This window comes from Pomacea canaliculata, linkage group LG1, assembly GCF_003073045.1.
Source record: "Pomacea canaliculata isolate SZHN2017 linkage group LG1, ASM307304v1, whole genome shotgun sequence".
NCBI classification, from domain to species: domain Eukaryota; kingdom Metazoa; phylum Mollusca; class Gastropoda; order Architaenioglossa; family Ampullariidae; genus Pomacea; species Pomacea canaliculata.
In genome coordinates this window covers 39,846,062-40,125,787 of record NC_037590.1, presented here as the reverse complement: position 1 = coordinate 40,125,787, position 279,726 = coordinate 39,846,062, and the positions used below count along the sequence as shown (strand labels likewise).

Genomic DNA, 279,726 nt, shown 5'->3' with positions numbered 1-279,726 from the left:
ATTGTTTTACCCTAGGTAAGGTGGTAGCTACGGACAGAGTGCAAAACAAGGATGTAAAGAGCCGCAAATCTGCTGACCGATGCCAAAGTCAACTCAGGAAGAAGTTTTTGGTAAACATACGGGCGTGGACTAAGCCACCTCAGTCGGATCTGTTTGAGACACTCACAAGAGAATTGTAGACCAAAGGTCCGAGAAGGTTGGTCCAAATCTTTTACAAGGAACAAACATCCAATGACTACAGTTTATGGCGCACAGTCACCACCCTGCTGGACCACCAGAAACCCTTCATTCAACTTTAAAGCGGGTGAGTTAGGTTGGTTTTGTGATGTGACATGTCACGATACTGTCAGACCGTCCTTCAGGAGAAAAGTCGACGCCGAGGTGGACAAGGAATGGGTGTTCCACTCAAGACCTACTCACATCAAGACAGGCCAACCAAACCGAAGGTCAGTCCCTCTCCGTGATCAGAGAACCCCGCATTACTTCAAGCCCATAGCTGCCCACGAGGTAACTCCTCCTTCAGCCAATAGTTATGGCCCCTGGAGTAGTTCTCATTACTCAGTCTCTGCAGTCACCCATAACAATTACTCTCGTCTCCCGCCGGCGAGTGGTCCTGAATATCTGATGGAACTCGAGGAACCCCGAGTGTTCTTACCGGGCCAGATCGTACCTACCGGCCATATTTTTCACGGTCTGCAAAGCAGACAGGGTGTGCTTTTTCTTCCACAAGGCGACCGGTCTGCAATGACTGAGGTAAACGGACAACACAGACTGAGGTAAATGCTGCACAAAGTGGTCTGGGGTCTGCTGATAACAGGCTCCGGGCAGCGCTGATTGATTCCGCATTAAGAATGGCATCGATTCCACTTAAAGAGACAAGCAGCCCGTCTTCAGAGCAGGGTCGTCCTCACTGAGGACAAAGACAACGAGGCGAGAGGCGAGGAACCAGACTCAACAGCCTTAGTGGCAGCTGCACCAAACCTCTTGTGGCGGTGTTGCCGGGCAGAGGAAATTATTCTTGTGAACAAGGCGACGACGAAAACTAGTTTCAGTTCAGAGACCAGAAAACAGTTAATTTTGAGTAATTGGAGGTAATTGCGAACTACCTGGATCTTGAAGAAAGTGTTCGCCACTCTCCCTAAAAGGAGCGAGCATCAAAACCAGATGTTTATGACCAGACGAGGGTGTGATTTTACTATTTAATATCTTGATTAAGTCCACGATTTGTATCGTAGTTTTGTTGTGTGGTTTTCAGTTTCTTTAGATAAGAATTATAAGCACGTACAGCAATTAAAATGATTTTTTTAAGAAAACAAAAACAGATATTTAAGGCGGTGGATGGGGGACAGAGAGAGGGGAAAGAGCTTGAGTAAGATCATATTGAGAGACTAGTCTGTCTCCATATGATTTCATTGCACTGCGTAAATAATATAGCTTCTTCGTTTCTTCAAACTCTAGCAAAAGTCGAGTCATTTTTCTAGTTATTATGGAGACGAATGTCTGTTATAAGGACTAAATCTTTGGGTAAAGAACTCTCCTTCTGATTCTCTCTGTTCTGCTCTTTCTCCCTTTCTCTCTCTCTCCCTCTCTCTCTCATACACACTTACCCTTACTTGTCGTAGCATCACTTTGTTTACCCTGCATCTTTACATCTGCTATTCCCCTTCTTTGCCCTCTCAGAATCCCTCCCCCGAACATCAGCAAGGACCTGCTTGACCACTCATCCGGTGGTTTATGGGAGATTTCAGCTTTCTGTGCTTTCCCTGAGAGAGTTCGATCTCCCTGACAGCAGGTGCAATGAAAACCTTTCTGATGGTGTTTAGTCTGACTGGTACAGTCAGGTAGCCTACAGCTCAGGGCGAGTTGTGGATCCTATGTTGTGACAGCCATGACCACCTTCAGACTGTTTGTTTGTTATTCTGCCTACCAACCTGCCACCCGCCAACGCAAACGGAAGTGACACTCAGCTTCCAGGCGGTTGGCAACCGCTTTCTGGTTTTTTTTTCAGGTAAACGAGTCTGGGTTAGTCTGTTGGCGCAGAAAACATTCCACTTCCGTCGTTGGAAAATGGTTTCTAGTTGTAATAACCACAGAAACCGAGAAACCACACACACATACACACTTGACGTGTGTGCGTGCATTGTGAGTGTGGGTGGGTATGAGTAAAGTGTGGAAGTGATATTTTTTTATTCAATACTGCTCACCCTATGACTGTGACAATGGCTGAAAAGACTTTAGTCAATGAGATTTCAAGATTTTCGCCTCCGGAACTTCACCCACCTTTATATCCAGAAAACTTTCTTTAAAAAGGAATGCCTGTCTGCCTGCCAAAAAATTGTTGATGTTCTTCTGGACGAAGAAATCTCTATTGTCGGACATTGCCAGCTTGGGTGAAGGATAAACCATGGCTCTTGTCTCCTGACACTTTCATTGTGTCGGCTTTTTCACACGTTTCCTGGCAACTGTCACAGATAAAGCCAGCGAGGGACGCATTTCAAGAGAGGGTTTCTTTATCTTGTCAGAGCACAATAGGCATGGCTACAGCCCTCCTCCGACATTTTCTGTCGTTTGTCCCATTGTAAAACTGCTTTTCACGCAAGACCACGTGGTCTAGACCCTTTCCACAAAGTGTCATTGGAAGCCAGTGGTCAAAACCTTGTCTACAACATCCGGACTACAATAGTTGTTTTTATCTACCATTGCCTTCTTTGATGTACGTTGTTCATATCTTGCTGTCGATTCTATCATCATCATCATCATCATCATCATCATCATCATCATCATCATCATCATTTGACACACATAATAATCAACAGAATAACCCGAAAGTCTCCCCATACCCAATGTGCTCAATATAGTAAATTAACCTTTGTCTACATTACCATTCATATCATCGTCACTTCAAACTTCAAGACGTATTCCAGCATGACTTGCGCAGACGTTACCATGTGCGCAGGACCGGAAGTAGTCGACCAGGAAAAAAAAGTATTCGAATCTTCCCTACACTTGATTTAATCTTCCGGGATAGGTGAGCGAGGACGAGGAGCAATGGAGGACTGTGCCAGGCCAGGTCGCTTCTCGCGACAGCCTCGGAATGGCTCGCGTCTGATCTCGCTGAAGTCTCGGGCCGCCAAACAAGCATGTCTGGGGGATCAATGGAGGGGACTGGTTGATCCCAGCGAAGGCGGCAATGGAGGAAGTATGACAAGCCGTCCTCGTCTGGTCGTCAGTTGGCGGCACTCGGTGTAAACAAGGTCTTGCGAACAGGAGGAGGATGCTGGCGGCTCTGGACAACACTGGCTCGGCATGATGGCGGACACGAGATGTGGGACAGTTGATGTTTTCATTCCAGAGAAAAAAAAAACACACACACAGGGGGAGAGAGGAAGGAATTCGTTAACTAACTCATACATAAACTTTCTAAACATCCTTCCCCTTCCAATAATAAGGAAACGGAAAAGAAGAGTCGAAAGTAAGAATGAATGAGAAAACGAAAGAAAATAAAAACAGAAGTACCACGTGTATAACTTTAAATGAGGACGAATTAAATTCCAGTCGATATTCCAATCCCAAGACTATATACTTGCTCTACTTGCAGCTGAGGAAGGGATTGATTGCTGGGAGAAGAAGCGGGTGTGGAGGCCGATGTAATGTTACAGCCAACAGCAGGACCTCGATGTCGGGAGGTCAGCAAATACTGTCAATGGGATGCCAGACCTTAACAAACCCCATCAGCAAGTTGTCACGGGGGCTGACTAGAACTATGCAGCCAGCCATGGAGTAAAACTAAAGTAGGATCAAAAGGTTAGATGGGAACAGGAGAGGAAAGACAACAAATGTAAAAAGGCCTTAAAAATGGAGACACACACAGAGCGATATTGGCAAACAGTTGTTAGGGTTGTCACATCATTGCTTTACGAAGTGTGACAACTGCTGAAAGGAATCTTTTTAATCTATGCTATAGGAAATGGAAATATTAGACACTCCTGTTACACACACACATACACACATGTAACTAGATAGACAGGCAGGCAGGAAAACTAACCGACGGCAATGTTTCTCTGCTCAATGAAGTGTGAAAGAATGCTTGTAATTGTGTCAATTTGTTCACCAACAAAAACATCATATTTTTATGTGTGTGTGTGTCTGACATTTTGCCTATGTGTCAAGATGGTGATAGACTAACATATCTACAAACCATTAGTTCCAGTGACCGTTACACACCAGGCTGCACAACTTAGTCGGCCGTCGGATGACATTTGCCGTCTGACATCTTACACCAGATGAAGAAGGCATTACGAAAATCCTGTCTGCCTGCTTGTGTGTGTGTGTGTGTGCGAGCGTACCTTCCCAAATATATGAATAAATAAAATAAAAATACAGATCCAAGATAATCTCTCTGCTACCCGATTTCTTGCATGTTTCTCTGGATGCCTACATTCTGACATCTGGCTTCCTAACATAAAATCCCACCATTTTGTTGATGATTTGATAAAGTTTATGTTTCACATTATTTTAAATTCTCCTTTGGCAGTGCGTTCATTCTACAGGTGACATGCGTGTGTGTGCAGGTGTGGACATGCAAACGTGATGGACCGGGCGTGTGTGTGCGTGTGTGTACGGTGTTTTTGTGTGTGTGTATACGTGTGTGTTTGTGTGTGTGTGCAATTCTCACCAGTCTCCTGGCAGAGAAATTCAATAAGCTGTAAATTGTGACACCATCTCTAAATCTCAAATATTACATCAACGTCAGGAGGACGGACCCGGGCCCCACCGAGCTCGACACGCGCAGAAATTGCTCTGGCTTCTAATTAAAGTATTCAGTTCGGATTTATGACATCCGCCGAATTCTTCACATCCGTGATAAACAGCATCCCCTTCTTGCTGTCGCCACTGTCAAGTTCCACAACTCTTGCGGAACGAAGGGAGACTATCCCTACGCTCTATGAGTTGGTTTGCGAAATATTCTTTGTGGAGTCTTGGAATTCATCTCCCACTGCTGGCATCGCCCTTAGATACATCGTCAGTCCGACAGACATTGTCTACTAGACAGTTATGGAAGAACATTTGAGTATGACAAGGTTTATGTATGATACATAACATAGATAACAATCATGCATGAACTCTGACAAGCTCGATCCATCTTTTTGTTTGTATTTGTCCGGTTAAAGGACTAGTAGGGTTCATGTTTTCTAGCGACTGGGTAAAGCTCGGTGCAAGATATTAATTTAGCGAAATTTGCTAAACCTGAGTGAATATCCATTTCTGTTCACAAGATTTCTTCTTCTTCCTCCCATTCGTCCCCAGTGAAGCACAAGGCCACAGTTCACAAGATATTGGACCAAACCAAATAAAAGAGGACAAGGACATTTTGGGGAAAGTATCTTGAAATGAGTTTTACTCAATCATTAGAAAAAAGGTTTGCACTGAACTAGTTCTCTTTCAGCAAAGTTCGATGTAGCTGCTGTAGTGCAGTATTTGGAGAAACTTTATAACTTAGAGTCTTGGGGTCGATTCTCGTCTTGCTTTCATATACTATTTTTGTGTTTTTTTGTTTTCTTAGCTTTTTTGTTGTGGAGTTTTCTTAGTCTATTTCCTGGTACATGTTCCTGCGTGTCAACACTTTGGTTAGGGTTAGGAGTTAAATTTTGGGTTTCGTTAAGAAGAAGAGTGGTTGAACAGACAAAACAGATATGTAAGATTGGTGTCGGAAGTCGCATGACTGTTCGTATCATATAAAAATAATACAACAGAAGGACCAATTTGTACCAATTATCCTCAAATAAACTCCTAACTAATCAAAGTATGAAGTGTTGCTATGGGCTGAGACCGATTCTGACAACATTAATAATCAGAACAGGGAGTGATAATAAAATGGAGAGATGGCCGCAGGGTTTACGGATTAATCCTAAGACTCGTTCGTGACTAATGAATATCTCCCACATATCGCTGGCCCGATGGCCGGATGCAACAAAAACTACAAAACGAGTGCTGCTCTTTCTGCTCATTCGATAAGGAGAGTTCGTCTATTGACTTTGGCAGGCCTCTGAAAACATGGCAACTCAATAAGTTCGCCAGGGCCCGGAGAAGTTGTCTTCAATTTGCGAGAGTTGCGGCGAGCGCCGGCCACGGCCTGAGGGGGTCGGCGGGCATAGGTGGAGGGCTGTGCACAATCTGTTTCCAACTTGTACAAGGCGAAGGACAATCACACCATCTCTTCTCTTTTCTGTCTTTCTGGTTTGACGAATCCATCGTCCCGGGGTGGCGGTCAGTCACTCGATCTGTCTGTCGTTGCTGTTTTGTAGTTATATATCTCGAAACACCTCTCACTCACATACACAGATATACAAACACACAGACAAGTACAGGGGGACATCACTAGTGAGGATTTCACACCCAATTCCTGTTGCAAGCCCGGGGTTGCTGGAGCATCGCGTCTGGTGGAGACTGGTTCAATATATCTCGCTGAAGTATGATACACGGCTCACCGTTCCTGTCCTTAAGGTCTACAGTCTCAGACAGGCCCTTCGATTTTTCGCCGTCTCATTCTAATAGCCACAGAGACACCATGGTACCTAAAAAAATGAATCCCTCTCCACCAACTACACAGCCTTCTCTATCATCTTAGATTAAACCAGTAGGATGTGCGCCACTTCGCCGTCTGCTCCTAGACGATGTCGGAGAAACAGATTTGGGAATCAATGACGAGGCCACCCACCTGGTGCTTAACGTGTTGAAGCTCGTTCTTTCGTCTGCTTTGGTGAAGAGCTTGAATTAGAAAGGGGAGAGCACTCAATCGGCCTTCCGGCGTCAGTGAAGACGCGCAATGGAGAGAAGTCCTGGAGACGTGGCAGACGATGGATGGCGAGGAAGGCGGGGAGAAACAGAACCCTTCACTGGGCACCGTATTGCAACTGCTACATCGAAGCTTATAGAGACTGCACGGTTAATGAAGACTGCATGATTGAATACACACATGCTTGCGTGGGTTGGGACATAGAGGTGCTGTAAACACAAATAACAAACATGTTTACAATACAAACATGCACGTCAAGCATTTACAAATACACATCAAACATATATATATATATACAAACACAACACATACAAGAATATAATCATAATTCAAGAATCAAACACAAATTATACACACAATGCATACAAAAACACAAAATACAATCAAACAGGAATACAGTACAGTGCAACTTTATTCTCTCGTTCCACAAATTTATACATGTTTACGGATTTTGCTGCGAGGCATTTACAAGAGAAACACGAAAATAATTTTTGAAATTCAAATATTGGTACATACGTACATACAAGATACTTTATATAGGTTTCTGCCTGCTCCTCCATTATCCTGCTCGTCTGTGTATTTCTCTGTAACCCATTGTTGGTCCTGTCTGGCAATTGCCGCTAAGATTTTATTTTCGATCTTCTTGCAGACAGGACATGTCAAGAAGGTTGGCAGGACCAAGGGAAAGTGAGTTTGTTGTCTCATCAAGAAAAAAAAAATACAGTTAATATAGGATTACTTCCCTTGTCAATGGGGCAGTGCCCCTGGTGTTAGGCAAACCCTGTGCCACGTGTCAAAAGCACCAACCAGGCATCTCACAGACTGTATTTCATCACGATCCACTTGTCTATTGTAGTCGTCACCTCAGTAGCCTGCCTTTCATTAAGATCCACTTGTTTCACATCCTTCATGAGACCTGCTGTGTTCTTGACGACCCCTCAAAGGTCACGTGGCTGTGGTTCATCGGGTGAGCGCCATCCCTTGCAGCCTCGTGTACAAAACCTACTGAGGAGATGAAATAGTGAGTCTGTTGTATTCTGTATCTAGCTCAAGGACTAGGAATATGACCCCGCTATAAATGTGTGATATGACAAACAATATTATAGAATATGATGTGAACTTTTGCTGTTTGAAATCGAGGTACCTTAGTGCAGACATACTACACAAAAAGGAAATAAGAATAGAAAAACAAGAAGACAGGGCGACAAAAAGGAAAAACTCAAGAAAGCCTAGGTAAAACAGATTTCTAACGGCAAATAACTGAATAAGATGGTTTTGAGGAAGCAAGACAGGTGCTGACAATGGCGCAGTGGCACACGGCTTAACCTTTAGTGAATGGATTTTCTTATATGTCTAGACATTCTGAGTAAAATCAAAAAGATATTAAGGCATATATGTAGGCAGAGGTTGGAAAGAGAGAGAGAGGGTGGAGCAGATGGCTACAAAAAAAGAAAAGAAAAGAGGAAGATGAGTCTGTCGACAACGACATTAAATACTGTTCGTCTATCGAGCAAGGTGGTTGGTCAATGTCTCGTCTCAAGACCGACTTTTCCTGTGGGACCGAGGACAACAGTCTTTAGACACACATCTGTGGTATCCTGTGCGGTCGTCTTTTCGATAACAGTTGAAATTCTGATTCAAAAACGCAGAATACATACAAAGACGAAAAAAAATTAATACGTTTACACTGCATCACTGAGAAAGCATTGAGCGTTTCTCATGGGTTCGGATTTTGCGCGTTATAAGACTCCTTCATTAATGAGATTGTCATAGTTTCGACTGAGAAAAGAATTCACCATACACGACCTTATATCGATCAATGCCATCCCGTTGTATCTGCTCTTATTTATGTTTTCAAGTCAGTGAGGGGTTCCATGATGGAGTTAGTTCTGCACCCAGTCATCTCATCCCCAATTGGTGGTCAAGCCAAGAAGCCAAGAAGCCAAGCCAAACCTGACACACGGATGCTAAAATCTCTTTGGCGAGAACCACGCCGACACCTAGCGAGCGGCTTGTGGAAAGTTCGTCTTTGAACTCAACAAACAGACAGGAGGGACTGCTTGGATGTTTGCTCTCTAAATCACACTAAAGCACATGGAAATCGAACATCGTGCTGCCGCTAAAACGATTCTAAAAGAATTCTCTCGAAGACTATCTAAACAGTGAGTTTGGGGTGTTGTTTATTTGGATGTTTGTCCATGGTACCTGGTGTTCGGGAAAAAAATCTTAATAAGAATGACCGATAATCGACTGGATTTTTGTTTGGAGATGTATGCCTGTAATACCTAATTTTGTTGATTATAATAAAGCTGGAGTAAAAGACATTGATGCATTGACTTCCCAGCAAGCTCCTTCAACACCCCACCCTTAGCGGATAGTCGAGTGGTTTGACCGATGACCCCGGAGGTGCGGGGAGCATCTGAACTTTCTCCAGTCGATCCAGATGTAGGGAACAAGTACCTGACTTCATAGACCGTTGTGGGAGGTGAGGTGGGGAGGTGGATCTGATTATCACCACCCTCTTAAAAGATGGCCTCAAAAAGTGTAGTCACCTCCCTCTTCAACGACCTCAGAATGTTTAGGGGACGACATTTATTTTTGTTTACCCTCAGTGATTGTCTATGGGTCAGCTGTGGTAAGGAAAGAAGAATAAAGAAAAGAAAGATTAAGATGTAAGCGTGTAGACAAGAATTTTTCATACGAACACGCATTTCAAGGCGTTGAAGATATTTTCCAGTTATTAAGATTATTTACTAATTTTATTTACTATTTTACTTATTTACTAATGTGGATCAGCAGATGAGCTACAATCCGGATCAGCAATTTCGCTAACTGATCGGAATCAGTGAAGAGACAGGCTTTGGCCGACAACCACGATGTATCTGAGGGCTCGATGAGAGCATCGTCTGTTAGCAGCACGACAGCAATGAAGACGAAGATGTCTGCGAGTCCGAGACACGTAATGGCAGTCCCCAGGGCTCGTGCTAATCACGTGCAGCCCGCCCAAGGCCGCGAGTTCAGAGGTGAGTCGCGAGTTCACGCTCGATGAAGATCGACTGAGGGGAAAAGAAAAGATGCTGGACAGCTGCGGGAAAACCCAGCAGACGATGGGAGGGACAAGACCGGCACTGACATGGACAGTTATCGCTCCTGCTCTTTGAACGACATTGAATACACAGAAGGAAATCCATCGGAGATTCATATTAACTGTTTGTTGAGAGAATTCTGAGAAAGGATACAGAATTTTTCAAAGGATTCGAAAGTAAATTGTGAGGATGGGGGTTTGCAGCTGTCGTAAAAGAGTTTGTGCGCACATTGAGATCCTCGAGGTAAACAAAAAAGTGCAAAACAACAAGCTGACACCTTGAAACCAGCTGCTCAGTGGACATTATGACATTTCATTATCTTAAACGGTTTCGTGTTTTTTTTTAAGAAAAAGATACGAAAGGGAAGAAAACATTTATCTCACCTGCGATGTATGTTTTCAAGCGCATTGCACTTAATCAAATCCCTTACTTAGATGTCAACAAAAGAAATTATTGTCTCTTGTATCCAGGCCAAAAAAAATGTATAATCACAATGATGTCCAGGCCACTTGATTAAAAAAAATGTATAATCACAATGATGTCCAAGTCGATGGAATTACTTAGCATTAGGTTTGTTTGTATCCAGATGATCTTTCCCCAAAAATGTTAATTACATTCCTTCAACATGCAAATGGCTTGATTAAGTGAGGATAATCGAAGAAATGAGACTGACCCTCTGCCACTTGCAACATAAAACATGAATGTAAATGCAGGTGCACCTACTTGCTCTCCTTCTCTGAACCCGAGCATATGTCCACAGCAGATAGCGGTCCCGTGGCGCAACGGTTAGCGCCTGTCACTAATACAGTACAGGAAGTTGTCTTGCCAGAAGCAATAGGCTGGCTCCTTGCCGCGTACATATAGCCTAGAGTTGCTGCAACGGGTAAAACAACAATATACCCCCCCCCGTCCACAGCAGATGATGGAGGTCAGCTCGACCCCCCTGGTGGTCTGTTCGTGGGGGGACGAGTTATCAAAGAACAAGAAATCCAACTCATCATCTCCATGACAACACTAAACGATTTCTCTGCTTCAGACATGGGTACAAAAAGGTAAAGTTAAAACTGAGCTGCTACTCCGGCCATAACTTTAACAGCTTAAAAGTGGAAACCGTGTGCTGCAAGGGATTTCAGACATTGATATAACAGAGTGGAGTGGAGGGCCTGCTGCCGGTGATTCCAGTCGATCGAGCCTCCCAACGGAATTATTCACGCTTTATGAGAACTAAACGCTTGGAGGGCACTGAGTTGTTTTTGCTGCATGGGACAGAACTTCATCAAACAGTGGCTTCCAGTCTTTGGCTGTCGATCTTGTCCACCGAGATGATTACACGTGACATGACTCGTGGCTTCATAATCGGAAGATTTTGGAATTTAAAAAAAATACACTTAGTATGCAAACTCGCTGAAGGTTTACTGTCATGCAATATGTTTGTCCACCCGGCGACAGAGGAGGTGCATGGCTTTGTGGACAACACGGTCATTTCTTGAAATGTTTCATTGTTGAATTTTGTTAGAAGAAATTTGTTAGTAATAATTCTGCAGCGAAAAAAGTACAAAGATATCAATAGTTTTTGTAGAGTACATTGAATAATAGAACACACCAGCGGCAGTAGTCATGAAGCAAGAGTAAATCCTTTTCCAACTGCAAAAAGAAAGCAAAAAATTGTCTTGTTTTCTCGTGAAGAATGTCATGTCCAGGCCCTGGGGACACTTCATGTTTCTTCACCCTAGGGTATATTTGTCACCACTTTATAACTACAGCTTCCGGGTAAAACAACATTTGCGGGATCTGGACACAGCTTAATGTCTTCGGACACGAGACGCTTTTCCTGGAGTTGGCAATGTTGCCAATGTTGCCGATGTTGCCTCTCGCCCTAAGACTTAACTCTCGAGTCATAACTACGGCCCAAGTCTGTCATAAAAACGCGGTGGAGAAACTCTAGAAGTATGTATGCAGCGGAATAATATTGGAGTAGTTAAAGAAAGAAAACTTTCTTCAGAATCGGACAAGGGCAGATAATGCAGAGAAACCACTAGAGAGTGCTTTAGGATCATGTTCTGTAGAAAATGGCAAAGGACAATAATCATAATAATAGAAGAAGGTGATAAAGGAGGAAAAGGATGAGGATGCAGCAGCAGCAGATGATGATGATGATGATGAGGAGGACGAGGACGAGGACGAGGACGAGGAGGAGGATCATGATATGATGCGAAGGAGGAAAGTGAAAATAAAAATGATAATGAAGATGATAATGACAAGGAGGGATTTAAACATAAAGACGACTAGGAAGAAGAGGAAGAGAAGTGGGAAAGGGAACGATGATAGTGAGGAGGAAAATGATGAAGAGGTTGGTGACAATTATGATGGTAATATGGTCTAAAAATAAAAGTTAATGCATCACACAACTTATTTCTGACACTTGAGATTGATGCGCCAGACCAAACCTGTATTAATAAAGTAAAAGCAAAATGGTGAGCTGTTCTCCAAGGACCTTTGCTGAAGTAGCCAAGAAACGAAAGTGATGTTATTCTGTGAGGAGAGCAGACGAGAGTCTTGTGTAAGTCGCCCTCGGCAATTGTCAGGGGACCTTGCGCCAGACTCACTCGATGGCCTGTTGTAGACTCTCCCTCGTAACTCATCTTTGTCTGCAAGTCACGCCCTGCGGTACTTAGTCTTGATGCAAATGCTAGGAGGTGGACATAAATCCTCTTCGTGCTCAAACATAGTACGGCTACTGAAGATTGTGGACCTGACAATCCTGACTGCTGCCGAGGCCTGGAACACACACCAGACAGAGACAAACTGAGTTCAGACGCTGAGGACGGACATAGAAACAACGCATCTACAGCTGCCAAAGGTTGATAAAAATATGGAGAGCCGAGCTGAAAACAGATGCTGATGAGGGATGCAGACGACACCCATTTCCGCCAAAGCTTGGAGCAAACATCCGGAGTCGTGACTCCAGCTCGGTGTGCAAAGATGGCGGCTGTAATGTCTCAACCAGCTTGTCGTCTGTGGTTTGTTTCTGATGGTCTTGGCGTTGGTGGCGAGCACGCGATTCCGCAGTCTTGCTGGATAACAGTCTTTGCGGAGCAAATGCAATGAAAGAAAAAGAAACCATGTCCACAGAAACCGGTGTCCGTGGCTTTTTCCGCATTGATCCCTGGCAACAGACGGGTGCCTTGGTGGCACCAAAAGGGTCTTCCAATGGAGAGGACATTAGCTGAATGTAGTTCAAACTTCACCGGCGTTAGCGGGCTCACACAAAAAGAAAGGAAAAAAACAAAGTGAAAAAAAACTGATGAGGCGGATGTCGACTCAGGAACTGTCAACTTCTTGGGGTGAGGGTGAGGGGTGGTGGAAGTGGGGTGGCGTTCGATGTTCAGTGAGAAAGCCGCGGCTATCAACGGATAGGGTGACGTTACAGGGACCAGTGAGTGACGTGCTGGTGGCACTTCAACGGGCAAAAATTAAGTTTGATTCACTGCAAAGATCAGGATGCATGAAATTTTCAGATGAGTCCTGTGAGAGTGAGTGTGTGTGTGTGTGTTTTACATAAGAAACAATGTAGACTAGACTACTAGTTGAAGCCAACTCTCTAGAATTCTCTTTTCCTACACATCAAACAATAGCTTTGATATTAATACTTTTCAAATTTTGTTGGTTTTAGAGAAAATCCTCAACATTAACTTTTTCAGGTATAAATATGCAAATAAAAAAATATTGATCATGTTTCTTGTGACTTCATCCTAGTCTTAAAGGATGAAAAGATAAACTTGCCGACATAAACACGATTATCATAATCTCTCCCCGAAATCAAACAAGCTCAGGAAAAATCCATATTTTTAATAGAGTTTACAAAAAATTAATGCTTTGATGTACACTTTTTTAAGAAGTTTAATTATAAGCCAGTTGCCGTTCTTTAGAGCAGTCCTAGACGCGAGCTAAAAAATTTCATGCAAAAAAAACATTTTCTTTGATGTGTGTAGTGGGGTGGGGGTGCTAATCATAGTTTTCTCGTGACTAGCATGCTCATCTGCTATTCATCTCACTTATTACTCCCAATCGTGGACCATGCAAGCGGAAATCGCCCAAATTGTCATTCTCAGTTTATAGGAAAGACACTACTCAATACTTCCTAGCCGCCTTGTTAGGGAATACCACTTAAGTATCAGCCATTCCAGCTACCAACCTCCTGAGCATCCCTTCAATAGGTCACGGGGTCATTACTTTATCCTCGTATAGTCCATAGACTAATAAATAAAACCCTCAGGAAAGTTCAGTCATAGATGTATAAATAAACCAAACTATATTAATGCTGGTTTCACAATTTTTGTAATTCATAATTTACTGATTTATTTATTTCCATACGTTTATCGGTCACATATCAAATTCACCAAGTTATCGGAAAATAAAGCTGTAGTCTTAGGTTTTTTAAAATTGAATAATTTTATAAAAATCGTGCGTTGAATGACTAAAATGTTATAACATATCACTTCATCTACACCTATCTACAATACAATACAAGACAATGCAGCTTCATGTATTTGCTAGGGCTCAGTTGCTATCAAGTAAATCTAGTACAGCCATCCGCACTCAGAAAAAAATAATTAAAACAAGTGAAAATACGCCAGCGGTAGGTAAATTGCATTAACTGAGGTCGAAACCATCACTGAGACCAATAGACTTTGTCACGTGCATGGCACGTGGTAAGCCAGAATTGAGACAATTAAATTTTACACGCGAGGGCCTTGAGAGTAAGTTAATGAGATGCAACCAATCAGCAAGTCGAGGTTAGTGATGTCACAGGGGACAAGGCCTTTACATCTTTCCCACACCCAGGTTACAACTGCGACTTTGAGAGCTGTAAAAGGTTAGTTTCTCATAAACGGTACAAGATTTTCTGTCAGATTTTAGAAGTGGGTAGTTTTTAATAAAGTAAACTCACTTGAAACTAAAAAAACATTCTGAGGCTATCCTACAAAGAAAACTATAAAGACGTGAGAGAAGAAACACAAAAGGATAGAAAGAAGGAAACACGAGGAAAAGTTTAAGTTTGTTCAAGCCCTCTTTCCATCTTCATGTCCTGTAACTGTACAGCTGTAGTCAACCTTGTCCTTTCTCTTGCCCATCAGTTTCTTCCAGACCTCTAAGTGTCTGGAGGTAAAGAATCTGAAGCAGGAAAGTTCAACCCCTACACTTTCTGCTCTTAGACAACTAGGAAAATATACTTTCGCTTCTGTGCCTAATGGATTCCAATCATCAGCTCCCGAAGCTGTTTGTCCGTCCCCTTTAGTCCTCCGCCGCCCGGTTGTCACATGGACGAAAGGACGGCTTTGTGCGGAAGACGTTCCTGCGCACGCGTCGACGACTAAGCAGACGACACGAAAGGTTGCCGGTAATCGAAGCGAGGCAAAGCTGTCTCGTTAAGAGGACAGAAGTTCTGTGGAAAGTATAGGCGACGGGTACTTGTAGCAAGCGCATGTTCTGAAGAGTTGTCTTTCCCGGAGAGTTGTCTTTCCAGCTGTCTCAGAGCTGGACGTCTGCTCTTCAGCGTCCCGCGTGTCCTGACTTTCAAGTGATGGTTAAAGACCCAGCAGCCTGGAAAATTATTGCCCAATAATTGAGCTTAGTTTATTGCAAGACAATAGGTCTCCATATTGTGTGAGGAACAATCCGTTTTCATCGCAATGTCCAAGCCGTTGACCATCTCATGTCCCTCAACTTGACAAAGACAGGTCTGACATTAAAGCAACGCTTCATTCGTGTAAAATTTCCACACCTTCATCGGCCTTCCTTGGCATAAAAATTAGAATTATCTTCAATCCAGGTCTCCTTCCCCACATTCTATGAACCTGCCAGCATTTTTGACTAAAGTTTGCCTTTAAGCGAGTCTCTGTAGTTGGTACTTGAGACTAAGGTAGAATACCAGCATCTCGAGTGTCAGACTGTAGAAAGTTCCAGACACAAGAATAACATTTCTTCTTTGTATCAAAGTAACCATGGAGACAAGCGACCCCGAAGATAAGATACTGATTACTACAAAGCGAAGAAGGTGGAAAAAATACTTGCTGTTGACGGAGTTCTATTTCTCTATGTCGCTGAAAATAATAAAATATTATTGACTGGAATCAAGCCAAACGAGAATATTTTCACATTAATAAAAAGAAAAGATTTTTTCGAGTGATTTTCGTATATATATATATGGAAAGTAGTTTAAAGGTAGTCAGGTCCCTGCATCCAACCACGTGTTTGAAAGCTGATGTGTCAATGATAAATGTCCACCGTACCCACAGTCTCTTAATTTCAAGATATTCGTGTTCCTTTATGTCAATGATTATTGTTGTTGTTTAATGTTCTGAGGTTTGTGTTTGCTGTATTTGGATTTATATTTGTTGTATATAGGTTCCTGTTCATTATGTGTTTGTTGTGGTTAGGTTCTCCGTTTTATTTGTTCTATGGTGTGTATATGGGTTCTTAGATGTATCTGGGTTTTGTTCTCTGTATTTTGGTTCATTGTCCATTGCAAGTAGGGTAATGGTCATTTATCGTTGTTCCAATGTCATATTCACTGGTTCATGTTCGCTGTTTGCGGGTTCACGTTCATTACATGTGAGGCCACGTTCACTGAATTCGTGTTCACCCTTACATACGAACCTTGGCCAGGTTCCCTGCTCAATCCGTTGGACAGAATCGTACATTGGTACACTATTCAAACACCTTCCCCTTTCCTGTCTGTTCAGCAAAGATGTCTGGGAGTGGATAATTTCAAGCTGAGTGTCCTGCAGGCGCTCTAATGGAATTTGACGGTCACATGCTTTTCTTAACGTCTGACTCGCGCCACACAATCGATGGAGAGGACGACCCCGCACATCGGTGTCCAGGCCTGGAGGTGCTCGCCTCCTTTACAGCCCACTAACTCTACTGGGGAGCCAAATGAAAAGGACGAAGAAGTGCGAAAATGACTCAGGAGGGAGGGAGGAATGAGTTTGCATGGATGGTTGGTGGAGGAGGTGGCGGAAGTGAGGTCACGCTGTCATCTAGAGAGGATATTGTCGATGTCGACGCCATATTAACATACTGACTCTGTTTGATCGTCATTAACAATGCCCTCCCTCCACCTTTTTCTTCCTACATGGGCAGGTTTCATTCTTTTACTGGTTGTAAAAGTTTATTACGCAGTTCCTCAACATCCCAATTTTTATTATTTATGATGTTATTAAGGGTTCTAAAGAAAATTTTCACCTGTATAGGATAATTTTTAATTTGTGAAACTGTTTGCACACCCTTTATTACTTCCGTCAATTTTCTTCTATTTAACACTTCTCCATCGGTAATTTATTTGCATTTACCCTTTTTGTGCATTTACCTTTCCACGTGTTCGGCGGGTTTCCTTCAGTAATTACTCCTGCATTCATCGTGTATTACTACGCTTTGTAAATTTATTCCACATTTCGATTTTCACTATTTTATTCTGCTCCAAATTGAATCTCTCGCATGCATTCATATCCTTGCTCGTAGGAAATGAACGGCTCATTTTTACGCCTAGATAGCATCCTCTGGGATGGCGCGAGTGTGACAGCCAATCGAAGGCCTTCCCTGGACCTGACGTAATCAATCGCGTAATCTCGCTCTGCGCGAGAGTCGATATGAGGAGGGCGTTATACGTGGTTTAAACGACAAACCAAGTTAATCCATTTCATTCGGCTTGTCCAGGGAGGAATGAAATTTGAAATTCATGGACGTTACGAGGTTTTGCTGCCAAGCTGATAATCACTCGCAGTAAATGGCGGAGCCGGAAGTGGATTTTATACACCGACTACTCCTGGAAAATGCTTCACGTCTTAGAAGAAAAAAAAGAATAAAGATAAAGAATGATCTGATCTTAAGAAAGTATAAAAGACTTCTTGGAGCAAGGGATAGCCTGTAATTAGGCTACAGACTACAGCCTCGTGGATCATAAAAGTCAGATGGCAGAAGAAAGCTTACGTTGTCTGAGAGGTCTGAAAAAGGAATTTCTTGCAAGGACAGGTGACACTTTTCCAAAATTTTAGGTAATCATGGCCTGAACTATCCGCCTGACTGTGGGTCACTTAAAAAGTAGCTTGCTGCTGTCACTGGAATCATTTTTTGGCATGTCGCAAATGACGGTTAAATCGAAGTTTGATTTTGTGAGCTTCGTTTGCTGCGTGTTTGCTCATTAAAAACCTTTTTGTGTCCTTTCTTTTTCCGACAAATTGAGCTTCTTACTAGTGAACGACCCTTCACTACATCTTTTTATTTTTGTTTATTGAGCCCAGCCGTCTTTTTTTCCAGGGGCAGTAACCCTAGCAATGAGTTGCTTCCCATTGCGCCATGGTTTCGTGACTTGGAGACACTTTGTACCTCAGACCTTCTGGCGCTCGACTGTCGAGAGGAAGAACACACGAGGTACTTAGGATGCCACGAGAGAGGGCGCTGCTGAAAGCGGGATAACAGTCAGGTGAATTGAACGGATCAGGCTTTTCCTCCAGGGCTGCTGTCCTGGCATTCTTCCAAAGAAGCAGTCTGCAGTGTCTTCAAAAGGCAGCTATTGTCACCTTCGTGAAAGCCGCAGCCTGATTTTTTTCCCTCCACAAACCCTCCCTTCGGCAAAAGCCCTAGAAAGTTCTCTGGAAAATTAAAAGTAAGACTTTTATCCCCCGTATTTTCACATGCCCATTTCTCGCTGTTTTCTCCCAGCTCCATTCGTTTTTTCCCCTCAAACTGAAAAAGGGAAAGGATGAATAAGTGAAGGTGTGCAGGAAATGTTCGTCTTTCTTGAGTGCGGTTTCATGCCCCCCGGAGGAAAGTAACAAGAAAGATCTACAGCCAAGGGGAATAAAGCTTTTCAGCTGTCGTGGCAGTCCCAGCAGTTTGGGGACAAGGGTTGATAATGAAGATGACAATGGAAACGATGTTGGAGGAAAAAAGCCTTTATTAGACTGAGTGAGAAAGAGCAGACGGAACTGGGTTACGAGGTCGCAACATTGAAGTAGTTCAATCTGTTAGGAAGTTTACGAACTACAGTTTATAATACTATAATATTCTTATAACATAAAGATGATGGAAGGCCTAATTCTTGGCTTTTTCGCCAACATCCCACTGTGATGGGTGAGGAAGCTGTTGGCTGTCAAGAATCTCTCGTTAATGTCAGAAGAGCATCTTCAGGTCAGATTTAATGCAAGTATTTCAGGACCGTGCCTGGTGATTGACAACACTGTTATTGTCATGTTCAGGACAATTACCAGAATACAAACCCGAAAACGATTGAAGCTACATCAGCTCAGTTCATTCTAGAAACACCAACCAGTGCTTTTGTACTATCCCTCTAGTGACAATTCCCGCCAGCTAGAGACATCTGACCTGCGCCATCGTGGAAACCAGTCGAATCCTAAAGAAGCGAATGACTCAGAACAAAATAAATATTAAAAAGCATAACTTGCTTCCAACAGCCTCTACAAATAATCTGAAATGTGTACCGTCCTCAATGGCTTGCTCTTGGGGGAACAACTCCCTTTCCAAGACCATCCCGAATCTTGGTGTTATCTTTGCCACATCATCGTCTTCCATCTCACATCAGTGGAGTCCAGAAGTCCTTCTTCCTTGAGCTTCACAGGATAAAGGACATCGGACACATCCTGTCAGTTTTTTCGACTAAATATTCTTTTGATTGTTTCTTCTTTCATTATTATTGTTATTGATGTTGATGTCGCCGTTTTAAATATTGCTATTGGTGGTTCAGCAGGCTTGAACACTACCCTGCCTTCTGTACCATTCCCTGTGGATGGCCGGTGATTAAAGACCAGCAGTCAAGCCAATCGCGTGCACGGCAGACGTTAGTTGATGAGGTCAGCATCACAACCGCTACAACCATTAGCCACCCCCTTCTCCCTCCCTCCTCAAGCACCTCTCCCACCCTTTATGAGATGGCTACAAGCCGTTAGCCGTGTCTGACCAACAATAAAGCGCAAACAAAGCCAAGCTTGGCATCGTATTGAGACAGGTCACGTGCCCACAGTGTTCCGCTATCCCAAGAGCACTTAGGAGGTTGACATGAAACACCGCGGATGTAAAGGTGAAACAATGCTAGCAGCTGTAAACTCGTAAATATGAGTGAAGAGAGAAACAGGTTCACTTAACAACTGCCAGCAAGGTTCAGGGACTTGTTAATACTCTCCTATATGGTGAGTTCAATATGGTGTACAACATTCCACAGATAACTGAATTCTAACCATAAGACTTTCTAGACCTTAAAAATTGTCTCTATTAGGATTTAAGAAAGTATACGAACCATATGTAAAACCCTTTAAATGAAAGGAAAGTAGATGAACTATATGTTAGACCCTTTGTAAAGAGAACTTTGCAAAGCAACCACACAAGATAATACAGAAATAAATATCCATGGAGGCATCTTATAAAATAGGTTTATAACCGATATTTATTTTTACTTTATAAAAATGAGTAATAATTGTAAAAAATGTAAGGCAATTGATGAGGGGTGAGCTTAGTTCATCCTTCAACAACTTATTTTTGCATTTAGGTTTAGCTACGTTTGTTGTACCTATCGCCCACTCCAGTAATGTCTAAAAAATCTAGAGTAGAGTTGTTTTTACTTTTACTTTCCTTTTTTCAAACTTTTATTCAATTTTTCCCCGCGTTGTGTTAAATGAAGTGCTATTTAGACGCCTCCTTGGCACCAGAACAATTAACCTAATTCGTCTTACCCGGGCGCGACTGGGGTTCGCTAACAAACGTCTGGAATTCCGTGACAAGATTTTCATCAATACTCTAAGACTGGGCAAGAATATCCTTATTACCCAGAATGCTCGAGACTGCGAGAGAGGACGATTCCAGCTGGGCGGACAGCTTGTCTGTCTGTCTGCATCAGTCTTTCTGCCCTGTCCAAGTTAGCAGTTCGCTGGCCCCACGGTTCCGGAAATACGTCACAATCTAGAAACGATGAAGGGTGGATCGATTTCTTTTGGACTCCCTCGAGGAGAGCTCGTTCTTTTGAGATCCTGGAGCAAGGGGTGCGTGCTGGCTGTCTGTCATAACTTGTTTACCGGGGAGAGATGGCTCCCCCCAATCCTCTCTTCTGGTCAGTCACAGACGAGAAAGCACGCACGGTTCTTGAAAAGTTAGTGTTCCTTTCTCACTCTAAGCCCAAACTGTTGTTTATTTCTTTTAATCCGGTCTAAATTTCAGGCTGTCTGTGTACAACATTCAGATATTTACACATCACACAACAGACCAATAACCACATTCAGCTTCAGAAACCAAAGGGTTATTATCCTCCACTATCATTTACTTCAACTTCATTAAGTGTATACCGTGGCAGCAAGCCCTCTTGGCAGTATTGTACCAGCCCAGACATCTGCATGACGGAGCGGAAATTAAGAAAGAAATCAACCGACAAAAATCTTCCCTCCAGCCTTTGGCCTGGAGTCGTCTTCGTAACTTCTGTGAACCTTCTGCAGCACCAGCTGACCTTTGACACATCAGAAGCCCGCAAGACGGTTGCGTGATCCTAAATTTCGGGGATAGCATCTAGCCTGGGGACAACTGCGCCCTGTGAGGAGTAAACACCGCCATTTATCTTCCCTTTACTTATTTACGTCTGTAAACTGCAGGTTGTCCAGAAAACAAGGGCATTTCCGGCGCAGGAATCAAGATTCGTTTCGCTGATAGCGTTTGAAGTCGGACATTGCTTTTAATTTAACCCGAACCATTTCCTGGTCTTGGTCTTGGTTATCAGTAGAGTTTTCTTTCCCAAAATTAAGAATGACCAGATCAGACGTTTGATGTACAAGTCTGAAAAATTGACTAGTCTTTTATTTCTTTTTAGTTTCTACGTTTGAGCAAAACCAAAAACAACAACAACAACAACAACAACAACAACAGCAACAACAAAATGAGTTTGATTCTATATTTTGTGCAGATGATGTTACATTAATTGACTTAATCGTCCTCGATTAATCTACGGGTTACCACTCCTGCCAACCACCAACCACCAACCCAACTCGCCAGCAAAGACAGATCGGATGCCCACCCACGCTTCTACCCGCGGATTGTAAACCTTCATCACACTCAGCGCTTACATTCGGTCGCAGGTGTCGAACACTTAGTAATTAGCTTTATCACCGTCGGGTTTCCCTCCCAAAATGGTTCACATGAAAGAAAATCCTTTTCACAAAACACAGAAGGAAGATTGTGATGTTGCCTGGACATCGCGGCAAGGACAACGGAGACAGAAGCTGAGTTTCCAGTGATCTCGTCCGCCTCCTTTTCTCTGGAGCAGTTATTGTGGATAGAGAGAAGGATGAAGCTCCCTCTCCCAATCTACTTGTTTTTGTCCTTGTTAATGTTTCTTATCTTATACAGCCAACATTTTTCTCACTAATGGCAGAAGGTTGTTTAGGGATAAACTTCTTGCACTTCACCACTTGAGTTGGTAGACAGGAGTGCGTGTGTGTGTGCTCATGCCCATATTGTATACATGTAGATAATGTCTTTATGTGCATATTTATGTGTTCTATGCATAATATGACTTGCGTGTACGAGGGTAGTAGCTACTGGATAAAACCTGGCACAATATAGGTATAAAACTTCTACAAAGGGAAAAATAGACCACGACTTTAAAATAGTATCACTAAAAATGTTGAATATCGCACGGTGATTATTGCAAAAGGTTCCTGACGATACTAAGACATTTTCTACAAATATTCTGTTGGATGGAAGGCAGTTAAAGTCTTACCTACTGCAAGTTCTCACTTTCAAATGTCACGTGGGCTGTGCGTCTAATAACTGCCGACTTCCATCAGTCATTTTTTAGGCTTTTAAGTGTTACGACTTCTTTTATCAAAGCAAGAAAAATTTTTTTGGAGAAGGATTGGTGTGAGGAGGGCTTCATTAGTAAGAGACGGTGAGAATTTTTTGGAGGACAATTTCAGCCAGCACTTTTCTTTCGCGCCTCCTGCAAGTGAAGAGCTCCTTCCGGCAAAATCCGAGACGCTGTAATATGAAAACCCTTTTCACTCGGTCGCCACACGGCAATCCAGACCAGTAAAATTGACTGTTCATCTGATTCCACCGATCTGATTGCATGGCCAGTAGCTATTCACTGCGTCAACTTCGATCGGCACCGCGGACATCGGCGGCTTTTTAGATTGTTTGCGAGCCTGGCATGGGTGTCCATGACACAGCTGCTGCGATGTAACAGCTAATATCAAAACACAGTTCGCAGTGTATGACGGGGTAGCACCCGCCGTGTGGTGCACTTTGCCAAGGGAAAGCTGGAAGCTGGTGCACACACACACATGCGCGCGCGCACACACACACACATGCACGCACACCCTCCTCTCACCCACATACACGTCGGTGTTTAGGGTTACAGGAGGCTATAACCCACTTCCTTACCACACACAAAATTGCCCATAAAGTTCGGAAAGAGAGAAGGCGGCTGCTATTCCACATCTATGGACACCCCTGGTGATGTGAAAGTGAAGCTGGAGTGATGTGAGATGAACCTAAGACACAGGGCGTCTGTCTCGTGGACGGTGGTCTCAACTTTGCTCTCTCTTGCCATCTCTCTTCAACTCTATTAAAACTTTCCAAGTGAAGTTACTGACCTGAAATAACAGATATTCAAATGGTGAAGATCTTGGCGGGAGGCCATGGGCACTTCCGGTGGGGCTGTGCGCATGCGTAATAATGAATTTGAGTAAAAGGCCGATGTAGATCGTGATGAGAAATGGTAATTCTTTCCTGGTGTTGGTGTAAAGTTTATGAAAAAAAAAATCCTGAATTTCTCTTTCAAACATTTTCTTTTCTCCGTTCACGGTTGCTTCCCTTCAAATCGAAACCCACAGTGCTTCCTTTTCTCCCGCCTTAATCTAATTCCTTCTTCCCCCATTTTCTTGAAATGAAGAGATCTATAGGCAACACCTTCGATCTGTAGACGGTAGGTCACGGTCGCCATCTTCTGCGACCACTCTGCCTGGCCCTGCTTCCTTAATTGAGCAGACCCCTCGAGTCGTCATAAATAACCTCGGATGTGCAAGGCTCTCGAGTTAGCCTCGGCGCCGATCAGGCTAATTAGCCTCGCCACCAGATGGCGACACTCGCAGGGCCGGCCTTTGTCTCTGCAACAAGTGCTGCACCGCATCACCAAGGGCACACTGATGTCTCGGATGCCCCCCAGGACAAGGAGGGGGAGGGGTCAGTCCCGGGACAGGCTGAAGTGATGGACACCGGCCGTTGTTTTCTTGGTGATACGGTAAAGTCCTGGTCTATGTCCGTGTGTACATCTTGGTCGATGATCTGGAGAAGCTCATCGAGTTTTTAAGTCGACATTAATGGAGTACAGCTTTCAGAGGTGAATGATGGATGATTAGTGATGGCTAGTAGTGATGTAGTATGAGTTAGGATGATTGATAGTAGTGACTGCTGGTGACGATGGCTGATTGATGGTGAGGTGTCACGACTGAATGTATCAACTCGCTCACTCAAGACAATTGCGCATTTTTTCAAACTATTTCTTACGGCTGCCAATCGTGTGTATCGGCTACCTGGTCAAACGATTTTCACAAGATATCAAATAACGAACCCCACCAAATGCGAACTATGGACAAACTACGCTTGACACGCAGTTTGAATGAATATTAAGCCATTCAGCAAGTTCAATTCAATCAGAATTCAACGATTAGTAACTATCAAACTCTACAAACCACCATGTCTCGTTAACTAAGCCCCTTTCACTCTTAAACTTTCTCTCCGAGCTCATTTAATATCTCACACTTGTCAGATCCTGGACTGAGCGTCCAAGAAAGAAATGTTTTTTTAAAGATATACTAACAGTCTCCCATAATTAAAGGGCTGGGGACGCATGATGTTTCACTACACTCTGGGTCTAATGATCCTAAGTACACCGCTTGAAAAATAAAATAAACATATTCTGTCAATCCAAACACATATATACTTTAAAATCATTCAAACAACGTGGAAGTCACTTGTGTATCAATGAGCTTGTAACAGCTTGGGGTCGGCTCGGTAATAAACATCACAGACAACATTCTTACGGCAATGTGAAAGCCTGCAGAAAATTAGTCGACATCAATATTATACAAATAAAACGTTTATTCGTTGCCACGGAAATCTACTATACACAAGGAAGGGACATGAAGAAAATCCATTTACATAAATATTATACAAAAACGAAATGTTTTCTCATCCCCACAGAAGTTTAACATACGCAATGAACCGATTTGTCTAAAAAAAAAACAAAAAAAAACCCAACAACTAACCTTTATCATGTCTAAATATTTATCACTGAATAATTTACATTTTTGTCAATGCCATACCCTTAATTCGTGATGATGTATTTACATCGAGATGAGATATTATGCTTGAATGAAACCTCTTCACATTGAAAAAGCGGACAATGAAAGTGGAAGAAAAAGAGGATGAGGATGAAGACAAAACTGAGAATAGTTGACTGCAGCACACAGACCGTGGGATGACCCTCACACTGACAGGTGAAGGGTCATCACTGTCAGATGGCTGCTCCAAGCGGGGACAGGTCCCTGAAAAATGGCCACCCTGATCCTGAAGGTTTGGTGAACTTGCATGTGCGCGAGAATGGGCACGCTCACGGAAGAAATGAATGAAGGTGTTTTGTGTGGCGGCAGACGTTCACACACAATGGAGGTTTCAGTGCAGCCAGGCTGCCGACAACAGTTCCCTCCCTTTTGTCCAGTCGACGTCCTTGAACTTTGGTTTCTGCAACAGTACGAGCAAGAGAACATGACAACTGCACGAGCAAGAGACGACTGATGATTGATTGATTATTGATGACTGATTGTTGCAGTGTTCCTGGGGTTTAGTGAATACTGTCCCCGGGGAACCTGGCATGTAGGTGAGAGGTCACCTCACTTCTCACTACCCACGTCAACATCAGTTGCAGGAGGACCATACTACAACTCACACGTCGATCACACAGTTCACTTAGCGGCTCAAGAGCCCCCACCCCTGCTGTTCCCCGAACACAAAACTAGCCGTGTGATGTAACATATAAAAGGAATTTAATAAACATCAAAATATACAAATACAAGCAATATAAAGACTCGTCTAGGAGGGAGTCCCAGTGCTATCCGTGCTAAGCGAACTTCCGCTATTCCATTTGTTACCTCTCTCTAAATAGACCATTAACTCTCACACGTGCATCAACTTAGCTCTGATGTTAAAACTGTTCTTGTATTTGTGGGTTTACGATGGTGGTTTGATGGAGACCAGTACTTCGGCCGACATTCACGACACTCCGATGACTTGCCCTCCAAAGTGTTGCTCCGCCTGTCGTCGTCCTTCCCTCCCGATCTGCCAGCCTCGTCAGAGAGCGACGACTGCTCCACCGGCGACACCGATTCGAGTCTGTCCCAGTCCAGGGACACACGTGAAGTCTTCGACGACTGATGTGCCCCGTACAGCCGCCGAACGAACACCAACTTCATACAAAGTTCTCAGGTTCTGTGAGAGTGCGACGAACCCAGCAGACGTTCTCTTCCTTTGAGAACGACGACTGACGGCCATGGCGTCCATTGTCTACCTCTCACAGGTAGTGTAGGTCCTCTCACAGGTAGTGTAGGTCCTCTCACAGGTAGTGTAGGTCCTCTCACAGGTAGTGTAGGTCCTCTCACAGGTAGTGCAGGTCCTCTCACAGGTAGTGCAAGTCCTCTCACAGGTAGTGCAGGTCCTCTCACAGGTAGTGCAGGTCCTCTCACAGGTAGTGCAAGGTCCTCTCACAGGTAGTGCAGGTCCTCTCACAGGTAGTGCAAGCCCTGGTCCCGTAGCCCCTTGCTTTCCACGGCGAGAGCAGGCGGTGCTGACAGTTTTTCGTCCCTGACTCGCCCCCTTGCTCCAGGTTCTCTAACCCAAGTGTCCTTTCCCGTTGACATTGGTGACGATGGGATACAAAAAATTGTTTTGACTTCCAGTCGGTAACAAAGTTCTTCACAACTCCTAAGAAAATCTGATTTCACGTAATATATGATTGTACGTATCATTCACTATTGTAACTCTTTTATATCATGTATATGTATATATTATTGCTAGTACGAGCACTATTTTGAACTGCCCCTAGGGATCAATAAAGTTGCAGTGTATTGTACTGAATTGTATTGTATTTACGTACGCGTGTGAAAACATGAGAGAATAGAAATTAGTGTACATATTTCAATTATAGCTTTTCACCTCCTACACTACAGCCTGAGTTCAGGGACACTGGCTGACGACACAAGCTTCTAGGAGAGGCGTCGGATCTTCAAGCTAGCATCCCTCGGAAAGGTGCCAGACCACCTCCATTACATACCTTAGTCGATTCAAGCTGGGCCTTGAATATTTCATCTCATCTCTCATCCCACCTGCAGTTATTAACCGTAGAGGACATGTGCACCATTGATTTGAAACTAATGGACAGATCCTGGGGAGCTCTGCTTGAAGCTGATTACCACCATATTGAGACTCGTAGGAAGGGGGCGATGCTGTCTGAGTGTTTGGGATGTAATGCTCCTAGACTCTCAGTTTTCTGAAACTTTCAACGTTTTATGCTTTTACTTTACCTTTCAACTCTCTTACTTATATAATCTCAAAACAGAGGAGATAAACTTCATATTCCGTGAAAACAGCAAGGTTAAGCATTGAAATTTTATCCCAAACTATTCCTGGTGATTGTTTAAACACCACGAGAGAATAACCACCATCCTGCTAAATTATTCTGACCGTAAGAGTACAGCAACAGCTCCCAAATGCCAAGCGCGGTCGACGTGAACCGCCTGTGGTTTTGACCGCCCAAGAACGACTACTCTCAATCTCTAGTCTAAGACCACGCGCTTAGCTCCCCTCTGAGTCGCTCTTCTGACAACGTCGATCACAAAAAGCTGCGTACAATGGTTCATTGAGACGCGGGCTGTGACAAAGACAAAGTAGCCTTGCCTTCACAAGTGCGAGGAAATTACACTCAAAGTGAATAAACACATTGCTTTTCTGGAAAAAAGTAAATGAGATTCGCAGAATGGACATCTTGTCAGCCATGCGAGGCCATGATGCTGCGCGAGAAATGCAATATCCGAATGGAAGTAAGCATGACGAATGGTGTACACTTGATAAACAAGGGACGTCTTATTAACGGGGTATGTGTGATAATATCTCAGCGTGTGTTGTAAACAATACTGTGTGTATATTAGTTCCACTGTGTGTGTATGTGTGTATGTGTTTTGTAAATCACCAGGAGCAAGCTAGGCAGGTTATGAGGCTATACGTTAACTTTATCATTATGTGCACTGGATGACACCACTAGAGAGACGGGGACTCCTAGAAAATATGTTTTTCTGGAAAAATAATTCCATGGGAAGAGCTCAGGAATTAGCGGGGTCCGCACGTGGGATCCTTGAAGTGTTCAGTATGGCGGCATGATGTGACTAAGTGTGGCGGGGAGTGCACCACAGCCACCTACAGGCGCCAGGGACAAGACGAAAGGAGAATTCTATTCTGATACAGCAGGTGCCAGCTCAAGGCATTCTCTTTTCTGATTTTTCAGTCTGTGTTTTTGTCTGCGGAGGTAAGTAAGCATGTGTGAAGGTAAAGTGTATTAATGCATGTACACATACATATGTAGTTAGTGTCTCTATGTATATCCAGCGTACAGTGTCCAATACATGAATCCACATGTTTGTTTTCACATACAACATTTTATATCTTATATTTTATATCTATCTAGAAGGAGACAACTTTATGGCATCTGTATGGTGGACTCACTCTCACAGAGGCCTTAACATTGTTTATTGTTTCTTGCTTGTTTTTTTTTTTTTTTGTTTTTTTTTCATTTTTGTTCCATTGAATAAATTTTGGTGCGGGTTCAAATGTTACCAGTTGCTGTTGGAAACGTTCACAAAATGGCAGAGGCACAGCAGCCATTACAAGCTAATAAAAAGAAATGACATTCACAGCTCAAACGAGACTAAGCCCCGTCTTCCTCCAACAGTCCCCTCATCCACAAAACTTCGATCAAACACAACTTACAACTCGCGATGCTCTCAGAAGAGGATTAGGAAGAAGGCAACAAGAAAGTGAAGCAGAGAAGACCTCAGCAAGGAGTGCGGTTTATCGACAGAGCACACCACTGTATTATCGCCAATCTCGCACACAGCCACAATCGATGGCACGTCTAGCTTCCATCAAACTCCAATTTTCAAAAGAAACAAAACAAAACATAAAACAAATAGACTTGTTCCCAGCAGAACAGCTCGCGTCCTTTTCCCTCAAAACAAAACTTGCAGACCAAGAATGACAAACCGAGGTAAAGAAAGGAAAACAAAACGGCCTGAGGTGGGCAAAAAAAAAAAAAAAAAAGCCTTGGTTTCCGCGAAGAAAAATAGAAGGAGACAAGGCAACTTTCTGACACGGCCGTATTGTGGACTGGCTCTCAGAGAGGTCTTCGGGGTTTTGTTTGTTTATTTTTTGCTTAATTTTATCCCATTGGGAAACTTTTGGTGCAGGACATTCCTGAAAACCTCTTTTTTAAAGACCTACCCGACTGGTTACAGATATCACGTTTAAAAGACTCATTTCGTGTCACTTATTAAAATCTCGAAATTAAATAAGAAAAAAACCCCACAAATCTCAACAAATTAAATGAAATAAAAACTATGTCCTCGCTTTAAATAGTCAAATCTTCATCTGAGTCGGAAGCCGTGGGTGATATCCGTACCACTGGCAATGTGGCTATCCACATCATCGCTGATACAAGTTGCCCAGAAAATACAGAATCTCGAAAAAGATGGCTGCCAAGACAGTCGACGCATGCGATTCTTCGTATGTACCCTATTTACTTCGCAACTATCCTTACCCAGACGAATAAGCCTACATTTTGAGTGGAAGATTTTTGTATTCAAACAGAAAACAACAGCAGAAAAAAATAACCCCCTTTAGTTTCAGAGAAATGGGTTTTCGGTATTGGAACGGCAATAAATCCGATTACAAAAGAAACAATGCATTCAAAGTTTGAAACCTGAAAAAACATACTTCAGAGTAAAGTTCCATTTTACAACTTAAATCTTCAGTTTATCAGTTTTAATACGAAAGAAATGTTACTAGCGACAAGTTCAAAACGCAAAAATAATGAAATAGCATTTACATGGAAAAGTATTTCGTATTTCTGATTTTTTAAAAAGGGTAAAAATTTGATATTCTGGTAGAATACAGGTTAAAACTTTACCACCATTCCTCTAAAAGAACGACAAAGAAAACCGCACAATTATATATTTGCAAAGTATTTTTCCAACTTCTACCGAGATATTTATCAGTGACCTTTTGTTACAGTGGTGAGACAGGACTAGCCATGGAGTGCCGTTAATGCACGTGTCGTGTCCGTGTTGTGTGGGCCTCCACTCCTGGCAGACAGCTTCCTCCTTGTCACCAAGTCTGGCGAGCTTCTCCAGGGTCTGTGCCAAACTTCACTGCTTGCCTGATCTCTATTGTTTCTCAGATCTGAGCTCTATTGACGTGGACTGGTATTTCGTACTTAGCTTTTCCTCTCGAGTTCCAAATATTTGTTCGATTCAAGACAAAACGAATTTCCTGGTCTACCGAGAAATAAGGCGTTCGAGAACCGAGGTATCACTGTATACAACTTTGTTTTAGCCATCTGGCTAAGTGTCGCACATCTCATCCAAACTCCAACAACTTCTGACTGGTGGTCAAACTTGTGTGATGTCCCGTTGTCGTCACGGACCACGACTCCTTTTCAAACTGTCTTATTGCCGACAGTACACATTAAAATTACGTGTGTTAGTTTAACTGTTTACATGTGCGCGCGCGTGTGTGTGTTGTGTACATGTGTCTGTAGGCATACGTGGGCGCGTGCATGTCTGCTTGAGAGAGAGTGTGGGCGTGCTTGTGCCTGGATGTACGTGTGTTTTGAAGTGATTTCACCCTCGTGCATTGAGCTCTTATAAAATGAACTTCAAAGACTTTTCAGGCCCATTGATTCATGATCAACAGTATAATAGCGAACCATTAACTATTTCATTCACAATACGCAAGAAAAAACTTCCTTCGTAATGGGAGTTTAAAGTATCAAATGATTTTTATTATATTCAGGGAAGGTAGAGGAGACTTCCGTTATTGCCTTCTAAAGAACAAATATGAATCGTTCACAATTACAATGACACTATCTTGGATCTTATGAGAAAATTTACCATATTCACATACAGACTAGAAGCCTCTATAGCTTGTATTCATATATTTCTACTGGAATGTAGAAAGACATAACATGTTAATACCATTATTTACTATCAGTGGCAGTCGTACTTCTCTGATGAACTGTGGTGTGGTTACTGATGGTGTCTACTGGTGACCTCGGACATTGCGCCCAGTTACAGACCCTCTGTGAGCAGTCATAGGAGCCCAAATATTCAGATCGTTTAGTAAACCGAGAAGCATCTTTCGAGAACATTTCACAAGAAAGTCCAGGACTAGCCTCATCCAGTCTCGGCAAACTGTTCATCGACAACCGCTAGACGGCCCGGTGGGTAAGGTCCACTGCTTCTAACTCTAGAAATTTTCTGCCAATTCGTCTTAAAGATATTAGGTCTTGAACGCAGCTGCAGCAACGTCTGCTGATCCGGAAAAACGAGATTAAAACGAATGTTTTTTTATTTAAAGTTTGGAGGGGGGAGACAGGAGATTCGGTCCCACGAGAGGTTCACAGCCTGCCCATCACTTTGTCGCCGCCTATGAACCTAACCTTCCATGTCTCTTCTCCCTACCTTTCACTTGATGAAAGGCGACATTATGAAAAACACAATGATAAAAGTGTCAGCAACACACGCTACGAATCTAAAAACACTAAGAAAACACTCACTGATACGGTCTCAACAAAATATAAGATGTTGACAACCCGGTAATGAAGACAGCAGTTTCTGAAAACACGGTGTCATACCTGCTAAACCGCTTGGCAAAGACAGATTACAAATGTAAGAAACCATGGAAGAGAAACATGTAGGAAATAAAAAGAGAAATAAGTTAGTGAGGAGAGACTGGAAAGAGGCAAAAAATGAAGAAAATAAAAGAAAAAAGGGAAAGAAATAGGAAAAAAAATGAAAGAGGTTCGAAAAAATTAAAAGAAATAAAATAAAATAGAAATGAAGAATGCAAGAGCGAAAAAAAAAATAAGATGACGGAAAAGAAAGTTAGAAAGACGAGGAAGAAATAAAGACGAAAGCAGTGAACAAACAAATAAAAACAAATTGGTGTGTAGATGGAAGGGAAAGAACTTCAGCTGATTTACGAATGATGTTATGGCCGAGAGTGTTTCGAGTTTAAACAAGTCGGCAAAGGCAGTGCGCTGTTAACTCCGAGTCTTGGTGCCAGACTGTCGTCACATGCTCAGATGTCTGTCTTAACAGGCCAACATAAACCGCCACAGCAGGCAAGCGGCTCCTCTCTAAGACACCCCACAATGGTCAGGACGGCGCCACCCGACCCAAGACGAAAAGCCAATCAAATCTGGGAATATGGGTTGTAATGCACGTGCTATGTGTTTGTGTCCGCCTTTGATTGGTGTCTATAAGTTCATGCTACCACTTCCACCCATCTCTCCCACCCACCCGCCGACCTACCCACCGCAACCATCGTGCCACCCGGTGGCTCAGCGGTTTGCTCAATCTGATAATGGTTCCTGAGTTCAAATCTCGTTTGGGGCAGCCGTTTGGCTGTAATATAGTTAGTTGCTGGATCTGCAGAAACATCATCCATACCTCCTGCCTTTGTCATTCGCCTCTTCCTTGCATCTTCTCTTTTCTCCTCCCTCTCTCTCTCTCTCACACGCACGCACCATAAATACGTTCACCTACCTCTTGAAGCTACGTCTACTCCACATCCGGGATACTCTGTGCGAAAGCCTGTGCTTCTCGTATCCTGGCATGGCTGCAGGACAGAAAAAGAATAAAAATAAAAAAAACAGAAATCGAGATATAAAGCCGATAAGACTGATCAATAAACCCACAAACCGTATCGACACATTAACCGAGAAAATGCAGTAAGTTTTGGTAAAAACACTTTCCAAAATATACACTTTTGAATGCTTATCATATAAATATAAGCTTTAGAATATGCTAGTGCGCCTTGTCTCATCAAACTCCTCGAAAGTTGAAAGGCTCATTAACTTGACATACTTGAACAGAAAATTTCGCGTTAGCCATTCAGCCGATCCTTTCTCCCACCAGTCTGAGCGATTATGCTTTAATTGTTTTTTATTTAGCATTTATAAAGTGCGGGCAGCCTTCTGCGACAAATAACTTACTCCAATGTACGTCGGCTTATTGTGTTCCAAACACTTGCTCCAGTGCTACCTGCCGACCGCGAGGACTAGACGAGAGGACACCTGTTACACCCACCTTGTAATTAGCAGTATGTGCTAATAAGTAACACTGCTTACAGCACTCAGCCTTCCCTCATTACCCTACAGGTAGCAGTGTTTGCTAGAGGACAAACATTATTGACCACACTACGCATGATTCTTGAGATTAGGCCATCTTTCAATATCTACATGAGTCATTCACAGGAGAGTATGATGAATGTTTTGAAATATGCCGGCCTATCAGCCGCGCCTTCCATGGAAATATAAGAAGGATTTGCGAATCGAGCGAGTACCATAAAAAAAAAAAAACAAAGAAAGAAAAAGAACTGGTGGACTACGATCATTAAGCCTTTCGACTGGTTGTCGGTGAATGGAGTAAAAAACATCGTCGTCTCCTGGTCTACTGTGTGCCGGGGGCCGGGGGAGTCCCTGTCATGAAGACATGTTTGTGGCCTGGATACTTCAAGCTTTTATGCCTCCATTCTATCTGGAGCTAATATAGAATCGTTCCCTCGCAGAAAAATATTTTTCTCCGTGTAAATGATTTCCTTTTTTTCCCTCTGGAGATTAATGAAAATCTTTTTTTTTTCACGGGACCGTTCTTATTTGTAGGATATCTGACGCTGCCCCTTAAGGTCATACATCTGATGAGGTAGAGAGAATCGAAAACTTCTACTGCGAATGAAAAAAAAGGAGAAGAAATATTTCCTGTAGACCTGGCACAACATGAATAAATCCTTGTCTTCTTGCCTTGGGTACAAAATCAATCACAGCGGACAGAGTTACTGGGTTTCCATGGACCTAGCAACAGCTGCGTCGTTTAGTTTTTATTGTCTCGGGTATTCGAAATCCAGTGTTACAGAATGGGGCCAGACAGCCCCTTCCTCCACAAAATCACTTCCCATTTTTTTATCACCTCGCCTCATCTCGTATAACCATTTAAAGGATATTCGATAGTGTTGGGGGCTGTCGGTAGGGAGGAGGAGGGTTGTATTTTCATAAGACCAGTGAAATGTCGGGAATAGGGAGTTGGGAGGAGAGAAAGCGAGCCTTTTCAAGGACATGGATGATATCCTTGGGCTGATGTTCATAAACATTGGTATTTTTTTTCCATACATACAATTGTCAATGAATATTGCAAGATAGACGTGTCCTACAGGAGAGAGATAAAAGATACTAACGCATGAATAACTGCCCCAAGCCAACATCTTACTTGGAGAACTTAACCCTCGTAGCACACGACTCGATGGACAGATGGTCGAAGTGCTTAAGCAAACAAAAGCAAGGCTTCAGTGGGTCTTGGCGATCTTTCTTCGTAAAGACTGCCTTGCCAAGTGCGATTGTTTCTCTTATCTGACCAACTCTTTCACTGAAGAAACAAAATGGAACAAAAAAGGGTTAAAAGAAATGACGGATTTACTATCACCTAGTCTGAGGCTCTGAAAGGTCTGAATTATCACACAGCAACTAAAAAAAGATTGTTTTCAAGGTTTGGACACATCGTGAATAAAGATGCTTGCACGTGGCTATGGCCATGAAGTGTTCGGGGTGGACATATGGGGTGGGGGTTAGAAGATCTGGTTTGTCTTCTGAATCAGCGTCTTGGGGATAAGGCACACCATCACATACAGCAGCCGGCGATTGGGATCCCTAATAATTGATGGAAATATGTTGGTGCGCGTGTGTGTGTGGAGGGGGAAGCGACCTTGAGATTGCTGTGTAAGTGTGAAAGAGAGAGAGGCGAAAAAGAGAATTACAAAATAAAATTCTTTGGAAGGTCAACGACCTTTACTAAGATAACGGTGTCGAGGCCATCTCACAGCTCATGGCGGACATGCAGCTCCTGAAGCAGCTCGGCTTTAGTGGATATGGAAGCCCGAGGGCGTGTGTAAGAAGGGTTATTAGTCGCAGCAATATGTCTACATTGATTTCAAGGAGCTCACTGTCACTAGAGTTGCGAGAGGACAGAGAATGCTGCTATCAGAGACACAGGTGCTGTCACTGTTTCAATCTCCCGATCACAGCTGCCTGTTATCAGACACGTGGACGATGAAGTGACCGACTCACAATAAAGACCGGGTGACTCACGAAGCCCCAGACAATGTACACTATGGTGGGATAAACTGATGACTAGTAAAAGACAAATATAAAAACCGGGAAGAAGAGTCTGGTAACAAGAAGTGAGGGTGTTGGGATTCTACAGAAGAAGAAGAAACTGAAAGATGCTCCTCCTCATGAAATCGAGCTTCCTTCAAAAACAGTCAGATAAAGCACTAAATAGGTAATCACCAATGTCTGAAGCTGTCCATTTCTTTCTTTGCTTTTCTGATTTCCAAGTAACTTCCACAACAACAAGCGCCGCCACTCGCTACTCAGAGAAAAAACACATGAAGTTATCAAGTCTTATGATGAAGGGATATCAAAGGGTAGGTCAAAGGGCAGGTGGAAGCTTGAAGGTTAGGGTAAGTCTGCGGAGTAGAAAGTCAAGAGCTGGCACTGATGCATAGTTGCCATCTCGGAGTGCACCTACTGTCCACATTTCTTGTTTAAAGCATTCAGACCTGCTGCCGCCTCAGACACCCGCCATCTGCCGAGGTCGAAGATGTCTTTTTTTGCGTATAATGCGCAGGTGTGGACACAAGTATTAACTACAGATAAAAACAAAAAATGAAATGGCCAAGCACATCCATATCTCATTCCAGCTTCCTCGATTTCTTCAAGAGTTGAATAGAAAGATGCATAGCCTTTTTATTTAGACATCTGTAGGAAACATGTTTTCAGCTCTTCCACTGGCTGAAGCTTTCAAATTCAACAATCTCAGTGGGGCCACTAATGTTTTCTTTCAGCTAAATCCTTGTGAATGTATGTTTAGAAATGCATCTACCTTATCAAGCAGTCTGTGTGTCGCACATTGTCTTGTGCTTTTTTCCCCTCTGATAGCTCGATTTTGACATTTCATAGTTTCCTTGATGTCTGCTGTGTGTGTGGGTTGGCTTTTTTTTTCGCTTGAACTTTTGTTCTTTATATGTTCTTTCGTCTAGCAAGTGATCAATTTCTTTGTTTTCGTACTCTTGTCTCTCAGTCATGTCTGTCAGGTCAGGTCAGTTTACATCACCTCCTATTTAAGTTTTTTTCCAACCTTTATTTTTCCTCACTCTATCCTCTCTATCTTTTGTTCTGCTCACATTGGTTGTAAATATACTTTCCCTTAGAAACCTCTGCAATAAAAGGGTATTAACCTAAAAACAACATTAAATGAGACCGCCCCAAAAAATATCCAAACAACTAAACTCTAATGTGGATATTTTTCGCGATGCAGTCTTTCAATGGCCTAAAAGCTATTCGTTTCCCGTAGTAAAGTCTGGAAGTGTATTATCTGTCCCCGGATGCGGCACTAAAAGACTCGGTTTCCACATCAACAGCTGTGGTGCAGCTGAGTAGCCATCAGGCAGACGCCGACTCGCTGCAAAACCCATTTCCCCTTGTGACAAGCCCTATCTCTTGCTGACCGCAACAAGTCCTTTGCGAGTTGCGGCGACCTGACTCCCACCATCAGGACATGCATACCAATCTCACACATTCATCAGCTCCTACATCGTCCTTGCCATCTGTCCTCACTGCCTTGTGTCTCGCACTTGATTAGGGTTGGAAAGACAGACATTGGCCCGTTCAGAAGACTTGAGATCAGAGAAAGCTGTGCTCTTACCTCCTGCAGCGGCTGGACGGCGCCGGGGAGGAAGAGTCCTGTGGTGTCGGGTAGCTCTTGACGGGTGGACGGTGTGCCGGGAGGGTGTCAAACACTGCCTTGAGACTCGCAAACCTGAGGACAAACGCGGTCTTGAGACTGTTAAAGCTGAAACGGGGCAGGTGAGGATGGCAACACACACACATATGCACACACCTTCGAAAGTTGGTTTATAAGATCCAGACATTCAATGATACTGTGTTGCAGTACATTATGATGCTGTACGTTTGTAATTTTATGCTGTACTGTTTACAGCGGGTGTACTCTTACTGACTGTCGTTCAGGTAGACCTGTCGGTTCTCACACCTGTAGTCAACTGTGCGTGTAAACTAATGCAGCCCCACAGAGAGGTCGTGCATGTGTTGTCACTCGTTCAAGCAGGTCTGCTGGTCAGACCAGTCTTTACGACAAGGCCTCATGCAAACTGAACCTGGGGGAGCTTATAAACGGCGCTAGAAAGGGATGAGGTGGGGTGGTGAGAAGGGAAGGGGCTAAACACAACGTGCATAAGTAACCATTCAGTCTGTCACGTGTGACGGATACTTGTAGGCACAAGCACACAGAGACACGCACCCGCACATTCTCCTTTCTCTCTCTCTCACACAATATATACATATACAAATATGTACAGGCAAATCATCCCTGATCCACGCACACAAAATCATAATTAAAAGGAGGAGGCACACGCATATCTCTGTTTCCTGTGTGCATTTTCTTTGTGTGCATGCACGAGCTTTAAAAAAAAGCAACCTCTCCTGTGTGTTACTAAACAATAAACACCTGCGAATGCATGCAGGCACCCACCCGATCTCCCCACCCAGTGTTAATAACGCTGTGGGGAGTTCTCCCTCAGTGCATTACCTCTTCTCTAACATTCGTTCCATCGATTCCTGTTCCTCCAGAACCGCCTTCACTTGTGCCTCCACTTGCCGAACGCTCAGCACTACCAACAAATAACAAATAATGAAGAATGTTTGTTTGTTTGTGTGTGTGTGTGTGTGTGACAGGCAGCAAAGAGTAAGTCTGGAGCAAACTAGAGAGTATATCATATCATACCTCTTTAACTGCGTCATTAAATGGAAATTTATATTTAAGGTTAATAAAAAGTACAAAGCAGCAAACATAAAAACAGTTAATTATCGGTCATACTTAAAGATTCAAAGTTTAAAGAATTATCAGCTTTATATTCTTCACTACCCAGAAACATGACTAAGTAGATGTTGGTACAGGCATATATATGTCGTTATACTATGACGTGGAAAACGATGAACTCCCGCCACAGTGGACGAGTGCAGTAAATCACGTGATCAGAAACTAAATCTCCTTCCTGACGACTTCTTTAAAAAAAAAACGTCAGTCACTGGTTGGTGGGTTGAGCTTTACACCATACCAGCAACTAAGGTCATATCACGATAATAATAATAATAATAATAATAATAATAATAATAATAATAATAATAATAATAATAATAATAATAATAATAATATAATAATAACAATAATAATAACAATAACAATAATAATACGGACATTAACAGAGCGCCTCTCTCCAGCATCAGCCGGACTCAAAGCACTGTACACAAATATAGAGGACCAAGCACTTTTTTATGGTAGGTATCAGATGAACCGTCATGAACACACACACAAACATTAAGACACATTTCACAGCATAATATAAATAAACTGGATGTATACAGCACTTTATCCACTATCAAACACAGGCTCAGAGCCCTTCACACACACCAAGGAAGGTCTGAGAACCAAAGAAATGACAGTGTGTCCCCCCGGAGTGAATACTCATCCTCATCAGGTGCACGCCGTCAGCACACCTGCGGTCTTCAGCCTCGTCATCGCATTAATTATTCAATAAAGCAATACAGTTTTGCTTCAGAAATTAGCTTCCGGTTTATGTCGTTTTCAAATATTTCATTATGATCTGCCGATAATTATGGATATTAATAAAAATGTTTTGCTCTCAATGCAATTTCGGGTGTGCATTCAAACTCTGGAACTCTAGTGCTGTCAGGTGGCACTGGAAGATTCGAGCTCTGGAACTCTAGTGCCGTCAGGTGGCACTGGAAGGGGAGAGAACAACCAGCGTTAGAACACGTGGTTGTAGAGTAGTTTATCGTGTAAACGTGTTTATTGAGGGTGTACAGGTGTACATACGTTTATCGTGTAACAACAAGTTTATCATGAAAAGGAAGCTTAACATACCTACATGACTACAACAGGTGGGACTCGGCAAGGGCCCTCAGTCGCTGATTGCAATGTCGGTCCGAGTTTAGTGGTGAAAAGCTGTATAAACTGTAGTTCTTGACTAGACATTCTAGGAAACAACCCCCAGCCACTAAATCATGAGACACGAAGTTAAAGGCAGTACATCAGGTAAGTTACCCACCCCACTCCCCACGCAATAAAGAGCTGATGTGGCATGTAGGTCACGTGCATCATTTGCTTCTCGCGATTTTTCAGAGATTATCCAAAATAGCATGAAACTTGAGATTTCATCGCTAGATAAATACGACCACTTCGTAATAACTTTGACGATAGTGACACAGTGAAAGCAAACAGACGATAAATATGATTTATTTTTAATAATCATGATGTCGACAACGAAAGAGGAGCGGCAGATAGGCAAACTGTACAGTGAAGACTTATCTTTCACAATCTCCCGCTAGAACTAGGCTGCCCCAGCTTTTATACACCTGGAGGGGAGGACGGAGTGGGGGAGGGAAACAAGCGGGTCACAGATGGTGAAGAGTGACAGCCTCTAGATACAGAGATTAACCGCGAAACCACTACATCCCTGCTCATCTCGGGTACATGAATACTGAGGCCTCTACACAGCATCTCTCGTCCGTGATGTAACGCAGGGCAAAGGTTATCAACTTGACCTGCCTCGACGTGAATTCCATCTCTGGCCTTTCTGAAAAACGAAGGAGTCCCGCACCTGCAAGTGTTAAGTTTAGCAATGCAGAGGTTCTGGGTTTGTTTACCCTGTTTCTAATGACTAGCTCCTAATACAACGCACGCAGTAAGATAATAAACATCTCCATAAACAAAACAGGACACGGGATGCTCCTCCATCTTTGACTGAAAATCGGTCACGAGAAGAAAAACTCGGAGAAAGAAAACTAGTAAAGCAGTCTAGGACAATGATTATGACAGTCCCACTGGACCAATGATTATGACAGCCCCACCGGACCAATCATACAGACAGTCCCTCTGGACCTATAACTGAGACAGTCAGACCAGACTAATGATTGAGGCAGCTGGACTTGTGACGATGAGAGACGCACTAGACCAACGTCTAATGACAGTGGAACCTTTAACGCTGATCCTTGAAACAAAGTATCCAGACATCTGGGACCGTGAGCAAAGATAAACACTCCCTTCCAGCCAGTTCCCTCCAAACCCTGCACGGAATGAGACCTAATATAATGCAGTGTTCTTGAGTGCCCGGGGTTGACAAAGAAAACAACAACAACAACAAAATAAATAAATAAAAAACAAAACAAAAATAAACAAAAACAAAAAACAAAAGAGAGAGAGAGACAAAGCAGCGATAAAAAGATTACACAACATTTAGTCATGAAGAAGCTGAATAGTCAGCGAATAACGACAGTGCTATAATCTACACCTAGAACCCAAGAAGCATAATGGATGACTCCTCCCTCGCTATCGGCTCCAGCTTCATGGGGTGGGATGTGGGTACAGAAAGCCTGGGCTGTGAACCAGCGTCTCTACCCGCCTCTTACTCTTGTTGTTGTCTTGGTCACGTGGTTCCCTGTCTACAGCACCTATAGTCTGCTTATGACAATGACATAAGCTGTTACACCAATGAACAAACGTTTGGAAATTGCTGCACTCTATTAAAAATTTAGTTCCACAAAAAAAATTAAATGCTTACGCTGTTAACAAAAAAGTAGCTGAACAAAATAGACCAAAAGCTTCAGAGTGTAGGGAATGTGTTCTTGTGTCTGCATACCTCTTTCCAATTCGCCAGAAAGCATCAAAATTTCTTTTCTCACATTTAATCCGAGACGTCCACGAGATTGAGTTATCTTAACAAAATTTGTCGACGGTACAAGGAGGAGATGAATTCGCACCAAAAAGACAGCCAGGCCACTGCTCATCCACTGGCGGCAAGAGAAATGAAGGCCCCTTTACAACCGTTAAAAGAAGAAGAAAGGAAGAACTTCTTTGGTGATTATGCTTGGAAATAAGTTTCTGGGCTTTACAGGGCTTGTTTAGCGAGTGAAATGATTACAGTCGAGATGTCTTGATGCCCACCATTAAGACAGCTTCTCTAGGGAAATCTCTGACGAGAGATAAAATAGTTCATCAGGCTATTTGCATCTCGGCAAACCATGGTGTGAGTTCACGAAGTCTAGTGAAGTCGCTTCAATAAGTTCCTTGCTATTCCAAGACATTTACAGAGTCAGATTATAGGAGAGTGAAATATTAAGGGAAAAACCCCACACCGTTAATTTATCAGAACACTTTTCTAGAAATGTCGATAGTTCACTAGGACATCTTTTTTATCATTCGGATGAAATAAGAACTATATCTACGATCATCACGGTTTAAAATGAAAATTTAAAGGGTGCTCAGAATCCAACATCTCAACATCGCTGTCAGGTTGGCAGATTTAGAGGTGTCATTAGCTTCTGCCACTTCTTGCTAGTGAGTCGTTGTCATGAAAACGACCCTATACTCTTGTGACGTTGCCAGAAATGAGATCCTTTTACCAAAAGGTAAGTGAGAATGGCAAGGGTCAAAGGACTGAATCCAGCAAATTAAACAGTAGTTATTCGTTCACATTTTGACTGTTTGGTTTTAAACAAGTCATCTGAAAAAACGCTTTGCAGTCAAGTTGGTCTTTAATAATTACAAATATCGCAAAAATAAAAAGCGCAGGGGACATTACGTATCTAAAAATCAGTTCTTTGCTGCATTCTTGAATTACCTTCAAATAAAAAAATAAATGGTAAAAGCAGAAGTCTAAAAAACGATACGGACTTGATTCAAAGGGAAATGAAAGAAACACGATACAGACGATACAATATGAGAGTCAAAAACCTCAGGCAGACTACAAACAATGCTCCCTTCATTTTCTGACAAAACCCACGAGAGATGCGCAGGAAGACAGAGCAAGGAGTGCATGCGGTTGTGATTGTACACGTGCACGCGCACACACGTGCACAACTTAAAAAAAAAATCTCTTGAAATCTGAGACGTTAGTGTAAACAGACACGGGAAGGCAAGCACGCGCGCACACACACACCACGTCTCCGTAGTAGTGTGTTTTTTTTTAAATAGAAAAACGCTTTGTTATTTTTGTTGGTTCACCTAAAACATCTGACTACATGTAGTTTTTGGCGAAAGATAGACTACAACTTACTGCTTGACGCTGTCATCGGGCGCATCAGCGGTGTTCCTGCATTGCCTGTCATAGGTTTCAAGTGAGCCTGTAAACAGAAGAATAAATGAATAAAATATGTAGATAAATAAAAGCACGAAACACGTTTAGACAAAACCATGTACCTTTTCGCATCCACACACACACAATCAATTTTTTAGTATTTGGGTGTTTGCAGGTGTTCACATCTTATTTTTTTTAAAGTACTGGTGTCGGCATCACTCACGCCATCAATGATCTCCAGCGATGGCACCACAGTCTGGATGTCTACGTGGTAGGTGGGGCGCTCTCCGCCCTCGAGGGTGAAGGGGTTACCGGCGAGGTAGAGCTCGACGAGGTCCGGCAGTCCCTTCAGGAGACACTGGAACACGACATCACACACACTTTTAACGACACATGATATCACACGCACAAAATGTACACGAGATGTGACATCACATGGACATAGCATCACATGGGAATACGATGTCACACAAAACACTACGCAAGGTATGAGGATTTATATATCGCATAACCCTGACCATTACACTTGTCTTCAGGTCTCAACTTGGTCTGGGTAGAGGTACGCTCGGAATTAAAAGCCGACCATCCATGGTTTCGGTTCTTTTTTTTTTCCAAACTTATAGTTGCATTTCAGACACACACACACAGGTTACTGCGTGTTGTCTCGTTTGCTTTTTCAACTTTCATACTTTCCTCGTCCAGACTCTAAACCAAGCTCCCCATCACGATCATTTCGGGGCTTGGAGTACCCACTCTCCCCAGTTAAGAAAGGAAGATCGCTGACAGTGCTAGCTGATCATCCTGCACCAGGTTCAGCCTGGCAAACGATCGCGTTACTCCGCGCACTCCTCTGGCAGCACGTGCACAGCCCCACCTAACGTCACAGTCCCAACCTCACGTGACCTCAGACAGATATATCAGGCCAGACAGCCCCCATTTAGTCTCAGTTCCTGTCCCTGCCTTCCAACTTACCACCTGCTGCCAGGCCTCCACTCTGTTGTTGCACAGGTTCAGGATCTGGAGTCTGGGGAAGGCGGCATCCCAGCCACTTAGGTCGCTCACTCGGTTGCCGCTCACGTTCAGCTCCTCCAGAGACCTGGGGAGGACAGGCAAGGGGCTGCATGATTAACTGTACGAGGCCAGCAAGCGGGGTGTCGGCAGGACCTGCGTCAGCAAGGTCTGCGACACATCACCCAAAATCATTATTCACTGTTGCCAGCCATGCTGCGACGGGTCCTAATGGTACCAGCAACAAGAAATCAGAGTATTATTGTAATCATGAACGTGGTATGTCTCTATGACACGACTATCAATGTCCTGATCATGAAAGTTGCCTTTATCTAGAACACTACTGTCAACGGCGTATTTGTAACTACAGTCCTTTGTTTCTCAAACCCGTCTCCCACTAAATACATGAATGAAGCACGATCAATGTTTTATTGATAGAAGATGAAAAAAGAAGATAATGGACTTTGATGATGGTAACTACGATGATGAAGGATGGATTGTTAGGGGTATAGCGGTGGGGTGAGCGAGGAAGGGATAATGAATGATAGTTGAATGAGCTGGTGGTGGTAGGAGATGCTTTAAGACAGATTTTCAACTAGCGTCCGTTTACAAAGATTGTGGACATCATTAGCATCTGCTGACTAAATGTTTTTATAAGTTGCTCTGAATGCTTATGAAGCAGTTTTCACGGTAATTTAACTGAAGGGTGTTTTGATGAAGCGCACACACACACAAAGAAGGTAAAATAACGCTTTTTAAAAAGTTTAAAATTGGTGAGATTTTTACTTAAACTAAACAATGATTGACTCCATAGGATATTCTATTTTCAGGATTTAAAACACCGGTTCGTTCGAGAGTGGACCTTAGTGACCTTGAATGGGATTACTTTAAGATAAAAAAAATAAGTCTGTATACAGCAGAACAAACAAAACAAGAATTAGAAACGTTAATCAGAATACCAAAAAGAAAGCATCATGTAGCACAGAGCACATAAAAAGGGAATTAGAAGCCGCAATAATAAGAATACTAAACAGAAAATAACATCGGTTGAAAACTGTTAACTGAAAGTTAATTCGATTCTCTGCAGCAGCTTACTTCAATTTCCCAAGAGATGAGAGTGTTGTCAGCTGGTTTTCCGACACATCCAGAATCTGCGCATCAGAAATAAAAATTAAGAACAATCTTCTAGAGAACGGCTTCCAGCGATCAATACTCGTGAAACTTGCAGGAAGAGCGCAACGCCAGCTTCTGGAGGAAAAACATCAAAATTTCCTTCTCTGTTGGAAAAGCTTCACTGAAATGCTAATTGCCGGTAAAATATTTTTTTCACGGACACACACTCACTGTGTACATGCGCTTGTGTCTGTGAATTTAAAATGAACCCGTCGTTATAAAAGGATTTTCCTGTTCATATCTTATCTTTCTGACTTGCCTTTTCATCTTATTATTCTTTTTAGTGCACTGATTGCCTTTGTAAATGTTCCTACTGACAAGTCACTATAGAAAGAAGTAAGAAAACAGCTTAGCGCCTTTACAAGTGAGCGAGGGGATAGGTTTTGCTCCAAAGTGTCTGGTACTTTGGTTTCCCTTCACCTCAGAGCAGTAAATCTGTGTTCCATATACAGAGATACCTCGGTTCTCGAACATAATTCGTTCCGGGAGGACGGTCGAGAACCAAATTGTTCGAGAACCGAAGCAATAAAAACCCATAGGAAATAATGGAAACTGGATTAATTCGTTCCAAGCCCCAGAAAATGCCTATTTACTGGCCTAATTTGTATATAATATGTAGAAAAACATGAGTCTCAACAAGAAAAAAGAAACAAAAATTTATTAAAAAAAAAAAATAAAAATAAAATGTACTGTACAGTACAGTAAATTGTGTTTCATTTACTGTACCTGTACCAAACTTTATGGCAGGAGGGAATGAATGTGGAGGGAGGAGGGAAGGGGGTTGATTTTGGCATGCCATACTCAGCAGACAGATCCGAAACACGTGTGCCCTGTTCATATTTGGCAATGATTTCTTTCTTCAGCTCAATAGTTGTTCTCACAGCTTTCCGCTTACCTTTGTCTGCATTACCACTTCTGGCTTTCTTTGGACCCATGTCTAAGGGTTAAATTCAGTGAACAGTACAGTAATTTGCAATACAGTACAGTACACACAAAGCGTGACTCTCTCCACAAAGCGTGACTCTCTCTCTCTGCACTCACACTGATGACGCAAGCAAGGCGCGCTGGGCCGAATGAACGCTATTCTGCTCAACTCGGCTCATCTCGGACGTTCGGATGTTCGAATTCCAAATATTTGTTTGGATTCCAAGACAAAATTTTCTCGAATTTCCTGGTCGAATACCGATTTGGTCGAAAGTCAAGGCGTTCGAGAACCGAGGTATCACTGTATATATATTAATGGTATGTGTGTTAGAATGCCTGCATAAATGTGTGTGCAAGTGCATGCATATATATATATGTGTGTGCACACAGGTGTAAACGTGTGTGGGCGTTTGTTACCTGAACACTAACTAGGTCTGATATGCCACTCAGATCTGTGAGTTGATTTCTGGACAGGTCCAGTTCCTGCAGATGTTTACATCGATGAAGATCGGTCAGCTTTTTCAAGCGGTTCCTCGAGACATACAGCTCCTCCAGGTTCGACAGATACGTCAAAGCCTGTATGGGAGGAAAGGAACAATTAAAAATGTTACCTGTATTAAAGTAGCCGAAAACCTGATGTTTCAAGTCGCACACAAGCAGCGTTCATACAAATCCTACCCTACAACCACTGTTGTTCACTACAGCAAGCACAAAGTCAACCTCTCTCTTTCTCTCTCTCTCTCTCTCTTTCTCTCTCTCTCACATACAGACGAGAGCAAGTAATAATAATCTCGCTGTTAGATTAAATGATTCGGCCTTTTTGAAGCTGGATTTATCAGCTAGACTGGCGTAGGAAATGCGACACAGCTACATTTGTCAAGCTTTGCAAAGCAGTATTTCATAAGGGATTGAAATCAGATGACAATTCCCATTGTCTCGTGTGTCTGAGATGTTTCCTAAAGCCGTGTTATTCGAGGTTTTTGTAAGTCATAAATTCCAGGGAATGTTCGCAAATTCAAGATTTGCCGGACACTTCTATAAGCTTGTGACTAGAGTTAATATCATTATTTCTCCCTTCCTCCATCTAAGTCTCTTTGTCTCTTTCACTTTGAATCTAGGTTGTTTGTGGTACATAAACAATTTCTCCTGAACATACACAAAAGCAAAAGAGGTGTGAAGCGTCGAAAGCGTTAATGGAAAACTTGGTAGCGGGAGTTTCTAAAAAATAACTTAAAATGTCTGAAGACGTTAAAAAAAAAAAAAAAGAAAAGTATTTCTTTAAAAAAATAAATGTCTACAAGATAAAGTAACAGCAGAAAATGTAGCCAGCTGCAATTTTTTTAGAAATTCGTAGATTTAAAAAAAAATGCAATCAGCAGTTTAAAAGTTTCAAATTTACAGGTTGTCGGAGCGATAAACATGTTTTTAAGTTTGCATGTCCATCACGGCGCAGAGAAAATGGTGTCCTTTTCTCGTCTGTGTATCTACAGCCTCCGTGTGTGTGACAGACAGATAGACAGACAGATGCGGGCAGAGAAAGAAAGGAAAAAGAGAAAGAGAGCGAATAAGATTTTTCTCGGTGCTTTTGTTTGACAAAAAGTAGTTTTCACGAAATCGCCTGAAGAAATTACAAGATTTATAGAAACTAGTGTAAATTACCAGAAACGTTTCAAGACAGTGGCTAGATAATATTAACTTAAGAAGAAGATGCAGCCATATGTAAATGAAAAAACAAATGCAATGTATTAAAACCTGGCACAACAGTATGAACTATAGATAGAAAAAAAAACCTGATAAAACTAGGTATACTACAATAAACTGACCTGCTTTATCATAAAACATTTCATCCCGGTGTTCACAAGCAATATTTAGCTCAAGATTAAATGACGCCATAGTTGTAAAAAGTATTTAAAATTCAATATGCTCTAATAGTCTTAATATAAATGATTTCATTGAATTAGGGCTATCGCTTCTCCTAAACTGATAATGTACGTAGAGAATCCCAATTTTGTGTTGCGCACTACATTCTCTGCCACCCACATATATTTTTAACTCAAAATTGTTTTTATTCACTTCTAACTAGTTTCAAAACTTACAAAATCTGACCGAATTTCAACTAAACATTTTTATGCGGGCGCAGCTAAGGGGAGAGCACTCCTTACCAATAAATGTCACGAGAGTTGTAGTTCTTGCAGACTTGATGAGAGAAATAAGCCCACGCTCAATTTTTTTGTTAATTCTTAAAGCATATGGGAAAATGATAAGCGTTAATGCTTGTTAGAGCTCTAAAATAAATACTACATTTTCTTGCCCCTTTTTCTTCTTTCTCATAAAGACTTATTTTTCTAACATTATGTAGACACTGTAGATAGTTAAAAAATTCCCAAGTATATATGTTAATGTAGGATAATATTTGTTCATGTGCACATGCACACATACAGACTTACTAAATATACACTCACTGTAAGACAGTCAAGGTAGTTGTTGCTGAGGTCTAGCATTGTGATCTGTACACAAGGTAGCAGATCACTGGCCTCTAGTTTTGTAATTCGATTGTTGTCAAGACGAAGGCTTTGAAGTTTCTTAAGGTTAGCTAGACCCTTTCCTGTTAATCAAAATCAGAGTCTGAGAAGAGTTTCTTCAAAGTTCTGTGTGTGTGAGAGAGAGAGTGAGAGTGAAAGAAATAAGAGAGATTGTCTTCTTTAATAAACATTACACATTGAAAAAACTGAATACGTCGTAAAGGTATTCTAAATTAAGCGCCAAAAATAATCATAGAATACTCATTTACTTAAAAATCAATTTGTGTGAAGGATGCCTTTTGAAAAACTGATGAAGAAACATAATCGAATCATAATATTTAAACATTTCTGCTAATACATACCAACTGTTTCGATCTGATTGTACTGCAACTGTAAACTGCAGACTTCTTTTAAACTGTGAAAAAGCAAACATACAGATTATGGTTCCTCTATCAGAATCTTGGGGTTTTGTGCTGATATATGTATAGGCAGACAGACATAGTCACTGAGGGACTTTTACACACACATCTACATGCACAAGCAGACAAGGGGTATGTGTGCAGTCAAATTATTGCTAATCACATATTTAGGGTATGCTTCCCTGAATTCTAGGGATTTAAAAAAATTGGTATGTTTCTCTAAACAGATCTATTTTGGGGCAAAACAATAAATACTACCCAAAGCTGGTAATTGGTGCTGTTCATTCTGTGATGGAAATCAATCAATATCTAAAACTGTTTAAGTCATATGAAGCAGCTCACAATGGCTTTCTAAGTTATTACTTTTCCTTTCCTACATGGCATAACATACTAAACAGAATCAAATTGTGTGCATCTTTTAGCATGCTAAACTCTCAAGACTTTGGGGTTTTTTGGGCTTCAAGGTCATACGTGTATACTCCCTTAATTTCTCTGACCAATTTCTTTTTGCAACCAAATGCCCACACACACAAATACGTGCCCGCACACACGCATACACCATGAGAGAAAGACAGATTTCTCTTACCTGTCAAGTCCTTCAATTTTGATAATGTGGTTGTCATATAATTTGAGTTCTCTCAGGTCCTGAAAATGTAAGTGAAATTATAATTTCTTTTTATTTAAACATACTAACAGAAGGATGAAAAAGCAAATTTTAACTTTAATGATAACTTTCTTTATTTTAAAAAAGCCAAGGTACAATTTTCTACACAAAAAAAAAATCATATTGTTATTATGTATTAAAAGGGTTTTAGATTTCTAATATGTAATACATATTTATTGTGAAAGAGTTTTCATGCTGGAGAGCAAAACTCTTCATGTTAAAATGTGACTGAGAAGTCATAGATGCTGTATAACAATAGACTGAAATTATTAAAATGTTTTAATGTGTTAGTGTATGTGTGTGCAAATCCTTTTTCTCAAAAAGAAATCCAAGTGTCTAGTAGCAAAGAAGACATATTATTATAAATCTTCACTTGTTATGCTTTGGTAAGTAAAGAAAGAGTGACGTGCTTACTAACAACGACTAATTACTAACAATTGTTCATCTTCTATCCTGAGAATTCTGAGTTACCAATGTCTTAACAGCAAATGTCATATGGCAACACATTTACCTGTGTGAATTCCAGGTTACATATCCTACTAATATGGTTGCCTGATAAGTCTGCTACGCGTAGTTTCCGAAACTGTTGAGCAGCAAAGAAAAAAAGTGTGGTCATGCAAAATCACAATCATCCATCAACATTATATCTTAAGGGGCCACTTAGTCAATCCACTTAGTGGCTTGTGCTTCTTCCTCATACTTCCCATCTACACAAACACAAACCTTTGCTATATTTCATTTCCCAGATCATCCAAAAAATATAATATTTTACTCTAGCCAATGACAAATGGTGAAAGATGTATTACTGGACAATGACAATGACCAACTTTATTTGTCCCAGTGGGCAATTTGAACATGGCAAGGTGCTCTAATCACAAAAGTAAAAGTTAGAAATAAAATGTCAACAGTGAAAAAATATTAGCAAATAAAAAAAATTGGGCAAAGTGACATTTATCAATATATATATATAAAACAAACAACAAACTTACATTAAGGATATTCATGAGCGCACCTCTCTCACACACACACACACATATCATTGACACTTCATCAGAAGTTGAGCAGCTGGACAGCAGATGGAACAAACAATTTCAGGTGCCTATTGCGTTTACATATAGGCATGGAATAACGTTTACCTGAACTTAATAATAAAAATTTTCTTGTTAGTACATTTTCAGGCATTGACAAATGCGTGAAGCTTTCCTTACTATTTGTTGGTCACAGAGAGAAGCTTTTAAACTATCCAGTCTCTACTATATTACCTTTTCTAGATCAGGAACTTCTGCCAGTGACATTCCATGCAAATCAATTTCATACACTCTGTAGAAGTCATTTTCCTGGCACAGATCAAGCTGTGAGAGAACACAGCATCATTATATGTATGAAGTTGGTACTTTTGCACATGTAGGGCTTAATGTTTTCTTGAAGAATATTTAAACATCCACGTAGTTATTTTGAGAAAACATGCAACATACTATAAAGTCAAAAGAAGTTTTATTCCTAAAAGTCTTTCATGTCCAGCAGCTACAAAAAAATGTCTTTGTAACATAATTATTTTGAAAACTACATTTTGTTTTCTCGGGGTTTTTTTGTTTTTTTTTTAAGTTGAAATATCTTTCGATACTCTAACTTGAAACAGACGTTCCAGTGCACATGTACATCATTCAATCATAATTTGCAAAAGAACATTATCAATCAGCCAATAAAGAAAAAAAATTGGATGAAGGAGAAAAAGAAAGCCTCATCTTACTATCTCTTTTGGGCTTAGGAATTTCTGTGGAACTTTTTCATTGTTTCCCTCATCTTTGCAAGAATTTGATGCAGAAGACTGAGTTTCTTGCTCATCCAAAATGTCCACTTTATCATTAGTTAGACGAACTTTACACCTGCTTGAAAGACTTCTACATGAGGTGTTAGAGCCTGCTCGAGATGTTGGTGTTTTTCTACAAAAGCAAAACACACACATCATAAGCCATGCACATATTAATGTACTTACATCATTAAGACATACCTTTAACAGGGCTTCTGCTTACGCAAAAAATTGCGTACTGTATGCATTAAAAGTTCGGAGGACCCCTTAAATTTTCGTCAATGGGGTCCCATTCAAATTCGGGCGAAGAACAGGGACCCTTAAAAATCTAAAGAAGGGGTCCCTGGGACCCCAAAGAATTTAGCCTTAGCAGAAGCCCTGCTTTAAATAAAATATAGTATTCAATCTAAGAGTAGTATTCAGTTCCTTGAGACACAGATCTATAATTTTCTCTTTCACTTCCTTCTTTCGTTCTTTATCCCCTCCCCAGACCCCACCTGAGCATCTTTCCATTGACACTTCCTATATTAACTCCTTGATCTTTTGGTAGTCTCTCTTTTTCTCTCTTGCCCCACTATTGCTTAGGTTTATAATCAAAATACTTTGCTTCCACTTTTGTTTTAAACTTAGCAATAAACACGATTTTGTCAAGAAGTATGCTGTTACCATACTATATGTGGAGGATATATTTTAAATGTCTATAATTTGCTATCTAGGATATATATATAAACCTGAAAAGAACATTCTTTTCTCGGCATTGTCGTATTTTAAAAAGGGAATGCTGCTACTGATTCTTTGGATCAGTTTAAAACTTACAGTATTAGTACAGTTTATGTACTAATGTCACTCACCGTACAATCTTACTCAAGTGACTAGTAGTATTCTGTGGTATTCTGTTTCCAACAGGGTGTCGTGCCTCGATCGGTAGCACACCAACTTGTCTGCCCACACTCCTTGGTAAAGATCTGCCCCTCGCAGACTTTAACTGGGTCTCCATGTCGTTTCAGTACAGGAAAGGATCCATTAGTACTGAATTTTCCTTTTTTGTGTCATTACGTTTCATGGAATGTTTACACGGGAGTTAAGCAGCCATTTTGGTGACAAGGGAAACTACTCTACAATTTTGCCCTAAAGCATCTGTGGGTGCTCTCCACTTCGCTATGCACAGTGAAATAATACAGTGAGATTACGATCGAGATTCATTTTGGTTATAATGGAATTAGTTTAGGGTTAGGCGATACTGAGATAAAACAATGCCTGTCAGCAATAGTTCAGAACTAAAATACTTATTTGATAATCAGAACTATATGTATGTCAGGTGGATACTGCATGCGCGTTCGAACAAACAGCAGGTTCATACATCGTATGACATCGAAGAGCCGCAAAAGAAAATATACTGCATATACATTTTGAACAAAAACGTATTATACGTGTTTTGTTAACGTCAAACGAAAGAAGGAAAAAACACAGAAACAATCTCAGACTGGAAATGAGACAGTGCACAGATTTTTTTTTTTTTTAGTGGCGGGCAGCGTAATTGGTCGCGATGGAAAGCGGCTCACGTCGCTCAGCACCCACATCCCAATCGTCCCCCACCCCAGGGAATTGGGTGCTTAAAGGTTTTAGTAGGCTAAATAGGTTAGAACAGAAATAGTAGTCATATGTTTAAATGATATAAATCAATCTATGTCTTGGAACTTATTGTGTGAGCGTGTCAGTCGGCACGAATGCTATATAGCGCGTGATGCACGTGTGTCCTCGTCGTGTAAATAAGGTGAACGTGTATCAGAGCAAAAGATATCTGTGTCGTCCGTAGCTGTGACACAAAGAAGCACACATGAAGATGTGTGGAGTTGAACAACGATCCGGAGAAAACACTAATCTATTTTAGAAAAAGCAGGGTCTTTTGTGGATTTCAAGATTGACTAATTAGTGCGGGTGTGCAGTAGACGGGGGGGGGGGGGGGACACAGCGCGAGATAAATTAGATAACGCACCCGACGAACGGGAGCTAGAATTTTAGCAGAAAAATTCTCCTTTGAAAAGGAATTGATCTAGGAGACGCGAACACAAGAAAGGATAATGTCATTTTTAAATATTTAGTGATGGTGATAGCAAAGAAGTTCACCTGAACGTCTTCGGGGAATATATAGCAAACTGTGTTATTTTAATCTGGTCCTTTCTAGAGAAACCAACAATTTAATTACAACAATATCTTATGAATAAATCTGTGAGTACGTGAGTATAGGGGCAGGGGGGATCGCATATCGCGGACCTTTTTACAGATTCTCACCAAATTTGAAAAGGAATATTCATTTCGATGAGGGTAATGACCTTTGTTCGGCTTTGTCTAGTATGCTCGTTGAATTAAATAAGCTTGACTCAAACGAGAGAAAAAAAGTTGACAATAAAATCGACCACAGCTAGAAGAGTTATAACGGCAGAAAGGATCCCGTGAGGACCCTGGCTAGTTCCAAATGAAAATAAAGTGAAACGTGAAAAGAAATATTGAAAGACAATTACTTATAATACAGTGGCAAAAGGCGAGTGTGGTGGTTAATAAACGTATTCTCCTCTCTCTCACACACACCGGTCTCAAATTAAACTACGATGCTGTCCAATTTATTCTGCGTAGTAGATAATAGTCTCCACTAGGATTTCTGAAGACAGTGCCTAAATAGTTATCAGTTAACTATCACGATGGCATCACCGTGGACAACGGCAAGCTTGTTAATCCTCGGCAAAGATCATTTACTTTGTCTTTGAGGCATTCAAGCCAAGAAAATTAATGTTCATCACACCAGCGTGCAAAGAAGAGCGCCACTATAAACTTGTTCATTATCATACAAGAGGGACAGCAAGGGAGTTTCATCAGTAAATAGATAAGAAGCTCTTATCTATAGTGCTTCTACAGCTGTTAATATAGAGTGTGAAGATTCCTGCCAATTTTGGGGGGCATCGGACAAACGTATATTTTCTTAGGTTTCACACACACGGAGGGAGAGAGAAAAAGAGGGCAGAGACAGAAAGAGATTCAGCTTTATTTAAAAAATTTGAGGAATGTTAGTACTTAAAGTGTAACTTTAGACATTGATGTCAGCGTAATAAAAGGAAATAAAATTCATGGACCGATGACCACTAGATACTTCAAACAAATATACTAGATGCTAGTTCAACCAAATACATGAGCGTAGTTCAAAGCCATTGATGTGGACAGTCCTCGCAATATCGAGAGGGCGGAAACGAAGTATTGTTCGAGAGGTCGCTCTGCTCGTGCCTTTGAGAAGTGGAGCATCCGTTTACCCTGAGGCATAAGTGTTCACCATAGAGATGGCAGGAGAAAATCTGGGGGAGACCCGGGAGGTCTTTCTGGTTATCTTTAAGGGTTTGAAAGCCTCTGGAGCATGATTCTCGCTCACGTATTGGCATCAGATGGTGGCGGCTGCTGCTTCGCTGGATGCTGGTAAGAGCGAAGAAAATCTGTCTATTTAATAGATGTTTCCCTTTTTAAAAATACAAAGTATTAAAAGCTTGATTTTACTGTTTTGATGTCACATAGACTAGTAACTGTAATATGTAACGTGGAATCGTGTGCCAGCAAACCTCTGTCTCTCTCTGCTTGTCCTTCCGTCTTCTGTCTCTCATTGCACTTGATGATTTTGGACATATGTCCTTCCTTCTCTCTCTCTTATATATATCTTATATATATATATAGAGTGTGTCTTTTTCTTTATTTATTAAAGGATTTAACCGGATTAAAAAACATGCTCAAGGACGCAATTCAACGCCTCCTCTTAAAGAGGAGATGAGCGCTCAGCGAAAATCACTAGTAATAGAGCATAAAGTATCACAAAAACATACTCTGGTGATATTTTATGACTGAGAGGCACGAAAAATATTACATTAAAGTTTTTCTCGTAATCACACCTGGATTTGTTTTTTTTAAAAAAGTGACTCAAGGGCAATATAGCGTGAGCTGAATTCGAAGAGGAAAGATGCAATCTTCTGGAAAACAATCCGGAGCAGTAGACTGGTTGGCTGTCATTGCTTGAGCAATAGTGATTAATCTAGTGTAGGTGAGTGACATTTTTGACAACAGTATTTTTGTATTGCTGAGTCAGAAAGTGCACAAACAAAACGATTATTGAGAGCTTTGTGAAGAAATGTACCAAACTCACAAGTGGCTATCAATTTCCTGAGATCGATTGCAAAATCTTTCATTTTTTTACCCCAACTGTTGCCGACAGTGAAACTCGAATCTTTCTCTAGCTATCAAAGATTTGGGTGATACCTATCTTTTAAATTGCAACGAGGTTTTCAAATCTTGCTATTTGAGGGTTGTCGGGTGAGCATCGGTGGATAGTACTTGACATGGATGACAGACAAAAACATACTCTTCATTTTATCTTCGACAGTAACATTTGAAAGTATCTTATGGTCTACATAAACAAAGTCTCTCATTGAATGATTGAACTCACGGAACGTGTCTTTAGTGCCATGTGGATACCCCAGCAAGTGTGTCGTCCTCACAAAGCACAGTCACACAGACTTCCAACAAACAGCTGTTATTTGAGCTAAAGAGGACTGGAAGTGCAAAGCTCTAATCATAAAAGTTGACTGTGCGACAAGTAGATATATGAGTTGCTGCTCGTAGCCAGCGTAAAACTGCTAGGTTTCCCTGCTCAGTCAAAGGTAGAAGAGGAGAGACTGAGAGTATTCCACAATGAAAAAAAAAAAAAAAAAAAAAAACAGCAGCAAAAAATTCACTCTTCCTCGCAGCCCACATCCTCACAATTCATAATACTGGAGCCTCTCACTGACAGTATTACATCAAAACAAAAACAAAAAAGCGGCCACCCATGCACACACGTACTCCCACGCCACTATCACACCATCCACCCACATTATGTGTTCGTGTTCCCTTCCTGTCTGATTGATACTTAAAAATATCCAATTTGTGACAGCCACCATGGTTCTATTAACATACCGGAAATATCAACCCCCAATTAATTCGTTTCTGGAGGCCAGTGAAGGTTGGAAAACGAAGTAAAGCCACTCGTTTTCGAGAGGAAAAAATCCCTATGTGTGTATATATATATATATCTCAAAATGATATACATATATATATATCAAAATTTGAGTTAGAGTAGCTTCCGTTTGATACCAATTCCACGCTCTACTGATTTTACAGATGTGCAGCGCCATGTGAAGGCCTGCTAAGAAAAAAAAAACTGGAGAGGGTCGTGTATGTTGTGTATGTATGTTACCTTACTGAAAATCTTTAATGTCAACACAGATGGGGTCGATCCTCCTTAAAAGATTTTTTCATATATTTAAATACCAACAGTCCTTACAAGGAAGTTTAGAAATAAAGTTTTATGCACCGTTTTTGAGTCGAATGGCATTACCAGCTCAAAAATGCTATTTTGAACTGACATGATATTGATAAACATTTTTATGATAACTGTAGACAGCGGAAATTACTTCTATGTGATGTGTAAAACGAATTAATTTTTTCCTGTTGAATGTCGTTAGGTGCAAGTGCACTAATGTGGAGTTCGATTTAGGAGACACACATCGCCATCATTGCTCCCGTGTGACCGTTAATCGCAGGCGAAGCTGATTCGGAGACAGTCGCGAAAATATTTCCATATCCGAGGGAAACACAACGTTCACCTTCCCACTCAATCACCTTTCATAATTTCAAAAACAGAAATCCGTTTAAGCATTCACATTTGTGCTTTTGCCATCAAGCCTGCGAATCCGTACAATTTATCAGATTACAGAAAGGTGAGGGCGGACAAAGTCATACTGCATAAAATACATAAAATATAGGAAATTGAAAACTTTTTTTTTTTATTTTCAAGAAAACCAGGATGTGGAATAGCCTATAATTTTACCTGTTGGAGTCACGTGTCCGACGTGGGCAGATGCCATCAACCCGCCTACGATCGTGCGAAGGTTTGATTAATTTACACGAAAAACTTTGACGGTCAAGTTTAAAAGTTCAAACACACTTTTTAAAAAAATGTTGTTTTGTGAAGTTAACTCGCCGCTTTCTGCCCACATTGTATCAAAAGGCGGAAGACGATTAGCAGACAAAACCTTCAATTCTGTGGTTGAAGAGGCAAACCCACGCTGCAGGAATGAAGGACGCAGAATGTTCAGTAAAATGCACGATAGACGATTTTTTACAATACCTGAATTTTAAGAGGAGAGTGTTGTAATACAGAACATTTTGCTAAATCCCAGAAATAAGAATGCCGATTTAACTGTTTTTTGTTTTTTTGTTTTTTGTTTTTATATTCTTTGCCTGACCTTTACTGAAAAGATTAGGGTTAGGGCGAAGTTCCCAAAAATGTATTCTTTCTGAAAACTCTCTCTCCACTCTTTCTCTCTCTCATTCTCCGTCTGTGAATACATATGTCAACACTCTTTTGTATGCACACATCTATACAGCTAAAAAAAACATTCAGCAGAAATTATAGAGTTGTTTTTCTGAAAAACGTGAATGCGTACTAACAGATGTTCAGAGGTTGTCGGTCGTGTTTTTTATTAGCACGATAAAAGAAGTTATTGTGAGTAGTATATGATATTTTCATAGTAACGGGAAAGTATTAATTAAAACTCAATATAATAAAGTCATTATGGCAAGTGAATCATACAAACGCCCTGTAGGAGCAGCTGGAAGTGAGCTCCGCCCTCTTGATGGAGAATTCTCGACTCTCCTGTGTAAATGTTGTCAGCTTTTATCTTTACCAGCCGCTCCAGCAAGCGGAAAGCCTAGTACTTAGAGCTTTGGGGTCCAAGACACAAGAACCCGTCTGTGACAGACAGGCAGAAGAACAGACCGAGAGACAGACCGAGTAGCAAAACAGGCAGACAGACAGAAAAAAATGTGTAAGCCGATGTAAAAACTTTAAAAAATATAAGAATTAAATTTATTAAATACTTTGTACTAATATTCTAGAAAGAATCGAATTTCATGCACTTCTGATACTAACATACGAAATTATAAAATTAGTTTATAAATGCCATGTGCCCTCTGGAGTTTTCAAATCATGGCCAGGTAGTTGTGAATAAACAGAAAAGTAATACTGAAACTCTATATTGAGTAAAGCTGGATTATTAGAGTTCTGGACCGGAAGCTAAATGAGCAGTCTTGAGAGATGGAAGTTGGATTGCTAGAATAAGGATTAGTGTGGGAAACAAAATACTCAAAGACCAGAAAAGGAAGAGGAATAGTTAGAGTTCTGGCATGCACAGAAACCAGGTAATCAAAACCCACCTTAGGTGTCTCACGCATTCGTTCACAACACACAACGATAACAGATCTCTTTCTTTTATGGGGACTTCCTTCCCAGCTCAAAACAAAATATTTTTAATAAAAGGAAAATTTGCCATTTTGATCACAAAGCAATGAACATCTAATATACGTATAACACAATTCACAAAATATCTTCAACCAACAGTCAAATGCTCTCCTCCTACTTTACAAACTATCTTTAGCAGTCAATGCTCTTCACCTATAGTCATCAAGTTATAAATTGTTCATCACAACAAAACAACAATAATCAAGACGAACGGTTTAGGTACCAAGCCGTTCAGTAGGTGGGATAGACCTTTCCCTCTATGTATTTTTATCACTGAAAATGGAAATGCTCTTACTTTGCCAGGTTTTCCGTAGATCGGTGAAGTCTCTCGCCCGGAATAAAGGCTTTACCCGCTGGTTTAGGTCTTAGTCAGAGCAAAGAGGATACCAAGAGTGACCGCTGTTATATGAGAGCTTGAGGTGAAGCCACGCCCCTTTTAGACGAGTTCTAGTCACTAGATTCTCTGTTCTGGCGATGGTGAACTGGCAACACACACACACACACACTTTCAGACTTTTTGAACACTCTTACTAAAGAGAATCAACTTTGCTGATACTCGTCGAAGGTGGGCGGGACGTGGACACGGCTGGCACGTGAGGCCCAGAAAATCGCACGAGCCTTCATCTGTCCAGTGTCTTACGTGCAGGGGCTCTTTTTGAAAACAAGTAGACTGAAACGACCCCCATCCACTCTATACTCTGACCGTGACATTAGGCCAATTAGTAGAATTATTGGGAGTTTTAAACTGGACTGAAAGCGGAATAACGAGAATGGAGCGATAAGCAGGTCGCACATTACCTCCCCCCAGCATGAATGTCCACATTTCCATCGGAGTCAGTTTTCACCATGACTGTGGCAAAGTAGGAACTGGGCAGAGTCCCTTGAAGGTTCGGTGAAGCCCTTCTTTTGTATGTTTTTGGATTGGACCCACAACAGTCCTTTCCCCAGCCTCTGTCTGTTCCATGTCCACGGGCCCTACGCCAGTTCTTTTGCAGCACCCTGCGGTAGTGAGGGTGCCCGATGGCGTAGATCAGGGGGTTGACCACGGTAGAAGTTTTGGCCAACATCCCGGGGAGGGTCGACACCATGGGGGTTATCTGGTTGGGGTTTCCGAATGTTCCGATCAGCGCCACCACGGCGAAGGGTAGCCAAGAGAAACAGAAGGACATCGTGATGCAGCACACCAGCCGCGTGACCCGCAGCTCCAACCGTCGCCTCTTGACCCTGCTGGGCGTGCTGGTGACCGAGAAGATGGCGCTGCTGGCACTGCTGGCACTGCTACGGAGGGTGAGGCTCGCAAACATCTCGTGGTGACCACCGCTCCGAGACTGGGGGCTACCTGCTGTGAAGTCACCTCCCATGAGGTCGCCCTTACGCTGGACGAACGCCGCCACCATGCTGACGTAGCAGAAGATTATCACCGCCATCTGGAACCATCCCCGCGGTATTTTGTAAAGTCTTTTGTAAACTATTTTGTAAATTCATCTCTAGAACAGTAATTGAATCAATACAACCCATATCATAGTGTTTCCCAGAGTGCAACACATGCTCTCGCTTCCTTAAAGGTATAGAAGAGGTCAGAAAGAAGAAGAAAGAAAATCTCTGGTTTAGTGCAAAATATTATTATACTAAACGCTGAATAAACAATTCTTTATATTTCAGTTCTCGAAGCCTACAAACATGTAGTCAAACCAGTTATATTTTAATTGCCGTGTATATATATATATGATTCACTCACAAAACCTTTTTTCCACTTTTTTTGATACGTGCTGGAGTGTTGTCCTCTTTCTCTGGATGGTGATGTTTGTATTCCTTTGTTTTGTAAAACGGTATAAGGTTTGTTTTTTCACATCATTGTGTCCCTACCTTCATGTTGGTCTTTAGTCAGGTTGAAATGTGACTCGGTCTTTTTCTACAACTTACTGAGCTCGTCTTTACGGGTGGAGGTGAGCTGTAAACGTTCTTCGCTGCTGTCTCTAATCTGTCGCTGGTCTTTCTTTACGAACCAAATATTCACAAACGTTGATAATGATATTCACTCGTTTGTTCTCCCAGAACCACGCACTCAACTAATCTCTATTATTATTTACAAACAGACCTTTAGTGTTACTAACTTGCAAAGACGTTAGACGAAGAGATCGAGCCAGCCTTTGATACCTGAATTGCAAAGCAGAAGATGAAGATGGCGACGATGTAGGAGACGTTGCTGGCGCTGCGCGTGAGGTAGTCGAAGCAGCACGAGACCCTCCCGCCGTCCAAGGCAAACTGGCCCCACCCGAAAAAAGGTGGCACGGACCAGAAGATGGAGTAGATCCACACTGAGATGAGTAAACCCAGAGAGCGGCTGCAGGTGGCGGAGTCTGACCGGGCCACCCCGTGACGCCGGAAGATGGCGCTGTAGCGATCACATGCCATGGCGGTCAGCGTGTTGATGGACACGAAGCCAGTCACTCCGCCCAAGAAGCTGTACACCTGGCAGGCTGCAGGCGGCGAGGATCGGGCAGTTAAAGGAAGAAAGTGCAGGTGTGGATTAACAGAAAGTCTCTATATGGTTCTAGCGGGGAAAGGCGAGAGATATCAAAGGGAACTGACTGGTGAAAGCGAGGGGAAAAAGTGGGTGATTTTCAGAGCTGTGGAGTAGTCGTGGTAGTAGTCGTAGCAGAGGTAAAAGAAAATAAGAGTCAGAGGAGGAAACGAGTTAAAAGAATATTGATAACAAAAATAACAGGAACAAGAAAAAAAAAGCGAAGAAGAAGGAAAGAGATAATGGAAAAAGGAAATGAATAAATAGAAAAGAAATTATTTACAGTGAAACTGTCAAGCAGCACATACAAGGCAAGAGACTACTTCTGTTTTCCCTGCTGGGAACTGCATAAAGAAGACAAGCAAAACTCTTTTATCCTTACATTTATCTTTCGCAGTATTTAATAGAATTCTCGACGCTTTGGCTGATTGCATTCTTCTCGAAAAATCGACGAATCGACCCACCGATCGATCCCTGCACCTATGACCTCCTGACACTACTACTCGTAAAAATAAGTGAGTACACACGCAGAAAAACAAGCACGCACATAAAAATACATCTCGATGCACACGTGAACGAGAAAATGTGAGACTCACTGGTGTACCCAGTAACCCACGTGCCCTCGAAGCAGCTGTAAACGAAGAGCGGGAAGTTTGCGATGCACATCAGAACATCGACCGACGCCAGGTTCACCACATACACGTTCGCAGACTTCCGCAGCTTCTTGTACCTGTTGACACAAATAAAACTTTGCATGTGAATGTTGTTTTTTAGCATCAAGCGTGACCCAATGCTGAAAGGCATGCAAATTTCCTCATATGGAAAAATAATGCAAACTTTGTAAATAAATACATATTACGCGTAAACTATTTACAAGACTGGGAGAGCTTGCCCGAGTCGAGAGGTGAACCCAGGAGCGCCAACCTTCACTGTATTGGTGACAGGCTCTAACCGCCCCGCCACCGGACCGTCCACAAGACTGGGAACTATGTTGAAACTGGACGTATTCTTGTCGTCGTTGCTGCTGTTCCCCAGAAAGTACAGATTGTCAGAGTTGTATTATAAAAACTAGTCAGGAGGGATTGCGGGGGTGTAAGGTAACTTGGTCTAATCTTAATCCACATTTGTTCCAAGAAAATTCAGTGATTTGATGGACAGAGGAGAGTCGAAATCTCTTCTGGTGACAGAAAAGGGCGATAATTTTCGCAGGTGCTGGCGATGGAGGGGGAAAAATCGTCCTCGCAAGTTGGAAAGATTTTAGATAAAATGTTTTATGTCGTCTGGCGATAGCAATCGGGTGTGCCTCGCCAGGTGTGTTATCAGATCATTCAAACATTGAGTGGTCCTTCACTTTTTTCGGTGGCTTGCTCATTTCTCGCCTCCCTTTGCCTCTTCGTCTTTTCGTTTGTCTTTGATAATTAATCTCATCCTTTATGTCTGGTTACAAAAAAATAAAGACGGATGGAAGGGAGACAAGATTAAACTTAATAACAAAAAAAATTAGAGAGATGAAAAAGAAAAGAATAAAAGAGCTGCTTGTAAGAGATCGCAGACATCCATTGGCTGTGTCTGTTTTCTTACAATCAATTTACTGGCTGGGAGGAAGTCAGTTGGGAATTTAGAACTATGGGCCTTCGTCTGAATAGTTGTGATGTCATGGTCGTTTTAGAATTGAATTTATCGCCTGTCAGGAAAAAGTATCATGGAAGGATGCCAGCGCTTCATTAGTAACACCTGGTCGCGGGAGAGATGAGAAGAGTTCACCCAATCCCCAGAAACGATCGAAGGTTTACCTACAAAAAGGAAACAAACCTTCATCGTGTGCATGTGCCCATCAAATGTCTGAAGAATTTTGAAAGAGCACTTTTCTTTCATTTTTATGAATATACTCACCAATACTCTCCAGCTTATTTTCACATTTATTTTCATGGTCATAGTTTAAGAGTATTTATCTTACAATTATAATATGCTGGCAGGTGTTATTAAAGCTCATCAGATGATTGCCACTGATACTTAAATAATGGTAATATCTTTTTATATTTTTATAAATCCGGTAGTAATATATGCATATAAGGCTTGAAGTTCCTAATCTACATTTTGAATGGTAAATTTTGCCATCACTGTTTTGAGAGCTATGATAGTGTTACAGTAATAGTCAAGTAAAAGTAACGATTTATTTACCATATAAATACTATATTTCTGTGCATGATATTGGTTTTCAAAATTATGGCGAAAATCTAAGTTAAAGTCTTAAGTAAGGGAACTAGTAGAATTTCTTAAAATTGTTGGAATTTACCGTAAACCACATATACAGCAGCAGTATTCTTTTGAAATATCTACTGAGACAAATGTGAAGTCACACAATAAAAATTTATAAATATTAGTTAAGAAGAACAATTATATTGAAGAGAATTAAAAAATCGTAAACATAAGAAAATATCAATGTACACGGCTTGCAGTGTTTTCACAAGAGGCAAAGAGAATTATACAGATGGTTAGTGTCATGTGGTAACTTTAAGTGGGATAGGAAAATCTCCCACATTTACATACAGTCTAGACTAAAACTGTCAATGCATCAACAGCCAGAGAAACCTTTAGTTAAAAGCGGCCTTCCGTACAAACTTTTAGAGAAGCATTATGTAAGGGGAGGGGTTGAATTTATTTTACAGACAGCCAGCAACTAAGGTAAGGCAGCCAGTCAATTATTGTGAACTTAATTATGGACGTAGCTATCTTCTGCAAACCAGTAAACAAGTTTAAGTAGCGATATATACGTGGAAGAAGGAGCTCAACCTAGGAATACAACTCACACACACCTTCGTCAATCTACAGGCGACTGTTGAGGCAAAAATGTAAGGACGGTGCGGACGCATGGCCCCCCTGATGCTGCCGAGGGTGATATGTATTTTTAGGAAGTAGACAAGTGCGGTGTCACGTAGTTCTGTCCTAACTCAAAATCCTACCGAGCTCTGCAGAGGCCACGATCCTCCCTAAGGCAGGTTCATTGCGATTATTAGTACCTCCGGACATCCCGCCAACTCCATCAAAGTTCTGACAGTGAAATAACATTATCTGTTGTGTCTAAGAATATTGTCAACACAGTAAACATTTGCTCAAACGTGTCTGTAGAATTTTCTTTTTAAGTTCGATAACATTTATTTCCGAGAACACAAACTGTCTTTCGTATTTTTAAAGGCAACATCAATCAGCAGCAGCAACAGGATGAGTTCAGACATCCACTGCACTACGCATGCGCATGTAAAGCCAGGCAGACAGACACGTACACTGAATGGTTGACAGATTGGCGGACATAGATATAAAGACAGACCCAGGAAGAAGATATAATTATATATATCCGAGGGAAGTTCAATGGAAACTTGAAGAAAAAAAAACCAGGCAGACAGCATGGGGACAATAAAAAGGAAGGTAGGGGAAAGAAACATCAGAGAAAATTCAACAAAAAACAGGATAAGCAAAACAAATTTACACAAAAAGAGGCAGACAGGCGAAAATTTGCAGGAGAAAATAATTCTGATAATGTACATTGAAGAAAAAGCGACAAAAACAAAAATAAAGAAAGGACTGGCGCAGAAAAACTTCCTCCAGTCGATTCAGCTGTCGGGAATGGACATCTGATTCAAGACTGTTGGAGAAATAAAGGCACCGAGGAAGAGCAGAGACTATTTGAGAAATGAAAATTCACTATCACTGTATTTTCCTATCTTTCGCAAACTTTCAAAACTGAACGAGTTTTTTCCTTGTTTATCATACGCTGGAGTTCTTTGGTTTATAAAACTGAGAAAGTAGGTGTTTGCTCGTGCGCAATGCTGGCTAATGTAATCTTGAAGTAGTAAAATAATTAATTCGTAGTGGCTTTGAGTTTTATTACAGCGCGTGCAGACTGATCCTGTAGTTTAGGGTCTGTTTCACACCAGCCATCCTCAATGACATAAAATAGTTCACGATAAAAGAAACATCAATACACCATCACAGAGACACAAAAAAACGTGATAGGAAAAATTCTGAAACAAGGTTAAATTATTTAAAAAGGAAAAACGCCTTAATGTCCAGAAAGTTTCTGTATCATGCTTCAACATCGAACTGATCAATAAAACGAAAACAACAAAGCCATTGTGGAAGCAAGAAATGGATGGGAGAGTGCAAGCCTTTCTACAAAGAAGCTTAACACTGGCACGAGAATTTTACAGAATCTCTAATGGGTAAACCAATGGCATGGCATGTGTGTAAGGCCAGACTTTGGAGAGAACTCTGAGGACAGGGATATGTCACGCATCTTCTTCATCGCACGGCATCAGAGGCGAGGGAAGAAGAAAAAGTTTTATTTAATCTCATTACTTCTAAAGTATGTACTAGACATCAATGAACTACATTTGATGTCCAGGTTTTGCTTTGTAAGGCACAAGGATAATTTAAAAATTCTTAGCGGGGATCCCACCCACCCCTATGGTTTTGCACAAAGTACAAGAAAACAAATGGGCGCACGAAAATATTTTTTGATAGTTTCCATGAATGTATTTGCGAAATTAGCAGATAATGTAGTCAGAAAAAAAGGTTACAGAAGTAAAATAAACCCTGTGAAATCTTTTGCTGTAATACTCCGTTCAACGCCAGAATATTAGTTTCATTTTTTTATACATTTTGAAAGCTTAACTTTTTATTTCTTTATTTCTCTCAAATCTTCTAACACAAGCTTCAAATTTCACTTGGTCCCATGTAGTTGTCAGTAAACCTGAGGAGTAAGAGGAGTTTAAGTATAATGTGTTGTACGAGGGATGGTACATTTCGGTCGCTAGCTCTCCACCATATGCGATGAACTCGCTGGTCAAACGTGTTCACGGTCGTTTGTTCAAGCATAAAAATCTTAATATCTAAGGTCATTATAAATAATAGTAAAAAAAACTATCAGACAGCGAGATCAATACCGAATAATGAGCAGCTCAACGGCGTCAATTTTCAAGATGCCATCCCGTGTTGTCTCGGCTACAACCTTATCTTTAGTCTTGGTAGACAAACACTAAACAAACCGAAGAAATATTTTGTGCATCTGGTACCTGCTGCAGTTTCCCACTGCTAACTACATACTCGAAAATAAAGTTGTCATCTTTGTCCGTTGAATTAATACAGAAAAACTAAATAGTCGTTCTTTGCAGCATGGATTCCGCTGCCATTTGGTTCACTGTAGTCTCAACATGTAGATAGCTACATGTTACTAAAACAACTACTACTACTACCACTAATAATAATAAAATTGCAAAAAGCGCAATTTTCTACTAGGCCCGCAGGAAATGGAAGTCACTTCTTTTTTTCCGTTTTTTAATTAAATGATTTGTTTAAGCTCAGGGCAAGGTATTATTTCTCTAAATTTGCATGAATACCTACAATACCGTTCTCGAAATACACTCGTACAATCCGCATCATGCTCACAAAGAGGTAAAATTAGGATGCCATGTTTATCCACAGACAGCTTATAGTCTCAGCTCTTCTATTGCCTGAGACCTTCACAACATAAACATATCAATATGCAATCCTGACATCAGTGTTGTTGACATTCTGTGTATTGTTGTTTCTAGAGGTGCTTCCCCGAAGTCACTCAGATTTTGGGAACTACCATGATATCTTACACTGAGACTTACCCATTTATTCGAAAAAAATCCCTTTAGTCCTTTAAGGAACTTATCGTCGTCTTTTACGGAATCACCAGAAGGAAGGAGGTGGCATGATGCCCGGGTGGGTGGCCTTCACTACATTCACCAAGATGGCGCATGACCACGCGGGGGCCGTAAGCAAACAGAATTCGCGGGTCACGTGCTGTGCTCCCATTGATAGGGTTTGTCGCGACGAGGATAATCCTCGTTAAAAATCTTGTCGTGGCTGATACTGCTTCTCCGCCTCATCTGATGATATGATCCCCGGGCACTATGAAAGTAGCGAAGTATGGGCGGGGGAAGCGGGTTGAGGGGGAGGGGAGTCTATGAGAACTGGAGGTCGTGGGATCGTATCGTTTTTCCTCTCCTGCGGCATCTGGTCGAAAAAGGTCATCAGTATGAAACACCTGGTAATATTGAACATGCCAGTTGGTCTGAACCGCCATATGCTTTTTACTAAAATACGGGAAAATACAATATTTGAAAGTGATCTCTCAAAAGTGAGTCGCGAATAAAATGGCTCAGCCACTACAGAATCGGCGATGAGGAGTGATGTGTGTTTTGTTTTTAATGTTATTATTTTAAGATTAAATAAAGATAAAGAGTAATTATCTCATTCACTAGTATTTTGCTAAACTGAAACTATACCTATCATTCTCCTGCTAAGTTCTTTATGTTAATCATGCCTGCTCTCGTTGTGACAATCTCTCTCTGTCTGTCTGCCTTAATAACTATTCATCAATCTCTGATCCTTCTTTTCTATTTGTATTTCTGGTGGATGGTTTCTTATAAATATATATATAAGTTTCTTTTCTGCAGTTCCGTATTTCAGTCTTAGCTTACTTTAATGTACAAGAAGCAAATCTATGATACATGCAGACCCACAGAGTTACGTATGCACGCAATCAACTACAAGCACGTGCCAACTTAACTAATTATTATAAGAAATCATAAAACTGATACAAGATGGATACCCTTGACTATCAACAGCCATTGTCTTTGCCCTACAATTATGGTACCTCTGTGGTTGTACCCACAGTGCACTTTTCCTTTGACGAAGCAGCATAAGCTTTAACGAACGAGAAGTAGGACAATGCGGTCGATATTACAGAGAAGTCGGATGCACGTGCTCCCCTCCCATTCCATCCCCACTACCCCCACCCCAGAGACGGTTGAGCGTTCAAGGACCCCTCGTTCAGAGTTTCTCCTGACAGGATGCGAGGAAGCGCGAGCGACGGCGACGGGTTCAAGGCCGCTAGCCGCCTTACTGGCTTTCGTAAAAAAAAAAAAATAAGAAAATTAGATAGTCACGCTCGAGTTGAACCTTTTGTACTATTGTAACGAGCGCTCTACTCTTCCCCTTAGAATGTATGACTGTCAAGAAGGTAATGGGGCTGCAAATAAATAGACCCCCTCCCCGCCAAAAAAGAAAATCTAAAGAAACAACTACATGAAGGCTGAAAGAAAACTTTAAACACCATGTAGTGATATGTATATACATATATAAACTATAAAAACTATATAAACAATAAGTTCCAATTGGCCGTCTTGTGTACCTTTACAGGGGGCTTGTCATGAAAGGTACATGCGCTGACTTTCATTACTGGACTGCTTGCAGACGATATTTTTTCCAGTTTGCTACTTAAACGAGGCTGATGTATGCAAAGCTTCCGGCTTAGTCACATTCATTGTTTAGGTTCGCCGAGACTAATAGCGAAGAACTTTGCAAAAGGCTTAGCGTTGGTCTCAGGAGACAGATAGCAGTCCACCTACACACGTCCGTGGTTTATGCGTACCCCCATGGGTTGACTTTTCTTCCTCTCGAATATACAGTCTAGAAAGTCTTCTCTATCGAGGGTTGTAGACTGCACGCAAGACAGGGACATCTAGAGTATCAGCCGATTTTCTAGAACTGCTGTTGTCTACAATCATTAGAGCAGCTGGGCTTCCGGTATGTAGTTAATCTTGAGGTAACCTTACCTCTATTGTGCTTCATGACTACAGCACCAGGGCAAATAACATGTGACTGCAATTCATGGCCTGAAACTGTCTTGATCTATCTTTAAACTGCTGACAACCTGCTATTCTCAAAGTTACTTATTGATTGTTTTCAAACGGTCTGAGCTAATTCGAAATAGTTAACTGAACTCTTCTTCTGATCAAGATACGCGAAGGGGGAGGAGTTTTGTATATGTAGAAAATATGAAGATTGCTGTACTAACGGTTCATTGTTTTAGTAATTGTTAAGAGGACAATAATTGTTTACAAGCTCAAACAGAAGGGTTGGAGTGCTAAAAACAAATACACTCATTTTATAATAAACGCCTTCTTCGTAAATGTTTATTTTCGAAAGGTCTAAATCATATGATCCATCAATTATGATTTTAAAAATGACATCGTTTCCTACCTCAAACTTTAATCATTAATAGTGCCATCATTATAAATGTAGCTAGTCCCCCACGATAACACTCAGAGTAGCAAGTGTAACTGTTTCTCCTTGAAATATTAAATATTCACGATCAAGCTCTTGTCACAGTGCCATGTAACAAGTCAGTCCCCCTGTAATATTTTGTAGCCATGGGCTAATAAATGTTACAAGATTTCAGTGTCGAATATAAACTAATAAGTGTGCTGCCTTGCAGTATTTCGTGGTCATGAGTTGACTGACAAGTAGAGAAATCCCAGTGTCACATAAGGACTAGTAAACTGCTCATCTTCATCCTCATTAGTGTGACAAGCCTCAAGGCCCCATGTGACAGATCCTCCCAGCCCATGTGCCTCACAGGAGCTCAACCCTACTCTAAAAATAAAAAAATGAGGCAAGGAAGTCTGGAAAAAGAAGAAGAAAAAAAACCCCAACTCCATTTTCAATATTTCTTGAAGCTAAGTGAACGACATCAAAAGATTTATAATACAAAAGCAAAAAAGACCATCTTGTGATCTTCACGTAAATGCGAAAAAAAGGTTGTACGGTCGCAGACATTTTTGCGCAATTTGCGGTAGCGGATTTTGTGTACTGGAGACTGGGTTGTGACGTCATATCCGGTAATCTTTCTTCTTTTTTATTCTGTGAAAAGGCGTGGAGGGGAAGGGGATAACACATCACAAAACAAACTAATAAAAGTTAAGGAATGGTGTGCACGCAAGTAAGTGTGTGTGTGTGTGTGTGTGTGTGTGTTTGCTTTACACGTAATCTACGTGAGGTAAAAAAAAAAATCCCGCTACAGCGCAGAGAACGACGTTACATTACCTAAGTGTTATGCTGCTACTTGTACACGGCGGAAAGTGGGAAAGAAAGAAAGAGAGAGAACGAAATAGATATTCTAGATTTCAGCAAAGAAATATTTAAGCTACTCACCGGAAGAGGAAGTACAATATTGTGCAATTCCCCACAGCGCCACCTATCCCGACAACAAGCATGATCGTTCCCATAATCACTCTGAGGGCGGGGTCGAGTTGGGGCATGACCCGCCAGTGTGGGTGGAGGTACCACGGATTGATGATGCTCTTATCGTCTGTGGCCTTCGTCAGAAAGCTGTAGCTGCCAACGAGACTGTCGGTCCTATTGACGCAGGTGAAGACGGGGAGCAGGTCTCCTCCAAAGGGCGACGAACAATTCTGAGACATGACCTTTTTAGTTGAGAGTTCAGCTAACAGACGATCTTGCAAAAATCCTTCTGGTTGTAGTGACCTGCAGATGAGTACCTTATTTGCGCTCGTTACTGAAAGCTGGTGCAGATTTCTGCCGGAAGGAGGATGTCTTGAAGTTGGCTTGAATAGCAATTATATGCTGATTAAACAAACAAACAAACAAAATACGTTGGTAGCGTCGTGTTGAAATGATTTATTCAATCGGAAAACGAGGTGTCATTGTCATGCTTAGCAGTTCTTTTGTCTGTCAACAACACTGCATTCATCCTACAATAAATCTTAACCTCTCGCTCTTTTCTTTGTCTTTGCTAACAACAACAACAGCAATATGGTTTTGGCGCCCCCAGAGTTACTGCTGCTGTCAAAATCACCTTTCGCACACAAATAAATTTGTTGTCATCAAAAGAGTAAATCACAAAATCGCATGCCTTCAAAACAAATATTCTCAAATATAAGTATTCCTATTCGAAAAACGACAAACATTGAAAATCGTTTTTTTAGATTTACTTTCAGTTAACGTCGATCACTGTTTGTTGTAGTTGGTAAATCAGAAACAAATTGTGATTTGTAGTTTGACAATGCAGAACATTTGTTATTAAGTATTCGTGAATTTGTAGAATGGTCTTTCCTACGTACCCTGTGAGTCAAAAAATGTTTAAAGTGTGGCTAAACTCAAAGGTAATTCAAGTACCTGTCTTATGCTTTTGAATAATTTACTTTCAGTTAATTTATTTTGATTCCTAAAGAGCTTTTTAAGAAAGCCTACCTTTATTTTAAGTTATTTTTAATCTTTGCCATAGTGTTTAAATTCTAAGACCTACAATCTTGTGACAATTTTTAACATCAAGAAAGATCGTGTTTTTCACTACAAGTCAACTGGTGACCTCTCTATTTCGCCATACTATAGAAAAGCTTTGGGAAAGTGAATTTACGCAGCGTCTACTAATAAAGCATTGAATATGCATCTGACCTTTTTCAGAAGGAAACAAGATTGAACAAATTTGTCAGTTTAAGTTTTCAGTTAATCGTCTTGTTTCTAAAGCTTAGTTTCGATAAAATAAAGGAAGTCAGGAGAAGACACATTATTCCATGGTGCGCCGCGTGGTCTCAATAAAGTATTGAGTTTTCGCAGTGAAGACTTTAAAAAAATGCAGTATGCTGTTTCAGTTTCCCTCTCAAATTTTGGCCAACAAGATCTGTTTACACCAGATAGTTTCATAGTAAAGCATCAGTTTCACAACTCTGCAAATCAAGTGTAAAGCAGTGCAAAGCAATAAAGGAATAATTTAATATAGTTGATAAGAAAAAAAAAACTCCTGTCGAAAGAATCAGGCGAAATTAGCACTCTAGGCTCTTCCTTGACCTTAAGCTCACTTTATTTTTTCGTTTCCTTCAGCAGTTATTTTTAGCAGACATTTTTTCAGCAGGACCAGGTCCTGGCTACATATTAGACCTTTCGAATTATTAATGTATTATTTTACCGCTTCTTTACGTTTTTTAGTTTTTTTTTCAGTCCTCTCGCTTATAAGTGGCTTCGAATTTAGCTAGAAATCTGCCAAATGTGAAGAACCAGATTTTTTTTAAAGTCCACAGAAAAATAAATACAATAATGAATCCTCACTTTTTTTATTTCCCGTGGTTAATTGCAGGGTTTTGACAGCTCGTGACAATTCCCAGCATGCAACGTCCTGCTTACAGCATGCAAAATTATCTTTTTAAAAACTCCAATGCTTCCTCGATTGACATCCTTATCTTTGAACTATTCGAATTCCAAGTAGGTCAAGGGCCGGAATGTGGTTACACAAGCGTAAGATCGCCTCACATCCAGTTTTAGAGTAAAATATAGATGATTTTTGTTGTTTTGTTTTGTCAAGAAAAATATTATAGGGCACAGTCTTACTGGTAAAAGGTATTCTCATACTGTTACAATACGTTTGGCAGATGAATCATCGTACATGCGCAAATAGAAACGTTTTACTCTCATGTCACAACTTCAACTTTCTGGATGGTCAGAATAGGGATATTAAGTTTGAGAGACAGACGTTCGTGTATTTTTGTGATGGATACGAAGAGAGTCTAGTGGACAGTTTACATGTTAGTATTTTATAAATGAAGATGTTTGTGATTTATTTTATCATATTTGTCAGTAGAAAGACTCCTTGTTTCCGAAGTCATAAAGTGGTGTCGAAACCCCGCAGATGTGCTTTTACCTCTGGAGTAAGGTAAAGGTAAAGAAACATGGAGTAGTGTTAATACGAAAACAAGACGCTTGAATTTCCCATGTTGCCCTGGGGAAATGACTTTCATTTCATAACTACGACCCCTGGTAATTATCAATACCTATATATACATTCATTAAAAGAACAATACATACACACAAATATCTGCACAAGCCGATATGTATCTAAACACACCCACACACACACACACCTATATTGGCACGTGTGTATTATTTCATACAAACTGCTGAACTACAAGTGCTCATGTGTGACAGCATTGATAGCCCTGAAAGTCCATCTGCTCAAAAAGAAAAAAAACATCTTGATCTTTAAGCCACATTTTTTCATACATATTTCAGCTTTCATTGTTTTAATTTGTTGTACATCAGCATCGTCATCATCACGGTGTTTACAATGAGCATGGTAAGGAAAATGTTACTTGAAATAATAATGTGATCACTGTTTAGTATGTCACCGAATTACTTATCAGCTATGATCGTCGCCTGCTATACTGGTACCTCGCAAATTTTCTTAAAATATAGTTCTTTAGTCTGATGTCATCTAGAAGATACATTTGCAGTCCCTTCAAAAACTTACTGCAGCAAAGCATGGTCGATATTAAATTTTATTTTAAAAAAAAAGATATTAACTGGTGGAAAAAGTTCCCGTCTTTACAGTTTGTGAAGATGTTAGTATTCTAAATAGAAGGAACTGAATTTCGTAAATGTTTTCTTGGACAAAAGAAAGGATTAATGAGGTATCTGAAAGTAAGGGACATAAATATAGGAAAAAGCCTTTAAATGTGCGATAGGCATGTCTCCGTGTCTGCTGGATGTGGCAGCACCTACACTGTAAAACGTTAGCGACATACATCAGGTGGCAGTAAAATATGGAAATCTGAGTTTTGCTAATGTTCCTGCTGCAGACCGGCGTCTATAATAAAGGTCAACCTTTCTTAAGTTTCTGTGTCTTCCGGTGGAGCAGATATAACGAGCTTTCTTGTATGTCTGTGTGCGTGCGAATGATGTGAGTGAGAGAAAGAAAGATCTTCAAAGCGTGAGCGTTTTTAACGTCCTCAAATGTGTTTTTGGTAAATACTTTGCTGACCAGTTGTGTTTGTGTGGCTGTGTCTTCATTTCTCTGTATGTGTGGGTGAGATAACAACGTGGGTGGACCTATTTTAATCAACACCCACCTGTCTTCTCTCTGGTAATTTACAGTTGATAACCCTCTCCTCCGGGGAAAACCTCCGATTGGTCAGAAGACTGGCGTCCTGAAGGGCGTCGGTTCGAGAGCCGAGTGGCTTCCCCCAGTCGACCCAGTTGTTGAGTCTGAGTACCTAAATCCATACAGGACAGGGCAAGGAAGGAGAGGTGATGGGAACCCACCTCGCATAAAAACTGGCCCCGAGACAAGCGAGGTCTACCTCAACCCCCAGCGACCTGAAAAGTGAGGAAACCTTTGCCTGTCACCTTTACCTTCCTTTCTGTTCTTACATTCTCTATAAGCTTTTTTTTCTCCCCGTGTATAACATCGTCTTCCGGGATCTGGATTTTCAACTCTTCTCTCTCTCTCACTGTCACATTTATATACACACACGAACTAAGTAAGTGAAGCAAGTAAATGGTTCTCGTTTAGTAATAATTTGGTGCCAGAGAAAAAATTATGCATAGCAACATCCATATTGCATAGAAATCTACAGGCTACACTAAAAACAAGAACTCTATATAGGTTTTTTTCGTTAATAAGAGATACACTAATTTCTCGGACAGTGACCATAACAGATATATGATATAGGGTCTCCCGGAGATCAGGAGTCTCTGCGGTGACCAAAGATCCGGGATCCATTTGGAAGCCTGGCCACTCTACAGCGGACGAACCCAGATGAGCAGACGATGATCGTCAGTGGAGGAAAAAAAATCTCGTCGCCATCACATGCATGACAGGGTTTCAACCTTATTTTCTCAGGCGGACGTAAGGACCTGCGGGACTAATACTGACCAGCGTCTATCACTTGCACATATTACATATTTGCAATGAAAATTCTAGAATGACTTACCTGGACGAACAGGAGACTCATGTCATCGCTGACTGACCCACAGAGGAAGGAGCGATGTGACGACACGGCTAGCAGCAAGCAACAACCTTCAGACAAGAGAGGCAGGCTGCAGGAACTTTCAGCAAGACGGGGAAGAGTTGGCGCAAAGGTGAGGTCGAGAGAAGGGGAGGAAGTGACCAGTCCCTGGGGCTGTCCAGGGTTAGGAGCCCAAGTATGTGGCGGTTCTACAGAGGGCGCTGACCACGACCACACCGTCACAAGTGTGTGCGTGGCTCTGATGACGTCCACCGGCGATGTCTTTACACGAGCGGCTTGAAGGTGGGTGGGTTTGGGAGGAGTGGGGTGGATGGGCCGGGAGGGGAGGAGGGGAAGATCATGCAGTAGATTGCTGTGCGGTTGTTGGTTGTCCACAGTTACTGTCTGGCACTGACGTCATTCAAATACAAGTCGTGAGAAGGTGCGGAAGAGCGGGGGAAGGTTAGAGACGATCAAAAAGATGGGGGGTTGGACTTGGGGATTGAGGAATCAACGGTTGCCATGCACCTGTGTGTGTGTGAAATGGTAGCGGTAGAGATGGAGCCTGCTCGCGGCGTGTTCCAGCACGCGCCCTGACTGACGGTGCACGCGACTGGTAGATACTCATCGCGCTCAGACTAACTGTTCTCGCAGTTGGTAATGCAGATGCTTAAAAAAGGGAATTGTAACACAACATCATCTGAATTTGATCATTTTAGACTACCACCATGTTTTTTTTTAAAGGATGGAGGTCTGCGTGCGCTCTAGTTTGTCCACGAACACATCCTACTTACAAATCCGAGCGTGTGCATTCCTGAGAATGCACGGGATTTTGTCTTGCTGAAGTTTTCTCCACTTATCCTAGTTAGCCCAGTGCTCTCCTTCTCATTCCTGAACAAAAGACAGGAAACGTTAAAGACAGGAAGTCCGCTCTCTACAGGCGAAGTCTCTTTGCGGTGGGAGGAGCTTACAGTGGGATCTCACGCTACAGCAACGTTTCCTTCGGTGTCTTGTGAGAGTGCGGACTTAAAGACTCACTCGAGTGCAAGATCACTTTACAGACACCAGAAGGCCACCAACAGTTAGTGTAGACATTGTTGCTAAAATCTTAAACGTAAAGCAGACAGCGATGATGTTTGTTGCTGACAGTGTGAGGTCGAAACCGTTTGTCCGATCCTCACACTTTTGACTCGAAGCAATCTTTTTGATAGTTTTTTTTTTTCGTTGTAAGATGCTGCTGGGGTCTTCCAATAAGTACAAATACTACACAGAATATATTGCAACGTAGCTCTGCTACACAAAGCAAATATTCTCAACTCCATAATTTAAAGATTACCGATGAGAGAGAGAGAGAAAACGGGGGGTTAAGCGAGTGCGAGACATAGTTGCATGAAGGATGGCACCACACTGGTTCTTATCTGCTCTTCACTGGAAGTCATATTGCTGTAAATTAATATCGAAAAGAAAACAAATTAATGGAGACGTGGAAATAACAATCTGGCAGATGTGGGCTGGAGGCTAGCATTGACATGTGATCTTGTTCATTTTTACTTGGGAGCATCTTACTCATCTGAGGGAGACTTTTAAATACTCTTCCCTCCACACGCCTCGATCCATTTATGGCCCCCTTCCTCCCCGACATGGCGGCTTATAAATAAAATAGAATCTTTTTCGCTCACAAACTACTATCTGATAACGAAGAGAGAATCCAATCTCCATCTGACACCAAAGCTGATCAACAACGGCAAGAAATTAAAAATAAAATGTAAATAGTTGTTCTGTGTTCTACATTTCTCCAGCTCTCTCCACCAATCCAATCACCTACAATCATTCATCTGCCACAACTCTACTCTTCTCACATCCATTTTTTAAACACATTTATGTGAACTTTACTTAAAATGTTAAACATTTTTGTTTTAGCTTAGGTCTTGAGATTTTCTTTAATACATGTAACTTAAAATATAAAAGTGTGAGGGACACTCTGTCAATGTTTCTAATGGTGCCCCTCACACTTTTATGCATTAAAGAAAATCCCGAGACCTAAAGAAAATTTTTTTACCCTTTTTAGTAAAGTTCAAATAAAAGTGTGTGAACATTTTTACTTATTTTATCTCAAAAAGTTGCTTTCTATGCAGAGCGAAGGTCACACAAGAAACGCCAAAGCACACACATCATCATATCTTATTCACCCTTGGGGCTCCTGATCTTGGATTACATTCAGCGTAGAATTAAGGGAAAAAATATTTAGTCCAGTGTTACTGATAAGATAACATGCGATTACGCACTTAAAATATCATGTTTTTAACATTAAAAAGTTGAACGAATTGTATGCAGGGTGTGGGGAAGGAAGTCGCGCCGATTTATTTATTTATTTATTTATTTATTTATTTATTTATTTGCCATTAGAGTAATTTTCAGAGCTCGACAGTACGCGTGCCTAGTCAGCCGAGCTAGAATAGATGGTGTCAAATCAAGTAGGAAGTCACGTGTGTGTGATGAGGGATGTCGGCGGGGGGATGGGCGGTCACGTTTCCAGAAGCCTGTGGTTGCAAGGCTGATAATTTAAAGGCAAAGCATCCTTAACTGGGGCGAGAGGACGGATGAAAGGTCTTGGCAAATACCACACATAGTACTCTCACACTAACTGGACAAAACAGCTTTGACCTTTCACCTCTGACACATTCCTGTCTGTAGATGACTAGCGTCCAGAACTCGGCAAGACTGTTAAATGCTGTTTGTTGACTAACTTTCAGTGTATGCGTACTCGGACAAATAAACAAATAAACACTCACAAACGTAAGGGCAGGCAATTATTGTGAACAGTTTTGTAATGTTGAAGGTTCTTTCTTCTTTTGCTGCGAGCATCTACATTTCTAGCGCCAAGCTAGTGTGACAGCGAGTATAAGGAACAAGCTACAACTTTTTTTTAATATTGTATGCCACGTGCACGTGAGTGTATGAGTGTGCATGCGTGAGGTTGTGTACGAGCTGTGTGTGTGTCTCAAAACTGGGGCCTGCTTTTGTTCCTTCTTCATCCCAAATCTGCCTAAACCTTAGCCTTAAGGCTTCTTATATTCAGCTCCCTCATCCCAAATGTTACTGAACCCTGGGCTGGTGGTTGTTTCGATCCGGCAAGCAGTCATGGCAAGACTTCAAGCTTGGAATCATCTTCTAATTTGCCTTCCACCAAACTCGGGTATATCTGGTCATGGGCATGGCATGAAATGACCAGTATTATCGTTTCAGAGAAGCGCATGACAGATAAATGTCATGGGGATACGTTGCACACTATCATTACTGTAGGATAGACCGCAGCATGACACTACGACAGTACATTTTTTCGTGAACATTGACATTAAAGATCTTCTAAGACATATAATTAGAAATTATTCTATATCAGAGATGTGCACGCAAGGTCCCACGTACCTCCCCCATTGTGTGAGGACAACTTTAAGACAGGTCCTTCTAGACTCGAAAGAACGTGGAGCACAAAGGTTACTCCCTGCGGTGTTCCTCGTGATTTCAGAAGTTACCTTTTTGCACCTAAATACATCACCAAAGCGTGTAAAATGAGCATTTCATATTTGTTCAGTAGCTGCATTCGATAAATGAGCTTTGGAGATTTCTTATTGACGTATATTTTGAGAAGCTTAAACATTTTTGCACTAGTGGTCATCATCATCATCATCATCAATTTTTCCAGTTGTGACCTAACGTTGATTAAGTTTGCAGACGATATGCCGCTGGTTGCTCAGCACAGGGACGACGATTCACTGGAGAGCTATTTCCTTCAGGTTAAGAAGCTTGACGGGATCAATGTTTTTAAACCTCAAGAATTGGTTTTTGATAGAAAATAAAATCTTTGGAGTGAGACAACAGAGCAGGTGCACAAGTTTCAAATGCCTCGGCACAGTGCTAGACAGCAAACCGTCCTTCCAGAAAAACACTAACATCGTTTCCAGGAAAGCACATTAGCGCTACATCACCACTCCTTTCTTCTTCTGGGGCATGTGCTGTGAATTAATGATAGCAAGAATACTTAATTAAAAAGTATCTGTCTTCGTGGTTGTCAGGAACTGACCCAGAGATGTAGAGCACCTATCATACACTGAAGGACAGTAAACATACTCAAATTCCGCTGGTTACAGAGTTTTCACACCCTGAAGACCCTGCCACCTAGCTGACCAAGAACCTCCTTGTTGGACAAGTCAGTGGGACAAGTCAGTGCAGTGACTGTTTTGAGGGACTTGGTTCGTGCCGTGAATGAAGTCTTCTCAGTATTATATATATATATATATCAGATTATATATTAATACATAACTTATATATTGATCGCATGGAGTCAATCCCACGGAAACGATTAGCAAGCTAAGTGATTGGATCTGACTCCATCCGTGCAATCCTCTGGTGATCCAGACCTAAACCTCTAATGACATTTCACGCTTGCTGAGTTGTTTTAATCGGGCAAAATGTCTAAACGCAAAACCTTCCACGTTTCCGAGGGTCCCACAGGTCCACTCATACTTTGGTCAATGTAATGGCAAATAAGTCTGGACTTAGCTCAGCATGTTGACCAAAGTTCCAATATCCTAAACGGTTGCCCCAAAATGTTTGGTTTTCTGTTACCTTCGCACACAATAAGTCTTTGTCAAACGTTCAAAGATATTTTCCCTAGTTAAGAAGAATTTTAAAAGAAATCTTTCGGGCTCGCATCTCAAGTAAAGTGTAATGGTTGTTTCCTACTGCTCTTCCCTCCTTTCTTTCTCTGTATGGATTTCTTTCACTTTTCATTTCTTCTTTACATTGCTCTTCTCTCTCTCTCTCTCGCTTTCTCTTCCACCGTCTGCTTAAATGTTTAAGTATTATTCGGAGAAGATTCTTCACAAACGAATAAGCATCTTTCGGAGTTGTCTTTTTATAAACGAAAATAAAGACGTTTTAGTTTAAGTAGATGATGATGGCATTGTGGTGGTGGTGCGACAGCAGCCAACTGCCAGCACTTTATCCGAGACAAACTCCGGGTACTTTCTTGTGCTCTCTTCTCTGTGTGCGGCTCGGTTATCTCACTCCACTGGTCTTCAGTTTTACAGAAAAAATGTTGTGCGTAAAAGTAGTCGGAGTTGGGTGTACAGCGGGCTGCTACAGGGTATGGTGTGTGTCAACAAACATTGAGTGAATGGGGGTAAAAACGTGTCATGTTTAACACGAATGACAGCTTCATATGACTCACAAGCTGTGATTCACTTGTCACATTTACTATGGACGACGGTGAATAAGACTCATTTGTCACATTAAGCTAAGATAGGATTTAATCGGACTTTTATTTAATCTAGTCACAACCAGGAGCAGTTGGTAACGCAGTTAAAATGGACTGAATATTGCAACGACTTGCACTACTTCCAGCTGAAGATAGACCTCACCGTCCTCCAGACTACAACCAGTGGGCTTACAGACCTACCAGACATAGAAAAGGTCGGGAGAGCTGTTCACAGTCTGAAAGGAGGGAAGTCACCTGACGTTAACAACGTCCTGAGCTGCTCAAGCATGGCGAGGAAGAAGCAGTGAAGACCTCGCTACTCTGTGCAAGACTCTGGGAAAACCATCGAGATCTTTTCCGCAACTTCATCGACTTTTGAAAGGCATTTGACAGAATCTTGCACGAGGGCTATGACTTGTCATACGAAAATTTAATACGAAGAGGGCCTTGTTCAAGTCATAGAAGCGCTGTACAAGAGTTCAGTGAGTGCAATTCTACTCAACAACCAACTGGAAGACTTTTTTAGACAGCAGCTTGCGTATGTCGACAGAGTTCGCTATCGCCTGTACTGCTAAACATCTTGGACACTAGAGACCCTTCGTGTCGATAAAACCTCCGTTTCCACTGATGGAATGGAATGGAATCCTTTGCCTGGCATTTTGCTCTTTGTCACACGACACACTGATCTGGTGGCAAGCACTAACAGCGGACCACAAGACCTCATCAACAGACTGACAGCATGAAAGCAGATGGAGACCAGCACTTAAATTTAAAAGCTAGAGTTGAAACTAGCGGCGACCATAAAGCAGTGACCTGCATCAGCCTCTTACCTTTTTTTTTTTCATTACGACTGACAGCTAAGGGAGTTTCGACAACCGTAGCATCCAGAAAAAAGTCTACAAATAATGCCAATTGTAAGGCAGGGCTTCTGCTAAGGCTAAATTCTTTGGGGTCCCAGGGAACCCTTCTTCAGATTTTTAAGGGGTCCCTGTTCTTCACCCGAATTTGAATGGGACCCCATTGACGAAAATTGAAGGGGTCCTCCGAACTTTTAATGCGTACTGTACGCAATTTTTTGCGTAAGCAGAAGCCCTGGTAAGGTATAAATGGGGATATTTATGAAGTCTGACTGAAAGACAAACCTTCTAATCAGTGCACAATTTTTAAACTGACTTCTATTTCCGAATACAACTTCCTGCTTACACCGCAAACAAAATCACTAGAATCGTCCCTTCAGATCTTGTTAGCTGTTGCACATTAACACCTTCTGACCTTTAATGTTTGCGAGTTTTTTCGGCATGCTCATTTTTTCTCTTCCAAATGAAAATTCTGAAGTCTTATACTCTCTAGACATTATTTTGGTGACAAAACTGACCTACAGAGTGCTTGTAAGACCATCCATGCATGTTCCTCGCTAAAAACAATTTCAAGAGTTCTTTAAAGCCAGTCCTTTTCTCTTTGCTTTTTACTACCTTATACCTACATCAAGCAACTAAAAAACAAATAAATAAATCAGATTAAATGAACAGCGGCTATTTCGGTTCAGGTCCTTTCAGTCATGATTCCTGGGAAAGTATAATAGTTTTATTTGAAGGGTTCGTAATCGTAGCGTTATGCGTAAGAGAAGTGGATCGCTGCGCAGAGACTGACACGCAAGCGAACCATGGTTCAAGTCCTCAGGAGCAACCAGCCTTTTGTTGACTTCAAAGATGCTATTCACAACGTGAAGACGTAATTTGTGCTCTCTACCCTCTTCTGCTCTCTGTTCTCCTTATTTCCTTTCATTTATCAACCTTTTTTTTTTTTTTTGTCCTTTACATTTCGAGAGCAATTTTATGCATCGGGTTGCCTGTAAGTTTTCAAGTCTTGGAGCGAGTTAATTTTGGAAACTCTTCAGTGGCTTACAAGCAAATGAAAAAAAAAATAAAATAAAGGGAGAGGGATTACGAACGCTCTCGCCCCACGCGACTTTGACGGTCAAGAGCGCTGCCTGACATTTCGCCGCACTCAAACACGTGAGCCTGCTCACGTGATCCAACTACTTTTAGACACCATCTTCCGCATCATTAGAGGCCTAAAAATATCCCGTAACAAGCAAACACTTTCCTTTTATCTTTTTTTTTTTTTTTTTACTCTAGCTCTTGCGACTGAACAAAACATATTTTATAGATGGACAGTAATAGAAAAGTAAACCCCAAGATAAGTTTTTTTTTTTTAAAGAGACCTGAAAGAATTATTCATACAAAAGTCGGCAAATTTCTCCGATGACGACAGTAATGTCAAGAAAAATGCCGCGTATATTTTTCTTACTCTGATCCACAGCTATCTTATCTAATTCTCAGAGGGTAGCTTTGCTGCCTGCAAATAGATGGAACCGTCTGCCTAGCATCTCCTGGCGACAAAACATCTCTGGAGCACAAGGAGAAAATTAATGCAAGTATTAACAGCCATTGACAGTTGTTCTTTTATCTTGATATCGGAGGCTTTGGGGAAGTTTAAAGAGTTTTAATTAAAATGGATGATAGCAAAAGGTATTTTAAGACGAAACTATGGGGACATGCTTGTTAGTGGTTGAATTCCAATGGCATGCTGTTGATCTGTTTATCACCGGAGAAAAGAAAAGAAAAGAAAAAAAAAAGGTTATGGGTTAAGAGAGGGGCATAGTCCTGGCAACTTAGACATGAACAAACTGAACAACATTCAATTCTTTGTTTGCGTTGCAAGTCTTCTTAATACTTGAACCCGTATGTGTGCTCACCACACAAACTTCTGGACCATTTATACAAATATTTGTACTAGATACTCACTACGGCTAATATAATTAATACACAGTATATTTACACATGCACCCTCTCTCTCTCAAACGATACTTTGGAAGTGAACTCTTCTACGCTGACTCAAGATTTAGAAAGTACGGGATAACTTTGCTCGCGGACTAGAAAAAAAAAATAACGACAAAAATATTCACCCTATGGTTCTCTGTGCACGCTGACAGTTTGGTAACTATAGACATACTGAAAGTAAAACCATCCACTTTTTCAGTTTCTCTCTTTCTACCCATCCTTTCTTCCTTCCACGTGCTTAGCTTACCAAGTGCACCATGCACTACAGAATTAATTTCTTTTCTTCGATCTGTCTTCCTTTCAGAGACAATTTTTCTGCTGAACTGAAAACGTAGAAGGACACCCAAGACTGGAAGAGCCACGTTTTCGCACGACGCACACCGGCGTCACGAGACCGCGCTGCACGTGAGTCCAACGTACGCAGCTTTCAAGGTCAGCCTCATCGTTCCCTTGAGGATATCAATGAAAGGCCAGAGATGCGACAGAAATAGTATCGGGCTGATGGTGGTGTGCGTCAGCAGCTCTGCGATCGATCTGATCGCGGCTTCACGTGGTCAATCTAGACGTCCCTCTCTAGGGTTTCCATGTCTATTTTAGCCGAGCACTGAAAGTGGGTAGAACAATGTTAACAACATCTTCACCATTTTCTCCATCCCCGGCACTTATTCCCGCAAGTATTGAAATTCGAAAATGCACGGACATTTTTTTTGTTTTGTTTTGTTCTGATTGATGGACACACTCCTGACTGTGCTACGCCCTAGGGGGGAAGACAAATGTTGCGCCCCCCTTCTTTAACCTTAATTATATTTCTTTATTTCTTACAATACTTTTCTTGCTTGTGGTTGAGTTTGTGGTGCTGTAAAGCTTAACAAAACATTCCATTGAGCGAAGGGATCCGTTACAGTCCTATAGTCTTTCACATATATTCTTTACGACAAAGTCTAGTCTACAGATATACTCTTATAGTACAGTTCAGTACACAATCCTTGTGAAAGACCTGCAACAATGGTTTTCTGCACCTTCTCAGTCCTGCTACTCTGCTTTGACTGGTCATTAACTGTGATAGATTTATCGGGACCTTTTCCCACTGTGTGCTGGCACCTCGGAAAGTACTTTCAATCTTTCTCATCGTAAAGAAGGATTTATTACGACCAGAAGTGTTAGAACCCAAAAGTATCAAAGCATGACTCATTAAAATTAATCCTTTTTTAAAGTATTTGCTCTCCGTCTTTGATTAATAAGAATTATGTTTTTAATGCACAAACACGGAACTTCTTCCGACAGGTGAGGCTGGCAGGTGGTCCCATCCACCCTAGCGTCCACCCCGAGCAGCCCTTTCCTTATCCACACACACCGGCCCTTCCCACGTGGATTAGGTAGATGAAGTCAACCTACAAGCAGAGGAAAGGTGTCCTGCAAATGTCATTCTATGAAACTGATATTTTCCCTAACATTGTTTATCGCTTAAAAAAAGAAGAGCAGGCCATTCTTGCGAGCCACCGTGACTGAACCCGAGGCGACAGTCCTGTTCGCTTAATGGTGGAACCGGCCCTGGACACACTATTAAGTCACGCTTGGTCTTTGGAACAAGAAAACAGAAAATGTCGAAGATCTTTGAAGGGCTAGTAACATGTAAGTGAAAAAAGGTAAAGGTGGTCCCATAACCTTTTCAGGTCAAAATGGGGTGAGGAGTTCTCGGGGCCAGCTTTACGTGGGGTGGTGCCCATCTCTCCCTCGCTGCCTTACCTTTCCCAACCCTCCATGGATCGACTGGGGGAAATTTTCTGCGCTACTAGTACCCCAGCACTCTAACTATTCGGCTATCGCCAAGATTCTACTATTTTTCTCCAATAATTCTAGAACCTCTCCAAAACTGAATATTCCCATACCTAGACTATACCTTTTTAAATCAAGTCTGAAATACTCAGGAAGCGCGCTATGGTACAGCCTCCCTCTCCATCTTAAGCAATTGAACTCCCTAAACTGCTTTCAACGCCATCTATCTAAATACTTTCAAGACAAATAGATGAGGCCTCCAGAGATACCTCCCTGTTTACAGGGCTGGCTGCCTTGCCGTAATATAGCCTAAGTTGCTGGCACGGCGTAAAACACCAATCCCCCGCCTCCAGAGATACCTCCCAACTCCAGGAAACCTTGTAAATATGTACATATATATATTTTTTTTCTTAACTACCACTTTTGTACATATTCAACTTCCTTTATGTTTACTACAAATTATTCTATAATACTGAATTACTTCATTTACGTAGTTTTCTTCCCTGTAAAGGGAGAGGGCTAATCCCTGATAGAGATTTACAATGGCTTTCCCACGTGAGAAAAGCCTGCAAAATGAATCTACTAGGTAAATGGTTTAGTGAGTGGCACAAAAAGGTGCATTTGACTCTTTGATAGAGATTCAGTGACCAGAATTAGGAAACTATCCAAAACAAATTTCATTTAGTTAAACACAAATATTCAGTTTCAGAACATATTCAGACCATCACAATGATTCTGCATTTTATTTGTTTCATCATTACAGTCATCATTAGGGAAACATTTAAAATATTTATCATAAATGAGCAGTGTTGCTTTATCTTTATTAAATATTAGGAATAATCAAAGCAGAACATTAATAGTAAAATTTATGAAGATTAAAAACACACCATGAAATTAGAGAAGAGATATCCATAAACACAGTTCTTTCTCCTTTCTCAATATCAGCTTCAAACCCAAAAAGCAATCTAACACAAAAACCCTTAATTCAATGCAGCTCTACAAAGACCTGAGATGATAAGAATTGTTGAAGTATTCTGGTAAAGAAAAATCACAGCTAAGTCTTGGATGTCCTGAACACAAAATCTACACTGAGGTGTGGCATCTAGCCTCGGTCGCAAAAAAAAAAAAAAAGAAAACAAAAAAAAAACATCAGCAATCACAATATAGTAAAACATTGGAAGTTCAATTGTGAAGTTACCTCCTTTATGACAGATAAAGTATAATCTATATAATATGCCTATTAATATATGTTTATACATTTAAGCATTGCAGTGCATCATGGAATTAAAAGGTTACCGGTAGAGCAATCAAGGCAAGAAAATGACCATCATTATAGCTACTGACACCATCTCCTATGTGCCATCAGATGTATCTTGAAAACCAACAAGTCTTCCTTTGCTGAAGATTGCTTATTTATCCGCAGTTGCCAGTGAAGCATAAACTGGTAAAGTCTATTTAAAGAAAAATTATGAAAACTAATATATGTCTGCTTATTTTCCAACACAACAGTATCAGCTCACTATTTAGCAAATATCAAAGTATTCTATTTTCTTCTTCTCTCCCAGGCTCTTTGCCTCTGCATAAAAACTACCTCATGAAAATTGTTGTCTGTTGGTTGCACAGAGTTTTTCAGAAAACACACAAAACTGAAATAAAAGACTAAAGGCCAATCGTCTCTTCTCATACATATACATCAGGAGTAGGCACCCCTGTCACATCACACATGTTGATGTAAATGAATACTGTCCCCAAATACAGTGGTATTCTATTGTCCTTGACAGCTGGCATCAATGCATCAATGCAGTCTTCATTTTTTGTGAAACCTTTGAGTTCTTTACAAAACAGACCAGCTGTTGAAAGAAAATAAACACACATACATATAAAAAAATTTAAATTAAGGAGTTACTCAGAAAGTCATATTCTTCTCAAATAAATTTATAACATAAAAAATATATATATAAGTAGCATCTATCTCAAAAACATTCATACACAAACAAGCATGCACACATTTGTATTTGAATTCATTCAATCATGCCTTACACATGTATTGATGCACAATTTCAAGATACCTTTCTCACAGTATGAAGGCATTTCTGTCACTGGGTTGTGCATCAAATGAGACAGGTGCCTCAGCCATGGAAAGTCAGTAGTTAAGTGCCACACACTGTCATTGCAGTTCAGACCTGTTAAATACATGCTTTCTTAAAACAGCTGCATCTGTCACACCCAATTATTGAGTTAAAACTTATTCGTCCAGGCATATCATTTTAAGTCTGCACTTAATCACTCTTTCCCCACCCCACCCTCCTTTGTCCTCTTTATCCAGTGTCAAGCTTATTCTCAACATTAGCACTTTTATACCCTTAGTATTCTACTCCTACCACAAACTTCATTGTGAGATCAGATTTTTACATTATGGACAAATGGAAAATGATTTTTCATTAGATTGGCCCACACTTGACAATGCTTTCATTTCTTTCCCAGGCACAAAAAGAATGTCCACATTATGAATGGCCGGTCCTAAACTGTAAAAAATACATACATTCTCACCTTTCAAAGAGTAACAGTTTACTCTAGAGATGGAAGAACTCTTTGAAAGTGACAAATTCCCACTGGGAAAATGAAGATCATCCAGACAAAATCTGCATGGTAACAAAATAAAGGATTTTATATTTGCTTGTTCTGTCACACTTTCTACGATCTGCTATAATACAAACTTGAGCACTTGTGCTTTTAAGTTCTTGTTTTTAAATTCTAACCTAAGCTGCTAAATTTGTACATACTAAATAAATCATACCTGTTAATTGCATGAAATAGTTCTGCCCAGTTTGCCATTCGGTGCTGATTGTACAGAGTAGCAGCTGGATTAGGGCTGTAGTCAAACACCACGCATACATGCTTCTTTATGTCTGGCAGTGTCAACAGTTCCTGCGTCAGCTCTTCCTCGTTAATCTGATAATAAATGTTACATTCGTACAGCTTGGCAGCCAAGAAAGATGGCTTACAAGAAACTGCATATAAGGAATAAGCAAAAAAAAGAAAAAATAACTATCATTTACTCTGCTTTTCTCTCAGTGATGTGACTGACATTCATTTGATGATTTTCCTCTGCACATGTTGCAGCTATCATAGAAGTTATAATAGTTCCAGACACTGACATCTCAGAGAATACTTTAAAAAAAATCTTCAAATCATAGGCAGTTTTCTCTCACAAATGGCATGTGTGTGTGAGAGAGAGAGAAGGAAAACAAAAGGGAAAGCATGCATATATAAACATATTAAAGGGGGAAAAAAAACAGCCTTAAATGCGGAACTTCTTGTGGGCAGTTTTGCCCCAATGAGGGATGGTAGGAGTAGCGACAGGGTAGTAAATGGAGACAAATGACTGCTAGTTGTCAGAACAGTGTGCACTCGTACCTCCCCTCGCAGGGGCGAAACCATTCTCTTCCTATGCTCCAAATAGTTGTTCCGCCTTTAATGGTCATGACTCCAACACAAAGCATCTCTACAATACCAATAAAGACTTTATCTCCAAGAATCATGAACTCGAAAAACAAAATTATAAACAGAAATAAAATAAAGGAAAAAAAAAAGACGTCTTACCTCCATCATTGGCCTCAGGATGATAACACAAGAACCAGAGTCATGCAAGCCTTGACAGACAGATTCTAACACCGACCTGGTCTCCAGTTTGGTACACTGTGCCCACTGCACTCGTCCTAACAGTGGACTATGCTCGACTTTCACATTCCGCAGAACTCGACAAGCACTTCCTGTTAGGATTCACATCATGTGTTTAATAAGACCTTGTAAGATTTTTCCCAACATTAAGTTGCTGCAGAACTTTTCCAAGTTAAAACTATTTACTTTTACCTTCTTGTTGTACACATATTACATCCAAATACTTGAATACTTTTAAGCCTAACCCATAAAAATAAAATACTTCTACATAAACATGTAATGTATGATAGTCTCTTGATTAACATCTTCAGTTATCAGCTTTGTCAGTTCATGTAATTATTAGATATGTTAATTATTTTCAACTAAAGCTGTTTACGTGTAGTTTTTTAATTAAAAAAAAATAACTCTTCATATTTGTATTCCTCTTTTTCTGCTTTATTTTTATCATAATTTATTTTATTTTTTGTGCATGTGATTCATGACCATTTCATTATGTGTTACTTTAATAATTTTATATCTACAACCAATATAATTACTGTACCGCCATTACCTCGTACACTCTTCAGCCTTGGGCAGTCCATCAGCCTCAATTCTGTTATCCCAACCATACGTAGTGTGATATGGGCAAGAGAGTCAGAATGGAGTTTCAGTACCTGCAGGCATAATTGCAATAAGGTATTCACAGTGTAGATAACCATGTTCTGCACTTCACTGCATAAGAATGGCATTTTCAAGAATCCATGACAAAGATTTTCCTCTCTCCCATCATATACAACATACACATTTAAAGATCAAACTTCCACCATCCAGCAGAAAAGAATGGTTTTACCCAGGGGAATGGAAATAAGGATTTTTGTTAGGTCAGATGAATACAATTTGTGAAGCATGACCATGAAGATAGCAGACACCTCTTCTTACCTCCCTCCATGGTTGAACCATTCTTTCCTGCCCTAAGGTAAAAGGTAAGCCTTTAATTTTTACATCAAGTTATAAGACAGAAGGGCTGATTATTAGAAATCCACTCAACTGCTATATATATAGAAACAATGTTTAGTGACCAAACTGAACAAGACCAAACTTTTGTCAGTATATTTATTTCATTCAAATTTCACTCCAGTGTATTCTTTTGACATAGCCAAGCCAACCAGCAAACAAAAAAAGTTTAATTATTAGCCTTGGCCATCATCAAACGAGAAATTTGTTATGCATATCAAATCAAACCAACCACTCCCTTCACCCTTCAAGGCTGTGACTGGATAAAAAAGCTGGGTTATTGGCCTTGACCATCATCAAACCAGAACTTTGCTATGCATACCAAATCAAACCAATTGCTTTTACCCTTCAATGCTATGACTGGATAAAAAAAAATGATAAGAAACCTTTCTAGTTGATGATAGACGAAAGTACTTTGGCAAACATTAATTTATTTTTTTAGCAGTGACACATTTTGATAGAATGTCTGATCTTGAACACATAAACTATATAAACCAAATATAAAAAGGTATTCAGAAAAACCAGTTGCCTTAGGACTAGGTAGTGTTACTGAGTATAAAATCACTGTTTTAATCTCCTTTAGACTTAAACAAAAATTGGAGGTGGATGAGGTTGAAAAGTTTAACTGTAACTAAGAAATATTACAGGACAACTGGGTTGCACCTTTACCCTAAGCCTAGCAAAGGAGGCTGGATATACAGGTTAGTACAAATCAGCTTTCTGAATCATGCAATGCTTATCACTGATGTGCAATGAAGATATGTTAAAAAAAACAACCCTACACTCTGATGCTAGAACTTAAATTCTTGTTGGAAAAAAAAAGGTAATTTCGATTAAGGTAATTTCGAGATTACATCTATAGCATTTGATAAAAAGCCTCTTACTGCTCTCTTCCCCTGAGCATTCAAACCAAATATTATTAAGCATCTGTATGGTTCTCACAACAAACACTAAATGTCAAGGGATTGAACTGATCGGCTGAAATCATTTGTACAATAAAACCACTGACCTGCACATGATCCTCCTCATATACGGGATCACTTGTGCTGGTGGCTTTGCTAACCATAATGGGAGGGCTCTTCCCTGCCCTGGACAAGCATGTGCATCGCTTTGCTCCTGCATGTGGCATGTCTCCCTCCCCACTCACTTGTGTAAGTGTGCTATCAACTTCCTCCAGTGACTTTTTGTTCGATGATCCACTACCTGAGTTGGAAGCTCTTGATTTCTTCCCTTGGTTGCCTGCAATGTCTTCCTGCTCTCGCACTCGTCTTATGGAGTCTCTTATTTCATCATTGTTGGCTTGGCACCACTTGTCTTTCTTATAAGGGCACACAGGACAGGACAGCTCTGCAAATCCACCATCATCACTTAGACCACGACTTCTTTTTGCAACACTCTTCTTTTTTCCCAGCAGACCTTTTCCCTTGAAAGGTCGGGGCAAAGGGTGTACGGGACCTTCAACGGGGAAGGAAAGTCGTTCATCTGCCCCATGAGTGGCCAGCTCTTGCTCGCATGAACTCTCATTGATCTTGGTGTTTGAAGGTTTGGCCTGTGCAAAGTTCTGACCATGGTAGTTTTTGTCATTAGTCTGCTTGTTGACAACACTTTTTTTGTCTGAGCCCTGTTTAAGGCTCTGTTCTGCCCAGTTCCTTGGTCTCAGTGTGCGAGTATCATTGTCAAAAGATTTGCTGCTTACATATTGCTGATCACAACTACTTGGCTTCAATCCAATATGGTTAACTCCTGAACCACATTCCAGAAAGTCTGAAGAATTTACGCTGTCAAGTTCATCAATGTCACTTAGTCGGTGATCAAAATTACCCGAAGAACTAATAGAAGGTGGTGTACACAATGGGACGACTGTCTGCCCTGAGGTATGCCCAGGGACAGCAAATTCTTTTTCACCTATGCCACATGAGGGTAGAGGTGACATACCTGAAGGGCCTGGCACAGAAACTGAATCTAAGGAAGACACGCGAGGATCAGAACTAGGGAAACACAAGGCTTCACCAACTGTGGATGTGGTCAGGTTGTGAGGACAGTCTCTGTCAGCAGAAGACTGATACCATGAGTGGTGCAACTCATCAAGTTCACTGGAACTATCCCACTGCAGCCATGCTGAGGTTTCCTCTGCTAGTTGTCGACTTCTAGTCAAGGCCTCAGAGTCAGATGTAAGCTCTCCTGAAACCTGGCTACCTGGCTCCTGGGACAAGCATCTGCTGTTTTCAATATGCTGTGAGTTGCCAGTCATGTGGTTTTTATCATCCGCATCAACATCTGAACCATTTTCATGATCGTGATCTTTAGAGGGATTCTGTAAGGAGCTAAAAGACTCCTCAGTCTCTTCAACTGAAAACATTCCTGTGGTGACTTTATGTTGCCTTTTAGCTTCTGAATGCAACAAAGAATGTGACCTTAGTTGCCACGGACATCTGGCAGATGAGGTACTGGCTGCTGTTTTCTTGCTGCCTGTAGAAGAACTCTTGCTTGCACCATCTTCTTCGTGTTGATGTCCTATTAATTCTTGAGAAAGCATACTACTACAGCAAGGAACAGGGCTCTCATCCCCTCTGCTCTGAAAATCAATTTTTACTGAAGCTGAAACTGATGGTTCATGTTGTAGACTCTCACTGCTGTTCCCTGGTAAGCTAGACATATGGGACTGAAGGGGTCCCATGTCTGTCACAAGACCAGAAGCACTAAGCAACTCTTCCTCGTAATGATCGTCATCCCTATCACCAACATCATTTGTATTGCCAGCAACGGCAAAAGCTAAACCACAACAGTTTTCCTGCATATTGTCAGCAATGTTGTGCTCTTTGTAAATGGGTAGATTCACTGCATGTCTGTTGCCCTCAGTGTTGTTTTCTTCTATGTTTTCCATGACAGGGTCATTGTTGTTGATCTCCATCATCTCTGCTTCACCAGCATTCTCCTCCTCCTCCCTAAATTGGGGAATAGCTTCGTTGCCCTCACCATCACCACCAAGCCTTTCCTCATCATCACTATCCTCACTGTCATTTTCCTCACCAGCATATGCATCAACAACAGGTGCACCATTGGCATGGTTTGTCAGAGAGTTGTGGTTCTGAACCAAGGCTGCTGACACACCCAGGCCTGTACCAGCACTAAGTCCAACCCTGCAGCAGACATGAGAGCTCTTGTTAAACCATCTACTGAAAAAATGTAAAGCTAGTATCTGAACCTGGTGTCTTGTCCCTCAAATTTTAGTTTTAGAAACAGATACTAATAAAAACATGCATGTAATAGGCAACAGATCATTTCATACTTATTTTACACATATGGACTTGGTAATTCCCTCACTTAACCTGGTCTTCATTTCATTCATCTGAACATAGTCCTTTATCTACCTTCATAGATGGGAGATGAAGAAACTGACCTCTTACAGTTTTTTGCATCTCACACACATGCACATTTTCAAATCTTTAATCTCTTTTCTTCCTTTTCAAATTAAGCAATTGTTCTATTTATTGTGCAAATGGGAAGTGACTATAGTACACATTAATACAATAACCAAAGCGAGCAAAGCCTGTAAGCTAAAAGTATTAACACTTTAGGGCACAACAGACACATGGCACTTCAAGTCTTAACAGATTTTGAACTTGTTATTGCCATCTAACGTCACAGATAATAAGAAGACTTACCGTGAACAGCCTTTGGGTGGTTCCCTAAACATTGACTCAAGGAACAACGTAGTCAGGGAGTGCAACTGAGCCACAAGAGACTCTAAGCTCTCTAGAGTCATCGCATGACAACTGCACAAACTTAAGTGCTGTAGATTGGTCCATGTGTTCATTCCTGAAATATTAGTAGAAGATAGGTGAAGAACTGTTATAAAGGAAAGCTAATGAACATAATGTTTTCGGTTTTCATTATTTTACATGCAGATAATTAAGCTCTATTTAACTTATATCACAAACCAACAGTACGCGCACACACACACACACCATGTGCAGACACACCCATGCGTGTGCATGCACACTTATTCAAAACACAGCTTGTGCAACTACTTGTATAGTTGATACTTTTACTCTAATTGCCTTACAACTGATTATCATGAGTTACTAAAGCTTGTGTAGATACATCTATAAATCATTTAACATACACAATTTTCAACAGGCAGTGCTACTGAAACTAACATTTCAGAACATCTACCATGTGTTATTGCTTTTTATCATTCTAAACGCATGTACTATGTAGGGCTAGAATGCTGAATAAAGGAGAAAACACCAAAAATGCAAACCCTATTTCACCTTTACAAAGAGCAGACAATTCTCACCTGAGATTAGCCAAGTGTGTGGCAGATGAAGATGTGGGCAGTTGTTGATGGTTAAGGAGGTAAGTGCTGGAAAACAATGTGCTGCAGCTGCCATCCCCATGTCTGTGACAAGTGCAGGATTCTCTTTTACCTCTGAGACACCAAACAGCTCTCCAGTGTCTGCAAGGATCAGCCTGTCAGCTTCTACAGAAACAGGAGAAAATAGGCAGTTTGGGCCAGTTGCAAATATGACTAGTTACTTGTATATGAAGGTAAGAGATATAAATAAAAATTTTTAATCACAATACTAACAAATTACTGACAGTTTATTGAAGGCACTTAAGACAATACTTTCAGAAATATCTCTCTCTGCAAATAGTTCACTCACTGGACTGCCCAAAAGCATCAACATGCCCCAGACTAAGTCTTTTAAAGTTAGGAAAGGTGGCTTCTGACACCTTCAGAGCAGAGAAAAAGCTGTCTCTAGCAAGGGATGGTTGTATCAGCATTTCTTCCAGCCTTCAGAATATAAGCAAAGCAATGGTAAGTGTTAAACAAATTAATGTCAAAATGTTCCAAGAGTTTTCATTTTTGAAATATATGATCAGATTTGCAGGGCTATTGTACTGATTCCATCAAAAAACATCTCCCTCATCACCCTGCCCCAGAAAAGGGAAAAAAATATATGACTGCACATCTTTATATTTACTTGTAGCAATCAGGTAGTTAAGGCAAGACAGGGCCCTGGAATTCAACATAAATATTAATTTGTAGCCATTTAGCGATTAAGGTATATTATAAATGTTCAACATGTCCCCTATCCACTCTCCAAGTGATTTTTTTATAAAACAATGTAAAAATTTATTGCTAAAGATAGTGACTGATTTATATTTGTTGTGAACAAAATTAACAAAAATAGAACATGTTCTAAAGTCTTGCCTTAAGTCCGACACCAATTGATAGAAGTGAATGCCAGTTTAGACCAAAGACAAAACGATTCAATTAACGCTAACAAATTGTGCAGTTTCCCAGCAACTCCTAGGCAATAAAATTAACAGATATCTACTATTACACAAATGCAGAACAATAGAAATTGTCTAAGAAAGATATGAAATCTGACCCCAGATTGCCCCTTCTCACTCTGTACTATGTACCCTGTCTCTCCACCTAAAGAAAATCACAAGAATTTACTAAATACTAAGCTAATCAAATGAACTATTGCAAACTTAAATTTTAAACAAAATTTTTCGGATGTGCACTAGTGGGAGGAGGACAGAAAAATTGGGTGGAAATAAATGAAGCAAACCTTTGTGCAGAAGTAATTGCAAGGAATCCAAGGTCAAGTTCAAGGGCAAATTTGCATGCTGCCATAGTTATCTTTCTCAGATTCTGAAAACCTTGAACTCGCCAGCTATCTTCAACAATGTGCTGGAAGATACCACCTTGTATAGAGGGGAAAAAACAAACAGGATACTTTGTCACATTGTACCACTTATAAATAATCCATGAAGATGCACAACCATACAAGGTCTGTTCTTAATTCTAGCTAACTCATTTGTAAAATTTGCAAAAAAAAAGTCTAACATGACAGATCTGTACATGTTTCTTGTGTATTCGTGGACATTTATAGACATTTTTTTGACTGCTCTTCTCATCATTAACCCCTGTAGTCTCACAAATAAAGTACAAATGATAAAAAAAATAATGTGTAATTCTATCGCTCAGCATCATGACCAAGACAGGTCACACTCTGCGCTGGCCACTAATGATAAACATTAGATGACAGATATATATATATAGGCACATTGAACAACATAAAGATAAAATACAAAAGTAGAACGTAATGCAATGGATAAAGGTTTGAAGGGATATATGGACTATGCACAGTGTACAGATGAAGTAGTTACACAATGGTTAACATGACAGACAACAAAGCAAAAAAGAATTCAAGATAGTAATTCTGGGATAATATTTAGTGAACAAACATATTTTCAGAAAATGTTTGATATATAAACGCTCATGATGGTGCTTACCCAAGAAAGGCACTCTGATTAATTCTAGACGTGAAAGGTTGCGCCCTGCTGCAAGGCCAGTGAAGAGAGATACATATTTCAGAGAGTGGGATGGGCCTACACAGTTTGCCATGACAAATGTTTCCAGCATGGGGGCCAGGAAGTCTCTGAAAGGCAGTGGGTGGGTCAGGTGAACACAGTGAAGAAAGAGATGTCGTACTGTTGTTAATCGTGATATTTCAGGCACTGTAACGCCAGTCAAGTTCAAAGTGGTAACATTTGGAGAAGCTGGAAGCGTGAGTCTGTAAAAGGGCTCTTTGGACAAGAAACAAGCACGGTTCTTGAAGGCGCCAATTATGTGCAAATGGGGAAGATACGTAAGTATGGCCTCAAAAAGAGCCGGATCTGAAATTTCTACCCCTTTCAAACATGGAAGGACCAAAAAGGCATCAATACACCCTGGCACACTAAGGCTAGGACAGTTGCGGAATCGACGTGGTGTCAGTTCTTGAGGGTGGAAGCTGTAGATATTCTCAAGATGGGGACACTTTTCCATTAATCGCATCAGCACAGAATCTGTCAGTTTTGATGGAAAATTTGACAAAATCTGCAACAAAATGGAAACCAAAATACCACTGACTTACTGGCTGCACAAATATACATAATTTTTATATAATCATCTTAAGCTCACTTTGAATAAAATTAATCATAGCTAATTGTGCAACCTCTCATAACACAATACTGGGCTTAATATTTTAAAATATCTTCCCAAAGTTATCTTACAAACCTCTCCATAACCAAAGTCGATGGAACGAAGTAGTTTCAGATAAAGCATCACAGCATGTTGCATCTTCTTATTCTGATACTGCATTTTGAGGACGTCTTGGACAGGAAGAAAGCTAAAGATGTGGCACAGCACCTCTGCTGACTGTGCGCTTATGAAGTCAGTATTTTCTGGATATCGTTTGGCCTGGTCCCGCATTCCCCTACTGTCTACCTCTACAGCTGTCCTTGTAAGTTTGAGCCAAGGCATGTCTTCAAAAAAATCATGGATATTTCTCCCTACATATGTCATCATGCCGCTCTTTTCTTCAGCAGTAGCTGGTGCTGATTTGGTTCCTGATTGAAGTCTGGAGTTGAGATGTGAAGAGGTGGTCATTTGGATTGTTTATGGTAGCAATTTAATATCCACTTAAGTTAATGTTGATTTTTGCTGTTATCGCCAGTCCCTGAAGAACAAATGTTAGAGCAAAATTTACTAAGGTTATCGATCATATGTTATTTCTACTTGTTTAATTAACAGAACGGAACTACCAAGATCAAGAAATAAACAATTATAAACATCATGGTTTCACTCTTATGAATAAGTTATCCTACAGTACTGATCTGAAAGAAATTGCAAGTTGGGCTAAAGAGAAAATAGTAAAGATAATGAAGGCAATGTGTTGTCTCAGGGAGGGGAAGGAAGAGGGGGAATATCACTTTTTTCTTTAAACTTTTTGATGCACAGATTAAAACAATGCTGTTATAGGCATCTGAGACCTCATGTTCAGTCTGCACCTCTGCCTGTAAATGTTTGTTATCATCTGACCAACACTATGTTATGCAGGGAATTTGGTTGTTACCCAATGTACATTGTGTATTTCATACTGATTTAACCACCAACACTTACATCTCTGGTTTACAAAATATAAAAAATACAGTATATACAAAAAAGCATGTTTAAGCTCATAAACATTATTCAGGGGTTGTACGAAGACTCGTCCTGCCAAGTGTTATTCACAACGGCAAGCTCATTAAACCTTTTGTAATGAAGACCAGCATAAGACAGGGTTGCATATTATCACCAACAATCTTCCTAATGGTCAGACTGAATTATGCGCAAGACAACCCAAGACAACACCACCAGTATCCAGTGAACCTTAACAAAACACCTACACGACCTGGACTTTGCAGATGACATTAGTCTCCTATCTCATTGGCAACAGCATGCGCAAACCAAACTGAGTAAGCTAGCAGAGGAAGCAGAGAAGACTGGCATAAAGGACAACAGAAAGAAGACAGAAATGATGAGAATCAATAAACAACTTCAAGGAGAGAACATCCTGGAAACAGACCACTTCACATATCTGGGGAGCATTGTCAACAAGGATGGTGGAGTGGACAATGACATCAAAAGCTGCATCAACAAGGCCAGGCATGTTTTCAACAGCCTACACCCCATCTGGAACTCCCAAGCATTATCCTTCAGCAGCAAGATCTGCATCTCCAACGCCAATGTGAAGCCAGTCCTACTAAATGGTTCTGAAACCTGGAGAGTGACAAACACCATCAACAAGCCCCAGACATTTACCAACCGATGCCTATGCCATATTTTGGGAGTAAGATGGCCTGTAAAGATCTCCAACAGCAGACTGTGGAAAAGAACCAACCAGAATGCCACTAGCCAAGACATCAAAAAGCAAAAATGGGGCTGGATAGGACACACCCTGTGCAAACCAGCTAACACAATTGCTAAGCAGGCACTCGACTGGAATCCTCAGGGAAGAGGGGAGCTGGGAGACCAAAGCAGACTTGGAAAAGAACAGCAGAAAGCGAGGTAAAGACGTTGAAACCACATGGGCCCAACTGAACGGGGCTGCCCAAAACCGGGTCCTTTGGTGAGGTGCTGTTGCGGCCCTATGTTCCTCCAGGAGTAGCAAGGACTAAACAAACTAAGCAACAAAACATGTTGAGCCACAATCTTATACAAGAAACTGGCTGTATAATATCAAATAATTTTAAGATCATGCGATCTTTGGTTAAATAAAAAGATGTTTGTTTATATTTTTAAACAAGGTATGATTGACTGTTTTAGACAGGACTAGGCAAGTAAGTTAGCAGACAATGATAGATTTAAAGTGTATCGTTCTAATAAAATGACACTCCATGTGGAAAACTGTTTTATCAGTTACAACAGTAATAAAGTTTAGAGATGCTTTCATACATTTTATATGGAAGACTAATGTTTATCAGTCATGATGGTAATCAAGTTTAGAGATACTTTCATACATTCTATTCACCAGTTAATTGCCAATAAGAGCTACAACTCTGTATTCAGACCTTGGTCATTTTGTCCAGGCACAGGAGGCAAATTATATTTCTTATTTTACAGCCAGGTATATCATGACTTACAAGAAAAATATATGCTGAAATTTGTTAACAGTTCTTTTGCACCACCATAAAGTTCACTCCTGCAAAATTAGGACATTGTTATTAAACAATTTGTAGCAATGTTTATTTATTATGCTATGTTATGATGAGAAAAGTTAAGTATGTGTGGTGGAAGGACTCTATACATAGTGTTGAATATATTTACTACAGCTGACTTTTGTTCTGTTTTGATTATACCATGTACTGGTTGACTTTTAATATAATTTAGGGCTAGCTGGTAGGAAAGTCTGTTTCCTAATGATTGGGTGCAAATTACTATTTTAAATTGATTACCCCTCTTCTCTTCTCAAAATATACACTTACAGGCAATACCATACACAGAAAGAGGCCAAAATTGTGATGTCATGATATGCTTTATTAACCTATGTTCCCAGGCAACTAATCATTTTGCCCCAGAGCCTGAGTCAAATCCTCCAGCTAAGTCCAATTCATCCCAGGTAAGACCATTTTGTCCCAGTACTGAAAAGTCAAATCATCCCAGGCTCAAAAGACAAGCCTGTCATCGATGAAGCAAGTAGCTATTATATACTAACAAGAGAGCCATAAGTTGTTCAAACAATCTAGATATGGAAGCTCCAGCTGCTTCTTTTTAAACAAACCCATGCGAATAAATTTATCCACCATTTTACTAAACAAAAATGGCTGCATGCAGAGATTGTATCTTACAATGGCAAATAAACATAATTTTTCACGTTAAACAATATTTAAATAAAAGATTTCTTCATGTTTTTCTTCTGAATTTGCATTTTGACTGTTCGGCTACTCATCAATGATTGATTCATTTTTTAAGCCTCAGACAATTCGACTTTTGGGTGTTGAGATAAAATGGTCTTACCTGGGACATAGCTGTGGGACAACATGATTGGGGTGATAGTATGGTCTTGGGGCAAAGTGATCACCCCACCGTTCCCAACTCATCCACTGGCTGAGGCCTTCCTTCCATAAATGCATCCTTTCACTCCTAACAATAGTGCTGCTGACCTCTTTTTGCATTCAGTGGTGTTTGTAGGTGTGTATGTTAAGAATGAAAGATGTATTTTCCTAATTGAAAAAAGTATCTTGCACTGAGCTTTACCCAATCATTAGAAAACAAAATATGCAGCTCACCAGTCCTTTAAGAATCAGTCGTATCTCAGAACACAATAGGATGATAGAGAGAAATATTTACTAATGTTCAGCAAATCCTAAAGCTGCTAAAAAGATTTACAACACAGCCAGCAGAACGAAGACTCAAGATTATGTATATGTAGATCATTTATTCATTTAGCCAAAAATCAGCAGTTATTAATTCGTCATACTACAAGTACAAGGAGAACTGAATTTTCCACAAATAATAATAAAGTTGATTTATATAGCACTTTACACTATCTCACATATTTACATAAATTTTCTAATGATGTTCTATTTTGTTCACCATCAACGATATTAATAAGGTTTCTAAACATATGGAATAAATTTTTTAATATATGTCTACACAAATAATTTTGTCAGGGCTTCATAGGTAATCAGAAATTATAGTAAATATAAGCAAAACATGTCCCTAAACGGCACCGAATATTGTTTTTTTTTTTAATTGATATTGAAGCTGTTACCCTCACAGATGAAGACGTACCTGAATCGAGTTCCTTTTGCCTTTGTTCTAGTTTCCTTGGCAATATGAATGCACGGTACAGAGTCGGGGAAAAGTAAATTCCTACACCCAGAGTCGACATGACAATCACAAATATCCTTGCGTGTGTGATCGATTTAAAACGTAACTGACCCATTGTGACTCACAATCACCTTTGCTTTGGACTAAAAACCATATACTTTATCAAGTTTACAGTTCTTCGTCCAAGAAATAATGTGAAAAGAAGTCGAAGTAGCTCAAAAATATTGTTAGACTACCTCACTACGTCAAGGGCGACCTTGCTATCAAGGGTGATAAATCAACTGGTATGTTAGAGTTACTTGCAAAATGATAAATTTTTTTACAAGAAAAAAATGTAAATGCTAGATAGATAAGTACTTAAACGTAAAATGCGGATGCACACTGTTTAATTTATATTTTTACGAGTAAAAATTATAAAAGACATTGGCAGATTTTCACTTCTTCTCATCCTGAAATCCGGCTTGTTTCCCCTTACCGAGGGCGGCTAATAAATGTCACATCCGCCAACACTCTTTTGTTGTATTGTAGTTGGAACAATGTAAACCGAAAACGGACCAAAGAGGTTTGTTGTACATGCCTGCCATTTTTTTAATTTGACAGTAGAGTTTTTTTTTGTAAAGTATTACTATGTGTTCGCACTTTTCAGGGTTCTCCTTTCTGAATTATATTCTCACATGAAAGTAAACGTGACTTTTGCATCGATGAAGCTGATTGTGTCATTGTGACTTATCTGTACTCCTCGTCGCCTCATCTACACTGCTGTCGATTGGGTATTTTTTTTTAAGTATAAATATGTTACACGTTTAACAGGATAAAAGGGGTTACATCTGCAGTGGGTTTGATTTCCTTATCAAGTTTATTTTCGCTTTTAGAAACAAGAATTCATTGCATTGTATCTCTGTGGTATTTCTATGATCAGTTACAGAGTTCATAGCTCTGTGACACTTTTTTTTAAAACATACAAAATGACCAACTTTATCACGTAAAGTATAGACTATGGAGATAGTGTGAGACACATATAGTGTAATATATATATGTTTAAAACAGGCAAAAATGTCTGGCTCAGAATCTGAGCGAACCACTCGCAGTGGAGGTCTGCGCCTAGCTGCCATCACAAGTGCCCATGCCAGTATGTCCATAGGAGGAACATATTTGTCGGCAGCTTCATCTATCCACAGTGACCAAGGAAGTGAGGCATCACACTCACAAAAGGGCATCGTAGACTGGAAGAAGAGAGTGCGCACAGAATATATGCGCATTTGCCATCAACGAAAGTTCAAAAGAGCAGATGAAGTTAAGGTACTAATATATGTGAATAATTGATGAATGAAACAAGTTAGCTTCTTATGTATTGTTTAGTGTCAACTGTACTGAAATATTGTATAAATACAGTAATCGTTAACATATTTACTAAAATATAAAATGCCAGATAAATGATAAAGACAAAGTAACAGCATAGTGCAGTACAGATGATCTGTAACATACAGGCCATATTTATTTACAACATTTGTACTGACCAAAGTACAAAATTATTTTCAAAGGGTTTGGCTCTTGTCTGAAATCTGAACCCTTTCCTCATGTCATACTCCACTTGCAAATTGACATTTTGTGTTGGTGTGCTGAGGTAACGCATTTCATGCTGGTGCTATGAGTTGCCAGGAAATCTAGTATAGGTCACCTCTTTTTTTATATTTTCTTAGTCATAGTGTGTGTGTGTTTGTATCTGGACTAGGTAATCCACACCGTTTGTTTGATCCTAACCACATTTTTGTAGTATTACTTTCACTCACTCACTAAGGGTGATGAGGAACAAGAAGAAGACTTTCACCCACTGGAACAATACAATCAGGATTGTCTATCCTGTGTTAAGATCTCATCTTAGGCATGCTGCTCTTTCACAAGTGAAAGTTAAACATCTTATTAGGCATCCATGATAATAACAAGCAGAAAAATTGTTTTATTATATATAGGTAACCTGTTTGTTTTAAACCTTTTATTCCAACAGAATGCCTTTGCAGCCAACCGTCAGCACATAGATGAAGAGTTGAAAAAGCAAGATGAATGGCTAAACAGCCAGTCTGTACCAAGATTAATAGTTCCTGAAACATTGCCAAATACTCCGATCACTCGCAAAGTAAGACATTGTACCATCCTTTAATAATACAGTATATTTATTTTATATATATATTTCAAACTTTGAATTAGGTTGGATGAATAAATTTTAATTATTGTGCTCTTGCTAAGAATGTAAGTGCCCAGTTTTAAATGGGGCAACTCCACTAATAAGCAAATTGACAAGGATAATTTAAACATAAATCACCAAGACTAAATCAAATACCTCCAAAAGATGACTCAGGTACTGTTTAGAAGCAACTTGACCTAGGTGATAAGAAAGAGAATTGTGTACATAAAGAAATTTGTTTATTTCTTTTCTGTACATTTTAACGTGGATTTGTCTTGTGTGCTGCTAGCTTCTTTGGTGCTTAAGTGTCTGGCAGTTGGCAATGGTTGACTTGACTGGCAATTTAATGGCCAAATTGCCTTTAGGAAATGCTGAAGTTGTATTTTGGTAGTGGTTGAGTTATCCTTAGAATGTGGTCATATTATCTTGCCTTATAAGGTCAAGGGACAAGTCCAGTGACTTTTTAAAAGGTACAGAGGTATAAGAAAATTTTATCAAAATTAAGACTAACATCTTGTGAAGAAAGTTGAATTTTAAAATTTAACTTTATTTTCTGTATTTAAGTATTTTGCATGTATTCATATTTATGTGTATATAGATATATGTGTGTGTATGTGCAAAGCTACAGAAGTGTAAAATTCTCTTAAACTTTTCAATAGAAGTAAGCCTTTTGTGACATAATGAGAACAAAAAGTACTGTTCAGGGCTTCTGCTTACGCAAAAAATTGCGTACAGTACGCAATTTAAGTTCGGAGGACCCCTTCAATTTTCGTCAATGGGGTCCCCTTCAAATTTGGGCGAAGAACAGGGACCCCTTAAAAATCTGAAGAAGGGGTCCCTGGGACCCCAAAGAATTTAGCCTTAGCAGAAGCCCTGCTGTTAAAGTACACACTGTTGTGTTGTATCCAAGCAAAGCTGTATCATTGCATCAAAACAGAGAAATAAAATCGTTTAAAAGAATTCAAGCAATTTAGACTAAATCAAAAGATTTGAAGCAAGTAGTGTTGAAGGATCGTGGAGTCTACTGGACAGAAATATATCACACTTGACGAATCATGGTTTGTCTGATATTTCTGCAGTGTGAAGTTTCAAGCGGATTTAATTTTCCATCCCAGACTGTGCCTGTGCGAGTCATGAATGCAGTGAAACCTATCCCTACTATGTACAGCTGGGCACCTTTACAACAGAACTTTATGGTCAGAACAAATGTCATTGTTATTGAGAAGATCTGTTTCTTTTTAAGGGGTTTGTTAACAATTTTAAATATGCAAGTCTTTATCTCCAAAATCTTTTAAGACACATGAAGGTACAGCTGTCATGGATGCATCTGTGATGTGGATGCTTGCTTGTGAAGGTTGATTTTAAGTGTAGTGTACATTTTAAGTGTAGTGAAATACATTTTGACTGGGTTGTGTGTGAATGAGAGAGAGGGAGAGAAAGTATATGAGTAAAAGTAGTCCTAAGATCTTATAGTCATAAGGCAGTGAGGTGTTGAGTCCTCATTTGTCTTGGGACCAGTTTCAGCCAGGGCAGTTCCTATCTCCTCTCTGCCTATCCTTGCCCAACCATCTATGGAGTCAGGTACCCACCCCATAGATAGATCAACTGTGGGGAGTAGGCTGTGTCACATGGGTATCAAATGAGCCAATGTGCATGTCTGTGGGTTTGAACACCATTACTTTAGGCTTTCCTCTCATCTCCCTGATGTTATGTGTATGGTGTATGAATACTTTTTTTGAATGGGAGATTTTGTACTAGGTTGAGGATGAAACAGTTTTGCACAATATTCCCTACATGGGAGATGACATACTGGACCAGGATGGGGCTTTTATTGAAGAGCTGCTTCGCAACTATGACGGCAAAGTTCATGGGGGTCGCAATGCCAGCTACTTGTCTGATGACCTCTTCCTCACCCTTGTACGATCCTTGGCCCAGATGTATCCTGATGCGGGGACTACTCGTGCAGAGGAAAGTATGTTATTCCAAGCATAGAGAGGATGCTACTGTTTTGCAAAGTGTCATTTGATGCTGTCTGTAAAATGTGTTTTAGAGTAAATCACATTACGCTTAGATCAGCAGAGACAGCATTCAGATACTAAACAAAAGTCTTTTCAGACTGTCCTCTGCTCATGGATACTTCAGTGCCAGCAAATATTTGGGCTTCCATTCAAGCTCATTGCATTTTATTATCACTATAAACTTTACTATGGTTATGGGATCTTAACACGTATATTATTTTAAATTATTATTAGTTGTGGTGTTTAGGTGACAGAATCTTCTAAATTTGTATTATTTTGTGAGAACATCTGACTTACCAACTTATCAAACTTGTAAAATTATCAGTAGGGTTTTGTTGAAGTGCTCAAATGCAGAGTTTATTTCAGGTAAAAGTTGGCATGGTGCGTTCAAATACAGGAGATGTTTGCAGGTGAGAGTGGAGAGGAATCTCAGTGTTCTGTGCTGAGTGTAGGGGACAAGAAAGCAGATATCCCCGACATTCTGTTTGAAGCAATTAGTGCCACCTTTCCAGAGAAGGGCACAGCTGAAGAACTAAAAGAAAAGTACGTTTCTTTTTGTGCCTGTTGTCGTTTTTTATTTGTAATAACTATTTTTAACAGCATGTTCACAAGATAACACAGGTACATATACTTTCATAGTAGGAGCTGTTAGTGTGGCTGATTTTTAACATTTTATTACAGCGCACCATCAATTACATATCTGCATTGATACATACATTCCATCATAATCATATACACACTCCATTTCCATTAAACAAATAAAAAATAGAAAAAGAAAATTCAATTCAATTCAATACAACTTTATTCATCCACAAGGGCAATTAGAGGTGGGTGGGAGGAACTTGTAACCTGGAAAAAAATCTAAGTAAAGCTTATCCACTTTTTAAACAAATATCTCTTCTTCACAACATAGCAGATGACTGGAGATCAGCCAGGTAGCCACATCATTTCCAGCTGTTTGCTCCAGACTGGACAAACATTGACCAATGACCAGGCAGCATACAAATTCACTTCCCTCTTTCCATCCTGACTGACCAGTGAGTTCATCACTCAAGTTTTCTGACTTAGACCAGATGGGTCAGGTTTTAGGCCACTTTGCCTGCTGTGGGATGTTTTTACTTTGTAAAGCTAAACGCTATCTTGCATTGTTCATTATGCCCCACTACAGCTTGGGGGCGTTCCAGTGGTGCAACGGTTAGCATCTGTCACCAATACAGTGAAGGTTGGCTGTGAGTGGTTCAGCTCATCTTGGGCATGCTGTTCATTCTCTGCATGTGACGTCTGTTTACAGGGCTGGCTGGCTGCCTTGCCATGATAGAGCCTTAGTTGCTAGCTCTGCATTAAACACCAGTTTTCCTCCACCACCAACCCTACAGCTTGCTGAAGGACAGGATGAGTCTGCTTTCCCTGCTACTCTGCACCCCTTTTTGTGCTCAATGTTGGGAAGAGTCCTTCCACATCACTTTTAGTAAGCTGCTGGCATTGTGAAGGGCACTATACATAGAAGCACACTCTTTCCCTAGCTGTGTGTATACTAGACCTTGTGGTGTCACAGGCGCAACATTACACTGCAGATTTGCCATATACCCTGGCGACAACGTAATAGTTTTCTATGCAGGAGCAGACAGATAATGATATTTGGTCCCTATGTCTGGCAGCAAATGAGCTGAGTGTTCTTTTGGCCACTGGTGAACCTGTTTGTAATCAGTTGGAACTCCAAAAAAAATCCCAAAAGTTGTGATTGTGATTTGAGATCTCATATATTAATCTTGCCCAGTGAGGAGAATCTTCTTCTCAGGCATAAGCACATGAGGTTTGAGCTATTGTTGCTAGTCTAACCTTCTCAAGGAAAGTGTCATTTAAACACATTGTATAGCAGGGGTGGGCTAAGTTTTCTTTTTGTGAGCTGGTCTCAAAAATTCTAAGCTATGCGGCAGGCTGGTAAAAAAAAACGCATTGAGCTTGTGGGCTGTAGTTTACCCACCCGTTATGTAGGCATACTGACAGACTTCATGGAGTGGTATGCAAGTGACAAGCATGTCATGGTCAAGCACTAAGATATGTGGAATTCATACTCTGCTCTTCGATGTGAAAGCATTAGTCCACCAACTCATTCAAGGGTTATAGAACTGTGCTCTCAGATACCTTCTGATCCATTATTCTTCATATAGTCATGTCATCTGTTGAAGTACAAAGAAGAAATAAGATTTCTTTACAGTAAAATTTCTTCCTTTGAGTACTTTCCAGATGATATGACATTTCCCTCCTGCTTACCTGCATTGGGTATCATGTAAAATTCTGATTAAAAAAAAAATTAGAGGGAAGTGAATGGAGGGGTTGACTATCTGTGCTCTCTAGTAATTGGTTAGTGTTTGTGCAGTTGTAAGTTGGCAGGTTAATAAGTTGCTTAATATGGTAATGTCTATAAAGTCATCTGGTAAGTGCTTGAAGAAAGAAATTTTCTGCTAAAAATAGTATTTTTTTAATAAATATGATAATGGAGATGCTTTGTTGCAAATATGAACACTTCTATGGGGAGAAGTGGGAAAAAATTACATCCCTTATCATTCTGTGTCAAGATTTTGCATGAGCTATACATTTGAAGGCAAGGAATGCATGTTCATAAGCACACATACACACTCATGATTCCTAGAATCCATTTTTCTCAACATCATACCAAACAATAGTACCCAAACTGTACTTATACATTGGCTTCTGTCAGTCAGTTGTAAACTTTTTAAGACCAATTGTCATTCAAGACTTTGAATTCGGAATTGCCATATCTTTGAAATTAGGTACTAAAATTCTTCCAGCTAGAATAATAATGTACTATTATTGAATTTAGTAGTTGTGATTTTGTAGTTTTATTTAGTTATTTTGGGCTTAATAGGAATGCCTTTATAATGCTTAACATTTTTTTAAACATTTACAGATATCGAGAATTATTGGAAAATGAGTCAGCAGATCCAAGCACATTGCCACCTGAATGTACACCCAACATAGATGGTCCTAATGCAAAGTCTGTTCCTCGAGAACAGACGATGCACTCATTCCATACACTGTTCTGTCGTCGTTGCTTTAAATATGACTGTTTTTTACATCGTAAGTTGTCTTCAAAGAGATTTAATATATAAACAAGAGTGATGTTTGGTTGACAGACTAGATACATTGTGCTACATTGATTTAAAATAGCTTTTTAACCTGATCTTGTTGCACACTTTTGAGGTATATATAAATTCAGGCAACATTGTACAATTTCCCTAAATGATAATGGCATAAATTAGCCACTCACATGATGACGTTTGGGTTTCATGTGGGGAAATGCGCTATTTTGTGCTTAAATCATCAGTTTCCCATGCAACCTCTTATCTAAATAGCCTATCTTCTCTATGACATCAGCCTACCATCCTACTCCCAGCATGCTGACTAGAAAAATGGCGCAGAGAAAACAAGACAGAGAACCCTGTGGTCCTGACTGCTTCCTGCATATTGTGAGTTTCCGTTTTATGAAAAAGGATGCATCATTCACAGAATGTTACCATATGTGTATTTAATATGTGTACCTTCTTTATCACTGTTATTAATATGTATACATCCTTTATCACTGTGCACTGCACTCACATAACTTTCTTAGCATGTCATATTCAGTCTCTTTTCTAATCCTTTTATCTCCTAGTCTTTCTCTCTCTCATACACATGTACACACACTGCAGTGTGCATATATTCAATGCATCTCTTACGAATGTAACTTTCTGCCATCACTATTTTGGGATGTAAATCCTTGCACACAGGCGGGCATCAAGCCACAGGAGGATGAAACTGATCCAGAGGCTAGTCGGAGTAGTTCTCCTCCACGTCTTACCAGCCGCAAACACAAGCACAATGAAAGCAGTAGCAACAGCAGTGATGACAGTGAGGGTAGTAGCGATGCACCAGATATGGACTTCCACTTTCCTGAGCGACACAAGCCTACGGCTGCTGAATGGAGTGGAGCTGAAGAATCTTTGTTTAGAGTCCTGGCAGACATGTGTCGCAATGACTACTGCACCCAGTCCAAACTTATTTCCTCTAAATCGTGCAAACAGGTAATCTAGCCTCTGAGGGGGAGGGTCGCTCCTTCTTTGCCCACTAAGAAGGGATCCTTGTGGGTTTTTTTCTGCCTTTGTGTGTATGACCTTGCTCCCATTATATGTGTGGACACGTTAGAGAAAGTTTGCCTTTTCTGATAATAAGCTGTAGAGAGGCTCTGTAACTTTGTGGTTAGTGTGCTTGACTTTAGTGCAGAAGGTTGGAGTGTTTTGCTCAGGTGGGTGACAAGAAAACCAGCAGTCATGGAAGTAAAGCTGAACCTTAATCTGTCGTGCCCTGCTGAAACACTTATTTCGCCACCCTGGACAGTAAATATTAAGTTTCTCAAATAAAAACAGTTGAAAATTCTTTTAGAAAGTATCTGAACAAACTTTATGGCTTCATTAGGGAATGCATCAAGGTATGTTATACATGAAAGTAAAAAAAGGGATTAGCATTGAGTTTGTTTTTTTTTTTTTTTTTGTTAGGTGTATGAATTTGCTATTAAAGAAGAGGCTCATATCCCCGATCTTAAGGAAGAACGGATCCAGACCCCACCAAGAAAAAAGAAAAAGAAGCCAAAGTGAGTGCAGATTATGGTTGCATTTTAGCATTACAATATATGGGAGATGATTAAGTTGATGTTGAATGTTTAGTTTTCTTTCCCTATAGTGCCTCTGAAGTAGCTTGCCTTCAGAAATTTAACCCATTGGAGAGGATTCCTGCCTTTAGTTGGGCTAATGTTACCAGGCTTTTGGGACTGAACCCATCCGTGAGTGGGAAAAGGGTAAAAAAAAAAAAAAACCCAGACAACTTAGCAGCCTAATGATTGGTCAAAGGCAGGCATTAACTGCAAAATTATTTAGATTATACATTCTGTACTTTCCAGCACATTAATGTTATTGCAACAGTGTCATTACAATTAAAAAAAAATCTAACTAAAATTATTCTTATTACTGTAGGTAACTTGGTTGATTTTCGCTCTCAGTTTTGTTCTATGAGCAAATGGCACTAGGAATTTTTCAGTCTCAGAGTGAGAGAGAGAAAACAGGAATGGAAAAGTGAAATTATTTCTCTCCTGAAAGTGCATACAGTAAACAAATCATTGAGCTTTACAGCCAGAAGGGTTCTCAGTCTTTACCTTTTTCCCTTCTGCAAATGCATACCCAGAAATGATGCTGAGATGCCAGGTTTATGTACAGGCTTTGGTCGATGCACTGCCGCAAAATTCAGCAGAAAAAAGATGGCACTGCAAACCCTGTATATAACTACCAACCTTGTGATCATCCGGGACAACGATGTGATGAGTCCTGCCCCTGTGTCATGGCCCAGAATTTTTGCGAGAAGTTCTGCCAGTGCAGCACGGACTGTGAGTGGCACATCAGTATCTTTTAGACACAGCCATACACCCATGCTTCATGACTAATTTTCATACAAAAAACTTTTATTTTATTCTCTGCACATAAAACAAATGTATCATTGTTTGTAACTTCAGTACTCGGTGGTTTAATTGTCTCAGGACGGTGGTTGAACAGACTGGTGACCATTGCCATCAACATTTTACATGTTTCATTCATCTAATCATTCCAAATTAGCTATCTATTCAAAATGCCTATGACTTCAGTTGTCTTTAGAAGGTATTAAGAAATTATCTATAGTCGCATACCTTGAGATTTTTCTAACAGGGTGTTGTGGCTGAGTTAGTTAACAGAGTCATGCCCTTTCAGCATGAATTTTTATAATTTTCCAAAAAAGTTGTAAAATAAGTGTGTACAATACAACTGTAGCTTTTTTAATGTCAAAAATAGGTAGGATGATCCATAAGAAATCTAAACATACAGACAAATGTATATGCAAGACGTTTGAGTGTTTTTTTGCTCTGAGAATCAACATAAAACCTTTAATCTCCGACCCACAATTTTTGGCAGTGACTTAATCTAGAAAATTCTAAACTACTGCCAGGAAACAACTGACTAAATGCCAAGAAATAAAGCTACAGAAAAAAATGATTCCTTAAGTTATATCCACAGTTACCTCCTCAAGTTTACCGATGGAAATTTGGGGGGGGGGGGTAGATTGACAAGCCTAAAAAAATTAATGCTCATGCGTGCTTTCATAACAACGGTCTACGAAGCAACTTCTGTGAATTAGCAGTTTACTGAAGTATTTAAGATACCTTCTGAGGGATTGTGCAAAAAAAAAAAAACAACCTTGAACTGTAAAGGGCTAAGATACCTGTACATTCCAGTCTTATCACTTTTTGGAGCAGTTGCTGTTGCCAAAATAAAGCTTGCATTTTTTGCCAACATATGCAGGTCACAACCGGTTTCCTGGCTGCAGGTGTAAAGCTCAGTGCAACACAAAGCAATGCCCTTGCTTCCTGGCAGTGCGAGAATGTGACCCAGATCTGTGCCAGACATGTGGTGCTGGTAAGTGCAACTTTGATCAGTTTTCTTTGGTTCCTATTCACGCCTTCTCCCCAACCTTTCCTTTTTTAAGAAAAACTAGCAATAACATATCTTTTCTTCCTTCTGCAGGTCATTTAGTTATTCAGTCCACTTGTGTTTTGTACATGACCAAATACTGGCCTTGTCAAATCATGTTTCATATACCATTAGAACAGCCTAGAAGTAGGGACAATTATGTATGGTATGACTGAACAGGTTGTTTCTCAAACCTTGCCTTTTTTTTTCATTTATTTTTCAGATCAGTTTGACACAACAAAAGTCTCTTGTAAAAATGTTAGTGTTCAAAAAGGTCTTAGGAAGGTAAGCATTGATGAATATTATTTCTAGAATAGTTTTTATTTTTCACTGAACCAATAATTAATCAAAATGTTAATCTTAAATACCATTTTTTCTTATTTCAAAAATGTTTTCATTTTATAGTTAAGAAAGCAATCTACTAATTTAAAAAAAAAGATGGACTACAGGGAACAAGATAATCTGCATTTATTTTTCTTTCCAGCATCTGTTGCTGGCCCCTTCAGATGTAGCTGGCTGGGGTATATTCCTCAAAGATTCTGTTGAGAAAAATGAGTTCATCTCAGAATACATTGGCGAAGTGAGGATCACAACAATTTCTTTTCCCACTGATAGCATTGTACTAGCATCTTCACTCACAGAAATGAGATTTATTTTTCTTTTGGAAATTTTTTTAATTTCTTGTTTTTTTGATATTTCTGCTATGATCTTTTTGCCATTTTCTTTTGATTCGTTTGCAGCATATAGAAAGAAAGGGACAAAAGATTCTCCTTAGTCCATAGGTAAAAAATAAGGAATTGTTAGGAATAGAGTCATTCTGCTGGAACAGTCATCAGAGACCTATCTTGTAATTCTTCAAGGAAAATTTAGTGTACAATTCATTTAAAAAAAATTAAAGAATGACAGTTTTCATTTCTTTTCTTGCTACTCTTCTCATGGCTTGAGAGTAAAGCAAGAAGAACAGTGCAAATGAATGATCATTTATTGAGTCTCTGTCTCTGACATAATTTTGTATATGTGCAGATCATCTCCCAAGATGAAGCTGACCGACGGGGCAAGGTGTATGACAAGTATATGTGCAGCTTTCTCTTTAACCTCAACAACGGTAAGCTGTCCTGGGTCTTTTAATCTGCTGTTTTAAAATCTTGATGTTTAATGACAGGATCAAAAGAATTGTAACTATTTGAATTTATAAAGTTCACAAACTGCTTTATTACTTGCAATGGAAATTAAGGTGCATCTTGACATTGTCAGCATGTGCTTGTCATTTTTTACCTTCATAGCTTTATTTTGTGGTGCAGGTGTCATATTTCTTCATAGTTACTATGTTGTTAATACCATGAACGTACACTTACCTTGCATACGCATGACATATTCTACACACACAACACAGCACTCAATGAGCCCCTGCAAATGACGATGAGGATGAGGAGATTTGTAGGTGAATCGAATCGAGAGGCACAAGTTCAGAGGAATGTCACTTAGAGAGTTATAAAGAAGACGCCAGACGAAGACCGTTGTTTTTTTTTTCCCTACTCTGTCATTTTTTTTTAGAGAAACTGCTTATTTTATATATGACATCTTTTTCTGCTTCTAGTGACGTGGAACAAATGACGCACACAAGACACCATCTATACACGAAACAATACGAGACCTACTACAACTCATTACATCCACGATGATTGTCAGTCTGACCATCTGTTGTAAAATGTGTCTTACAAACCCCTACTTATATAGACATTTCAGAATTTTTCACATTATAACAGCAGATGTGCAGTATTTTTAAAGTACTTTTATCTGTTTGTGCACTTTACTTTTTTTATCAATGAGATTTTTGTTTGCCAGACTGATATCACATCAAAAGGAATCTTCAGGTTGATAGGTTACATTAATAGCCAAGTCTTTGAAAAGCTTAAACAGTACAAATGTGTATGGGATTGTAGTAAATCCAAAACTGATTTGTGGCCCTTTCAAAGCTTTATTTTTCACCTTTTGCATTGGATTTTATAATTGATCATAGATACTGTATCCAAGCATTTTTGTAAATAAATTTATCAGACGACCCAACTATTAAAAACATTGAGGCTACAACTGCTCTTTAACTAGATGAATTACTACGTTGGTCAGTGTCTTAAAGAATCTACTCAAACACCCCTGAATTCACCTTGATTTGGAGAAACTGCAAGACCCAAACATTATGGAAATCTTTGAGGCCTGGTAGCAAAATTCACGGACGGATGAATAAATATTCTACCTTTTTTTGTCGCTATGTGGCTGTGACATTTGCACTGCATGGTTGGAGAACTGAGGGGACTAGTCACCACAGGTGGGGTTTTACTTACATTCATGGGTGGGTGGCTTGGTGATTGACCTGCAGATAAAACAAGCAGTTGTAGCCCCTTTACTCCTAATAATCAGGTTGTCTGGTAAGTATTGAATAAAGAAAATTTAATTTTTACAGTAGTTTCACTTTCACAAGTCATTTCCTTAGTTTAAGGGTGAGTTGTGTTCAACAATTCCCTTTCTCTAACCTCTAAACTGTGACTTTTTTTTTAATGTTATTTTGTATTTCTCCAAATGTGTAGATTTCGTTGTCGATGCTACTCGTAAAGGCAACAAGATTCGTTTCGCCAATCACTCTATAAATCCAAATTGCTATGCAAAAGTAATGATGGTTAATGGAGATCATCGCATCGGAATCTTTGCCAAACGACCCATCCAGGCAGGGGAGGAGCTTTTCTTTGATTACAGGTTAGTGTTCATGGTTTTAAAGTCAGATAATAACTTTAAAGTAATTGGTTACCAAGCTTGTGATAGGTGGGAATAATATTATTGTCATGGCTTCTGATAACCATGGAGTTAAAGGTAAAGGCTAATGATTTTCTTCATTACTGTATCCATGATAAAAGTGCCATTGTCTTAAGAAGGGAGTCTTGTTCCAAGTCTTCAAGAGCCATTCATCTTTAAAGACTTATGTGGAAAATGCTTTTTAAAATAACGAGTATTATTGTGACACTTCCTATGATTGCCAGTCTTGTGATGCTATCTTTTTACAATTGTTGCAGATATGGTCCAACAGAACAGCTTAAATTTGTTGGAATAGAACGTGATGAAGTGGCTACATAGGTTTTGCCACTCGCTTCAAGTATGCAGTGCACAGTAAGAACACATCACGTAACAGCCATTCCAGACACTTGCAATATGGTATGACATGGGGTTGTTCATTGTTTGGCAGGAGGCAAAAGAAAGTGTGTAGATATGGAAAGAGTGAAATCAACCTTCATTTTCTTTCGCTCTTGCATTTCCAAATACCATGCCCATTTTAATGTTTAGTTGTTTAATCCATCTGAAAAATGCTTAAATTCATTGACAGAATGTTTCTTTGTACAGAAGGATCTTCTTTGTCAGACTAAAGACCATAATTCATAGATATTCTACAGGGTACTTATTGTGACTGTGGGAAGGAATTTATACTTTTCTTTTTCCTGGACATGCTTTACATTGTGCCACCTAACAATTTACTGAATGTAAATTGAGCTGTTTTAATGGATAATTGTGTTCTGTGTTACACAAGTGCTTGAAGGCCTGCAAAAAAAGAAAACTGTGTTGGTGTGAAGTCAGTCCACATCTAGGGGCATTAGAAACAGTTCAGTCTTTTCCACATACTGTCCATGTGGAATGCATATTTTTCTTTCAGATGTTGTATTCTAAATAAATGAGATTTAATTCTGGTTGAATTTGAAGTATTTTCAATTATGTTTGAAGAAATAAAATATCTGATGTTATAGTTCCCTTTATCTTTGGGAAAAAATAATTTTCCTATCCCTCCAGATTAAGAAAAAACTGACTATTTTAAACCCACTTTATAATCATATGTCTACTTCATACAGGCAAACACTTTTTTAGTTGGAATTTTTTATTTTATCAGATGTTTATCTGTCAGTTTCTGCAACAAAATTTTGTCTGTTTACAGCTTTCTTTTTGGAAGACTTAAAAGTGACTGGACATCATTTCAGTGTTCTCTGTAGCATTTCATGAATTTGGTGTTTGCTAAATGATTTGGATAAGTGGCTTATCACTGCTTTTCTGTTTGTCCATCATGTCAATAAGTGCTCAAAAAAAGCATCAATAAATTCTGTGTTAAAAAATATTCTTGTTTTAGTAATTGAACTTTATGTTTCTAGTAAGTATATTTTTGTTGCATTTGATTGTGGCTAGTTTGAAAGTTAATACTATCAGAAAGTTAAAACACGAAAACAATTTACAACAGAATGCATAAAAGAATATCTTAATGAAATGCACACAAATTTTGCAGAAATGCTTAAGGTTAATGCTAGAACTTCTGGCCCACTATAGTGGACAGTGACCTTTTGTTCTGCTCTAGTGAGCATTATTGTGCTGGAAAAAATGTTCTTGGTGCCGTGCGTTAAACACATTTGAAAAATGCAACCATCATTCAAAATGTTTTAAAAAGGTAGCTGTGGACTAAGGCTTGCTTGTACCCTCCACCAGGTCTTGTTGCTGCTGGGTGAGGACTTCCGCTGCATGTTCTTTGCACCAACTACTCACGCGCTCAGCACCCAGGATTTGATGCATTTTTTCACTTTTAGCTCTGGACTTCTCCACTTCATTGTTCATCCTGCAACCAGTGTGAACATGTATGAATCCCTTAAACCATGTAGTTTCTCCAGTGCGATTTCAAGCATCATATTGTTCCCATCCCAACAAATCAAAATAGCTATTTAAAGGGATATTCAGACTTTCCTATGCAACAAGCTTCAAAAAATATTTTATACTTAAATTTCTGAATTTCAAAAGAAAATAAACATAAACTAATCCAAGTGCACAATTATTTTGAAATGGTTTGGTTTAGATCATTGCACAAAAATCTATTTGTGAGTTACAAGCCTTTTGATATGCACATTCTTATCTGCAGTTGAAAAGACTACTACTACATCAGAAAAGTAGGCAAGACATTTTGCAGATGCTTAAAGCTCTTCTTTGTTGTCATTAAGTCACCTTTTTTTAAAAAAAATAATAAAATAATGACATGTCAGCACCTTTTAATATCATATCTAATTTTTATTATGCTTTAATAATAATTGAATTTGTAGAGTGCATTTTCTGTTTGGATATGAGTTCCATGTGCTATGAAAAGAAAGTTAAAAAAAACACTGGTACACACATCTTGGGATCCAATTAGCTTGATTACCTTCTACTTTCTGAAAAAGCTCTAGAGAGAAACTGTGACAGTTTGCCATCGTCTATGTTTTCTCCTGGTTCATTTGATGCTTGTGCCTGAAATGATTAAATATTAAACCATCAAATGAAAAGACCTTGAATCAAATTTTCAGTTTAGCTTTCTTGAGTCACTTATAATTAATGTTTATCTAGAAACTATGTTTCCTGGACTAGACAAGATCTTTTTTGTGTTTTACTTCTGCAAGTGCTTTTATTAAAATCTACTATAAGTCAGCTTAATCAACAACAAGCAGGAACTCCCAACCCAACTTCAAGGAGAACATCCTGGAAACAGACCACTTCAGGTATCTGGGAAGCATTGTCAACAAGGACGGTGGAGCAGACAATGACATCAAAAGCTGCATCAACAAGTCCAGGCATGCTTTCAACAGCCTACACCCCATCTGGAACTCCCAAGCATTATCCTTCTGCAGTAAGACCCGCATCTTCAACACCAATGTGAAGGCAGTCCTGTATGGTTCTGAAACCTGGAGAGTGACAAACACCATCAACAATAAGCTCCAGACCTTTACCAACCGATGCCTATGCCACATTCTGGGAATAAGATGGCCTGAAACGAACTCCAACAGCAGCCTGTGGAAAAGAACCAACCAGAATGCCACTAGCCAAGACATCAAAAAGCGCAAATGGGGCTGGATAAGACACGCCCTTCACAAACCAGCTGATGCCATTGCGAAGCAGGCACTTGCTTCTTGTCTTCTGCTTTTAACCACTGTAGGTAAAAGAGATACACTAAACGATAGCTAAGAGTAGGGGTCATTTTAAAAATAATGCAACTTGATTCACTCCGTAGGACAATTAAAGGAATAGTTCACAACAACACCTATAATTTGATCGTAAGAACCACAGCACAATACAGTCAACAACACTGTTACACTTTCATCCAGCAAGCAGATCAACAACCAGACCCCTAGTCACAATTCAGACCATCATACACAGTTCATTCACTCGTTTAGAAGTCTATTCGCCAAAATAAAAAAACCATAACCATCTAGTGTTGGTCCTGCACACAGGAACGACAGGTGGACGGAAGCTGGCGAAACTCTTTTAAGGACACGCCTATCATCCCGTATAATTATGATAAATATGCCTACATCTAACCCTCTGTATGGCTTGCTGATTTGCTATAAACTCCTCCAGTCCACCTGCGCTGGGTCCACCGGCATCATTAGTTTTCTCGTTACCTGTCGCCATATTTAAACAAACCACATCGAGGCTGTATCCGTCGCGAGCGTCACGTGGAGTTAAAGGTCAATGCCAATGATTTTCTTAATGACTGAGTCCGTGGTCAAAACGTCATTGACTTAACAAAAGAAACAGATATCTCCTGGCTTGTGGGCACCGGTAAACTTTTTTGTAATAAACGCATACAAAAAGAACAGGAGCAGAAAAGGTCGTATCGCAGAAAAAAAGAACAACGCCGTAAACTGCTGTTTTGAAAATTATTTTTAGCTAAGATGAAGATCTAAGTAAAGCCGAAAAATTGTTTTAACTTTGACAGCAGAGCTCAGTCCCCGAAGGATAAATCCAAAAACAGAATTAGCTTGTCGGTTGGTTTTTTCATTCTGCCAGTCTCTCAGATTCCACTCAGCGTGATGTCCATGATTTTGCCTCGAACCCTCACATGTGGCTTTCTACATGGCATTGCTACAATGATGTGGAGTATAGTGGAAGTGAATGTAAAGATAACATAACGGAATAGAATATAGTCGAACGACACCACACAGGAAAGGATATTGCTAACGTATCTAGTGTAGTGTGATTTTGTTTGAAAAGCCTCGTCACAAAGCTGCGAGTTCGCAAAAATACCCTTATTAAAGTATTTTGAAGTGACATTCGCAAACGAAGAAGACTTCTAAAGTAGTTTAGACTAAAGAAGTGTTCCTAGTGGGGCAGAATAATTAACTACTGTATCATCATACGTTGCTCATGATGGCACAAGCTGGTTGCCTGAGACAGCTGTACTGTTCACTTCAGTCTGTCTGTCAAAATGTAGTGTCCAACCCATCCTTACATTTTCTCCTGCAGAAAAGTCATACAAAAGAGCCTAGGTTATTACTTTATTTGTCAAGAGGATTCAGTGATGCAAGAGTAAAGTCTGAGTCACAAGTGACAGCATTAGAAAAAGAACAAAATATGGAACTTCAGATGCAGAATAGAGAACATCATTTGAGAGTGAGAAGACATAACAGTAACACATACAGGCCTGACTTGAGAGCCCAAGACAGCAAGAGAAACAAAACAAATGGCTGGGCAGACACATTTGGAACTTTTCAAGAGGATACCTTGGAAGAGAGGATAAAAGAATCATTAACCTGTGAAGTTGCAACTCATGATGAAAGGTAAGAAGGCGAGAGAAAGGGATTGTATTGTACATGTATATTTCTTTAAAATACTTAGGGCCAAGTATACACATCCTTTTGTTTGTCCACTCCTTGACTTCTTTGCACCAATTTTGGTAGTGGTCTACTTTGTTTACATCATTTTAATAAATGTGAGTTTTTATTTATTTAAAAGGCTACCTTTAAAAATTGGAGGATTAAAAAAAAATTTGTTCAATTTTTTTTTTTCAACTGAGCCATGGTCCATTATAAAGTTTTGTGCCATGAATTTAGTGGTAGAAAACTCTTTTTTTTTCATTGCTTTTTATTCAGATTGACTGATGATGAGGAGGAGGAGAAGGATGATCGTAGTCATATTAGGCTTTCTGCAACAAACCGTCGCCACATTCCAACGTGGTATGGGAGAAAGATTATAAGGTTTAACAAAAGAGGGAGGGTAGGTATCACTACAAAGTTTATCAAGATGCCTTTTAAAATAAAAGTCTGATTTGACACACACATGCTTACAATGAATTTTGTTTTTATGTCTAATATTATGTAGGTGCAAAGGGAAAATACCCATATATTTTCCTTAGTAGTTTATTAACATATGTAACACATCCTATCCTCTGTGAAAATTGATAAGGTTTAAAAGATCTGGTAGAAACCTTGGCACTGACTCAGATTTGATACAGCAAAGCACATGAATTACTAACTTAAAGATGATAAGAAAATTCAGTTTGATGTTTTTGTATATTCATTGACTTCTTTGTAGGTTCGGGAAGCAATCCAACTGCTTGAAGAAAGCATGCTGAAGAAAGACCGAGTAAAACCCGATGACTATGTTTTTACATCACTTATTTGTGGTCTTGGGCATGCAGGCTACACAGCCAAGGCATTCAGTTTGTTTAACAAGGTAGATTTTCATACGTTTTACAATTTAATAGCTAATTTTGTATTCTTGGAGTAAAAGGGTGCATTGCATCAAGAAATAAAGTGCTTTTTCCAATTCCTGCTGAGTTGGCAGTTATGGTGGTGATAATAATATTAATAAACAAATTCACTTGAATAGCCCCTTATCTCTGCCATATGGACGAACTCAAAGTGCTTCACAAAAAAAAAATAAAAAATGATCTAGTATGTTCAATGACAGTCAGTGCTTCTAGAAGAAACTCTTGTAGCCTCTAGGATGCAAGCCTGCAAGAGGGTCTAGATTAGATAGTTTGCAACAGCTGTGAGAAGCCAGTAGCTGTGGTTTGTGTACAGGGTGCTTGAAGTTGTCAATATTTCACGAATAGAATGAAAAAAAAAAAAAGGCAACGCAGTAACCAATACTGCTGACAATCGCTCCAGTAACATGACCCATGCTGCTTGAATCTTTCCTGCTGTTGTCAGAATGAAGTGAAGAAACTTGATAACAGAAAACCCCTATTATCCAGATTCAATGTTAATAATATTGTTAATGTTAGTTTAGCAGTAATAGTAGGAATGGCAGAAAGAGTAGTGAGGGTCATGGAATTCACTTTGGGGTGGTCCAGCAGTGCAGGGGTAAAACACATGGTTGTGACTAGCCTAGCAAGAATTGTGATATCTTTGGTTTAGATCTTGTCTTGGGGCACGCACTCCAATGTAACACTTGTTCTTGGAACATGGCTGTCCATTGAGAGTTTTCTCCTGGTATTACAGTTTCCTTTTCCTTCATCGTCTTTTCCCTCCAGTGTGAAGTTTTAGTTGGAAGCCCTTTTCTATTCTGTAAGAGATTTTTCCATTTATCATGTTGTAAGGTGTCAGGGTCTATAGTGGATACATTTTTATTGATATACTGGTAGTGCTGGTCTCTGTAATTGTTTTATTTCTAGTTGCTTAAAAATGTTTATAAATTATGTGAAACAACAATAAATCATATGATGAAAATTTTCCAAGTGGGCATGAAAATGTAAATGATTTAGCAGCAGGGTCACACTAATGTGTAGTAAGTCAGACTTGAATGCTAATAAGTGATAGTTCATTGTTATCTATTATCAAACTTCAGTGACATACCTCTACATGCATAATAGTATGACACCAGAAAAATATATGTTACCTGTAGACAAGCGTTTACACTACAGAAGTTGGGATAGTGCTTATCATATAAATACACGTTCAGTCGAGGGTCTGAAAACCCCTTTCATTTTATGTATATTAAGTACTAGACTAACAAGGAGGATAAAACCTTTATTTCACTTTTCAGATGAAGAAAATGGGTATCATGCCAAAGCCTCAGACATATACTGCCTTATTTAATGCTTGTGCAAACTCTCCCTGGCCAGAGGATGGGCTGCGGAGGGCAGATCACTTGTGGCAACTGATGCAAGAGAAGGGGATTGAGCCCACACTTATCACTGGCAAAGCTATGATAAAGGCGTTTGGCATGTGTGGAGACCTGCGCAAGGCATTTGCCCTTGTGGACCAGCTTTCACAGACTTTCAGGCTGGACCAAGAAGTTTTCAGCAGTATCTTGATGGCCTGTGTGTCAGACAAGCAAGCAGGCCTCCGCTATGCCATTCAGGTAGTGTTGATTTGGGAAAAATTATTGGTATTTGGACTAATTAAAAATATCTGTACTCAATAACCTTCAATAAAAAGAACAGTAGAGAGTGAGGCAAAGGATGTTGGAACTACATGGGCCCAACTGAGGCGGGGGGCTGCCTAAAACCATGTCCGCTGGTGAGATGTTATTGGGGCCATATGCTCCTTGAGGAGTAACAAGTAATAAACAAAACTAATAACCTTCAATAAACATGATTAAGTGCCTTTTCAAAAGTAGACTTATACAATAAGCCAACGTAGATAAGTTATACTAACATCATGTTCTATCATGATAGGATTATCAGTGTCATGTAGTTATCACGTTTTGAAATTGTGATAAGTTTATTTTCAAAATTCATACTTTGGAACTTATTTTCACCTTATCTGTATCATTACTGTTTTCTTAAAGTCTGTTGACAATCCCTAAGAAATATTCTTCAAAACTCTTTAGAAGTACAGTCCCCACAGGTAGACTCATGATATTTAAAAATATAAATATTGTTGCATATACTGAAATGTTGTGTTCACTGGTCTATGATTTTTGTGTGTAGGTGTGGCGATTAATGCTGCGAATGAGAGTACGTCCAGACCTTCCCTTGTACAACCTTCTCTTACGTTGTGTTCGTGATTGTGGTGTAGGAGAAGTGGCAGCTATTGAAGATCTGTTAGGAGAGACAACTTACTCTGCAAAAGAGAAGACCCAGCCACGTGTTTCCTCCATGGAAGACAATAAAAAAGTTCTCTTACCATCACCAGTGATGACAGGTATCACAGATGGTTTTCCTGCTTCTAAAGTAAACCAGAAAGAAGACTTTCTTGAGTCTTCAGGATACCATTCAAAGTTGGAGGACCTTGGTGGTGTCAGCTCAAAAAAGAGGACTTACAAAATGGGGTACAATAACCCAGACTCAAACAAGGACATCAGCCAAAGAATTTCACAAGATGGACAAAAGGAGCTGTTGAGCAATTTATCATATCCAGTCAACATTCCAGACCTGCTTTCCCCCATCTCTTGTACAGCAGCAGTTTCTGCACTGGGGGATTTATCAAGTAAAGAAAGCCGATTGGCCCTTCTGGGTGGTGTTGATGGCATTTTGAAAAGAATGGAAAAAGATATGGTCCAGCCAGATATTCGCACTTTCAGCCAGCTGGTTACAGTTGCCATGCCCACATTAGAGGCAGAGAACAAATTAATGGCAGATATGAAAAAGATGAAGGTCCAACCAGATGTTGACTTTTTCAACATGTTAATGCACAAAAGAATTGCAAGGAGAGACTACGCAGCTGCTAGGGTAAGGTGGTAGGTGTGCTGGGCTTGATTTATGTTAGTGAATGTGTGCATGCAAGTAAAGAGTCTTTGAATGTGGAATGCTTTAATAAGATTGTGAAAGTATCATTCTGTTAAATGCCTTTAATCAATGTATAGTTTAGATCTTAATATTCATTTTAGTCCTTGACACATGTTGGTATAATTTTTAAGTGTTTTAGGTGTGGATATAATAGTGTTTTGATGTGCAATATGTTTGGGTGGTCCTGCTGTATGTATTGTTTTAATACAGCAAAATGAAAAGTTGTTACCAAATACCCAACCCAAGCTCATGCATGTCTGTGCACCTGTATGTTTAATATAAATAAATGTAGCCCTCGTTAATTTTTTTCAGTGATGAGGCCTCTTATTTAATATTGACAGTAAACTAGCAAAAGATGTAATGGTTTGTGTTTATGCAGGATGTTCAAGAAGAAGTTAAAAAGAACAAGCTAACTGCAAATTTAAGGACTTATGGTATATTAGCAATGACATGCCGGTCTGAAAAGGATGGGCAACAGCTTCTGAAAGACATGGAAGTAGGTACATTTAGAGCTCTTCCTACTATTGCCTTGTTCCTTTGTTTTTTAGTAAACCTTTTTTTTTTCCTTTTAATTTTATAAATTTATCTTTACTTTCTAAGTTTTTGCACTAATTGTTCAGGTGAAAAGAAAAGAAAGTAGTGTTGAGATGAACTATCAAAGAATGGCCTGAAGCAGCTCCCTGGTCTGATATTCACCAACCAAACCAGAGCAGTAAAAGTTCTACATGTTCATAAAATCTATTTTTGTATTTGACACATGAAGGGCACACCTGTATGTATATCATTGTGCAAAGATTTTAGTGTTCACCTTTTGAGGAGCAGAAAGTGCACACATACCTGTTTGCCCAGATTACCTGTAGTGTACTCCTTTCTGTTTATATCCCTGTTGAACTGGGTTCTATTTTTTGTTCCCTTACACATCGTCCCTCATCTTTTGTGGGCCTTCACACAGAATGTAGAATCCTTACCAGGATAACATCTCTCACTTGTGCATGTCATAATTCTTTTGTATTCCTGGTTTTTTCAGTTTTATAAACTTTCTGAGCTGTTTATTATTATTATAAAACAAAGATACCCAGCATAGTCCAGGTGGTATCCCATCTCCTCACAGACTGTCAGCACTTGTGGGATGGTAGAACAGACCAAAAGGAAGCGGGACAGGAGGAGGAGATACCATTTCCCTGAAGGGAAGATAGATATCTATGTGCTGCCAAGAACTGCACCTTTCACCATCTCTCCCATATGGCACTGTCTAAAATGACACTGATGTCAAAATTTTCCCTAGGTTGTAGGATTGCCATAGGAAATATCATAAAATGGGTAAATAAACATTAAAACATTCCCTCAAGCAAAATTACAACTAGACATAGTCTTGAACATACACAAAATTTAGCTAGGATTGGACGAAGCATGTGGATTTGCATATCCTTCGAAAGAATCATACATATGTACACAGCCAACACATTCTTTACTTTACAGTTTTACAGATATGTATCCACTCTTTGGAAATGTTTATGCAAATCAACTCAAAATTGTGTTTTGTTTCCTATCCTGAAGGATGCAGAAGTTCAGCCAAACATTGAGATCTTCGGAACACTAATGAGAGCATCAGGTCTCAAGTTTGGTTACAAGCTCAGAGTGCTTCAAGTTATGCAAAAATTGGACATAGCCCCCAATACTACATTCCTCCAACACATTGAAAATAGTCTTGCACTAGCTCGTCAAAAGATTGTTGAAGCAGTATGTATGCTTGTTTCTGTTTCTCTCTCTCATGTACTTAGTGTTGCACTTTGGTTGAAGCTTCTGTAGATGTAAAGTTAGAGAATATTTATACAAAGCAGCAGGTTATTGAGAGGGTGCTTTAGTTGGGAGGAAGGCTGACTTAAGTTACTATTCACGATAATGATAATACAAAGTTGTAGAATACCACACACCATGAGACAGTGGCATTGAAGAGCTTACAGGCAAGACCATCATCAGATCTTATGGAGAAGAAAAAAGAATTAAAGGATAAAATTTAAAAAAATGTTTTATATGTTAAGATTCAAGAGGTCTTTAGAAGCTCATAGTTCAGACATATTTGCATGTATTTGTAAATAACTATGCATGTATATCTATTCAACTTTTCATATTTAAAATGGTTAAAGTCAAATGGTTTTTATAATGGTGTGTCTTCAGGAAACAAAAGAAGAGAAAGAAAATTTTCTTCTGTCTGAGAAATTTCAGAAGAGCATGGAGCGATTTGAACATGAGTACCAAGAATGGCTGAAAACAACAAAAGTAGGAAAAAATCCTCATCCATGGGCAGCTTTCAAACCCAAGCCCCTCACAGATGATGCTGAGGCTGCAGTCAGCTGAGTAAAGGCAGAATGTAAGTGAATTCTGCAGAAAACATGTTGGTTGTTAAAAGATCTCTCGCTTTACCTTTATATTGATAGAAAGAGAACAAAAAGAAAGTCATATTTATATAAACACACACACTCAGTTTTTCTAGTTCGGATTTGTAGATCGTTGTTTGTAAACATCCTCCTCTGATCTCGTGATCAGCATGGAATAAGGTGGGAAGAGTATCTAATACCCAAGAATGTAGGCACTGGTATTTTCAACTAGTGAAAACATGTAGATGTAAAAGCTTTAAAGTATTAAGGGTAGTGCAGTTTGTTTTCTGCTTTGTTGTAGTAATAAGACTTTAAGAAAATTTTTCTTTTAATTAGTTCTAGGCTCCTTTGGTTTCTCTCTCAGGGGTGATTACAGTGGCTAAAACACCTGTCACCACAACAGCAGAGAATCCAGTGTCAAGATCTTCAGTATACCTCTGTTTGGATGTGACATCTGTTTACAGGGCTGTTAGTGGTTTCTTACAGATACCATGGTTTCCCCAACCCTCTGTGTGTGTGTGTATTCTTGTATGAAAGGTTCAATACATATCCCTAAAGCATATGTGCTTGTGCACCTGTGAGTCAGGGTGAAAGCACCATATAAATATTCGCAGTAACTGTATCTGAAAAAAATATCTTGAGTAGGGTGGTGAATATATTTGAAGATTGGGGGAATGGGGAACCAACATGAAAAGTTGTGTATTGATGGCAGTAGTTGTGAGACGTGTGTCGAGCACTTCAACCATGTGCTTGGCATTCCTAACAGCAACATGAACTTGCAAAACTTCTCATAAGGAGTTCTGTACTAATTTTCACCTGATTAGTTAACTTTCTGGGTGTGCATGCTTTTTTGTTGTTATGCTACATGACAGTGTTGGGGCAGTCCAGTGGTGCAAAGGTTTGCACCTGTAACCAATACACTGAGGATTAGCTGCCCTGGGTTTAGATCTCATCTTGGACACACTTCTTCTCTGCACATGGCATCTGTCTACAGGTCTGGCTGGCTGCCATGCTGTGATATAACCTTAGATGCTGGCTTGGTGTAAAACATTAATCCCTCCCCCTACACACACATTAAAGTGTTAACTGAAGTTACAAGGATAAGGTCCTTACTTTTTTCTTTTGTTTTGTGCTTACTGTGAGAGGATGTGGTGTGTAAAGACCTTAAAGGAATAACAAAAGTTATAATTGTCTTGCTCATTGGAAAACTGTGTTTTTTACTTGGATGAATATGAAACTTTTGTCACGAAATGTAAACCAGACCAACTTGCATGCATATTTGATTATGGAGCTTACCTGTGGACTGATAATACAAGCATTGAAGTACTTTGAATATCTCATTCACTTTTTCACTTATGTGAACCATTTTGCTTTAGGTGATATTTGTTGAGTAGTAGTAATAAAAAAATCCCCACGATTTATGTAGCGCATGGTCATGTTTCTGAAGAAGCATCCTCTCAGCATTTGAGGCAAGAACAAGACATGGACAGCAGAAAAAAAAAACTTCATAAGAACCAACTGTACAGACAAGTAGCAAAAAGACTAAATTAGAAATGCAAAAATGATTTGGAGGAACGAGCAGTAGCGACAGAGTTGTGGAAATCTGAAGAAATGAGCAGGTGGACTAGTGTGGGTAGTTGGAAAATATGGAAGGGGAGAGAGTTCCACTGTTTGGCAGCACAGTAGCTAAAAGAATGCAGAGCACATACGGTTGTTCTGGTGACAAGGATAGCATACTGTCATAGGACGAAAAAAAAAAAGAGTCTGGCAGGGGTGTAGTGGATGCGAAGTGCACATCATAAACGTGAAATTTCACCATATGTTTAATATGAACCATCAGTGTCAAGATATCCAATATTTACACTTAAATCTACAGCACACCAAGCTTGCTTCACACAAAATGAACATGCTTAGCATCAAGTAAGCAACAGCTGAAGGTTGCCTCATACATTTGCATCCCATTTGTAATTCTGCTGCATGTCCATCATGCATGAATCATGAAGAGAACAGTACAAGGAATGTTGAAAAAACAAATTTTCCATGAACTTTCTTTACAAATATCCTCTCATTCTTTCATCAATATCAGCACGAACATGTTAACAATAAACATGCAAGCCTCACTTGTGCTCACAAAAACACATTAACCAGAAGAGAAAAAAATTCATTCTCATAAAGGATCAAATGAGAATACTGCCCCATTCACATCTCAAAACGAGCATGTAACTTGCTCTCACACATGGTTAACTATGCAAACAAAGTCTATCTGATCCAGTGTTTGTAAAAGTTATTTTTTTAGGCACGTGCTGCAAGAGTGAATAATGTTTGTCAACAGTTCACTTATCCTCCTATTTTCAAAACATGATGATACAGCAGTTTCAAAGACTTGTATTCTCATTTTTTTAATACAATTTAGATATCCTCAGTTGTGATAGGTCTTAGGTGACTGGACATTCAGAAGATAACCAGATTATGTTCATGTTGAGATGTGGAAATCCAATGGATAATCATCTGTGAACAATAGAGTTCTGTTTCTGCCATTCAGAGGATGGGCTGTCACATTGTCTTCTAGCATTTCCTTTGACAGCAAACCCACAGGAATTCTTCCAAGAACTGCCAGCTGACATATAGATTCTGAGTGCACCAAATTCTCCTGCATGGCTACTCTCATATTTTTTTCTAGCAATGCCTTCATTTGAAGTCCGGCATGTAAGTTAAAAAAACATCTTGCACACATTCTACTTGACAAAACTAGAGACTTTTTGCACCTTTGTGCCTTTGTTTGCAGGAGTGCATTCAGGTTCAGTTTGGCAATTCATCATACATGTGTGAGCAGTTAATTTTCAGTAAACTTTAAAACTTGAAGCTCACCAATTCAGACTGACAAGTTTTAAAATTTAAGAGGACAAAAAAAAAAGGCTTTCATTTAATAAATATGCCTACTTTACAGTTAGATACTGAAAGACACTAGCAAAGTAAACCAAATCCTGGAGACATTTATCTGGTCTTTTGCATACAAGCAACAAAAGTATGCTGGCACAGATGTATACAAAATGACGCATATCTGCAAATCTGGAACAAGTTAGCAAACAAAATCTCACAACTGAACTGTGATTATAAATTATGACAAGGATGCAGCAACAGACTATGTAACACATAAAGATAGCCCCATGACCTTTTGGCTGCTAGAGAGAGTTGTTGCAGATGAACTCGAGACCAGTTTTTGTGTGTGTGAGGGCAGTGCTTAACTCCTTTCCCTTGATGCCATTCCTTCACTTACACTTTTAAGGGTCAGGTACCCATTGAACAGCTGGGACAATTGGGAGAAATATGCTGCTCCACTGGGGTGTCAAACTGACCAATGTCAGCATGTCTTCTACTGCTCTAACCCCACCACTATCTGCTTCTGCCTCTAGTTAGAACATAATTAAAAATGATAGATGCCAAAATCAACATTGTCAAATAAATCCATGCTGAAGGATCATAGAGAGAGCAAAAGATTTTGCAGCATTCATCAAAGACTAGAATAAGCAAGATGAATGTGCACAGACATTTAAATTGCGCAATTTTCCCACAATACAGCAGAAATACATACAATTAATAAACTTCGTATTGAAAAAAAAAACTTTCCTTCAATGCAGGACGGATAATTCAGTGGTCAGGGTGGCTAATGGGACTACAATGCTGCATCATTTATGCAAGAAAGTCTTAATTACCACAAGGAAAAAAGTTCCATCAGTTGTATTAGCAAAGAACTAAACTCTACGCTGGCTTAAACAGGAGAAAAACCTAATGAACTGGTTTTCTTAGACCTCCTATACTGAAAAAGGAATGTTAATTTATAACTTTAAAATACATAAACTACAGCTTACTAGATCCTACAAGTAAGAAGGCAATGATAAAAAAAGCCCACCATGCACTCATTTAGATAACCACCCAATAAACTACTAAAAAGGCAAAAATAATTTTTGAAAGGATTGTTTTCACATGCTGAAAAGAATATCACCTATGCACAGAAAAAAGTTCTGATCATCTTCCTTGATTCCAGTATCTTTCACAAACCCCATGAAAGTAGTTTTCACTTATAACAGTAACTAGTACTACTACTATTGCTTAAAACCCTTGGCTGAATAGACTATTAATTATCTATATACAAAGACGGTTGAGTTGAAAGAGAGTTCAAGTTGACAAATCACACACTTTTCAAGGAAGTGTAGTCAGCTTGCTTTCTTTAGTACTATCTGTTTTGGCACTTGATGAAGGGACTGTTGTAGAGGCTGCAGAGAACATCTGTAAAAATTCATATTCAAGTTACTGTTCAGTCAGTCTGCAGAGGAAATTATTTCATTTATTGTACTTTATAAGGGTACAGCTGCCAGTATAAACAAAAAAAAAAGTAAAAGATATTTTAATTTTTGTTCCGTAAATTCTTTGGCAGTCATGAAGTTAGCAAACTAATAAGCATGGAAGAATTGTGAAGGGTCTATTCCTTGAAGCAATAGTTCTGATAGTAGCATTAAGAACTAGCCAGAACAAAACATGAATCTCAACAAAAGTTAGCATAGCGTTGTGCTAGTTTGGTGAAAAAAGTGTTTTTTAAAGGATATGTAAAGTGCCTTAATTCTAAATTCTGGTGTCACTGAAGAGCAACATAAAAATAGTAGCTTTAAGCTTATTTAAAGATGTTGCTATAATAGCGAGTCACTTTTTGTGATGTATCAAAATGAGATCTTGACTCCTTTTCTCAGGCGAGAATTGCAATATTCAAAGGCTTACATCTTGTGAACAGAACAGTTTTTAATATTATTCACCAAAATTTGAGGAAATAGTATTTGAACAAAACAAAGTTGTTTTTAAAATTTTTACACTTTAGTGTGAATAAAATAATACAAATTTTGATTTGGCTTTTCGTTACATACCGATCTCACAAACTGAGTTGTGAAGAAATTTCTGGCAACTGTTGTAAACTTTTTCTTCGCCCCAATTTTGCATCGGATGTAGCCATAAAGATTTGCACCATTCATCAAGAATCCAACAGCCACCACCATCTTAAAAAAAATAAAACAACATCCATCAAGGTTTGCCCACAGGCTAATTATCAAGGAGGATCATCAATCTTGCATGTAAGAATGGCAACATAACATTCATCTCCTTTTCACCATTCAGATCTAATTGTAAGAATTTCACTGAAAGGCTCAAAATCATTACGCTGTCTTTTCTCCGTATCATAAATGTCTCTAATATGTCTAATGACAAATACAAAGGACCACACCTTTTTGACTATCCCGTGTAAAACTAGGTACTGCTAATACTGTTGGATTGTCTTCAGTTTTTTTTCTAATTTTCCTCATTAATGACTCTACACAAAACCACTAGCCCTTTCATATACCACATGTGACCAATTCAGATTTAATAACTCAATGCGACATTGTCTTAGATTAAATGGATGGCGGTTCTTAGATAACACAAGTACAATTTCATTAGCACAAGAATAATCTTCTCATTTGGAGTTTTAGTTGCAAGTGCATAACAGATACTTACAAACCACTTGAAGTTCAAGCGAAAAATGCAGGAGAAGATAAACACAACCCAAAACATCTGAGATATCACCATGGATAGCCAAAATATCCGGGACTCTATAGAAAGTACCTTTTGACGGCCTGCTGTTGTCTGTTAAAAAAAAAATAATTTTCTTGTTTTTTGCAGAACTGGTCATCATAAAAATAAGTTGGCCAGTTATACATGGTTATTACTTCTAAATTACTTCTTGATTGGCCCTTTCCCAATAATAATAATAAGGAGGATTTACCTAGTGCATTTCCACAGATTTGTTCACAGTGCTTTACACAAATCATACATAGATTAAATTATCAACAACCATGCACCCACATTCGCATATAACAGACATTATCACTTCTAAAACATACACTCACTCATACACAAAGTAAATTACAGACATGTTATGCCCGCTCATGGTCAGGAGAGGGTCACGCCATTGCACTACTTAATTTTGCAGAGAAAAAAAGTAGACCGTGTTTTGTTTTTGCAAAATTAAGGGAACATCATATCTAAGAAAAATGTAGAAATGATGTCCAACACAACATGACTTTACAAAGTTAGAAATTGCTAAGATACTGAAAGCAATATTACACTTGAATTGATAGCCATAAAACCAGATGGTCTGCCAAAATATGCCTCATAACAAATGAAATGGGGAAAAATACTACCCTATAATGTTTTTATAATTAATGAAATACATTATCATTTGACAAAACAGTTTGATTACCTTTCGTGATTCAAAAACCCAATGGCTGTCGCCTTTATCATCAACATAATTCCACCACCGTAGACTAACAAGTAATCTCCCTGAAAAAAAACCCCAAACTTTCAAGTATTTACAAAAGATAAAATTACAATAAGACATGCATGTTAAAAATATTATAATAAAGTTCAATGACAACCACTCTAATCTTTGCCAAACATGTAAAACTAGTCTTGAATGACTAGCCAATGCTTTCAATAAAACATATTATACACAATGAACAACTCATGCACATGCTCAATGGTCAGCATACATCTATAATTTCCCTCCCCCTGAGGTGTTTTTGATTTTTGTGACAATATTTCCTTACAACTTCTGGTATATTTAGGATACCATGGCCAATCTTTTTAATGGTATTTCAGTTCATTTGCATGCACCAAATACAAAGAACCAGATATAAGTTGATACTGCACCATCAATTGTAATCAAATGTCAGACATAACAAAACTAAACAATGGCAGTTTTAATTAGTGTTTTTTTTAACACTGAGGATCAAGACCAATAACACTGAGGTATATTCATTGAACTCTACTTTTTTCTGTGACTGGTTGGTAAAACCCTAAACTATTTTAACTGAAGGCCTAAAACCCCTTATACTTTGTGGATGAGAAACAATGTCATGAGCAATGGACTATGGATAAACATAAACAAAATAATGAATTATCAGTAAAGAAAAAACAATACCAGTTATGTTCTTGACTGTCCAAAAGTCCATGCACAGAAATAGTATGATGACAACAAAATTTGTGATGAAACTGGAGCTAAAATACTCGCACAGTATGTATGCCAGCAATGCCAGAACCCGGAAAAAGATGTGGAAAAATACTGCAACAGGGTGTCTGGAAGTGTAAAAGAAGGATTTAGTCATTTTTTATTTTTTATTTAAATTTTGGTCAATAGCAAATGTTTACCTTTATTCCCTTTAATATTAATAATATGTTTATTTATATAGCATTTTCCCCACCATTAAAGGTGGGCTCAAAATGCTTTATTAAATAGAAAAACACACAAACATAAGAAAAATGGATGCTGGTCTCAAAAACAATCACTGAAAAATAGACGAATTCTAGCAGTAAGATGAAGGGTAGTTACACAATCCCTGAGAAACAGCTAGATTATGTTCAAGAATTTCTGGACTTAAATACTGGAGGCAACCATCAGCATGTCAGGGTAGTCATAGACTGTTCACAGGCGCTGGCCTCCTACGATTGTGGAGAAAAGTTGTGGAGACCAGTCAGACACATCTGTCCACTAGCTGATATTAAAACATGGCTAGCTTTCACACTCCTATGTATGACACCTTTGCTATGCAAGTATTCGAGAGCATGCAGTAAACCCTGAAAGATATATATGACCACTAGCTCTGTACACAAGATATATGTGACCTCTAGCTCTATACACAAGATATATGTGACCTCTAGCTCTATACACAAGATATATATGACCACTAGCTCTATACACAAGATATTTTAAAAACTTTATAATTAAATATCACCAATAATTATTATAATTTTTATACAAGTTAACTGATTACCCTTAATATTGATTAACTGTAGAGTTCTAAATGCAAATATTATCAAGGTAACAGTTTTCAAACCCATGATATTAAAAATCTCCAACTAGTAAGCCTATGATAAATTAATTCATTTGATTATATTGATTATCTTCCAGTCAATGAGAACAGCCTAGTGTATAGATGCTAAGTGGAACAGCTGTCCATTCAGATCTTTCAATTTTTCAAAGACTTCTAATCAGCCAAGATAGCATACATGTATTGATTGTGTAACAGGTGCTACATTTGCTTGCAAGATCAGTCACCAACAATTAGCAAGGTTGATTACAAAATCAATTCATTACCAGACATCTTGCACTCTTTGTCCCAGGAGAATATTGAGTCAATATCAAGAATATTTCCAAAGCAGATGCAACATGTGCGTGTGTTTAAAACTACTTTAGATGTTTTCTAAATTAATATTTATAAAAAAAATGATCACATAGTCTTTTATAAGATGTACAATATTTGCCTTTTTTTTTAGTTTGTTTTGTAATTTGTCATAAGTAAAATGCACATCAACCACAAATATATGCAATGTTCTGAATCTATTACTTATTTTTAAAAAAAACCTACTTAAGTTTTTTTTGGGAGTCAAACTCTTCCTCTTCTCCAAAATTCAATGTCACATCATCTGATTCCTGCATTATGCTCTGAAAAGAACGAATAAAATGTAAAAAGATGAAGAAGGTAAATAAAAACGTGTGAGAATTCAATTACATCTCTTTCTCTTTTGCTTCTCACAAGCTCATTCATTTATTCTCTCTCTCTCTCTTAATCATGCACACATTCTGCTCTGACACAAGGTACCCAATTTAATCTGCCAGACATTAGTTATAGCTCGCAGGATTGCTCAAGATTATTTGGAATGTAAAAGGGTGCATTCATATTTAACTATCTTCATAAAGACAATAACAAAAATAAGCTTAAACCTATCTGCTTGGTGGCAATGGTATCTGGAAAAACTCCCTGCAAGGGAGTTTTGTGGGGCACAAGAACAGGTCTAGTACTTAGTTTGATCGTCAGGTATAGGAATTGGGTAAGAGTACTGACTGGGTGAAGCAAATGACATAATGTCATACTTCCAGCTCTGCCATTTTCGCACAAGCCAATGATATAGGTCTATAACACATTTGTGCCCATTTTTAATGTACATGTCAGTCAGGTTATGTGTGAAAAAGTAATCCGTAAATAAATCAGAACAAAATCCTCTCCACATCTGTGGTCAAGAATCATTTCAGAGCGGGTCAAACAGCGTCTAAAAACTACAACACCATCATCATCATTATCATCAATTCTGCTAAGAGAGATTAAGAATGGGGCAAAATGTTATGCGATGCAGAGGTAATAAAAACATAATCATCTCTGTGATAAGAAAATATCGATTGTAGATCAAAGAAAAGTGAATAATACTAAATTGTAGTAACAGCCACAAATGTATATACATGCACTATGTGCTAGTCGCAGACTGTCACCGAGTTCGGTTTGTTTTCTTTTTATCAAGACAACACAAAAAGATATTTGATAATCTATTTTCTCCTGAGTATCTATGAATATCCGTCACAACTAGAACACCCAGTTCCATGCGAAAGTTATAAAATGTAATAACAGGTATTTGCAGTGACAACTCACACTGTTGACGTCTTCCATGTTGAAACGTCAATCCGGAAGTAGAGATTTCCTCACACTTCCTGTGTGGTCCTGGGATACACCACGCTACCCATAGATTCTGTAAGCTACACATGTGCCTGGAATGGGCCCGCTTATAAAGGGTTCAGCTGCTACAATAGCTGTTTTGTTTCTGTCCGAAATTATATACAAATTATATTTGCACTGGGTTAGTAAACAATGCAAGTCTTCACACAATGAAAGAGAGAAAAAACGGGACGAAATCATGGAGGTTTTCTTCTTCCCAGATAAGACCATAGCATGTAAAACGCACTTCCTAGGCGAGACTCCATGCTTTAAGGATAAATGTAAATATTCTCATGAAAAGACTTCTTTGAGCGAGCTATATCGCCACCTTAGCAGTTGCCGACGCACCATGGATGTGTGTGTGTTCGTCTTGACTTGTGCGGATCTTGCTGACATTATTGTTACCATGCATCGCCGTGGAGTCGTCGTCCGTATCATCACCGATGACGAGCAGGTCAACATCAGCGGCTCACAAATCTGGCGTTTCAGAAAGGAAGGTCTGTGTAGATTTTCATTCGATCGCGGTGTATCGTGAAATTATATATGTTCTTAAATTTGGTAGATTCTCAGCACACATTTCAATTTTTCGGATATTTCCAGACATGGACATATGATGACGCTTGAAAAGACACGTTTTACACACACGCATTGAACAGTATGAAGCTCGCGATTGTGTGCATGCATTATGATTTATACTTGTAGTCCTAATTTCTTTTGAGCGTTAGCATGTGTAAGCATACAGTTTGATAGATGGTATCAACAGAAGGACTTGAATTTATCTAGTATTACAAAACACTTTAATGCACATATCCTACATTAATCGAAAGAAATTTTAATTCATCAATAATTGTTAAGCATTTAAAAAAAAAACAATTATATATTAGAAAATTTCATCAATTAACAAATGGGCATTAAAAAAGTTATTTTCTTATTTATTATTCAGGAATCATGGTCCGAACTGACAATTCTTCCTACAACATGCATCATAAATTTGTGGTAGTAGACTGCCAGCTGCTTATCAATGGCTCCTTCAATTGGACTCGTCAAGCCATCACTGGAAACCAAGAAAATGTCTTTGTAACTAACAACAGCAAGATCACTAAATCATTTTTAGAAGAATTCGAAAAACTCTGGGAGCAATTTGATCCTAAAAACCAGCATAGAACGTAAAAGTTAGCTTCTTTCCACATCTTTGGATTAAGTGAAGAAACTGCTTAGTTTTGGACAATTGCAGGCAGATTCTTTGTGACAGCAAGCATCAGCTGGCTTTGAGCAATTCCATCGTCATTTTCATAAACCATTGTCTTTTGGAAGTCAACAGTTGCATCCAAAAAGTTCACTTTTTTACATCATTGTGGAAACCAATTTTGTCGTTTGTTGAATTTGTCTTTTGCATGTGTATGTGTGTGTGCTGTCTTGGGATTAGCTTTTTTATTATTGTGGAACAGATTTTTCTCAAGGAAAGAAAATGGACTTTATTTTATTAAAGGAGAAAAAAGGACAGGAAAAAAGTCCACTACTGAAAAACAACAATAATATCAAAGTGTGATTAATCAGATGCAGCCAGTCTCTTATTATGTTTCACTTGCACTTGAAAGAATTGATGCCACTGAAGTCCTACTGATGTTTGCGAGGAGATATGGAAGTATAGGTTTGTTTAAAACAATTGACTGAGTGATATTTGAAGTGTATCACCTGTTGTTGATACTGGCAAAAGTACCTTAAACATCAAGCTTCCATAGATCATGACATGAAAAAGTGTGCTATATGATTTGTAACATCATCTTTTTATGTTATGGTACAACAACTTAATAAATAGAAGTAAACAATAATTATAGTACAGCATTCAAATCTTGCAGCATAAATTTTTGTAACTGAAACCTTTCTGAATATGTTGTCTTGTTTGATGGTTGATTAATATTCTTTGCTGTGCATTTTAGATTGTCAGACTCTTACACTAAATGCTGTGGTGTGATACCACTGAGATTAAGTCATTTCAACAAAGCAGAGGAATGCAAAATTTTGACTGCTTTCTTCTGTCAGTCAGTTGTCCCTTGACTGGTACAGGGTTCCCAGGTCCTTGCAAGGTCCTTTTAAGTCCTTTTATATTGAATTTTCGCCAAAAGGCCTTTTAAGTCCTTTTATTTGCCATGCGGTCCTTTCAAATTCTCACACAGGTCCTTACATTTTCTCTGTGACCCTTTTAAGTCCTTTTATCGATAAAATATTACAACAAATTTATTTCCGGAGTAGACTTTGGCGCAAAATACCGACGATTTTTCGCTGCATTGCTATTTTAATCACATGACTACCCAGTCTCGCTCGCGGCGGGAACGTCCGTTTCGGCCTTTCGCGAGTTCACTCTCGTCGTGTCGACCACATTTCTTTGTCTGCTTAACAATTTGAAAGATGCCGGGGAAGTGCTCTTTTCAGGAGAAGTGGCTAAAGGAAGACAAGTATAAAGATTGGTTAATAAAAGACTCGAGCAATAAACATTTGGCACGATGTGCTGCCTGCAAAATATCTCTGAATCTTTCATCAATGGGCGAAAGTGTTCTGAAACAGCACATGGTTACCGAAAGACACCAAAGGCAAATAAAAGTATTTCTGAAAGATGCGCGCTTTTGTGTAACTGATTACTTTCGTCATCGAGAACATCCACAGCCCGCTCAAAATCAGACGGCACCGACCAGCTCTGCAAGTGTGTCCAGTAAGTTGACAATTATTTATCTTTAGCGATTCATTTAGTTAACGATGTGGGTACTTAGAAAAACACATTAAATTAAAGCGTGCATAACATTTTGCGGTTTTTTTCCACTCTTTATTAAGCCTATCGTCTAATTTACGGTGAAGCCAATAGCTTAAAGATCAGTAAATAGCAAAGAATTATTTAAATTAAAAAGTTGAGATTTTCATTTTCTCATGATTCGAACTACAAATAGAGTTTTATACAATCACGAATCTTACTACAGCTTTGCTGCAGAAAATTGATCTGAATTTTTGGCATCTGATCAGAAAGATTAAAAAGAAAGTATAATTAATAATGTATGCTTATTATCCTATTTTACCAGCAAATACATTATTTTTTGGATTTTTAAAATCAAACAATTTAACATTAAAGCTAAATCAGTTAGCTGAAAATAACTTTCATTTTCAACTATGCTGCCATCTTTATACTTTAACTTAGTTTAGTATTATTTATATTATCATGTCATTAATTATTGCTTTTTGAAACCTGTCTTTTATTCAGACAGAACATAATGTTTACAGACATAATGGTAACTTAAATGTTTTCTTTGAATAGGTTTCGTGATGAGCAATGAACGATTGAAGGCAGAGATCCTGTGGACTCTCAAGATTGTGGAATCACACTACAGTTTCAGATCTGCTGAAAAGTCTGCTGAACTGTTTCGACTTATGTTCCCAGACAGCCAAGTAGCTGCAGAATTTAAGTGCGGTCAAACAAAAGCCAGTTATCTAACTTCATTTGGGCTTGCTCCTCACTTTTCGAAATTGCTTCTGGACTGTGTAAATTCGTCGCCTGAGTATAATCTTTTGTTTGATGAATCTTCTAACCATAAGACTCAAACTAAACAGCTGGATTTCCATGTTCGTTACTGGAGTGACAATGCTGTAAGGACTCATTACCTGACCTCGGAATTTTTGGGTCATTCCGCGGCCATAGACCTTCAACAAAAGTTCAGTAAGGTAATTAGCGAATCAAACTTCAAGCAAGCTAATTTACTTCAAATTTCTATGGATGGACCTTCTGTAAACCTAAACCTTCTTGAGAAAATTAATAACGACATGATTACCAATCACAATGTTGGTTTGTTAAATGTGGGCAGCTGTGGACTCCATGTTATGCACAATGCATTTAGGCGTGGTGCGAGGCTTCTCAATGGGAGCTTGAGTCATTTCTTACATCTGCTTATATCTTGTTCAGAGACAGCCCAGCCAGAAGAGAAGATTATATAAAAGTAACTGGTTCCACATCTTTTCCAGCCAAGTTCTGTGCTCACCGATGGCTTGAAAACAATTCTGTTGCTGAAAAAGCAATTGTTATGCTTCCATACTTGGAAAAATTTGTCAAAGCTGCAATGGAGAAAAAATAACATTGCCAAAGAACAAATCTTTTGATATTGTAAAAGCTGGAGTCTTATCTACCCTTTGCTTTCATGTCGTCTGGCTTTCTTTAGTTTAATTGCCAGTATACTTGAACCTTTTTTGAGAAAATACCAAGCTGATCAGCCTCTTCTTCCTTTCCTTTGTTTAGACTTACATGACATTATGAAAAATCTGATGCACAAATTTATCAAGTCAAATGTACTTAATAAATGTGAAACTGCCCTCCAACTTGTGCAGGTTGATATATGCAACAGTTCTAACCATGTCAATCTGAGCATGATCGAACTTGGCTTCAGGGTTGATAGACTACTGGCTGTAGCTAAGAAACAGTCATCAGTAAACGATGGAACTCTTCATGGCCTTCAGAGCTGAATGCAGAGATTTTTTGAAAGCAGTTGTTCTAAAATTGCAGGATAAATCTCCACTGAAGTACACCCTAGTGAGAAACATAACTTTCTTAAACCCAAAGACCATGGGGGAAAAAGACAAATCAATACAAAAAATGAAAAAGGTTTTGTTGTATTGCCAAGGTGTGAAAAGGTTTGATGATGTGACTTGTGACAAGGTATTGTCAGAGTTCCGTAATTTTCTTGACAGTTCTGCAGGTGAGTGTGGTAGTAAGGCTTTTGACCCTATGACACAAAGACTGGATAGTTGGTTTTATGATGCCCTTGCTGGAAAAGCAGAGTTTCAGGTGTTGTGGTCTGTTGTCAGACAGTTACTCCTACTCTCTCATGGTCAAGCTACAGTGGAAAGAGGATTTTCATTCAACAAAGAAACAGTAGCTGACAATCTTAGTCAGACTGCACTAAAAGCACGCAGAGTAATTCTTGATCATATTCACAGTGTGGGAGGGGTGGAAAATGTTGAGATCTCCAAACCACTGATGATATCCGCTTCTAGTGCCTATGGCAGGTATGAACGTTACCTCTCTGAGCAGAAGGAAACAGAAGAAAAGCAGGTCCACAGAAAGAGATTAGGAGATGAGCTGGTAATACTCACAAAAAGGCTAAAGACCACCAGTGCCGAAGAACGACACCTGCTGGAACTGGCTGACAGACATAGTTTCCAGGCTGAAGAGCAAAAAAGTTTTTCACTTATTGAAAGATCTAACAACATGCGTTTGTTAGCCAAAGACAAGAAGAAGGAGATAACAAAGATTCAGTCAGACATTGATAGATTACAGGAAGAAATTAAAAGGTGTTGAATTGTGACATTCAGAATTAATGTTTATTTCAGTTTAAATAAGCCTGCACAATTCTGTACATGTATGCTATGGAACATGTTAAAAAACCAGAACTATTTAGAGGAAATTAGGTTGTGTAAAGAAATTGTATTGTTTAGTATTGGTAAAAGCTGTAGGGGTGACAAAGAATTGAATTTCATCAATGAAACTTTTGCTTATAGTAGATGGATTGCTTTGTCATTTTGTAATCTTAATCTTATGTGTATTAGTATATCATGCTGTTTATGTATATGTTTGCATGTGTTACATGTATGTGTAATAAGAATGCTTAAATAATATCTCAAGGTTAAAAATAAATGGGCTGTAATGCTTGACAGTTTCGACTCATTCCATCTTTGGTTTAGCATTAGGATCACACTCTTTTCATTCCTCATCTGATCCTCCAATCCTTGGCATTCCTTGTAGTCACAAGAAAATGTTTGGTCTACACATCTGTACAACACTAGTTGCCCTTCCGTATTCGCAAAAAACGCTCTTTTTTTCAAAAGTTCTTTAGAAACTTACTCTTTCTTGAACTTTGATCTTCTAGTACTACTGTGCATAGCTCTATTTCTATCTCTCTCTTCCCATTAGAGTGTGTGTGCGAGAGAGAGACACGTGAACTGACTTTTGTATTACACCAAAGAATGGCTTTCAGGTTTTGCAATTATTATTACTTAGATTTCTAGAAAACTTGGAACATTAACGGTGTATGTTATCAGCGCGCTAAGGACACTTTTTAAGTTATCTAATCTAAATATGGCAGACAGGCATCAAAATTAACTCTTTGATTATTTATTACTAGAAATACATGTATTTGAGAACATAGAGAAGACCACAGATTCATAAATAATACATCTTTCCGACCACACAAGAGAAAAACTTAAGCATTGATGACTGTCACTTAGGTCCTTTCGAATGCATGAAAGGTCCTTTTAAGGTCCTTTTTTGGCACCATCCCTGATCCCTGGGAACCCTGTGGTAGCTATTACTGGGAGAGTACATGGATAGACATGGCAGCTGACAGTGCCCGCCCATCACTGCTGTTGTTATCTGACATAGAGCTTCCATCTTTGGAGAAGGTGGCTCCCAGGAACTTGCTGCTTATCTCTTTGAGCTGTACCCTGTTCTTGTAGTCTTGTAGATTGCTGCTTTGCCATTGATCATTACTTTTCTTTTCAGTGCTGGTCTCCGTTCCATATGCATTCGAACTCTGTCAGTTTGTTGGTACAGTCTTGCAATTCTTTGTCAGTGCTTGCTAACAGATCTATGCTGTCTGTATAGGTTGCAGATTGGCCCTCCACCATTGGAAATGGAAGTGTGATGGTCGTGGAGGGTTTGCCACAATACTAATGGTGCTTCATCACTTGTACATAATTCAGTCTATATGTGGTAAAAACCGAGGAACACACAAATAATGTTTTTTTCAGTTTATTTCCCTGAAGTTGTAATTATGAAAATACATTTCATCATTACAGCCTCACACTTCTGACTATGACATTCATTCCCTTGTAATTATTATTGTAATACCCATAGTACAATCATGCTTTGGAGATAAATCATTTTTAAAGTAGAAAAAGATGTAACCTTTGGTGCAAATCTCCAGAACCAATGCAAACTATATTTTTGGTGATGGAAACCAAATCTTATCTGATCAAGATTAAGGAAAATACTAGTTTCATACCTTTTTGTATTTGTTCTCAAGTATAACACTCCATTCTGAACACACTGTAATGACAGTTGAGGAGCGAGCTTCAGGTTAGACCAGCATTTGAGAAAGCTTTTTAATAAATGTTACCTGCCAAGGGCCTACAGTGTAATAGGTATCCACAAGAACTTTCTCTGTATAGATGAGAAAGAGGTGCAGCTATGGATATATGTTGTTGCCTCTGAGGTATCTAAATTACCGCTCTTAACAAATGTTTTTTTTATATATGACCACAACCAAAGACTGGATGCTAGACAGAAACTTGGTTATGTCTGCAACTCTCATCATCACCCTTTGATGCCAGGGATTGCTTGTCAATAATCCTTTCTGTCCACAGTTTCACCTTCCAGATGATCTTTCTTTGGCTAACAAAAGTTCTGTAAACATGTTAAAATCTCCTCCTTCAAAGTCTCTCTTTTCAAACTTTCTAACTAGGCAATAAATATATTTTTCCAACCAAATTTTCTTCAGCTAAATGCTGCTGCAGTGCCTAATTTGTGTGCACTGGCCAGCAGCATAAGAAACGTTTACTTGATAGGTAACTGCCTTATTTCAGGGGTTAACTTTGCACCACAGTATTACACGAAAAGGCTGAATCCTATCTCTACACAATATATGTGAATTAGTGGTTTGTGACTCAGAAACCTTCCACTGCACCACGCATGCGAAACCTTTGTAGAAGGAGAAAAGTGCTTGCAGTGTAGCACCTCATGTTTGCTACAAAGACTAGCAAGTGATGACAGGAGTGGGTGTTCTGCAGACAGCTCTTCAGGCAATTAAGACAAAGCATAAACCTGGGATGTTCACACATCTGCGTGCATGCACACATACACTGACTCAAATATCAATAACACACTACATTCCAACCGAAGAAAAAAATGCCCATCAAATTCATCTTTTTTAAAATGCGTATCATTTACAAATATCTTAAACCTTTCAGACAACAGGAGAAATAACGGAATCACAATCAGATAAACATAGCCATCAACACGTAGCAAGTTGCACAGTGTAAAGGCATATACATCTTGCAGGATAAGGTTGGGAGATGCATCTAGACATAGCTTGTACAATTGTTATTTCTTCCCAACTGTAAAATTACACTGTATATCATATAGTACCAAAAGTAATCTTAAAATGAAGGCCTGCTGAAGTTATCACCATAACACATGCTGAAAACAGAACAGTAGTATCACCTTTGTGCTGAAGAAGATTGTGGTGTTTATGACCTCAGTTTTTACCTTTGCTAATAGCTGATAAACGCCTAAACAGCTGAAAACCTGCATGTTGCAAATATTTCTTCACAATCATTTATAGTGGTTTTAGGACAAGATGCCAAGATGTTTTAAAGGCATTTAGTAAAATTTTCATTTAGCAGTTTAGGTATACATTTTTCATTGTAGCACTATGGTCCAGATTTTTTAAAATCAGCTTTATTCAATTTTAAAATGCAATTATGCACAGAAAAATGATAAAAGAAAAGCACTGAACACAAAGTCTTCATACTCAAAAGGAAAGGGAAAATGTGAACTATCAAATTAGGTCACAAAGGATCATAGATTGGATCCCAAATGTATATAATTAACTTTACCACATTTGTCAGCATTACATCTTACTGTTGCAAAAATATTTGCAGTGAGAATTAGCATTGCATCAGACCTTTTGGAAATCCCTGCAAAATAGGATACTAGAAAATTTACAAGCACAAAATTTAACAAACTACACCTTTCCTATGGGGAAAAATGTTCACAAATCTCTTTTTTATGGTAAAAACTCTAAAAATCTATGAAATTAGATTTTGTATGAAATAAATGTAACCAACAGTTCATGCTCAGCTTTCACTGCCTTTGAACACTCTTTCTAGCTCTTGCACAATGCTTACAAAGATGAAAACACTAGGGTCAAAACCCACGTGGTCTTTGGACCCAGGTAGATTAACAGGAAAATAATCAGGCATCCAGCAATATCATCACAATATCACCTGAGATAGGAAACAGTCACTATGTGAAAAAAGGTTTAAGGTTGTACTCTTAAACATTAATTTCTTCTGCATGCGTATTCATACAAAACATTAAAAATACAGTGATCAATAAATAACTTGCTGAAGGAAAGAGGAAAAAAATCTTAAGTGCATATACAAATATTCAAGTTTCATTTCATGCTTCCATGTACAGGAGACATATTCACATATGTACATTCTCCCTGTCTCATTCTCTCGGTGCCCAATTTGTGTGGCATGTTACTTTATGTAAGCTAAATGGATATATCTCAAGCTTAAATGGGAGAAAATAGAATGTCTAGATTCAAACAAGCTAGCTAATTTTGTATGCAAAAAAACTTTGACAAACAGAACATCAAGAAAACTCTAGTTTATGAAATTAAATAGAAGACACCTGTTTATTCCCTGAATACCATTCACCAAAGAATTCAGCTAGCCTTTATGCAAGCTGAAACACTGCAATGCCCAGTTGGATTAAAAAAAAATTAAAATATAACATACCAGCTAATGAAAATTTTGTACAACACTCTTTGCACAGAATAATGTTCCCAGTTTGTTATTTTTTTACCCCCAAAGAATACAGACTGTATTCAACTTCCTGAAGTACTTGAGAATTTGTGATTAATTGGAATTGGGGTGAAACCATTATTTTTTATTTCTGAATGTTTTTATAAATTATTCTTACATGCATTTGAATTTCATGACTCGTGTAGTTTATCACATGCTACATTTATGAATATTAAAATTATGCAGTGTATTCCCCTAAAATGCTGCATGCTTTCAATCTATTTTGTATATTTTCTACTAACACTAAATATATTTAATGAAAGCATTTTGTAAGACTAAATCTGATTTTTCCTGATTAGGTCCTATTTTCCACTAGATGGGCTGAATAGGTAGAAGACTGACAGTTTCTCATCAGATGCTTAATATAATCTAGCTCTTCTTGTTCCAGGCTTCAAGAGTTTGTGGACAGAAAAAAAATGTATTTGCTTTATCACAACATTTTTTTTGTTTGGCAAAGAAACAAATCTCTAAGACTATTTTATTGACAGCAAAGAGAAGAAACAGATGTATATGCCACCTAAAGATAGGTATCACAGTTTACCCTTCAGACAACACTCTTTGAAGAGTCACCTTCTTTGCTGTTGCAGTCTCTAAGTTCTAAGTAATAAATGCAAGTATCTTTAAACTTTCAGGCATGGACAAACATGCATCTTGTCACACAAATGCACGTTTTGATGTGCATGCACACACACAAACCACACACACACAGAGACTGGATTTAATGGCACCAGAGCAGATGACCCATAAATGATGCTGATCAAAATATCCAAAGCATATTTAATAACTAGTAAATTGTGCCATCATGCTTTTTGGATAAAATTTCAGCACTGTTGCTAGAAAGATAGTGTACTTGGAAGCAACATCACAACGTGCTTATTGGTTAAGGCATAGTAGGAGCTTTTACGCCACTCAAAAGGGCGAAGAGGGAAAAAGAGATTTAGTAAAACCTGCAAGAGACAACATATTTATTTTTCAAAAATTATCTCTGAGACAGAATTATTGGTAATTCTTAAGGCAATAAACAGTTTCTTCAACTGCTTTTGTCACATCAGTGGAACACCCAATAAAAAATAATGGATAAGCAAAACTTAACACTGATTTCACATTAAAATTAACATTAGAAACATGACTCTGAGGGAAAAACTTATAGAACATGGGTATTAGCAGCTGTTTTTCAGGAAACTGAGATTCACTCTCGCAGTCGAAGGAGCTCCCCTGACGTTGTCATTATGCTATTGACAAAACAGACACAAGAACATTTGTGCAGTTTAAAATGTCTTTGCAGTAAATGATGGATATAAATGGTTTCTTGAACTCTTGGTACCTTAAAAACTTTCTGCTCCAATCATTTAATATATTTTTACAATAACCTTAAGTGCTTTTTTTAATCTTTTGGTCCTGAAAACCATTTGGTAATATCTACTTTGTCTACAATGATGAGAAATCTAATGACACAACAATGTTTAAGGAGGAGCAGCACATACCAATCTCTAAGATTAGTCAAAGCGTACATGTATTGAATAATTAATGACCAATCAGTCTTCACAAGCTGTGTTTTAATGCTATTTTTGAGACATGCAGCACTTACCAGTCCACTAAATCTGCTCCAATGATATCGTGTATGTGATATGAGATTCCTAACCTGGCAAGTTTAGGCCAGCGCCGCTGTTCCAGTTCCTGAAAGACATAGTTATGTCTTATATAATAAAAAGAGGCTATGAGCCATCAGTTTCAAGATCAACAGCAAATCTTCTTCGCAAATGCTTGATTTTCTTTCAATTCAGAAAAGGGATAATATGCATGCTGATGCATCCAACACATCAGAAATGCAAAGGCATCTAAACCAATGCAAGGATAGTTTTCTCAATTTGTATGAATCTCACTTAAAGTGACACATTTAAGCTGTTAAGCATAAAATTTTAGAAACAGAAAAAGCGTATCAATTATTCTGATTGCAGTAACAGGCTTCACATCTTTCCTAATACATGTATCATGCAAAGTAAGACCTACTTCCAGTTTTGTTTTTCTTTTTCATTCATTTATGCATTTGTTCATTTTCCCTTTCTTCCCTGTTCTTTCCAGATCCCCTTTCTCCCTTAAATTTATAAAGCTGAATGGTGCACTCACTGTTTTCAAGATTTCCCTGTATTTGCATTTTTTGATCATTGTTAGAAGAGACTTCCTGCCTCTAATATAACTTTTCATGAAAATGCCTGTATTAGGAATAGATAACCACCAGCTGCCCACATCTCTAACAGTTAACAGGGACACCTGAACCAGCTGACTGCAATAAAAAAAAAGTGAAGACAGTGTCAACTCTTTATCACCAGAAAACTCCAAGCAGATGCCTGGCAACTGCAATGACAAATACCAGTGTCAGCTCAATTCTGCCTACAAAAGTTCTGTAAAGACTCATGAACAACAAACATTTTTATGATGAAACATATTAAATGACTATTAACGCTGGTTTTCGAACTGTTCTTATATCTCATATCAATATCAATCTAAAATTTCTTCCCTTAAGAAAAATAACAAGCAAATGTGTGAAAACAACAACAGCAAAAATAACAACCAAATATGTGAAAATACTACAGAACTCTCTTCCCTCTCTCCACCTCTTTCCTACTCACCAAACATCAGTAATGTGGACATTTTATTATCTATTAAATACTAATAAAAATTAGTGATTTATGTAGCTTGTAATCACTACACCATAAAAATACTGTTAAGAAAGAAAAAAACCATAAAGTCTTTTGCAAAATACAAAATGTTTGACTGTCTTATTACACTACTTAAAACTTGGGTTTACAAAAACAAAGTTAATATATAGCTAAATGTTTTTTTATATAATTGTTGTACAAATAGCAGGCCCTCTAAATCTTTAAAACTACAGGTACTTACGTAATTTCTGCATCTGTAAACCCATATTCTCTTGTCAGAGAATCTTTTTCGAGGCTGATGTCTGTATGAGCATCAAGAATATTTACTCTGACTTTCTCTGTGTAAAACAAAAGTTAAAATAAACGAGCAAAGAATGACTTCGGCCCTATGCTCCACTGGGAGTGATTAGGATTAATAAGAAGAAAGAATGACTTATAATCTTTTACAAACAACTCTAGCCTTGTCTGAAAATAAATACAGTGGAACCTCGGTTAACGAACTTAATCCGTTCTGGAAAGCTGTTCGTTATCCGAAATGTTCGTTATCCGAAACAATTTTTTCCATAAGAAATAAAGGAAATAGATTTAATTGGTTCCAAGCCCCTGTTGACTCGCTAATATTTGAAAGTTACAGGCTATATAGGTATTTGTTTTAATGACAACAGTTATAATGCAATAAAAACATTAACGAACGCATTTAAACATCAGAAAACTTGTTTTGACGGCGTGGTTGGAAGCAGGTGTGGGGAGGAAAGGGTTTAATTACTGCTTGGATTCCCCCTCTATGAGCACACGTGACATTATAAAATCGGGGTTGACTTCCTTTTTCTGTAGCTTTGAGGTTAAAGGAAAAAACTTGTCCAGTGTATGTTCCTTCTGCCTTTTTTTTGTAAAACTCTTCGGTAATACGACATCACACATCCGACAGTCGCATGCCTCCTTAATTCATACTTTGAAATCATTTCCTTTTTCAATTCATTTGTTGGCCGCTTCCTTGTCATTACCTCACTACTATTAATTGCTCTTAATCTTCTTTGGAGCCATGATTGAGGATTATCTTATTAAAATAAAGCACAAAAATCACTAAATAAGAAGGATGCTCACAGGTAAGGAACGACCGATCGTAACTGTCTCGAGCGCGAATGTTGACATGCTGGTCGGTCACGTGTGGTTCACGTGGCTGTTCGTTATCCGAAATTTTGTTCGCTATCCGAGACAAACTTTTAACGAAATTTTTGTTCGTTATCCGAAATATTCGCTATCCGAGGCGTTCGTTAACCGAGGTTCCACTGTACGGTTCAACGACATGCATGTTACTTCTTCAGTAAAAAGCAACCACCAGCCAGAAAGGAAATCTTAGTTTGAGCTTCATATTGAAAATGGTGAGTGAAAACATCTACTTGCTCTCGTTCTCTCACACTTACTCAAAACTCACCGATAAGAGTCTGATCAACTTTTGTTTCTGACATAACACGTAAAACATGGTGTGTGTAGTCAGCAGAGAATACCAAACACTGACTGTTGGAATCCACTCCTAGCTTAAATACTTTCACTTCCCCAGCAGTGACCAAGTCATTCTGACACCAAGAAAAATATACTTTAAAACAAGGTTTACCATGACGTTCTGGAAAGTTGCCAGAAAAGTAAATATTCAAGTATGATGCACATGTCCACACACACTGGCAGACCCACACCAAACTCATCATGAAAGTATTGTAATGTAATATAACAAATAAGCACTTAATTAAAATTAAGAAAAAAAAATCAAGTAGATAATGCTGCACTGTTTTCATGCTATAAAGTTAAAGACCAATTATTATGAATGTAACATTTTCTTGATATAGACATACATATCAAAATATATGTTTTCTGCTTTTAAATTACCAAGAAAGAAGTTTCCAGCAGTTTATTGCTTTGAAATATGTCTGTGCACAGAGCAATACTCACCAGCTGTTTATCAACAAGTGTGCGATTTTTGACCAGACTGTATAACTGGTGTTTCAAAATAATAGGTGGTAACCTTTCCTCAAATTTCTCCAGAGGAAACAATCCTCGCAACAGCAGTAAGGCAGCTTTAGTGTCAGATGGTACTTCTATAATAAGACATAAAATTGCAACTAATTCACTACAGGTATATCAATGCAAGTGAGCTATAGATATGAAGACTGTAAGGTATGAGTTAAAGATAAAAAGTTACTTTTTGTCAGGAGTGAACCCCTACATAAAAATGATAATAAAAGGTTCAAAACTTTTAATAATAATAAAGATTATTTATATAGTGCCACATCCCAGCCCTATGAGCAAGCTCATGATGCATTACTAATGATTTTAATTATAACAATTAAAAAAGCAATCAAGATAACGAGAAATTGAAGAAACCAACCAAGATGACAGGAAAGAAAAAGGAATAACATGTGGAATGGGGGCAAGGGGGAGGGGGAAGTGTAGTGCTATCTGATTAATGACTGAATGAATATAGTACTGAATATAGTACTGAACGAATATAGCACTCTGTTATCCAACAAATTTATGAAATTAAAATAAATGCATAAATTAGGGAAAAGGAAATCCTGGAGACAGAAGGAAATGGAGGACCAGACTTGTTTGTGCAGCCTAGCAACACGCTTCACTGTTGAAGATTTAGTGCTAAGATTGCAATAGTTTGTCATCGAAGAAGCCATTAGAGAGAACAAATTAAGAATGCTGAGGATACACCTCCCCAGGTCAAACAAGTAAACAGTTTTGCTGCCTCGAGTCATCAAGACGTTTTGCCACACTGCACGTTTCATCTCATTGTTGACATGTACAAACAAGAAACTGGATTGAGATAAAAATGGCGCCATAAAAGAAAGGAGTATTACTCAACTCATCAGCTAAAGCCATAGAAGTGAAACAAAATGTCATGATCGAGAACCACAGTCCAGCATATCATTAGTTATATTGTTTAGTTTATATTGTTTGCATATATCACGATCAAGAAATGTATAGCAGCTCAATCTGCCTGAGACATCCTCTGGTAGATGACAATACACTGAATACATAACAATTGTATAATATGGTCAGAAGCTATTTGAAATGACTTGCATAGCAATGCAGATATCTAACCCTGCTTGGTACAGCAATGAACTAACATGCTGGAATGGTTGAGACCTGGATTAACAATGACTATGGATATAAAAGACAAGTTTTCAGGATGAAAGTGATAAATGTGATATTGAAGCTAACTTCACAATCATGCTGGCCAAGTGTGAACAACACTTGCCGAATGTCCCTAAATTACATAAGATTGCAAGATGAGAATTCACACATAAGAAGCCTTATCTGAGACACTGAGAATTCAAAGAAATCTAACAGACAGGCTGTGAGAAACAATGAAAGGCAAAGGCCATACAATGTACTAGGCTACAAAAGATACATGATATGGCTTTTGTTTTTTGAAAGAGAATATCCAGAGTTGACATTAGCTATAATGACTGTCTAATAATGGCTAATTTCCACCAGTTCTCTGTCAGGCATTACAGCATTACAATAATAAGACACAGCAGGAACACATGGAATGGAGACGAGCAGTGACAACAGCAGTCATAGACAACAGACATCATTAGGAGCAGGCAGCAGTCTACTTGAATCAAAAACTGGAAAACAAAATTTTTAAGTACTTGGGAGCCAGCATGTCCAAAGAGGGCTGCTGTTTTCCAGAAATCCACATCAGCAACCAAACACAAGACCAACAGATTTGTAGGGATCACTGTCATCTCCTTGGGAAGCCCCTATGAACTTGTTCTGGCAACAGCAAAAAAGGACGAAGCTTCCCTATTTTGGTCATGTGGACTGCTGTAAGACACCAACACATTCCATTTGGACATCCTGGATAAAAACTGATGTCCAGGTTCACCAAAATAGGAGTGGCTGACAAACCTCAAAAAGTGGAGACCTGAAGATCTGACCAACTTTCTCCACACAGCAAAGCTCACAATAGAGAGCATTTTAGCAGCTCCTTGCAGACTCCCATCCTACCCCTAGTGATCAAGTCCCACTCCTAATGACCAAGTCAAAGATCAATTTTAATTGCTCATAAAATCACTGCCCTAGTACTGTTTACTTTGATTTATACAGACTTTAAGCTATAAAGTTTGTTTAAACTTATCTTTCTACAAATTGGGTCAACAAACTGAGTCAAAAAACTATGTTTATTCCTCTGGTGAGCTTGAAACACTGAGCTGTAATCGATAATTAAAAAGAGCGCAAGAATGTGACTGAAATGTTTATTACATATTAAGTTTGGCAATCAAGATGGTGTCTGATAATATCACCATCCTTCAAAAAATAAAACTGGATAGAGGTGAACACTTTCATTACAATTATTAGTGTGCAAAATATTAAAAAGAAAATGTTACTTTTTCGTACCTGACAAACCGTTTGTATCTCCCCGAGTACTAGGCATTCCATTTTCTTCATTATTTGCAGATGATGGCACATACTGACGTTTAGCCTTATATAAATCTGGCAGCAGTGTTCTTTTTCGACTCATTTCTGTAAAGATCAGATGCCAGGGATGATGACACTAAGTATTAATAATAATCATGTAATATCCTTTGGGCACTAACATTTAAAAAAAAAATCTTTAACTTGAAGGCACTAAAGTAACGAATGTATATAGCATCATCAAATTTTAAAATCTACCTAAAATTGTTAACCAGGAAAAGCTAGTTCAGTAAAGGTCCCCTTTTATCTTAATCTTTCTGTTATCATTGATCAAAAAAATTTTCATTTATTCTATTTCAGACTCAATTTGCTTTATATTTTGCAGATGACATATAAATAAATCTCACATTTACATTACAGAGAAGCAATCCTACATGTGTGATTCTATATAAACATACATACAAAGTCTATATCTTGGTCCTGCTCTCACTCATGCACATATATGAACCCTTTAAATGCATGCACCTGCACGTGCACCCTTTTTCTTCTGCTAACTTGCCCATGTAAACATTAATACCTCCCTAAACAAACCTAATATGAGAACTAAGAATTTTCTGAGATTTTTAAAAAACACATTTTAATAACTTTCAGATTTCTCCAAAACCCAGTCAATTTTGTTGTTTACTGACAATCTTTTCAATACACTAAAACATATTGATATGCATAATGAATGAACTTTCTATCATAAAGTCTTGCGTCATCTTTCCTTTCTGACATTAAAAAATATGGTCCATTTAAATTTCTAATTATATTGTTAAACTATGACATCCTAGCAATCTTGTAAGAAATTACAACAGATCCTCTTACTATCAAATATTATTACCATTAGCTGAATATATCATGTTAATTTAGGTGAATATATCATGTTAATTAATCTGCATATATGTTGTAAAGAAAAGATTAAGCTTATTTTGATTTTTTGAGAGTGTGTCTCAAAGTATGAAAGCAAAATGACACCACCTTTGTACTAAATTTTATTTGGCAAACACTTAGCCAAGTGGTGAGATTATTATTGTATGAAACAAAATGGATACTTTTTTAAAATCTTATTTTTTCCCCAGTCTGGTAAGCGAAACCAATCTTTATTTGTGTTACTGTTCTAAGTTTTCCACATCAGGAAATTATTTGTGCTAGTAAGAAAAATAACAGTACAATTTTACACAATGAAATCAGAGAGTACGTCAGGCTCATAAAATTTCTGCCAAAACTGCTTCGTAAAAAAACTCAGACAACTGCAGACGACACGGTGGTAACTTATTTAGCCCCAGTTATTCAGTGGGTGTTAACTTTTGATGGAATAAAAATTGGAGTGAAGAATAAGTCGACACCGATTTTTAAAAATACGTCTATCAAGTAAAAGTACAACAACCAGCTACACATAAATAGTAACACTATATAGCAAAATACGTTATGATGTTGCTAAGAGTCCCCTGAACTCACACTGAATGTTTCATGACCGATTAGGTACCTTTCTTTTACCTTCAGTAATAGTTTCACACATACACGACTTCCATATTGTCAAAAGTCGCAATTTGATTGGCTGAAAATGTGCTCAAGCAGCCTTCACCTTGCCGGTATCCAACTTCCGGAATTCTGTATCTGCGCCTTTCCAAGATGCTGCTAAGGACGCTCACAATTCCTTCGCTTACAAGATAGTCGGAAGATGTTCTCTTTTATTCTCATTTTAATTGTTGAAATTGGTAAGCATATACTGTGTCATCTTGTGTATTGCATACAGCAGCATCAAACAGTTATTTCGAATTGCCGCCATAGTTCACTGGTGAAACGATGGACTGGGAAAATTAATTAACGCACATATATTGTAGTTGTACATTAAGAATCTAAATCTAGCTCATGCACTGTAAAGACATGATGAGAAGAAAGATAAAATATTTCATAGCAAAAATGTTACATCCTGAGAATTCTGCAAGATACAACAATCCCATAGAAACAATAATCAAATCAAACTTTATTGTCGAGGAAACCCAAGACTCACAAACACATACTATATGACTTGCAGGCATACATACTCAAACAGACATTTAACACACACACACGCACCTACACATTCTCACACACAAATAGGTAACGTTGCAGGATGGCAGTAGACCTACAATGTTGTGATTATTAATATGTGGTCATTACATAATAATTTTGAGTAAACAGATTAATATATTACACATGTATGTGTGTTTGAGTATCAGTTTAAATGTATTGATACGTACTAACATTGAACAGTAAGAGGTCCTAATGTATGTGTCACATCAGTATAATTCCTCCATGTTTTTTACCAGCTCAGGTTGTCTGACTGAATGTGCCTGACTGTCCTGTTGCAGGTAGTCCATAATAATGGAGAATTTTGTACTTTACGAAGAACTTGGCAAGAGAGACCATGCCATTATTTACAAAGGAAGAAGAAAGGCAGCATTAGTTTTGTTGCTATTCACTGCATTGACAAATGCAAAAGACCGGAGGTGACAAACACTGTACGTATGTTAAGAACAACTGGTCTTCATTTTATTTTTTGGCTATTATGGGGTTTTTTTTTTTTATTCTCATTCTCTTTTTTGACACTCAAAACTTATGCACAGTTGATAAAAATACTCTTTTCGTTTGTTTTCTCTAGGTCAGGATGACTCATGATATTAGTCATCCAAATGTAGTTCAGTTCCATGAATGGTATGAAACAAGCAACCACCTGTGGCTGGTGGTAGAACTGTGCACTGGTGGTAGTCTGGCAGACATCCTGACACAAGATCTTTATTTGCCAGAGAGTTCTATTCGGGACTTTGGTCTACATCTTGTGACTGGTCTACACTATATCCATTCCCTTGTGTAGCGGGGGCGCTGTTTAGGCCTAGTCACTCCACCCCACACCCCCTTCCACCCCACGCGTGGTCGCGCGAGCGGCGCGCAGCACGAGACAGGGCAGCAACTGCGGGTGACGTAGTACCCAAGCTGCCCTGTACAAAATGCGGGCGTACAGCAGCACCCGCGCCTTTTCTCTCGAGATGAGAATTGGTCCTGCTGGTATGGCAGTTAGAGCGTTTGGAGACTGAGTTAGCGAGAAGTACCTTTGGGCTGCGAAGCCCCTGGTCCGCTGGAAATAGCGGCTCGCTACACTCAGTCTCTTTTTCCCCCTTTTTCTCCCCCCTTGGGAGTTGAGTTAGGTGTTAGGTTCTAAATAGGTAGGTAGGCTAGTATAAGTTTGGTAGTTGCTTTGTTGGTAGACGTGTATATGCTGTAAATAAATTTATGTCTTTAAGTCCTTTATGTCTTTATCTTTAATCTTTATGTCCTTTCGGTGTGTACTGTCCCTGTGTATGTAGTCGTGACACAGCAGAAGAGAACACACGAGAAGGTCCGGCGAAACTGATGCACCGACTGAAAAGACACTTTACGTGTAGTCAGTAAGTAAAGCAGGGTCTTTTGTTGGACTCCTAGGTCGGCTGTAGCTCGGGTGCGTATAGAAATAGGTATAGAAGAGAAAGAACACAACGCGAGGCACGTAAGAACTAGGCGACACACCCGACTAAAGAGAGACAGAATTTTCGTAGACAGGAAAATTCTCCTAGGGAACTTCCGTCCTCTTCCCTGGAACGACTAAAGAGGAACGGACTGATTTTGGCGCTAGGGTGTTAGCGAGAGGTGCCGGTCAGTCCGGTTACACCTTGGTATTCTTTTTCAGGATCTGCAACCATCAAAGGTTTGTAGTAGATAATGTCATTACTCATTTTCTACAAGCTCAGCCTCCACTAAACAAAAATTGTCACTTGTATCATTGGTCATTGTTTCATCTTTTAGGCTTGTGTGGATTAGGCTTTTGATGTTGGGATCATTTGATCATGACAAGGATTAATCAGTGTCTGGATTGAGGTCAGTATATCCGTGGCAGTGTGGTTTTGGGCTGAAGTGACTAGCCTCCCTCAAAAGCATACCACCAATGTTTTGTGCTGTAACATGTGTTCCATTGAGTATGAAAGAACATAGCGTTGTAAAAATGCCAGATTGAAAGCAATGTTGCAATTCTCAGAAATAAAAATTCTTTGGAAAAAAATTGTAAAAGCTAGGAACCAGAGAGCACGTGGTAGTGTTGGTCAGACACATTTAAAATTTCCTTCCAGCATGAAATCTTCAGGAGATAGTAATTGTTGACCCAGAAATTGTCAACTGGCAGTCAAAGACATATAGAGAAGGCTAGAAATGGATATTTTGGTAGTATTACTGAGCTGTAGTGACTGTGTCTATGTTGATGGCATTCTCTTTCTCAGCAAGAGAACAGAATGAACTCTTTGTTTTGAGACCACCATTATTATTATGTCTGTATGCTTATATTTTTTTGTTTGTAAAGGGCTTTGAGCTAGCTTTTGATATTGGGGAAAAGTGCTATATAAATTCATTTTATTATTAATATTAATATATCAACATCACATGTTATCAAATATTGATGCAGTTTTACATATAAAAAACTTCCTTGACATTGGATCGAAGTAATAAAAATATTATTGTGCATTGATGTGTACTTTGCATGTATGCTTATTTAGTGGTAAAAACATGTACTAATGCAAATATGGATGCATATGAGTCTACATATAGTGTATGTATGTTTGTAAATATATATAGTGTATGCCAGGGGTCTCAAACTCATATTAGCATGTGGGCCGCAGTGGAAAGTAACAGCCAGTCAGCGGGCCGCACCACGAAAAGAAAATGTTTTTTCATTAAATTTTACGAACACTACTGTCACTGCAGTTAAATGCTAAAATAAAGCTTTTATAATTATTAATTACATTTAGTGTAGTTTATTACATGCACAGGCAGTTTAGTTTATTAAAATAAGTTGACGTTGTCTCTGTCACGAAACTGTAGTTCCCCCCAAAAAACCAACTATAATTACTAGGCCTACTGCAGATGGCTCGTCACTCATGTTTCTGTCCACTCAGCTGAGATCGTTTGGCAGAGACCAGACCATCGACGTTAGGCCTGAAGTCGCGTGTAGTGGCAAGCCGCAAGGTTGCTCTCAGATGCTCATCAGTCAGTCTTGATCCTAATGCTGTTTTGTTGATCTTTATTCTGGAGAAAAACTGTTCGCAAGCGTACGTACTCCCAAACATCGCTAGAATTCTAGCAGCTGTGCAGAATAAGTTTGGAAAATTCTCTCTAGGAAGAAACTGGTAGAAATCTGGAACTCCAACATCAACGTATTTTTGCTTCAGAACAGTCAACAGTGTCACACTGCAGGTCCAGTAGTTCCATCTGCACTTCCTCTGGAACGTTTTTCACATCAACTGCGAACGGAGTGGCAACAAGGAAACACTGTTGTTCGAGAGCAGTGAGTTGCCGAAAGCGGTGTTCAAAATCTTCCAGTAGTCTGGAGAGGATGTCTACGTAGTCTTTCAGGCGCTATGGTTCAACCGTTATGCTCTGTAGAAAAGAGAAATGAGCCAGGTTTCCATCTGCCAGCTGAGTGGCCCACAAAGTCAGCTTGCATCTGAATGATTTGATGCGGTCAAACATCACGGTAATCAGCTTCTTTAAGCCCTGCAGTTGTGAATTGAGTGTATTGAGATGTTGCGTGATGTCAGTAAGAAAAGCAAGATCCGACAAAAACATTGGGTCACTGAGCTGAGGTATGTCTCTGTCTTTCATTGCCATGAACAATGCTATTTCCCGTCTCAGTTCAAAAAATCTCTGCAGCACTTTTCCACGACTCAACCATCTGACTTCCATAAGATACAGCAACTCTCCGTATTCCGTTTCTAAATCAGCTAGAAATGACACAAACTGTCTGTGGTTGAGACCCCGTGCACGTATGAAGTTCGCCGTCTTCACGACAACATCCATCACGTTCTTCATTTGTAGACTTTTGGCACAGAGTGCTTCTTGGTGCAGAATGCAGTGTATGGCTGCAAAAGTCCTGCCAAGCTGAGCTGATTCCGTTTCTCTACCATTAATCCAACAACACCAACCTTCTCTGAACGCATTGCTGGTGCACCGTCCGTAGCCACTGAAACAAGTTTTTCCCACGGTAGCCCACACCTGTCAATACAAGCTTCCAGTTCTTGAAACACGTCACGTCCAGTCGTCGTTCCTTTCATGGGTAGTAAGTCCAATAGCTCTTCAACAATGTTCAAGTTTTCGTCGACCCAACGAATGAAAACGGCACAGTATGCGGTGTCTGCTACACCAGTACACTCGTCCAGTGCAACTCGGTGATCCTGCTTGCAACTGTGTTCGCAGACAAACTTATGCCTTCGAAGAGCTTCTTTTTCTCGAGACATAATTTCACACGCCTGTAGCATACACTCTTTTACAAACTAGCCTTCGGTGAATGGTCGCGATGCCTTTGCTATCATCTCGCTAACAACAAAGTACATCATACATATACATCGCGGAAGTGGCCGCGGGCCGCACAAAAATGTTTTGCGGGCCGCACCCGCGGGCCGCGTGTTTGAGACCCCTGGTGTATGCTGTCAGATTTATGTTTGGGAAACATGAGCATGCAGGTCTTGCTAAATTTTCAGAAAGCTGCCCTTGGTTCTTTTTATTTCTTTCTCCATAAATAAAACACTTGAACTCTCTTTACTGCTATGAAGTTTTACAAATAATTTACAAATAAAGGCAGTCCAACCTCAAAGTGAGTGATCTTTTATTATTCACCCCTTTGGCTAATGGCCTATTGGGCAAGTGTAAGTATAAGTGTTTTGGTGTCTTGAAACAGATTCTGATGGACTCATCAGAAGTGCTTAAATATGCAGACTTTGGGCTGGCCAAAGTGGAGGGTGAAAACTTGGAGGAGCTGTTCTACAAGTTTGCTGATGCTGGAGAGCAATGGAACACACAGTCAGTGGAAGAGATTGTGAAACAGAACTCCATCTCAGGTTTCAAGAAATTCTTCTTATTTAGAAGAAGGGGGAAAAAATTACAGAAAACATTGACAGACTTAGTCAAGTTCTTTAAGAGTTTGGTGGGAAGGGAAATGCCATTAGAGTTAATGAAGTTTTGTGCTATTATGTTAACATTTTCAGCTGTAAAATTCACTTTTAAATTGTTTACCTTAATTCCGTTTCAGTTGCCAATAGGATTCTGTTCTTTGAATAACTGTATATAAAAGAATTCAGTAGCCTAGCAGGTTTGTCATATCTACTTAAGTGGACAGTCACCAAGGGTTAGAGTGTTAACATGATAAGGGAGCTATCAAAAACCAGTTTCATTAGCCTGCTTGTTAAACTGCATAATTTTTGTGGTGATTCATATGCATGTAAACATCAAGCATGAGTGACTTCTCTCATTGTTTAGTACTTTGGCCCAACCCCCCCCCCCAAAAAAAAAAGGAAAAATTGAAGAAATAAATGGTTTGTAAGTTTCAAAATCCACATCAAGTGAGAATGGATATTATAAATTAATATGGTGAGTTCCAGCAGGCCTAACCATCCCCGTTCTTAACTTGTATTCCTATGTCCACATATCCGCACCTTCTCACAGATCTTGCCTCCATTCTGCCTTTAACATTCTCATTGCTTGCATTAGTTGCCATTTTATACAGCATTTGTGATATACAGTCTTTAGCGCAATCCATGGTTTCACATGATCGCGTAACATATTACCTGCTATGGGGTACTACTGAATATTCTTTAGTATACGCTTGATTATTATTAGCATTTGTCAATGAATGGATCAATAACTTTTTTATTTGTGGTTAGTGACAGTGTTTGTTTAATTGAATTTATCTATCAGGATCCCCAACATATATGTCACCTGAGCTGTTTCAAGGTGGAGAGCCAAATATTATGACAGATTTGTGGGCTCTTGGCTGTGTTTTTTATGAGATGTTTGCTGGTAAGTATTCATGCAGTTTAACCTCTCTTAAGTAGATTTCTCTTTGAAACTGAAAATTGTTTCTATAGTTCTTCCTATTACTGTTAGTTAAACCTAACTTTAGCGGTCTTATGCAAGGTGTGCAGTTCAAGTGAAGAGCATTATGGCAAATTTGTATGGGTTAGTCCCTTCTGTATTTAAAGTAATAGCAGGGATATCAAAGCATTAATTAGTGTGTCCAAGGATTTCATCCCACAAAGTGTAGAAGATTTCTTAGTCTCCAATACCATCCTAAAATCTGTGCTGTTATTTTTCTTTTTTGATCGGTTTTTAGGGCATCCTCCATTTTTAGGAGAATCAAAAGAAATTCTAAAAAAAAGTACTGAATAAAGAATTTCCAACACCAAAAGTGAAAGGTAAAGTTGAAAAATCCAAGTGAATCTTGTGTGATTCTTCTTTTAGATTAATCTGACAGACTTAAACAGGTCTTTGACTGATATATTTGGATTGAATTTTGAAAGGAGAGGTGAATGTATAATGAGAATTAATATATTTCTTTAGTTTGTTTACCAAAATTTGATCAATGATTTGATGATTTCGCTGTCATGTGTTATTATAATTTTACTTTGTAAAAATTGCATGTTTTACAATCTATAATTTGATTTTTTAAATTATTTTGTCATAAGGCTCAAGACTGTCAGCTAAGCCATCACCAGAATTTCTCAGTCTGCTTGAAAATCTTCTTCAGAAAGATCCATCTAGGAGGTCTGGGCAGTCTCTTGTTCTAGACTCTTTTATTTTTAATGTTTGATGTGTTCCCAGAGAAGGGAGTGGGAGAAGAAGGGTCAAAAACTGGATAAATATCCTCACAAGACCTAGTCATGATGTGTGACTGTAATAAAAAGCACTCATAAAATTGTAGGTGGGATCAGTGGAAAAAGAACTAATTAAAAAGTAAAAAAGCATGTTTATACTTTAATTTTCTCAAAATGGACAAACTTCTATTAACCTACATCCCCTCAAGAAATTTGTTTCCAAAAAAATAATACCTGTTAGCTTTGGATTTTCCTTTCCATTTTGGCAAGCAGAATCCATGTTTCACATCCATGCATTAATTTGCTAGTGCCTGCTAACAGATCTGTGTCATCTGCTAAGCATAGGCATGTGGTGGGCATGGAGGGTTTTATGCATGATGTTTTCCAAGACATCAAACAGCACAGGCGATATGGGTCACCCTTGATGTATGCCTACTATCATGCGCTTGGTGAGCTATTATACAGTGATTTGATGACTTGGACAAAGCCTTCTTCAATGCATCACATGCTATAGCCTCTTATGCCAGACTATGTTGAAAGCCTTTTTAAAGTTCACGAAGTTGTGATAGAAGTCATACTGATGCTGAAGATGCATATATCAAAAACTGGAAACTACATTGAAAATGTAGACACAACAATTGACAATTGCCGAATACCAAAATCAAAACAAATCTGCCTTTCGCTTTTCTTACAGCTTCAAATAATTCATGCACAAATGGTGTATCAGAAAATGGGTTAATAAAAGGGCAGTAAAATATTCATATTTATTACTTATTCATGAGAACATTGTGCTTGGTGTTAAAAAGTTTTCATTCAATACCTGTGTCTTGCAAATCTGCATGCGTAATAGCCTTGTTTATATGCTTTTTCTCAAATGTGTTATAGGCTGGGGTGGCAAGGGTTGGTTAACCTTAGCTTCTGGCAAGGCAAGCTGTCATCCTTAGCAAAAGACTTCAACATGTCACAAGACACCAGTGGAATTGCTACTCCTGCTAGTCAAAGCACTGTGTTGGAACACAATGCTAGCTCAGTGCTTGGTCGCATCAAAAGTTTAGATTTTCGACGATCCATTGAAAAGTCTGTATCGAGGCTTGATGTGGTAGACTCTCCTCATCATCGTGAGTTTTGCATAAATTACACAATAAATTATAAAATGTGTTTTTAATTCCTGTTTAGTAAGGATTTTCTGTGGTTTTTTTAGTTTGCATTCTCCATATTTATACAAAATTTTCACAAGCTGATTGCAGTTTAAAATTTTTATATTTTCAAACACTCATTGTCTTGAAAATTATTATGTTGCAAGAAGAAATAACGTTTGCTATTTCACAGTAACTTTCACTGGAGATGTCCTTTGTCCTAAGACTGCCCCTGGACATGATAAAGGAGGTAGCACTCTATTCACATTAAGGTAACATGTTTAGGCTTAAATATTTGGTCAATGCTTTTTATGTAGTTAAAGTATCCCTGTGCTGTTTGATAAAGTATTATTTCATCTTGGTGTCAACATTATTTTAATCATTCATGTTCAGTCAAGTAAAAATGTAAAGATTGGCAATCATTATGATTGTTATTTCCTGTTGTTTATAGTAAAGATCACAAAATTAACACAAAATTAACCCGTTTAGAGAAGGTCTTCTTGATCCCTCACTCTTATGCATGATAGCACACACCCACACAGAGCCATCCTAACTTACTTTTAAAAAAACTAGTGGGGTGCAGAATGGCTGGGTAAAGCTTGGTGTTAGAGACCGTTTCCCCAAATCTGGGTACATACACCCCTTCAAATATCACCATTTACAGAAAAAGGTCAAAATCATTATGTTACATTTCTACACATTACACCTAATTAACAAATAATCTTAGCTCTCCCATTGGCTTCGGCACTCACAATGTAAACATGTCCAGGTACAATCATGGCATCTGCATGTGTTGTTTACCTTTTACTGTGTGTGTTGATGCAAGGACATGTATAGGTGGATTGCCGTCTGTCTGCCAAGACCAACACTTATAGCCTCTTACGAAGTTCTCCACTGTTAGTCTCGGCGAGCCGTAACAAAGAATGTGAAGAAACCAGAAGCTTTCTTGAATCATGCCTTGTTTTAGCAGTTAACTGGAAAAAATCGTCTACCAGCAGTCCAGGGATATTAGTTCGTGGTTGATGTATGTAGGCATGTATCTCGAAAACAGTTTGGGGAGAATTATTTTAGGAAACAGTATTTTGCACTAAACTTTACCCAATCATTTGGAAAAAATTTCACTCTGCTAGTTCTTTAAGCACTGGTTGTTTGTACTCCAAAACGAGACCTAAAGATCATACTGGGCGACATGAATGCCAAAGTTGGAAATGACAACACAGGCAAAGAACACGTAATGGGTAAGCACAGTGTGGGCAACTGCAACGAAAATGGGGAGCTGCTCACAGACTTCTGCCTGTTCAACGACCTTGTAATTGGAGGTACAGTTTTTCCACACAAAACCATCCTATGACATCATAAGGATATGGTTGTTGAATACTTTCACAAGGCACAAAAACAAGAGGAAATAAAAAAAAATAAAGTGAAACATGCTGTGGTCCTCAACTCACCATTCTGACTCCCAGTTAGTGCTACTAGTTCTGGTAGGATGGTCTCAATGATTTTCCCTTGATGTTCCATTAGCAGGGTGGGATGCTGTGCAATGCCTTCAAGGATGGATACAGCAGAGCCCACAAACTCACTGACACTCAATGACACTGGTTCGGACAATCAATCAAGAGATCCAGTTTTCCATTAAGTTCATTGAAATCTATCTATATAAATCTATAAAATATCTTTTCCTCTACTGCTAAACATAGTGGTTCCTTTCATCCTAACTATGATTATAAGAACTGACATGAATCAACAGGTTAAGCATTCTTTTCTGCGGTTATTGTAAAACCGCCAAGACTTATTCCTACTTTCTCACATCGCTCATTAAACGCAAAAAACAAAACAAAACAACCAACAACCAAAAAACAGTTTACAGGAGGCTGATCTGTCATATTTTCATTTCACTAAAAAAGTTAACAGAAGCCTGACTGCCGCACAAACTAAAAGCTAGGTATCAAAAGTCTTATAGCATATGTGTAAGAAAAAAAAAAAAAGAACGAATTTCCATATATGTCAACATTATGATGAATCAGTGGCAAGTCCAGAAGACGCCTATACACAGAAGCCAAAATAGTACAGACAGGCTCATAAACAAAATAAAGCCCAACAATAAAAGCCAAACTAATCACACAAAAATATGTGATAGATAAATTATAAGTTATTTCTATTCTTATTAGACTGCAAATTTCTTATTACTAGTTTCTTGTTTGTTTGATGGAACTGTAAAAATTAATGTACACATTTACATTAGGATCAAAACTTGGCAAATACATTATCTGCATTATACAGTCTAATATAATTCGTTACCTTGAAAGATGGATATATAATTACAAATATATGAAAAACAAATGATTATTTTAACTATATATATTCTTCATGTACTATTCCACACACAAAAAACTTATGTAGATATGTACTTTTTGGTAGGATAGAGTATTTTGTGCTTTTCGGAGGAAAATGAAAAATGGTGAGCCAACCAAGCAAACAACACTTATTTAGCACAATTGCAGCAAGCTCTTTGAGTGATAATGGGAGAAAACATAGGGTCAAGGAGAATATGGCTATTAGAAAATAAACAGCTGTCTGTTAAACATAGGCAAACAAAGAAAATGCAATCCTAAGATATGATATGAAAGAAACTGTATACCCGGTACCTTCGAGTTTTTCTGAAAATAAAAGTTCAGACAGGAAACGTAACTATAAGAAAGTATCATCTTGGTGATTATATGAATTACATTCTGCTGCAAAAGAATTCCTTCATCGCCTTCTTCCCTGTTCTTCTACTTCCTTTTTCGCCTTCTTCCCTGTTCTTCTACTTCCTTTGTTGCCTTCTTCCCTCTTCTTCTACTTCCTTCGCCTTCTTCCCTGTTCTTCTTCTTTGCCTTCTTCCCTGTTCTTCTACTTCCTTCTTCGCCTTCTTTCCTCTTCTTCTACTTCCTTCTTCGCCTTCTTCTACTTCCTTCTTCGCCTTCTTCCCTGTTTTTCTACCTTCTTCGCCTTCTTCCCTCTTCTTCTACTTCCTTCTTCACTCTTCTTCTACTTCCTTTTTCGCCTTCTTCCCTCTTCTTCTACTTCCTTCGCCTTCTTCTTCACCTTCTTCCCTGTTCTTCTACTTCCTTCTTTGCCTTCTTCCCTGTTCTTCTACTTATTTGCCTTCTTCCGTGTCCTTCTACTTCCTTCTTCGCCTTCTTCCTTCTTCTACTTCCTTCTTCCCTCTTCTTCTACTTCCTTCTTCCCTGTTCTACTTCTTCCTTGTTCACCTTCTTCCCTTTTCTTGTTCATTCTTCTTCGCCTTCTTCACTGTTATTCTACTTCCTTCTTCGCCTTATTTCTTCTTCTACTTCCTTCTTCGCCTTCCCTGTTTTTCTACTTCCTTCTTTGCCTTCTTCCCTCTTCTTCTACTTCCTTCTTCGCCTTCTTCCCTGTTCTACTTCTTCCTTGTTCACCTTCTTCCCTTTTCTTGTTCATTCTTCTTCGCCTTCTTCACTGTTATTCTACTTCCTTCTTCGCCTTATTTCTTCTTCTACTTCCTTCTTCGCCTTCCTCCCTGTTCCTTTTTCGCCTTCTTCCCTGTTCTTCGCCTTCTTCCCTCTACTTCTACTTCCTTTTTTGCTTTCTTCCCTGTTATTCTTCTTCGTTCTTTGCTTTCTTCCCTGTTCTTCTTTGCATTATTCCCTGTTTTACTTCTTCCTTCTTTGCCTTCTTTACTGTTCTTCTTCTTTCTTCTTTGCATTATTCCCTGTTCTACTTCTTCCTTCTTTGCCTTCTTCTTCTTCCTTCTTTGCCTTTTTTTACTGTTCTTTGCCTTCTTCATTGTTCTTCTTCCCTCTTCTTCTACTTCCTTTTTCGCCTTCTTCTACTTCCTAATTCGCCGTCTTCCCTGTTCTTCTTCCTTCATTGCCTTCTTCCCTCTTCTTCTACTTCCTTCTTCGCCTTCTTCCCTGTTCTTCTACAGTGGTACCTCGACATACGAGTGCCCTAACATACGAGTGTTTTGAGATACGAGCCGCCGAGCGAGCGATATTTTGCTTCGAGATGAGAGCAAGATTTGAGATACGAGGAATCGCACACTACACCGCTGCACACGACCCCCGCATGCGGGGCGGATGTTGGGGTCGTGTGCAGCGTCTAACAGTTTCTCCCACCTCAGACTAGACCTCAGTCTGTGTGCTTGTTTCCCTCATGTTCGAAGCATTTTTGATAAGTTGGGTTCGCGGTTTTTTTGCATTTTGTACATTTACAAAACATTATCACTAAACATTAAATATTATAGAGATGGAGGAGGTTATCTCTACAAGAGATATAAAGGAGATCTTGGGAATGTGGGAGAAAGTTGTAGAGTTCGTGGATAAAAATCACCCCGAAAAAGTTGCAACTGGTCGTGCATCGGAGTTGTTCAGCGAAACTTGCGTAACTCATTTCCGCAATATCCTGAAAGGGAGGAAGAAACAAACCTCCTTGGACAGTTTTTTTTAACGATCTGCAGGTGTAAATGAGCAAAGCGTGACGAAAAAAAGCGAAGACCAGTGACAAAAATTTAGCACTTCCGTAAGCACTTCACTTTTTCTTTTATTATGTTTTTATAGAATATGTATTTGTTATTTATAAATAAATGTTTCTTCTTGTAAATACATTTTTCTTATTTAAAAACACTTAACAAAAACAACTGAGGTGGTGTTTTGGGAGCTGGAACGGATTAATGGCATTTCAATTAATTTCAATGGGGAAAATTGCTTTGAGATGCGAGCAATTTGACATACGAGCAAGGTTACGGAACGAACTAAACTCGTATGTCGAGGTACCACTGTATTTGCCATGCTGCGTCTATACCATCTTTCATCAGTATCTGCATTTCTCTTCCACCAACATTTATTATTTGAATTATATAATTTTAATATTTTGCTTATCTCTTGCATTTGTGTCAGCAGAGTGTAATTTTTTTTTTGCCCTATGCAAATCGAGGTGTTTATGTCTTTGTGTCACCATCATTAATGAATTTTCCACTATGTGCATATATTATATGATGTGTACATTTATATTTATGATTGGTATGACTTTACAGTTGTAATTAGGTTGTCTGCAGACATTGAAGTTGACAGCAACAGCAAAGCATTGCCATGCACCATATAACTCTTGCCTATTTTTCATCACTGTGTATAGTTCTTTCCCAGCAACCTTTTTTATTTCCATTACATTATTTGAATATTTTAGATTATGTATGCATATCTCTTGCATTTGCATCACCACTATCATGTTTTTATTCATCTAAATTGAGGAGTGTGTGTGTCTATAATTTGTGTCACCATCCCTTATAATTTGCTTTGTCATCAGTTGCATATAATGTGCGCCTATCAAATGGACAAGATTGTGAGTTTATGTTTAACTTTGATGCACCACTTTTCCAGTTATAATTGTTCATTTGATTATTCAAGTTTATCATGCAATCTTTTTTCATTTGATTTTACTAATCCATGGTGGAAACAACTGTGCATCAGTGTGTACATAAAACATGATTATCAGGTAAATCAGGATTTTTGTTATTTTTCACCGTCGCAGTTAAAAAAAAAAAGATGACATTTGTAAGGGCGTGTAAGTTTTTATTGAGTACTAAAATCAAAGCAATGTCCTTTATTTGGTAGGGTCGTGCCCGTAACCAATGTTGGGATAGTAGGCGGAATTGAGTTAAAGTACAAAATACATATAGTGCCCTTACTGTCAATTAAGAAAGTACTTCGGACTAAAGATGACTAAAAGCTGTAGAAAACAGTCTATACAAGTCTCAGCTTGAAATCTCTTAAGAATCCCTCAACTTGCCCACCCCAAATACATCGAAACTCATGTTGCTAACACAATATTAACCCAAGTGGCATTGTGATTACCGTGCATACTTACAACATAGTTACACTTATTTTGGAAATGTAATGGGAAGGGAGTTAGAATTTACAACTTTCAGCCTGTATGTAATACATCTCACATAAGCATTTACAATGGATACACATTCACTGTAAATCATTCCATTTGGAGTTTTTGCTGTCGCATTCAAAAAGCATTTCATTCAGAAGAATTAAATTTGTGTACTGAATAATTTGTAAACTAAAAGGAATCGCAAACTTCTAAAATCAAAAGACAAACTAAATATATGGAAAAATCTCAAAGAAAAAATTTTTCTAACTCTTCGTTAGGTGCTTGACTAATTTTTCTAATAATTCTGTTCTTTGTGTCTCCAGGTTTCTCATAAATTCTGTTCTTTCTTTCTCCGTGTTTCTCATCAATTCTGTTTTTTGTCTATGCAATTCCGTTCTTTGTGTCTCCATGGTTCTCATAAATTCTGTTCTATCTCCGTGTTTCTCATAAATTCTAGTCTTTGTCTATCCAATTCTGTTCTTTGTCTATCCAATTCTATTCTTTGTCTCTCCTCCGCCATTATCTCTTCCTGCACTGCCAGGTTCCTTACATGACAACTCTGAAGCTGCTCTGACGATTCATTATTCGGTCTCTTCCGTTTCCTGGAGTCTCCATAGACTTTCTTTGCTGTTCTTGCTCCTTTGGAGGGGTGGCACATTTCTGGGTATTGGTAATCTCTGAGAGAGTGCTTACTGAAAAATAAATGTAAATGAATTATGACCCATCTATAGGCATGGAAAATCCAAATATGTCTGGCCTGTATGCACATGGTAACTGCTCTTGCTGGAACAGTACATGCATACAAAAAGTTCCTAACTGAGCTTTTTACATATCTAGACTCATCTCTTTGTGGCAGAACAGACTTTTGTCATTACCCTCACCAAATACCTGTAGGAAAAGAAACAATAAACAAATGTTTTACTAAATATGGCAATACTAAAACTATGCTTTATTTGCTTGCTTATGCTATAAATGGTTCATTGACCTTTTACACCCCCCCAGTGATGATATTGTCACTGGTGGAATGACTGAAGGGTCTCCCTACAAGATTTCGGCCATTCTGGAATAGTAATTCCACCTTGTTCTTCCCTGGCCCGTTTTCTTGTTCGAGTCTACTATTGCTTTATACCTGTTGGGATACAAGATAAAAGGACTAAACATAATTGCATATATCATTATGTATCCAGACAAATTTCCCAGGGCTACAATAAAAAATTATACTCAAGCTTGGTTGATACTGGTGGGGTCTTGTTTACAGGTTAACTGAATGTATTGTGGTAACAAATAAATTTAAACCCGCTGAATCTTAAACAAAAACTTGTGATGTTTTGTTTCTCAGATCTCTGGAAAAATGTTGCACTCAACTTAAGACAGAAAACCCAATGACTTTGTAGGAACTCACCGTATTTTCATATTGCTCCATTTCTTCTCAATTGCTGCTGGAGCAAAGTGGCATCCTGAGGCTGCCATTTCAGAGGCAATCCTCTTCCACACCTCTATTTTCTTCATAGTAGGAAGTGCGAATTGTTCCTTATGTTTGGCATAAGTATCCATAAGTAGAAGGATGGCTCCACTGATTTTCCCCATTCTTTTCTGTAAAAATATTAAATGAATTCATCAGGAATAAAAACAGAAAAAAAAACAGAATAACATAGTGATATGCATAGCAAATGCAACAGTATCATATTGAAGCTTAAAGCTTTGATTCTAAACATCAAACAATAGGGTAGTTGTACTATTTTTATCTGTTGGAAGGATAGTTCAATGTGCACAGTATTTACAAAGTTGGGTTATTTGTGAAAATCATTACAGAGCCCACATTAAAACCATGGACGTATGCTCACCTTCACATACACTTCTTCAGTTTTACTTGACAACAAGCCAAGAACGACAGCATCATCAGAATTTTTCATAATAATCCACTCAGGAGGCAGAATGATGTGTCAAATCCTTCTTCATGTCCATGAAGCTGGTGTAGGCAATACGAACTGGCACGACAGGGGGCTCATGCACCTTCTGAAGAAAAATATGTGACAATTTTAAACATATGCTACTCTTTACTTAATCCATACACACAACAACATGTTGAAAATTACATGCAGTTAATACAAAAATAAATCTAGATTTATCTTCATACTATTACACTTTTCTTCATCATTGGGTTTCCCCTTCCTGTTTGCCATAACTGAACACTTATGAAATTGTTCACACAGACCATATTTCAGGTAAATGTACCACTCCTCAGGTGCCACAGAAAAACTCAGATTTACTTTACAAACGGTAGTTCTTCTCACAGGTATTCATAGTTTTCCCATCTGTATAAAGTCCTTTTATGTCATGGGATCCTTATCTTTTTAACGTAAAGATTTTTGTTTTGTTTTAACGTAAAGAATCTGTTCTTTAAACTTACAAACTTTAAACTTTAAAATTACACTTACAGGCTTGGGTCTAGCTGTTTTGGGAGTTTCAAAGGATTTTTTAGGCATTCATCTAGTTGGCATGCTCCCAGGAACTAGTCCCATGATTCTTCCAGAAGGTCCTGTTAAAAATGCCAAAATGAATAAATAATTAAACATACATATAAAAATGTATGTGCTGATATACTAAAATACAACAATAACAAATCAAAGAAAAAAATGGAAAATCAATTTATGTATTTTCTAATCTTGATTTTAAAACTCTAATATTGGTTTACTGCATAAGAAACATCTTCAATCATCTGTGTTGGCGAAGGGGTGTGGGAACTGAAAGCACTGATGTTGATCTAGGCCTATTCATATACAACAAGTTTTTTTAAACAATAAGAATATTTACTCAATACACTTCTCAAGTAATCTAATGACAATTTAATGAATGACGCGATTATTAATAACTAAATTTTTGTTTCAATGGGGATATTTTCAGCTATGTGAAAATTGTCTAAACCTTAAATCAAATCAAATCAGACTTTATTGACTTATCAGATCAAATCATTATTGACAAATCAGACTCACAGTCACGAACTAAAACATGAACAGGACAAAGAAGAGTAAGAGGTAAACAATAAGATCAATACCTTTTTTAATGCATTCTTCTTCAAAGTGCCTTGAACAAATCTTGGCTGTCAATGGATTGAAATTTTTGTCTGAACGGTTTATTGCATGAATGAGAGCCGTTCGCCACTTGTCTTGATCTGTCCATATTCCTGCCTGCGGAAGCGAAAAAACGCTTAAACAGAAAGATTTGATACTCGCACAGTGGCATTCTACCAGTTACTCTTGCAGATTTTACTGACATAGTAAAATGGCAGGCGTAACCGGAAGTTCTGAGGTCACGAGCCTCGTTCTAGCAGTTAAGTGAAAAAAAAAAAAAAAATCGTCTGCAAGCTGTCCAGGGGATCTACGTTCATGATTAAAACAGCTATTCGTGGTATTTATTACACTGAAAAATTACCTTTATCACCACCTTCAGCATTTTCATTTTGCTGTATTGGCACATACTGTTGCCTTAACTTTGCACCACTTGTGTAAACCTCCTTCTTTACCTCGTGACTTGGTAGGAGTAAGCTATATTATTTTCGCTGGCCAACTGACCGGCAAGACGCTGGAGATAGAAATTTCTTCTTGCCTGTTCAATATATAAAAATAAAATCCATTGTACTACAATATAACACCAAAGCAAAAGGGATATTTGAGAGAGAGAGAGCAACCAACAAGTTTAAGGTAAAATGCGATAATTACTTTCACAAAGTAATTGCTATCATTGTACAATAATGTGCTGATCCTCATAAGAAAGTTTTTCATAACCTGAGGTAATAAATTTTGGAACTAGAAAGCAGAAAACTAAAACTTAAAAAAAAAAAAAAAAAAAATTGACGGAAATGACCCGTCAGTGGTAAACATGACCTGCGCGCCTGCGCAGTCCAGAAACGCAACCAACAGCTCGAGTCATCCAACGATCGTGCTAGATCGTAGTGCTAGACCGGTGTCGGAGCTCACCAAATTGCCCGAGCCCAAAAATTGCCATCTCACAGTGCGCAGGCGCAGGGGTCAACGGGGTGCGCATGCGCAGACAAGGCCAATTTGTGGGCTTGATATTCCGTGAGATAGACATGTGTCCGAGCTGAGGAATTGGCCCAGTGTGTAGGACAGAATATGTCTCGAATGTTAACAACAATTGTCATGTGTAGACTCGTGTCGAGGACGTGTGTGTGATGCAGCTCAATCACAAATCACCCCTACAAGAAAATATAAAAGGTAAGATTACCATTTAATTTGTATTCGTAGGCTTAGTCGATCGGCTTCTATTTGTAAATGTTCGTTTCGTCTGCTATTTTTTTAGGTATCAATCACGATCAGCTTTGGGTGTCCCCGGTTATTTGTACTCGTCCGCTTAGTCGGTTTGTTCGTAGTGTTCCGTCTGTAGCAAAAAGTAAACATGGAGCGAAAAGCGAATGAAGCAGGATTAACTGGCATCTATTACCACCTAATCAAAGTAGTATGTTTGCAAATAATAAACAAGTTGACAACCAATTTATATTTGCAGCATTTGAATCAACCACTTTGAATGCAAATAAAAGTCTTACAATAATAATAAAATTTAATTTTGCTACTATTACGACCTTTTTCTTCTTTATGTTGATGTCAAGTATTAAGATTAATGGCATCAGTCATCCAAAGTAATGCTTTAAGCATACTACGAATAAATATTTAGTGTTTTATGCACAGTGTATATTCACACCACGATTTTCTTTTTCCAGTGGAGTACTCAGAAGAATGGGAAGCTAATTCCGAAAAATTGGGTCACAAGATTTGCAATATAGTACACGTGAGCAGAAAAGAGGGATAGTCAACAATATGGTAAACGTGTAAAATGCGAAAATGAATTCAACTGCTGCATTTTTTCTACCACAAAATGACAATTGAGCTGGGGAATTTCACAATGCGAGGAATTATATATGCTGTTAGTTTAAATTGTAAATTTATTTTTGTATCATGTATGAAAGTAACTGTACTTCTCTGGATAGCTTCAACCCAATGCAACATCGATTGCCAGCCAAACAACTGCACCATGAAACACCGGGCCCCTCGCTCGTGTGATCCATCATCACGTTAAGTCAAACATGAGATTAGAGAAACACAAATGGGGTTTTGCCACAACGTTTCTGTAACAATACACACAGGTTTCCATTGTTTTTCATTTAACTTCTAACTGTTCATGTAGAGCTGTTATATAAGTGACTTAGTACCCAGATTTGACCCTAGAGTTGTGGGTAAAGCACTAAACCAGTGTAATTCATATTACTCAATAAATCGTTAGTTGTCCTTAATGTATACAGGTTATATGTCCATGTGAGAAATTTGTTGTTTGCACATGCACTTAAAAATGGACACTTAAACACCTACACTTGGTAATTGAATATTTGCCTTACGTTTACATATTTATATATAAGCACAACTCACATACACACACCATTCCCCTTTCATGTACACACATGCAAGGCACATCCCGTCGCAAAAAAAAATTAATACCATATAATTATAAACCCTTATGCTGTCATCATTGACAGAATGGGTGTAGCTGCAAACATAAAAGAACATATGGCTATTCGGATTGTCATATCAGTGCAATAGCTCCTCAGCATTGGTGGTTGTGTTAACATGTCCCAGTGTGCAGGACTGTTTGTTGTTATTAATACTCTATTAACTGTAAAATTTGATGACCAGTGTAAAATGATTTACCACACTACTATACTTCACAATCCAAAAATGCTTATAAGAAATTCCAGCCATTTTAACTTTCAAGAAATCAAAAGACCATCAGCATTTGTAGCCAAAGTTGTGAAGTATTACTAAGGATGGGAACCAGAATAAATGAATAAAATGTGATATGTGAGATATTGGTACATTGCAAGGATGGGAATGTGTACCCTTGGAGTGTAATAAATAGTAGAACTACAGAATGATTGTGACAGGAAGAGAGAGAGAGAGCGCAAAAGGTGTGTTTATCCCTTTGAGTATGCTTTTGTTACATCATGCAGGTTAATGGGGCCTGGAGGAAGGAAAAGAATGAGTGCTCCCTATGAAAAATATTAGTTGTGATTTTATATATATAAGCTGTCTGCATGTAGGTTTGGTTAATGCTCTGTGCTTGAGCTAAAAGATTTGGCATTGGTCATCAAGATCCTAGTGTGAATGACTTGGGGAACATGCATTTACAAGGTACTCTTGTACTAAGGGCTTTATGCATGTGCACATTACTTTCAAACATGACTGTCCAACTGCAAAGGATTTTTTATAATTAGAAGTCAATGGTTTTTTGCCTTTTTTAGATGTAGAATAAGTCTTCTTTGTTGTTAATTTATCAATTAACATTGGACCATGTGTGCAATTTTTAAATTCATGAATTACACCTTTCATATTATAACCAATTGAAATGTTTGTCGTTTACGGCCATTGGTGGAGCACTTTTACTAAATAGGTTTATTTTCAACTGGTAAGATAAGCATGTCATTATGTGATAATAATAATCACGGTCTTGTAATCAAGTGCGTTGAGGCGTGATGTCTCATTTGCACTGGGGCCATTTTATTACAGTAACAATCCAACACAATGCAGATCATAAACTTATTAATGTATTGCATACTAATGGGGAACATTCAACACTCAATTGGTAAAATTATTGCCACTCTGTGCTAAACACTTGTACATGATACAAAAAACAGCATTTCCACTTCCATTTCTTTATTGAACAACTCACACATTCAACATTGTGCTTAAATTGCCAAATAAATTCCATGTACACAGCGGCAGTCCTATGCAAAACAGAAGATCCATCCTGAAAACAATGAACCACTATGTTACAAAACCATACCCACACACTATAAGGAAATTGTCTGACATAAAATGTAGGAGAAGTACATACACCACTTACACTATTGGTATTAATGAAAACAAAAAAGAAAATTTATTTACATCCCATGTGTGTGTGTGGTCAACATATTATAGTGTATGGCAACCCCACACATGGAAATTCAGCACTGCATAAGCAACATGCTATAAACCCCACAAACAATTAGAAGTGCTTATGCCGCAAATCATTCACTGGAACACAAAGAAAAGAAGTGAGGAAAAAGACAACACTTCCACAAGTGTACTACTTCCCTGAAAACTTTTTGTGCAAAAAATCTTATAATGTCTACCTTTCTTTGGGGAGGAAAAACATAACAGAATCAAGAAATCTGTAGTCTGTAAAACCCTATAATGGGCTAAAATGTGTGACATTTACTCCTGTTCTATCAACATGAAAACCTAGATGGTTAAAAAGAATCCGAGCAGACAACACCAAGCACAAAGATTCCTCGCAGCATCATATCAATCTACCTCGTCGATTCGCCACCGTCCACCTCCGCATCACTCCATACTTAATAAACTAAACAAACCTTTTGGGCTCAAGTTATGCAAATAGGTATTATGCAGAAGTTCAAAATCTCTTTTTTGAGCGCAAGGTCCGACAGACGACACCTATACATTACTAGATCACACAAATATGTCACTGGTGACTTTATTTACATAACTGGTCATAATGTTATCACCGTCGTGGCAGATGGTGGTCTCGACGTCTGGACTCTGATCACTCTGTGGGCAGTACGGAGTACTCAGTACTAGACACTTAAGATCCATTGTATTGTGTATGAGCTGCTCGATCACGTTATCCATCGTCATGGTCGCACGCAACACATCAAGAGATCAGACTCTGACTATGATCAAAGCCCAGAACGTATGCGATCGTACTCTCCACTTGTGGTGTATGTTCTACATGAACGACTGCGTCACGCGGCCATACGAGAAAACAGTAGCGATGAACACAGTAATATACGAGAGTATTGAGTGTGCGACTACACGGAGCGAAGCGAAGCACGTGTACCAACACATCAGTCATAGGTGGATGAAAGTAATACAAGAGCAAAATTATACAATGCAATGGTTTTCCTGCTCACAACGCGGACAATGCATAGGAAAAGTTTTTAAAAACTGTGTTTCATTGCCATGAGGACAATGTAACTTATGTCCTAAGAATTTTTAATTAAATTAAGTTTTTGTCTCTCCCCCAGAATGTGCAAGGGATCCCTAAACCTAGACTGTGTCAGTAACATTTGATGTCATGCAGTGAAAAAGCAATGAATGAAATATTAGACTTCCTATGCTTGGTTCATGTAAGAACGACATGTAAAATCATTTCGTATACCTATAATTGTGACAGATTAGATCTAAATAGACTACGCTGCCTTCCGCACATAAGTGCTTTGCTTGATTGCCTTTCTGCCGCTTATGGTATTCTTCTCACTTCTGTTCGCCCACTCCAGAATTTTTGTTTGTAGCGATGAAATTAAGTGGCGTAATCTTTCCATCTGTGTGTCGCAACCTAGCCATTTTACCTTCGTCATCGCTAAAACTAGATTATGAGTTACCAGAATTTAAACGATGGTTAGCAGCAACAACAACAACAAAAAAAAATTTTGCTTTAGTCAGTTATCGCGCATTCGCAAAGTTCAAAACCATCCGAATTAAAACCAACACTGTTTCCAGTGCGCCAAACTATGAGAACGATGGCAAGTCCCTGGGCTCAAGGCAATTGGCGGAAAAATGCCGTCTCAGTGGTAAACATGACCTGTTGACCCCTCTGCGCCTGCGCACTGTGAGAAAGCAATTTCTGGGCTCGGCAATTTGTGAGCTCGTGACACCGGCAGTTAACAGCGTCTCATAGCGTCTCTTAGCCATAATTAGTTAGGAAAAAAATTTGTACGAGCATGATTTTCTTGTTAATTTAAAACATATTTTTTGAAAGTGTAACCCATATTGTTTAATGCAGTGATGCCCAACCTTTTTCGGCCTGCGGTCTGTAACGGACTCAATATAATGTTTCGTCCTTTACTTAATGGTGGTTTTCACGTGACGTCATCAGTTTTTGCGAGCTGCTTCAGCGGCCATTTTTCTTTCCCTACTAAGCAGTGGTTACGGAAGCTTTGCTGGCAACTGATCGGTTATCATGGTCGTCTGCGGTATAAAAGGATGCGGAAACAAGCCCTGCAGTAAACGAAATGTTCCTCTAGATGTATCTTTTCATAAGATACCCAAAATTATTTTGAACCAAGGCGACGAAACAAGAAAACTTACAGAAGAACGACGTCGTCTGCTTTACCGAGAGGATATTACAACAGAAAGAAGTGGAACAAAATAGTTATCTGTTCGTAAACACTTTGTTGGCGGTAAGAAACCAGACTTTTTCCAGTTTTGCTAAAGTATTTTAACATTGTTCTGCATGTTGTACACATTGTGATAAATATTCCTCTTCATTGTAGGTTGGTGACAGTTCAACGTGATTTGAGTGAACATCAAAACAAGACTTTCATTATGCATGACCACGACTAATAAACTATAGCTATAGAGAGAGAGGATAAAAATGTTATTTCTACTTCATTATTTTTCTTTTTTAGACGTGTATTTGGTTTATTTTGTTTCAGTGCTGATTATTATTATTTTTTTGTAGTTAATATCACAAAGATGTAATTCATGGGTTGTTTTATTCTTGTGTCTAGGAAAGCCAGCATATGTGAATTTTCGGAAACAGCCCTTCGTGGCTTCCCCACTCTACACTTGGGACATGAGCGATCAAGTACTTGCTCAGAAGCTGAGACTTCGAAAAACAGGTATTCGAGGCTTGTGTCTCGCAAAGAAGTAATGCATACTCTACATACTGCAAGCAAGAAGCGAAAATCAATCAGCAGTGAGACAAGCCAGGAAGAAAAAATATGTGAAAGTGTTTTTGGTTGCTCAAGTGCTTGGGAAGAAAGTTTACATGGTGACATAGAAGATTCATGTTCAAATGATCAGAACACTCAAACAGATTTTGGTTGCTCAAGTGCTTGCGAAGAAAGTTTACATGGTGGCATAGAAGATTCATATTCAAATGATCAGAACACTCAAACAGATTTGACTGGACTAAATATGGATGCAATCATGCAGGACTCTGAGACCAGACTTCTTGATTCAGTAAAAACAGACAACATTGTTCTATTTATGAAAGACAGGTGTATGTTGAAGATGAAGCTAAAGTTCCATTCTACACGGGACTTCCTTCATTGGCAGTAATGGACCTTATTTTCAGAACGGTAGAGCCATACATGTCTAATGAAACACAGTCACTGTCCAAAGAGCAAGAGTTTTTTGCTGTGTTTAATTAAGATCAGACTGAACTACAATTCCAGGGATATAGGGTATCAGCTGAAAGTATCGTGTCAACTGTGCAAAGGAGTTTTCATAGAACTCTTGATGTACTTGTAGCACGGTTGTCTTTTTTGTTGCACTGGCCTTCAAGAGAAGCTCTGAAATGTCTATGCCTATGTGCTTTAAAGAAAACTTTAAAGATAAAGTTGCTGTTATTGTTGACTGTTTTGAACTTGAAGCACAGAAACCTCGGGCCAAACCAATCAGATCCAAGTTTATTCCAACTATAAAAATATCATTCTGCCAAATATCTGATTGGGATCGCACCACAAGGTTCAATCAGCTACATTTCAGATGCATTTGGTGGCAGGGCTTCAGACAAACACATCATTGAAAATACTTCTTTGTTGTCCAACTTGTTACCAGGAGATGTAATTATGGCCGACAGAGGTTTCAACATTGAAGATGAAGTTCTTTTTTATCAAGCTAAATTAATAATTTCAGATTTTACCCATGGGAAAAAGCAACTTCACCCACTACAAGTTGAAAATTCGAGAAAAATAGCCCTCTGTACGAATTCATGTTGAGAGAGTTATAGGCTTTGTTCGCAGAAAGTTTGGAATTTTGCAGTCTAAAGTGCCTATTGACCTGATGGCAACAAAGCCTGGTGATGATAATCCAGTCATAGACAAAATAGTTCGGCTTTGGTTGCTGCATTGTAAATTACATAAATCCATAGTGCCTATTGAGTAGCTATAGTGCAATTTTTTAGTTTTGAAATCAGCATTTATTTTTCAGAATGCATGCTTGCAATCTGTATATGTTTACATTACCATAGAAGTTATTCTCAGATATAAAATGCACAATTACCTTACTGTAGTTCTTTTTCTTTCGCACTTTATTTATAATAGCATGACGATATCCAACTGATCAGATAAGTTACTTGGTAAATTGATGTGAAACTGTGAACAATATAGAATTTGTTCTTTGCTGGAGATGTCATGCTTTGTATGATGTTGATCAAAATATTTGCTGTTGACAGAATATTGTTAATAATTTTTGCTTATTAACAGGCTACTCAAACATGTATAATTGAATCAAATGTTATTGTCATTTGAATGCAAATGCCGTTTGCTTCCTCAGAAGCTAATTCAGAGCAATATTGATGCCAGAGCTTCTTTGTGGATTTTAGATTACCTAACCAATAGTTCTTCTTAGTATCCATATCAGTGATGTTATTTAGATTGGGATTTTGATATGTTCCTTCTTACCCTGTAATGATTTTTTTTAAGTTATGTTCTGTCAGCAGACACAAAAATTTTCTGAAAAGAATTAATAAATATTCATTTGAATGTGCAAAAGTTCTTGTTTGATGTTAAAGAAGAAAGAAAGAATAGGTGTGACTGGAGATTGGGGTAGCAAGCAATGAGTGAGAGGAGGTGAAACTGGACACTTAATGAAGGGGAGGAGGATTGTGTTTCTTATTGAAGGGCGAAGCCACTGCCGGGACAGTGTGTTTTAATAGGGAGAAGAGAAAAGGATTCGGAGAGAGGTGGACGCTTGTTTAAGAGTAGAGAGCCATTTGCTAGACAGTGTGTCTCACTAGTGTGTAAGAGATCGAGTACATTTTAGTTTGGAGGTTGTGTTAGTCGAAGTTTGATTGCCAAGACAGTGAGTTTTAATAGTAGATTCCGTGGATTTTTGTGATTGTGCTAGAAGAGCCATTGCCAAGACAGTGTGCTTCATAATGTGTAGAAGATTCAGTGGAGATATGTGATTGTGTTAGAAGAACCATTGCCAAGACAGTGAGTTTGAATAGTAATAGATACAGGATTTTGTGTGATTGTGTTAGAGGAGACATTGCCAAGACAGTGAGTTTTAATAGTGTGCAAGGAGTTCGGTGGACTTGGTAAATGTGTTTGACGAAAGGAAGAGCCATTGTTATAGTGACTGTGTTTTCATAGGGTTTTTTATTTATTTATTTTTTTTTATTAATAAAACATAGGCAGACTCGTATAGGCAAATCGTTTTGTTTATTTGAGTGAAAGAGCACGCAATTGTCCGACTCCGCTGGTGTGCTCGAGAGACGCTAGCGGTGTCGTGACACAAGCCGATATAGAGCCGCTGAAGAAACGCGAAGCGTTAGGGAAGGAAGATGGCGGACAGCGCCTCGTTGCTAACGTGTGTATCACGTGAGTGAAAACGACCCATAAAACGTCTTTCTCAGCCGTGTACTTGGTGTTGGAGGTTAGAAAACTGAAGTGAAACGGTTTGCAGCTGAACATACTGTCAGGGTTAGGACCGACAATTGAATGTATTTTCCATCAAATAAAAAGAAAAATAAGGGAAAAAAAGAGATGAACAGCGCAAATGACACAAACACAACGACAACTGAATTTTAAAACTTTATTTTTAATGCTTTCGTCTATCTGTTTTTATCTCTCTATATCTTTCTTCACTCATAAGGGATGATAATATTTCAATATTTTCAGTTTATTCCCCGGGTGACTGATATAAAGTACATCTGTTTGAGTGCAATGTTCGTACCTTTACAAATGGGGAACAATTCACACTTGTAACACCTGTAACACCTGTAACTCAGAGTCCATCCACCATCTACACTAGCGACCCCGCGGTCCATGTTTGTCTGTTGGTGAGTACGACAAGGTGAATAAAATTGTAGGTCACGTTCATGCACATTCAGTCTCGTGCACCTCTTGGCTCCAAGTGAACATTTCAAAAATGGGTGGTCACATGCTGATCATCTTTGGTTGTCCTAACGGACATAATATCGTGTGTATTCTGTAACTATAGTCTCCGCTAGGTCACAGTTCTGTAAGTGAAAGAATGTACCTTGCAGTACATCGGGGATTATCCCCATTCAATATTTAAAAAATGCTTATTGTGCCAATGTGGGACATGTAAATGATACATTTGTGAAAACAGCTGCCACGGATCTGCAGTCGTTGACTTCTTGAAGCGCCAGTCTGTCACAGTTTCACTTGAAATACAACAGTTTTCTCTGACCGACGGGATCAGCGTGATGACAGATGCAAGGCACGCATGTCGAAAAAATTCACATCACACTGATGATGTTACTCTGGTAGTATCGACCCACAAGGTTCTAAACCTTCAGCACATCACCAAAGGATGACGTGTGCACCCAGCGGCACTTGGTGGTGGGTGCGAGAGGATGTATGAAAGTCTGAATGCCTCAGATGCCATCATTCAAGAGGAAGTTCTCGACCGTAACCTGGCAATTAATAAGTTAGTGACAACTAAAGTTGTAAGAAACGTCAACGAGAGGTGGCACATTGATAGAAGTATAAAAGTTGGGATTAAAAAAAAAAAAAAAAAAAAACTGGCGCAAGGTAGAAAAGCGAACCTCGGCATGACGTGACGCCCTCAGCTCAGTGGCATTCAGTGGATTCTGAATGTTACGTAAATCATGAGATGAAGGGGGATCGAAGGTGTTTGAAACTGTGCAAATAAATTAAATGAGTTTCAGCTGCAAATTATATTTAGCAATAAAACGCCTTTCTCAGCCGACTAGTACTTGCTGTAGGGTCTGATAAAAGTGAGGCGAAACGGCTTCTGTCTGCACATACTGTCTTTCCTTACATCTTTGTTTACTCATAAGAGGGGATAATAATATTTAATACTTTCATTCATTCCTCCTGATGACTGATCTAAAGTACACCTCGGTTTGAGTGCAATGTTCGAACTTTTACAAATTCACGACTGCTGTATAGTGCCCCCACGGTCTTTTCTCTTCTTAGCTATGTCACGACACAGCTAGCGTCCCTCTTTCACACCCTCTCGAGCACACCAGCTGAGTCGGACAATTGCGCGTTCTTTCTCTCAATAAAACAACATGATTTGCCTGTACGAATCTGCCTACGTTTATTAATAAAAAAAAAAAAAAGAATAAAAACCTCACTATGAAAATACACAGTCACAAAAGCTCTTAATTCTTCAGTTCCAGTCTGGCACACGGTCTCTTCGATTAATACCACCACAAATATCCACTGTACCTCCGACCCACTTCTCAAACTCACTGTCTTGGCAAAGGTTCTTCTCGAACAGTCACAAGAATCCACTGTCTATTGCGTACTATTCAAACTCACTGTCTTGGCAATGTCTCCTCTAACACAATCACAACAAATCTACTCAATCTAATATTGAAGCCCACTGTCTTGGCAATGACACTTCGACTAACACAACATCCAAACTGAAATGTACTCGATCTCTACACACTAGTGAGGCACACTGTCTAGGCAATGGCTCTCCACTCTCAAAATCACGTCCACTCCTTTCCGAATCCTTTTTCTTCTCCCCCCACTGTCACGGCAGTGACTTCCACCAGAAACACGATCTGCCTCCCCTCCATTAAGCGTCCAGTTTCACATCCTCTCACCCATTGCTTTCTACCCCAATCTCTCCTCGCTGGCCGCTCTCTCCCTCTCCAGTCACACCTTTTCTTTCTTTCTTCTTTAACATCGAACAGGTACACATTCCAGAAACTCCCATCACTCACGACTTTCGCCCGCACACGTGCACTCAGTTCTAGCCCCCTGACTAGGTCCCTGACATCTCTCCCCCCTTCCATTGAAAAAAAAATTTACCTAAAAATTTATATATATATATCCATTGTCAGTAAACCTAGGTTACAGGACAAACACTGAACTGCATCCCAATGTTAATGTTCGTAGTCACTCTTTTTTTCTGGCTTTACATTAAACAACGATATCCCTTTTTTTTTCACGATACGTCTCTTCCGAAAATCCAGTCATAGAATGCTTATGTTCTCTGTCCTTGAAATGATATCTTACAGAGTCATCCCGTGATTAGTTCAACAGTTCCTCTCTTCCTGAACTGAACAGCCATAGGTAAACAGTGACTAGTTTCCACTTCCTGATCAATCTCGGCACTGGAAAGAGCGTCAGCTATTTTGTTGTTGACTCCTTTTATAGGTTTAATTTCGAACTTAAATTCCTGTAACGCCAGTGCCCACCTCATCACTCGAGAATTCTTATAAGGAGTGGCGGTGAGGAAGGTGAGGGGCTTATGATCTGTGTAGAGGACGAATGGCTTGCCATACAGATATCTGGATAGTTTGAGAACTGCCCACACGATTGCTAAACACTCTCTTTCAACCGTGCTGTACCGGGTCTCTCTATCCAACAACTTTCGGCTTATATACATTACTGGTAGGAGGCTATCTTCCTGTTGCTGTAGCAGCACAGCTCCCAGTCCCACTGCACTGGCATCCGTCTGGAGGGTGAAAGGCAATGAAAAGTCCGGTAACCTCAGGATAGGGTAACTTGATAAAAGAGACTGGATTTTCTCCAATGCAGATTGGCACTCTGTTGTCCATTGTATAGAACGAGGGCTGCCTCCTTTAATAAGGTCTGATATAGGTGCCATGGTTTCAGCGAAAGTCGGCGATGTAACGCCGATAGTACCCAATGAGTCCTAAAAGCGAACGCACTTGCTTCTTTGTCAAAGGTGTCTTGATGTCCAGGATCTTTTGAACGAGGACACGGTCGGGACTCATGACTCCTCGTCCTAGCTGACGTCCCAAATAGAGTATCTGTTGATACCCGGAGTGAATCTTCGAGGGTCGAGCTGTTAGCTGATAATGAGATAGTGTTCTTAAAACACCCTTAAGGTGAGATAAAGTGGTTTTCCCATGAGTCACTCCCTACCAGTAGATCGTCGAAGAAATGATATGTTGCATATTGTTCTAACTGTAGTGAGCGGATGGCACGTGCGAAAGTGGCTGGCGCCGTAACCAATCCGAATGGCATTCGTGTCCATTGGAATAGGCCCTTGGTTGTTTGGAAGGCGGTCTTATGGCGATCTTCCCTCTTGACCGGAATTTGCCAGTAGCCTTTTGCCAGATCGATCTTGATAAAAAACTTGGCATTGGCCAAGTTTACGTATACCGCCTCCGGGTCGGGTATAGGTTCAGCGTCAAACTGAGTGACTTGATTTAGTGCTCTATAGTCCACACAGAAGCGTACTGATCTGTCTTTCTTTTTGACTAATAAGACGGGTGACGAATAAGGTGAGGTAGATGGTTCTATCACTCCCAGTTCCAGCATATTCTCGATTTCCTCATCGATTTGTTGTTGAAGGGCAAAAGGGACGGGATAGGGTTTCTGCCTAACCACCTTTTCTTCTGTTAGTCTTATTTCATGTTCAATTGAGCCCTGAAACAGTCCAGGCCGAGCAGTAAGAATTTGTTTGTGCTGGTTGAACAACTTCTGGAGAGCCAGTTGGCGTGGTAGCGGCAGATCTGGATTTATATGTATGTCTGCTGAGCTTTCTGAAGCTGAGTTGGTCACTGTAGGTATGGGGATGTCGTCTGCAGACTCAGGAGACTGAAGGACCGCCACATTACAAGAGATTGAGTGGGTGGTAGGGGAAATGGGCGGTTCGTAGTAGTTAGGAGTTGAAGGATGTTGAGGGCAGAATTCGTGGGAAAGGATTTCGACAAAGTTAATAGGCAGAGGAACAGTAGAGGGAAGAGTGATTTCTTCTACAGCACTGGCAAAATTGACTGGTGATGTTTCCTCCCGCCTGTGATACTGTTTCAACATGTTGATATGATACAGCTTCTGACCAGAAGGCAAGTCCAGCAGGTAATCAGGGTGTTGACATTTAACGATGGTGTAGGGTCCCTTCCATTGCATTAAGAGTTTGTTGTGGTTAGTGGGCAACAAGATCAGGGCTTCTTCCCCTTCAGTAAATTTTCGGGCAGTGTTTTTCTTGTCATATTGCTTCCGATATTGCTCGGTGGCATTCTTCTCGTTTTCTTGCGCCTGTGCTCGCACCTCTTGCAATATGTTTTTTAAGTCTACGACGTATTGGAAGAGGGGTTTCCCTTCCACTTCATGCGTCTCCTCTGTCCATGCGTCAGCAAAAAGATCTAAGGGCCCGCGTGCTCTTCTCCCGTAAATAAGTTCGAACGGGGAGAATCCAGTGGTGGCTTTTATGGTCTGTCTACAGGCGAATAATATCGCCGGTATGTACCGGTGCCACTGGCGTGGGTGTCGGCTTATGACTCGACGGAGCATAGGTTTTAAGGTGCCGTGAAACCTTTCCACCTTCCCGTTCGTTTGGGCATGGTAGGGCGTGGTGTACAAGGGCTGAATGGCAAGTAACTTGAGCACCTCACGCATCAGGTCTGAGGTAAACTGATATCCACGGTCCGACAGGATCTCGCGTGGGAAGCCCACTCTGCTGAAGATGGTTATAAGAGCTTCGGCGATCGTCATGCTGTCCGTCTTTTTAAGTGGTACAGCCTCAGGGTATCTGGACGCCATATCGATGACTGTCAAAAGGTGGGTGTGTCCCTCTTCCGAAGATGGTTTAAGGGGGCCTACCAGGTCGATGGCAATTCTCTGGAATGGTTCACCGATAATGGGCATCTTTGTCATAGGAACGGGAGTATTTCTTCCCTTCGCTGCAGTCCGCTGGCAGCTGTCACAAGTTTGACAGTATTTTCTTATGTCGCGTCGTACTCCTGGCCACCAAAAATGACTTAGGACCTTCTGCATGGTGTTTCGTGTTCCCATGTGTCCCGAAAAGGGGTTGTCATGTGCGTAGAGAAGTACGGGACTTCGTAAGGCCTGTGGTAGGACAACTTGAGCGATGTCCGCGTGTCGATCCGTCTTGAAGTGTCGGTACAGAATAGATTTTGTAACTCGAAAGGAGGTTCCTTCTGGCGTAGTTGGGTTGCCAGTGGGAAAGTACTCACGTAGTTGCGGATCTTCCTTTTGCAAACGTATCAATTCCTCGCGGGTCACTCCAAGACCTGGGAGTGCAAGGGGGCTTGACGTTGGGACTCTGCCTGCGGCTCGGGTCTGTGAGCGAGTGGTCGCGGCACAGGTGACGTTGGCTTGGTCGTCGGTCATCTTGTAATCTGGTTCCTTTGTTCCTCTGACATTGCCAATAATCAGGTCAGTAATGGGAGTTTCAATCACGCAGCACGTGAGGGGTCCGGTGTAAAATGGAGTTCTGACCTGGACTCTCGCCAATGGAAAGGTCTCTCGCCGTCCACCAAATGTTATACATGTTTGGTGTTTATTTAAATACTCATGTGGGGCCACCAAACTTGCCCGAATGCCTGCGATTGTCGCTCCTGTATCACGCAAAACTTGGACGGACTTCCCTTTTACTTCTCCTGGGAAAAGATGTAGCTGTCCCAGTTCGTTCGGGGTCGATGAGGAGCATAAGACAGCGATGTTGGCGGTCGCCTCCTCCGTGTCCACTGCTGCGGCGGCATTGTGTTCGCGACGCAGTGTATTAGCACACTCGCGGGCTAGATGGCCATACCCACGACAAGCATAACACTGAATGCTTTCAGACGTAGGAGGGGGACGGGGTTGTAAATGTCTAGGTGGAGGGTTTCGCGGGTATACGGAAAGGTGTGAGGGAGGTATCGGGGCAGTATGACGACTTGGGGGAGGCCGGATATGGTTTGGGTGTCAGGAACTCTAGGTGGGTATGGTCGGGAAAATTTGGGTTTGCCTGGCTGATGGTAAGTAGCATTAGCGGCTGAGACGTTTTCGGGTCGCCGAGCCAAATTCTTGCTTGGGTGAGCTTGTCTGTATTTCTCAGCACAATCTATCATTTCTTCCATGGAATTCGGAGATCGTTCTCTTAGAAAAACCGCCAGGTCTCTTGAAACACTTTGTATTAATTGTTCTCGCAGAAGAAGATCACGTAATCCATGGTACGATTTCTCAACATTAGAAAGTTCTACCCATCGATCAGCTACACTTATAAGTCTTGTCGAAAAGGACACCATGGATTCTCCCGCTTGGGGTCGAATGTTTCTTAGTCGCTCACGGTACCCCTCCTCGGTGCATTGAAATTTGGTTAGTAGCTCTCGCTTCAGTTTGTCATATTCGACGGATCCTTGTATGCAAAGCGCATGATAAAGTCTGAGAGATTCACCTTGAAGGATGGCAGAAAGGTGGAGAGGCCAGAGATCCTTTGGCCATCGAAGGGCGTTAGCATGCGTTTCAAAACGGTAAAGAAATGAATCTATGTCATCGAGTTCCTCTTTAAAAAGCGGAAGCTTTGGGGTAAGTCCTTGGGAATTACGACCTCCACGGCCGGGTTCATTGTCGTGGTGAATTGTCCTTCCACTGTTTTCTAACCGAAGCCTTTCTAGTTCGAATTCTCTTTTCTCTCTTTCGGCTCTCTCTTCTCTCTCTGCTTTCCGTAGTCTCTCTTCTCTCTCTGCTTTGTCTTTCTCTGCTGCTCGTGTTAAGTGTCGCTCATGTCTTTCTATGCACTGGAGTATATATTTTGTCAAAGCGTCACCTTCTAGTCCTATTGTTTTTCCCTCCTCCTTATAGGTTGCAAATCCATCACAATTTCCTCATGACCAGACATTCTAACTCTATTTCTATTCTACGATGAGTCTCTTTAAAACAAATCCTTCAGCTTCTTCACGATGCAGACAGACCGTAACAGGCAAATCACGTCGGGGTCACCAAATTGTCACGACACAGCTAGCGTCCCTCTTTCACACCCTCTCAAGCACACCAGCTGAGTCGGACAATTGCGCGTTCTTTCTCTCAATATCTCAAAACCTCACTATGAAAATACACACAGTCACAAAAGCTCTTAATTCTTCAGTTCCAGTCTGGCACACGGTCTCTTCGATTAATACCACCAACAAATATCGGTGCTTGCGTCTTCCCGAGTCCACAAAACTGAGAACTGGACGCGGAGAAGACCTGTACAATCAAAAGAGTTAGGACCAGTTTAGCACCCATGGATTTGTTTGTGTGTTCTCCCTTGAGAGAAGAGATCGAGAGAGGGTGTAGCGGACTGAAACTTCCCAGCAGTACTAAACGTCTCGGTTCAAACTTCCGATGGATTAGTAAGCATTTTCTTGGGTTTATTTATCAAAACCTGCTCAAAGCATATTGTGAGTTGCATAATTTTTCTTTTGCAATGTTATTTTATTTCGTATGTCCTGTAATGTTTCGTCCTTTACTTTTATTTCAAGTAAACTGGCAATCGAAGATTCACATGACCGATAGGCTTTATTTTTCTTCGCTTCTTGACGAGACGTTTGGTTTCGCTGCTGTGCCTTCGAATAGTACGCTGATATTTTCAAAATATGCTTGAATAATTTTGATTTTACAATGTTATTTTATTTCTAACAAGAGCCAAGTGGAAAGTATTTGATGTGGTGCCCTTATTTACCCAGATTCAGCAATAAAGCCATATTTCAGATGGAATTCCAAATTCTTAGTTTACTTTCCCATTGTCAAGCAGCTCTAGCATGTAACATGAGTTATTGTTGCTCTTTTCCCCTCTCTTACTCCTGGGGTTATCCAAAAGGAAACAAACCACACCAGAGCCAAACTAACAGCGGTGTGTATACGGAAGTGCAGAGTGTGGTAAGAAAATGGTGTAGTTGAAAGGACATCGAATTCATGAGATGGACACGACAGTCATTTTCCAGATGTAAGAAACAAAGTGTACATAGCAACCGGAAAACAGTAATAATACTACAGTGTGAACACTAGCGTACATGCACGTCGCACTCAAAACTTGGGTGGACTGCACACAGACCGTACATGTAAACACGGACTACAAGCCGAATATTGATATGCCCGCTAATGAGGAAAAAAGGATAAGAGATAAAGAGAGTGACAAAAAAGCAACAGAAATACAGTTTGAAAATTCAGTTGTTTTTATGTTTGTGTCATTTGCGCTGTTCATTCTTCTCTCTTTATATATTCTAGTTTTGCTTGTTTGTGGATAATACGAATACACTCAGTCCTAACCAAGACCGCATGTTCAGATAGAAGTCGTTTCACCTCAGCGCTCAGACCCTACACCAAGTACTGGTCGGCTGCAGGAGACGATATATTGCCATGCTAGTCGGCAGTGCCTGTGATGTCCACCCCGCCTTTTGTCCGGGTAGTAATTGGATACGACTGGCCGATGGCAGTCCGCACCGCGTGTACTCCTACCTGTATTCCTACCTTCCCTCGCACGGGCGATACCACTCATTTCACCCCGGTGGGAAAACTTCGGCCTTTAAAAAACATTTTTTATTTAGTATTTTATAATTTTGAAATTACTTTTTTCTTGATAGGTTGATATGGCAACAAAAAACGCACGGAACCAAGAAAAGATACGGTACGTACCTCGTTTCTACTTTTGTGTACTACAGCCTGGGAAAAAAAAATACAACCTAACGGCTGTTACTTTCCATGCTTGTGTTTACTTTGCATGTTTGCTCAGAATAGCATTTAATGTTGCTTTTTTTTTACTTCTTTGTGACAGCTGTATTGTAACAGTTTAACAGTTTGCTTGAACTTTGTATAAGTCAAGGCTTATTGATTGTAAACGGCAGGGCCGGAAAGGATGATAACGTAGGCAATTTTACATGTAAAGGGCTGAGTGTAGTTGATTATGCAATTGCCTCCCCTTATATTTTTCCATATTTAGCAGAGTTTTCTATTGGTGAATTTAATGGGTGTATTTCTGATGTTCATAGCCCTCTCTACCTGACATTAATTTTTGATATCAATCATCACAATGTTGAGAATATTAAGTATAAACCAAACGACCAGAAAAGCATACCATGTGGTTCAAGTAGACCAGTCTGGAGGCAGGAACTTTCTCCAATGTTTTTTAATAGTATCAACGAGGAACATGTCTGTGAGTTAGCTGTCTTATTAAATAAACTATTGGAAAATGTCCATGATGTTACAGAGGATAATGTAAATGAAGTGTCTGAAAAACTAACTGATATAATTTTGTCCGCAGCAGAAATGTCTTGTATGATAAATACTCATCAGCATAAGAAGAAATCTATTAAAGTTAATAATAAAGGGCAACTACCCTGGTTTGATAATGAATGTAGACAAAAACGTAAAGAGCTCCGGAAAGCCAAGCGAACCAATTATAACATTAAACAATCTTTTAAAAACTATAAATTTACTTTAAGAAAGAAGTACGAAAAATACAGAAGCCATTTACACAAGAAGCTACGAACTATGCGATGCAAAAACCCTAAGTCATTTTGGAAGCTTCTTAACTCGTCTGGTACAAATAGGAATATAGTGGACAATATACTATCCCATGGGGAATTTGTGTGCCATTTTGAAAAAACTAGGAAACATTCCTGATGAGGATATCCTACCTGATACATGCCCCTTAGATATAAATGGTGATTTAATTATTAATGACTCATTGGATAAAGAGATATCTACTGACGAGGTACAATCAGGTATTGGTAGGTTAAAAAACAATAAGGCTTGTGGGGTTGATATGATTTTAAATGGATTTCTCAAAGCCTCTTCTCCAAAATTAGTAAGCATATTAACATCATTGTTCAACCTTGTTCTACAGTCTGGTAAGGTTCCAGAAGCTTGGTCTATTGGAATAATCTGCCCACTGTATAAGGGTAAAGGTGACACTTTAAATGTTGATAATTATAGAGGAATAACCATATTGAGCTGCATTGGAAAGCTATTTACCAGTATCATTAACGCAAGGTTATACACCTTTTTGGAAGTCAACAATCTACTAGGACAAGAACAGGCAGGCTTCAGAAAAAATAACTCCACTGTCGACCATATTTTTGCGTTGCACTGCCTGATTGATATTTATCTAAAGTGCAAGAAAAGACTGCTATGCACTTTCATTGATTACAGGAAGGCCTTTGACAATGTACAAAGACATATACTGTGGGAAAAATTGATTAGCCATGGCATAGGCGGGAAAGTGTTAAACATAATAAAAGATATTTACCATAAGGCAAAGTCCTGTGTTAAAACACAGTATGGACTATCCTCTTTCTTCACCTGTAATGTTAGAGTACGGCAGGGAGAAAACCTGTCGCCTGTACTTTTCTCATTGTTTTTAAATGACTTAAAAGAATTTCTTTCTCAGTATGTTGATGGTCTGGTATTACCTCACACCCTAGCTAATGAACATGATTTTTGCAATGCTGGTCATTATCTGTACTTATTCCTGCTTTTGTATGCTGATGATACTGTTATACTTGCTGAAACTGCCAGCGATATGCAGAAAGCATTAGATGCTCTAAATGTTTACTGCAAAAAAATATGGAACAGTTTTTAATTATAATAACAAATTTAATAAAGCTATAAAATTACAGTGTGTACTGGCAAACAAAGCTATGTTTTCATTGATTAAGAAATGTAGAAAACTAGACTTGCCTTTAGACACTCAAATTAACCTATTTGACAGTTGTATAAAACCTATCTTGTTGTATGGAAGTGAAATTTGGGCTTTTGAATCTCTTGATATGTGTGATAGGATGCAACTGAGATTTTTGAAAATGTTATTAAATGTGAAAAGTAGCACGCCAACATGTATGGTGTTGGGTGAATTGGGCACTTTTCCTGTGTCAATTTTTGCAAAGTGTAGGTTACTGTGTTTTTGGTATAGATTATACATGGAACATAACTCTGGAACCCCTAAACTATCTGTTCTCTTGTTTCATCTGTGCAATTCTCTAGCTGATAGCCCACTATGTAAACCTTCCTGGGTTAGCTATGTACGTTCACTATTAGATTCCTTAGGTTTTTCCACTTTTTGGAAATTTGGCTGTAGTTTTTCTCCCTGTAATTTTAAAAACATTGTAATGCAACGTCTAAAGGATCAATTTATTCAAAAATGGAAACAAGAAATATATACAAATGAGATTTGCACCGCTTACAGAATGTTTAAAGAATATTTCATTTTCGAGAACTATTTAATAGACCTGCCACCAGCTCTGAGATCAAACTTAATAAAATTTAGACTAAGCTGTCATAAACTCCCTATTCAGCAATTAAGATATAGCGGTATACCGAGATATTTAAGAACATGTCCATTGTGTAATCTAGATGAGGTAGGCGATGAATTTCATTATTTGTTTGTGTGTACCCACCATTTCTTGGTTGCCTCGCGGAGAACGCTACTTCCGGTGTGTTTTGTATATCATCCGAGTGAATTTGGGTTTCAGCAGCTGATGAGTGTTGGTTCCAGGTGTGTGCTTGCTGACTTGAGCAAATTTGTTCAAAGGGTATTTTCATTGTTTGGATGATCTGTATGTATTTATACGTGGTGCCATGTGACTATTTGCATGTGTTTGCTATGTTGTCGTCACCTGTAGTGAGTTTGTTGCTGCGATGGAGTTGTCATTGTGTTTTTTGTGATTGTGAGGTTATGGCTAAAAATGCCCCTGGGCTTATAGCCATTAAATAAAATAAAAATAAATATTAGTTCAAAAAAATAAATTAGTGCTAAACGTCTCGGTTCAAAAGAAAGAGAAAAGTATAGGAATTAATTCCCTTTACTCCGGTTTTGGCCAATAAAGCACCAAGCTTCTGGGTAACTAGGACGGTGGCCGACCAAACCTCTTGTCAACCTGCGGGTTGGGCTCTATCAGCCAACGTCCCTCTGTAACCAGTGTACTGTCTAAATTTGTAACCCTGTGCGTAAATGAAGGAATACATAAAAAAACGTAAAGTTGGGTTATTTGTGAAAATCATTACAGCCCCACATTAAAACAGCTATTCATGGTATTTATTACACTGAAAAATTACCTTTATCACCAACTTCAGTATTTTCATTTTGCTGTATTGGCACATGAATGAGTTAATAAAGTCTTTTTTTATTATTATTTGCAGCATGCCAAAAGAACAGCACTGTTTAGAAAGGAAAGAAAGCAAGCATTGCAGACCTGCCATATGCCTCCAAAGATTACCTCCAGAATCGTTGATTTTTACATAAAGGGGAACGAAACAAGTATTTTAACTATGACCACCATTTGCTATCCCTATTACAAAGGATAATTATATAATACAGCATTAAAATCTTTCAACATAAACTTAAAGTCTTTTTTTATTATTATTATTTGCAGCATGCCAAACACAAGAGAGTTTTTAGAACTCAAATGAAAAGGAATGGACAAGCCATGCAAAGAAATCTGTTGAGGGCTCCGTATGTGACATCTGATATAGTGGACGTTTACCTCAACGGAGAAGATCTTAAAATTCTGACAATTACCTCTGTGTCTTATTCAAGTAAAAAAAAAACTTTAGCTAGCTGCCTATCGATGGACGGATCAGGACTGGGAAAAGAAGCCAAATAGGAGTGACTGACAAACCTCAAAAAGTGGAGACCTGAAGATCTGACCAACTTTCTCCAAACAGCAAAGCTCACAATACAATAGAGAGCATTTTAGCAGCTACTTGCAGACTCCCATCCTACCTGTCGCAAACCTGGGGCAGGGTCCGTAGTTTTGGTAGGGGGTACGATTCCCATCACCAGTCCAACACACCGTCTATACCCCCACCAAATCTACGTCGACACTTACCGCGTGCTACCACACTAAATTGCTTATTAATTACCCACTTTAATCAGCTCGAGCCCCCAATGATAGTCAAAAGAAAGAGAAAAGTATAGGAATTAATTCCCTTTACTCCGGTTTTGGCCAATAAAGCACCAAGCTTCTGGGTAACTAGGACGGTGGCCGACCAAACCTCTTGTCAACCTGCGGGTTGGGCTCTATCAGCCAACGTCCTTCTGTAACCAGTGTACTGTCTAAATTTGTAACCCTGTGCGTAAACGAAGGAATACATAAAAAAACGTAAAGTTGGGTTATTTGTGAAAATCATTACAGCCCCACATTAAAACAGCTATTCATGGTATTTATTACACTGAAAAATTACCTTTATCACCACCTTCAGTATTTTCATTTTGCTGTATTGGCACATGAACGAGTTAATAAAGTCTTGTTTTATTATTATTTGCAGCATGCCAAAAAAACAACCGTATTCAGGACAGAAATAAAAAAAACTTTGATGACCTGCCGGCCTCCGAAGGTCACCTCAAGGGTTATGGATTTTTATACAAGAGGAAATCAAACTAATATATTAACCATGACAACTATCCAATATCCTGATTATAATGGCTAATTATATAACGCAGCATTAAAATCTTTCAACATAAACTTAAAGTCTTTTTTTATTATTATTATTTGCAGCATGCCAAACACAAGAGAGTTTTTAGAACTCAAATGAAAAGGAATGGACAAGCCATGCACTGTTTAGAAAGGAAAGAAAGCAAGCATTGCAGACCTGCCATATGCCTCCAAAGATTACCTCCAGAATCGTTGATTTTTACATAAAGGGGAACGAAACAAGTATTTTAACTATGACCACCATTTGCTATCCCTATTACAAAGGATAATTATATAATACAGCATTAAAATCTTTCAACATAAACTTAAAGTCTTTTTTTATTATTATTTTGCAGCATGCCAAACACAAGAGAGTTTTTAGAACTCAAATGAAAAGGAATGGACAAGCCATGCAAAGAAATCTGTTGAGGGCTCCGTATGTGACATCTGATATAGTGGACGTTTACCTCAACGGAGAAGATCTTAAAATTCTGACAATTACCTCTGTGTCTTATTCAAGTAAAAAAAAAACTTTAGCTAGCTGCCTATCGATGGACGGATCAGGACTGGGAAAAGAAGCCAAATAGGAGTGACTGACAAACCTCAAAAAGTGGAGACCTGAAGATCTGACCAACTTTCTCCAAACAGCAAAGCTCACAATACAATAGAGAGCATTTTAGCAGCTACTTGCAGACTCCCATCCTACCTGTCGCAAACCTGGGGCAGGGTCCGTAGTTTTGGTAGGGGGTACGATTCCCATCACCAGTCCAACACACCGTCTATACCCCCACCAAATCTACGTCGACACTTACCGCGTGCTACCACACTAAATTGCTTATTAATTACCCACTTTAATCAGCTCGAGCCCCCAAGCACGCATACCCCAATGGAAACACGAGGCAATTTGAGTGTGTTAAAAGTACATTAATTATTATTTCCAGAAGTTCATACAAACCAGAAAATGTTACAGTTACCAAGTATGAACAATTGGTCGTTGTCTAGACCGGCCCGTTTACCTATTTATTTCCCCTACTTCTAGTATGTCCAGATAACTGAGAGCCAGATCTAACCTTATCTGTCATACACACAATACTGCAGCACACACACACTCTCCTCGTACACTCCTCACGCATACGCCACTTAGCTGTCTCAAGCTTTTGCCGTGTAGGGTCTTGGTCTCGCAGGACACACACACAACGGTCACTGGTACTGCCCACTGGCTAGAGTCGTATGGAGAAGTCTCTCGTCGCGCCGCAGAAGAAATATTGTTCCGAGACTTCGGTCTTCTGTTGACCGATGCGCGATGAGAGGAGTACGAAGAAGGTGCACCTCAAAAAGTCACCAGTAGTCCTGACGATCTCCGCATGGAACGCCGCACCGATCTCGGTGGCCGGAGCAACTTGTTGAGTTGTTATTAGGTCGAACAAAGTTGCTCTTGTGTACGTGCAGGTACGACGGTGAGGCTTAGCTCAGTTTCTAGGGTGATGTCCTTTTCTGTGTGGTTTGCTTGCCTGAAGCTTGAAGGAAGGACATGCGCCAGAGAAGACTTGAGATGTAAAAATCACTGATGTCTTCTCCCTAGAAGTTTGACGCAGAAGCCCAGCTTGCCGTTACGTGGCTATCAGATCAGACGAAGTTGCTCTCCTGCACGCCAAGGACGACTGTGTGGCTTAATTTACCTTCGAGGATGATGTCCTTTTTCGCTCAGAGGTTATTTCGTCTGAAGCTTGATGGAAGGACAACTGCTCACAAAGACTTGAGACGTGAAAGTCACGGATGTCTTCCCCTCAGAGGTTTTAGCACAAAAGCCCAGGTTGTCGTCTAGATCTTTCCTTTTAGTCGAAACGCTTAGCTTGCAACTCTCGATCTTTTTTTCCAGTAACCGTTTCGTCCCAGTCAAGCCACCTGACACACCACAACCAATCACGCCTCACAGCCACCACGAGCTTAATCTCCCACCCGCACCCGCGTAAATGACGTAGCCCGAGTAAATGACGCAATTTCTAGAGAGAGAAATTACGTCATATCTAGAGTAAACTAGATGTGCAAACCCACACTACAGCCCTATCTCCACTCTTTCACGACACTACCCTTAGTGATCAAGTCCCACTCCTAATGACCAAGTCAAAGATCAATTTTAATTGCTCATTAAATCACTGCCCTAGTACTGTTTACTTTGATTTATACAGACTTTAAGCTATAAGGTTTGCACAAGCTTATCTTTCTACAAATGGGGTCAACAAACTGAGTGAAAAAAACTATGTTTATTCCTCTGGTGAGCTGTAATCAATAATTAAAAAGAACGCAAGAATGTGACTGAAATGTTTATTACATATTAAGTTTGGCAATCAAGATGGTGTCTGATAATATCACCATCCTTCAAAAAATAAAACTGGATAGAGGTGAACACTTTCATTACAATTATTAGTGTGCAAAATATTAAAAAGAAAATGTTACTTTTTCGTACCTGACAAACCGTTTGTATCTCCCCGAGTACTAGGCATTCCATTTTCTTCATTATTTGCAGATGATGGCACATACTGACGTTTAGCCTTATATAAATCTGGCAGCAGCGTTCTTTTTCGACTCATTTCTGTAAAGATCAGATGCCAGGGATGATGACACTAAGTATTAATAATAATCATGTAATATGCTTCGAGCACTAACATTTAAAAAAAAATCTTTAACTTGAAGGCACTAAAGTAACGAATGTATATAGCATTATCAAATTTTAAAATCTACCTAAAATTGTTAACCAGGAAAAGCTAGTTCAGTAAAGGTCCCCTTTTATCTTAATCTTTCTGTTATCATTGATCAAAAAAATTTTCATTTATTCTATTTCAGACTCAATTTGCTTTATATTTTGCAGATGACATATAAATAAATCTCTCATTTACATTACAGAGAAGCAATCCTACATGTGTGATTCTATATAAACATACATACAAAGTCTATTTCTTGGTCCCGCTCTCACTCATACACATATATGAACCCTTGCTTGAATGCATGCACCTGCATGTGCACCCTTTTTCTTCTGCTAACTTGCCCATGTAAACATTAATACCTCCCTAAACAAACCTAATATGAGAACTAAGAATTTTTTGAGATTTTTAAAAAACACATTTTAATAACTTTCAGATTTCTCCAAAACCCAGTCAATTTTGTTGTTTACTATCAATCTTTTCAATATACTAAAACATATTGATATGCATAATGAATGAACTTTCTATCATAAAGTCTTGCGTCATCTTTCCTTTCTGACATTAAATCAAAGACTTTATTATGAAGTGTGCACTTTTTTCAAATATGGTCCCTTTAAATTTTTCTAATTATATTGTTAAACTATGACATCCTAGCAATCGTGTAAGAAATTACAATAGATCCTCTTACTACTAATATTATTACCATTAGCTGAATATATCATGTTAATTTAGGTGAATATATCATGTTAATTAATCTGCATGTATGTTGTAAAGAAAAGATTAAGCTTATTTTGATTTTTTGTGCGTGTGACTCAAAGTATGAAAGCAAAATGACACCACCTTAGTACTAAATTTTGTTCAGCAAACACTTAGCCAAGTGGTGAGATTATTATTGTATGAAACAAAATGGATAGTTTTTAAAAATCTTATTTTTCCCCCAGTCTGGTAAGCGAAACCAATCTTTATTTGTGTTACTGTTCTAAGTTTTCCACATCAGCAAATTTACTTGTGTTAGTAAGAAAAATAACAGTACAATTTTACACAATGAAATCATACATAGAGTACATCAAGCTCATAACATTTTTGACAAAACAGCTTTGTCAAAAAACTCAGACAACTGCAGACGACACGGTGGTAACTTATTTAGCCCCAGTTATTCAGTGGGTGTTTGATGGAATAAAAATTGGAGTGAAGAACAAGTAGACACCGATTTTAAAAAATACGTCTATCAAGTAAAAGTACAACAACCAGCTACACATAAATAGTAACACTATATAGCAAAATACGTTATGATGTTCAGATGTTGCTAAGAGTCCCCTGAACTCACACTGAATGTTTCATGACCGATTAGGTACCTTTCTTTTACCTTCAGTAATAGTTTCACACATACACGACTTCCATATTGTCAAAAGTCGCAATTTGATTGGCTGAAAATGTGCTCAAGCGGCCTTCACCTTGCCGGTATCCAACTTCCGGAATTCTTGTATCTGCGCCTTTCCCAAGATGCTGCTAAGGACGCTCACAATTCCTTCGCTTACAAGATAGTTGGAAAGATGTTCTCTTTTATTCTCATTTTAATTGTTGAAATTGGTAAGCATATACTGTGTCATCTTGTGTATTGCATACAGCAGCATCAAACAGTTATTTCGAATTGCCGCCATAGTTCACTGGTGAAACGATGGACTGGGAAAATTAATTAACGCACATATTATATTATAGTTGTACATTAAGAATCTAAATCTAGCTCTTGCACTGTAAAGACATGATGAGAAGAAAGATAAAATATTTAATAGCAAAAAATGTTACAACCTGAGAATTCACAACAATCCCATAGACACAATAATCAAATCAAACTTTATTGTCGAGGAAACCCATGACAGAAATTGTTCTTTTTCTCACAAACACATATAATATGACATGTAGGCATACATACTAAAACAGACATTTAACACACAAATAGGTAACGTCACAGGATGGCAGTAGACCTACAATGCTGTAATTATTAATATGTGGTCATTACATATTTTGAGTAAACAGATTAATATATTAATATATTACACATGTATGTGTGTGTGAGTATCAGTTTAAATGTATTGATACGTACTAACATTGAATAGTAAGAAGTCCTAATGTATGTGTCACATCAGTATAATTCCTCCATATGTTTTTTACCAGCTCAGGTTGCCTCATTTACCTGACAGTCCTGTTGCAGGTATTCCATAATAATGGAGAATTTTGTACTTTACGAAGAACTTGGCAAGAGAGACCATGCCATTATTTACAAAGGAAGAAGAAAGGGCAGCATTAGTTTTGTTGCTATTCACTGCATTGACAAATGCAAAAGACCAGAGGTGACAAACACTGTACGTATGTTAAGGACAACTGGTCTTTGTTTTATTTTTTTGGCTATTATGGGTTTTTTTTTTTTTTTGTTATTCTCATTCTCTTTTTTGACACTCAAAAAAATATGTACAGTTGATAAAAATACTCTTTTCATTTGTTCACAGCTGATAAAAATACTCTTTTCATTTGTTTTCTCTAGGTCAGGATGACTCATGATATTAGTCATCCAAATGTAGTTCAGTTCCATGAATGGTATGAAACAAGCAACCACCTGTGGCTGGTGGTAGAACTGTGCACTGGTGGTAGTCTGGCAGACATCCTGACACAAGATCTTTATTTGCCAGAGAGTTCTATTCGGGACTTTGGTCTACATCTTGTGACTGGTCTACACTATATCCATTCCCTTGGTATTCTTTTTCATGATCTGCAACCGTCAAAGGTTTGTAGTAGATAATGTCATTACTCATTTTCTACAAGCTCAGCCTCCACTAAACAAAAATTGTCACTCGTATCATTGGTCATTGTTTCATCTTTTAGGCTTGTGTGGATTAGGCTTTTGATGTTGGGATCATTTGATCATGACAAGGATTAATCAGTGTCTGGATTGAGGTCAGTATATCCGTGGCAGTGTGGTTTTGGGCTGAAGTGACTAGCCTCCCTCAAAAGCATACCACCAATGTTTTGTGCTGTAACATGTGTTCCATTGAATATGAAAGAACATAGCGTTGTAAAAATGCCAGATTGAAAGCAATGTTGCGATTCTCAGAAATAAACTTTCTTTGACAAAAATTGTAAAAGCTAAGAACCAGAGAGCACGTGGTAGTGTTGGTCAGACACACTTAAAATTTCCTTCCAGCATGAAATCTTCAGGAGATAGTAATTGTTGACCCAGAAATTGTCAACTGGCAGTCAAAGATATATAGAGAACACTAAAAATGGATATTTTGGTAGTATTGCTGAGCTGTAGTGACTGTGTCTATGTTGATGGCATTCTCTTTCTCAGCAAGAGAACAGAATGAACTCTTTGTTTTGAGACCACCATTATTATTATGTCTGTATGCTTATATTTTTTTGTTTTTAAAGTGCTTTGAGCTAGCTTTTGATATTGGGGAAAAGTGCTATATAAATTCATTTTTTATTATTAATATTAATATATCAACATCACATGTTATCAAATATTGATGCAGTTTTACATGTATAAAACTTTCTTGACATTGGATCGAAGTAATAAAAATATTATTGTGCATTAATGTGTACTTTGCATGTATGCTTATTTAGTGGTAAAAACATGTACTAATGCAAATATGGATGCATATGAGTCTACATATAGTGTATGTATGTTTGTATATATATAGTGTATGCTGTCAGATTTATGTTTGGGAAACATGAGCATGCAGGTCTTGCTAAATTTTCAGAAAGCTGCCCTTGGTTCTTTTTATTTCTTTCTCCATAAATAAAACACTTGAACTTCTCTTTACTACTACGAAGTTTTACAAATAATTTGCAAATAAAGGCAGTCCATCCTCAAAGTGAGTGATCTTTTATTATTCACCCCTTTGGCTAATGGCCTATTGGGCAAGTGTAAGTATAAGTGTTTTGGTGTCTTGAAACAGATTCTGATGGACTCATCAGGAGTGCTTAAATATGCAGACTTTGGGCTGGCCAAAGTGGAGGGTGAAAACTTGGAGGAGCTGTTCTACAAGTTTGCTGATGCTGGAGAGCAATGGAACACACAGTCAGTGGAAGAGATTGTGAAACAGAACTCCATCTCAGGTTTCAAGAAATTCTTCTTATTTAGAAGAAGGGGGAAAAAATTACAGAAAACATTGACAGACTTAGTCAAGTTCTTTAAGAGTTTGGTGGGAAGGGAAATGCCATTAGAGTTAATGAAGTTTTGTGCTATTATGTTAACATTTTCAGCTGTAAAATTTACTTTTAAATTGTTTACCTTAATTCCGTTTCAGTTGCCATTAGGATTCTGTTCTTTAAATAACTGTATATAAAAGAATTCAGTAGCCTAGCAGGTTTGTCATATCTACTTAAGTGGACAGTCACCCAGGGTTAGAGTGTTAACGTGATAAGGGAGCTATGAAAAACCAGTTTCATTAGCCTGCTTGTTAAACTGCATAATTTTTGTGGTGATTCATATGCATGTAAACATCAAGCATGAGTGACTTCTCTTATTGTTTAGTACTTTGGCCCAACCCCCAAAAAAAAGGAAAAATTGAAGAAATAAATGGTTTGTAAGTTTCAAAATCCACATCAAGTGAGAATGGATATTATAAATTAATATGGTGAGTTCCAGCAGGCCTAACCATCCCCGTTCTTAACTTGTATTCCTATGTCCACATATCCGCACCTTCTCACAGATCTTGCCTCCATTCTGACTTTAACATTCTCATTGCTTGCATTAGTTGCCATTTTATACAGCATTTGTGTGTCTTTAGCGCAATCCACGGTTTCACATGATCGCGTAACATATTACCTGATATGGGGTACTACTGAATATTCTTTAGTATACGCTTGATTATTATTAGCTTTTGTCAATGAATGGATCTATAACTTTTTTATTTGTGGTTAGTGACAGCGTTTGTTTAATTGAATTTATCTATCAGGATCTCCAACATATATGTCACCTGAGCTGTTTCAAGGTGGAGAGCCAAATATTATGACAGATTTGTGGGCTCTTGGCTGTGTTTTTTATGAGATGTTTGCTGGTAAGTATTCATGCAATTTAACCTCTCTTAAGTAGATTTCTCTTTGAAACTGAAAATTGTTTCTATAGTTCTTCCTATTACTGTTAGTTAAACCTAACTTTAGCGGTCTTATGCAAGGTGTGCAGTTCAAGTGAAGAGCATTATGGCAAATTTGTATGGGTTAGTCCCTTCTGTATTTAAAGTAATAGCAGGGATATCAAAGCATTAATTAGTGTGTCCAAGGATTTCATCCCACAAAGTGTAGAAGATTTCTTAGTCTCCAATACCATCCTAAAATCTGTGCTGTTATTTTTCTTTTTTGATCGGTTTTTAGGGCATCCTCCATTTTTAGGAGAATCAAAAGAAATTCTAAAAGAAAAAGTACTGAATAAAGAATTTCCAACACCAAAAGTGAAAGGTAAAGTTGAAAAATCCAAGTGAATCTTGTGTGATTCTTCTTTTTAGATTAATCTGACAGACTTAAACAGGTCTTTGACTGATATATTTGGATTGAATTTTGAAAGGAGAGGTGAATGTATAATGAGAATTAGTATATTTCTTTAGTTTGTTTACCAAAATTTGATCAATGATTTGATGATTTCGCTGTCATGTGTTATTATAATTTTACTTTGTTAAAATTGCATGTTTTACAATCTATAATTTGATTTTTTAAATTATTTTGTCATAAGGCTCAAGACTGTCAGCTAAACCATCACCAGAATTTCTCAGTCTGCTTGAAAATCTTCTTCAGAAAGATCCATCTAGGAGGTCTGGGCAGTCTCTTGTAATAGACTCTTTTATTTTTAATGTTTGATGTGTTCCCAGAGAAGGGAGTGGGAGAAGAAGGGTCAAAAACTGGATAAATATCCTCACAAGACCTAGTCATGATGTGTGACTATAATAAAAAGCACTCATAAAATTGTAGGTGGGATCAGTGGAAAAAGAACTAATTAAAAAGTAAAAAAGCATGTTTATACTTTAATTTTCTCAAAATGGACAAACTTCTATTAACCTACATCCCCTCAAGAAATTTGTTTCCAAAAAAATAATACCTGTTAGCTTTGGATTTTCCTTTCCATTTTGGCAAGCAGAATCCATGTTTCACATCCATGCATTAATTTGCTAGTGCCTGCTAACAGATCTGTGTCATCTGCTAAGCATAGGCATGTGGTGGGCATGGAGGGTTTTATGCATGATGTTTTCCAAGACATCAAACAGCATAGGCGATATGGGTCACCCTTGATGTATGCCTACTATCATGCGCTTGGTGAGCTATTATACAGTGATTTGATGACTTGGACAAAGCCTTCTTCAATGCATCACATGCCATAGCCTCTTATGCCAGACTATGTTGAAAGCCTTTTAAAGTTCACGAAGTTGTGATAGAAGTCATACTGATGCTGAAGATGCATATATCAAAAACTGGAAACTACATTGAAAATGGAGACACAACAATTGACAATTGCCGAATACCAAAATCAAAACAAATCTGCCTTTCGCTTTTCTTACAGCTTCAAATAATTCATGCACAAATGGTGCATCAGAAAATGGGTTAATAAAAGGGCAGTAAAATATTCATATTTATTACTTATTCATGAGAATATTGTGCTTGGTGTTAAAAAGTTTTCATTCAATACCTGTGTCTTGCAAATCTGCATGCGTAATAGCCTTGTTTATATGCTTTTTCTCAAATGTGTTATAGGCTGGGGTGGCAAGGGTTGGTTAACCATAGCTTCTGGCAAGGCAAGCTGTCATCATTAGCAAAAGACTTCAACATGTCACAAGACACCAGTGGAATTGCTACTCCTGCTAGTCAAAGCACTGTGTTTGAACACAATGCTAGCTCAGTGCTTGGTCGCATCAAAAGTTTAGATTTTCGACGATCCATTGAAAAGTCTGTATCGAGGCTTGATGTGGTAGACTCTCCTCATCATCGTGAGTTTTGCATAAATTACACAATAAATTATAAAATGTGTTTTTAATTCCTGTTTAGTAAGGATTTTCTGTGGTTTTTTTTAGTTTGCATTCTCCATATTTATACAAAATTTTCACAAGCTGATCGCAGTTTAAAATTTTTATATTTTCCAACACTCATTGTCTTGAAAATTATTATGTTGCAAGAAGAAATAACATTTGCTATTTCACAGTAACTTTCACTGGAGATGTCCTTCGTCCTAAGACTGCCCCTGGACATGATACAGGAGGTAGCACTCTATTCACACTAAGGTAAAATGTTTAGGCTTAAATATTTGGTCAATGCTTTTTATGTAGTTAAAGTATCGCTGTGCTGTTTGATAAAGTATTATTTCATCTTGGTGTCAACATTATTTTAATCATTCATGTTCAGTGAAGTAAAAATGTAAAGATTGGCAATCATTATGATTATTTCCTGTTGTTTATAGTAAAGATCACAAAATTAACACAAAATTAACCCGTTTAGAGAAGGTCTCCTTGATCCCTCACTCTTATGCATGATAGCACACACCCACACAGAGCCATCCTAACTTACTTTTAAAAAACTAGTGGGGTGCAGAATGGCTGGGTAAAGCTTGGTGTTAGAGACTGTTTCCCCAAATCTAGGTACTTACACCCCTTCAAATATCACCATTTACAGAAAAAGGTCAAAATCATTATGTTACATTTCTACACATTACACCTAATTAACAAATAATCTTAGCTCTCCCATTGGCTTTGGCACTCACAATGTAAACATGTCCAGGTACAATCATGGCATCTGTGTTGTTTACCTTTTACTGTGTGTGTTGATGCAAGGATGTGTATAGGTGGATTGCTGTCTGTCTGCCAAGACCAACACAAAGAATGTGAATAAGCCAGCTTTCTTGAATCATGCCTCGTTTTAGCAGTTAACTGGAAAAAATTGTCTGCCAGCAGTCCAGGGATATTAGTTCGTGGTTGATGTCTGTAGGCATGTATCTCGAAAACAGTTTGGGGAGAATTATTTTAGGAAATAGTATTTTGCACTAAACTTTACCCAATCATTTGGAAAAATTTCACTCTGCTAGTTCTTTCAGGGATCTATGTTTGTGTATGAATGTGTATGTATACGTGTGTCCATGCGCATATGTGTACTTGCACTTTTGCATATGCATGCAATGTACTATTGTCATAGGATGTAACTTGCTCCTTATACATAAACATTTTATTTCTCTTGGTCTGAACAGTCGACTGGTGGCAACCTCATCTACTATTTAACTGACTATTCCTTGTTCTGCCTCCTTGCTTATTTGCTTATGTTCTTTGTGCCCTCTGTCCTTAGCAGCCATACACTCCTGGCAAGGCCAGAGGTCAATGTCCTCTGTCACTGGCATGTGTGTGTGTTTTGTGTGCATATAGGCATAAATTGTAACTGTCTGCATGGCTGATTTACCAACTGAGTAACTGATCCCCTCATGTTTCTATTTTTTAAGTGCTCGGCCCCACACAGCTGTGCCACCAGATGACAAAGTGACTTCTCCCTATCGTCAGATTCAGTCACCCCTGACAACTCGAGAAGTCATTGGGGGAACCCAGGAAGACAGTGGGAGTTTTGACAAAACAAGTGAGGGGAATGTGCAAAAGCTTATCTTTCATGACAGTGACTTCACTGCTTCACAGATCATTGACAATCCCAAGGTAAATGTTTCTTTCTAACTTCCCAGTTTATTTCATCTTGATGCCTAATCAAATCAATTGTGACACACTGAAATGCTAATTTGAATAAAACCTGAGCATTTGCTGCTGACCAGAAGCTGGACGCAGTTATTTTCAAAATTTTCTACTCCCGAACTACTGTTCCAAGCAAAGTGCTATTACACTCATAAGCAGAAGGAATTATTTATCGAGTTACATACCTTTAAATGTACGTTTTACATAGCATCACAATTGAATTAATGGGTAGAGAGGAGCTAAAATGGCAGTTTAGATCTACGCTTCAGTTACATATTACTGGGCTGAGCATTATATCTAATTTCAGACTGTAATAAAATACCAGACTTTGTGCTGTTGTCATGGTATTAGTTGATTACATATCACAGTCAATGATTTGGGCAGTTGGTGGCTAGTATACCTGTCACCATGGCAGTGAGAGTTGGGTATAGTGGGTTCATAATGACACTTGTTTACATGGTGGTTTTCTCTAGGTACTCCAGTTTCCTCCACTCTTTGTGTGTGTGCATATGTAGTTGTGTGTGTGTGTTTTGTGTGTTTATGAAGGTGCATTTGATGCCTGCCCTTAAAAGGTGCATGCTCATACACCTATATATATATATGTAAAGCTCTTTGAGTTTGGCTATTGCCAGAGAAAAGGTGTTCAGTAAATGCGCTGATTGATTGAGTTATTGATTACTTGATGGATTTTGACAGCTAGAGAATTTCTTTTTACAGAGGGGCAAAATGGTGTAAGGTTTTCTTTCTCTTTCTTTTTAAGATTCAGAAGCCAGTTACAGCAGCCTCAAAATTTGACCAAAAGGCACTTCCTGTTCCTCCTTTCACAGGTTATCTGTTTTCTTCTTCAGCCTGATACAAAAATTTATATATTTTTCTGCCTGAATTTCCCTGAATAGAGTGAGTATGACAGTTGCAATATATGCCTGCATTCCACAAAAAAACACACGAGTTAATTTATAAATACTCTTACATCTGATTATGCATGCATATATCTTTGTGTATATACATATATTTCACATTAATTGTTTAGCTTAGTGCGTTCTGGTCTTGATAACATTTGGATTAACTCAAGGTTTTCTTTTTTTTTTTTTAATTTTAGGCGAAAAATTGAATAGCATGACAGAAAAAGAGCTCTTAAAGCATATCCGAGCTGTCATTGAAAGCATTGGCTCACCTGAGAAAGGACCCCCTTCGCAGAAACGCATACATCTTCTCCATTATGCAGCATCAATTGCCTCTAGCATGGTGGTAGCTACAGCATTTGTCAATACCAGTGCACTGATGGTCTTGGCACATCAGATAAGAGACTGCTCTAATGTGGATGTGTAAGTTGGATCCTTTTATATAGCCGTGAATTTTTGTGAGCTAGTGGTAGGGCAAAAAACTTTTTAGGTCACAAATGTATATATGCATCGACAGATTTTCTGGAGGTTGAATTTTGTGTGTGTGTGTGTGCATGCTCCAGAAGTATTGCTTCTCTGCCTTTCTGACACTTTGTATTTTGTTATTTAGAGGAAAGAAAAAACTCAAGTTTTATCATACTGTTGACTTTTTGACTTAATGACTGTTTCAAAGACGAATCAAACTCGGGAGAGTTATGGCCCTCATCGCCCATTTTGCTGACTCCCTTGATGAAAATGTCAACATGTGTGAAGTGAGTCCATCACATTTTCTGTCATGTTGGTTAGATTTAATATGCTTACTTGAAATTGTTACTCTAGATTTAGATTTCAGTCTATAGAGAATATTGTAGTAAATGTATGAGCTAGCTCATAAGATACTAATTACACTTATCTCTTGTAATTTCTGACGGATGATGTACATTCATCCAAGACTGGATCTATACAATTTACCTGTCTGGAAGTCTGTCGGTGCTGTCCTGTGGTCTGCTAATATTCTCACCTTTAGTCTCTCAGCACGACACAGCTGTATGGTGATTTGTGTGTAAGAGACCTTTCTCTTAGTTTTTCTGAAAGATGTTCACATCTTTCAATCTCTTGATGATCGCTGTCTTTCCTGTAATTTTGGCATGTAGTAATGTAGTTATCATCAGTTCGTGATATCTTGGTAGTGAATCTGTCTTGCTCAGCCTCTGACATTGGTGACTGAGGTGCTCAGAGAGAATGTCAAGAACAGCAAACTGAAACAGGGACTGCTACCTGCAGTGGGTGAGATGCTGTGTTTGGTGGCTTCACAGGTAGGATAAGATTTTTTTAGCTTCTCGTATATCTCCATTGTCCTTGCATTTACAACATAAATTTTAAGATGAGATTTCAGCTTTAATGACAGTGCACTTGATTATTTCATTACATTTTGGAATGAGTTAGAAGTTTTAAAAGAATCTAGAAAAAATATATTAAGAGATCTTCAAAGGTGAAGAAGATCTCTTGAACTGACTTCACATTTAGTGCATAAAAATGCATTTTTGTGTTACATTTCTTCAGTGTGCTTGCAAAATTAAGAATTTTTTTAAATCTCAGGAGCAGAAAAACAAAGAAGGTCCTGTGGAAGCCTGGGCTGTGCCATCAATGGTGTACACAATCATTACACGCAGCTGTCGTGATGGAGTGAGTCTCTGAGGCTCTCTCCTCTCCCTCTTTCTTCATTTTGCTTTCTCTGCCCCCTTCCCCACTTCTTTGCCTCCTCTTTGTCTGATTTTATTCTCTCTCTGCCCCTCATTTTACAATGTGTTTCACTCACTAAAAGGTACTAGTTCTCTAAATGTAGGTAGTTCCATTCATAAGATGTAAGCATTTGAACCATAATTCTCACCTGGGTTTTTGAATCAGGGTAAGACCTTGTTTTCTATGATATCATAAGGATATGGTTGTTGAATACTTTCACACTGTCTACAACCTTCAGCAGCATCAGCATTTAACATTTAGACCAGCCCAAATGACCCTTCTTAAAATATTAAATACATAACTTCACTTCACATTTAAAAAAAAAAAAAATCTAATGTTTTATATTCTGTTAAGTTGACAATTTTCATGATGATTGATATTTTAGCGAATGTTTTTATTCCTGATTATACAGAATATGGTACAGCATAGTTAAATTTCTCATTTCATCTCCCGAAGATGTTATTGGTGAGATATTGCTGTTAATAGTGTTGCCAATGTCAGTTTATATTTTATATGATATTTTGAGTGTATTTGGCTTTAAGAGCTGCAGGTGAACAAAATACTATGGATAAAAATAATACAAAAGAAATCTAATGTAGCTAGTGCTAAGAAACACAGTAATGATGACATTGTGATGATGACCAGGAGGATCCTGTGTTGAATCACATTGCTGCAAAGATCATCGAGACCATAACAGCTAGTCGTGGATCTCATGCAGAGGTTAGTGCACACAGTCTGTTTCCTTTTGCTCAGAAAAAAATTCAAATTAAGCATATTTAGAAACATATCAGCTCATAAAACTTGTAATCATCTTGGAACTAGAAAGAATATTTCTGCTCAGAAACTTGCAATCAGTACACTTGCTTAAATGTATTCTCAGAAAAACAACACATTAAAAGATTTGCTTCATTGTTTCTTTTTCTGCCCCCAAACCCCAGAAATTTGTGACGAATGAAATCGGCCAAGCTCTGTGGTATGTGTATAAACACTCAACTGTGGACTCTTTGCGGATCACTGCTCTGTCGGTGAGTGTATGAGCATTTAGACGTATTGACATCAAAGAAACTGAGCACACAAATACCTGCCTTTCTTTTGCAAGTCACATTTTTAATTAATTTCTTCTTTTCCTTTAGGCACTCTGCCATGTGACATGGCAGAACCCGCTGGTGTTCCAAAGCGTCATTGAGGTGGTGGGGTTGTCAGTGGTGTGCCAGGCTCTGACTCAGGGCATTACACGTGTACAGCAGGCAGTGGTCACAATGTTTGGGGCCTTGGTAGCCAGCAGTGCCAGTATTTCTCGTCTAACACAGGATAAGGTGATGTTAGTCTCCAATATTTTGCAGCCCTATGCATAAGTCAGCAGCAAAGTCCTTTTTTAATGTCTATTCTTTGTTAACTATTCATAAAGTTTCTCAGAATTGTTTGAGGATTATTTTCTCTTATATCTTACATTTTAAAGACTAGTTTCTCAAATTTCCCGTTTGTTTTAGGTTTGGTGTAATTTTATAACTTTCATTTAAGGTTGTGTGTTTTTCTGAATCTTTTCATCAATGTTTGGATAGTCATACTAACTTTATGGTGGGAAAGGTTACAATTTTATAAACAAAGGGAATCTAATTTTTCTAGGACTTTCTACTGAAAATAATCCGACTGCTTGACAGCCCATCAACAATAATCCGAGGCAAGGCACTCGTGGTGATACACCAGCTTGTATGTCGCAACACTGAGATGCTGTTGCACGCATGTCAGAACAGGTAACATCATAAATTTGTTACCCTATAGTGATCTCCATATAGTCATGTCATCTGGTAATTTTATTACTGTAAATGGTATTCCTTTTACAGAGTAGATATGATTACCATAGATGCTTAGTATTTGTGAGCTAGATCAATTTTTAAACTTTATTAAAAAAAATAAACAAGATAGTGATTTAGTCAAAAGGATATGAAAGTCATTATGTACATATTCTTATCTATTCAAAAAAATTCAGAGTTTACAAATGTGTAATGTCTTTTATTCTTCACTACATGGGATGACATCATCCTATCCAACATGAATGTAATATAATCTGATTATCTCCTAGTGAAAAAATATATTGATTTTATTCTACTCCAATCAAAGCACAGGAGAAAGTGAAGAAGGTGTAACTGCTTATTCTGTTACTGTTGTTAGGCTTGTGATGTATGTGGAGAGGGACAGTCGTCACACTACACCACATGGCACTCTGGCGTCTGGTCAGGAGCATGATGTAGTGGAGTATCTAGGCAGCTGTCTGCACCTGCTCATTTCTGGCATTTTGGTCCAAGTTCCCATCATAACACGTAGGTTTCCATGACTCCTACCCCATTTTTAGCTCCACGCAGTCTTTATACAGATTGTGTGTAATCTTTATGTATGTTGTGTGTAGTTATGCATATGTGATCTGCCACCACAAAATTAGTCTTAAGTCGCAAAGCAGTTTCGTAGTAGAGGCCCCGAGAGGTGATGAGGGTCAACTTTGTGCCACCAGACTTGCACACTTCAAACCTTTATAACTCACTTTTAGGACTAGAAGAACAACTTAAGTATCAAAAGAAAGGTCACACCTGTACATTTTAAAAATATAGAATTTCAAAATCTCAAATTTCCAACAAGACTCATTCTGTGGTGGTGGGTCACATATAGAATATTTATTTAAGTTATGTATAATTAAGTAAATACAATATTTATATAGGTTGTGTGTAATTATGTATTTATAATCTTTATGTGATTGCTTTCCTTATCTCTTCCTCTTTTTTTTTTTCCCCTTCACTTTTTTTTTATTTGACACTTTTTGTGCCATCCTTCCCCATTTTGTGTGTGTTTTTTTTTTAAAACAATCTCTGATCCAAATACCAACCATCCGAAGTTGTTAAGGCTTGTCAAAACAACTACATTATTGTCTAGGTGAGTATCATCGATTTGGTCAGGTTTTTTTTCTGCTCTATTGGACAGGTGAGATGCTTGGTAGTTTGGATGCTGTGGCTGGACGCAGGCATCCATCAGCAGCACAGGTGAGGCAGCTAAAGTCCACTTTGCCCCTGCTGGCAGTATTCACACACCTGGTCACTAGTCAGGTAAGGCAGCAATTGTGGCAGATTGTAGGCTATGCTGTTTTTCATGAAGAATGTTGGTGAAAGTTGTGTAGTGTTACTTATGGAAGTGGTTCTGACTGAGGATTGATATTCTTAACAGTTTGGCAGGTAATGATGTTATGTGGTCATGTTTTCTTACATGACTTAAATGAGCAGGTGTAGATGCATCTGAATGGTTCATCATACATTCATACTTAGTATTACCAGTAATTTGGTGTACATTTATTTGTGAACCCAATGTGGTTAGTGCATGACATATCCTGGAAAAACCCAGCTTGTCTAGTGCCTTCTTCAGTCTCTCTAGAATTACCCTTGTTAGGACTTTGCTGGGGATGGACAGCAGCTATGTTGGGAGGAGCCTTGTGCTTGTGGCAGATCTAACCAAGCCAAACAGGTTTTTCAGGTTGTCAGGGGAGACATCAGACTAAAATGTTGCACCCTGGCCCTCCATGTTGGGGGGTTTTGCTTTGGGCTAACAACCCACTCATGTAAAAGAAAAGTTGTTACGGAAACTGCAAAAGTTCCACAACAAGGGCCTGGTGGGTAAGATTCCTCTCAAGAAAAGCTTATAACACAAGCTGGTGAAAGCCTTAGGGAAGCCAGCTCGCCGACTCATCTTTTGATGACCAAGGCAACAACCAGGAAAGGGACCTGGAACATCAGAACCCTCTACGAAAGTGGCAAGTTAGCTCAAGTGGCAAGCGAAATGAGAAAAATACATCAGGGTTCTCATGTTAGGAAAAACCAGATGGAATGGAATGGCCAGACCAGACATACATCTGGAGAAACCATTATTGTGCAATTATTTTAAATTCAAGATATCAAAATTTTACAAATCAGTAGATATTTTTCTTGACTCTGGTACATTTTCTGAAATAGGTGTTTAGGGGTCACGTCGTGACGGAGGAGTTTATAAAGAGCTACGGTCAGCTAATGGTACACGTGCGATGCATTGAGAGTGGGGAAACCAACATTGAGTCTGCATCAGGTGAGACATGAACAGAGACAAGATTCACAGACATCTCTGTAACTTTTTTTTCATCACAAGAGTTAGAATGCCATGAAAATTGTCTGTCTCATGATTTCTATTATTCTGTGCACTTAAAACCAGTCTTATTTTAGTCTGCACCAGCAATCATTAGGATCAGTTAGTTTTATAAACAAGACTTTGAAAGTAGACATTAGATTTTGTGTGGATAAAAAAATTGTTGGCATACATGCAAGCCTATTGGGAATGTTTGTACATTTCTTTGGCATGTAAAAAAAGGGCATGAAAAAAGGTTGATGACAGGTTTTAATGGTCAGCTTGATTTCTTTTCTTTATTCAGCGATAAGCCCAGAGAGGCAATTGTAGCCATGATACATCCAGACTAGAAATATGTCACATAATAACAATCATATTTATATATATATATATCACATTAAGAAACTGCAGTCGTAACAATCTGTCAGATTAACATGACATTCACATCATATTAAAAACAAATTATCCAGTTACTGGAAGAGTGACAATATAGTTGTTGCTATAGTTATCAGTGTAACAGGTTCTCACAGTACTGTAGAACACATTTTTTTCAATGTCTGACATTTTTGTTCCTTTTACGATGCAAGCAACCTTTATAGCTGTTGTGTGCATCAGATTGCTTATAATTTTGGTGTGGTTTGATACTCATAAAATGACTAATAAACACCAGTCAGACAGGGACATTGTCACAGAATACCACACAGACAAGGTTAGAAAGTGGAGAGTGTGAAGATTTGTTGATTTTTCTTATTAAATTCTTTTGCAGCAGAATGTAATTCATATAATCACCAAGATGATACTCTGTTAATTATTGTTACCTTTCCTGTCTGAACTTTTATTTTCAGAAAAACTCAAAGGTACCGGGTATACAGTTTCTTTCATATCATATCTTAGGATTGAATTTTCTTTGTTTGCCTATGTTTAACAGACAGCAGTTTATTTTCTGTTAGCAATATTCTCCTTGACCCTACGTTTTCTCCCATTATCACCCAAAGAGCTTGCTGCAATTGAGCTGAATAAGAGTGTTGCTTGCTTGGTTTGCTCACCATTTTTCATTTTCCTCTGAAAAGCACAAAATACTTTTTTGTGTGTGGAATAGTACATGAAGAATATAGTTAAAATAATCATTTAGTTTTCATATATTTATAATTATATATCCATCTTTCAAGTTAAAGAATTATATATTAGACTGTGTAATGCAGATAATGTTTTGATCCTAATGTAAATGTGTACATTAATTTTTACAGTTCCATCAAACAAACAAGAAACTAGTAATAAGAAATTTGCAAAGTCTAATAAGAATAGAAATAACTTATAATTTATCTGTCACATATTTTTGTGTGATTAGTTTGGCTTTTATTGTTGGGCTTTGTTTTGTTTATGAGCCTGTCTGTACTATTTTGGCTTCTGTGTATAGGCATCTTCTGGACTTGCCATTGATTCACCATAATGTTGACATATATGGAAATTCATTCTTTTTTTTCCAGTTACACATATGCTATAAGGCTTTTGATACCTAGCTTTTCGTTTGTGTGGCAGTCAGACTTCTGTTAATTTTTTTAGTGAAATGAAAATATGACAGATCAGCCTCCTGTAAACTGTTTTTTGGGTGTTTTTTTTTGTTGTTTTGTTTTGTTTTTTTTTTTTCGCGTTTAATGAGCGATGTGAGAAAGTAGGAATAAGTCTTGGCGGTTTTACAATAACTGCAGAAAAGAATGCTTAACCTGTTGATTCATGTCAGTTCTTATAATCATAGTTAGGATGAAAGGAACCACTATGTTTAGCAGTAAGGAAAAGATATTTTACAGATTTATATATATAGATTTCAATGAACTTAATGGAAAACTGAATCTCTTGATTGCTTTGTCCGAACCAGTGTCATTGAGTGTCAGTGAGTTTGTGGGCTCTGCTGTCTCCATCCTTGAAGGCATTGCACAGCATCCCACCCTACTAATGGAACATCAAGGGAAAATCATTGAGACCATCCTACCAGAACTAGTGGCACTAACTGGGAGTCAGAATGGTGAGTTGATGACCAAAGCATGTTCCACTTTATTTTTTTGTGTTTCCTCTTGTTTTTGTGCCTTGTGAAACAGACATGAAATAGATGCCTTCTGATGTGACTGTCATTCCTGGGTGCTACCAGAATCTCACATTCTGTATTCTGATCAGTGGTGCTCAATCTTTTCTTGCCCAAGGGCTGCATTTCGATATGATATAAAATCTCATGGGCCAGAATATGGCGGTTTTTGCAGAATCATGCTGATGTTAAGATTTAAATTATGCAGCGATATACTAAAGTGAAAGATTCAGTTAGAAAGAAAGAAATCATAATTTTGGGGTGGCGTCAGGGTGATGTTGCTCTGTGTCCGGTTAAAATGAGCAGGCCGCATGGGCCGTAGATTAGGCAGACTGCTTTAGATCATTTTGTTCTTAAGTTCCAAAAGTTGGGGTTGACTATGTTAATGTTATATTGCAGAACTCATGTATTAAGTACAGGATATGTGTTCAGTATTGGCATTTGAGCTATGATGTAATAAGACTAAATATAAAGATACTGTGTAATGTATAGCAAGACTTCAGATATCATATCATGTAATAAAGCTGAAGATATGTAATTGCTGACAGTGGAAGTACGTGCCCGAGCGTTGAATCTTTTGAGTGAGATCTCTTCAGTTCTTCTGAGCCAGGCCCAGTTCATTTCTCCAGGAATTCAAGACAACACAGACAGCCTTCTTTGTCTCATTACAGACAAGCTTCTTCCCATGTAAGTGTAGATATGTGAATTGGTGGGTATGCATATTATGTGTGCACGGATGTGTATAGATGGATTGCTGTCTGTCTGCCGAGACCAACGCTTTGCCTCTTGTGAAGTTCTTCGCTGTTAGTCTCGGCAATCCTAAACAATGAATGTTACTAAACCAGAAGCTTTGTATACACCAGCCTTGTTTTAGTAGTGAACTGGAAAAAAATTGTCTGCCAGCAGTCCAGTAATACAAGTTTGTGGTGTGTGTGTGCATCCACATGTGCATTCATGGAAGGAGCAAAGAAAAATGGAGATATTCTGTTTTGTATCACATTAAATAGTTCTGTTGAAGAAACATTTAAACAAAGAAATAGGAAGAGATGCCTATTATTGTGTTGAAAGTCTAGTATTAGCATCTCATCTGGAAAATATTGAGTTATCTTATCAGTTCAGTCATTGACTTTTGTTCCTCTATCAAAAAATCCTCTCAAAACATGTATCTTATTTTTTCCTTGTTCATGTCCTTGCTATGATGCACATGTCAGATGCTAGGGTCACTTGCTGAGCTTTTCTTCTTATGTTCTTCCAAAGTGGTGCCATCACACTCTTTGCAGATTTGTCTTGAAAGTGTCTTTATTTGGTTCTGCTAATTCCCTTTATGTTGTTTGTGTGGCAGGTATGAGAGTCTGCTGTTAGATCCTGAACCCCTGCCTAGTGCTGCTCTTGCCCTGCTTCTCTCCCTGCTGGAACACAGGCCAGCTTTGTCCCGCAACATGTGCTCCCTGGGACTCCTTCCTGTGCTGTTTCAGATCATTACAGTAAGTAGAATTTTCGTCATTTTCAGATAAGTTAGTACACTACATGATCCATCACTCCATATGAGCCAGTCTTGTTTATTTGTTTATAGTGATTTCTTGATGTACTTTCATCATCTTGACTGTAATTATTTTATGTGTGTGCGCCAGTATAAGACCCTCCTATACAGCCATGACTTTTTATCATCACTATTCTGTTAGCATTAAGCTATCTCTTACTGCTTAAAATGTGATTGGTAAACTGTCTCTTGACAGGATCATCACAGTAAATCTCTAGGACGCAGTGTTCATAGCATCCTGGGGATCCTCAACTGTTTGATGAACCAGCGAGATGCACCCATGAAGGAGTTGTATGAATTAGGTGAACATATGGTTTGAAGTTATCTGCACTTAAAAAACAAAAAAAAACTAAAAAAGAAACAAAAACAAAAACTGTAAAAAACGAACAGAAGTAAAAACAAAGCAGCTGAATTTTAGATTTTCTAAAGAGAAAGTTTCATTTTTAAAATTCACATGTTAATATTTATTAAAACTTTTTTTCATATTTTTTTTTAAGAACCAGAATCCCTCAACATGCTCTTTACTTCTGCTGGTCCATTGAAACTTCTCTTCCTCTATTTCAGGTTTGATTGATGAGCTGACTCTGGTCATGCAGGAGATGGGGCACAATTGCTGGGCTGAAGCTGGTGATGCAAGTGGTTCTCATGGAACCAGGGAATCTGGACAGAAGATTAGCATTCTGCAATCTGCACTGGAACTCATGCATAATCTTTTGCGTCAAGTGTCTGAGGTTGTCCGCAAAGCTTTACAGGTAATTTTATGATTCTTATAACATTCTGAGTTGGTATAAAACTTATAGCAAGATTCAAAGAATAAATATATGTCACTTGGTTTGGATTTTTGAGCATACATATCCTTATACTGTACTTGCCATTGCAAGGAGCTTGAGATTCTAAATGCTGTGTGGATTCTATGTAAAATGTATATTTGTGATATTTCTATCATCGCAGATAACAAACTATTTTCAGTTGCCTTATGTTGTTCATCACACAAATCTGCATTGAGCAGGCAGTTTGTTCTTGAATTCGATCTGTAGCCAACTTATAACACATGACTTACTTGAATCCTTCTTATTATGCATTAAATGATCACAGGGAAACAAATCATTCATTCGTTCAGCCTTATGTTTCTTTTTTTTCACGAACAGCTCAAAAAAGGGGGAGGAGGCTCAGGAGAGGGAAACAAGGAAGCAGAAGAAGCGGAGCAGCTGCTGCTGACAAACAAACCTTTAACAGAGTTAACTCCTCTTTTGACACAACTGGTTGGTTTCTCTGACACTTTACTTGATGATAAACCACAGTGCGCTGGCTTCTTTTCTTACACAGATATGATTGGTTTGTCTGAAGTGGGCTTTTAAAAACATTTAACATATTCAGCTTTTCCAGTACAGATATATATCTATATGTTGCATTGACAGTACTATAACCAGGTAATTTTCTTGCTGTGCCAAGGACAATCTGCTGGTAGATGTTGATTATTATTTTTAATTTATACTTGTTTTGTTGAACTTTTTAAGAACAAAATCTAAGTTTTTCAAGATTTCTCTTTTAGTTGTGCCATGAGGATTCAGATATTCAGGAGCTTGCCTTAAAGGACTTGTCACTCTTGGTTCAGCTTTTTGGTGGTGAGAGCAGAGATTCATTATCACAAGACAGTCAGGTCTGTTGGTTGCTTTACACCTTGTTACACATTGTTCACTTATCATTGGATTGTATTACTGTCTGTATTTTTTGTGAATACCATCAATGTTGATTACTCTATCCCAGCTTCTAGCTATATAATTGTTCTGCCACATTACCTTTCTCAGTTCGTTTCCTCTGTGTCCATCATGTCCAAAATGCAAGACAATTTTAGCTACTTGTGAATGTATTAACATCTGCTCAAAAAGCTAAATTTAACATGTTAGTGTATCTGTTTTTATAACCATTTGTAATTCTGCTAATATAGTATGATACTTGTGGGTCACCTTGTATGTTTTTTTTTATAATCTTCTAGAACTACTACAACAAAGCATTATCTGCAGCTCCACCCCGAAAGCAGAAAGTTCTTCTGAGAGTAATCAAGAGACTGGTATGTAGTTTTGATATACGTATTTAAACAGCACATGGACAAAAACCAGTCACATGTGTGTGGGTACTCTCTCTCACACACATACACCAGCAGTAGTACACAAAGAGTACGAAATGTGTTTATCATGGGCAGTTTATAACATGGAAATCAGGAGAGTGATGTCCCTTTGTCTAACTGGCTAGAAGGTGACTGCCCTACATCATTGCCTGTTGAACTTCATCAAGTTTTGTGTCTAATACTGATAATCTGTGCATCTGTTTTGCCATTTACTACATTCGTGGATTAATTTCTGTCTGCACCACTTTTCTTCTGTTTCTGGACCATTTTATCTCTACTGTCATATCAGCACCATCTTGCCATTACTTAGATTTTAGACTTTTTTTTTTTTGCAACTACTCCAGAAGGTTTTGAGCTGTAGCAGCAAGCTTTTTGTGGATAAAAGTAGGTCTGATATGACTGACAGTGTGCATCTTCAGGAAGCCAAACTTACAGTGACTGTTAACGTGATGTTCAAACAAGAGTTGTGTTAATGGAGCAATATTTCTGTTAGTGAAAGTTAATCCACTGCCCCAAAGATTGTGAGTTTCCTAGATGTACCATCCATATAAAGGTCATAATAACTTTCACAAACTTTTCAAAGCTGAACTTGATTAACATTTAAGATTCAATGCAATGGCAAGGTTGCAGACAAAATCTATTCAGATGACATTCTTCTCAACGTGAATTGCTACAGTATCAGGACATTCAGCAAACTCTGCTTTTAGATCAGCTTCTAAGAATAATATTATTATTAATATTCTAATAATATTATCTGTGTTTTTATATTTTTATAAAGTGCATTGATGGTGAGGTCAAGTATTATACAAATCATATTTATTATAATTATTATTGTCATCAGTTTGAGCTAAAAATATGTCATCTGTTGAACACAAAGGTGAAGACAAACATTGCGATTAATGATTGCAGTTGACTACAGCCCAACATCACACTGAGAGCCTTAAGCAGTATGGAACACCATTGCTTGGTACCATCCATTCTTTGGTGCACACTGCCAGGTAAGCAGTGGATCTGATTAAAGGCAAAGATGTTTTCAGTTTTCCGCTCTTCAACCTTTGTGTGAATTTCTGTGTGAAGCACGTATGCTTTTAAGTAAAATGTGCAGTGTATGTGTGACATGTATTGTAGGTCTGTGTAGGTGTGTGCATGCGTACCTAAGCAGTGTAGAAAACAATGCCTCCAATGATTGTTAATTTATTTATATTACAGTAAAACCTCAATTTTACGTTTCTCAAAGGACCGCCAAAAATAAATGTTAAATTGATGAAAACATTACATCAAGGAAACACTTTCATTTCCTTCAGAATACAATCAAACCTTGATTTTTGTTTGGGTTATTGTTAACCTTGATAATTATGTCCACCTTTTCTGCAAGCAAAAACCCTTTCCTTTTTGTTGCCATGGTTATAGGGCTGTACACCACAAATTAGAAAATGCATGCGATTACACACGAAGACAGGTCTCGAGTGGGAATCCGTGTTGGGATGGGGATTGTTGCCGGCATGATGGCAATACATTCGCTGTATATAATTGGAGTGGTGGTACATATACAGTATACTTTAATAAAATGCGGCATGAGCGGTGCTGGGGCATTTTCTTAGTTTAAATTACATGCATTGAAGGGACCAGGAAAAATGAACGTTATACTGAGGAAAACTATAATTCAAGGATTGAAAAGCATTGGGTACATGTGATTTTTTGTCAGGACTGCAAAAATTAACATTATACTGAGAAAATTGTTATATTGGGGATTGCAAAATCAAGGTTTTACTGTAACCCTTTCATGATTCCATGTTTGATTGCCCTCTGGGATGATAAAATCTTATCTTCAATAGAATTTTTCTGGTTTGAAAGATTCTTTAGAGACTTTATAAACTTTATAAATTTCCATGACCTTTAGTCTATAAAGTATATTTTTGACTGGTATCAAATGAATTATAAAGAACAAAGGAATAATGTGAGTTTTTTTCATTTCTTGGTTACTCTAATGCTTTTGTCAGAATGAACCTCAAATGAGATTTTTGACTGTGTAACTTTTTTTTTCTTAACAGTTCACATGCAGACATGGCCTTATCTACACTTGCTGCAGAAATTCTCAAACTTGGTGGCAAGCTTACATAAATCTATCTGAATATAGAATGTTGAGTGAAGTTCATATTTAATTCCTGTAATACAGTACCCGTGTTGTGAACCAGGAGTTTCATTTGTCTTATCCATTGAAAAAAAAGCACAAACTGTATCATTTTTTTATGCATATTTTCAGTATACATGTGGATGTTACAATAAAGTGAGTCATCTTCATCGCGTTATTGAGACACACATTGATACCATTAAGCATGATTGAAATTGTTTGTGGTCCAAGTAGTGCACTTTCCAGAAATAAGCAGTTCCATTTATTGTTAATTTCACTGTACATGTATTTACAATATGTAAAAATGTGTGTACATGTGCAATAGAGATATAAAACAATGATGACTTACATGGTATGTATATATACCTTCTGTAATTGATCTTCCCTGTTCTTTCTTCACCATACTCTATCTCTGAGTTTCTTTGTTCCTTGTAATGTTCACTGTGCATTTGTCTGTATGTTTGCCTGATTGTGATGCCCATTATGTGATGTCATGTGGCATCATTACCTTCCACCCTTTCTCTTGTAAAGCTTCCACATGGGGAAATGCACAAAATATTATTAAAGCAAAAGCATTCATATGCTGATAAGCAAAATGACCTACCAATTACTGAAGACCCTCACACAAGACTACAGTTTAGGGCATCAGTGGCTGCCTTCTTACACAAAGCACTACTCAACTGATGGACTAAATAAAAGACCATTATGGCATTCACCTGAAGATGGACATTAATATCCTTCAAAACAACCAGACAAAAACCAGTGAACCTGCAGTTTACAAGATGTCAAAAGAGGGGCCACTGGTGCACACCTATGTGTTACCCCCCAACAACTGGAACCAGTCAAGGGACAAACGAAATGAATTCCTTACATATCACTAAATTTAAAACATATGAAAAACACTTCCCACTTCTAGAATGGTCTTTATTCTGTGCAAAGTAGCCAGAACAGTCCGAATCATCTTTAATGCTTGTAGTTTGCTCTGACTTTGAAAACGCAATGGTCAGTTTGCCTGGTCAATGTTACAAAGGTAATAACATCTGGATGATGTAAGACAGTTTTTAGTTTTAGGCATAAAAAAATGGGGTATAAACTTAGTAGATGTTTAAAGAATTAAATTAACACCGGAATGGCACATTCCTTCCTTGTATTGTAAGAAAACAATTTGTGTGATATTTTGAGATCATAAGTTATGTTCAGTGCTGACAGAAATTCAGAAAAATACATAAAAAAACATAATTACAACCCAGCAAGCCATAACAACTCTACCCCTATAAAAAAAGCCAGCAACAGAGGCATGACAAGTCTGTCAAGTCATTAAAAAAATGTCACTTTGTTTGTGGTAGCAGTTATAGTTAACAAAATCATGATTATCTACAAAATGATTTATGTGGAAACACCTGGGGGAACAGGGGAAAATCTTTGGGATTAACATTTAGCGCCTGTCACCAGTACAGTGAGGTTGGCTGTCCTGGGTTCAGCTCATCTTTGTCACTCTGTTCTTTCTCTGCATGTTGCATCTGTTTACAAGGCTGACCGCCTTGCTATGACATAGCCTTAGTTGCTGGCTCTGTGTAAAAAACCTGTTCCCCCTTGCTATTAACATTTGACAAAATTTGAAGTGGGACAGCTTAGCATAAAATGTAATCAACCAAAATCAAAATTTGCTCCAAACATGAACACAAGTCTTCATGTGAAAAAATATATTTATCTGTGCCATCCAGCATCTGTTTGTGTGTGTGAGAGAGAGAAAAAAACAAAAACACAGGTCTCAATAGATGGGTACAAAATTAATGGGCTCAAGGCCAACCTTTGTCTTCTCTGGAAACATTCCAAAGTGAAAGTTTTTTTTTAGCAATATGTGTGCTGACTACTGCATTGTGCTTCATCCTGTTTACAGTTTCCAATGATATGTTGTACAAACACTCTTGCATATTCTGCTATCTAGAAATAACCATATTAGTAGTACTACAAGAGAAAATAAAAATAAAAACCAAAACAAAAATCACTCCATAAGTCTTTTTTTTTCACAAAACATCTATGCAGGCCAAAAATTACACAAAAGTTAACAATTGGGAGGAAAGATAGCATATCCCGATGGTGTATTGGCATGGCAATCATGAAATTTTCAAATTACTTAGCAATTTCACATTAATATTGGTGTTGCTGATTTCATGTCTTGAAATTTCAAGTCCCTTCACAATGGTGGTGATGAGTTTTAGAAGACATTTGAACCTTGGAATTAAAAAATATGAAAATGCACAAATACACACATCCACAGATTAGGAAACTTGCAGCTTTGTGAGCAAAATAGTTTGACAAGAAATGTTTGGTGGCATATTGGGTTTAGGCCAGTTGGCACCCTTGGAGTAGATACAAACATGAAAACCATCACTTCTTGAACGGATGGGTTTTATCTTCATGATGCTCGTAATTCCTCACAAGATAGTCATTTTACCATTAAAATAATAATAACAATGATGATGATTTATATAGTGCCTTTCCAAAGATTTGCTCATAGCGATTTACATAAAAAATACATAGACTATATCGTCAACAACCATGCACCTATATTCTCATACAACAGAAACACTTCTAAATTCACTCACAAAATAAATTACAGACATGTTATACACACTCATGGTCAGGACAGGGTCAGAGTGAAAACGTAGTTCTGAAAAGATGTGTCAAGGTTTTTTTAATTTTTATGAAACAACGTCATTACTATTCTTCTAATCATTTTAACTGCTTTTCTGGAAAGTTTGATGAAGGGAGCAGGCAAACGAATTTAAAAGACAATCAAGAATCCTATTCAAAAATTATTTTTCAAGCACTAACAAAGTAAACAAGAAAACTGTAGTTGCAGATTGTTATTACCAGTCTGCTACTATCAGTCCCATAAAGCCAACACAATACAAACAATGAAGAACCAGCAGACAAGTGTTTCTATTTTCTACATCATGCAAACATTTTCATATTTGTGCAGACACTAAAGAAAATCAGTCATCTGAGGTGCTTCAAATGTGTATAACTCGTAGGCTGCCTCACATGACTGACTTCTCCAGTTGATGCTATGCATGAGCATTGTTAAATGCAAGCTGTCTAGCTTTTCACCTTTGCCAGTAAGTCTTTAGGGGTAACCAAGTTCACCTTGATGGACTTGCTCTAAACACATTAATACTCTCATTTCTCATCTGCAGGGGACCTCCTAGATCTATCTACCTAAAAAAAGAAAGAAAAATAAATGATGTCCAACACCTGCACCAAGGTAGTTTTCACCATTCTATCATCTTTGCATTGTCCTGAAATCTCTGCTGTAGATTTATTAATGGGAAGAAATCCACCTTATGTATCTGCAGTTACTGGTTTTATGTACACGCACATCACTAACCCCAGACAGAAGGTCACAAAGTGGAAGATCCCGAGTCTGATGCATGCAAGTAGTTAAAACTGAAAACTCTAAAAAACTGATGAACTTCTAATTCATTTTTATTTAACGACTGTCTTCAAGTTAACAGTAAGAAATGTAAATAAATTCTGAGCAATCTAGACTTTTATTTAATCTTTGTTGTTCTCCTTGATTATCATGAAAATGCAGGTTAAAAGAAAGTTTCTTCCATTCATATAACATTAACAAAGATGCTGAAAACAATATCTGCTTAAAATATTCTAGTCTATAAAGGTCTCTTTTAAATGACACAAATGTGTGAAACTGAACGCTGTTTTAAGTATAAATTGTATAGAAGACTCTTGCTTTAAGAGTATATGAAGGTCATGCTAAAAGAACCAGATAGGAACTAAGTGGCAACAAAAATCAGAAAAAAAAAAAGGTATTTCCGACTAGTACTTACAAGAAATTAAAAAAAAGAAAAAAGCTTAGGATCACTGCAATAAAGTGATTGAATTCTGACTTGGGATTATAGAATGAAAAGCTGATTGCAAACAAAGCATTCAGATCTCCCAGCTACTTGAACTGCAGTATCTGGTTTTTTTTCATACATTTTTTCCCCAAATTCACGAAACTGATAACCAGAATCTAAATTGTCTGGCCTATAAAGACAAGTCTTTATGCTTAAATTTACTAACTGGATTTGTGATGCCTTTTGTTTTCAATTTTTCAGGGCCATGAGCATAACTTTCCTAGTAAACACTAAAACAAAACAAAACAAAAAATCATAGTAAAATAAAAACCAATAGTTATGAGAACTTTAAAATCATGCCAACAACATATGCCAGATCGTTCAGCAACTCACAATTGAAGGTTCCCACTCCAGCACATGGAGAGAACCCATTATACAAACAGTTGTAACAATAAAAACCTTTGTGGTAAAACACCAACAAGCTAACGTTTCAAGGTTTCCAACAATAGAAAATACCAGTTTACATGATGCATATTGTGCCCTGTAACCAAAAATAAAAATAACACGCACAATAGTTTTCAAAATGTACCGTATTTGTCACGTGAACACTCATGGAAAGTAACTGATGGGACATGTGACACTAAATATTTTTGTGTACTCTCGTCCCTTTGTGGACATATTTTAATAAGCCTCCACCTACATTTACTCCATTTTTCTCAGTTTCAAAATAGTCACAACCCCCTCCCCTTAAAAAATTGTAGGGGGATAAAAATTAGTTTTTAAATATCATGTCACAGTGTCAAAACTGATTTATCAGATTAGTGTTTATTTGCCAAGGCCCTATAATGACATGACCCATACACCTTTCCATTCTAATTCTAGCCAAGAAAAGCAATGAAAAATAGCCTTTCTTCACTTGTCACTGAACAGAAAAGTGATGATAAATGAATCTGTAGCAACACACTAATTCCAGGACTGGGATCACACAGAAAAATACAAAAATCATACAAATGTTAATATTCATCCTCAACATAAATATGTAGAATGCAAATGTTTTGATTAAAAAAAAAAAGACATTGGCATCTCACTTGACTAGATCCATGTAAACTTTACATCATCCAATCTCTCCAAAAGTTGTGCACCATGACTATATAGTCCATAACTGCAAAATTGTCATCCAAGTATTTCATCAACCACCCTAACCACTAAAAAAACCAAGTAGTAGTAGTTTCTGATCCACTAATTCTGATTGTTCCCTCACAACTAAAGTGTGCATGTCTGTTACAACATCGAATCAGGCACACAAACCATGTGGTGGTGTGGTGGGAGGGTTGATCTAGCATATAAATTTCTTAGATCAAAGATCCAAACACTAAATTATAAGTCAGGTAATAATTTCAAATGTCAATGTTGATTTCGCATGCAACATGAAAATATGCGATGGACAAGGCCAACATGAAGTAGACTATTTGCAGACTGAATGGGAACATGAACTATGGACGGATGTATGGGGGGGACAAAACCTCGTGGACAGCACAGCTCTAGCAACACAGCCAACTCTCTTACTGAGCCTCGCACACGACCCACAAAATACACTCCTTTCTACTTTTCTCCAATCGGCACACACAAACACGACACAATTTTCATCTTGACATAAATGAAACGTTCATCAGCGAAGGCATTTTTTTTACCCATGAATTTTCATGGGCCTGCAATAAATACAAGCTGAAGTTTGCAAATTAGAGGCATTTGGTCCTTTGCAGCATGTGTAAAACTCAGACCGACAAAGAATTGGGAAGTCATTAAATCTGAACCATAAGAATGTCTTAAAATTAAAAGAATAATTTATTTTGACAAATATACAAAATCACATGCTGTTTTCTGACTTGCTTAGAATCAAACCGCAATGAAAAATGCCAGAGTAGATATTAAATCTACTGCAGATTTAGGCAAAGTCAGTGACAGACAGATGAGGGGTGGTGCACAGTGGAACTCAACTCAACAAACAAAAGTGATAAACCTTTCTATGAATACAATTCTTTAAACCAAATGATTATTAAAAATAGAAAAAAAATATGCACTGGCTTATGGCATAAAGTGCAATTAAGATTTTGCAACAATTCAGAAAAAATGAGTTTGGTCACATGCAAAACGCTGCAAAAAGTTTTTAAATTCATTTTTTAAAATTGACAAAAAAATGATTGTAGGTGTTACCTGATGCAACTGCTACATGAGATCTCCAATTAACAGCTTAAACCAAACAATGTGGAAACTGATTACACTTTCTGAAATTACATTACATCAATATGGAAAGACTTTTCTTTATAACCTGCATTAATGAATTATATTTCTGCTTTCCCTCAGCACTTCACTTTAACATTTAAAACACTTTTGCAGTGATATGAAAATCCATTTGTATATTGATTCTACCCATCCAATATTAAATGTCATAAATTAAATATGTCGTAACCACACAAAACTTAGAACAAAGCAGTTTACAGTCAACTGGTCACCAGGAGTCACAACCTGTGTTTCTTCATTCAGCATCTAAAGAGAAATCCAACTGTTCTGGAAGTTCACGGTCAGTCTGAAACACACAACATCAAAATCAATGGTTAATATACACACAGTATCAATGAAAATGGTTAAGAAATACAGCATCAACGGTTAATAAACAGAACAAAAACCAGAATGCAATCACCATCATTGGAAAATACAACAGTAAAGTGGTGTCTCTTGAATTGAGTAACACACGGAAAGTTTAGAATGCCAGCCATAAGCCACAGCACACATAACAATCATTAGCCCCCTGGTATAAAATTTTACTCTTCTGTTAACTAGGTGATGGGGGACTGAGAATGCAAATATGCATAAAATATGTCTAGTTTAGTTTAGTCTGCAAAGTCCAGGTCCTCTAGCTGTTTGGTGAAGGTCCACTGGATACTGGTGTTGTTATCTAGTCTACAACCATCACGAAGATTGTTGGTGATAATATTCAACCCTGTCTTACGCCGGTCTTCATTACGAAAGGTTGAATGAGTTTGCCATTGTAAATAACTTAGTAGGACGAGTCTTTGTACAACCCTGAATAATGTTTATGAGCTTAGATGGAATGCCATGGTGGATCATCAGCCACAAAAAAGATTAATGTACTAAAAAACATTTTTCAAAAACATGCATAAATCTATAATCTAGTTAAGGTCTAAATATAAATTTCACTAAATTAAAGGAATAGTTAGGACTTCTGTTTCTTTCCCCTCACTCAACTGACCTGAATGACCTCGGAGAGCTGACTAAGCTGCTCTCGCAGTAAGGCCAGATCGGTCAGCAGCTGAGTGTACATCTCATGATCCATGACAACCACCTTCCGGCCCCTGGTACAAATGGGGCACCGGCCTGATACTAGATCCACGGATGATGCTCTGTCTGTGGTCCACAATTCCCTGCAGACATTGCATTTTATTAACTGAATCATAACAATTTACCCAGTTTACTAAACTCTTTGTTCATTTTTAGACCGTTAATTCATTTCATCATAAAGTAAACATTTAGTTCCTAAATTGTCCTATGTGCCTTTTATTTTAAAGAGTCCTTTATCCTTATCAGAGTACTGTCAACAAAACCAGTCTAGGTGATCTAAAATCCATTGCAAATGTCTAGCCATGTCTGACCCTATGCAGCAAACTGCAATTAACTCTGGTCAAGGCTGAAAGTGATATATTTTCATCACAGCAACAGCAGGACTTTTTCACATTGAGAATGCGGTCTGACTGTAGTTTCTGATCTGTAAGTCTTTTTACCAGGTCTAGATGAAAAGGCACACCTTTGGCCTCTGTATGCTTGCATTTTCTTAATCTTTAACAATATGTGTGTAACTGTAAGCTTACATGTGTCTGTCAGTATGTGCCATATTAAAAGCACTGAGCTCCCCTGTATGGGAAAAAACCCACGATACAAGTGATCTCCATCATGATTATTAAAGACACCATCGTTATTGAATCAAAATATCAAATAATGAAATCATAAAAATTACTAATGAAATTAGCTATTTTCCTAATAATAATCTGGCATTGCTTGCAGTCTAAAGTAGTCAGCAATATAGGGCTGAGGTGATGTTGATACCAGGAGTACTTGTTTTTGGCTGCTTACCACAGCTGGTCAACTTCACTCAGCCTATCACTCATACTGCATCTAAGTTTTCAAACACATCAGGCACCACTGCTTTCAATATGATTCTGAAAAAATGTTTACCTTGATTCAGTAGTTTCTTCAGACAAAAGCTTTTCTGTTTCATCAAAGGCATCTTGATCAGCATCTGAAACTGATACTGAAATGTGGTCCCTCTTATTGTCTGTCCATCTTCGCAGCAAGATTTCAGAATCCATCCTATTGTCTGAAGATACAGAAGTATTCTTTGTTTGCAAGTGTGGATACTCACCGCTGCTGAAAGCCCTGTGCACTGAGGGCTCGCTGTTGTCTAAATGGTTTTCCTCCTCCTCTTTCTCATGGACTGGTCTTGCATGTCTGTTAACTCCAGCAGCATCGGTTATGTGGTCACACTTATAGATGCTATCCACCAAGTCCATGACCTCACTATATATACTCAACCTGTGTATTGGCACTGCTCCACCACCAGCAACCCTGTCACACAAACTGTCTCTGTTAGTTGAATTTCTGTCATCCAGTCTGCAGTCCACTGAATCAAACTGAGCAAGAGGTGCACGAAAACTCACATCATCACCGAATATTTCTGATGCCACGCTCTTTGCCTGGTCCATGCAGGTACAAAGAGACATGCTCAGATCAAGACTGTCTGTCGATTTCCACGACATACAGACACGCCTACCATCTACCAAGGTTAGTCTGTTTTTCTTCAGACTAGATTTGAGTGCCACTCCCTCAAAATCTGAATGCCTGTTGGCTGGATCCAGTTTTGTTTTGGACTTGTGAGTCCTGCACGTAGGCTGCTTTCCCAGGAGTCTTGGTCCACAAGTACAGTAAGTGTCTTCGACCATCAGAACAGGAGAGTCTGATGCATCTATGCGGAAATTTCCACATTGCTGACAGGGTCCTTGACTGATTCTCCTTAATTTCTGCCTACAGGACCTACACAAAGTGAACTCCTGCTTCGGTGGTTCCTTGTTAACCATTTCTTCCTGAGGGGACCCTATACTTCCTATACCACTGTCTGAAGGAACAACACCTTTAGAAGACTGACCATTCAGTTCAGAGTTTAGCAATCCCACATTTTCTGGTGTTATTAAGGACTCTGCAAGTGGTAAACCCCCAGCAGTTGAATCTGTCCATGCATTTCTGGTCTTCATTCCCTTGGGACCATAATTTGGACTTTGATGCAGATCCTCACTTGGTAAGCCATTTGTAGGCTTAAATATATAAGCATTATTGGGAGCTTTGCCATTTTCTTTGGTGCCAACATCTTTTGGTATCTTGTGCTTGGGTAAGGCCAGACCCCTGTGATTGGCTGTAGAATAGCACCCACCCATGTTTTCTCTGCAAAAGAATGCTTCAAGTTAATTTTAGTTTAACAAAATTAATATATTATTACTGCTACAGCAAAGAAATTAAAATATCTATTGATGCAAAAAGCTAAGGGGAATATGTATCAAGCAGACAACTTGGCACCTTCCATGATCCTAAACAACTGTCTGGAAAAAAAAATATTAGAAATTTCATACAAATAAATCAGAAACTGCATACTGATACTGCTGTGACATTTTCTGCAAACAAAGTTTTGGCCAAAAACCTACTTGTAGCTAAATATTAGATTGGGACATACAAAATCTAGCTGAAAATTGAAGCAGCGGAACAAAGAATGAATGTAGAGAGAGATCTTCACCTGCAGCTACTGGATATAGTCCGATATCTGGGGGAAGGGAGAAGGTGAGATAAAGTGTTGGTCTGGATAGATTTCCTATTCTTGAGGATAACCCTCTTAAAAGTGGTGAGCCCTTGCCATGCCAGTTTGATCTGTCTAGCATACGTTCCAGAGAAGTAAGGGCCTCCTGGAAGAGTTGAGAGACATGTGTACAGATGTCTTAATGGGTCAATCAAAACACAGCTTTGCATCCCATCTGCACAGGGCCTTAGAAACATTTTGTATTCCACAGGGGACCAGAAACCGTCCAGCATAAAAATGCTTGATGGGGATAAAAAAATAAACCCTGGTAAGATGTTAACTCCTTCGTAGATGGCAAACAACAAGAGCGGTGTGACTGACCTGGCTCTATTCCCTTGATAAAACCAAAGTCAGCCCCCCACAACCACCATTGTTTTAGGCCTGATGTAGATCTGATTGACCCAGTCCACAACAGTGTAGCAAAGTAAGGGAAGTGAACAACCAGCTGATTGACTGGCATGGCCACATCTACCACCTGTCTAAGAGGTTGAGGTTAGACAGTGTATTGGTATGATGGGCTGCAACTCATGCTTAAGTATAAAAACAAGAGCTACCAAAAAAACCCCATATTTTTTTAAAGTTTAAATATGCTTAGTTTAAATCAAGTAAATAATGTGTCATGCAAAGAAGGTTTAAAGTACCTACTAATAAGCAAATCTTCCAACAAGTGAAAAATATATTCCATCAATTACTTGCATAGGTCGCTGATACAAAGTGAAATAAAAAGGTAGCAATGTGCAGCTGAAGTTGATTAATAGAGCATCTCTCTTTGCAGCAGCTAAATGTAGGCCACAGTCACTACTAGCAACACCTGCTGCAGCAAGTGAATCACCTGCACAAGAGAGCTGCATGCAAGCGCCAGTTGCTGTACTGAGCAAATGAAATGTGGTCATACCCCAAACATAATCCTTTCAACTTGATCATACTTGCAGCACAAGATGATTTTCAAGGCACTACAATCTTTTTGCATGTATCAAATGTAACATCAACAGCTGATAATACATGAAAACTACAACACACAAAGTGTCAGTAGCTAAAGCTTGATTTTATAATTATTTTCTAATAATTGCTGAATAGAGAGTAACAACAGAGCACAAAAACTGTCAACAATAAATACCAACTGAGGTGTCGATAATGCTGCATAAATAAAGGTTCTGTTTCAGACTATGCTGCTGGCGAGAATCCCTTGCACCAAAAGGTGAGTCATTCTGTTTCAAAATTATCATTTGTTAGGGTCTTCTTGACCTTTTAAATCTCGCTCACTTCGCTTTATTTTAAGACTGAGTGAAGATGTAAGAGCAGTGTGTCACTGTTCAGTTGAAATGAATTGCTTAGCTCTGAATAAATGAATTATACATGGCACCTTAAGCAGAAGTTTTAATGCTGTTAAGTCACGGGCACACAAAAAAATCTTCCTTTGACTACTCACACATCTTGTTTTCAAAAAACAGTTTACTAAAATTATTTTATCTTCTGGAGATATGCAGCTAAAAATAAAGGGACACTAAACTTATTTTTTGCACATGTGTTTTCAAAACCTGCCAATTTTGTTCACCCTCATCTCCCTTTGGCCACATTGTGTGGCAAACTCTTTTCTACCCAACTCTTCCTGATTTTACAAACGTAATCAAAGATACTTTAAACAGAACACTCCGCTTGCATGAGGCCAGCACCTCAGCCTCCTCCTATTTTTAAAAGCAAGTATAGAGTTTAAAGTTCAAAGGTAGATAGCACACACAGCATGACTCCAGTACCAGCTCACCCCACCCTTCACCTCATCTACCCATTACCTCTCCTGCCCTTTCCCTGCTTTCACCTGGGCTCTTCAGCAAGGGTAATGTAGCTCAGATGTTCAACTGAGCTTTGGAGGCACAGGTGCTGAAGTGATGGGGATGCAGGGAAGGGAGGTGCAAAATGTTATCACTAGGCACTAAAGTATTAGGTCCAAAGGAAGAATCAGATGGAAGGCACATAGGGAAAAACTGAACAGAAGGAAATCATTCCTGAAGACACACTGTACAGGGTGATGCATCAAATGGAGGAAGCACATAGCCTCCCAACCTTTGGCATTATGACAACCCTGAGTGACACTATTTGCATTAATTAACTCACTTTGCTTAACTTAAGTAAGTGTTGGTGTCGCTACAGATAACGTGCATGAGGAGATGCAATTCTAGCAATTACTGGCATGCTGCCTGCTATGACTTATAAAAAGAAATGGTCCTTACAGTCTGTTTTAAGTAACTGTACTAAAGTGGTCTCTAGTGGCAGGCACCGAGGGCTAGTGACACATGGTCTTGCCTAAGTGTGATGTCGCCCTTCCACTTGTAGCTAATGTCAGTGTGAAATTAACTCTGGTAATAACAGTCACTAGGGCAGAAACTAAGTGATGCCTGTGGATTACCTTACTAGAACTTATGATCAGGTAATACTATCTCATCACTGCGTACAAGTTGCATACCAAAGCATGCTTGTACTAAACAAGTTGTCATTAGCAGTGCATGTATAAATTAGTAAAACAAAATTAACAGTAATTAATACATATCATGACTAATGGATAATTATTTCTTTTACATAGAACATGCACTGAAATTACATAAGCAATGGAATATGTTTTCATCATCAAACTACTGGCCACCAAATAATATCCTTGGCATACTCCTCTTTATTGCAGCCATTGATCTCTAGGGGGAGGAAAGTTCTATTTTATCATTCGATTCTGTCCCCCATCCCCCAGAAAAAAATTGCCCATTTAATGAATGAATGATATTGCATGGAAGGAGCGTGAGAAAGAAATCACGAAGCTCAACTTCTGAAGGACCGAACCTGGACAACATTTGTTCTACTAAACTTACAACATAGGACGAAGCTATTTCTAAAAAGCGCAGGGAATACATAACTACATTTGTACAAGAATACGCCCCTCAAAACTTGCTTGCCACTTTCTTCTTTCTCTCAGTACATGCATGCAAGTGCATTATGTTTTTCAGGAAAATGGTATATTTCATTACTTAAATGTAAGTAGGTTTATTAATTATATCATAGATTATGTCAATATGTGTGTTAATGAACAGGTGTATGTATACGCAGATATGTATGAATGTTTATTTGACATTGTACCAAGCTGTTTTCTTGATTTCCTAGTTTTTGTTAATAGCAAGATGGCATCTGAACTTCATGTCATCTTATGAATCAAATTACTATGGTGTCACTATCATATTAAATGTCATTAATAAAACTAAAGGCAAAAGAAAAATAAGCTGTGTTTTGAAAGGCTGAATAAAATAATGCTTATGAAAATGAGGTAGACTGAAATGTATCGTATGAGTAGATAGCACTGCTGTTCTGTAAGTGCAATTGTGTAGCATAATAATTACTAGAAAATATTGTAGTGTTTTTCCTATGTTACTGTTGTGTCTGTGATTATCGAAACAGTTGATCCACGCTGAGGTAAAGCATGTTAGTGCAGGAACTGTAACAGCGATAATATATTGTCTTGTTTATCCCGAGTAAACGAAATCTAGATTCATGGTATTTCTTACATTACAATAAAACTACACGATGCGAAAACGTAGTCTCGCCATGCTTAATGATATTCAATACTTGGTTTTATTATGATGCCGCAATGTGTCGCATCCTAGTCTTAACACAATGTGGGAAGAGTGGGTCACTGTCGTAACCTCGTTAAATGATCGGCACTTTACAATATGCTCGATCTTACATAGAATATAACAACATGAGTCTGGCTGTCTGTCAGTCTGATAACGCGTGGAATCAATCAGGAAATAATAGTGTACATACATAACAAAATCACTTCCTTTTTTTAAGTGGTCTCAAAAAGACAAAGAATTTCAATTTTCGTAAATGTAAAATCTAATGCATGATCACCGAAGATAAAGATCTGTGAATCTTTATCCTGATGCCGATATTATCACATTATGATTCCCACAAACCAGGGCTAAAACTATCAGAGGAACAGGTAAGGAACTCACCGCTTGTACACAACTCCTGCTAAAGACGTTCAATGACTTCCCCGCCACACATAATCTCGTCTACACGACCATCTCCTTCCTTCACTGACTCCGGCCCAATCGCAATTTTTTAATGACAGCTTAAGAAAAAAAAATAGAGACAGCCATACCAGTAAAAAATTGCTGTGCTCGGTAGCCACATATGCTGTATTTCTTGTGTGTATCCACATCACAGGCTTGCACCTCTTGCTGCTGTGGCTCAACTTGCAATGAGAGGCAGACTGCGCCAAGGCCCACAACTCGCCCTTTACTGCGATTCCGTGTGGGTGTTGCTTCCCTTTCCTCCTTGGTTCATTTTAAAATATTAGATATGCAATCAGTTGCATTTTTTTCAGCAAAAGGACGCTGCAGGCTGGAGAGGAAAAAAATCTTATTTGAAATCAGTAGTTGTGTAAAATTTTCTTTATCGTAGGTTGTTTTCAAGAGTCTAGGGCGCGGAAAACCTTTGTCTTCATGAACCCTTAGCATACCATGCAGGTCCTCGGATATAGGACCCCAGAGCGCGATTTTTAGTGATGCTATAAAAACTAATTTATTTTTCAGTTTGTTATGTGTCCCGCTTCAATTTAACGTAAATATTATATAGTCGGACTTTTAAATGTTTTTTTCAAAAAGTGTTAAAAAGTGAAATGCAAACGTTTTGTCTGTGAGACACATATAGACCAGTGGCGTGTTGCATAGCACGTAGCGAATCGAGCGAAGCTAGCCTAGCGAATCTAGCGGTTAGCGAAAGCTAGCGGTCCCTGTGCAACGCAGTGTAGCCGGAAGCCAGAGTTTCAAGATGGCCGACTTACGGCGAGGTTTGAGTGAAGTCTTTGTTTTGCAAGCTACACCCCGCCATGCTGTGGCCAAGCCGTCGCAAATAAATATCGAGCTTGCGGCCCACCTGTCCACTGAAGTAAATCAGGACAATAATGAAAATTCCAATGCCCACATGATCGGTTTCGTCGAAGTCATCGTTCCAGGATACTCGACATACCAGTTCAAATCTCACTTCGAATGTTGCCGGACGCCTTTGATGTAAGTTAACGTAATAAAATAAAGTAAAATGTAATAAACTTAATGAAATATAAATAAAAATGCCAAAATCAATTTTAGAATGTGAACGTCCAAGATATATATATATGCATAAATGTATCCACTACACATATCTATAATAATGCTCTCACACACAATAAACACAAACTTTCATAGAGATCTTTTGTGAAATTTTTCAGGCTCTCCAGGCTTGGATTGAGCCTCATCTGCCACAGCAACGTGGTTCACAATAGAACAAAGCTGCTTGCCACCTTGTGGTTACTGGCACCAAAAATCACCCTCCAGAATATATTCACCTATATTTGCCATACCACATCTATAGCAAAGCATCCATCATCAGTGTCTGCTTTTCTCTTCCACCAACATTTATTATTTCATTATATTAATTTGAATATTTTGCATAAATATCTCTTGCATTTGTATCAACACCCATAATTTCTTTCCCATGCAAATTGAGTCTACATGTCTTTGTGTCACCATCATTAATAAGTTGTCCACCATGTGCATATATTATCTATGTGCATTTATATTTATGATTGGTGTGATTTTGCAGTTGTGCTTATATGTTGTCTACATACTGAAGTTGACACAGCAGCAGCAAAGTATTGTCATACACCATATGGCTGTGTATTTTTTCATCACTGTGTACAGTTCTCTCCCAGCAACTTTATTATTCCATTGCATAATTTGAATTTTTTATACATATCTCTTGCATTTGCATCACCACTATGATTTGTTTTTATTCGTGTAAATTGAGGAGTGTGCGTGTGTTAATTCCTGTCACCATCCTTAATAATTTGCTTTGTCACCAGATGCATGTCATGTTCTGTGCTTTCAAATGAGTGTCACTTTTCGTGTTTAGCTTTGATGCAACACTTTTCCAGTTTATAATTTCTCATTTGATTATCATGTAAGTGTTTATCATATAATAAATTTTCATTTGATTTTACTAATTCATGGTAGAAACAAGTGTGCTTCATTGTGTACATGATTATCAGGTAAATCAGGATTTTTTGTTTTTAACGGTCACAGTGAAAAAAAAAAAACCATTTGTAAGGGCGGTGTAAGTTTTTTATTTAGTACTAAAATCAAGACAGTGACAATATCCTTTATTCAGTAGGGTCGTACTAATAACCGATACTGGGAGAGGTGAGGAGTCTCCTGAGACATTCCTTGCTGTTCTTGCTTCTTTGTAGGGGTGGCACATTGCTGGTATTGGAGATCTCGGAGAGAGTGTTTACTGAAAAATAAATATTAATGAATTATGACAATATATGGGCATGGAAAACCCAAATATGTCTAGCCTGTATGCCCATGATAACTGCTCTTGCTGGAACAGTGCATGAATACAAAAAGTTCCTAACTGAGCTTTTTACATATCTAGACTCATCTCTTTGTGGCAGAACAGACTTTTGTCACTACCCTCCCAAATACCTGTAGGAAAAGAAGCATTAAACAATTAATACTTGAACTGTCAAATGTTTTACTAAATATGGCTATACTAAAATTATGCTTTACTTGCTTATTTATATTATAAATGGTTCACTCACCTTTTACACTCCCCAGTGATGATGATGTCAGTGGTGGGATGAACAAAGGGTCTCCTTCCAAGATTTTAGCCATTCTGGAATAGAAATTCCATCGTGATCTTCCCTGGCCCGTTTTCTTGTTAAAATCTAATATAGCTTTGTACCTGTTGGGATACAAGTACCAAACATGCTTACATATCATTATGTATCCAGACTAATTTCACACAGCTACCAAAAAATCTCTACTAAAGCTTGGTTGATACTGGTGGGGTCTTGTTTACAGGTTAAATGAATGAATTGTGGTAACAAATAAATAAGAACTTGCACAACCTTAAAAACCTGCGATGTTTTGTTTCTCAGATCTATGGAAAAATGTTGCACTCTAAGACAGAAAGCCCAATGATTTTGTAGGAACTCACCATATTTTCATATTGCTCCATTTTTTTCTCAAGTGCTGCTGGAGCAAAGTGGCATCCTGAGGCTGCCATTTCCGAAGCAATCCTCTTCCATACCTCTATTTTCAAGTTGGAATTGCAAATTGTTCCTTATGTTCGGCATAAGTGTCCATGAGGAAAAGTATGCCCCCTTGGTCCATTGATTTCCCACATTCATTTCTGTTAAAATATGAAATCAATTAATCAGGAATAAAAACAGGAAAATAAAAACCAGAATAACATAGTGATATGTTTAGTAAATGCAACAGTATCAGATTCAAACTTAAAGCTTTGATTCTAAACATCAAAGAATAGGGTAGTTGTACTATTTTATTCTGTTGGAAGGATAGTTCAATAATGTGCACAATATTTCATAGCTGGGTTATTTGTGAAAATAATTAAAGCCTTCCATTATAACAGCTCTTTATGGCATTTATAACACTGAAAAAATACCTTTATCACCACCTTCAGCCTTTTCATAACTTGAGATAATAAATTTTGGAACTAGAAAGCAGAAAAATTAAAACACACACACAAGAAGCCGGTACACGCGGAGACTGCAGATTGGAGGATACTGTCGGGGCTACAAGTTGTTATAAAATTACTCTCGCTAAACATGTGAATATTTTGTCAACCTTGATAATAGGGTATTTTAAATAGCAATCGCTAAAAGACACCACTTTGTACACGGCCTTAATCGTAAAGCTCGTACTCGGCAAACGCCAATCCGACTACACATTGTCTAAAATTGCTCCCGCTACACAAATAAATATATGTTTCCACATAAATAATAGAGTATTTTTATTACTTATCATTAAAAGATACTTACCACTTTGTATCCGGTCCAATACTCCTTTTTAACGGGAGCATCAAAGAAACTCTCATCTGCAAACTTGAAACCGACAACAATGTCGGCCATTTTGAATAGCAAGCGTAGGACCTCCAGCGGCCGCTAGCTTTGCTACGCTAGGGGTCTAGGTTCGCTAGCTTGTAGGGGCGCGCTCTTTACACTTCCGGCTAGATTGGCTAGCTTCGCTCGATTCGCTACGCCTATGCAACACGTCTCAGCACAACTGTGTCTTGCTAAGGACTGTAACGATTACAACACATATACACCATTTATTTCAGTGACATGACATAACCGGTTGTACATGAATATTGTGATTATTTTAGTCTTTAATTGTTACTCCTCGAGGAGCATTGGGCCGCAACAACACCGCCAGCGAACCCGTTTTAGGGCAGCCCCCTTCAGTTGTGCCCAAGTGGTTCCGACGTCCTTTGCCTCGCTCGATTCTATTGTTCTTTTCCAAGTCTGCTTTGATCTCCCAACTCGATCTCCTCTTCCCCGAAGGGTTCCAGTCAAGGGGTGTGTGATAGGAGCAGCGTATTTTATAGGTCATGAATCCCATATCTACACAGAGCTGAGGTTCACACTGTGTCTAGGATATGGCGTATTGAAGGCTGAATCAAACCGCGAACTAATTAATATACCTGGACTGCTGGCAGACGATTTTTTTCCCCCCAGTTAACTGCTAAAACGAGGCATTAGACGACATAGCTTCCGGTTTATTCACATTCTTTGTTTGTGGTCTCCGAGACTAACCGTCCTTGATCAAACCATCTTCTTTAACCACCTAGGTAAATTTTACCTCTCTGATAAAGCAGGCATATCCATCTGCTGGGTAGTCAAGGTAGTCATATTCAAACGCCTGGATGTGTGCACTATATTGTTCTTACTGATTCCCTGTGCTGATGTACGAAGTAAGCAAAAAGAAAGAGCCAAATAAGGGAACATGAAGATATTCTAGAGGACAGAAGTTGTGATCCTAAAACTTCTCTTACTTATGGGGAATACTATCACCGTGTGTTTTTGTGTGTACAAATATCCCTTTAATCACGCTATGCATGCATACATGACATTAGTTTAAAAGCAACCCTCCTGGATCCATAGAGAGTTAGCCACCTGAGAAAATAAATTCTTCTTCCGCAAGGTACTCTATAGACTTAAAAAGTCTGTTGTGTGCTGGAACATTAAGGGGAGCTTTATCTTGTAACTAGCACTTGTTCTTTTTTTTTTATTTAACCAGGGGATTTTTTTTTGTAACTTTTTTTAGCTGAACACATCTCTCTGATTTAGAACTGCATACTGGGATTAATTAAGTTGGTCACTTGTCAAAAATATTTTCTTCCCTTGGAGAATCAGCAAGCCAGGTTTCTGGTCTTAGGTGATCAAGCTTTGGGAAATGCTTCTGTAAATGCAGTTTTATTCTTTCACTTTGCAAAATTATTACATATGAATGAATGGATGTCTGAAACATTAATGCATGAGTCTGTTTGGCAGATATGGATAGGTTATGGTAGTTTTGTGCTTTCATATCGAGCTGCCCCAAGAGATTCCTGACAGACTGGGAAGGAGTAATGGTGGATCCAGAGAAAGTGGTGTGGACAGAAGATCTTTAAGCATGTTCAAAAGCTATCGGGATGATTTCAGTTTTGTCTTTGTTGAGCTTTAATTTTTTTCATCAACATCCAGTGTTTGACAGAATGAAGAGTTTGGCAAGTGCTAGTGGACAGTCTGTGGAGTTTCAGGGCAGTCTTTGTTGAGCAGTGCTGATGGTAATCTGATTGAAATAGTTCTAGGTGATTGTGAATAGCAAAATGTTGTAGCAGCTGGTGAAGGGCGACTTTCTACAGAATCTTAGAAAAAGAAGGCTAGAGACTGGGTGGCAGTTCTTTTGGTTATTAGGATCAAAGTGGGGTGACAGTGGCATCTTTGAAAGGATGAGAAACAGAGCCTCTTGACAAGGAGATATTAATGTTCTTGGTGATAGCCAGAATCATTTGCTTGAGGCACTTGAGCAAGATGGTGGACAGAGCACGGCATTAAAACTATCACCAGTTCCTTATTTTTTTAAAAACCTATATAAGATGCTTTATTGTCTTTAATCTATGACAACTATATTTTATTGATTCTTGTGAAACTGAATGGAGGAAGAACTTTTTGTTACCAAACTAAGTGCTTGGTATTCACATTTATACATTTACAGGCGTATATCATGTTAGTGGTTTGCCTTCATTGCATTAAAGTGCTACAAAAAAAAAAAACCCAGAATGGTAAATATTAAAAGTACACACAAAACTTGTCAAATTAATGTACTGGTATTCTTAATTTCTGAAAGGTTGATCTTATTTTGCCCACCCTGGTTTTGTTTGGATTTTTTTTTTTATTTTTGAGGGGGGAGGGTCTCTTTGGGCGAGGTCTGCAGCTTAGGGTATTTTCATGCCACAGGGGCTGATGACACAGGAGACTAGTCATCCAGTCCCAGTCATCCAAACTACCACAACACAAATTTAAAGAGCACTCAAGAGCATAATTGTGTTTTATCAAATTTCTCATTAACGTAAACCTAGAATAGTAGGCACAAGAATGCAAAAACTTGTAAAATGCATGTTCACAGTAAGTCGCAAGCAATCTAATTCGTTTCTCCATGTTAAATTACAACTGATTGGCAAGTGAACAACTTCATTGCTGTGATATGATGCAGTTTAAAAGAGATATCTCTATAGATTTCAGGTTTCTAGCATTCTCTATAAAGTTTGAGCTCAAGATTAAAAATCAGCAGAAGACCTGACACATAAATGACACAGAAGAAATTTAGAATGCTGTCTTAATTCTGTAAAAGGTCCTGCAGCTAATGATCATTTTTATCAGTGTACTATTGTAAAATATTGTTCAGAAACTATTGACAAAAAAATTATTTCACATACAAAAGCGATTTTAAAAAAGACATCCACAAAGTGATGGAGAAAGCGTAGGCTCATTTTGATTGTGTTCCTTTTGCTGGAATCAAACAGAAGATATGAAGCAAGTTCTTACTTCAGATTATTCACGGCAATATAAGTTCAACTTTGTATTTTTGTTCCTGTGCAGTAAATCTGAACATTTGCACATGAGCTTTGCCACGTCAGCTGATTGGCTTAAAAAGAGAACAGTACACCATACGCCATGCTACCCTCACAAAGAACAAATACACGACAACTATAAAGGCTGCTACAATGTCATTATGGCATTTGCTGATAAATCATAGGCATCTCTAGATATATTAATATTGGTTTATCAGACTTCTAAAAAAAGTCAGTAAATTTACAGCGTTCCCTCAAACTAAATAAAACAGAGGACACCATTAACATCTCACATTTATGCCAAGTAATTTTTTTGTTTGCTTCGAAAGTGCAAAAATATGCTGGGCTACATAAAATGATTCATCCTTTATGCAAACAATAACAATATACAATTCACTCAGCAACATATAATCAATAATAAAAATAGTAGACTGTAAAAATTCAACTAATAATCTGTACAATTACAAAATAATCACAAGTACGCCAGTCAACATTAAAATTCTAAAAGACTGCTGCTTGTTGAGGTGCTGCAACTGAAAACTGAGAACAGAGATAACACTGTGACATAGATAGCAGAAGATCTCACTATCTGTTCAGTGTGCTCATAGATCTCAAGGCACACTTTTTTGTTTTGCTTTATACAGATGGGCCATTTCAAAAGTCTTTAGCACCATGGATAATGGAAATGTGACATTCATTTTTCACCCTATGACCTTAGTGTGATAAATGATTCATATAAGCTGCCTTAGTAAACTGCATGAGTGATCATAAATGGAGAGCAAAGTGTACAGCCATTCAAAAATGAGAGTTTAAAAAAATTTAAAAAAAACCCACAAAATTTTAACAAAAGAAAATCACCACTAGCAGTTTTAAAACCAGCTGCTTTAGTTAGATACAATCAAATAAAAGAATTCCAAACTAGCACACAGACAAAAAGTCAGGACAAATTTCTTGACATTAGCTAAAATCGTAAAAGGGGCAAGGGTCAGCAAGGAATAGATCTTAAGTATGTTTGCTGGAATTTGAGGTAAATTTTTAGTCTGTAGCACCCTCTGAACATATATTTCACTAGTCTGAACAACAGGGTTATTATACAGCCATGTATGTTCCTGTCGTGAAAAAAAAAAAAAATTATGACTTGGTATTTTTTCAAAATTAAAAAAGAGATGCAGTCGGCATGATGTACCATTTTACACTGAGGAAAATCAACAGATAAATTGTGCATTAAACTGCTGATGATTACTAGGGTATGGCTTACAGAAGGCATAGCCCAGTTTTCTCCTGCTGCCATTCACCTCCTTTCCTTATTATCTATTTCTGTCCACAATAGAGATAGAAATTTAAACCTTAAGCAGGCAAACTTAACATGAAACACATTTAAATGCCCAGCATTTTTCTACCATCTTTGCAATGATGGAAACAATTTGTTAGGCAAGTAAAAATAAATAATAAAGCAATGCTGTAAACATGTTAAAAATATTATACAGGTGTCAAATGCCCTTTCCCTTTCATGGGGCTTTCTCGTTTATGTTGATATTACGCCAGTCGTTTATTTTGCTCTTGTACCACTGCTCTCACCTTTGTGTGTGTGCGCTCTCATGCATGTGTGTACATATACAAGAGAGAAAGAGAACTTTCTCTACTTGACTGCAGGTCTATGTCTATCTACATGGTACTCATACCATTCTTGTGGGGATAGTGCGGAGATGCACAAATCAAAAGATATGTGTGTTTACATATATATATATACGAGAGATAACTGATAAATGCAGTTGTCTGCTTTACTGATAAATGTGTAATGCATACCTTTTGGGATAGTCAAAAGACCAATTTATCAGCTCTCCCCCCTCCCCCAATCTAAATAAAAAGTTGACAATACAGTAAAGACAATTATTTTTGCAATTTGATACTCTATGCATTTCCCTTAAAAAAGTGTGTTTACTGATATAATTATCAGTAACCTTACTATCTCTACATCAATCCCTGCAATCACAAAAACAAAACAAACCTAAAAACACCTGTAAATCTTAATAAATACTCAAATACTAGCATGATCTGTTTCACTAATTAAAATCAAAAACTGATCAAAACAATTACAAGGCAAGAAAAAAATCTTCACCTGTATAGCAACAATCCATAAACAAATAACTATTCTGATGTGTAGAAAGCACTCTTCTCGAATATAGTGCTGGTAATGCAGAAGACTTTGATACAGATTCATCAAACCCACGGTTCTGCCTTGAAAAAAGGAAAGGATAAAGCACAAACAAGTCGGACTCTTTGGGGATAAAGATAAAGATTAAAAGGCTTCATTCAGCTCTTTTACAATCGCAAAACAAAACCATTAAAAAAAAAAAAAAATCATGAAACAATGATGAGATCAAAGAAAAGCCCCTGAGTAACATTATTAAATTAAAACATGGCATTTCAAACACTGCTAAGAACTATTACAAGAAATGGTGATGTGTAGTTTAAAACGCATGGCTCTGTCTTGGGTGTTCATGAAACAAATGCAGATATGTATTTGGCTGACCTTGGAAACTGCATACATGCAGAAGTAAAATAATGTTTACATTCCTGAGAACAGTGACTACACAGTTGAAAACTGTAGTCAAAGCACTGACCCCATGCAATAATGAATCAACAATGAACTTGCCTAAAAGAAATTTAAGTATACAAATTGGTTGAATTTCAACAGTTTCAAAATGCTTATTTCTCACCTTTATTTAAAAAAAAATGTGTATCTTATCCTATAGATTTAAGTTTTAGCATTTGATAGAAAGCAATGATAGTATGTAAATAAAATATTCTATCATAAATAAGAGGGAAAAACCCCCAAACCAAGCCTATAATATCCTTAAAAAGAGAAAATGGCTTGGCAACACCCTTTCCCCTATACTCTGGTCCATAGCAGACCCAGAAAGCAAGAGTTAAGTTCTTGTGCCTCTCGCCCATCAGGTCAGAATGTTGCATAATCTTTAAATGGAAATACTCATGCTACAACATATTTAATGTACACCACAAATCATTTTGTCATAGGCAAGAGAAATGAAAGGGACCATACACTATCTTATCAAATAATAAACCTGTATTTTGCAGTGATAGAGCATTAGACTTCAAATTGCACATAGTTTGTAAAGAGATCCTTACACCCATCTCTGGTATGGGCCTGTGACCATTGGCTGAGGATCAATCCATCGTGTGATGATGGAATCGGTGGTGAGCGCCTGGCTGTGTCTGACGGTCGTGTCCCACAGATATTTGTACTGTGCGGCAGAAGTCTTTGCAAAATCTACTACATCCTCTTCCTCCCCATCCGCAGTCTTTTTCTTCCGTTTCCTGCCAGGTTTCACAGCGACCTCTGCTTCTGCAGCTGTGGCCCCCTCTTCCATCAACTTCTCCATGCGCTTCTGCCGCTGTGCTTTTAACTTGTGTTCATACTCATAGTAGCCATGGTGAGAGTAGTTGAGATTCTTGTGCTGATAGAAAACTAGGCTAATGCGTGTGGGCTGATAGCGATTAGGATTTTTCAGGGCTGTGGTAGCATGAACTTCCCGTTTAGCCACTTCAAAGAGAACTGCCCGATGGTTGAGTGCAATGGCTACCCCTCCTATGCTTGGATCGAGAAAATTCTCTTCATTAGTTTGCCATTCACACTTTACAACAGATGGGTCCATCATGGTAAACGTGGGCTCATTGGGTCCCTGTCCTAAGGTAGGCATGATGAAAGATCCATTGGGTTGCATCACAGGATGGGATGACGATGATGAAGAGGAAGGATCATTGCACAAAGAAGGGTTTTCCCCATCACAGCTTGCCTTGGCACTCAAGAAAGGGGTTTTGTCAGAGAGGGACTCACCTTTATGATTATCTGAGGTGGAATGTGAGGTGATGAAGGGATACACCACAGATGCAACAGACACCAAACTTGGTGCATGCAGAGATGCTAAGCTAGCAGATGACTGAGTGCTAATAGCTGGAGTGCTGGTTTGCCGAGGAAGGGAGGTGGCAAGTGAAAGACACAATGAACTTTGATCTGATGCCTGGCCATTTACAAATGCTGCCTCTGAGAGAATGTCCAAAGATGAACCAAGGACAGTGCTGACAGACATCCCATCACCTTGAGCTGATGCAAAGTGTGCATCTCCATGAGGCAAGCTTTCAGATGAGCCAGAAACTTGTTGAAAAGATGCAATGACACTGCCAGCATTGTTGTGGCAACTTATATTAGTCAAGCTTTGAGCATCGCTAGGACTGTCAGGACAACATCCTGCTTCAACTTTGATCCCATTCATGGTATTCTGAGCAAGTGGAACATCATCCTGGGAATCAGATGAACACTGATGCTGTGATGCTACATTTGCTGCCTGCTGCATAGGTTGTGGTGAAGCCTGATGTGAATTTGTTTCAGGTTTGCACTCCCTATTGGCACTGACCCCTGAGATCTGCTGATCTATCATGGCAAGTTTTTGTGCTGCTGCCCTTTTGTCCGAGAAAGAGGTTGGAGGGAATGTTCCATTACTGTAAAAGTAGTCCCACACCTTGTCGTACAATTGTGAGGGTTCAAAAGATTGAGACCACGTATCTTCATCGATGCTGGAAAGATTTTCTTTGTCCACAAACGAAGCTTCCTTCACGTTCTGACTCTTTTCTGAAGTGTGCATAGCTGAATTTGTGGCCGAATTCCCTGAGATGGTTGATGCATCAGGTAAAGAGTTGCTTGAGTCATGAGAATGAAGAAATGATGTGTCCTTCTCCAGACTGCTGGGTGTGGTGGGAGTTGGTGGTGCAGACGATGCATCAGCCTTGCTACCCATGATGTCAGAACCTGTCCGCTTGCACTCAGATTTTCCTGGACTTTCCTTTTTAGGGGTCCGACCTCGCTTTTTGGGAGTGACAGGGGATGACCTTGTACGTGCTTGCATAGGATATTTGTGAAGAATCTCTAGTGACCCAGTTTTTATCTTCTCCATCTGCCCTTCAGTGCTACCATACTCGTCTGTTTCATCCAAAACATAGAGAGGTAAGACATGGAGCTGCTCATCCTCTGGTTTGACAAGTTCACGGTGTTTGGTTAGTGTCACCACCTGTTGACAACAAATACATCTGTCAAAACACTAGCTGATTCTGCTTGAAGAGGTCGGGTTGGCTGATTCTAACATGCATGTATCCATATAAACATATGTAAATGGTACAGTACACTTTTACATAAAGCAGAGCAAAAAGTGAGAGAAAAAAAACTATGGCTAAACAGATGTGGAGAGTGAAAATGAAAAAGGAAAAAGACTTTCATACCACAGTGCTTCCATTCTGCATATTGTGGAAGTCCTTATGTGAGTGTGCACAGAAGTCAACACATGCCGTCACACCAGAAAATGGTCTGCCCTTTTCCTTCCCAAGTCGGCACATTTTGGCTTGCTCCTCAAAATGCACCTGTAACACGGCATCACTTGTAAGAAATATTGTTTTATTGGTGAGCCAGCATAAGAAATGTACCAGGTTACACATAGTACCATTTTGATATAAATTTTAAATCCTACAAATTTTGCTGCAAGACTTCTATTTCACTTTTGAGACTAGAATGTGATTTTGAATGTCTACAAACAGATGCATGCTTGTGAAACACAAGACATAGTCTCATGTTTAGGGCAAGATTTCATACCCAAAAGATAATGCATTAAACAAAGATTGCCTAATGGGAATGTTATTTTTCAAAGTCAATGAATATCAATACACCTATAACTGTTTAATGAGAACACAGGATAAAGTTCATCTTCAATGACGCAGGAAATAGCATCCATATGTGACCCACCATACCAAAGTGATTCTCAACTTACAGCAGTTTGGTAGCTATAAGGTCCAGAAAGGAAATTAGGGTTAACTTGGTAATTTTCATTATTTTCAGTCTCTGCAATTATTGATTTGAATATTAATCAATCAGAAAATTTTTCTGCGAAAGTTTAGGAGAAAACAAAACTGGTCGTTGACACCAACACATCCAATAGGAGAATCTGATACTGAATTCTCCTTGATAACAAACATAAAAATACTATACTATAGCTGATAGGCAAGGCAGCTCCACCAGTCTCTGGTTACAAACAGAAAGGGAAAAAATAATCTGAGGAAGAATAATTAGCTTTACTTAATTCCAATCAATCTTCGATTCTTCTACTTTTAGAACAAGGAGAACATGAAAAATTAATTACAGATTATTTTGGGAATGAGAACATTGCAGATGACATTCTGAGTGACTTTGAATTTGATGAAGGAACTCTTAAAAAGAACATTAATCACTGAGAAATAAGTTGATGTACCCCTTGTGTAATTTGTCTTTTGAACAGAGAAGACATGAATTTTTTTGGAGTATTCCGTTGATTTTTTTTTTTTCTGTGAGTGTGCACTGATTGGAATACAACAACACTTTTCTTCCACTGCTGTTTGCTTTACTAACAGGGTAAAGTACTAAAAACCTATAAATATTCAACCTTATGCCCTTTATGTAATTTGAGATGATGTAGCTTGATATGTTTTATCATGTAAAATTTATTACAATTTGAATTAGAAGTACCCACTGGCTAAGGAAAATCCTTTGTGGGATTGCTGAAAAACTTCAAATCTGCACACTTCAAATCTGTATAACTCATTCATTTTTGGTATTAGAAGGACAATTTTGGTATCAAAAGAAACACCAAAACCTGTAGATTTAAAATATGTAAAAGTTAAAACATCTCACACATTTGAGTTGGGACTCATTTTGTGATGGCAGGTCAAATATTATACACTAAAGTGCAAGGGAAAGAGGAACTCACCAATCATCCCTACATCACTTACAAGGCAATGTAGGTGAAAACAATGGGATGGGTTGGGGAAAGCTAATTTCCTGAATTTGCATGCAACACCTTTGGCACTACAGTTTCCAAAGGCCCAAGAGGAACAGGAAAAATACTCTAAAACTTGTGCGTCTCTAGACAGAAAACAGAACATGGTGAAATAATAAGAATTTGTCCAGACCAGCACTGCAACCTTGAACTTTTTATAAATTACCTGATTTCTATAGGCATCAGGTGCCACAGCCTTGTACAATGGTGCTACTACTGTTGCCAGATCTTGCATATGTTCTTCCATCTCTGCCTCCTGTTTAGAAACATTGATGGTGAAAATGTCTGCCAACTGAACCAGCTACAAATGACATACAAGGAAAGTTATCTGTTAAAGGATGGCTTGTTTATAAATGCATATTCAGGAGAAGCAAAAAGAAAATTAAAGAAAAGCCATCCAAGCTGAAGGCATGCACCCATCCACGTACCTGTATTTCTCCCAGCTGACCCAGCTGTTGAGCAAGTGCCTGATTCCTCCCCACCCCCCCAAAAAAAAGAAGGGTTGGGAAAGGAAAGGCGGTAATAAAGAGGAAATGGGCACTGCCCTCACAAAATAATATGGCCCCAAGAAAATGCTTTATGACTCTCCACTCTACAACAATCATAAGATTATGAGATTTCCTTCACCTTTAAAGCCTACAAACATAATTTGGAGGTGGGGATAGTTAACTGAAAACATAGTTGGATCGAAAAAGCAGTAAAAGAGGAGGAATGGAGAAGCAGGCAGTGTGTGTATTGTAGTGCACAATGTCAGGAAAGAAAAACCCAAGTGAATTTTAATATCTTGCACGTTTAACAGTTGAAGTTTTTTCCCACAGGCATATAGACAGTGTATAAATGATATGTTATCTTCGAGGGATAACCTTGACTTTTACATCAGGTGAGTTTTAAGAAGTAAATCAATGGTGAAATGTTCCACACAAACTGAGACTGAGAAGGAGGTGTAAAAATGGGAACAGGAGTTTAGCAACTGTCGGTGAGTATTCTGAGCAACTCTCCATTTAAATTGCAGCTGTTAGATTCTAGCTGTATTTGTATTCATGTCACATATTATGACTCTTAACTAGCAGAATTAGAAACAAAAAGAGTACCTTCTGTGTATCTTTCAGCTTAAATTTGCGTGCTGTGTGACTGCGGCCAAATTTACATCCATTGAAGTACATGCTCCATGAGCAGCCAAAGGAAAATGAAGCTCCACGTCGGATAAGGTCTACTCCCTGGCATGCACATGTTTTCCTGGAAAAGATATGCTGCTGTCCAAGTTTAATGCATTTATAGAACAAACTTCGAACATTTACAAATAACCAGTGAAAATTAGAAATACACTATTTTCCCTGAATGCGAGATAAGTCAACATATGCAATATGTACAAAAACTGCAAAATATATCAGTTTTTTTGTTTTTACAAAAAAAGCCTTTCAATAATGTTTCAAACTGAATGCTCCAGCCACAATTTTATTACTGCATAAGTCAAAATGTTGTATTCTAGTTTTAGAACATTAACATGCTACAAAACATCTTCACAAGTGAAAACAGACAATTCAACATACTGTTCATTAGTACCGCATCGACGATCAGTTTCCATGCCATACTTGGTAAGCATTGATACTAGGTAGGTATACAGGCTGTCTGCTCTATCTGTGGTGACTCCCTCCCATGCCACAATAGCCACAATGATGTATGCTGCATCACAAAAGTGACCAGGTCGTTTGCGTGTTACACATAAGTATTTTTCATGCACACCAGACCTTCGAATGATCTGAAAATAAAAAAAATTATTATTTTTTTAAATAGTGAGGATGTCGTTAAAGAGTATTACACTGAAGACTAGAAATTACAAGATTTTAATCCAGAAATTCTCATGCTTTTTCCCCTATTCAAACCAGACCTAGCATCTGCCGTTAAAGATTGCTGCTTCTTTTCACCATCTCTCAACTAGACACAACAATAAAAAATATATTATAGCATCTTAATTCAGTTTCAAATCATTGAAAGTGATACAGTCTTGTGGCTATATTAAATCTGCATTGTTGCACAGGGCTTATGCGATGTCAGTAAGTGTAATCAGATGCTACACAATGTCCTGCAAGGTGATTTGCCATTACAAGCATTATAATAACTTTTCAGCTATTTTTTAAGCAAAACTTTTGATAGAAGATTCCATGCGACCACATTTGTGCTGATGGTGCTTACCTTCTTCCCATGAGTGGCTACACTACAGGGGCACACATGTGTTTTCGCATGCCTCTATGTAAGCACTTTGAGTCCAGCTGATATGCTAATTATTATTATTAAGGGTGTGTGAGCCATTATGTGGTTGGAATAGCCAGAAGAAAATTAATTACGACCTTTGTAATTTCTCCACAAAAGTGTACAATGTCATCACACTTCTAAAGTAGTATACAGTGTCATACTTCTACACAAATTTACCATACTTAGTGACAAGGTATGTTTGCATTTGACACACAAGTTTATGTCACTAACAAGTCAATACAATAGGTAGCTATAAACATCACATGCATGTATGCATAAATATTTGAGTGTAGGTATATGTAAGATAACATAGAGAAATCTATGTTTGGATGGGTCTGCATGTCTGTGATTATGGTAACACTTTATCGTACTAATCATGCATCGTAAGTTTGAATTTGACAAATATGATGGAGGTTTTTCTTTTCTTATCTTTTCTTTTTTTTTGTCGTTGTAAAAATGTCAAATGTAAGGTATTAAGTTTATAGTTAAACCTCCAGCTAGATATTTTAGGCATGCTGACCTATGAAAAAATAAATTTTTTCACACTGCACTAGATATGGCTTTATTTTAACTAAACCTCACAGTCATAATTATCACTATCATACTAAACTATGCACATACACTGAAATCAATATACTTTATTACAAATACACCTATGCACCAGAAACACTAATGGTCCCATCTACACTTTTAAAATATAAGTGAATTTGATTCACCCCACACTTATAAAACTCTATCAGTGCAGTGATAGCTGTGTAAAATAAACAATAATTGGAACAAATTATAATTATAGTTTTTATTTTGTTAGTCACTTAATTTCTTCTATTTTACAGAATATTTGTGAAAAATCTGAAGGATTATTGGATCAATACAACTATTACATTTCATTCTTTTGTTTTGGATTACAGTTGTGACCAAAACTTGAAAATCAAATCAGTAAAAAAAAAAATAAAGTTGTCAAATGGCTTCTAATATTTAAAAAAGGAATGTACAGAACAGTATACCATAACAAAAAAATTAGATTAAACTATTTTAAGATGCACTGAAATGGAGATTTAAATTTGTTAATAGGTAATTTCCTTACATACCCATTTGGCAATTGGACAGCCCTGAGCACTGCGACCTTCTTTGCCAGTGTAATGGATCTTCTCAATGCGAATAGCATTGCCTGATAGACCAGTTCTGAAATATTTTTGACACTTTTTTAGCTCAAGACTTCAAAATCTTCACATAACATCATAAAGGTGAACATTGTTTACCTTTTAGTCTCCTGTTTTTAATTTTGGGAACCTATATAACACAAGTCTTCACAAGCAGAGGCCAGTCCGCATCTTTATAAAAACTTTGCCTTCTTCCTCTTACAACACTGAGTATTTTTCCTTTTTTGTTTTTTTTTTTGGTGCTTTTTCCTCTCTTTCTCTCTCTCTCGCACATCCACCCACAAATTTACCTTTTTTCCATAATCTCTCGAATGGCCACCAGATCTCTGGCTGTCCCAAGCTGTGTATAGTAAGGTCCCTCGACACTCTCATTATAGACATCTATCACAAAAAGACTGAAACCTACACTATGACATAATGAAGTATGAAAACACAGCAGTAAATTAAATATATCCACACACAAACCATTTGTAAAATTATTAATACTAATATTCTTACGGTAAGAATAAACAGATGCTCAAAATTGCAACTACAACAAAAGGAACTTACAAAAACCCTAGTCCAATTTAAAAGAAATAAAATGTGTGACTAGAGAGCTAAATAACAAAAAGTGTAGTGAACACTCGGATCTGATTCACTTACAGGCTGAAAATATTTATAAATGCACAGAATAACAAGTACTGCTTTTCTATATAACAAACTATACTAACCCAGATTAATAGAGATCAGTGACAGTCACTAGATCTTAAGCCAATAAACAGATTAAATCAGAGCTATGCAAACATATTTATAAAAGTCAATAATTTATATAATACAAAGAAGTAAAACCTCAAGCTAAAACTTACAATTTGGTCCAAGGCATCCACACTGGGGTGCAGTTTCCACTTTGTTGTATCTCAATCGGTCATCAAGTTCTTCTTCCAGATTCATGGGTGCAAGGAAAGGTTCCATTTTGGTGACAGGTGAGTGGGCTGGCTGGCTTGGTGATGGCAAAGACTGATTAGGAGATTGAGGCAGTCTACTGGCTGAAGGCATTTGCCAGCAAGTTGATGGCAATGGCTTATTTGGAGATGGCAGTGACTGGACAGGAGACTGTACAAGATATTGTGGGGATGGAAGCTGCTGGCTGGGAGATGAAGACATTTTGTTACTACTGTAAGTTTGTGTGCCATTTACTTTAACTTCGGATTTAACCGAATTGGCATCTTTCAATGGAGAATGAAGATTTCTGGCACAACCTCCAGGAAAACTATGGGCAAAGTTTTCTGCATATACAGGTGGATTCTGATTTTTTACCTTGGGAGACCTCTGCTGTTTCTTCTTCCCTCCATTACTCTCTGATAATTTCTGCTTGTTTCTAGGAGATTTTTTCTTTTGTTGCTGCTGTGGTAAATCCAATCTCTCAACATTTATTTGCTGGTGCATGGTACTTAACTGGCTTTGTACTGGCTCTACATGCGAGCCAATGCTGTTTGCAACCAGCGCATCAAAAGATGGTAAAGCTGCTGAATCATGTAGTCTGATGGGACCTGCCGGACAGTACAGCTTGCTGGAACTGTGTGAGCAATTCAAAGAGGCACTTTCACAAGCTAGTTTAGATGGAGAAGTTGCGCTTAATGATGAAGGTAATGTAGACTGGTGATGTGAAAAATATGAGTCTTTCATTGATATACTACCATTTAATTGTGGTTTCCAATCAGTGCAGGCAGTGGAGACTGACACGCCCTGACTCTTCATATTTCTAATTAGTGGTTGATGGTTGTTTGCTGACTGAGTAAAGTTTACAGCTGTGTGGGGAATAACATCTGAAGTGCTGCAGTCTCCTGAAATTTCTGCTGACCACTGTGTAGGAGATGTCCCTTCAGAAAGCAAAGAATTATGATTGCTATAAAAACTGTTCTCAAAGCTGGGCATGTTGACTGCCTCTGATTTTACTGATGCTGTGTGAGGAGGGGACAGAAGAGTTTGTTCGTCATAAGCACTAAACTGCATAAAATGTTGATTAAAATTTTCTGAGCTGGTAGAAGATGTCCTCAATGTATCAAACTGTGTTGATGATGACATGCTGTCTGTAAGTTGAAAGTTACTACAAGGCTGCTGTGCATACGTGGTGCTAAGAGAAGGGGATGGCGTTTGAGAGGTCTCATTTTGGTGAGAAAATGATTGCTGAATGTCAGGCTCACACAGTGATTGCGATACAAGCTTATCTGTGAAGGTCTGCATTTGGGTAATCTCAGGAGGATTCACCACAGAATTGCAAAGCTTGTCCGTGCTACCACTATAGAAAATTCCAGATGATGATGCTTGCTGACCATTTTGACTGGTAACATCCTGAGAAGCAGGCTTCATCTTGGAATGTTCATCCACACTGCAAGGATCTTGGCTTGATACACTAGAACTTGTCCACTTTTTGCCTTTCTTCAAAGAAGCCGTGAATTCAGCTTTAAAACCTGACGAATGCAAGCTATCACTCAACCCTTTTTTCGCTACATCTGTTTTCAGGTTCCCAGCAGTTGGTATGCTGCTGAGCCGTTTCTCCATGCTATTTGCAGCAGCTGCAGTGACAAACTTCCTAGCCTCCTCCTCTGCAATCTGAATGTGCTGAGGCTTTGCTGTGCGCCTCCGTTTACAGGGGCTTGGAGAACCTCTGGCCTTTTCTCTTTCAATGATCTCCATGACTTTGGAGAGTGGAATGGAATTTGCTTGCTTGCTATTGCTATCTGATTTTCCAGTTGTTGCATTGCTTGAGCTAGGTCGAGAGCTCTGGGACTCTTGAGAACTGCTTGTCTGTCTCTGACTGCTAGAGGTACATTTCACATAGTTCATGTTAGAAATGGTGCTATTGGACACTGTTGTAATAGTGGTGGTTGTGGGTGTGCATTGGACAGGCAAGCCCCAGAAAATGCTTTCCGAGGGCAACACACTGGAGGCCTTGGCTGATGCAGATGGTCTGACAGGCAGCTGTGGAGCTGCATTTTTGGCACACAAAACACCAGGATGATTATCCCACAGGTACTGAGCATTAGAGTTGGGAGGGCCTCGATTTTGCAATGATGATAATCCAGCCTTTCCAGCTCCTCCATTTGGATCTGAACCAGCATTTAAGATATTTTTCACAGTCTTTTTAGGTTTCCGTTTAACAACTTCATTTCCATCTCCACCTGCAGTTTTATTCCTTTTCTTTTTCTTATTTGTCTTCTGAGTCTCACTGGATTCAGTTTCAGCTACTAAATTCCATACACCATTTTGCATGGGTGTTACATCCTGCTCAAGGTGACTTAATACAGCAAGCTGTTCTGGAAGTCCTATTTCTGATGTCTGAGCACTACTGAAGTTGTCATTTTGTTTTGTAGAATGAGTCATTTTAATTTCTGAATGGGGATGTTTTGTCTGATCATGGTGCCATGTAGGCAATGAATCACAGGTAACAGAATACTGAGATAAAGACAGTTCATTTTGATTGGGGTAAAAGCCATTTTCAGGAGGCAGGATTTTCCCATTGGAAGCCACACTCTTCTGTGCTGAGAATGTCTTTGAATACACAGATATCCGAGGTATACTCCTTCCAGAAGGATCCCCAGTTCCAGAGTTTCTTCCACAACAGCATCATCCATTGGAAAAGCATAAGGATCACAAGAAGAGTTGTCCAGCAATGCTGAAGCAATAAGGTTATTCATGTCGATGCAAACCGATGACATCCACTCAGAGATCAAACATGCAACTGATATATATATTTACATCTATTCACTTCTACCAGTAAAATTCCAAAGAACTTGCTTCCTTAGTTTCAGTTCTTGCTTTGGACTTTCAACCCTGTTCACATCAACAATTAGATATTCAATGTTGATGGCAGCATGTATAAATCTCCTTTCATACAGGAAATCAGTGAAGACGTGAGAAATCTGGCCTGTGGATGGGTTAATGTTTAAGACCCAACATGGATTACAATTCTGTGTTCCCTGCTATGCTTGTGTAATTCTGGTCCTTGGTGCTCTTGGGGCAACTGATGAGCTCTTCTCTTTTTAAACAGCTCATACTCAATCCATTTGTGCCCCATGTCCATGTCTTCTATCATGCTAAAACAAACAAAAAGCACTATTATCAAAGATTTCAACCAAATACCCAAACATGAACATTATTGCTTAAAATTATTACAGCTGGTGAAGTATGTAGACAAATTTTTAAGTACTTAAACACAACACTCTACTTCAGGTATGCTTGGGGGAGGTCACTGAAAAAGATGAGAAAGAACTGGATAGTATGCACTATGCAGAGTCTGCTCACTGCTGCTGAAAAAGGACCTTGTCAGCCTCTGCATCCGCTAAACATAGGTTAGCCAGTACTGGACAAGGGAATGGGAGATTCTGTAGATCATTTTAATGGAGCCATTGATTAAAAGGCATCAAGAAAATTTTAACTATAATTATGCTATAATTATGACCCCTTTCATTTAAATGTCAGCCCATTTGCCTAACCCATTATATTTAAATTTTACTTTTAACAACATGTAGGGATTTTCCAGAAATGGGACTGTGTGCAAACAGTTTCAACATATTTCCTCTACAGACTGATTTCCAGCATCATAAAAGTTCAAATATTACCTATGCATGACTTTCATCATGACAGATATTTACAAATTGCTATACTGCCTTTCTTGCAATGTACCTCACATTCTATTTTAACCCATTCTATTTAAATAGAATGTGAGTGTTATTGTTATTTTAACATTTATAGCCACAAGTAATAAAATAAGAATGAACATACATTCTCTCTTAGGGGAGGTGGGGGGGGGAGCAGATTAACTGGTTAGAGCACCCATGTTCCTCATAGGAATGTGGACACTTAGCCAGTTCATAATGCCTGACCATTATAACTAATTTATACTGCACAGCCACCAAAACACTAGAAAGCAATGAATTAAAAAAGATGATACATTAAAGCTTCTACGATTCTGTTATACTGTGCAGCATTACCCAACCCAAATGTCAGTCACAAATCAATGAAACCCACAATTCAGAAATGCAACAAAAAAACTCTTAAGTCTGATTTCTGCATGTTCAAGCACAGATTAATCCACAGATCAGAAATTCTTAAGTAATGTATAATCTGATAGCTAAAATTATTGTTTATGTTACAAATGATACATGACAAATAATGACCTCAAATTTGATAACTCGCTGACAGCTGCTTTCAAGATGGACAGAATGTCTAAATCAGTAAACTGTTTTTCACTGTCTTGAGTTTCAATCGAATGATCATTACATTCACTGGAAAAATAGGTGCAATTCTACACTCCAGCAAAACACAGAATGAACAACAGATTCACATTCAGGTTTAAAACGGACACCAGCTATCAAAGCAAATAAAAAATGTGCACAAGGTACACAATGAAGCATTACCTGAAATTTAAACACACATAAACATGTAAAAGAAAAGAGCTAAACCTTAACTGAGATGAAGAATCCTTCAGTCTTGTCACCCCAGCTGTGAACTACTCCCAGACCTGTTCTCAGTGGCCTAACTGCTTAGCCCAGCCCAAGCCTTGGAAATGCATGAATTCAATCAATAATGCTGTTTTCCTAAGCTGAAATGAGGATGAATCACAGCAAAACAGGCACTAGGAGCTAGCTGTCTAGTTCCCACTCAACAGAATCTGTAATAGGATATAATGGCTCCCTGCCATACAATCTTGATATTTATGCAAGTCAAGACTGCTCCTCTCATTTCACAATGAATAAATACAGTGCGTGGAATGAGTAAATGAAGAACTTTTGATTCATGAAGCATAGTTATTTACCAAGAATGGTGACCATTTTAAAACTTTTATTTCTAAATAAATAAAATTCTTTATAAATCTTTTGTAAGCCTTCAAAAACCTCAATTATGAGAAGTAAGATAATAATGACATTTATCCTAATTTATTATTGTCAGCAGAACATTGACAGCATCATAGTATGTACATCTGTTACAATATTCCACTGTGAAACAGATGATCACAACTAAGCAATCGTTTATAGCCTTTGGAGATCACTTTCCTCATTTATATGGGTGAACAGCCTGTTTTTGTTAAATGCTGTACTTAGCAAACAACAGCAAATATGAATTATTGCCTATTATAACTTTAAAAATTTTTGTTTTTCAAAATGTGTTATTAACAGGACATTCTGGCTTCAACTTAAAATGAAAAGTGATTTATGCTGACAAGAGTTTTACAATACTAGCATAGTACAGCACACTCGAAAATGTGCACAATTACGAAAACTGTATAGAAATTTCAAAATTCAATAACTTTTGTTTGTAGCTTATGGAAGCAGCTATGTGTGTGTGGCCAACACCAGCATCCACATGCTTACAAAAGCTGTAACATATATTTATCGCCCAAAGCCCACAACATTTACAAAAATAAGGTCAATTTATGACCACTCATCTTCTTGCCAATTCTACACCTAAAAATAGCTTCACAATGAATGTAGCTATAAATAACATGGTGTTTTCCAAGATAAACTACTGCTAGAAATTCTACATCTGTAAAGCACTTTACATTAGGCCTTTTTTTTCGCATTAGCTAAATGGGACTTCCTGTCAGCTATAACTGAAAATTACTCCAAGCTGTTGATTCATAAGAAACAAAATGTGCTGTCCATAAGTCTTTTTTTTTAACACACCAAGACAAGTCCTATGTTAGACACAATACTGACTGTAGCAACAGATCATGTAAGCATGGGTACTTTCATTGTTTTATAAACTCCCTTTTATGAAATATTAACATATAATTTTTCACATTTATAGTGCCATCAAATATCATTTTTTAAAATATTTATTCTTAAAGCTCTGTTAGATAACTGTTGCTAACTGCCATAAGAAATGCATTTTATCATTTATTATGAAATGGGGACCTCTGCTAGTCTTAAAAAAGTTTATCACAAAAAAAGCCACCCACTATTTTTTTAGGAAAGGTAAAAGGTGAGGGTTGAGCTTCATTTTGGATATGCCAAATTCTAAACACAAACCACTTACAGCTCATCACCCCTTTAGACACCTTTGTCTGTGAACAATCAAACCAGTAAAATGTGAAAAGTGAGCCCATTTCAAAAACTGTCTTAAAGCTTTAATAGAATTACAATATTCAATTTTACAATTCCAATCTTCAAATGAAAAAGTGAGCAACTGTATTTTAATACACAAAATATTATGAAATATGTAACAATAGAAACACAGCCAAAAGCTGAATTTTTTTTTAGGCTTTCTCTCCTTATCATTCTTTCAAATACACCAAGTAATAATAGTAAGCAAAATTACTGTAGCCAACAATTCTACTTTTTAATCATTAACTCATTATGTTTTTGTAGTGTGTAATGCCAGCACCAACAGTAAAGTAATTAATAGTTTATGATTCTGAATAATGGCATATTTGATGTTTTAAATCGTAAAAATTTCTTATATTTTGTATGCATTAGGTTCTAGCACTGCAAGTTGAACACATCTGAGATATGAGTTCTAAACAAATCTAGAAAAATGGCATATCTAAACAAATGACGTGTAATCCATCTTTGACAGACTTTGTTTTTTGTTTTCCTTTTCCAGTTTGAGTGCTCTTATATCATACTTCATGTTCTTTGTATGCACAGCACCAGACATCACTATGTGGGTTTCACCGTTCTCCAAAGCTAACAACTGATTTAATGAATTTAACTCCAGTCACCATTTTTATGTTGGGTGTAAATGGCCATAGAACTAACGGGCTAGGTGGGTGGGGTACTAGCATATAAAGCAGAAATATTAGTACTATCGCTGTTCTACTTTTAATCCAAAAACTATAAACACTGGGTTTTAAATCATACACATTTGTGAAGCTTTTATATCGCCAATATTTGAAAACGAAGAACGTCATACCTCACTGGTAAATAAATAAAGCAAGTATTTCTAATGGTTAAAATGATAAAATAATAGCTGTATTACACATTTTTAAAGCGATGATGTATAGTTTTAAACGCAGTTTGTTGTTCGCATGAGATCCATTGTCGTGTATTCGCGTCTATTTTTAGTTGGCTTGGTGAACTAGACCAGACAGGTTCACAGAAGTGGGGTACCCGCATTTGCAAAACTATCTAGGCCAGCTGCTGCGTTTTCCAAACAAGTAATCAGGCCACTAGCCGGACGAACAGAACTGAGACGCAGGCTTTTAGCAGCACATTACGAAAGCTATGGGAATCAAACAAAGAAGGGAGACATCCCCAGAATGCAGCCCTTGCTTCCCTGGGTCATCCATATTGAATCGACCAGCAGGGGGACAGCAGACGATTCGCCGAAGAAAGGAAATCGGCAGGCACTTAACATATCGCCATGCAACTCGATAAATCCAAGCAAAGCACGAACTTAATGCTCAATATACATCCTCACCTTCGCAATCAGAGTGTCGGGCATAACAAGCGTTTTAAAGCCATCCACGAAAACATGCTCACATTCGCAATCTCTCATTGCACTCCCGACCCACACAGACGGCACGTCACGTGACCTCGTATGCATAGATTTTTTTTTCTCTCTCCTTTTCCTTGAGCCGCGCGCGAGCCGGCACGTTCGCTCCTACTGTCTGTCCTTGAGATAACATATATACCAACGTAGTATTTACTACTGCAGTACCTAGCAGCCAAAAAGTTTTTTAAAAAAACACAGGACATGGGGTATATACACGGGTGGACATAATTATGTGTGAAGATGGTGTCAACCACTTTCTTCTGTCAGATCACAGTCTTCTATAGAGGTCCGTGGTCTGATAATTATTACTTCTTATTAGAATCAGATACCTTTAAACACCCCATGTAATAAGCAACAAACATATTTTAAAGTAAATAAATCAAAGCGGACTGTTTTCTCTTCCTCTTTGTGGGTGTTTACGCGGCTCGATCAATTGTTCATATCCATGGGTGATGAAAACATCTAATAGTACTTATATACTTCATGCCTTGCAACAATGTGTCTTTGTTGTTGAGGAATGAAGTCACGCAGTTGTCACACACTAGCTTCCGCTGCTCAAGCATAACTAATGTTATTTCAGGCTTTTGTCGAGCGATCCGTCAGCTCCTCTGTACGACAGCAGCAAGCTTAATTAGATATATAAGCTGACCTACCACACTGCCGCATCATCAACTTTGACATCAAGCATCTCGGCTTAATTTTGTTTGTTCAACATTTCTTCAACGCAGCACTAGAGAATTCCAATAAGGTCTCAGATTGGCAGGCCGAACCGGAAAAGACAGGCATCCTGGTACCAGCAAACGGTCAATTTGCCACCAGGATGTTTACTACATCAAGGTCGCCACTTTATCGCACTGAGTGAGTTGTTAAAATGAGACGAAAAAAATATGAGGTGGGTGGTGAAGGAGAATGGTGAGAAGAACCCACGTGAAACCTTTTACACCCAGGGATTTAAATGCGATGCGAAATGTATTGTCTGCACTAATGCGGAACCTCGATTAGAACTATGAATAATCTGTTTGATAAAGCAGATTAACATGTAGTTGTCGCAAACAATGGAACTCGAACCACATGTAAATCACATGAAGACCTCATGTACAGCAGACCAACCTGGTCCTCAATACTTAAGATATATATTAATGTCGTTACATTTAGAATATTTAAATTGAAATCTTTAGATCGAGACGATGCATGTAATGGAGGGAAGCTCCCCTAAATTACAGGTGGTTCACACATTATAAGTACTGAAACCGTATAGATGCACAGAGGTCAAAAGCATCAAAAGTTGCCAAGAATGGCAACAGAATGTATTACAGTGGATAGCGATCAGGGTTTTTTGTTTACATTAGAAAAACAACTGGAACGGCGTTGAGCCAAAGCTCAGAACTTACAAGGATGGGGAAAAAGAAGCACTGCTTAATTATGTTTTAATTAAGTTTAAACTACAGGTGCACTAATTGTAACATCAACATTAAATATGTTTCCTCGGTGCCAGGATTGTGCTCTGTTCTCAACAGTGTTGCCCTAAAATGTCAAATGCAGTATTCCAATGAATCTTTTTTAGGGAGCTGAATTTGAAATTCAAACATTGCTTACACCAACCATTGCTTTGCGAAGGTCAACTTCACAGGAAAGTCTGGTGATGGCGGGAAGGAAGTGGGCGAAATATTGACAAGAATTATTCAGCTCATGTTGCTTCCTGCGTTAGGGTTAAGGATGCCTCTAAACCTACAGTATGCAGATTTATATGACCATGTACATGGTTTTTCATCATTGTGTTCATGGCATTTCTGCACCTAGAGTTGAGACGTACCTTCATCCTCAGAGAAGTGTCACCTTTGACCTCTATATCCGTGGCCGTGCCGTCGGCTACGTAGGTTCAGCAAGGCTGTAGATCGCACATATAGTATTTTCTACACTAACGGGGCTCACAATCAACTCTGAGTTTGATTACAGCTTTCTTTTTTTTGTGATTTTACACATCACTCTAAGCCTTCCTTCGACGGTGGGGCAAAGCGCTATATAAATCAACTTTATTTTTATTATATCCTGAAAATAAGCTGTAATGAGAGTGACATTAAAACATTGAAGTGTAGGTAAAACCGATCGCTCATATGGTGGGCAGATAAAGTGAGTGAAATGACAGATATGACTGCATATTGGAGATGTCCGAACGCCATTTGTTGACATCGAAGCCATAAATCTTTCAGGCCCTTGCGCCCTTTCAGTCTTCATAGATGCACATTAATCATTGTCCAGAAACTAAATGCCATTGTGAAAGCACGCGAGTTTCAGCTTCCGGCATTTACGCACGATTACAGCATGATTATATCTGATAAACCTGTTTACGTACGATAAACAAGTGTTTACGCCTGATAAATAATTATATGATGGCTAGGCCTAATAAATGGGTGCTTCTGCACAAGTCCTTTTGGACATTTCTATTTCATGTTTTCTACAGAACTTCGGGTCACAGGTCCTTACATTTTCTCACATTTCTTATAATAAATGCTTTATCTTAACTTCGAGGCAAAGTTATTGCATATTTTCTCGAGAACTTTATGGAAAAGCTACATGTTTTATAGAGAACTTATGCTTACAGCTGATGCTGGTTTTCTCTAATCCATCCCGCAATGTAGGTACTATGTTTTCTCTAGACATTTACCACAGTGAAAAAAAATGGGTTGCATGAGGGTGTCGTATAACACTTTTAAAGTAATATCGTGCGTATAATTATGTTCAGAGGATAAATACTTCCTAGGGTGTCACTAAATTACACTTCCTTGGAAAATGTGTACATTCTTTCAACAACAATATTTACCTTGTGGCTGTTCACGTTGTAATATATTAATTTCCTGGACGAAGGACTTTGGACAGAACAACATGAAACACACCATTCTAACGGTACTTCCGTTTAGGCTCAAAATCAGACATCAAGCAATTAGAAACATCAGGCGTAAAGATGAACACAGGGGATGAAAGAGAAATAGCACAGATATACTCCTATAACAAAAACATTTGACCTTCACATGGACAAATAAAACTCTTGGTTTCAGTTTAAACAATGTCTTCAATCAAACAGGGAATTAAATATTATTTCTGCTCAAGCAACATCTTGACACTCTTCATTCACTTCCCTGACCTACTATCAAAATAATATGACGATATGAGTCAGGTCTGAAGATCCTTCCTTCTAACCATTATTGTCAACAACACGAAATCGTAACAAGGGGTCAAATCGTCTTTTATTTTATTTAAAAGTCTTTTCATTTATCAATAAACAATAAAATTACTTACAAAGTAATTCAAATATTAATGTTTTATCCACGCTGAGTGCCAGCGTTATGGAGGCCGCCATTGTAACCGATTCACACCTTACAATGCTGCAAAGTTAATCTGCGGTACATAAAAAACCTTTATTTTTCAGTATTTATTGTAATTTATACATTATCACATCTACCTCATCTTCCTGCCAAGAGGAAGCTTAGGCGGAAAAGACAGGAAAAATCTGAAAATATACAAAAACAAGCAACATTTTATGTGAGTAATACACATACACATGAATATGGACTCCTCCTTTAATCAGTCATGTTTATTTATGTATTTATTACTACTTGCCGTAGATTAGTCATGTGGTCAATGGTCTTACTGATGTTTATTTAGCCCCTCCCTTTACAAAGCCAGTGGATCCTTAGTGCTCCAGGTCTTATTATCAGGCGGGTGAGAGGAGAAAAGTGGGTTGCGCCTCCAGACAGATTGTATTACTGCTCTCTCCGTGTCAGGAATTGCAAGGAAAGCATGCACAGAGAACCTTCAGCAGAACTTTCTCACGAGTCGCAGTTTTCGGGTTAGAAGCGATTCACAAAAACTTTCTACCTCCCCCCACGCTGGTCCACACGCCCTCTCCTGTCTCCATCCGGGCTTATCACACCTTTATATTATAAAGTGAATGTCTCCACGACGGCGAACTCCCCCTGCCCAGACTTTTTTTCATCTTGTTTCTAGAAAGTTAAACCGAATGGTGGTAGTACAACACATCAGTTACCCTACACCCGACAAGTCTGTGAGGTTTCCATTTAATGCTGACCAGAACTGGGAGAAGTGGAAGACTTAATTTATTACAGCCAACTGATCATTAAAACCCACTTTCAACACTTCGATCTTTTGTACCTTGTTTCTAAAGGGTGCAATCTTGTTCTAATGACCGGGTAAATTCAGTGTAAGATACTATTTTCTAAAGTAACGAAGTCTAGCCTTAATCTGTTTGTCCTGCATGCAGATACAGAATCGGCGGCCAGACGGGAGTTAGAAAAATTCTTCCGGCAGGACAATGCCTGTCATCAAGAAGGATTTCAGATATTTTAAGAAGTGTCTGCCTGTTATACAGAGTTTGGAGAGCAGTCTGGGGTTATAACACTCGCTTGTCACAACTCAGGGTCAGGCCCTCGGTTAAGATCTTGTCTTGGGACACTCTCTGTATGTGGCATCTGTGTGTTCACAGTGCCGGCAGTCGTGGATTTTTCCCCCTGGTTTCCTCCCGATACCCTTCCCCTCATAGTGCGAAATGACAGTTTCCTGCCTTAAGTAACCAGCCAACCATCCATCCAACCAACCAGAGACTTTGACTCCCGGGATGGCGGCTCTGCAAAGTGGTTTCTCAGGAACCCCGAAACCCTCCCACAAATCGACGACACGAGGATCCATGTTTAACGGGCTTAGGAATGTCTGCACTTAGCGGCTGGAAGTAGGCACGCCCTCGAAATGAAAAGAAAAAAGTCACCGTTCTTTCGATCTCCTACTCTAGAGTAAAACCTGTAATTCGTGAATAAACCTGGCTAAATATTCATCCTTCACAAGGAGTTCTCGCTAAAATTACTCCACAGTGCGTTACACCGTCTTATTTATGCATTACAGTTTGAAACAATACTAACTCAGATAACAGCATACCATTTTCATTATAAAATACGATTACCATTATCAACACATGACTGCCATACGGGCTACAATGACAATTTCAATGTTATCCTACATTCATAACGATTTCTTACATTTACCATATGTCACTGCGAATTTCTCTAACAGACATTAACATAAAATAGCGGAGTACCAAAGTGTGCTAAACAGCACTGTAGATAAAAATATATATATAAACCACACACACACACACACACAGAACCCTTATTCAAAATAACGTCTTTTCATCAACCTAGTTGCCTCGCTTGGTAGGTTTTGATAACGAGATACACATCTGCACTTTTCCGCAGTCGACCTGTGAATAAATTACAGGGACAAACATTTGCGTGGGTTTCGTGGACGGCTGACACCCATCAACCATGACCGTTTCATCGACTAAACCCTTTCTCGTCACATTTAATTATATTATACACTATATAATTTGCATCTACATTCTGAATCATTTCTTTCTCGTGTCAGTGCATCATGCTTCCTGTCAACGACAGACGCAGGCTAGGATGAGGAGATAGCCAGTGTCTAGTGACAGCTGCTGGCGGTCCGTGTTCCGGACCGATGGTTACCGTATCATCAGCAGCGGAAGCGACCCCTCGTGCAACAAATGTAAAGCGCGTGAGTGATCGATGCAAAAAAAGCTATCATGTGCACGAGGCTAGACTTATTAATTGATGAGCGAGAAAAGGCGTGTGTTTGTGATTGCAGGCTCGCCCAGAATGTGAACACAGCCAGGTATACGAGTGCAAGACAAACACGACAAACAGGATTGTGTGAGAGAGGTTACCCATGCAAGGCAAAATATGAAAACATGCGAGGATGTGCATTATGTTGTAGATGCATGCATGCGTACGTGTGTGTGTGTGTATGTGGGTGTGCGGGAGTGTGTGTGTGTGGGTGTGTGCGGGTGGGTGCAGGTGTGTGTGGGTGTGTGGGAGTGTGTGTGTTATTCAGTTTTAGTATGCTGAGATTTCTCGTCAACATCGTCGTCACAAGTTACTTATAGAGAGGGTGAGCACACTAAAGTGATCGTGCGGCGAGCCGGTTTCTAGGCTGAGCCAAAGTGTAGTGGTGTTGTTAATAAAATAGTCGATGTTTGTTATTGTGAGACCCATGCAGCTCTGAAGCATTAGGAAGCGCCTGGGGTCTGTACTGCTGGCAGCCAACGACACAGTCCAACAGCTTCATGAATGGCCTCTGGCTGCATTAGTGGCACAGCGCAGGGCCTCCTGCATCGCAATTAATGGAAACTGCCATTGTGCAATGCAGCGTGTCGTTGTCGGCGACGAAAATAATTTAATTGCGTGGCTGCACGCACGAATGCACATAAATGCGCGCGTTTCTGTTCTTCCTCTGTCCCACCAAGTCCGGACTTTTTTGTGTGTTTGTTTGTTTTGTTTTGGTCCACAGACACACATATTTCGTCCCAAACGTGCATCCTCCATAACCGTTAGTCTATTTAACCTGATTGCCATCGAACTCTCGCACCCGTTTCGCGGTCTGCACACTCCATGGTTACCTAACCATTGTTTATCCCTCTATTGTCCCTTTATTTACAAACGAGAGGAAACATGTAGTGTTTGTGCCTCCGGTCTGCATCACATCAGAATGTAATAGTTTGGTCCCATAGTTATTGCAGGTCTTAATATGACATACCTCTTGCATGCCGTATTACGCAAGATAATTAGAGATAGTTATTATGTATGCATTAATATATGTGGGTTAGTTTCGTGTAGGCATGCATGTGGATACAAGAGTATGCGTACAGGAGCGTGTGTATGTGTGTGCGTAAGATACAAATGTAATATTATGTATGGCTTAGTGTTATGTATTTTATATGGATTAGTTTATGAATGTATTGCGGGTGTATTCTAAGGATTAGTTTTATGTATACATATTATGTATGGGTTAGTTGTATGTAATTAAGTATTTACAATTATTTGTTGTGAGGTTTCTCACCGGCGACAAAATTTGCATGCGACATGGGCACCGATACCAACCTGGCCAGATATTCACACCTTGTTTCTCAAAAGAAGTGTAGCTACAACCATCGCGAGCATAACTCTAGCAGATATCGTTTTCACACAAACAAGTATCACAGAATAAAGCCTTAAGCCCTCTTTGACTCAGTGCAAAAGTGTCAAAGCTTAATCATAGTCCTGGCGAAGAATAGTGCTCTCTAGTGAGGCAGCAGCACAGAAAACTGAATAAGTCATGCGACAGAAAAGCCTCAGTCCTTCGTTTCTTTACAGAAGCACAAAAGGTAAAGAATAGTTTGTTGGCAAAAATGGAAGTCTTCTGTAAGAGATAACTACACAGAAATATATCCTTTTGTTGGCATGAATGCATGTCCTTATGACAGCTGGTGATTAGAAAGAAAACCGCAGCAGCATATTATGCTTTTTTTTTTTTTGAGTATTTTCTGTGCCGCAGGCATGTAGGCAGAAAAATGGCACACTCCCCACACAACCTATTCACTCTACACCCGCCCACCCGACTGTAGTCACACAAGGATCATTTGCCTGACAGCCAGTTGAAAACACAGTTCTGATGATACATGTGAACAGCAATGGCGTTTCTGGGGCTTATGGCGCCCTGGCGAGGGAAGCAAACTGCTTCTCAGTTAACCATAACTAAAATGTTCTCACGTTGAGCATTACTCCTAGCAACAATCCACACGATGTTACTCCATCATGATCACCTTCCCTACCACCTTTTTTTTTGTCTATTGCTCACTTCCATCCTCGTCTTCCTCTGCAGAATCGCCATGCTCTTATAGTTCTTGTTACCCGATTCCTCTGTGTCTTTTATTAGTCATCAGTATTGTTGTTTATCTTTCCGTCCTTCGAATGTTGTCCAGGTCTCGTATTTGAAAACAAGCACAGTTATTATGTTATTGAGTATGCGCGCAAAACTAAATAATGTGTTTTTGTGTGTACATGCATAACTGTCTACTCCACCTGTCGTTAAAACTGCGCAAGTTTCTTTTGTTGGTTAGACTCACCGAGTCATATAACTGCTTACCGGTCAATGGCAATGTTGTGAATGGTGTACCAACGTGACGTAGTACACTGTTAGCGGCGCTCGCTGATCATAGGTACGAATCGCATACTTTGCTAGAGGATAATTAATTAACGGATGGGTTTTGGAGGCTGAAATTTACAGGTTAGGTTTATATCACATATATATATATAATTATACTTATATTTAGAAAAAACACAAACCATTAAGGTTGGTCTGTAAGAATGACTGTATAAATGCGCCTAGTATAAATAATTTGTTGAATAGGCGAGATGATGACGATGACGATGACAATGTGAGTAGGGCAGATGCCCACCACTTTTATGAACTAGCCGACTATGTTGTAAATTAATGCATCATCTCAAACTTTTATTTTGTTCGCAAATAGTCTAACAGGTTGACAAGCTGTTGTCAAAGTTGCCTGTCCTGCCCGCGCATGTTTCGAGCATGCTGCGTAACCAAACAATATTCGGGCAATATGAAGCCGAGGTAACACCTGTTGGTGAATGACAACAAATGTAATTCAGCTGCTTTATTTGGTTGTAAAAATAAGTAATTGTTAACAAGTGGAGATATAAAAGAAATTATTGCAATGCATTTCCAGTCTTTCAGCAGATGCCAAAAGGAGCCTATTATGAGTTCGAAGCGAGACTGGTTTCCATTGTAAGAATTAAACAAACGACAATCCAGTAGATCTCGACATATCTGTGATCGATAGACATCACCGCTGAAAGAATATTATGTTTTTCATTTGCACATCTTACTTCGTTCGCCCACCGATTCAGCGAAAAAAACATCTTTCTCAAATAAAATTAAGAATATAACAAACGCGAAATAAAAGAGCAAAATAAAACCACCCCCACCCCCACCCAAAAAAAAAAAACAACAACAAAAACCAAAACAAAACAAAACAACCAAACCAGCAGCAGCAGCAGCAGCAGCAGCAGCAGCAGCAGCAGCAGCAGCAGCAGCAACAACAACAACAAACAACAAATAAAAACCCAAGAAAAAACAAACAAGGGCAAAAAAAAAAAAAAAAATGTATCCCAGAACAAAGCTCTTACGTTTCTCAGATTTTGTGCATGTGTTCATGCAGTTTATAAAAGTACCATTCTGTACCTTATTCAGCATATATATAAACATATTGTTGTTGCATTATGCAGAGAAAACGGAAGTCTAAACAATTCTGCAAATAGGTTTGTCCTTTGTGGCAATTCATAGGTGCATAGCCACAGATGAATGTTTCATTAGCCTTTTATCCAGTTTCGAGGACGGCATCAGTCTCACGCGTATTCATTCTCTCAGTCTGCATACACTCCAAATCGATCGTACTACGCATGCGCACTTCTACATCCGGGAGCGACGTTCACAGACGGTAGATCGACGGATCAGACAGGAGCAAACATTCATTTAAATACACCTTCCTTCCAGTAAAAACAAAACAAAACAAAACGTCAGGGAATTAATGGAGAATAAATTGAAAGGTCAATATTAAATTAATTTTATTTTCGTGAGTAAAGACCTGGAAAAATGAGCCAATCAAAGCGTGCTGCACAGTTGAGTGCCGCTGCTTTGCGAAGTCAAGCCTAATTCTGTGCAGTGCAGAAATGTGCAAGCAGGTATATAATAAAGGCAAAATTTATATAGCGCATACTCACACTCATTAGGAGCATGCTCTTAGTGCTTAAGTACAAGAACGAGACATGGTCAAGAAACGAAGGACAGAAGAACAAACATGAACTACGGAAGAATAAACAACAGTTCCGATGATGGGGAAAAAATACAGAAAACGCGACGAGGATGAGTATCTCCACAGATCTGTACAAAGACAAAAGGAACAGATAAGAATTCACAACCCATTTCTCATTAAAGTCGTGAAACAACGAAACTATAAATATAAACACAGACTCTTATGATCTGTCGGAAGTCTGTGAAAAGCGTATACGAAACTTAGAGGGACATAACTCTTTTACTTTGTAAAACGAAGTGTGAGAAGGAGTAGTTTCCCTTGTTAAATTATATTTTCGATCTGCCTTTTTTTAAATTGCTGTGGGTTTTTGGTATCTCGCCGAAAAGCACTGCCACTGAGTACGGTCGCAAAATTTATATGCTTTGCAAAGAAAGGTGGTTGTCAAACTGGCTGCCAGTCTGGAACGAAGCTGACGTATAACTGCCAGAAAATAATGAAACAAGCATCAGTAAATGACAAAAACAGGACATGAAAGGAGAGAGGCAAAGATGGTAACAAACCAAAAAGCGTAAACAAGGTAGCCCCATCCCCTCCTAAAAAAAATAAAATAAATAAAAACCTTCATAAATACATGTGCCGTTCCCATAGTAAATTAACAGATAAAAACCAAATCAAAATACTTAACCTTAGCCAAAACAAAGCCCAGGCTGGAGGCGATAAGTGAGACAAATGCACGTTTCCAGATATCTCTGAACTACATATATTAAACTAAAAATCATTTTCCAGAAAACATACTCTTTTCCTTACAGTTTCCTATTTTCATCTTTTCTTTTGGCGTGGTTGGGGGAAGTAGATGGATTGGTATCTGTATTTTTGTTTTCTTTTCCCGCCCTGTTTTCTGTAACATGATATTATGTGTACTATATGCATGCCATCAGGCACTTCCTTCGAGTTAGCTTTTAATCTCACCTTGACTTGTTATCAGACGGACATGAGTGAGTGAATAAGAGAGAGAGTGTGTATATGTGTGTGTGTGTGTGTGAGAGAAGAGTTTGGTGAGGAGGAGGACGAGGACGAGGAGGAAGAAAAGATACGTTTTTTTCCAGTTAAAAGTTAATGAGGATTTGAATTTTTGCGCATGTTCACTCCTTGACGTCTCATCACGTCACGCAAAAAATGTTTCTACAGAACAGATGGTCGAGGAACAAGAATTGCAATCAGAAGAAAACAAAAGAAGACTGGACGAACGCACTCTCTCATTCGCTCGTTCACTCTCTCTCACCAACATATTAGATACACGCTCTTTCTCTCTCTCTTACACCCCTGTCGAAGGCTTCCACTCACACATACTACGCACGCTGTCTCTCTTCCATTTCACATGCCAGTCCATGATGTATGCACACACCCGGGGTAGCTGCGTACACGTACGGCACATGCGCTAATGAGATCACCAGGCGTTTTCGAATGGCTTCCCACCCTTTCAAAGATGGCACCTGCCAAAGACTCCCCCTTCCCCAACGATTAGATTTCAGAAGAGGTTGCGTGTACTCCAACCATTTTCCCTGGCACAGGGTGTAGGTGAGGAGTTCAGTAAGCTATTGTCAGCGTCAAAAGCGAACCAGGCTATTAAAACCTTGGGTTTGTTTGGTAGACTCGCCGCCAGAAATAACGAACTCGCTTTCATCTCTTTTCCCACCTTTCTTTCCGAAACTCCACCAAATACCGAAAAGGATAACAAATCTGTTCTTTCTTTCCCCCACTTACCAAAGAGATTAAAAAAAGCTTTTGAATCCATTTGCTGGAAGTCGTGCACATTAATTTTATGATGCACGCAAGCGTGCACGCTCATACCTACAGCGCGTGTGTATACACGAGCAACGTCGCACTCACAGTTCTTTGAAAATATTACCTACCTCACCCCCACTTTCCCACACATGGTGTTGGCCGGAGAAACATTGTCTCGGTCGGGTGTCCGTAAACACAGGATTTTTTTTTCTTTTTGGTTAAGGTTCAGTTTGTTGGTTTGCTTACTTTCCACCTACCCTGAGTCCAGCTGGTGCTCAGTTTCGTGAACATTTAGGCAATCTCTGCCAGGTCCTGAATCTTGAGATGGCAGGCGGTCATTACGTGAATAAATCATTCCACTAATTAGCCCGCAACATCAAATGCTGTAAGAAATTTTAGTCTCCTTATGAAATGATTGGCAATGAACTTCTGATGAAACGAGTTTCTGTGGTTAGCCTAAATGGTCAAAACAGAACGGCCTACAAAGCCCGAGGTGAGCAGACTTCACTTCAATAGTCGTGTGACTCAACGTATTACTTCCCCCAGTTGGGTCAACTGGGGAATAGGCACCTGACTTCCTAAAGGATCTGAGGGAAGGTAAGGCAGCGAGGAGAAAAGGTGAGCATCGCCCTCAAATAAATGGCCCAAGATAAACAGGGTCGCTAACTCCTCTCCCACCCCCACCCAACACACATCCACCTTTATCTCTACAACCACAGTAAAGTCACGGAATTTCCTTTTTTTCGGCGTAAAAAGTCTATTACCCGCCCCAATCCCTAATTAAGTAATTAAGATAGACATCATAGAAGGCTCCATTTAGGATTTTCTTTTTTTGGACACAGCCACACATGATGCCATCTTTATTTTTCACCTTTCTCTTGCTCGCACAGCCCACACCAAAGACAACGGGGTGTCGGTGGAGACTTTGTGACAGGTGACCTCCAGTCCGTAAAATTTATTAATCGGCGGGCATATATAAGCGAAACGATTTAATTTTAGAAACAAATCATCGTTATCTGGTTGAATTTCAAAAGGCTAGTACAGCTTTGCCCAGAAAAGAATGGAAGACAGATGGTTATATAACGCGAGTCTAACATCTGGGACAAGCTTGCAGGAGGTGTGCAAGCTGAACCTCCATTTGCACTGCGTGAGGCAAGACTCCTTGGCCGGAATCCACACATGTTCTCGCTCTTGTAAGCGTGCACCATGATGTCCAGCATGCAAAGTTTGTGTCAGATGATTATTGTCCATCCGTCTGTCCACCTGTGTACCTGTCAAATCTGGGTACAGACGACGTGATTTAAACAGGATTTTATCATATCTTTCGCTTGCTATCTGTGAAAGGAAATCACAGACACAAAATTAAATAACTGGCTTTTATATAAATCTGTGTGTGTGTGTGTGAGAGAGAGTGAGAGAGAGAGAGAGAGAGAGAGAACGCACACGCATACGCGCGCGCTTATGAATTCCTCAATACACACCCAAGCATAGACACACACACACGCGCGCACCCTCTACAAAAACACCAGTGTATGTAGGGATAAAGTTGATTGTTTCTTGCAGGGTATGCAGGCCAGTCCTCCAGTAAATCTGACAAGTTAATAGCCCAGCCACCCACTCTGTTATTTATTCCTTTAGAATTGTACCTGTGTGTTGATGTCTTACACAGAGTGCAACGCTTTGCATGAATACTCAGACTGAAGAGACAAGAAGAAGGGGAGAAATACTTGCTGTACGATGTCAAAGCTTTCTTCAACATTCAATTTCTGAACTGGCAGTTAGATATACCCGCCATGTGTTTCTATTCTCACGACATGATCTGTACCTGGCATTACCTTTTCACCCCTGTTTGATTACCCACGCAAAAGTTTGGGTTGATTATCCTGCCCTTTATAAAAGTGGTTCTAGACAGTTAGTCCTTGTGTAGTCTTGAGCTTGAACATAGTATGTCAGGAGTGAGAAGTGTTGTGGTTCTCTTGCTGGCCATCGCGCCAGTCATCAACTGTAACCTCATCGTCTACCCCGCTGCTAATGGAGCCCCTACTTCTAACAAATTTCAGGTGAACATCATATTGTAGGTCTCTAAAATTCTTCCTACATCAGTTAGTCATTAAAATAGAGCTTACGACCTTCTTCTCTCAAATCTTTTTACGAGAGGAGGTCTCTGTAATTTCTTGTGAAGTGATGAGCAGAAAAAAGTCGGCGTGTGTGTGTGTGTTAACGTGACGATTGACAAATAATGCATATCTACCTAGCTTTAACATATGATTATAACATATCTATCTCACACAAAATGAGTGGTTGAAACACAAATTAAATACAAGATTACAACAGACACATGATATAGATAGATATCGAGGACCAATAATTCTACCACCATGACATAAAGTTCAATCACATGACATGATACAGACTTGTCTCACCAACAGGTCTACTTGACACAAGATGGCCAACAGAAGCAGTCTCATGTCTACATCACCACATCGGACCACAGGACCACCGAAGCTTCTCATGTTAAAGGAGGTCGGTCCATGTCCTGGACGTCCTTCGCCTTCACAGGGGGCAAGGTCACGGTGGAGGTTCACACGTCACGTGACTTCAAGAACTGCATCGTGAGACCCAAGAGCTATGGCTACAGCTGTCGCCGCTCTGGCAGCAAGGTTAGACCATGGAAATATGTAATAAATGAATCGCAGGGACAAGAAATCAAAGAATTTTGAGTTTCTCGATTCTCTTCTGTTTATATTTTTGTGGGTTTGTTTATTTTACACCTTTGAAGCGGCTTAGTGTTCAGGATGATTGTCTTTTAGAGCTGAAGTACGACATTCTGCCATTGACTAGATTTTCATTATTTTTTCAGCCTCGTGAATAAGTTTAGTACTAATTACAATGCAGGTCGCCGTATTTGATGTCACCGCAAACACAAAAATGATGTCCGTGGAGTTTGACTACGACTACGGGTCCAACACCGGCGGTCCCGACATCACAGACAAACTGATGGTCTTCGCGGACCCTCCGGAAACCAGTCAACCCTCCAAGACCGACCCCTCAGTCCTGTACTACGATGTCGGGGTTCATAACCTTAACGGCCAGGTGGCACTTAACAACACCATCAAGGAGGTGTACCTGGCCCCCGGGGCCTTCGTGAAGGGAGGATTCAAGAGCACGGCTACCCACCCTGTGAAGATCCATGGCAGGGGCGTGCTGGATAACCGAGACTATAAATGGCGCGATTCCAGGCAGGTGTCCTGAAGTTCATTAAAATTGTGTTCCGTATTCTACCTTTATAATCAGCAGATCCGTCAGAACCTGTACGGTTATTGCCTTTTGCCATTATTTTCATTTAGTTATGAATCACTATAACATATATGGGTATTTGTATTTATTTCTTAAAATATTTTGAGAGCAGGTTTTCTTGGGCAGCAATCAACCTCGATGCCGGCAACATGCACATATTAGAAGGCATCACCATCTCCGACCCATGCTACTACTATGTGAGGGCGCTGAGTAACGGCAACACCATCAAGAACATCAAGATGGTGGGCGCCTGGATCTACAACACCAACGGCGTTAGTGTCGGCGCCAACAGCATCGTGTCTGACTGCTTCATCCACGCCAACGATGACGCCATCAAGGTACTGTCACGTGTCAGACATTTACTTGCTTTTCTTGAGTTCTGAATTAAGGCCAGACTCTTCTTGATGGATATCCTCCTCCTCCCCCTCCTCCTCCTCCTCCTCCTCCTCCTCATCTTATTATTATTAATTATTTTTACAGCTACACGCTAAGAACGTTGAAGTTACTCGTTGTGTGGTCTGGCAAGCACAAAATGGCGCCGTGATTCAGACAGGATGGTGGGAGAGCCAAACAGCACAAAATATTCTGGTAATTGTGAGAAGACGCCTGGTTCTACCTTTCTCTTCTCGTCTTGACCACTTTCTGAGGGAGGCACCCTCTGATGAATTCTAAGAGTCTGTAACAATCTGTCACAATCTTCGCGGAGTATGACTTAATCCCAAATATCCTAATCCCAAAATTAACATTTTGTGTGGTGAGTGGCATCACAATAAACATATTTAAGACGATTTCTCTTTTGACCTCCATATTTCAATGATATATTTTACGACTACTGTTGCAGCCGAATTCATCACTATAACACGTGTGGACTTTTGGAAGGATCTGATTTATTCTTAGTTTTAAGAATGACAGGGTTTCTCTGCAGGTTTCTCACATCGACATCATCCACACAGACTGGTGCACCTTCAAAGGTTCTTCTTGCCACTTGTCTGAGAACGACGCCGTCTTCAACAACGCCGGCGACACCAAGTCGATAGACATCTCCACAATGGTACTGCAGGACATCCGAGTGGAGGGCACCTGCCCCCGTGTATTTTACTGGAAGGTACGTCATCACGTAGATCATTTACTTGAAGACCTTGTCAAGTACATCATTCACCTCATCACTTCATTTACGTGAAGATACCTTTCCACGTAGCATATTGACTGGACAGTACGTTGTCATGGCTACTTTACCGAAACGCTTGTTGTATGTGTATTTTAGTAGAAGGCAAGTTGTTTTTTTACTAAACGGATTCAGCAACCACAGCAACAGTCTTGACATTTTGACTTTCGCGTTCATTGCCTTGAGTTTCAAGCACAGACATTTTATGAACGTATACGATGTTGCTAAATGCCTTTTGTAAACACGATTTTCCAAGATGGCGTCAGGAGCAAGTGGAACGATGCGAATGATTCGCTTCGTCAACTGGAGCATCGAGTCTCAGCCTGACCAAGACAGCCTGCACAACGAGATCGCGGGAACCGGAAGTACCGGTCATGTGTCAGACTTGCAGTTTGTCAACTTCCGCATTGGCGGCCATTGTGCTTCCACCGCTGCTGCGGCAGATTTCATCCTCGACACTCGCACCACCAGCAGCATCACCTTCAGCTGCGGCAGCGACCCTGTTGGCTGAATCCAGATGGCGCCGGTCCTCCAAACACGGGATCGCCAACTCCTCTACTTCTGCTTGACGAACTTGTTTGTTTTAAAGTTTTTTTTATTGAAAATAGTTTTAAAGGACCAAACCTGTGTAAACTGATCTGAATAAATTTCTCTCTCTCAGAAATAATGTAAAATAAATATCACACCAATTTAACTGGTTTATAGTCGTCACCTTAATGATGGCTCAGTCATGAATGTTTCTTGTTGAGAATGAAAACATTGTTTTGTCTAATTTTCTGTGATAACATTTCCGAAGATATTGTTGTGGAAACATGTTTGCGTGGAAGCCTTTTCGCACCTGTGCAGGTATTCAGAAAGAATAAAATAATTCATACACATACACACACTGACCGGATGACTCAAGATACGTTTTGCTATGGGTGCTTACATCGATATGAAAAGGGCATCAGAGTGTTTTGACTGTTTCCACATGTTGGTTGTCATTGGTGTAACCTTTTATACATTTGAAAATTAAGTTCATGTACCTGAATTACATCTTAGGTGCTCAGACCTACTCGTGCAGAACTATTTGAAAGCTAGCAAGACCACCCAACAACTCTGCGTCCTCTTCTCCAAAGAAACTGAGGCCCTTGCCGCCTGCTTCTGTAAACAAGTTGCTGCGTTCACTGCAGCTTTTCTTCTCAGTGACAATATCTCGTCTGCTCATTGACAATAGCTTATCTTCTCATTGACAATCGCTCTTCTTCTTGGCAAAATAAACGATGGGTCTGCACCATGCCTCCTCAGATCCCCAATGTCTTCTCTGCACACGCCTGCTGTTGTTCCACAGTCTGCACTTGGTCCCTCGCTGAGTGCAGGCTTTCACAGAAAACAATCTGGAAAAAAACTCTGAACGATTAAAGCATCACCCACGTCAAACAAGAAATATAGATAAAAGTTGTCAGTTGCCAGCTAGTTGATGGAATACAGAGTTGTCTGCAGTTTGTGATAAGATGCGTGGAGATTTTTCTACTACTACTACTACTACTATAATAATAATAATAATAATAATAATAATAATAATAATAATAATAATATAATAATAATAATAATAATAATAATAATAATAATAATAATAGGTTTCCCTTTTATTCCTCTTTCCCTCTAGTCTCCCTCCATCCACTTCTTTTTCTCACTGTCTACCATTCAGAAGTGGAAGCAGAAGAAGAATGAATGCTGGATGAGTAGGGAGGGGAGAAGCAGATAAAATTAATACTTTGCTCAGAAAAGGTCTTTAAAATCCCATTTCCTGCAGTCGTTGTTTGCACGCAGTGATGCCAGACTTGAGCTCGGGTGAGACCCTCCAGCTTGCGAGCAGCTGGCAGTGAAGCCGCCATTGATGTTACAGCAGCAGCAGCAGGGCGATGGGAAGAAGCAAAATAGCAACATGATCTCCACCACCATGAGACACACTAGACACGGAACACTAGAACCGAATTCTCCCAATGTCCATGTGGTCTAGTTCCAGTGTGACAGGCGCAATCTAGTAGATGAATTAGTTGATTTCATCAATTATTATCCATTTATGCATGGAGCATTGTGCAAATTATTCATCCTGCATCGAAGTATATTAATTATTACTAATTCTAGAAGAACGCACAGTTTCATCATGCTGCTATTCATTCGCTGTAGATGTTTTAGTTTCATTTTTCAACTTTCTTACTGCATTAAACTGTTGACCTGCATTTCGTAGAAAATAGATAGAAAATAAACAAAGCTCTTGGAGAACCAGCATAACTGACAGCTAGTATCAGTCAAGGAAAGAACGACTAAATAAATGTGTAAAATAAGATAATGATGAATGTGAAAATCCACTTTGTTTCATTAGCTTCAAATTATACTTATTGCTTAATTGGATTGTTCGTGAGTAATTGTTTCTGATGAGGACTGATTGTCTGACAGATTATATGACAGGTGACCTTTACTTGTTTGCTCATCTCACACCTTTCAGTGCTCGTGTACCAGGCGAGTGGCAGCCTTACTTTTCATTTTATTCCTCCCAGCAGACCTCAGTCTCAGGTTCCCAGCAGCATTTTGCTTGGTGGGATCGTCACATCCGGGCTCGCAGGGTATTAATGTGGGTCTCACCAGCGCCATTTGTCGTGCATGCGTGCGGTCAGCAACCGTCTGATCATCAGTTGTTACCAAGGAAACCGTTGTGGAATTGGGTCGTGTGAATGCTGTAAATATTAAGGTACGATCCGATGGCACTCACAGGACGAATAGCATCTGACGAACGACAGCTAGGAGTTATATGGCGGTCCAGGGAATTTCAGAAGTAGTCCATATAACGGGGAAGAAGAAGAAAAAAATCATATTGGTCCCCACTCTAATGGAGGATGGTCTGGAAGATAATTTGATAGATCGACGGGGACGAACATGTATAAATTCATCTCGTCGATATTTACTTCAGTTTCTTACTGGTCACCCAGGACTTGGCATCTGTAATACGGTATTCCAGCCCTTCTGTAGTGTTGTATAGAAATGTCTCATGGAGCACACAGATGTGTCATCAGCAAGTCAGTCAGTCAGTGTACCTGTCTGCCTTTATTTTTGTGTGTTTATAGATAATCTCAGGGAAGTCTCACTGTGAGGTGTATGCAGAGTTCACACGGATTCTCAATACCGTAGTCGAAGTTGTGTACAGATCACTGATTCCCCAGGACGTGTCTTGTCCGATCATCTTTGTTAGAGGCAAGCAAGCCTGTAGAAGGATAAGTCGGTTGTTGTTGCAGTCTCTGACATGGTGACTACACCTTTTCCTCCGTTTTTAAGTACCAACATGAAAATGTTTGGCAGACCTTTATTGTATCAGCTGTAGTTTATCTCTGATTTCAGTAAAGCATGGCAGAGGTAAGGATCGCTGTGGCTTACCTGTTGACTGTCCTGCCTGTTGTCACCTGTAAACTCACCATCTATCCCGTTGCTGATGGAGCGCCTACTTCTGACAAGTTCCGGGTAAACATCACTTTGTTTACGACATTTGGATTATAAAATTATGTTTATATAATTTCTGAAATCAAATGTGTCTACAATTTCTGTCTCTATAACTTCTGAAGAAAGGGGAGAAAAAAGATGATGATGGTGGTGTGTGTGCGCGTGCGTGTAATTTCACCATTTTACCACATGAGTCCACCATAGACCTGACCATGGCACGTGACTGAAACAGAGATATATCTAACCGACATGATTCAAATACAGATATACTTGTCACAAGACGGACAGCAGCAGCAGCAGTCTCATGTCTACATCACCAGGTCGGACCACAGGTACCATGAAGAGACAAAGCATGTTAAACGAGGTCGGTCCATGTCCTGGACGTCCTTTGCCTTCACAGGAGGAAAGGTCACGGTCAAAGTTCATGCGCCAAAGAATTTTACAAACTGCATCGTCAGACCGACAAGTTATGGCTACAGGTGTCGCCGCACTGGCGGAGAGGTTAGGCAGCGGAATTCTTTAATTAACCAATTGTAGGTGTTTATGGACCGAAAATTACAACCTTTCTAATTTCTTTCAGTGTGTTCTTTGTTCACTGTATTAACTTTTAAAGCACGTTTTCAAAGTTTAGTATAAAGGAAGAGGATCTTTTAGATGTTATCTTTTGACCCAAAGCTTCCTTTTATTTTTTTATTATTATTTTTTTTTACATTGTATCTCTCTGTCTCGTTAATCAAATCAGTGTTTTTATTATAATTTTTAGAAGTATAATTTTCAATCCTTTTCAGTTACTTACATTCAGCAAATTCTCATTCAAAAGCAGGTCGCCGTGTTTGAAGTCACTGAAAACACAAAAATGATGTCCGTGGAGTTTGACTACGACGACGGGTCCAAGATTGGCGGTCCCGACATCACAGACAAGCTGATGGTCTTCGCGGATCCTCCGGAAACCAGTCAACCCTCCAAGACCGACAATTCAGTCATATACTACGATGCCAAAGTTCATGACCTAAGTGGCCAGGTGAAACTTAACAGTAACATCAGGGAGGTGTACCTGGCCCCTGGCTCCTTCGTGAAGGGGGCATTCAAGACCATGGCTGATCACGGGGTGAAGATCCATGGCAGGGGGGTTCTGGACAGCAGTGACATCAACAGGAAGGAGTGTCAGTAAGTGTATCAGCCTTCGTTTCTGGTTATATTGTGCTTATTTTTTCAAGCTCATAACATATTTTGTACAGTATGTAATTGTAAGCGACTTTAATCTCCACTGAATGAAGAGTGGCAAAGCAAAGAAACGAGGTATACAACAAGTTAGCATTGGGTTACAAGTATATGTCCTGGTGATGCTTTGGTCAACTTTGTCACAGTCAAATCTGTGGATTTGTTTTCATACCTGCTCCCTGTTGATTTTTTCTACTTGGGAGGTGTGTCATATCTGGGACAGCGATATTGTTGCAACGTCCTGCAAATAAAAATTAGGATGTTGGAATATTATTTATCAAGCAATGAGTCGCAGTAATGGTGAAGGTTCATCAGTGGGACCTGTTTGTCTGGAACAATTTTCTTTCCAATATGTCTACTCGCACCAAGTGTGACTATACCTCCACAGCTGTTTAATATTTATAAGCGGGCAATCTTTTATTACTTTTCAAACAACTTACATTTTGTGTTTGACTTTCTACAACATACACCTCCACCCACCTAGCAGTCTTATTACAAGCATAGACACTGTAACAATAAACGTTGCTGGATTGTTTGTAACTTACAATACAACAAACCTTTTCCAA

General features: G+C 39.0%; 17 protein-coding genes and 3 long non-coding RNA genes across 38 annotated transcripts in view; 9 read left to right on the top strand and 11 right to left on the bottom strand.

The window, feature by feature from the left end:
- Positions 1–25,023: 25,023 nt before the first annotated feature.
- Positions 25,024–52,117, bottom strand: LOC112570258 (protein phosphatase 1 regulatory subunit 7-like). Its single transcript, XM_025248637.1, has 16 exons — positions 51,861–52,117; positions 50,950–51,142; positions 50,462–50,551; positions 49,711–49,782; positions 49,122–49,180; positions 48,479–48,531; positions 48,057–48,199; positions 46,012–46,170; positions 44,593–44,648; positions 43,462–43,585; positions 42,713–42,847; positions 42,469–42,535; positions 37,923–38,004; positions 37,023–37,136; positions 32,811–32,883; positions 25,024–25,683 (listed from the first exon to the last, which is right to left on the bottom strand). Exons 1-15 carry the CDS (start codon positions 52,004–52,006, stop codon positions 32,826–32,828), a joined length of 1,551 nt encoding a protein of 516 aa, XP_025104422.1. The 5' UTR covers positions 52,007–52,117; the 3' UTR covers positions 25,024–25,683; positions 32,811–32,825.
- Positions 52,118–58,361: 6,244 nt separating this feature from the next.
- LOC112570265 (rhodopsin, GQ-coupled-like) lies at positions 58,362–70,327 on the bottom strand. Its single transcript, XM_025248649.1, has 4 exons — positions 69,930–70,327; positions 61,502–61,635; positions 60,539–60,861; positions 58,362–59,808 (listed from the first exon to the last, which is right to left on the bottom strand). Exons 1-4 carry the CDS (start codon positions 70,196–70,198, stop codon positions 59,176–59,178), a joined length of 1,359 nt encoding a protein of 452 aa, XP_025104434.1. The 5' UTR covers positions 70,199–70,327; the 3' UTR covers positions 58,362–59,175.
- Positions 70,328–70,719: 392 nt separating this feature from the next.
- Positions 70,720–82,205, top strand: LOC112570275. 2 transcript variants are annotated; one of them, XR_003100619.1, is made up of 4 exons: positions 70,720–70,900; positions 72,373–72,548; positions 73,662–73,890; positions 82,095–82,205. It is a non-coding gene; the product is annotated as an uncharacterized LOC112570275 (long non-coding RNA). The 2 variants fall into 2 exon arrangements; XR_003100618.1 differs by having other exon boundaries at positions 72,370–72,548.
- Positions 82,206–85,115: 2,910 nt separating this feature from the next.
- LOC112556345 (F-box only protein 38-like) lies at positions 85,116–100,474 on the bottom strand. Of its 2 annotated transcripts, XM_025225259.1 has the most exons (15): positions 100,182–100,474; positions 98,531–98,589; positions 96,144–96,585; positions 95,378–95,963; positions 94,651–94,786; positions 93,733–93,863; positions 93,366–93,548; positions 92,731–92,884; positions 90,075–92,205; positions 88,623–88,725; positions 87,995–88,164; positions 87,189–87,343; positions 86,942–87,033; positions 86,461–86,574; positions 85,116–86,241 (listed from the first exon to the last, which is right to left on the bottom strand). In XM_025225259.1, the coding sequence occupies exons 3-15, from the start codon at positions 96,513–96,515 to the stop codon at positions 86,072–86,074; spliced, it is 4,497 nt and encodes a 1,498-aa protein (XP_025081044.1). In that variant the 5' UTR covers positions 96,516–96,585; positions 98,531–98,589; positions 100,182–100,474; the 3' UTR covers positions 85,116–86,071. The 2 variants fall into 2 exon arrangements, with proteins under 2 accessions (XP_025081044.1, XP_025081033.1); XM_025225248.1 differs by lacking the exon at positions 98,531–98,589.
- A 165-nt stretch (positions 100,475–100,639) lies between these two features.
- On the top strand, positions 100,640–115,121 carry LOC112556350 (histone-lysine N-methyltransferase EZH2-like). Its single transcript, XM_025225271.1, has 17 exons — positions 100,640–100,782; positions 101,268–101,519; positions 102,226–102,354; positions 103,482–103,598; positions 104,161–104,374; positions 104,831–104,963; positions 107,353–107,522; positions 107,820–107,911; positions 108,212–108,505; positions 108,977–109,071; positions 109,691–109,857; positions 110,804–110,917; positions 111,195–111,256; positions 111,456–111,551; positions 111,995–112,076; positions 113,557–113,722; positions 114,037–115,121. The coding sequence occupies exons 2-17, from the start codon at positions 101,274–101,276 to the stop codon at positions 114,095–114,097; spliced, it is 2,238 nt and encodes a 745-aa protein (XP_025081056.1). The 5' UTR covers positions 100,640–100,782; positions 101,268–101,273; the 3' UTR covers positions 114,098–115,121.
- LOC112556362 lies at positions 114,870–117,466 on the bottom strand. The gene is made up of 3 exons (XM_025225310.1): positions 117,335–117,466; positions 116,184–116,269; positions 114,870–115,610 (listed from the first exon to the last, which is right to left on the bottom strand). Exons 1-3 carry the CDS (start codon positions 117,425–117,427, stop codon positions 115,457–115,459), a joined length of 333 nt encoding a protein of 110 aa, XP_025081095.1. The 5' UTR covers positions 117,428–117,466; the 3' UTR covers positions 114,870–115,456.
- A 658-nt stretch (positions 117,467–118,124) lies between these two features.
- On the top strand, positions 118,125–125,947 carry LOC112556355 (pentatricopeptide repeat-containing protein 1, mitochondrial-like). 2 transcript variants are annotated; one of them, XM_025225286.1, is made up of 9 exons: positions 118,125–118,575; positions 118,888–119,011; positions 119,330–119,470; positions 120,785–121,102; positions 121,674–122,414; positions 122,851–122,967; positions 124,029–124,211; positions 124,650–124,842; positions 125,214–125,947. In XM_025225286.1, the coding sequence occupies exons 1-8, from the start codon at positions 118,163–118,165 to the stop codon at positions 124,827–124,829; spliced, it is 2,217 nt and encodes a 738-aa protein (XP_025081071.1). In that variant the 5' UTR covers positions 118,125–118,162; the 3' UTR covers positions 124,830–124,842; positions 125,214–125,947. The 2 variants fall into 2 exon arrangements, with proteins under 2 accessions (XP_025081071.1, XP_025081081.1); XM_025225296.1 differs by having other exon boundaries at positions 125,186–125,947.
- Positions 125,948–126,654: 707 nt separating this feature from the next.
- LOC112563701 (Golgi apparatus membrane protein TVP23 homolog B-like) lies at positions 126,655–134,392 on the bottom strand. Its single transcript, XM_025237959.1, has 7 exons — positions 134,353–134,392; positions 133,297–133,373; positions 131,853–132,007; positions 131,133–131,212; positions 130,388–130,516; positions 129,766–129,894; positions 126,655–129,136 (listed from the first exon to the last, which is right to left on the bottom strand). The coding sequence occupies exons 1-7, from the start codon at positions 134,368–134,370 to the stop codon at positions 129,050–129,052; spliced, it is 675 nt and encodes a 224-aa protein (XP_025093744.1). The 5' UTR covers positions 134,371–134,392; the 3' UTR covers positions 126,655–129,049.
- A 17-nt stretch (positions 134,393–134,409) lies between these two features.
- On the top strand, positions 134,410–136,295 carry LOC112563694 (mitochondrial cardiolipin hydrolase-like). The gene is made up of 2 exons (XM_025237946.1): positions 134,410–134,912; positions 135,359–136,295. Exons 1-2 carry the CDS (start codon positions 134,474–134,476, stop codon positions 135,583–135,585), a joined length of 666 nt encoding a protein of 221 aa, XP_025093731.1. The 5' UTR covers positions 134,410–134,473; the 3' UTR covers positions 135,586–136,295.
- Positions 136,296–141,186: 4,891 nt separating this feature from the next.
- Positions 141,187–152,719, bottom strand: LOC112563678 (serine/threonine-protein kinase 19-like). 3 transcript variants are annotated; one of them, XM_025237916.1, is made up of 8 exons: positions 152,664–152,719; positions 151,107–151,232; positions 148,647–148,792; positions 148,135–148,276; positions 146,941–147,037; positions 146,167–146,323; positions 145,628–145,716; positions 141,187–145,271 (listed from the first exon to the last, which is right to left on the bottom strand). In XM_025237916.1, exons 1-8 carry the CDS (start codon positions 152,683–152,685, stop codon positions 145,229–145,231), a joined length of 822 nt encoding a protein of 273 aa, XP_025093701.1. In that variant the 5' UTR covers positions 152,686–152,719; the 3' UTR covers positions 141,187–145,228. The 3 variants fall into 3 exon arrangements, with proteins under 3 accessions (XP_025093701.1, XP_025093710.1, XP_025093719.1); XM_025237925.1 differs by having other exon boundaries at positions 152,625–152,712; XM_025237934.1 differs by having other exon boundaries at positions 152,653–152,709.
- A 104-nt stretch (positions 152,720–152,823) lies between these two features.
- Positions 152,824–162,945, top strand: LOC112567594. Its single transcript, XR_003099850.1, has 8 exons — positions 152,824–152,884; positions 153,521–153,670; positions 157,906–158,065; positions 158,922–159,023; positions 159,337–159,418; positions 159,689–159,767; positions 160,703–160,935; positions 161,147–162,945. It is a non-coding gene; the product is annotated as an uncharacterized LOC112567594 (long non-coding RNA).
- A 3,575-nt stretch (positions 162,946–166,520) lies between these two features.
- LOC112567325 lies at positions 166,521–195,695 on the bottom strand. Of its 5 annotated transcripts, none has more exons than XM_025244093.1 (6): positions 195,482–195,695; positions 169,904–170,036; positions 169,287–169,387; positions 168,693–168,864; positions 168,251–168,441; positions 166,521–167,540 (listed from the first exon to the last, which is right to left on the bottom strand). In XM_025244093.1, exons 4-6 carry the CDS (start codon positions 168,759–168,761, stop codon positions 167,264–167,266), a joined length of 537 nt encoding a protein of 178 aa, XP_025099878.1. In that variant the 5' UTR covers positions 168,762–168,864; positions 169,287–169,387; positions 169,904–170,036; positions 195,482–195,695; the 3' UTR covers positions 166,521–167,263. The 5 variants fall into 5 exon arrangements, 3 of the variants coding, with proteins under 3 accessions (XP_025099878.1, XP_025099929.1, XP_025099798.1); XM_025244144.1 differs by lacking the exon at positions 195,482–195,695 and adding an exon at positions 170,281–170,381; XR_003099845.1 differs by lacking the exon at positions 195,482–195,695 and having other exon boundaries at positions 167,834–168,441; positions 169,904–170,239.
- On the bottom strand, positions 182,720–184,975 carry LOC112561350. Its single transcript, XM_025233777.1, has one exon. It carries the CDS (start codon positions 184,973–184,975, stop codon positions 182,720–182,722), a length of 2,256 nt encoding a protein of 751 aa, XP_025089562.1.
- LOC112567141 lies at positions 190,177–193,339 on the top strand. 3 transcript variants are annotated; one of them, XM_025243823.1, is made up of 3 exons: positions 190,177–191,133; positions 191,741–191,812; positions 193,212–193,339. In XM_025243823.1, exons 1-3 carry the CDS (start codon positions 190,243–190,245, stop codon positions 193,302–193,304), a joined length of 1,056 nt encoding a protein of 351 aa, XP_025099608.1. In that variant the 5' UTR covers positions 190,177–190,242; the 3' UTR covers positions 193,305–193,339. The 3 variants fall into 3 exon arrangements, with proteins under 3 accessions (XP_025099608.1, XP_025099686.1, XP_025099526.1); XM_025243901.1 differs by having other exon boundaries at positions 190,177–191,096; positions 191,741–193,339; XM_025243741.1 differs by having other exon boundaries at positions 191,741–193,339.
- Positions 195,696–197,153: 1,458 nt separating the features above from the next.
- LOC112566730 (serine/threonine-protein kinase ULK4-like) lies at positions 197,154–219,409 on the top strand. 4 transcript variants are annotated; one of them, XM_025243261.1, is made up of 33 exons: positions 197,154–197,306; positions 197,929–198,067; positions 198,259–198,498; positions 199,673–199,832; positions 200,675–200,776; positions 201,090–201,173; positions 201,445–201,523; positions 202,458–202,690; positions 202,903–202,981; positions 204,184–204,388; positions 205,182–205,248; positions 205,521–205,746; positions 205,997–206,075; positions 206,511–206,618; positions 206,902–206,988; positions 207,691–207,765; positions 207,984–208,070; positions 208,179–208,361; positions 208,672–208,799; positions 209,218–209,366; positions 210,019–210,140; positions 211,038–211,146; positions 212,028–212,039; positions 213,059–213,205; positions 213,811–213,949; positions 214,605–214,746; positions 214,999–215,104; positions 215,367–215,554; positions 215,951–216,064; positions 216,355–216,462; positions 216,799–216,873; positions 217,840–217,928; positions 218,982–219,409. In XM_025243261.1, exons 2-33 carry the CDS (start codon positions 197,942–197,944, stop codon positions 219,049–219,051), a joined length of 3,918 nt encoding a protein of 1,305 aa, XP_025099046.1. In that variant the 5' UTR covers positions 197,154–197,306; positions 197,929–197,941; the 3' UTR covers positions 219,052–219,409. The 4 variants fall into 4 exon arrangements, with proteins under 4 accessions (XP_025099046.1, XP_025098886.1, XP_025099125.1 ...); XM_025243101.1 differs by having other exon boundaries at positions 197,929–198,079; XM_025243179.1 differs by having other exon boundaries at positions 197,162–197,306; positions 197,918–198,079.
- Positions 219,410–220,905: 1,496 nt separating this feature from the next.
- On the bottom strand, positions 220,906–233,111 carry LOC112566983. Of its 3 annotated transcripts, XM_025243632.1 has the most exons (5): positions 232,831–233,096; positions 227,360–228,432; positions 227,173–227,248; positions 226,193–226,364; positions 220,906–225,508 (listed from the first exon to the last, which is right to left on the bottom strand). In XM_025243632.1, the coding sequence occupies exons 2-5, from the start codon at positions 228,423–228,425 to the stop codon at positions 225,458–225,460; spliced, it is 1,365 nt and encodes a 454-aa protein (XP_025099417.1). In that variant the 5' UTR covers positions 228,426–228,432; positions 232,831–233,096; the 3' UTR covers positions 220,906–225,457. The 3 variants fall into 3 exon arrangements, with proteins under 3 accessions (XP_025099417.1, XP_025099330.1, XP_025099238.1); XM_025243545.1 differs by having other exon boundaries at positions 227,173–228,432; positions 232,980–233,111; XM_025243453.1 differs by having other exon boundaries at positions 227,173–228,432.
- A 2,006-nt stretch (positions 233,112–235,117) lies between these two features.
- Positions 235,118–236,917, bottom strand: LOC112563260. The gene is made up of 4 exons (XR_003098998.1): positions 236,700–236,917; positions 235,856–236,050; positions 235,458–235,600; positions 235,118–235,147 (listed from the first exon to the last, which is right to left on the bottom strand). It is a non-coding gene; the product is annotated as an uncharacterized LOC112563260 (long non-coding RNA).
- Positions 236,918–239,234: 2,317 nt separating this feature from the next.
- LOC112563243 (methylcytosine dioxygenase TET2-like) lies at positions 239,235–259,193 on the bottom strand. Of its 3 annotated transcripts, none has more exons than XM_025237079.1 (9): positions 259,012–259,193; positions 250,910–254,140; positions 250,355–250,445; positions 249,993–250,086; positions 248,202–248,410; positions 247,743–247,887; positions 246,818–246,907; positions 245,069–245,206; positions 239,235–244,860 (listed from the first exon to the last, which is right to left on the bottom strand). In XM_025237079.1, exons 2-9 carry the CDS (start codon positions 253,425–253,427, stop codon positions 242,920–242,922), a joined length of 5,226 nt encoding a protein of 1,741 aa, XP_025092864.1. In that variant the 5' UTR covers positions 253,428–254,140; positions 259,012–259,193; the 3' UTR covers positions 239,235–242,919. The 3 variants fall into 3 exon arrangements, with proteins under 3 accessions (XP_025092864.1, XP_025092856.1, XP_025092873.1); XM_025237071.1 differs by lacking the exon at positions 259,012–259,193 and adding an exon at positions 258,465–258,619; XM_025237088.1 differs by lacking the exon at positions 259,012–259,193 and adding an exon at positions 255,509–255,847.
- Positions 259,194–271,870: 12,677 nt separating this feature from the next.
- LOC112571741 (dextranase-like) lies at positions 271,871–275,156 on the top strand. Its single transcript, XM_025250991.1, has 7 exons — positions 271,871–272,060; positions 272,430–272,660; positions 272,896–273,239; positions 273,410–273,635; positions 273,778–273,885; positions 274,223–274,402; positions 274,719–275,156. The coding sequence occupies exons 1-7, from the start codon at positions 271,947–271,949 to the stop codon at positions 274,971–274,973; spliced, it is 1,458 nt and encodes a 485-aa protein (XP_025106776.1). The 5' UTR covers positions 271,871–271,946; the 3' UTR covers positions 274,974–275,156.
- Positions 275,157–277,032: 1,876 nt separating this feature from the next.
- The window catches only part of LOC112571730 (dextranase-like), a 5,521-nt gene continuing 2,827 nt past the window's right edge, over positions 277,033–279,726 (top strand). Inside the window, exons 1-4 of the mRNA XM_025250977.1 lie at positions 277,033–277,196; positions 277,841–277,960; positions 278,204–278,440; positions 278,760–279,106. Of these exons, the coding sequence (XP_025106762.1) occupies positions 277,847–277,960; positions 278,204–278,440; positions 278,760–279,106 (698 nt within the window). The 5' untranslated portion in view covers positions 277,033–277,196; positions 277,841–277,846. The remainder of the gene's footprint in view (positions 277,197–277,840; positions 277,961–278,203; positions 278,441–278,759; positions 279,107–279,726) is intronic.

What these genes read in the sequence shown, in the direction of transcription:
- LOC112570258 (XM_025248637.1), bottom strand. Translation starts at nt 52,006, where the DNA reads ATGGAGACCCAGTTAAAGTCTGCGAGGGGCAGATCTTTACCAAGGAGT. An exon ending in GTAACCTGGAATTCACACAG is followed by an intron (nt 49,181 to 49,710) that starts GTAAATGTGTTG and finishes TTACATTTTCAG; the next exon opens with GACCTGAGAGAACTCAAATT. An exon ending in TCATCTCTTGGGAAATTGAA is followed by an intron (nt 43,586 to 44,592) that starts GTAAGCTGCTGC and finishes TGTCCTCCCCAG; the next exon opens with GTCTCTGGAGGAGCTGAACG.
- LOC112570265 (XM_025248649.1), bottom strand. Translation starts at nt 70,198, where the DNA reads ATGTCTCAGAATTGTTCGTCGCCCTTTGGAGGAGACCTGCTCCCCGTC. An exon ending in ATATTGTACTTCCTCTTCCG is followed by an intron (nt 61,636 to 69,929) that starts GTGAGTAGCTTA and finishes TTGTGTCAACAG; the next exon opens with GTACAAGAAGCTGCGGAAGT. An exon ending in GTGGGTTACTGGGTACACCA is followed by an intron (nt 60,862 to 61,501) that starts GTGAGTCTCACA and finishes CGCCGCCTGCAG; the next exon opens with CCTGCCAGGTGTACAGCTTC.
- LOC112556345 (XM_025225259.1), bottom strand. Translation starts at nt 96,515, where the DNA reads ATGACCACCTCTTCACATCTCAACTCCAGACTTCAATCAGGAACCAAA. An exon ending in CTATTTCATGCAATTAACAG is followed by an intron (nt 87,034 to 87,188) that starts GTATGATTTATT and finishes GTTACCATGCAG; the next exon opens with ATTTTGTCTGGATGATCTTC. An exon ending in AAACTGTTACTCTTTGAAAG is followed by an intron (nt 86,575 to 86,941) that starts GTGAGAATGTAT and finishes TGTATTTAACAG; the next exon opens with GTCTGAACTGCAATGACAGT.
- LOC112556350 (XM_025225271.1), top strand. Translation starts at nt 101,274, where the DNA reads ATGTCTGGCTCAGAATCTGAGCGAACCACTCGCAGTGGAGGTCTGCGC. An exon ending in CTTTACAACAGAACTTTATG is followed by an intron (nt 103,599 to 104,160) that starts GTCAGAACAAAT and finishes ATTTTGTACTAG; the next exon opens with GTTGAGGATGAAACAGTTTT. An exon ending in TTCAAAAAGGTCTTAGGAAG is followed by an intron (nt 111,257 to 111,455) that starts GTAAGCATTGAT and finishes TTTTCTTTCCAG; the next exon opens with CATCTGTTGCTGGCCCCTTC.
- LOC112556362 (XM_025225310.1), bottom strand. Translation starts at nt 117,427, where the DNA reads ATGGCGACAGGTAACGAGAAAACTAATGATGCCGGTGGACCCAGCGCA. An exon ending in ATCAGCAAGCCATACAGAGG is followed by an intron (nt 116,270 to 117,334) that starts GTTAGATGTAGG and finishes TAATCATTTCAG; the next exon opens with GCACAAGCATCAAATGAACC. An exon ending in GCTTTTTCAGAAAGTAGAAG is followed by an intron (nt 115,611 to 116,183) that starts GTAATCAAGCTA and finishes CACTGGTTGCAG; the next exon opens with GATGAACAATGAAGTGGAGA.
- LOC112556355 (XM_025225286.1), top strand. Translation starts at nt 118,163, where the DNA reads ATGATGGCACAAGCTGGTTGCCTGAGACAGCTGTACTGTTCACTTCAG. An exon ending in AGCTTCTGAAAGACATGGAA is followed by an intron (nt 122,968 to 124,028) that starts GTAGGTACATTT and finishes CCTATCCTGAAG; the next exon opens with GATGCAGAAGTTCAGCCAAA. An exon ending in GTCAAAAGATTGTTGAAGCA is followed by an intron (nt 124,212 to 124,649) that starts GTATGTATGCTT and finishes GTGTGTCTTCAG; the next exon opens with GAAACAAAAGAAGAGAAAGA.
- LOC112563701 (XM_025237959.1), bottom strand. An exon ending in GACTCCCAAAAAAAACTTAA is followed by an intron (nt 132,008 to 133,296) that starts GTAGGTTTTTTT and finishes TTACACTTCCAG; the next exon opens with ACACCCTGTTGCAGTATTTT. An exon ending in GACAGTCAAGAACATAACTG is followed by an intron (nt 131,213 to 131,852) that starts GTATTGTTTTTT and finishes GTTTTTTTTCAG; the next exon opens with GGAGATTACTTGTTAGTCTA.
- LOC112563694 (XM_025237946.1), top strand. Translation starts at nt 134,474, where the DNA reads ATGGGCCCGCTTATAAAGGGTTCAGCTGCTACAATAGCTGTTTTGTTT. An exon ending in CTGGCGTTTCAGAAAGGAAG is followed by an intron (nt 134,913 to 135,358) that starts GTCTGTGTAGAT and finishes TTTATTATTCAG; the next exon opens with GAATCATGGTCCGAACTGAC.
- LOC112563678 (XM_025237916.1), bottom strand. Translation starts at nt 152,685, where the DNA reads ATGTGTGAAACTATTACTGAAG. An exon ending in TTTACAGATGCAGAAATTAC is followed by an intron (nt 146,324 to 146,940) that starts GTAAGTACCTGT and finishes TTTTTATTGCAG; the next exon opens with TCAGCTGGTTCAGGTGTCCC. An exon ending in GGAGCAGATTTAGTGGACTG is followed by an intron (nt 145,272 to 145,627) that starts GTAAGTGCTGCA and finishes TTTTGTCAATAG; the next exon opens with CATAATGACAACGTCAGGGG.
- LOC112567325 (XM_025244093.1), bottom strand. Translation starts at nt 168,761, where the DNA reads ATGAAAAATTCTGATGATGCTGTCGTTCTTGGCTTGTTGTCAAGTAAA. An exon ending in CTGAAGAAGTGTATGTGAAG is followed by an intron (nt 168,442 to 168,692) that starts GTGAGCATACGT and finishes ATATTTTTACAG; the next exon opens with AAAAGAATGGGGAAAATCAG. An exon ending in TGGAGCAATATGAAAATACG is followed by an intron (nt 167,541 to 168,250) that starts GTGAGTTCCTAC and finishes TTTATTTTTCAG; the next exon opens with TAAGCACTCTCTCAGAGATT.
- LOC112561350 (XM_025233777.1), bottom strand. Translation starts at nt 184,975, where the DNA reads ATGACCGACGACCAAGCCAACGTCACCTGTGCCGCGACCACTCGCTCA.
- LOC112567141 (XM_025243823.1), top strand. Translation starts at nt 190,243, where the DNA reads ATGTTTTCATTGATTAAGAAATGTAGAAAACTAGACTTGCCTTTAGAC. An exon ending in TGAGCAAATTTGTTCAAAGG is followed by an intron (nt 191,134 to 191,740) that starts GTATTTTCATTG and finishes TATTATTTGCAG; the next exon opens with CATGCCAAAAGAACAGCACT. An exon ending in CCTGCCATATGCCTCCAAAG is followed by an intron (nt 191,813 to 193,211) that starts ATTACCTCCAGA and finishes ATGCCTCCAAAG; the next exon opens with ATTACCTCCAGAATCGTTGA.
- LOC112566730 (XM_025243101.1), top strand. Translation starts at nt 197,942, where the DNA reads ATGGAGAATTTTGTACTTTACGAAGAACTTGGCAAGAGAGACCATGCC. An exon ending in AAAATGTCAACATGTGTGAA is followed by an intron (nt 206,076 to 206,510) that starts GTGAGTCCATCA and finishes TGTCTTGCTCAG; the next exon opens with CCTCTGACATTGGTGACTGA. An exon ending in GAAGGAGTTGTATGAATTAG is followed by an intron (nt 215,105 to 215,366) that starts GTGAACATATGG and finishes CCTCTATTTCAG; the next exon opens with GTTTGATTGATGAGCTGACT.
- LOC112566983 (XM_025243545.1), bottom strand. Translation starts at nt 228,425, where the DNA reads ATGGGTGGGTGCTATTCTACAGCCAATCACAGGGGTCTGGCCTTACCC. An exon ending in GAAGAAACTACTGAATCAAG is followed by an intron (nt 226,365 to 227,172) that starts GTAAACATTTTT and finishes CAATGTCTGCAG; the next exon opens with GGAATTGTGGACCACAGACA. An exon ending in AGCTCTCCGAGGTCATTCAG is followed by an intron (nt 225,509 to 226,192) that starts GTCAGTTGAGTG and finishes TGTGTGTTTCAG; the next exon opens with ACTGACCGTGAACTTCCAGA.
- LOC112563243 (XM_025237079.1), bottom strand. Translation starts at nt 253,427, where the DNA reads ATGACTCATTCTACAAAACAAAATGACAACTTCAGTAGTGCTCAGACA. An exon ending in GCTGTCCAATTGCCAAATGG is followed by an intron (nt 248,411 to 249,992) that starts GTATGTAAGGAA and finishes TTTTATTTTCAG; the next exon opens with ATCATTCGAAGGTCTGGTGT. An exon ending in TGCAGAATGGAAGCACTGTG is followed by an intron (nt 244,861 to 245,068) that starts GTATGAAAGTCT and finishes TGTTGTCAACAG; the next exon opens with GTGGTGACACTAACCAAACA.
- LOC112571741 (XM_025250991.1), top strand. Translation starts at nt 271,947, where the DNA reads ATGTCAGGAGTGAGAAGTGTTGTGGTTCTCTTGCTGGCCATCGCGCCA. An exon ending in CTACTTCTAACAAATTTCAG is followed by an intron (nt 272,061 to 272,429) that starts GTGAACATCATA and finishes TCTCACCAACAG; the next exon opens with GTCTACTTGACACAAGATGG. An exon ending in GTCGCCGCTCTGGCAGCAAG is followed by an intron (nt 272,661 to 272,895) that starts GTTAGACCATGG and finishes ATTACAATGCAG; the next exon opens with GTCGCCGTATTTGATGTCAC.